We start from the raw sequence: 288,358 nt of genomic DNA, 5'->3' as shown, positions 1-288,358 counted from the left end.
CACCCCGCAGCAACTGGAGGATAGTTGCAGTGGGTGAAAAAAATCTAATCAAATAATGGGATGAAGGAGAGAGCAGAGCTTGAAACAAAGAAATAGGCCTGAGCAGGACTAGAACCCAGAAGATCCCTTCTCCCCGTGCCGTTTGCAAAGGTGCTTCTCTGGGGTAGACATGCAGAGTGATTCACCTGTGTTATGGGGAGGGGGCTAGGGCTTCATTAACTCCAGACCCAGTAGGTAATAAAAGCATGCTATCTGTTCAGAGCTATGTGATGAATTGTTCTTTTGGTGAAGACAGAGAAAAACAGGGCTGGCATCCAACTAACAGATGGGGCCAACATGACATGGACAGGAGCAGACAGGGGTTCAAACAGCTCACTCCAGACATCTACTGGCCTGAGGCAGCAAGGCAAGTCAGAGCAGGTCTTCCCTGAGTGGATACAGGATGCTGAGTCCTGCTGGCCGCGCCCAGGCTTGGCTCAGGGTCTGGGGGGTTCAAATTCCAAGGGGCTTTTGCTGGAAAAGATGGATGTCAGAGAAGAAGGCGACTTTGAGAGGACATCTGGTGACAAGATCAACCCCTTCACTTTTTTTTTTTTTAAAGGGTAAATCCTGGCCAAGAATGGAGAAGAGGGTTGGCCAGTATTGCCTTTCATCTGATTGGTATAACTCATGCTGGAACGTTCAATGCAGCCTCTTGAATTTCACGGCAGGATCCTTTATTCTGAGCTATTTACTCATGAGAATATAATTTAAGAGCCGCAAGGGCCTTACCTAATCCTGTGATGGAGGATGTGTGCCTGTATAACACCAGTCTGCCTCCCACGCCTGTAACTGGTGTGAGTGCTTAGCTGCGGGGTTTATTCTGCCCCAATGGTTTTCCCAAGCCCCTTCTGCTGAGAAACACTTCTGGGTTTTCTTTTAAATGAAAAAAATGCACCCCCCCCCCATCCTATGAGGTTAACCAGGGTGCCTCACTCCCTAGCTTCAAGACTAAGGGCATGTGACCCGAGGCTAGTCAATCAATATACCTTCTCTCCTAGCCACACTCATTGATCTGGATTTGAATAAATTACCCAAACCTAGCCAGTCAGAAACCACCTCAGGACATGTCCACCAGAGTTAAATGGAAAAATTGTCTATTTTGCTGGAAGTTGCTCCTTGGGTCTTATTACACCTGAAGGCCGTTCTTCCTGCAGGCAGCCCTATTAGTGAACCACTATATTCTCTTTTTATGTAGAGTATCTCAGATTTAGATATCTGTCACTTACTGTCCTAATAAATCACCAATCACTCATAGAGCTCTTTATTGAACCTAGACATGGTCTCATACTTCTCAATATGATGCTTCCTGGAGTTGACATGTCTGTGCAATGAAACCAACTGGCCTTCCCAGAATCTACTCAGATGTTTTCATTTGGCAAATGAGGAAACAGAAGGCCAGAGGAGAAAAAGGATATGCTCAAGGTCATGCCCAGCATATAAGAGGACGTGGCTCATGCCCCAATTCTGGTCAGATTTTCCTTGGTCAACCTGTTTTCTGCTGAAAAGGCCTGGGGTCAAAAGTTGAAGGAGAGTTCATGGAAAGTTCTGCACCTGCAATGGGGACTTAGACCCTCCCTACTCCATACCCCCTGACATCTCAGCTGTACCCCTACACAGCCTGGAAACTGCCCAGGATTTGAAGTGTGAGATTGCATGGGCCCTCTCAGAATACAGTTTTGAAGGGGACTCTGGAGAAAGCTTCCGATGTTGGCATTAAAGGAACAGAGACAGATCCCTTTTATTTCTCTTTCCTCTGTGAACAAGACCAGTTCTGTGGAAGGTCCTTTCCTAATACACACTCATTCATCTGGTTGCCTCACACTTCATGGTCTCAGAGTTGAATCTTTGATTCCAAAGGTGCTCTGACCAGAAGAAAAATGCTCCCTCCTTTAATTTATGCACTGTACTTTTCTTAATGCAACCTAAGATATCATTAGTTTTGGGGGCAACCACATGATTGACTGCAAAGAATCAAAAAGTGGGGAATGGAGGCGGGGGTGGGGGGAAGCAACTGAATGAAGAATTTTAAGCCTGAAAAGGAGACTATTCAGGGAAAGCACACCATTTTCATGTTTTTAAAGGATTGTCATGGGTCAGGAAAATTAGATTTCTCTAAGAATTCAAAGGGAATAATAGGAATGAATGGGTACCACCTACAAGGAGTTGGATTTATAGATCCTGGAACTGAGGCCCCAAGACAGTTAGTGACTCAACCTGCATCCACATAGCACATTATTTACCAAACAAGAATGTTTACTAAGACCTCCTGCAAAGTCAAACAGACTGAGATGATTGAGTGAGACAAATCCTGGTTCAAATCCAGTTTTTGCCACTTCCTTCCTTAAGCAGGAAGCCCCTTCACTTCTCTGAACATTTTTAAATAGAAGTAAGAGTTCAAATGGTTGAGGTTCCAAGAATCAAATGACACCCTATGGTTAATGCATCTACCATGGGACTCAGCTCAGATCAGCACTCAGCACATCCTACTCTTCCGACCTTCACCCTTTCACCACACCACCTCGCTTCTTCATTTCCTATGATTTGGACAGCCCAGGGTTCCTTTTAAACCAGTGTCCAGAGTGGGTGTTTCTTGCTTTAATCGAAGGGAGGTTCAACCGGCTGGCCCCCTCCCTGGGGACCTCGCCCTTCACCTCCCTCCCAAAACCAACTGTCCGCTCCCTCCTCTTGCCAATGCTGGTGCTCCTTTTTGCCTCAACTGTGCCAAAATGAGTTCCAGAATCCACTTTGCTAGGTCTACCTTCCAAACCTTTGCCTGTACTGTCCTCTCAGCCTGGAATTACTTCTCTTTTTCTCCTCCATTCTTCAAAATGTGGATAGTTACACATCATCTCCTGCAGAAAGCCATCTCTCTGGTCTCCAGGTCTGTTAGTCCCAGGTTTGTTTAAAATAAGTTGAATTGGGGCACCTGGCTGGCTCAGTTGGTTGAGTGTGTGACTCTTGATCTCGAGGTTGTGAGTTTGAGCCCCATGTTGGGTATAGAGATCACTAAAAACTAAAATCTGGGGCTCCTGGGTGGCTCAGTCAGTTAAGTGTTTGCCTTCATCAGCTCAGGTCAAGATCTCAGGGTCCTGGGATCTGGCTCAGTGACCAGGGCCGGTTCCCTGCTCAGTGGAAACTCTCCTCCTCTTCCTCTGCTCCATCCTCTGCTTATGCTCTCCCAATCTCTCTCACAAATAAAATAAATAAAACCTTTTTTAAAATAATAAAATCTTAAAAATAATAAAAGAAAATAAATTGAAGGTATGAAGTAAAACCATGGCTAGGCCAGCAGGTGCTCAGAGTAGTGAGGAGCAGAAGCTCAGCTGCTGCACAGCCACATCTGGTTCCCACTCCGGGACTCACCAGTTCTGTGACCTTCAGCAGGCTATATATATCCTTTCTGATCCTCAGTTAAGTTTCCCTACCTGTGAAATGGCAGCAGTGATACCTACTTCCTAGGGCTGTTTCAAATATTAAATGAGATATGGTATGAAAGGCACTTAACACTCTTCCCAGCAGGGAATATGTGCTGGGGAGACAGGTACTGATGCAGCATGGCATCGGCACCGGTGTTGGGTTTTATAGATTCGGATGCCTCTCCTGCACCAAGTTTGAGTGTGTCCTGCCTCGGTGCCTAATTATTATGCCAGTTCTTTGACTTGCTCACCCTCTTGCAGCTGGTACATTCCTTTTCAACTATGCAGATGGTCTCTGGTCTTAGAGTCACTCTACTTTTCAAAGGTGGCTTTTCATAATTGGGTCCACAATGTTCTGATTCATGGCCAAACCCTCAGAAGACAACCCTCCTTCTCTTATTTTCTAAGTCTTGGTGGGTACCTTTTTAGCAAAATGTGGGCCACCCTGCAATCCTCAGGGGAGGAAACGCCACTATTTCTTATGTAATGCCAGAGGAACTATATCCTACTGGTTTAGATCTAGGTGGCCTGAGGTTAGGAGCTCAGTTTGGAGGTTGTAAGATGACCCTCAGAGGGTGACTCATTGGTAGGTGTGCAGCCCTTGGCCAGGCCAGGCTGTTCTCATGGACTGAGCAGCTTAGATTCCCTTGGGCCGGTATCACTGTGCGGTGGCAGTGGCAGCAATAGTAGCAACAGCACAGGGGACTAGAATGCTTTTGCTCCAATTCCCTACAATCTGTAAGAGTTCATGAGCTGTCTGTTCTAGTGGAACAGGCACTGCAGGTTATCCCATCCAGAGCATCATATTTGCAGATGAAGATGGAAAGTGTCACTAGCCCAGATGGCCAAATTAGGGAAATAACTCTGGTGAGTAATGACATGATGGATGTGGATGGAACACTCAGCCTTCCATGTGACTGATGAAAAACAGGGCCAAAGAAGTCATTACATGGTTAGAAAGCCATAAAGCCGATTAGCCCCAATCTGGAGAGCCTTTTGCCCTGGTCCTGACATCAGCCACAGAAATACACCCATAGCATTGCAGAAGTTGCCTCTCGTGTTTCTTAAATTTGCATCCCCTTGCCAGTCCATATCACCTGTAGCATATCATGAAATAGTACTTTTTTTAATAAATCCACTAAATATCTTTGAAAAGCCCATGCAGAACCATAGCTATGCATCACTCACAATCTGGTAGCAGCAGCACAGGGGACTCGAATGCTGGTAGCAGCAGCACAGGGGACTAGAATCATCTAGTTCTGTTGTATCTGGTATAGTACTGTCTCCTTCAAAATTTTAAATGGCATTATTTTGCACAATAATATCTAAGATTTCACCTTGGCCAAAAATATTTCAGTTCTTATGCTTCTTTCAGGCTGAGAAACAAAACAAATTAACAAAATGTGGTTGGACTGTCAAAGGTGCTCATTTCTTAAAGATAAGCCCTCAGAACAGACGTAATTTTGGTCACTGTGCTTTGGTATTTCTTCCCCTTGAATACCACAAAGCTCAGAATCTGAAAGGGATCCAGATCTCCCCCCTTTGCTTCTGAAGCTCCTTGTTACATTAAAGGCTTTACGTGCAGGCGTGTTCACAGCCTAGCTCTTGCCACCCACGTGGCTGCGTGATTCGAGCATCATCATAGTTCAGGCTCCTATAACAAAATACCATACAGTCGGAGTGGCTTAAACAACAAACACTCTTCTCACTGCTCTGGAGGTGAAGTCTGAGATCAAAGTGCTGGCAGGGTCTGGTTCTAACCGGGTTCTTCCTGCCTTGCAGATGACTGCTGTTTGTTGAGTTCTCACAGGTGGAAAGCATGAGTGATTCCCTGACGTCTCTTTCTATTAGGACACTATTCCCAACACGGGGCCCCACCCTTATGATTTTATTGAAATCTAATTATCTCCCAAAGGGCCCCTCCTCCAATACATTGGCATTAGGGCTTCAGTATACAAATTGGGATGGGCGGGGGGAGGCGGGGTACAGGGACAGAACTCCCTCCATAATGACCACTAAGCCTCCCTTCCCTCATTTATGAAACAAAACCTCAGAGTCCCTATTTCACAGGGTGGTTGAGAGGATGATGATGCTATGGGGTCAGGAGAGGAGGGAATGGGAGCTCCATAAATGTGGATTTGTTAGTGTGCAAATGAGGGTAGCAAGGTGGGGCGGGGGTTGAAATAGTCTGCAGCACTATTCTTCAAGTTCTAAGGGTTGTAAATATATCAGTTATCAATATGCTATTCAGATACCCATCTCCCTTTGCTCTGCAGTTAGATACAAATGTTAAATAATACTAGCTCTTTCAGTAGTAAATGAAAATAGGAGAAACAAGTAAATGAAACAAAGAGAAAAATTTGTCAAAATTCAAATGTTTAACCTCAATTAAGCATTTTTCCCCCAGAGCACTGTAATCCTACAGCCCTTCCCAGTACCAACTTGGCTTCTCAGGATGGCGCGTGATTGGGAATAATCATGACCAAACGACTGGAGAAATAGAGCCACAAATGGATGGTGGGAACAGTGGGAAGTGAGCCTGCCTGCTTTATTTAGAAGACTATTCCCAAGCAATGGGAGGCCAGACATTTTGGACCACAGGTGGACATTCTGGCCTAGCGCTGTGGTTCTATTTTTGAGGTCAAAGTGAGTTATTTCTCAATCTCATCCCATCAATGCTGTGGTCAGGGAAAAATCTCTCCCAGAGACCTGTGAGTTATTCATGGAAGTCATTCCTTCCAGACTGTGGCAACCTCATGGCTTATTGTGTATTTGGCAGTATTTCCATGGGAAGGGAGGTGGTTAAATCAGGCAGTGTTGGAAAGCCACCATCATAACCCCCAAATTCTTAATTCTTAACCATTAAAAATGCTGCTGAACCTTTCCTTGGTTTTGAACCAGCTGGTGTATGGATCTGGCATGTTTCTGGTCAGCTTGATGTCAAAAGCTCTTGCAGGAAGTCTTGTTTTTTATTTCACCACCAACATTCTTTCAAGCCAGATACATGAGATATGACTAGTGAGGCTTTTTCTAGTCCTGGGATTTCTCCAGAGCTCATCCAATCATTTAGCGAAGCTTGGTGAAAACCTGCCATGTTCCAGGTCTTGGGCTGGCCCTGAGATTCAAAGATAATTAAACACAACCATGCACATTTCTCTGGAAACCATGGCAACTGTATCTTGTTTACAGCCTCTGTCTTGTTCCGTCTTCAAAGATGAACACCTGGCCAGCAGCATCTGTGTGAAAATTCATCACTCCCTTTTTCCGCTCACAAACGTCCATCCCTAGATGATCCTCAAGGATGGATCTCCTGGGATGCAGTCCAACAGCCAGATGCATGAGTACGTTGAGAAGGGTCTCCAGACCTTTGGAACCAAACTTGCTTTGACTTGATTCAACCACAGAAAGCTTTCTTAGACCCTGTTCAAGCTTATTATCACTTTCCTGAGGCTTGTCCATTCTCCAGTGCCTCTTATCTTCATTCCTCCCAAGCCACCTGCTGCAGCTGACCCAGTTTCACTACCCCTAGCACCAGAGAGTCATTTCCTGTTTCACGTAGTGAGTTTTTAATGAGACAATCCAGAGCAGCTGTTTTCTTAAGCCACAAAAGATGAAACCAAGGCAAGGGCACTGGTCTGGAAGGAAGAGACAGGTCCTCATCCACAGTCTCTGACTTGCTGAGTGGTGATGGGGAAGGTTCTTAGGTCTGTGCCCACTGCTGTTGTCTCCTTCAGTAGCTCGCTCCTCCCCTCCACCCTATCCTACTCCTTTTCCGAGGTCTCCGCCAAGTCTTCCAAAGGTTCTAATTCACACGGAAATGCAGCTGCATGACCGTATGCGCCATTACTGGACACCAGAAGTGCTGGGAGGGGCTTGAGCAAGCATCCGGTTTACACCTTCTTGCTCAAACCAGCACATCCCTTTCTAAACACTAGTTCATGGGCACTCTGCTGGGGGCTCAAAAGACAAAGATTAGTTGTGGCCATGACATAAATATCAGAGGGAGCTCGGGGAGTTCAAAGGTGACCCTAACCCATCCAGACAGAACAAGAAATTCCTGATGCTCTTTTTAATGCATGTAATGCAAAGACCAGAAATGGGCAAAAGAGATCATTGGGTGTTCTTTCAGTTGAATGTGAGCATTACCTAGTGGTCCAAGAAATACTAGATTCTGTACACCTTTGATTGCTTTTAATTGACTTAGCTATTTTACAACTTTTCTTTGGGGGATAAAATTTAACTTCTAGAAAACTAATAGTAATGTCAATGTTTCCTATCCCTGGCAATGCAAATAATCCCTGGTCCTAGTGATCAAAATGGATTTTGTCTGAAAAGGAATATAAATTTCTGGAAGCCAAATTCTCATTTAATCTCTCATTAGTTTCATAGTTAATCCGTAAGTTAAAATAACATGTTTCATACATATTTCTGTTATATTTGTATGAAAGTCGTGATTTCACCAGGCCAAAAACTATATTTGAGCAAGAGGGATATTTTTAAAGAATAAAAACAAAATCAAGGAAAGTTGACATTTCCAAGCAGAGCCTGTGGTCGGTCAGACAGTACAACTGAGTCAGAAAATTACAGGCCTGAGGTCTTCCTGGAGTGAATAGCTGATTCTGAGGCCCAGAAAGCTGAGTCTGAATGAAAATAGCTGGAGAGGAGCCCCAAAGAGGCAACAGGAGGCCCATGGCTGGTTTGTGGGCCAGCCCCACCATTCTCCTATTTGTGTGATTTGAGCAAATCACCTCCTCATTGGCAAAACTGGATTTATAACGTTTACCTGAAGGCCTACCATGTGACATGAAATAACACATGTTAACATGTGGCATAAGAATAGGATAACAAGAATGGTGACAGTAGCAGCCGACATGTATTGCATGCTTATTTATTAGACGAGGTGAAAAACCACAAGCAAGGAAGCTGAGTTGGAGAGACTCCAAAGGCCAGGCTCACAACCAGGGAGCCCACCTGTAGCTGTCGCTACTGTCCTGGTGGAATGAGCAGTGGACTAGGTATACAGATACAAGGTCAAGTGCAGACTGCCTCCAGCAGCTGTGGGGCCCTGCTCCCAGCCACAGCCATCCATCTTCCCAGTCCTGCAATACACTCGCTACCTTTGCCACATCCTATACTAAATTGTTGGTGATGGGGAAATGAGGAAGTTTGGGAGTTCTGCTTCTGAACTTTGAAGATACAGATGAAATATCTGCTCATTTAATATCTTACTAGTTTCCTAGGGCCACCATAACAAAGCACCACAAACTGGGTGGCTTGAAACAACAGAAATGTATTGTCTCCCAGCTCTGTGGGTTAGAAGTCCACAATCAGATGTCTACAGCTCTATTCTCCATCTGAAACCTGTAGAATCCTTCTGTGTTTCTTCTCAGCTTCTGGTGGTGGCTTTCACTCCATGGACTTCCTTGGCTTGCAATCAGAGCACTCCAATCTCTGCCTCTATTGTCAGATGGTGTTCTCTCCACATGGTCTTCTTATAAGAACATCAGTCCCATTATATGAAGGACCCACCCTGCTCAAATATGGCCTCATCCTAACTAATTACATCTGCAATGACCCTATTTCTAAATAAGATCACATTCTGAGGTACTCAGGGTTAGGACTTCAACTCATATTTCAACCCACAGCAATACCCTAGATGAGAACTCTAAGGAAGGCAGTCCTGGGACCCCAAGGCCAATCTGGCATGGTCTTCCAATGCACTGGAGCTTTGGCCTTCCCGCTCCAGAGAAAACAGAAGTCTGGATCCCAAGAGAGGGGAGCCACACTTCCCAGTGCAGTTTTCTGTAATGCAGCCTTATGAATTAAGTCCAGAAACAGTGGGATATCTTTGATAAAATGAAAGGGAAAGAGGCCATTCCATCCTGAAAGATTAGGTAAGCAAAGCGTCAAGAGCATTATGCTAGATTAGTAGTGCTCACTTTTCAGAGAATACAGCCTAATTCTAGAAGCCATGACAGGCAATAATTCATCTCTAAAAAAAGTTCTGTAAGATACAGGAAGGGAAGAGAGCCAGCATTTTTATTTAGCACCTCCTCTCTGCCAAGCCATATGTGGAATAATTTACAAACATCATTTCTTTCAACCCTCATGACAATTCTTTGATTATTAACCCCATTTGACAGATAAGGAAGGAGGCTAAGAGAAGTTAACTGATTTTTCTCTCAAGTTCCACAGCTAAAAATGTGGTGGTACCAGGATTTAAACCCGGATTTGTCTGACCAACTAGTTTATAATCTTTCTACTACATTATATCTTTATTATTTTATATTGGATAATGTATATGAAAACTTGAAGCATTATGGCCAACAGAGAGTAATCAATATATCCTTTCCCCCTCCAGAGAATGTTTCTGGAATGAGTGAATGAGTGAATGAATGAATGATAGTGGATGACCACACAGCACCCTCAGATTCTCCTGTCCTCATGTGAACTCTCCCCGCTGTAAGCTCCAGGACTTTGTTCTTCTCTCTCAAGTGGAACATATTCCCTTCTCCCTCTGCAGCCCTCACCCCCTGGCTTATTCCTCAGAGAGGCGATGAGGTCTAACCATCTTCGTATCTCTACCCCTGGCCTCCGGCACTAGCCTGATACACAGCAATGCTCAGTATCTGCCTGCAGAGTGAAGAAATAAGTACAAACTCCTATAAAGTACATGGCTCAGTGTCAGAGTAGTAGGCTTGACCTGAGAGCCTCCCCAGGAAGTTTAGAGAGAAACCAGGGCTCCAGGCCCAGCATCGTCACCAATTTGTTGTGCAAAGTGGGCTCCTCTTGGCCCTCTCCCCCAGCATATCTAAGGAGGGGCTGCAACTAATGCCCTTGAGAGATCTTCTACTCCCATCACCTCAGTCTTGGTGTCTCTAAAGGTCAGAAGAAGTCACAGGCCACAAGGCATCCAGCTGCCAGCAGGGTCTGTGCTGTCCAGGGATGGACAATCTTTTCTCAGGCTCTAGTTTTCCTGAGCCGGGAAGATCAGCATTTGGGTTCCTGGCCAACGTCCTTTTGTAGGTCTCCAAGACAGAACCTCCCAAGGACAGCTGGAATGAAGGCCTGCCCTCCCTCGGTGGGAGGTTCTTCGACCTCACTGAAAGCCCTCCTAAGGCCAGACAGAGCACCAAACCCTGATCGAGGCTCCTTGAGACAAACAGAACCTCTACTCCCTGTCCTTCCGAGAAGGAACCACAGTGATGACAGTGGACCCTTACAGTGCACAAATGATTTGTCCTGCTTTGTTGTGGGCCTTTCACGGCCGTTACCACCTTTGATTCTGGTCTGAGGCAGATCTGCACTGTGATTTTTATTCCTCTTTTCCCCAATCAGGAAACAGGAGCTCCGAGAGGTTGAGTCCCCAGAGTCATCTAGCTATCTCCCCACCCAAGGTCTGGTTTTCATTTCTACTTTTACTTTGATAAAAAAATAGTAAATATATTCACATGGTGCCAAATTCAAGAGGTATGACGATAACGTACAGAAAGCGCACGTTTCTCTTGCTCTTGGTCTTTCTACATCCCATTCTCTGTTATCATTTGTTTCACTTCTTTTAAGAGATCCTTTCCTCTAACTGAAGCAAATGGGCTATGCTCACCCCTCTGTAGCACACTCTGGACAGTGTTCTGTACCTTTGTATTGCCACTCACCAATACTGCTAGGCAGTCCTCCCAGGTCAGCATATAAATATCTGCCTTGTTCTCTGTAATGGCTGAACAATTGTCCAACATTTGAAAACACCATTAATTTATTTGGAAGGACATATATGGACCCCAGCCCCTTAAGGACCGAACTGTACAGAGAAGAAGTGGGAAGCTGAAATGCCACCTCCTCACTCCTGGGGACACTGAGCATTTCAGATCAACGGACCCCTTATCATATCTCTACACACAGGCTTTCAGCTTGATTGAAAACTAACCAAAACAATGCATGAAAGTACCATGTGTTTGCATATGGTAAATAGCCAGTTTCATTTACATCAATGTGGATGGAACTGGAGGGTATTATGCTGAGTGAAATAAGTCAATCAGAGAAAAGCAATTATCATATGGTTTCACTCATACGTGGAATATAAGAAATAGTGAAAAGGACCCTAAGGGAAAGGAGGCAAACTAAACGGGGGAAAATCAGAGAGGAAGACAAACAGTGAGAGACTCTTAAATCTGGGAAACAAACTGAGGGTTGCTGGAGGGGAGGTGGGGGGGATGCGGTGACTGGGTGACGGGCACGAAGGAGAGCACATGATGTGATGAGTAGTGGGTGTGATACTATGTGTTGGCAAATTGAATTTAAATTTAAGAAACTAGAGCTCATTATACTTCCGTAATCAAAAAAGGGAAATAAAATAAAAAATAGGGTGCCTGGGTGGTTCAGTGGTTTAGCGTCTGCCTTCAGCCCAGGCGTGATCCCGGGGTCCTGGGATGGAGGCCCACGTCGGGCTCCTTGTAGGGAGCCTGCTTCTCCCTTTGCCTGTGTCTCTACCTTTCTCTCTGTGGCTCTCATGAATAAATAAAGTCTTTTAAAAATAAATACATAATAAATACATAAAAATTGGAGGAGGGAGGGGCGAGATGGCGGAAGAGCAGGGTCCCCAAATCACCTGTCCCCACCAAATTACCTAGATAACCTTCAAATCATCCTGAAAATCTACGAATTCGGCCTGAGATTTAAAGAGAGACCAGCTGGAATGCTACAGTGAGAAGAGTCCGCGCTTCTATCAAGGTAGGAAGACGGGGAAAAAGAAATAAAGAAGCAAAAGGCCTCCGAGGGGGAGGGCCCCGCGAGGAGCCGGGCTGAGGCCGGGGCGAGAGCCCCCAGGACAGGAAGGCCCCGTCCCTGAGAAGCAGGAGCTGCACCAACCTTCCCGGGCGGAAAGGGGCCCGCAGGGAGTTGGAGCAGGACCCAGGAGGGCGGGGATGCCCTCGGGCTCCCGGGGGCACTAACAGACACCTGCGAGCGCAGGAGAGTGCGCCGAGGTCCCTAAGGGCTGCAGCGCGCACGGCGGGGCCGGAGCAGCTCGGAGGGGCTCGGGCGGCGGCTCCGCAGAGGGGGCTGCGGGGCGGGAGCGCGAATCCAACAGCGCAGGCCCCGGAGCACAGGGCGCCGGGACACAGCCCAGGATCCGGCCTCCCCCGGGACAGGCAGAGGCCGGGAGGGCCCAGGACAGCAAGGACGCTCCTGCCCCGAGCTGAGCAGATCAGCGGCCCCGCCCCGGAGCCTCCAGGCCCTGCAGATGGAGAGCCGAGAGCCCCGAGCCCCGTAGTTCCTGCGGAGGCTGAATCCAGGCTTCCAGAGTTGCCATAGCAACTGCGGCTGTTCCTCCTGGGGCCTCACGGGGTAAACAACCCCCGCTGAGCCCAGCAGGCAGGGGCAGAGCAGCTCCCCCAAGTGCTAACACCTGAAAATCAGCACAGCAGGCCCCTCCCCCAGAAGACCAGCTGGACGAACAAGTTCCAGGGGAAGGCAAGGGACTTAAAGTCTACAGAATCAGAAGATCCTACCCCATGTTTTTTGTTTTTGTTTTTCTTTTTCTTTTTGATTTCTGATTGCTTCCCCCACCCTTTTTTTTCACCTTTCTTTCTTTTCCTTTCTCTTTTTCTTCTCTTTTTTCCTTTTTTCTTCCTTTTTTCTTTTTTCTTTTTCTCTTTTCTTTCCTTCTCTCTCTCTCTTTCTCTCCTTTTCCCAATACAACTTGTTTTTGGCCACTCGGCACTGAGCAAAATGACTAGAAGGAAAACCTCACCTCAAAAGAAAGAATCAGAAACAGTCCTCCCTCCCACAGAGTTACAAAATCTGGATTACAATTCAATGTCAGAAAGCCAATTCAGAAGCACTATTATACAGCTACTGGTGGCCCTAGAAAAAAGCATAAAGGACTCAAGAGACTTCATGACTGCAGAATTTAGATCCAATCAGGCAGAAATTAAAAATCAATTGAATGAGATGCAATCCAAACTAGAAGTCCTAACGACGAGGGTTAACGAGGTGGAAGAACGAGTGAGTGACATAGAAGACAAGTTGATGGCAAAGAGGGAAACTGAGGAAAAAAGAGACAGACAATTAAAAGACCATGAAGACAGATTAAGGGAAATAAATGACACCTGAGGAAGAAAAATCTACGTTTAATTGGGGTTCCCGAGGGCGCCGAAAGGGACAGAGGGCCAGAATATGTATTTGAACAAATCCTAGCTGAAAACTTTCCCAATCTGGGAAGGGAAACAGGCATTCAGATCCAGGAAATAGAGAGATTCCCCCCCTAAAATCAATAAAAACCGTTCAACACCTCGACATTTAATAGTGAAGCTTGCAAATTCCAAAGATAAAGAGAAGATCCTTAAAGCAGCAAGAGACAAGAAGTCCCTGACTTTCATGGGGAGGAATATTAGGGTAACAGCAGACCTCTCCACAGAGACCTGGCAGGCCAGAAAGGGCTGGCAGGATATATTCAGGGTCCTAAATGAGAAGAACATGCAACCAAGAATACTTTATCCAGCAAGGCTCTCATTCAAAATGGAAGGAGAGATAAAGAGCTTCCAAGACAGGCAGGAACTGAAAGAATATGTGACCTCCAAACCAGCTCTGCAAGAAATTTTAAGGGGGACTCTTAAAATTCCCCTTTAAGAAGAAGTTCAGTGGAACAATCCACAAAAACAAGGACTAAATAGATATCATGATGACACTAAACTCATATCTGTCAATAGTAACTCTGAATGTGAACAGGCTTAATGACCCCATCAAAAGGCGCAGGTTTTCAGACTGGATAAAAAAGCAGGACCCATCTATTTGCTGTCTACAAGAGACTCATTTTAGACAGAAGGACACCTACAACCTGAAAATAAAAGGTTGGAGAACCATTTACCATTCAAATGGTCCTCAAAAGAAAGCAGGGGTAGCCATCCTTATATCAGATAAACTAAAATTCACCCCGAAGACAGTAGTGAGAGATGAAGAGGGACACTATATCATACTTAAAGGATCTATCCAACAAGAGGACTTAACAATCCTCAATATATATGCCCCGAATGTGGGAGATGCCAAATACTTAAACGAATTATTAACCAAAGTGAAGAAATACTTAGATAATAATACACTTATACTTGGTGACTTCAATCTAGCTCTTTCTACCCTCGATAGGTCTTCTAAGCACAACATCTCCAAAGAAACGAGAGCTTTAAATGATACACTGGACCAGATAGATTTCACAGATATCTACAGAACTTTACATCCAAACTCAACTGAATACACATTCTTCTCAAGTGCACATGGAACTTTCTCCAGAATAGACCACATACTGGGTCACAAATCGGGTCTGAACTGATACCAAAAGATTGGGATCATCCCCTGCATATTCTCAGACCATAACGCCTTGAAATTAGAACTCAATCACAAGAAGAAGTTTGGAAGGACCTCAAACACGTGGAGGTTAAGGACCATCCTGCTAAAAGATAAAAGGGTCAACCAGGAAATTAAGGAAGAATTAAAAAGATTCATGGAAACTAATGAGAATGAAGATACAACAGTTCAAAATCTTTGGGATGCAGCAAAAGCAGTCCTGAGGGGGAAATACATCGCAATACAAGCATCCATTCAAAAACTGGAAAGAATTCAAATACAAAAGCTAACCTTACACATAAAGGAGCTAGAGAAGAAGCAGCAAATGGACCCGACGCCCAGCAGAAGAAGAGAGTTAATTAAAATTCGAGCAGAACTCAACGAAATTGAGACCAGAAGAACTGTGGAACAGATCAATAGAACCAGGAGTTGGTTCTTTGAAAGAATTAATAAGATAGATAAACCATTAGCCAACCTTATTAAAAAGAAGAGAGAGAAGACTCAAATTAATAAAATCATGAATGAGAAAGGAGAGATCACTACCAACACCAAGGAAATACAAACGATTTTAAAAACATATTATGGGGATCCCTGGGTGGCGCAGCGGTTTAGCGCCTGCCTTTGGCCTGGGGCGCGATCCTGGAGGACCCGGGATCGAATCCCACGTCGGGCTCCTGGTGCATGGAGCCTGCTTCTCCCTCAGCCTGTGTCTCTGCTTCTCCCTCTGCCTGTGTCTCTGCCTCTCTCTCTTTCTGTGTCTCTCATGAATAAATAAATAAAATCTTAAAAAAAAACATATTATGAACAGCTCTACGCCAATAAATTAGGCAATCTAGAAGAAATGGACGCATTCCTGGAAAGCCACAAACTACCAAAACTGGAGCAGGAAGAAATAGAAAACCTGAACAGGCCAATAACCAGAGAGGAAATTGAAGAAGTCATCAAAAACCTCCCAAGACACAAGAGTCCAGGGCCAGATGGCTTCCCAGGGGAATTCTATCAAACGTTTAAAGAAGAAATCATACCTATTCTACTAAAGCTGTTTGGAAAGATAGAAAGAGATGGAGTACTTCCAAATTCATTCTATGAGGCCAGCATCACCTTAATTCCAAAACCAGACAAAGACCCCACCAAAAAGGAGAATTACAGACCAATATCCCTAATGAACATGGATGCAAAAATTCTCAACAAGCTACTAGCCAATAGGATCCAACAACACATTAAGAAAATTATTCACCATGACCAAGTAGGATTTATCCCCGGGACACAAGGCTGGCTCAACACTCGTAAAACAATCAGTGTGATTCATCATATCAGCAAGAGAAAAACCAAGAACCATATGATCCTCTCATTAGATGCAGAGAAAGCATTTGACAAAATACAGCATCCATTCCTGATCAAAACTCTTCAGAGTGTAGGGATAGAGGGAACTTTCCTCGATATCTTAAAAGCCATCTACGAAAAGCCCACAGCAAATATCATTCTCAATGGGGAAGCACTGGGAGCCTTTCCCCTAAGATCAGGAACAAGACAGGGATGTCCACTCTCACCACTGCTATTCAACATAGTATTGGAAGTCCTAGCCTCAGCAATCAGACAACAAAAAGACATTAAAGGCATTCAAATTGGCAAAGAAGAAGTCAAACTCTCCCTCTTTGCCAATGACATGATACTGTACATAGAAAACCCAAAAGCGGAGGAGGGGCAAGATGGCGGAAGAGCAGGGTCCCCAAATCACCTGTCCCCAACAAATTACCTAGATAACCTTCAAACCATCCTGAAAATCTACGAATTCGGCCTGAGATGTAAAGAGAGACCAGCTGGAATGCTACAGTGAGAAGAGTTCGCGCTTCTATCAAGGTAGGAAGACGGGGAAAAAGAAATAAAGAAACAAAAGGCCTCCGAGGGGGAGGGGCCCCGCGAGGAGCCGGGCTGAGGCCGGGGCGAGTGTCCCCAGGACAGGAGAGCCCCGTCCCGGAGGAGCAGGAGCTGCACCAACCTTCCGGGCGGGCGGAAAGGGGCTCGCAGGGAGTTGGAGCAGGACCCAGGAGGGCGGGGATGCCCTCGGGCTCCCGGGGACACTAACAGACACCTGCGAGCGCAGGAGAGTGCTCCGAGCTCCCTAAGGGCTGCAGCGCGCACGGCGGGACCCGGAGCAGCTCGGAGGGGCTCGGGAGCGGCTCCGCGGAGGGAGCTGCGGGGCGGGAGCGCGAATCCAACAACACAGGCCCGGGAGCACAGGGCGCCGGGACACAGCCCAGGATCCGGCCTCCCCCGGGACAGGCAGAGGCCGGGAGGGCCCAGGACAGCAAGGACGCTCCTGCCCGAGCTGAGCAGATCAGCGGCCCCGCCCCGGAGCCTCCAGGCCCTGCGGACGGAGAGCCGAGAGCCCCGAGCCCCGTAGTTCCTGCGGAGGCTGAATCCAGGCTTCCAGAGTTGCCATAGCAACTGCGGCTGATCCTCCTGAGACCTCACGGGGTAAACAACCCCCGCTGAGCCCTGCAGCAGGCAGGGGCAGAGCAGCTCCCCCAAGTGCTAACACCTGAAAATCAGCACAGCAGGCCCCTCCCCCAGAAGACCAGCTGGACGGACCAGTTCCAGGGGAAGTCAAGGGACTTAAACTCTACAGAAATACTCCCCCGTGTTTTTTTTTTCTTTTCTTTTTTCTTTTCTTTTTGATTTCTGATTGCTTCCCCCACCCCCCTTTTTTTTTCACCTTTCTTTCTTTTTCTTTCCCTTTTTCTTCTCTTCTTTCCTTTTTCTTTTCTTTTTCTTTTTTCTTTTTCTCTTTTCTTTCCTTCTCTCTCTTTCTCTCATTTTCCCAATACAACTTGTTTTTGGCCACTCCGCACTGAGCAAAATGACTAGAAGGAAAACCTCACCTCAAAAGAAAGAATCAGAAACAGCCCTCTCTCCCACAGAGCTACAAAATCTGGATTACAATTCAATGTCAGAAAGCCAATTCAGAAGCACTATTATACAGCTACTGGTGGCTCTAGAAAAAAGCATTAAGGACTCACGAGACTTCATGACTGCAGAATTTAGATCCAATCAGGCAGAAATTAAAAATCAACTGAATGAGATGCAATCCAAACTAGAAGTCCTAACGACGAGGGTTAACGAGGTGGAAGAACGAGTGAGTGACATAGAAGACAAGTTAATGGCAAAGAGGGAAACTGAGGAAAAAAGAGATAAACAATTAAAGAACCATGAAGACAGATTAAGGGAAATAAATGACACTCTAAGGAAGAAAAATCTACGTTTAATTGGGGTTCCCGAGGGCGCCGAAAGGGACAGAGGGCCAGAATATGTATTTGAACAAATCCTAGCTGAAAACTTTCCCAATCTGGGAAGGGAAACAGGCATTCAGATCCAGGAAATAGAGAGATCCCCCCCTAAAATCAATAAAAACCGTTCAACACCTCGACATCTAATAGTGAAGCTTGCAAATTCCAAAGATAAAGAGAAGATCCTTAAAGCAGCAAGAGACAAGAAGTCCCTGACTTTCATGGGGAGGAATATTAGGGTAACAGCAGACCTCTCCACAGAGACCTGGCAGGCCAGAAAGGGCTGGCAGGATATATTCAGGGTCCTAAATGAGAAGAACATGCAACCAAGAATACTTTATCCAGCAAGGCTCTCATTCAAAATGGAAGGAGAGATAAAGAGCTTCCAAGACAGGCAGGAACTGAAAGAATATGTGACCTCCAAACCAGCTCTGCAAGAAATTTTAAGGGGGACTCTTAAAATTCCCCTTTAAGAAGAAGTTCAGTGGAACAATCCACAAAAACAAGGACTAAATAGATATCATGATGACACTAAACTCATATCTGTCAATAGTAACTCTGAACGTGAACGGGCTTAATGACCCCATCAAAAGGCGCAGGGTTTCAGACTGGATAAAAAAGCAGGACCCATCTATTTGCTGTCTACAAGAGACTCATTTTAGACAGAAGGACACCTACAACCTGAAAATAAAAGGTTGGAGAACCATTTACCATTCAAATGGTTCTCAAAAGAAAGCAGGGGTAGCCATCCTTATATCAGATAAACTAAAATTCACTCCGAAGACAGTAGTGAGAGACGAAGAGGGACACTATATCATACTTAAAGGATCTATCCAACAAGAGGACTTAACAATCCTCAATATATATGCCCCGAATGTGGGAGCTGCCAAATACTTAAACGAATTATTAACCAAAGTAAAGAAATACTTAGATAATAATACACTTATACTTGGTGACTTCAATCTAGCTCTCTCTACCCTTGATAGGTCTTCTAAACACAACATCTCCAAAGAAACGAGAGCTTTAAATGATACACTGGACCAGATAGATTTCACAGATATCTACAGAACTTTACATCCAAACTCAACTGAATACACATTCTTCTCAAGTGCACATGGAACTTTTTCCAGAATAGACCACATACTGGGTCACAAATCGGGTCTGAACCGATACCAAAAGATTGGGATCGTCCCCTGCATATTCTCAGACCATAACGCCTTGAAATTAGAACTCAATCACAAGAAGAAGTTTGGAAGGACCTCAAACACGTGGAGGTTAAGGACCATCCTGCTAAAAGATAAAAGGGTCAACCAGGAAATTAAGGAAGAATTAAAAAGATTCATGGAAACTAATGAGAATGAAGATACAACTGTTCAAAATCTTTGGGATGCAGCAAAAGCAGTCCTGAGGGGGAAATACATCGCAATACAAGCATCCATTCAAAAACTGGAAAGAACTCAAATACAAAAGCTAACCTTACACATAAAGGAGCTAGAGAAGAAGCAGCAAATCGACCCGACGCCCAGCAGAAGAAGAGAGTTAATTAAAATTCGAGCAGAACTCAACGAAATTGAGACCAGAAGAACTGTGGAACAGATCAATAGAACCAGGAGTTGGTTCTTTGAAAGAATTAATAAGATAGATAAACCATTAGCCAACCTTATTAAAAAGAAGAGAGAGAAGACTCAAATTAATAAAATCATGAATGAGAAAGGAGAGATCACTACCAACACCAAGGAAATACAAACGATTTTAAAAACATATTATGAACAGCTCTACGCCAATAAATTAGGCAATCTAGAAGAAATGGACGCATTCCTGGAAAGCCACAAACTACCAAAACTGGAGCAGGAAGAAATAGAAAACCTGAACAGGCCAATAACCAGGGAGGAAATTGAAGCAGTCATCAAAAACCTCCCAAGACACAAGAGTCCAGGGCCAGATGGCTTCCCAGGGGAATTCTATCAAACGTTTAAAGAAGAAATCATACCTATTCTACTAAAGCTGTTTGGAAAGATAGAAAGAGATGGAGTACTTCCAAACTCATTCTATGAGGCCAGCATCACCTTAATTCCAAAACCAGACAAAGACCCCACCAAAAAGGAGAATTACAGACCAATATCCCTGATGAACATGGATGCAAAAATTCTCAACAAGATACTAGCCAATAGGATCCAACAACACATTAAGAAAATTATTCACCATGACCAAGTAGGATTTATCCCCGGGATGCAAGGCTGGTTCAACACTCGTAAAACAATCAATGTGATTCATCATATCAGCAAGAGAAAAACCAAGAACCATATGATCCTCTCATTAGATGCAGAGAAAGCATTTGACAAAATACAGCATCCATTCCTGATCAAAACTCTTCAGAGTGTAGGGATAGAGGGAACTTTCCTCGATATCTTAAAAGCCATCTACGAAAAGCCCACAGCAAATATCATTCTCAATGGGGAAGCACTGGGAGCCTTTCCCCTAAGATCAGGAACCAGACAGGGATGTCCACTCTCACCACTGCTATTCAACATAGTATTGGAAGTCCTAGCCTCAGCAATCAGACAACAAAAAGACATTAAAGGCATTCAAATTGGCAAAGAAGAAGTCAAACTCTCCCTCTTCGCCGATGACATGATACTCTACATAGAAAACCCAAAAGCCTCCACCCCAAGATTGCTAGAACTCATACAGCAATTTGGTAGCGTGGCAGGATACAAAATCAATGCCCAGAAATCAATGGCATTCCTATACACTAACAATGAGACTGAAGAAAGAGAAATTAAGGAGTCAATCCCATTTACAATTGCACCCAAAAGCATAAGATACCTAGGAATAAACCTAACCAAAGAGGTAAAGGATCTATACCCTAAAAACTATAGAACACTTCTGAAAGAAATTGAGGAAGACACAAAGAGATGGAAAAATATTCCATGCTCATGGATTGGCAGAATTAATATTGTGAAAATGTCAATGCTACCCAGGGCAATTTACACGTTCAATGCAATCCCTATCAAAATACCATGGACTTTTTTCAGAGACTTAGAACAAATTATTTTAAGATTTGTGTGGAATCAGAAAAGACCCCGAATAGCCAGGGGAATTTTAAAAAAGAAAACCATAGCTGGGGGCATCACAATGCCAGATTTCAGGTTGTACTACAAAGCTGTGGTCATCAAGACAGTGTGGTACTGGCACAAAAACAGACACATAGACCAATGGAACAGAATAGAGAATCCAGAAATGGACCCTGAACTTTATGGTCAACTAATATTCGACAAAGGAGGAAAGACGATCCACTGGAAGAAAGACAGTCTCTTCAATAAATGGTGCTGGGAAAATTGGTCATCCACATGCAGAAGAATGAAACTAGACCACTCTCTTGCACCATACACAAAGATAAACTCAAAATGGATGAAAGATTTAAATGTGAGACAAGACTCCATCAAAATCCTAGAGGAGAACACAGGCAACACCCTTTTTGAACTTGGCCACAGTAACTTCTTGCAAGATACATCCACGAAAACAAAAGAAACAAAAGCAAAAATGAACTATTGGGACTTCATCAAGATAAGAAGCTTTTGCACAGCAAAGGATACAGTCAACAAAACTCAAAGACAACCTACAGAATGGGAGAAGATATTTGCAAATAACATATCAGATAAAGGGCTAGTTTCCAAAATCTATAAAGAACTTATTAAACTCAACACCAAAGAAACAAACAATCCAATCATGAAATGGGCAAAAGACATGAAGAGAAATCTCACAGAGGAAGACATAGACATGGCCAACATGCACATGAGAAAATGCTCTGCATCACTTGCCATCAGGGAAATACAAATCAAAACCACAATGAGATACCACCTCACACCAGTGAGAATGGGGAAAATTAATAAGGCAGGAAACAACAAATGTTGGAGAGGATGCGGAGAAAAGGGAACCCTCTTACACTGTTGGTGGGAATGTGAACTGGTGCAGCCACTCTGGAAAACTGTGTGGAGGTTCCTCAAAGAATTAAAAATAGACCTGCCCTACGACCCAGCAATTGCACTGTTAGGGATTTACCCCGAAGATTCAGATGCAATGAAACGCCGGGGCACCTGCACCCCGATGTTTCTAGCAGCCATGTCCACAATAGCCAAACTGTGGAAGGAGCCTCGGTGCCCATCGAAAGATGAATGGATAAAGAAGATGTGGTTTATGTATACAATGGAATATTACTCAGCCATTAGAAACAACAAATACCCACCATTTGCTTCAACGTGGATGGAACTGGAGGGTATTATGCTGAGTGAAGTAAGTCAATCGGAGAAGGACAAACAGTGTATGTTCTCATTCATTTGGGGAATATGAATAATAGTGAAGGGGAATATAAGGGAAGGGAGAAGAAATGTGTGGAGAAATATCAGAAAGGGAGACAGAACATAAAGACTTCTAACTCTGGGAAATGAACTAGGGGTGGTGGAAGGGGAGGAGGGCGGGGGGTGGGGGTGAATGGGTGACGGGCACGGAGGGGGACACTTGACGGGATGAGCACTGGGTGTTATTCTGTATGTTGGTAAATTGAACACCAATAAAAATTAATTTATAAAAAAAAAAAAAAGCCATCTACGAAAAGCCCACAGCAAATATCATTCTCAATGGGGAAGCACTGGGAGCCTTTCCCCTAAGATCAGGAACAAGACAGGGATGTCCACTCTCACCACTGCTATTCAACATAGTATTGGAAGTCCTAGCCTCAGCAATCAGACAACAAAAAGACATTAAAGGCATTCAAATTGGCAAAGAAGAAGTCAAACTCTCCCTCTTTGCCAATGACATGATACTGTACATAGAAAACCCAAAAGCCTCCACCCCAAGATTGCTAGAACTCATATAGCAATTTGGTAGCGTGGCAGGATACAAAATCAATGCCCAGAAATCAATGGCATTCCTATACACTAACAATGAGACTGAAGAAAGAGAAAGTAAGGAGTCAATCCCATTTACAATTGCACCCAAAAGCATAAGATACCTAGGAATAAACCTAACCAAAGAGGTAAAGGATCTATACCCTCAAAACTATAGAACACTTCTGAAAGAAATTGAGGAAGACACAAAGAGATGGAAAAACATTCCATGCTCATGGATTGGCAGGATTAATATTGTGAAAATGTCAATGTTACCCAGGGCAATTTACACGTTTAATGCAATCCCTATCAAAATACCATGGACTTTCTTCAGAGACTTAGAACAAATTATTTTAAGATTTGTGTGGAATCAGAAAAGACCCCGAATAGCCAGGGGAATTTTAAAAAAGAAAACCATAGCTGGGGGCATCACAATGCCAGATTTCAGGTTGTACTACAAAGCTGTGGTCATCAAGACAGTGTGGTACTGGCACAAAAACAGACACATAGATCAATGGAACAGAATAGAGAACCCAGAAGTGGACCCTGAACTTTATGGTCAACTAATATTCGATAAAGGAGGAAAGACGATCCACTGGAAGAAAGACAGTCTCTTCAATAAATGGTGCTGGGAAAATTGGTCATCCACATGCAGAAGAATGAAACTAGACCACTCTCTTGCACCATACACAAAGATAAACTCAAAATGGATGAAAGATCTAAATGTGAGACAAGATTCCATCAAAATCCTAGAGGAGAACACAGGCAACACCCTTTCTGAACTTGGCCACAGTAACTTCTTGCAAGATACATCCATGAAAGCAAAAGAAACAAAAGCAAAAATGAACTATTGGGACTTCATCAAGATACGAAGCTTTTGCACAGCAAAAGATACAGTCAACAAAACTCAAAGACAACCTACAGAATGGGAGAAGATATTTGCAAATGACGTATCAGATAAAGGGCTAGTTTCCAAGATCTATAAAGAACTTATTAAACTCAACAGCAAAGAAACAATCCAATCATGAAATGGGCAAAAGACATGAACAGAAATCTCACAGAGGAAGACATAGACATGGCCAACATGCACATGAGAAAATGCTCTGCATCACTTGCCATCAGGGAAATACAAATCAAAACCACAATGAGATACCACCTCACACCAGTGAGAATGGGAAAAATTAACAAGGCAGGAAACAACAAATGTTGGAGAGGATGCGGAGAAAAGGGAACCCTCTTACACTGTTGGTGGGAATGTGAACTGGTGCAGCCACTCTGGAAAACTGTGTGGAGGTTCCTCAAAGAATTAAAAATAGACCTGCCCTACGACCCAGCAATTGCACTGTTAGGGATTTACCCCAAAGATTCAGATGCAATGAAACGCCGGGACACCTGCACCCCGATGTTTCTAGCAGCCATGTCCACAATAGCCAAACTGTGGAAGGAGCCTCGGTCCCCATCGAAAGATGAATGGATAAAGAAGATGTGGTTTATGTATACAATGGAATATTCCTCAGCCATTAGAAACGACAAATACCCACTATTTGCTTCAACGTGGATGGAACTGGAGGGTATTATGCTGAGTGAAGTAAGTCAATCAGAGAAGGACAAACAGTGTATGTTCTCATTCATTTGGGGAATATGAATAATAGTGAAAGGGAATATAAGGGAAGGGAGAAGAAATGTGTGGGAGATATCAGAAAGGGAGACAGAACATAAAGACTTCTAACTCTGGGAAACGAACTAGGGGTGGTGGAGGGGGAGGAGGGCGGGGGGTGGGGGTGAGTGGGTGACGGGCACTGAGGGGGACACTTGATGGGATGAGCACTGGGTGTTATTCTGTGTGTTGGTAAATTGAACACCAATAAAAATTAATTTATTTAAAAAATACATAAAAATTTTAAAATAAATTAATAAATAATAAAATAAATCCCCGGTTACTAGACTAATGTTGGCAGGTGTCTGACTAAATGCACCGAGCTGGTTGGAATACGAGAGAGTAGCAGAAGTCCGAGAAGAAATCTGCTCTGTCCCCCAAGAGCTGGGGAGTGATGGGAAGAGCAGACAGGCCTGTGTTCCAAACCCAGCTCTGCCACTCAGCAGGGGTGGGACACCTCCACTCTCTGAGGTTGGGGTGGGCAGTCACCTGGCGAGTGCCTACATCTCCCAGGCTCCCTTGCAGCCAGCGGAGGCTATGTTCTCCCCAATAAACTGCAGCAGGAAATCACTCTCTCTCCCCCTTCCCATGGACTGGGGCACACATGTGGTGGTGGAAGTGAAAGAGCTTCGACAGCAGAACGAGAGGGAACTGTGGTGCCCAAGAACCCCCCCGGGCAGAGCTATGTGCCACCCAGCCCCCCCTGCACACCTCTAGAGCACGCTGCTGTGTGAGAGGGCAATCCGCTTTGATCTTGTTTGAGCGACAGCATTTAACTCTCAGTGACTGTACACAGTGTGTCCTTGAACAAATCACCTAACATCCTCGAGCTGTGTTTTCTACATCTCCAAATCCATCATAAAAACTAAAGAGAAGGCAAACGGAATGCCTAGCACTGTATTTGGCATGCGATACAACTTCAAGAAATGGTTCTCTGGGCCTGTTTCCATATCTGTAAAATGGGTGCATTAATCATTCCTTTGTGAAACCAGATGACACAGAGGACCACGTCACTTACACAACTGATACCTGGTGGCCAGCAACCTGAGGTTTAGTGTACTTTGTTCTGATAATGAGTAGAGGCTTAGCCTTCCCGTGTCCGAGTGAGTTTGGGTAAGTACCCTGTTTTGGACTCAGTGTGGGAGTTCATCTGGATGAGAGGAGGAAGAGACCTGTCTCTGAGGCCATGGAGGAGGAAGCCTGGCAAAGGCGTCCAACCACACAATGCCTGCTGACTGACGTGTGAGGGAATTAGAGAAACGTGGGTACCATTACTTTAAAAAAAAAAAAAGATTTTATTTGGTTATTCATGAGAGACACAGAGAGTGCTGAGAGGCAGAGACACAGGCAGAGGGAGAACCAGGCTCCATGCAGGGAGCCTGACATGGGACTTGATCCCGGGGTTCCAGGACCATGCCATGGGCCGAAGGCAGGTGCTAAACCGCTGAGCCACTGGGGCTGCCCCCGTCACCTTCTTTGCATGCACAGATTTTAAAAATAAATATGTGCCAGAGACAGGGAATCAATGAAAGAGAAGTGAGTTCTCAAGATCCCCCTCCATTTGCTCCACTCCACTGAAAGAGTATAAAGGCCACTTTTTAAAACTTTTGTTAATTAAAGAGTCCTGCTTTAATTAGATACCTAATAGGTCAGGTCCAGTACTCAGCGCATTGTGGTAGGCTCTCTCTATTGACACCGCAGCCCCAGCCAGGATGCTCACTCTCACCACCTTGTAACTATGAAGGCCAGGGAATGGAAGTACTTTGTCCAAGGTCACGTAGCTAACAAGTGGCTGAGCAGGATTTGAATACAGATCTGCCTTATTCGAAACGCCATGTCCTTTGATGCCACAATTCTAAGATTGAATACTTATGTTCCCAGCTAAGGCTAAGTTCTTTGGAGAATAGCAACATAAATCAGGAACTGGCTTCTTGTTTGCCTAATTCAAGATCTTTTTTTCTCATGGAAAGTAAACAATTGGGAAACGTGTCAGGTCTAGAGCCGGAAAGCATGGGCCACTCTGCCCCTAACAACTCCATTTCCTTTTGCACTTTTCTACACCTCTCTGGACTTCATTTTCCTTATCTGTAACACAGGAACAGTACCAATTTCCCAGAATCACTAGGAAGATTTAAAAAAGGAGATAACATGGGATCCCTGGGTGGCGCAGCGGTTTGGCGCCTGCCTTTGGCCCAGGGCGCGATCCTGGAGACCCGGGATCGAATCCCACATCGGGCTCCCGGTGCATGGAGCCTGCTTCTCCCTCTGCCTTTGTCTCTGCCTCTCTCTCTCTCTGTGACTATCATAAATGAATAAAAATTTTAAAAAAAAAGGAGATAACAGATGTAAAGATGCTACGCAAACTCTCCAGCACAAGACAAAAGTTAACACTGCTTTAGGGCGCTCTGGAAGCCTTATTTGTGTTGTAGAAACATTTTACTAATACATAATATGTCCCCCATGGGGACAGTGAGTCAAGAACATTTGCTCACCTGGGATCTCCTGGTGATGTCCCCTGCATGTGAGGTCCCAGAAGTTCACATGCCTGAGTGCTGGACCTATCTGACCTTCCAATGCCAGATGGTAGATGTCAACAGCTTTGTGGCCCTCTGTAGGCACACAGCTGGCAACAAGAGTTTACACGTGGATGGCAGGTACCAGGAAGTACCACAACTTGCCCAGGGACTTCCAGTTACTAATGGTGACAGTCCATGCTATGTAAGTTGTATCTCACTCCTGTATCTGGGTCTCAGGTTCTTTACAATTCCTGGTTATTCACCACCTGCTACAGAGAAACATATGCTTGTTTGAGATCCAAATTACAAAAGCATAGCAGAGGGCACCTGGGTGGCTCAGTCAGTTGGGGGTCCAACTCTTGGTTTGATGCTGAGGTCATGATCTCAGGGTCATGAAGTAGCCCCACAGCAGACTCCATGCTCAGCAGCGAGTGTGCTTCTCTCCCTCTCCCTTGGCTCTTCCCCCAAGCACCCTCACCTCCCCACCTCAGCTTATACACGCACATGAATGTGTGCTCTCTCCCTCTCTCAAATAGATAAATAAATAAATCTTTTTTTAAAATGCATAGTGCATAAAACCTACTCATTCATTCAGTAAACATTCACTGAGAATCTGCCCCTGCCCAGCCCGGTGCTGGGCCATGCAGAGACCAGTGGGCTGGGTGCAGAGCCTGCTCTCCAGGGAATCAGTATGCTGAATCACAGGACCATGGAACAAGGCTCTACTGTCCTAGCCACTTCACCTAAGCAATCTCTAATTCTTACAACAACAACACTGCAAGTTGTATGTTTGTCCCAAATTTTATGATGGACAACGAAGGCTCAGAGACACTGATGAATTCATTCAAAGTCACTAAGCCAGGGGCACCAGGGTGATGCAATAGCTTGAGCATCTCCCTCTTGGTTTCGGCTCAGGTCATGATCTCAGAGCAGTGGGATTAGATCCGCTGCTCAACATAGAGTCTGCTTGAGATTTTCTCCCTCTCCTTCTGCCTCTCCCCTGACTCATGCACTCTTAATTAATTAATTAATTAATCAAATCTTTTAAAAAACAGTTACTCAGACAATAAGTGGCAAGAGTAGGATTAGATTCTAAGTCTATTGGCTGCCAAAACTCAGGCTCTTCCCTAAGAACACACAGGACTCCTTGAAATGTCCTCCATACAGAATGTCCAGGATAGAATGATAAGTGCCACAGCATCCACTAGGCTTAATGACATGGCATTAAGTGACAATTTAACTTATTTCTCCTTTTGACTTCTAGGTTGGTGACTTTATGCAGCCATAGGGTGTCAGGGAAAAACAATCATTTAGTCAAAACTTCTCGTTGTACAGATGAGGAAGCTGAGGACAAGAAAGCACATCTTGCCCAAGGTCACAGAGCAACCTAACATCGGAGCTGGAATTTGAGCATACGCATGTCTGCATTAAAGCTCCAGGCCTTCACCGTGTTGTGGATACCTAGACTAAGGCCTGGCATTTACCTTCACATTCTTTTTTATCTGGAGAAGATCACCTGCTTGAGGCAGAGACTAATTGTAGTTCATCTTTCCATGTCCTGTGCTTGGAATACAGAGTAATGCCCCTCAGTGAGTGTGTGATCATTGAATGACAAATGAAACAACCATAATTATCCACATAATACAGATCAAGAAACTGAGATTCAAAGAGAGTAGAGTACCTGTCCAAGGTTACCTGGCTCCTCAGTGGCCAAGCCAAGATTCACACCTGGTCCTCCTGGCTCTGGAGGCCATATCTGGCTGTTGGCAGGATAGGAACCAGCCCCACAGCAACCTGAAAAGCAGTCACAGCATAAGGACCCTTACCTGAATCCTCTTCATGTTGGAAAAAGCCTTGGGGGTGGAGGTCCCACAAGAAGACCAGGTACGTGGACTCAGCTGGAAGCTGTGACAAGTATACAGGGTAGAGGAAGACCCCTCAGGAGACCCCTGGCAGAGGGGCCTCAAACTCAGATGGCCAAACCAGTCACACATGTTTGGAAACCAGTGAAGAGCCTTGCTGGGGGCCAGGAGAAAGATCCGTTCTGGGGGCTCAGCCAGGCCTGGGGATGAGGCTGCCAGAAGGAGGTCAGGACAGAGGACAGATGTGCACAAGGCCCCGCCAGAGGCCACGCTGGCCCCAGTGAATCAAGTCTCTAACCAGAGCCATAACTCTATTCCAAGCTCAGAGCGTTCCGGTTCCCAGATTAGACCATGGAAAAGTGGTTCCATGTGGGCTCTTCGACTTGGTTCCTCCCTCAGCACCACCTCCCACCCCCCACCTCCAGCCCAGAATCACAGGGAGGCCATTCCGTGTCAACACGAGGATGTTGCTCTTTATTTTCTTCTCTCGAACACATAAAAATAAGTCTGCCAGACCCAAATATCCATGTGAGCTCTCAAGAAGCTGAGCTTAAACATGTTTGCACGTCGGGACCAAAGCAATCCCACATGTGGCTGCTGAAACAGGGTGTCCTCTACGTGGCAAGCGGCTGCCTTCTTCAATCTCCAGGACGATAATGGAGGGGAGAAGTGAGCACATCTGCACCGCTTCCCATGCTCTTCAGATGGCTCTTCTCTTTCATTTGTCATCCTAATTCTGCAGATGGAAAACCTAAGGCTCAGAGAGATGGGAGTAGTTCAAAGTCGGTCGTTCACTCCACAAATGCGTATCATGTCCACCAATGTGCTCAGTGAGGATCCTCATAGGGAAAACCCTTTCTTTCCTGCTTTACAAAGGGATTCACTGATGGATTCCCTAGGGTGTTCCATGCAAAGTTTCCCAAAGCGCATGAGGTAAAAGACTAATTCTGCGAGGGCTTAATAGGCATTTGGGAAATTCTATGCACAAATTAGCCTGGAAATCACTGATTAGACAACACTTGCTTAGGAAATCACTGATTAAAGAAACGGAACAATGCAGGATTCTCTTAAACACAAGGGTTTTCATAGTGTTTAATTGGCTAAAGTGTATTGGAGTCTCCCAGCAGAGTATAAAGTATGCAGTATTTGCCCAAAGTTATGAGCTAGAGTTCTAAGAAAAACTGTTTTGGAAACACTTCCCCAAAATATTTGGTTGAATCATATGAAATTGCCAACATACGGCTGTTTTTTATCTACAAAACAGCATTTCCATATGGTTCAATCTAACATATACAATAGGGGTTTTTTTCCAAGTGTTTTGTGACTCCTTTATCCAATTTCATAATGTGATATGGCTAATAGGCCCTGAACTCCTTGAAGGGTTCTTGATGTGTAGCCTTTTATGTGCTCACTGTTAAGGCTGGAAATAGTCCCAGGGTAGGGTAGCAACAGACGACTACCCTCTACCCGTATTTGTGCCTGTCCTTCCATACTGTGGAGTTTTCACGTGAAGCAGCTGCCTAACTAGAAACGATGTTTTCAGTCCCCGTCCATCCAGGGGAGTCGGAGGTGGGGGGCAGTGTCCACTGTGAAACGCAAGCACAAGCGACGCGTGTCACTGCCAAGCAAAGGCAGCTAAGAGTCAGGTGTGTCTTCTCCATCCTCTTCTTGCCCATCTTCTGCCTAAATACAGGACTCTATGGTCCCAGAGGTTGGCAGATCCGCAAGATGGAAGGGAACTCAGCCCCGATTCATCGCCTGCTGGAAAGCCACCCACCGACTAAGTACACCTACACTGAACTCTCAGGTGAGGGAGAAAGAAACTGATTACCATAAGCCACTGATTGGGAGGCAGTGTTGTCATTGCTGCCGTCATCATAGAATGTATCATCCTAACTGATGTACTAACATATCCTAACTAATGCAGTAAAGTTGGCAGCAGGTGATGAGAGTGGCCATCTGGGACCCTGAAGTGTCCCTGGTGACAGTGTGGAACCAAAGAGGACAAATGTCAACAAGGCCCACACAACAGAAGTGTCCCCAGTCAGGACGGCCAGACCAGGCTCATATGTGCAGCAGTGCTCTTAGTCGGTGCAGGCTACTATAGCAAAATGCCACGGATGGAGTCACTTATAAACAACAGACATTTATCTCTCAAAGTTCCAGAGGCTGGGAAGTTCAAGATCAAGGCGTCTGGTGAGATTTGGTGTCTGCTGAGAGCCCATTCCTTGATTGATAGGTGGCCTCTTGCTGAGTTCTCACATGGTAGATGAAAGGAGATATCTCTCTGGGGTCTCTTTTAATATGGGCACTGATCCCATTTATGAAGAGCCTGTCTTCATGACCTAATCCTTTCCCAAAGGCCCCACCTCCAAATACCATCACACTGGGGATTAGGTTTCAGCATGTCAGTGGGGGAGACAAGTATTTAGTGCCCAGCCAAAGGCAATGCAATTTGTAGGAAGTATAAGGTGAATGAAAAGCTGGACTGATTATTAGGGCTATTATTCAAAACACTAATCATTGGTTGAGACCCTGGTGCCTTCCTCCCACTCACACCCCCATGTCCAATCTTCCCTAGAGTCCTGTGGATTCCATGACCTCTGTCTTATGATCCTATCTCCTCCTTACCACTTTTGCCCTAAATACATTACCTCCTTCAGATTTCTCTAAGGCCACTTGCATCACCATGCCCTTGCACCTTCCACTTTTGATCTTCCTTTTCTTCACCAGAACAAGAGAACAGTGCCATAACACCTCACATACAGGATGTGCTCCATCTTAATCAGCTTTCTCATTTCCCCACAAATGGAGCAGAGGACACAAAACATGGAGGTGGGAAGCCTGACTTCTAGGCTTAACACTAGCACAACACACTTAGCACTGATTAGGCACTCCAGACATGCATGCCTGCAGGATGCGTCAATGCTTGTCACATATGATTCTGTTCTAGTACCTACATGTGGCTTCCTTTCGAGGCATGAGAAGGTCATTGCTACTGGAGAGTGTGTCACATTTTGCTATGTCTGCCATGTAGAGTGAGAGCCAAGCTCTAGAAGGGCAGAAGAGACTCTCTCCCCCACCCCACAAGATCTCCCTAAAAGAAACATCTTTGTCCATCAGAGACGCAGATGGGGTAGCCATGGCCCTGCAGCCAGCCTGTAGCCATATCAGCTAATGGGCCTCTATGAATCAGGCAGGCAAGATCTTACAGTCCTTTCTACTAATCTTTGAAAATAAGACAAAAGGGAAAACATTTACCTCCCCAAAGCACACATCTGCTTTGCCGTTTCTGAGGATGAGCCCACGGAGAGAGAGTGGAGAGATCTCCCTCTCTACAAGAACTCCCTGGAAAAGCCAACAATGTGTAGTGCATTTTCCATGAAAGAAGGGCCAAGTTCCCAGAGATGTCCCGCAGTCACTCTCCTTCAAAGATAATATTGATATCCTCATAACACACCTGTTTTTCCTTTTTTGGGCCTGGGACAAGTCCTGTCTCGGAGGTGGTTCATCTCATCATTGACCTAATGTTATAAAATGACATTGTATCCATTTTAGCCTCAGCATTCTTAGGGTGCATCACAGTGGCCCCTTTATTCTACCTACAGTCTTCTGCAAAAATCAACTATAGGACAAGGACAGAACAAGAAGTGGTGCTCCTACTCGTACAAAACCTCACCAGACAGGTGGTTGTTGCATATAGCAGGAAGCATCCCCCCTTACCAGGCATTTTCAGGCCTTAGAATTATATCTCAAAGTTCAAAGTAATCATATTTAGATCTTGAACTTCTACCACATAACTCAACAAATTCCTAAGTTTGTTACACTAATTAAATAACCGAAATGTCTCACATTACCAACTGGAGGCCACCCTAAAAGATAGTTATCCACTAGCAATTTATCATGTATGATAGAAACTGCTGTTTGACTACCCAAAAGACATTTCCTTCCCACCTTTTTTTTTAAGATTTTATTTATTTTGGAGGAGGGGGCAGAGAAAGAGGGAGAATCCCAAACAGACTCCATGCTGAGCTGGGCATGGGGCTCAATCCCACAACCATGAGACCTGGGCCAAAATCAAGAGTTGAATGCTCAACCAATGGAGCCACCCAGATGCCCTTCCTTCCTATCTTTTTTATGGTGACATCTAGACACACACACACACACACACACACACACACACAACCCCCACAGGTTCCCGTTTTCCCAGACTTCCTTGTAACAAGGAGTGGCCATGTGACTTAGTACAAGAAGATGAAATATATGGAGAGATTTGCGGGGGGATTTCTGGGGAAGATGTTCTCTCCTGATAGAGCATCTCTGGCTATCCCTTAGGACCCTGTCTTTGAAAATAGCTATTTTAGGACTAATGGTGAGGTGTCCCTATTTAAATCATGAGCAACAAGCCTAAAGACAAAAGCCAGTGTCCTGGGAAAGAGAAACAGAAGGGTAGAAAGAGGCTGGTTTTGGTTTTGGATTTCTTGGTGTTTTTTTGTTTTGGTTTGTTTTGGTTTGTTTGTTTGTTTTTTGGTTTCATTCTGTTTTATTTGTTTGCCACTGAACCAGCCCAGAACCACCTACTTCTCAAGCCACTGTTTGTCAGGTGTTCTATTATTTGCAATCAAAGTACCTGAACTAATGCTTCACACATTTTCAACCCACAATATAATGCCCTGGGACACTGAGAGGACCACAAAGGGAGTAGATGATTCAGGAGTTAAAAGTGGAAAATAAACCTTCACAAAAACTTGACAATAATATAAGAGAACATTTAATATTATCGATACAGGGATGCCTGGGGGCTCAGTGGTTGAGCATCTGCCTTTGGCTCAGGGCGTGACCCCACGGTCCTGGGATCGAGTCCCACATCGGGCTCCCCAAGGAGCCTGCTTCTCCTTCTGCCTGTGTCTCTGCCTCTCTCTCTCTGTGTCTCTCATGAGTAAATAACTAAAATCAATATAGCCCCTTGTGAATGCCTGTTATAGAACAGGAATAATAATATCTGATGTGGGATTATTCTAAGGATTAAACAAGTTAAAACACGCAGAGTAAAGCAAAACTTGCCAGACACATAGCAAGTACTATCTAATAATAGCTATCGTGCTAATCAGTAAAAAATGTAACTGTCTTTAACAAAGAGTCTGAGTCTAGGTACTGGATTTGGAATCAGAAAACCTGGCTTCTGGAGAGACACTTCTCTTCTTTGATCACATATCAATGTTTGTGGCTATTTTAGGATAAGAAATCTCAGTACAATAGAGTCCCCATGTCAAAGGGTGTTGAAAGTTTGATAAATCATATGAATTTTGGGTTATCACATGTTGCCAATTCAGTAATGAAATAAATGTATCACTGGGAGTCTAAAAAGGCTTTAAAAATATGCTGTAAATAAAATGGAACATTTGGTTGTGCAACAAGGAAGAGCCTGGAAGTTTTTAAGCAATTTCATATGAAATCTATTTTCCTTTCCTAAAACAATAGCTGGACAATAACAGCATGAGCAGCAATGTAACGTAGAGGAAGACGGACAGGGCACTGGAGCGCCTGAGTGGGTCCCACCACTAACCTACTGATGTGCCTCTAGCTAAGTCCTTTCCCATCCCTGCGCCTCAGTTTTCTCATTTATAAATTGAGGGAAAGAGCTTGGAGCTAATATAGGACACAACGGCCCCTCTCCTGCTCTACTCCTCAGCTGTGAGACCAGAAATGGGTGACTTGCTTTCTCTAAGCCCCATCTCTAAATGGGTATGAAAAACAGAGCAACTTCACAAGAAATCTGTGAAGGTCAAATGTCAGAACATGTGAAAAAATTCCTGGCACAGGGTAGATGCTTAATAAATGTTGATTGGAGCATGATACATTGTCTATCCCAGATCCAATATTCTAGAGTTCTCTGTAAAGTGTGGCCCAAAGATGCAAAGAAATAAAAGAGAGGATGTATTCTTTGTCCCCTGAAACCATGCCCCAGCTGGGATGGCATGGGCCATCCATGGAGGCCAGGGTTCCCTTATGAAATGTGAAAAGGCCCTTGGCCAACCTTTGGCATAAAGGACATTTATTAGATGCAGGAGACAGAGAGAGTCCATAAGGACCTCTGGGTTCTGGTATGAGGAATGTTGGGCAGTAAACATGGGGAAGGTCAGAGCTCTGAGAAAAAGACTTCTACAGGACGACTTCAGTGCCCAAGTATCCATCACCAGAATTCCCACAGTTATGAGGTCAAGTAGGGAATCAAAGACTGGACATGAAAACATTCACTAGGAGCACCCTGGTGGTGCAGTCGGTTAAACGTCTAACTCTTGATTTCGGCTCAGGTTGTGATTTTAGGTCGTGAGATCGAGCCCTGTGTGGGGCTCCATATTCAGGATGGAGTCTGCTTAAGATTCTCTCTCCCTCTCCCCCTGCCCCCCCGCACTCTCTCTGAAAAAAATTAATCTTGAAAAAAAAGAAAAAGAAAACATTCACTAATGTACTCCCCACCTATAAAAGTACTCTCATTCATAGGGCACCACACACACTGACACTAACAATTATGACTCACAGTGACATTTCTGGGATGGGCAGAATGATTCTCCTTTATGGTCAAATGTGCCACATCTAATAATGTGAAGAATATGCAATGCAAATGGCCTTCAAACTAATATTGAAATTTACAAAAGATGTTAGACATCATGAAGTCAGTGAAAGTAATGCTAAGGAATCACAAGCAAAGTCAGTGATAGATGATAATCTGGCAGTCCAGTTAGCCATCGAAGACAAGGATGGTGATACAACAGGTGTCTCGAAGGAAAGTGTTTCTAACATGAGTGAAGCTAAGGAAAAAAATTAATGAGTCTTTTATTGTACTTACACAAACTGCCCTCTTGAACACATTGCAAAAGTCCAAAGTAAACAACACATTTTGTGCTAGCATACAATGTTATCAAGAAAACGGTACCAAAGAAACCAATATTGGATTCATTCTTGATTCACTGTAAGCCACTTGCATGTAATTGCAATGCAATCTGAATTTTGTTAAATGTAAAACGAAATAAACATGATAATTCTTAATTTTTAAAAATAATTTCTAACTAAACCTTTGCCCTTTTTTACCCTTCACCATGAAAGCATAATCCTTATTTTTAAGTTGACTCATTTTAAGTGACTAATTTCAAACACGAGGACCTCTTTTATATGGTCAAACAATAACCAACTCTACACTGAATCCAGCCCTTGCTGGGCTCCAGACTCTCAGGATCAGGGGATGAGCACATCAGACAGAGGAAACAGCTTGTACCATGGCCTTGGGACAGGAAAGGCTTCGATGCACTGGTAGAGAGGAGGAAATGAGCAAAAGGAAGAGTGGGACAATACTAGTGACAGGGGTCAGCAGGGGCCAGCTCAGGCAGGGCCTGTCATCCATGTTAGGGAGTTAGAATAAAAATTCGAAGGGTACTGGGAAGTGACAAAAGAGTATGTGACAAAGATGCTCTGCCTGGAGCATTTGGTGGATAGCAGTGCCCCTCCAGAAGACCCGGCAGCAGGAGCAGCAGATCTGAAAGGAGATGGTGAGCTCATCATGGGAGGGACAGTTTGAGCTTCCTGCAGCCTGGCAAGTGGACATGCACAGAAGGCATTAGATAGAGCGATCTGAAGGTGGTCAGAGAGTTGTGACCTTCAAGCATGACCTGAAGACAAGGACTTGGGAATCATTAGTTCGGAGGATATGGCTGAAACCATGCTCACAAGCACAACCCCCCACAACGAGAACATGTAAATGAGAAGGGAAACTCAGGAGCAGAAAGTCCTGGAGGAGCTGAGAAAAGCAGCAGCCTCCCCAGATGACTCAACCTGTATACTGTTACCAGATCTCTAAGCAAAAATGGGAGAGGACTGTCCGTGGAAATGAGAAGTCCAAGGGGACACTTTTATGACAATGGAATATTAGGTCTGCGCCCTCTCCATGTCAGAGGTTAATGTTATTAATCAGCTTGGCTTGTTTACCTGTTGCCAACTCAGTAAGGAAATAAAAGCACTGACTTGATCTTTAAGGAAAAACTTGGTCAAAACAACCTTTTCTCTTTGTAAACAAAGGAAAGTTCTCTGATTGTGCAACTGAGTACACAGCCAGCCAACGTTAAATAATCTCACATGAAACCACCACCACCACCACCACCCCCCACTTTGCACTAAAATAACACATCAAATGTGAGGTGCCAGAGTTGAGTAAGAAGAAAAATGAAACAGGTGTCAGGAAGCCCAGGACCTAATTATTGCTCTGCCATTGACAGATGTTGAGACCTGAGATTAGCCATTTCTCTCAATACCTCAGTTTTGTCATTTGCAAAATTAGAAAAAAAAAATGGGTTTGATTATGTCTTAAGTCTCTGAATGGTGTTAAGATCATGCAATTCTATAAATAGGCAGGCTAGTGGGCACCTAAGTCTCAGTGAACTTCTGTAATGTTCCAGACCCAGCTGTACCTTGTCTCCTATTAAATGAGACACACAACATCCCTACGAGGGCATTCTCGGTGTCAGTTTAGCGATGGGAAGACTTTAGGCCAAAAAAGGCCAGTGTTATAGTGGAAAGAAGTTGGGCTTTGGTGTCAGATAAAGTTGGGTTTCAATAGATTTTAATATTTGTTGTGCCAGTCATCAATGCACTGCCTCTCAGCCTCGCATTCCCCATCATTGCCTGGCTCGGTGGTGGTGGAGCTGGACTCTGTGAACATTTGTCTTCCGACCGCGGAGAAATGTTAGACTTCGTCGGTAGAGGGTGCTAGAGAGACACACAGAAAGAAGAGTCTCGTCCTGGTTGCATCCCCTTGCTTGCTCCTGTGGTGAAGAGCAACCAGCGTGGAAAGAACACCCAGTCCCAATAGGGCACACACCTCAGCAAGTTTCCCTGGCACCCCAAAAGGCAGTGCCTCAGCAAATAGCAGCGATCTTGTGAACAGCTCCCAGGGGTTTTAGTCACACCCCAGAAGTCAGATCGCAGGAGAGTGTCACCTGCACCCCAGGGGCTGGTTTCATTTGAGATGCCTCAGCAAACCTCTGCACCCTCCAGGGGACTGCAACCAAGCCCTCTCCAGAGAGGTCTGAATCCCAGCCATGGGGACCGGGGTCCCATCCCAAATCTGTTCCTTCCTTGCATACTGAAAGATAAAATCCTTTTTTCCGCCTACTCAACACTTCTGACACCAAGCATGTGGGGCTTTTCTCACACCAATCAGTTCTCCAGCTAGACTGCCTGTGACTTCAGATGCCAGTGCTAAGTCCCAAGTTGTCACCCATACTTCTGATTAACTGGCTATAAACTGGGGACTCCCACAACCCCTTCTGCACATTTGATCATGGGCTATAAGGGCTCCCAGAGCTCAGGGAAGGAACCCTTACTTGTATTTACCGGTTTATTATAAAATATATCATGAGGGATCCAGACGAACAGCCAGATGAATAGGTGTATGGGGTGAGGTCTGGAACAGTCCCAAGCACAAGATCTTTTGTCCCCCTGGAGTCAGGGTATGCCACCCTCTTGGCATGTGGATGTGTTCACCAACCAGGAAGTTCTCCAAACCCCATAGTTTAGGGATTTTTAGGGAGGCTTCATTACGTAGACAACACTTCAACTCTCCCAGGAGGATGAGGTAGGACTGAAAACTCCAAGCTTCTAATCATGCTTGGTCCTTCTGGTGACAAGACCGCATGCAGGAGCCCACCAAGAACTGCATCATTACAAAAAAACACACTCCTATCACCCAGAAAATTCCAAGGGGTTTAGTACCTGTATGTCAGCAGCTCCTATACCTCCATTTCTCAGGAAATTATAAGGGTTTTAGGAGTTTGGTGTCAGGATCTGGGGGCAGAGAGCAATACATATATTTCTTATTATTGCACAGGTACCCTGCCTCAAGCCTAGAGGTCGAGATTGCTCCATAAACCCTCCATTTTGGCATTCGTTAGTGTTATCCTTACCCCTTGGTAGTTAATATTTCTAGTTGCTATACAATTCTTCATATAAGACGTTCTCTACTCAAATTGCTGTGCGCTTCCATCTTCTGACTAGACTCTGACTGATATGCTTTGAGAAAGTTACTCAACCTCTCTGAGTTTAATTCTGTCTTAATGTAAAACGGAAATAATAATAACACTTCTCGCTAGATTGTAAAGAAAAATTAGAGCTGCTATAATGTACGCAACTTAAAAGGTATTAGTATAAGTGCTCAATAATTGAAACTTTCATTATTTTTTTTCATTAGTTTATCCAGGGTCTGAATAAATTGTGCACAGTAGGCATAACGGAGGTGATGGTGCCCTCCCACTCCTACCAGATGCAGCCAACGGATGGGCGTTGCATTGTTGCTAGAGCCCGCCCACCCCAGATGCAAGGTTCCTCCAGTGAGTGACTTGGGTCTGGAACCACTACATAAGCCTGACCTGTCTGAAACCTTGCCCACACCTCCAAAGTCCCCTTCTGTTTTCCCAGGTGACAGAACTGAGTCACATCTGCAGGCTCCCGGTGCCTACACTACTGCTCCTCGCTCCCCTGTATCCTTCACAGGCCTTTTCCCAATGAATCTCTTGACCTTGGTGTCCTCTTCTCAAAGGATCTGAACTAACATTTCCTCTTGGCTGGAGATGTGTTCACAGATGATCAGCAAGTAAGACTCCTGTTCTTCACCTTCTGCTGCAAAGGAGCAACCTGGGAGGACCAGCATTTGTATACGGAGCCTCAACTACCCTGTTCTACTCTCTCTGACCTCACCTCGATCTCTGCTTCTGTCATGCTGACCACTCCCCATCCCTAATATGAACACACACGCACACGCATGCATGCACACACACGAGGGCACACACCACCACCTCTTTCCCAGCCTCCAACCCAACTCCACTTCCTGCCACTGAACTCATCATCCTCCTCTACCTCTGGCCACAGGCTGGGCATGGCCCCTGAGAACTATCCCCCAAGCCTCTGCCACAGTAAACTGCTTGAGGACTCCGCCACTTTGGGCAGGACCACACATCCATAACACAGTGTCCATCGAGCTTCCTTCCCTCCAGGCAGAGCCAGAATGGGCCCAATAAGGCACCATCTGAGGGACCCTCACCAAAATCTCTACCCTAAACAATGACAGGGACCAGGGTGGGAGAAATCCACAGATCTGAATAAGCACCAAATCCAGGAGTGGCAGAGGTATGTCCCAACTGAGGCAGGGAAGCAGGAGCTCCAGATCCAGAATGAGCAGGCTGGGCTCAGATGCAAGCGTATAGGTTTTCTGACTGTCTCAGCCATTGATAGGACCACTGTAGGGTCTGGTGAGTATCACAGGGATGAGGCCAGCCTGACTTAGAGGGTAGCTGGGTTGGATAATCAGTCACTGCACCCCACTGCTCAGGCCTCAGCCGTCAGGTTGCTCTGGAGGGCATTTTACTGCCCAGTGCCCTTCAGGTGAAGCTCTCGATGGGCCTTCCTCTGCCATATTGGCATCATTCGTTCTCCTGGGCTTCCACTTCAGTTTCCTCTCTGCCCTCTGTTCCTTGCCACAAGCATCTCTATGACTTCTCCCAGAAACTCCAGAAGGCTGGACATTGATGCACAACTCCAGCTACTAGTAGTAAGTGCTGCTTTGCTCATCCCAGACCCCCCAACACAGCAGAGGGGGGACATGGGACCACATTTACACACTGAACCATTGCCTTACTGGTCACCTCAATCCTTTCCACTCACATAGCCACTTAATCCTCACCACCTGTCCCTTTCTCTCTTTTTCTGGTCCCAGCCCCTGAGACCCCTGTAGGGCTCAAGGTCAAGTCTATGTGATCAGAGAGAGGTAAATGACTTTCCCTGTCTGGACCTCAGATCTGCCTCTGACATGGTTGAAGCGGATCTTCTTTAGATCATCCCTCGGGGCCTTCCCAGTTTGGGAATCCCACAGCCACTTGGCTCTATAATCCCATAGCCACTTGGAACCCAGTGTCTCTCATGCAAGCACTGCATCTGTTTTCCCTTCCTTGTTCTCACAATGGGAAAGGGGCCATGAGGTCAGGCCGTACCCATGTCCTAGTGCCCAGAGCTACCCAATCTCCCTGTAAGGAGACTTCCTGTCCCAATATAAAGAGGACTTCCTCCTTCCCCCACTGCTCTGTTCAACATCCCAGTGGCCAGGACAGTGACCTCTCCATCAGATCCACAGGAGATGAAAGACATCCTGCACAGGCGTCCCTACTCAGATACAGCACGAACAGACAGTGACACGTGGACGGCACAGCTGCTTGTTCTCTCAAAGACACACACTCTCTCACACACACTCACACTCCCTGCCTACCATCCAGTCACTTCCTGTCTTCAGACATGCACAAGCCATTATACAGCCCTCAGTCCTCTGGCTCACATTCCTTCTCTCTCTCTGTCTCACTCACACACATGTGCAAGCACACACACATGCATCCAGCCCCCTGGGCTCTCTCTCTCACTCCCAGGCCCCAACTGTGCTGCACCCCAATGAACAAAGACAGCAATGTCTTCTAAGCACAGAATAACTTTCTCAGGTGAAAGAACACATGAGGAGCACCTGCCAGTTCTTGGGCTTGCGTGGAGCTGGAGGGAGGCTAGGGAGAAGGAGGGTGTGGGAGAAGCCCAACCCGCAGAAGAGGCGCTCTCTTCCTCCAGCCCAGTGGTCGGGGCTGGGGACAGTTAACAGCAGATCACTTCTGTACTCCTCACAGGATCTATTTATCCCCCTACACTGAGGGAGCACTTACTTAGCCACCTTTGTGGTCCTAACACAGTGACCAACGTTGCTGAGCACTTATTCTGAGTTAGGGGCTGTGAGCAGCACAGGAATAAGGGAGTGGAAATTCACTTTGATCTCACAAAGTAAATATCACTATCACCACTGTTTCTGCAGAAGTAAAAAAAGGAGGATTACTTAAGATTAATGAATTTAATTAGGGGTTATTTTTTTAATTCACTAAGAATTTAAAGTAACTTGCCCAATGTCACCCAAGAGGTCAGGAAGGAGCTGGTATCCAAACTGTATGATCCCTAAGCCCATGATATTAACCCCCAGGCCCCACCACCTCCCTTTTCCTCACTTTGGGACTTGACCAGAGCCGAATCTAACCTCAGCCCCTCTGGTGACTGAGTGTGTGATGCCAAGCAGGGTCCTTCATCTCCCCTGGCCTCCATTCCCACACCAGCGCAATGAGGACAACAGATCCGTTTTACAGAGTTGTGAGGATAAGCAGGGGTTTATATAAAGCACTAAGCAGGGACACCTGGGTGGCTCAGTGGTTGGGCATCTGCCTCGACTCAGGGCATAATCCCGGGGTCCCTGGATCGAGTCCCACATCGGGCTCCCTGCACGGAGCCTGTTTCTCCCTCTGCCTGTGTCTCTGCCCACCTCTCTCTCTCTGTGTCTCATGAATAAATAAATAAAATCTTTTTTAAAAATAAATAAATAAAGCACTGACCACATTGCCCAGCCCAGAGTAGAGTAGGTCTTCAATAGTGTCTTCATCTCTGCCTCCCTGTAACATTATGACAGTCTCTTCAAAGACCAAAACAAGCACACGAGGTAACAGCCCAAACCTGGAAGGCCAGATTCAGAGAAGGCCAGGACTAAGACTTTTCCAAATGTCATTTGCAGGAGAAATAAAAAATAATGTTTTCGTTCCTACCCTAGGATTTAGCCATATGGAACTCATTTCTCCCAGGGGGGTACAGATAAAGCCATGAGCAGGTTCAAGCTGAGCTGAGATCTCTTGATGGAGGACAGAGCCAGAATGGGGCATCTGAATGAGCTGTAATATCTCCTACTTCACAGTCCCCTACTTCACAGTCTACAGAAGCTTGCCCACCCATTCTCTGTTTGAGGCTCACAACTACCCTCAGAGGTAAGTGATGAGGTCAAGGATGTCCAGGGTGATGTCATCTTCAAGTGACAGATGAAAGAATGAGGCCCAGAAGGGAATATGCCATGCCTGTGGTGAGACCCAGGCCAGCTGACAGTGGCCTCTCCAGAGGGACAGACAGGACAGCAGGAGCAGGGACCTCCTATTAGTAACAGCAGTCACCAATACACATTGGCCAGCAGGGCTGGGACAAGGCTGAAATGAGAAAGACACCTAGGGTACCAAATTTAAAGAGACAAGCAAGCACATGGCAAAGGCCTCCATAGCTTTTCCCCCCAAGGCCCCTGCCCCTAGTCCTGTCCCGTTTACCAAGCTCTGTTCTAAACACTCTATAGAAAAAATAAAAATAAAAAATAAAACACTCTATAGGTTTCAAATCATCTCATCCTCACAACAAATCATAAAGTAGGCACCACATCATTACCTTTTACAGACACCCCTTTATAGACAAGTGAAAAAGGGTGAAGTAGATGCTCAGAGTCTCACACATGTAACTATGCTGCCCATTCTTCCCCGCCACCTCTGACCATGGCCGTGGTCTCATTGGCATGACCTTTCCCAGAAAGGCTAATGAGTGAGCCCAGGAAAGAAGGGGACTGACACTGAATGTGACCCGAAATACCTACAGTTGATTCTCATTATTTGAGGTAGTTCTGTTCTATAAAGTCACCAGGAACACTGAGTTAGCAAATCCTGATCCATTGCTCCTAGGGAAATGCAGGGTTAGTTCCCGTGAGCCTCTGGTCATAGCACTCTTAACAATCCATCAATACATAACCTTGTTTTATAGTTTTATATGTATTTTTGTTTAAATATGTCTGATTTAATATATACTATTGATTTATTGACATTGAACTCGGGGCCAACTGCACCATAATTCATGCTGAAGTCATGAATGAAGGTTACCTGACAGGTGGATTTTCTCCACCAGGCACATAGAACTAGACAGCGCTTCGGATCTGCAGTTGGGGCATCCATGTGCCCCATGGGCATATGCATGGTGCCAGCATGCCACACAACGGTCATTTCATTTTAAACAGTGAAATCATGGACAGAACCCACAAAAATGTGAAGAATGTGGAACTCAGTTGATCAGATAAAGGACACTTGTTTATAGTATGAGCTGAAACAAGAAGGCAAAATGCCACCTTGTTTGGCATTGGCTGGGAACATGGGCATGGGGTGACTCTTCATTCTGTAATGCCCACAAATGACAACAAAAGCACCATGAGCATTGATTTGGGGGTTACAAATAAATTTGAATGAGTAGGCAAATTTACAAATACAGAATCCGTGAATAATGAGGATCAACTATACACATATAATTAGTACCCCTGCTTTATAGAGAAGGACACAGTATTAGAGAAGTCCAGTGACCTGCTCACAGCCATGAAGCACTTATATGGCAAGATCTGGATCTAAATAAACCCACTAGGTTCGGTTCTCCCCAAATAGCCCCTCTTCAAAGAGGAGCATGTTTGGATGTCTCCATCCATAGATGGCCACCATCTAGGCCTTCCTCTCAGAAACCCCAAGGGGGCTCAGTGTAGTGTCACACAGGTTTTGGAGGAACCAGACCTGGGTGTGAAACCAGCTCCACCTCTCCACTTCCCCCTCTGTAGAGGGGTGAGGACAGCTTTTATCTCCCAGGACGGTTGTCAAGATGAGCAGATGAACCTGCAAGTGCTCAGTGACAGTAATTGTCTTGTTTTCCCCTGAAAACAGGCCTTTCCCCATAGGGCCAAGGCTCCCATTCCAGGCTATTCAGCTGAGTAGACAGGGTCTGGCCTCCCCCACTTGGAGCTGACAGGCCCTTCCATCATAGGCCAGGGACTGCAATAGGAGCAGTGGGCATGCTCCATGTCTGGAAATGATGCATGCCCTCCAGTAAATGGTAACCCCCCGCACACACACAGAGCCTCACCTTTCCCCAGAGCTGAAACATGGCCTAAGGTTTAATTTTAGAAACACAAATGATTCATCCCTCCCCTTCCCTTCCAGGGTCCAAGAGCACAAAGATAGCTCCTAAAGGAGCCCACTTGGCAAGCTGAGCATGTGGCACTTTGGAAAGACCCCCTACCTTAAAGTTAGATAGTCCTGCATCTAGTTGCCACTAATAGATGCAGGCCCTGGCTTCTCCCCCTCCCCCAGGTCACACTTCCACATCTCCTCACTCTTCTCCATGACTGTGCTTCCTGGGCCCCTCTGTCTGACCTGTCTGACCTGTCTGACCTTGTTTTTTTTTTGTTTGTTTGTTTGTTTGTTTGTTTTAATTGCAAAATGCAGTGAATAATAGTACCTGCTGATTGAATTAATTTAAGAATCAAATGAGTTCAAGGGATGCCTGGGTGGTTCAGCGGTTGAGCATCTGCCTTCAGCTCAGGATGTGATCCTGGAGTCCCAGGATCAAGTCCCATATCAGGCTCTTTGCGTGGAGCTTGCTTCTCCCTCTGCCTGTGTCTCTGCCTCTTTCTGTGTCTCTCATGAATAAATAAATAATTTTTTAAAAATCAAATGAATTCAAGTCCTCGGCATTTCACTACTCCAAGCATGTCCTTGGAACAGCAGCATAGACATCACCTCTTAGAAATACAGTGACTCAGGCCCACCCAGACCCATGGAATCAGAATCTGCTGGTTAACGAGATTCCCAGGTGTGCATAAGAGTGTGTGCAGCACTGCTCTGGTGCCCTGCCTGGCTTCCAGTAGGTGCTCAATAAATAGTCACTATTATTGTTATGCCTGTATGGGTCCATCCTCAAAAAGTTCACATGAGCACTTGGATAACTCACATAAGGCTGGGGTATTCCAGAAAGACAAGAATACATTGTGGAGTAGGGAGGAGACAGTGACTAGCACAGGTTGGTGCACTCAGACAAAGCATTAGGATTGGGCTTCCTTCATTTTTTTTTTATAAATTTATTTTTTATTGGTGTTCAATTTGCCAACATATAGAATAACACCCAGTGCTCATCCTGTCAAGTGCCCCCCTCAGTGCCCGTCACCCAGTCACCCCCCCCCAAAAAAAATGATTCTTTTTATTCATTTGAGAGAGAGAGGGAGCACGTATGAGCGTCCGGGGTGGGTAGAGGCAGAGAGAAGCAGACTCCTGCTGAGCAGGGAGCCACATGCTGGGCTTCATCCCAGGACCCTGTGATCAAGAGCTGAGGCGAAGGCTGATACTTAACCAAGTGAGCCACCCAGGCACCCCTCCATTCTCTAATAAATGTGTACCTTTATTCTATGCTGATTGTGGCCTAGGCTCTGTCTTGGGTCCTGGGGGAGGCAGCTACATAAAGACGTGATCCTTCCCTCAAGTCGTTTACAGACCAACCAGGGACACATAATCACAATACACCTCATGGTATGAGAGGGACGCCGACGGAGCCCAGAGCCCAGAACAGGTGTAGAGGAAGGATGGCTGCAGAGCTCACAGGAATGGATGAACACAGACCTTCCCCAGGCAGAGGAAAGCACTTGGAACATTTTGCTATTTCTTATCCCCCCCCCCTCTCTCTGTCTCTCTGTATGTGTTTTGACATATGTGGGTCATATTATATATAAATCTGTATTTGCCTTTTCAGTTAATATGATTACATAAGAATTACCCTGTGCGTAATGATACAATAAACAGAGAGGACTTAGTGTAGTGCTTTTATTGTTGTCTACTCTAAACCCTAAAATTTATGCACTGGGAAAAATCCCTCTCCATCCCCTGAATGAAATCCACAAGAGTTCTCATGAATCTTCTGCTCACACCTATATGTGATTTTTTTTTAATGCCCTAAAGTCTTTTTAAATAACAGATTCAGTCTCTATTCGATCATTAGAAGTCCCAGGGAATAATCAAAGCTCCAGGCTTGATCCCAAGGCTCGGTTACCCCCCGGTTCCCCATGGCTGCAGGTCTGCTGTGAGCAAGAAGCCAGCTCGGGCCGTGGACAAGGGGAGAGGAAAGGCAGGCTCTGGCTTCCCCCCCACACCCCCAGGTCACACTTCCACATCTCCTCACTCTTTTCCATGACTGTGCTTCCTGGGCCCCGCCCAGTGGAAGAGAAGAAAGGAAGACAGGCCAAGGGAGGTAGGGAAGGTCTTAATGGACTGACACCGTCAGAGAGTCGCTTTATCACACTCTCCCTGCCCAGCAGTGTCTAGAACTCACTCTTAAAACAGCTTCATGGCTTCCCAGAGATCCCGCCCTGCAGTTTCCTTGACAATCACAGTGCACCCTCCTCCAGCTTGTCACTTCCAGCTTCTGCAGCACCCAGGAATCCAGAAATTCCCCCTCTTGCCTTTTTCCACCAATTCTGTTTCCCACTCCAGGTGGTCACCCACCAGCTATTCCACCGCCATCCATGGGAAAAGCTCTTACACTATTTGTCCTGGCAAACCCTAGGGATGTAGGTATCATTTCTTTAAGGCATGAAGTCAGTAGATTGCAGAGACCAAAGTAAATTTTAGGATAGGACACACTACTTACTGGTCTTCGTGTTCATAATTTTAATATTTTAATAACTATGTGTCTCTTTCGATATGTACTCTCCTTTTCTTCCACATTTTAGCTGGACGCATTGTTGGGATTAAATTCTTACTTTTGAAATATAAAGAAGTATGGTATGAGGAAGTCCAAGAAGAGTCCTTAATGTAAGAGTGTACACATGTCTCTGCTACTTCTTCTCTCTTGTTGCTTGGAATGTGGATGTGATGGCTGGTGCTGCGGCCTTATCTTGAACTATGAAGATGGGGCCTCACTTGAAGAATGATGAAGCCAAAAACTGGACAGCAACTGTACCCATTGAGCCATCAAAAAAATTTTTGGACTGCCTTCCCCCAGACTTTTTTTTTTTTGAGAGAATCAGTTTCAGTCTGGCTTAAATCACTATTTTAGGTGTTTCTCAACAAAACCTAGTCACAACCGACTGTGTCATAATCCATCATTGGCTAACCCATAGTTTATTTGATCATAATTCCAGTGTTGTTCTTTAAAACTGTTTCCAATTTTTTACCATTAGGAATAATACCATAATGAACTTTTGTCCATATTCCTGGTTATTTTCTAAGGTGGAAAATAAAGTTCTTGATATAGCTATAGATACAGGTCCATACTGTTTTCCTCAAGTTATAATAATTTACCTTCTCAAAAGCAAGAGGGAGTGGGTTACATCATTCACATATTTAACATGCATGTGGATTTTAGAATATACCTCCTGTATTTGTCAACTCTTGTTGCCATAATACCCCATAACAATCATCTCAAAACTCAATAGCTTTCAACAACAACCATTTATTCTCACAATTACAAACTCTGGTTCAGCTGATCTAGGCTGGCCAGGGCTGGGAAGCTCTGTTTCAGCCTGCCAGGCAGCTAAATTTGGCCAGACTGCAGTTGGGTCAGGCCAGCTCCACATGTATTTATTCTAGAACCCAGGCTGAAAGGGCAGTGTCCACCAGGGAGCACTCATAAAGTGAGATAAATAACCCAGAGCATGAGAATGTTACTAATCAGGGAAGCTGCAACAAGAATGCCACTTTGCAAAGATAGAATGATAGCAAGTGGTCAAGTTCTTCTCTAGATATTTTCAAAGAACAGTACGTGTGAATGAGTTGATTGAACAAGAGTTGGATTCGGTGAGCAACACTGATGGGGTGCCTACTCCAGCTAAGCCCATGCTAGGTGTCCATAGAACTATATCAATCCTCACAACAAACAAATCTATCCACACATTAAAGTGATAGCAGCTCAATGTTAAAATATACCAGAGACGTGAAGAAATGCTTTGGAATTCTCCACCTGCCCCGAGTCAATGCTAAAGATCTCCTAGTCATCACACAGGCGGAAGGGTCTGAGTGCCCAAAACTGAGTAGGCAAAGGTTCAGGTTAACAGACCTCACATCTAACTTTCTGGATTCAATCCAGAGTCTACTATTTTCTAGCAAGGTATTGAATCTATTTGTGATTCAGTTTCCCCATCTGTGAAATGGAACAATGAAAATACATATATTTCTTAGGGCTATTGTGATATTTTAGTGAAATGACACACCTAAATTTCTTAAAATACCACCAGGCAGAGAGAAAGTATTTGGTAAATATTAGTGTTGTGCCAGAATACAACATTTAACTCGTCTCAAAACTCAGATTGACCAAGAACATGTGACTCCTTTGTTTTGTCTATCACTTTTTTCCCCTTTGGATTAACAGATATTTTTGTACTTTTTCCAATGTTCACTAATTTCAAAGAAAAAAGTATGGAATGGTTGTTTTAGTTTACATTTGGGCAGATAATTACAGAGGTTAACATTTTTGTCTTATACTTTTATCAGTTAGAATATTTTTAGAAGCCTTCCAGTGATGGCTAATCTTTGTCCTCTGAGAGTGGATTTGATTTTTGGAAATAGCCAAAAGCCATTCAAAAGGATGACCTGATTATTCCCACGTCTAATCAAGTTTGAACCTTAGTATAACACAGTAACTTAAATGGTCCCTTCAAAGAATGCTAGTTCCCAAGGGGAAATAAAGGCTTAGTCTCTCAGACATCTTAGTCTTTTGGCTTCTCTCCAAGATGACATCTGGGTGGAAGTGGGGAGAGGTGGGGCTTATATTATGTCATGGGAGGTGAAGAGTCATATTCACCTGGCTGCTCTGGTTCTTCTGGCCTGGGTTGGGTAGGCGCCCCTGATCTACCTGCTGGAATTCACAGTCAAAGGTTGTGTTTGTCATACAGTAACTTATAGCCTAAGATTTACTCCACTGGGCAGAGCCCAGGGCTCTGTCTGCCTGGCTCTGCCTCAGACCAGCATTCCCTGGAGTTAGATTCCTCTGTTGGCCTTAGACTCCCTCCCATTTGCTATGTCTCTAAATTGGCCTGCCCCAGGTGATCCACCATGTAGCCCTTGCTCCAGGGCACCTTGAGCCTGTCCAATCATGATGGCTCCCATTGGCAGTGCTCCCCAGCCAAATGCCCACCATGTTCTGACTCCATCTGTGACACCATGGAAACAAGGATGGCTCAGGAAATCTAAACCCTGAGACCTCCCTCGGCCTGACCACACTGCCTTCACACCCCAAGACAACACTCTCTCCAGCAGTCTCAAGCTGCAATAACCAGAGACCCTCTGCCCTTGGTGACAGCCCCACTTGTCTAATGTGCCTTCCACTTTCTGGGCCAAAGCTGGAAGAACACATAATCTAAATCTATCTCTCACCTCCTCATGCCTCCTTTCTCCTTCTATGTGTTTCTCATTGTCTCATGGGGCCCCAAAAGGCCAGATTTCACATATGCGTGTGCACACACACACCCTCCACCTCTCACTCTTGTCTCTTGGAGAGGCCTTAATGGAGCCCAGGATATTTTGGGTACACACTGGGGGAACTCCATAAAATGGGCCAATCAGGCTGTACTGCTGAAAGCTAAAGGAGATATTAAAAGAACTTAGAAATCCTCTTTCAAGGTAACACCTGACTTGCAAAGTCACTCTCTTGCTTAATAATTCTGCTTTATGTTTCAGAGGAAGAAAACTAACTTGTTCCCTCTTCTGCCCTTCCTTCTGTTATAAATCATGATCTTCCCCTAGGAAGATAGATACTTCAAGCCGGCTAGAGCAAAGGTCAAGAAAGGTAAATAAATAAATAAATAAATAAATAAATAAATAAATAAATAGTAGTCAAAAAAAGCAAAACAGTCCTTAATAGTCCTCAAAACACTGCCTCCATCCAGCCATTATGATAGCGATAATTGTAAGTATTCTTTCCTTTCTTTCTCTGACTCGGCTGAGAGCTTCTTAACTCTCTATTATGCATGAGTTGGTTTGAACATTATGGGCTCTATTGGAATTTTGATTCAAACAAAGCAACTATAAAAAGGTACTTTTTAGGAAAGTAAAACAAGTGATATAAATCAATAGGTGTTCGTTTTGTTGGGTATGAAAATGTCATTATGGTTAGGTCCAAAAATCTTCACTTTGTAAATGTAGACTTAATATCTGGGGCATAATGACATGATGTCTCCGATTAAATGCTGCAGCACAGGGCACCTGGCTGGCTCAGATCATAGAGCACATGACTTTTGATCTAAAATGAATACATGAATGAATGAATGAGCAAATAAATAAAATACTGCAGCAAAATTAAAGATGAGAGATTAGGTGATAGTTGGATCAAATATGGCAAAACTCTGATGGCTCTTGAAGCTGAGTGATGGCCACAGGAAGAACTTTTTCCACACACAATTTATTTCTGTGTGTGATAGAGTTTTCAAAATAAAAGGTTTTCAAATAAATGGGGGAATTATAAAACATAAATTATATTTATTAATATTATGTTATATATTAATTATACAATTATATATAATGTTTATATTTATTAGTATATTATGTATTTATTAATAATTAATACATTGTATTATAACATGCTGTAAAATCACATGTGCTGTACTTAAAGGTCAGTTCAAGGGCGACATTGTTTACATGCAATTTTCACTTCATGGGATCAGATGTAACTCAATCCTGTGGTGATATCCATCTCACCATCCCATGGGCAGCCCTGGGTTTTATCAGTTGATACTGGTTTATCAGTTAAATGATACCAAAAAAGAAAACAAAGTCGTCATTTTCATTTACATTTGGGAGGTTTTTAAATAAGGTTAAAATCATTTCAAATATTTGTTGCCCAGCAAAGTTTTAGAAGCTCTTTCCAAATGGCTAGTCTTTATCCTCCAAGGATAGATTTGATTTTTAGGAGCCACCAAATGCTGCTCATAGCCACGTGCTGAATAAGCAGGTGATGAATGGGGAGAATGGTCAAACCTCATTTTTAACCCCCAAATCTTAAAAAGAAGTAGGTCTGGTTTTCTACTAGGTCCTACAAAAAGCCTCTGAAGACCTTGCTCAATCAGAAGATGCAACGAGTATCTCCTGATAACAATGTCGGCTCATTAAAATAAGTGACCAACTCCTCAAATTCGGCAGATAAAACACTCCTTTGGATGATACAAACAATGTTGATGATGACAGCGATAATGTATTTTCCACCAACTATATAGACACAGTGGCCCTTAAAATTTTCCAGAAAAGTGCCCTTAATGCACAAAAGGAATATGAGAACCCACCCAACTGTAAAAATCACAGCCCGAGGCCAACTGCAGCAAGTGCTAAAATTCAACAAAGTTCCCTGGTTTATCATTCAAAGGAATGTGATTTTTATATTCTGTCCCACATAATAATAGTAGCTAACATTCATAAAGCACTTAGATGCTGTTTTAAGCTTTTTACATGTATTAATTCTTCCATCTTTGTGGTGTTCCTATGAAGCTGGAGCTATTGTTACCACCATTTCATAGGTGACAAAACTGATGTACAAAGAAGCTAAGTAATTTGCCTGAGGTTCCACAGCCAAGCATCGGAGCCAGATGGTCTGGAACTGGAGATCGTGCCCTTAACTTTCCACCATTAATGCATTCACACTCTCTTTAAGTTAAAAAAAAAATCAATTATATCTTCTAATTTACTGTGCACCCCTCACTGAGAACATCAAGGCCACCCTGTGCCTCCTCCAGGCCCTGATGTGTCTGTGTAATCAGTTACAACTACCCAGTTGGAGAAGCACATGTACTATTATCTCCAGGCCCTGTGAAAAGTCAAGTGGTAGAGCTGAGGTTGGAATGCTGGTAGTGTAGCTTCAGTTCATGTACTGAACCAATAAGCACAGGGCTTCCAGCTATGCTGTGGTGCTTTGCACCCCCATTATCCATCACTGCACCAGTGTGACATGCCCCTGTAACCCCGCCTAGTCTTTTCTTTTAGGCCACCTCCTGCCCTGTGTCCAAGTCCATCATCTGGAACCCAACCCTCTTGCTCACCCTCCTAGGGAGTCTGGAAGGGGTCTTTGTGGCCCTGGTTCCTCCTCCTCCCACCCAACCCTGGCATTCAGAGAGACTCCAGCCACAGCTCCTCCTGGTAGCTGCCGCTTTGCCCCAAGCACATTGTGATTGATTGGGGTGCCCTCCTCCATCCCAATAATTTCTGGAGTCAAAATTGATCCTATTATATTTTCTGGAACTCTCAGCTAAAGAAATATGAGGCCTGTCCCAGGCCTCCGCAGACTGCTGGGACGAAGGAGGTCACATTTACAATTCAGATGTTACTGGCTCAGAGCCCTCACCTGCTAGGGAATTCAGCCTTTCTCAAAGTTTCCCCTGGGTTGTTCTGAGACATCTTACTGACACTGGGCTCTGTGTCACCCTCAACGACATCAGCTGCTCCCCAGCTTCTGAAGGAGGGCTCATCCCTCCCATGAGAATGCCATTCCCTCCCCAGGGCTCCCAGAGCTGTGCACCTTCAGTGTTCATGGCAGCTCTTAGTGATCCTGCTATCCATGTATCACTGAGGAAGGGGCCTTCTTCTCTCGACCTTTGTCTCACTTTGCCAGTTGGCCCCAAAGCAGCCTTGCCTAGAACCCAGATCTCGGAAAGAGCTTTGTGAAAAAACAAACCCCTTGCCTCTGGACTCCTCTGTTCAAAAGACTAGGATGTATGTGGGTGAGGAAATGGGAATAGCCATGTGGTTTAGCCAGCTTCTCCAACCCATACCTTTTTTCTCTCCTGGCTCATCTCAAACTCCAGAGACCTGTGAACAACACTTCCTCCTCAGCAGTTGCCTTTCTCCACACATACACAGCCAGGGTAGCAGGGGCCAGTACCTCCGCTGACTCGCACATGCCCCAAGGTTCCACTGGGCTCAGCTAGATCCATGTACGGGAATAAGTGTCTGATAATAGCAGTCATTGTGGAGCGCTAGGCACTGGGCGGGTAACTGACCGGCCACATGTCATTTAACCCCCATCTGCAAATCACATAACACTATTCCCAACTACAGATGAAAAATGGGCACAGAGAGATTTGATGATGCCCCCAAGGCCATGTGGTCAGAAGGTGACGTGACGTTCAATCCCAGTTGCCAACCAACAGCAGCACCCCTCAAAGCCCCGCATATGTCCCAGCTCACCTCCCCCATCCATCCTGAGGTCTCTATCTGAGAGTGTCTCCCCTGCCCTCTCTCAGTTTTCAGGAGCCGAGATGGGGATGGGGGTGATGGGAGGTGGGGGAAGAAGAAGAAACCCCAGGCCAGGCTGGGAGCATGGGCTTCTAGCTCTCTGATGTTCTAATTGTCATAGGAAATTATCCTGGCAGCTGTGGGAAGTGTGCTGGGCCTCAGGGGGAGGGGGGGCCCACACTTCTTGAATTGGTATCTTAAGAAATTCAAAATAGCCCCCCTCCCTAGGGACTGAGGAAGCCTTTGGATTTCAAGACTCCAAGGGTCCCAAAGGAGTCATTTGATGCTGAGTAAGTTTTGATGTGCAAGGTTTATTTTCGTCAAGGAGAGGAAAAGGAAGAGGGAAGTGTGAGGGTGTCATATGAAACCTAATAGCGTTGCATTTCTTTGTAGGGGAAGAATATTTTGGACTCTTGCCACCCACTGCAGTACCAGGCAGGCATCTCCCACAGAAGCTTTTGCTGCTGTAAGAAGGTGAAAGCAAAAATCTCTGCTCTCCCACCTAGGATTTCAGGGTAGAGGGAAGCACTCAGGATGCCAACAGTGGGGCTCAGACTGAATTCATCCACTCCTCAAACGTTGATCACACACATGCTGGGCATTTTGATAACATCATGAATCATAGGGCCACAACTCTATAGGGCATGGTTACTCCCATTTTTCAAATGAGAAAACTAAGCTTTAGAAAAAAAGCTTTAGAAAAATGAAGGCCAAGGACACGCAGCTAGGAAACATCAATGCTGTGGTTCAGGCCACTTTTCCGTGGCTGTAAATCCAGTGTCTCCCCACCACCTAGGGGGGTCCTGGCCTCAGAGACCTCATGCCCCAGCAAGGTCTCAGACCCGTAAATGGACAAGCGTCACACCAAGTGCTAAAGGGGCCAGGAAAGAATAAACTTTGAACTTGGACAAACCTGGAGGATTATCACACAGCTCTGTGGCCTACTAGTTGTGCAGCCTGTTATTTAAACTCTACATCTGAATTTTGTGATCTATGACAAGGAGATATCAAGCCCTACCTCCTAGAGGTGGGTAAGGGCTAAACAAATGTGAAGGTCATCCGGCCCAGTGCTCGGCACAGAATAGCAGCTCCGTAGGTGGGAACAGCCCCATATTGCCACTGATAGGGAGTGGAGGGGGCACAGAAGACAGACCTGCCGGACCCAGGGGCGGACCCAGCAGCAGTCATTTCTGTGCACCTAGAGTCTGAGTGGGAGGGATGCCCTCACTTGGGCCTGACAGGAGTGCACAGGAGAGAAGATAACTATTGCTCTTTCTAGCTTCCACCCTCTGGCCTGGAAGAGTGGACCCCAGGAGTCTAAGCCTAACCAGAGCATGGTGCTGAGCCGTAGGAAGGATGCAGCCAAGTTTCTCAATTCACTCTTCCAGCCAGGGACACTGGGGTTATGTCCTCCTCCACTCCATTCGCAGCTCTGTGGCCTTGGGGAGGAACTTAGCCTCTCTGAGGCTCAGTTTCCTCATCTTCAAATTATGAAGGGTAATGCTGTCCCACTACTAAAAGAAAGAATGGGGGCGCCTGGGTGGCTTGGTCTGTTGAGCGTCCAACTCTTGATTTCGGCTCAGGTCACGATCTCAGGGTTGTTAGATAGAGCCCCAGGTCGGGCAACACACTCAGTGCGGAGTCTGCTCAAGACTCTTTCCCTCTGCCCTCTGCCCCTCCCTTTTGCACATGCTCTTGCTCCTTGCTCTCTCTCTAAAAGAAATGAATAAATCTTTTGAAAAATTTTAAATAAATCATGTGCACAAACCACACAGGGTAGTGCATGGCACACAGCTCTGCTGAATTGCAGGTGTAGTAGCTGCCCCCTTCACGTCCTCTTGGCAAGCTCCAAGCTCTGAGCCACAGGGGAAGGCCTTCAGCAGCAACCCCCACCTCCGTGTGCACAGGTGCACATGCACACACGCACACACATAGAACAGAGGGTCAGGGTCTGAAACAATCATAGTTCTGCAAGGCAATAGAAGCATCACTGCTCTCAAAAGAATGTTTGCCTAAAACCAGAACAGCTCTGCATCCTGATCTCATGTCCAGGGCTGTGAGAAACAGAGCGGCATAGCATCTTTACATTGTCCCCTCTTCCCCCATCCAATCCCCATTCCCAGCCCCCAACAAAGGAAACTCTTCCTCATGGCCCTGGACACTGTCTAGTTTGGACAGCCCTGTGAAAGGCTTCCACTTTGGCCAGTTAAAGCACTTCCTAGGCAAGGTTCCTTTCTAATCTGTGGGAGAGGCTGGGCTCCCCAGCAGTTGTGCGTGGTGAGAGCCTGAGTAGGGAAGGGAGTCAGGAAGAGGGTTCAAGGTGTCAGATAAAAGGGGGCGACAGGAGGCCAATCAGCCAGGAACCATAGGCAGCCAGAGTAAAGACCTTCCCACGCTCACCTGATATCAACAGGGTGGGCGACTTCCTTTCCCTTCATTGTGGTTCTAGGGCCATTGAGAGGAGGCCATGCAGGTTCCTGTCTCCTCTCCTGCCTTTGAGCCAGAGATTGCGTTCCCTGTCTTACAGATGGAGCTACCAAGTTTAGAGAAGGGAGATCATTGGCCCCGACCAATGGTGTAGGTAAATGTTGAAAAACACTGCTGCCCTAGGCTCAAACCTCCTGATTCCTAATTCAGGGCTCTTATGCCAGGATGCTTCTCTTATACTGCTACCACCACGTAAGAACAACAATAATCATCAAAGTGACAATGTCACAGAACTGGCACAGATTCAGAGCTCAGCAAAATTTAGGGCTGTTAGCTATTATATTTACAACTCAGAGAGGAAAGTACTTTTATCTTCACCTGTGAGTGCGGAATCTGAGGCGCAGGGGTCGGTGACCTGGCCCACGGCCTGTTTTTGCAAATAAAGTTTTACTGGAATACAGTCTCACTCATTTGTCTATATGTTGTCCATGGCTGGGTTTGCACCATCACAGCAGACGTGAGTGGTTACAAGAGGGAATACAGAGTCCACAATGCCTCAAACATTGACTCTCTGGCTCTTCAAAGAAGAAAAAGGTGTCAAGCTCTGGTCTAAGTGATCTGGTCTAAGTTCTAAAGAACAAAACCATGACTCCAGCCCAGACCTAATTCCAGAGCCTGCACTTTTCATTACCTTGCCTCACCACACCCCATCATTCAGTTATTCAGGATCCCTCTCTCCATTACTGTTATGGGCTGAGTTGTGTCTGCCTCAAAATTCATGTGTTGAAGTCCTAACACCTATACCTCAGAATGTGACTAGTTTCGGAGATGGGCTCTTGATGGGGATATTACACTGAAACAAGGTCATTAGGGTGGGCCCTAAAATCATGACTGGTGTCCTTCCCAGAAGAGGAAATCTGGACCCAGACACACACAAAGGGAGGACCACATGAAGACACAGGGAGAAGATGGCCATCCACGAGCCAGGGAGAGAGGCCTCAGAAAGAACCAACATCCTGACCTTGAACTTACAGCCTCCAGGAGGGTGGGAAGGACAAATTTCTCTTGATTGAGCCAACCTGTCTGTGGCACTTGGTTACAGCTGCCCTGGCAAGTTAATACCATTGTCCACTCAAAGCCAGACACTGTTGAGGGAAGCAAACGGGGACTGGCATGTGGTGCTCCCTCAACAGTAGTCATTGATATCATTATCTAGGCACTCTGCTTATTTTTGAGGCATTTCGTCCTCACAGAACGTCTGTTCACTGAGTGCCCTTTATCCCCATTTTACAGGTGAAGCATGTGAATCCCAGACGGGTGATGTACTTAGCCAAGATCACGCAGCTAACAGGAGAGGAGTAACATAGCCCAGTCTCCAGTAGGGTTGGGTATACTGGGCAGTAAATGAATGTCCAGGAGACCCCTAGTAACAGCTGCTATCTCCTGGGCTGGTTCAATGAAGCTTTGCCATGCAGCAGACCAGCCATTGGATGGAACCCATTGTCACTGACACCCAACCACGCCCTCCCAACATTGAGTTTTGGTGACATGACACCTATGGGACTCTGAATTCCTTGCTCCTCTGGGAAGGCTCTCAGTGCCTCTAAGTGTCATTATCACCCATTGCTCTGGTTCCTGACTTCTAAGGAAAATAAATTAAAAATTAAGTTTAAAAACCTGTTTCCCAACTCTGTCTCCTTCTGCAGCCCTGTCAGGCACTGGGGCTGCTAGAAAGTCTAGTGAGGTCCTCTATGACGATCACCTTGCTCAGTGCCAGGCACAAAGGGGACTCTGAATGGCACTGCTTCCTATGCCCTTGTTCCCCACCTCCCACAGGGCTCTTTTTAGTAACACTGAGAAGACCCAGGAGAAGGTTCTAGTGCACTCAAAGGACAAGAGTCAGGGGCATGCAGCATTTAGTCCTTCAACAGATAATTATTGAGCACCTTCTGTGCCAGAGATGAGGCAGTGAACAATGTAGAACGGCTCCTGCCCTCATGGGGCTTACAATCTAATGAAAGAGAGAAACATTAAATAAGTGACCGCAGGGGCACCTGGGTGGCTTAGTGGTTGGGCCTCTGCCTTCAGCTCAGGGAGTCATCCCGGGGTCCTGGGATTGAGTCCCCACATGGGGTTCCCCACAAGGAGCCTGCTTCTCCCTCAGCCTGTGTCTCTGCCTCTCTCTGTGTCTCTCATGAATAAATAAAATATTTTTTAAAAATAACAATAATAATAAATAAATAAATAAGTAACTGCAGATGGGATGAGTATTACCAAACAGGAGACTTGGAGAGCAAGCATCTTGATAAGAGAGGCCTTGTGTGTTTGTGTGTGTGTGTGTGTGTGTGCGTGTGTGTGTGTGTGTGTGCGTAGCAGAGGGGGAAGGGGATGAGGAAAGACATTTCTTTTTCTTTCTTTCTTTTAAAGTTTCTTTATTTATAATATCTACACCCAACATGAGGCTTGAACTCACAACCCTGAGATTGAGAATCACATGCTGACTGAGCCATCCAGGCACCCAGAGGAAAGACATTTCTCAGGATATGTCATTTTAAGAAGAGTAGGAGTGGGGGAGGGGTGGCACCTGAGTGGCTCAGGCGGTTGGACGTCCACCTCCTGCTCAGGCCATGATCTCAGGGTCATGGGATCAAGTTCCACGTTGGGCTCCCTGTTCAGCAGGGAGTCTGCTTCTCCCTCTCATTCTCCCTCTGTGCTCTCCCTCTCTCCCTCTTTCTCAAATAAATAAATAAAAATGTTTAAAAAAGAAGAAGAAGAAGAGTAGGAATAGGAACGAGCCATATCTTCTTTAAACGTTTGATAGAATTCCCCTGGGAAGCCATCTGGCCCTGGACTCTTGTGTCTTGGGAGGTTTTTGATGACTGCTTCAATTTCCTCCCTGGTTATTGGCCTGTTCAGGTTTTCTATTTCTTCCTGCTCCAGTTTTGGTAGTTTGTGGCTTTCCAGGAATGCGTCCATTTCTTCTAGATTGCCTAATTTATTGGCGTAGAGAAATCATACCTATTCTACTAAAGCTGTTTGGAAAGATAGAAAGAGATGGAGTACTTCCAAACTCATTCTATGAGGCCAGCATCACCTTAATTCCAAAACCAGACAAAGACCCCACCAAAAAGGAGAATTACAGACCAATATCCCTGATGAACATGGATGCAAAAATTCTCAACAAGATACTAGCCAATAGGATCCAACAACACATTAAGAAAATTATTCACCATGACCAAGTAGGATTTATCCCCGGGATGCAAGGCTGGTTCAACACTCGTAAAACAATCAATGTGATTCATCATATCAGCAAGAGAAAAACCAAGAACCATATGATCCTCTCATTAGATGCAGAGAAAGCATTTGACAAAATACAGCATCCATTCCTGATCAAAACTCTTCAGAGTGTAGGGATAGAGGGAACTTTCCTCGATATCTTAAAAGCCATCTACGAAAAGCCCACAGCAAATATCATTCTCAATGGGGAAGCACTGGGAGCCTTTCCCCTAAGATCAGGAACCAGACAGAGATGTCCACTCTCACCACTGCTATTCAACATAGTATTGGAAGTCCTAGCCTCAGCAATCAGACAACAAAAAGACATTAAAGGCATTCAAATTGGCAAAGAAGAAGTCAAACTCTCCCTCTTCGCCGATGACATGATACTCTACATAGAAAACCCAAAAGCCTCCACCCCAAGATTGCTAGAACTCATATAGCAATTTGGTAGCGTGGCAGGATACAAAATCAATGCCCAGAAATCAATGGCATTCCTATACACTAACAATGAGACTGAAGAAAGAGAAATTAAGGAGTCAATCCCATTTACAATTGCACCCAAAAGCATAAGATACCTAGGAATAAACCTAACCAAAGAGGTAAAGGATCTATACCCTAAAAACTATAGAACACTTCTGAAAGAAATTGAGGAAGACACAAAGAGATGGAAAAATATTCCATGCTCATGGATTGGCAGAATTAATATTGTGAAAATGTCAATGCTACCCAGGGCAATTTACACGTTCAATGCAATCCCTATCAAAATACCATGGACTTTTTTCAGAGACTTAGAACAAATTATTTTAAGATTTGTGTGGAATCAGAAAAGACCCCGAATAGCCAGGGGAATTTTAAAAAAGAAAACCATAGCTGGGGGCATCACAATGCCAGATTTCAGGTTGTACTACAAAGCTGTGGTCATCAAGACAGTGTGGTACTGGCACAAAAACAGACACATAGACCAATGGAACAGAATAGAGAATCCAGAAGTGGACCCTGAACTTTATGGTCAACTAATATTCGACAAAGGAGGAAAGACGATCCACTGGAAGAAAGACAGTCTCTTCAATAAATGGTGCTGGGAAAATTGGTCATCCACATGCAGAAGAATGAAACTAGACCACTCTCTTGCACCATACACAAAGATAAACTCAAAATGGATGAAAGATTTAAATGTGAGACAAGATTCCATCAAAATCCTAGAGGAGAACACAGGCAACACCCTTTTTGAACTTGGCCACAGTAACTTCTTGCAAGATACATCCACGAAAACAAAAGAAACAAAAGCAAAAATGAACTATTGGGACTTCATCAAGATAAGAAGCTTTTGCACAGCAAAGGATACAGTCAACAAAACTCAAAGACAACCTACAGAATGGGAGAAGATATTTGCAAATAACATATCAGATAAAGGGCTAGTTTCCAAAATCTATAAAGAACTTATTAAACTTAACACCAAAGAAACAAACAATCCAATCATGAAATGGGCAAAAGACATGAACAGAAATCTCACAGAGGAAGACCTAGACATGGCCAACATGCACATGAGAAAATGCTCTGCATCACTTGCCATCAGGGAAATACAAATCAAAACCACAATGAGATACCACCTCACACCAGTGAGAATGGGGAAAATTAATAAGGCAGGAAACAACAAATGTTGGAGAGGATGTGGAGAAAAGGGAACCCTCTTACACTGTTGGTGGGAATGTGAACTGGTGCAGCCACTCTGGAAAACTGTGTGGAGGTTCCTCAAAGAATTAAAAATAGACCTGCCCTACGACCCAGCAATTGCACTGTTAGGGATTTACCCCGAAGATTCAGATGCAATGAAACGCCGGGGCACCTGCACCCCGATGTTTCTAGCAGCCATGTCCACAATAGCCAAACTGTGGAAGGAGCCTCGGTGCCCATCGAAAGATGAATGGATAAAGAAGATGTGGTTTATGTATACAATGGAATATTCCTCAGCCATTAGAAACGACAAATACCCACCATTTGCTTCAACGTGGATGGAACTGGAGGGTATTATGCTGAGTGAAGTAAGTCAATCGGAGAAGGACAAACAGTGTATGTTCTCACTCATTTGGGGAATATGAATAATAGTGAAGGGGAATATAAGGGAAGGGAGAAGAAATGTGTGGGAGATATCAGAAAGGGACACAGAACATAAAGACTTCTAACTCTGGGAAATGAACTAGGGGTGGTGGAAGGGGAGGAGGGCGGGGGTGGGGGTGAATGGGTGACGGGCACGGAGGGGGACACTTGACGGGATGAGCACTGGGTGTTATTCTGTATGTTGGTAAATTGAACACCAATAAAAATTAATTTATAATAAAAAAAAAAAAGGAATGAGCCATATCCGAGATGTGCACTGTGCTTCTTGGTGTGACCCTAGATACTTTCTTCCCAATCTGGGCCTCTGCTTTTCCACTCCTACAATATAGGGGTAGCTTGGGTCCTATTAAAATTCCTTCAAGTTCTAAAACCTATGGCAGCTTTGGCATCGAATTCAGGCAAGAGAAAAATCGCTCCCACTTCTCTTTCATACCCTGGGGAAGTACACATTCTGCTCTCCAGAAATTAAACTGGGAGCATCGCTGTGCCTGGTGAGACTCTGAGCTCTCTGAGGTCAGAGGTGGAGTCCATCCACTATGTGTGCCTCCCACACCCAGCACAGAACCTAGCACACAGTGGGGACAAAGAGTCCTTTTGGTCTTTGTCTCTGAAAGACTTTGAGGTCACCACATAGAGTGAGAGGCATTGTAAAGACCATTTGGGGATACTCACAAAATGAAATGATGATGGTTCAGACCCCATGTCCATGTTGCCAGATGCTGCTGTGAGTGCAGCCCTGTGAGACCTGGACTACAACCCCTGCCCTAGTCTCAAAGAAGGAAGAGGAATTCACATTTATGGAGCAGCAATCATGCGCTCGGTGCTCCATTAATACACTTATCGTTATCATCTCATATTTACTCTTCACCCCAACCTACCAAGTAGAGATTATCAACCGCATGTTAAAGTGAGGCGCTCTAAGAACCCATGCCAACCCCAAAGCTGGGGCTAATCCCAAAGTCCATGCCCCCCATTCATTCATTTCAAATACAGTGCCCAGCACGTGATAGGTGCTGCTGCCACATCCTGCCTTGTGGCATCCAAACCCTGAAAGACCCAAAAGCAGAAACCTGGGGAGTGAAGGAGGAGTAAAAGCACAGGTACCTCCCTTCCCCACTGCAGGGCCCTCAGGCCACAGCCTCGCCTAACCATGGGAAAAATGAATCCTAAAATGGAAATGAGGAGACACTTGGGTGGCTCAGTTGGTGAAGCATCTGCCTTCGGCTCAGGTCATGACCTCAGGGTCCTGGGATTGAACCCCACATCGGGCTCCCTGCTCAGCGGGGGTCTGCTTCTTCTTCTCCCTTTACCCCTCTCCCCTGCTCATGCTCTCTCTCTCTCACTTGCTCTCTCTCAAGTTAATAAAAACAGAAAAAGAAATTTGGAAATGAGGTTGAAATTTGAAAGGACTAACTGGCCAGAAAACGCTCAGATCTGCCGTAAGGGAACATTCAGTCAAACCCACCTAAAGGCAATGAGTAGAGGAAAATACAACTGTCTCTTGCTTATAGCCCACTGAGATCTACCTGTTTAAGGCTCTAATTTTAAAGCATGGACCTGCTATAATAGGAGAGGCTCAGGGTCCTGGGGAGGGACTAAGCTCTGTGCGCTAAGACCCCCGGAGGAGGCTTGTGGGAGGAGCCACAGGGGAGAGCCTTCAGGCAGAGACCTGGTGTGCAGAGACATCAGCACAGCTGCAGGAGAAGAAAAGTGGATGTGAAAATGCATGAGAAGTGGGGGTCACAATGAATGGAATCACAGGGCCCTCATAGGTCAAGGGGAGGATCCTGGACTTTCTTCTAAAGATAAAAGAGAGCCTTTGCTAAGTTTCATCCAGGGGAATAATTAATAACCAGATTTGCATTTAGTAAAACATAGTCCAGTTGTATGGGGTAGAGATTGGAAAAGTGAAGGCACCAATTCTAAAAGCTTATGAAGAAATCCAAGAGATGATGGTGGCTTGGATCAGGGCCAATAGAGATGGGGATTTCAAAAGAGATCAGCAGTCATCTATGGTGAAAGGTACATCATCTCTAATTTCTCCAGAGGAAATTCAGGACATCAGGATGATTCTGTGTCACTTTTGATGCAAAGATGTGCTTGACTAAGGGGACCCTGGGCTGGTGGCCAGGCCTTGCCCCTGAACTGTGACGCTGGAGGCTTTGGAGCTGAGCAGGGAGGGAAGTGGCCCACTGATGGGCAGAGCGGCACCCAGCAGAGGCATGATCCATTGATAGATGTACAGAACTGTAAAGAACACTTAGCAAAATCCAGCATTTCACACCTAAGGCACAGTCTCCACTTTCCAACAAGCCTGGGTTCATGCCAGCTTTGCCACTGACCTGCTGAGGAAGCCACTTGACCGTGGTGAGCCTAGATCTTTCTATCTGTAAAGTGAGTATAGTAAGACCTCTCTCTCAGGAGTCCTGAGCGGGGCTTGGGATCAGTAAGTGAATTACCCATAAATCACCAAGCACAGTCATCTACTGAAGCACTGGAGATAAAAAGATCTGGACATCCCTGGAAATTATTCAGAAATTAGGAAGAAGAGGAATTGGTGATTGATTGGATATGGGAGTTAGGACAAAGCGTGGAGGCCAAGATGGCTCCAGATTTCTGCTCCAGTGAGGAAGTGGATGTTAGGATGCAGGAACCCTCCCATAGGCACCCAGCCCACTAGCCTCACATGAAGGAAGCTGAGAAATACTCCACTCTTCTCTCTTCCTTCCTTCATTGCCAAGAAATTCTCTAGGAGAGTGGGTGCCCATAAAAATGGAAATAAGGAAAACAAACATCCATCAAGCGTTGGCTTCATGCCAACCAAGGACTTTACCCTCATTCTGTCACTTAGGCTTCATGACGGCCTGTGAGGAGGCAAATACTATCTCATTTCACCAGTGAGGAAACTGAGGCTTAGTGTGGAGAAACAGTTCACCCCAGGCCTCCTGGTGAATACGTAGCAGATCTCAGCCACAAACCTTGGCCTGCCTCCTGCCCACCCTAGCAGCCGGGCTTGCAGACGCCCTCGCGGGGGCCCAGCTACCCCACACCCCACACATGGGCGGTCCAAGCCAGTCCTGTCAGATGACTGATTTAGTGGGGAGCCATGTCAGGAACAGCCGGGCGCCTGAGTGAATTTGCGACCCCACAACCAGGTGTTCCTGCTGCCTGTTGACAGCACCTGGATTACGTGTGGCAGGAAGAGGAACAGGCCCAGGCTTTCGACACCAGATTGTGACACCAACCTTCTTTGGTTCTCAGGGACCTCCTACTTTCAAAAGTCTGTGGTTCCCGACAGCCGTGCTCCTCAAAGGGTGGTCCCTAGATCAGCAGCCTCAGCACACCTAGGGCTCCTTAGAAATGCCCAACCTCGGGCCCCGAGCATTGGACCTTCTGAATCAGAATCTGCATTTGAACACATTCCACAGGTGACTGGCAGGCACGCTGGCACAGTAGAAAGAGCATCGGCCCACGAGTCCAGAGACCTTGGGAAGAGTCCTGACCAGCCACCGAGAGGCTCTGTGACCCCACGCAAGTCCCTTTGGGGGGGGAGTGCTTTCCCCATTTGTAAACAGAGGGCGTTTAGATCAGAGAGTTGCTACAGTGTTAGGAGCAGGTGGAGGGAACAGAGGCCTGGGAAGTTGGACTCCAAGCTCCATTAACATTTTAACTAAGTAATCACCTCCACAAATTTGACTGAGCCCCTACTATGTGCCAGACATTCCAGGCCCTGATGATAACAGTGATGAGCAAGTCCCTGCTCTAATGAAGTTTACATTGATGAATTCTCTAGTTAATGAAATGGTGTTAAAAGCCCCCCTCTACTCCCTAAACCCATATAATTTAACCTCACCAATATCGATGTTCCTGGCCTGTAAGGTAAGAAGAGCGGTCACATGTACTGAGCACATCCTGTGTTTGTGCATCTAAACACTGCCAAGGGTCCCCCAGAAGGCTGCGTAGCAGGAGTTCCAACCTCGATCACCAATGACTTCAGGGCAGCCCCTGGGCCTGTGTGCCTGCACTGGGCTTGGCGGTGGCCGCCGTGATGGGCTCCTGGTCACCACCCAAGGGAACAGCGGCTCAGTGCCCCTGGGGGCTGGGACTGCCATCCTCCACACCACCCTCAGCTGTCAGCCCTCTCTGGGGACGGCCTGGTAGAAGAAAACTGCCTCACCCCGGTTCAGGCTCACAACCAATGTCCGATCAACACAGGGGTGCAAAGTGCCCCAAAGAGGGATCCCCTCGCCTCGATGTGGACCACCTGTGCCCAGAGTGCGCCAAGGGCTCAGCTGAGGTCCGAGTTGAGACCCCATCTCAGCTCAGCTCCCCCCGAGGGGCTCCTGCTCCTCCCTCCGTCCACAGCTGCTGGTCCTGAGTGCACTCCCTCCTAAGCAGCCTGCACACACATCTCCATCTGCACACACAGCTTCCCAAGCTCGCAGCCTGCAGCCTCCCACCCAGAAAGTGGGGATCAGAGCCTCCCACCCAGAAGGTGGGGCTTTGGTGCACATTAAATAAGGTAACAGACGTAAACTGCCTCGCTTACCCGGAATGTGCTCCCCGTGTGTTTGCAATTATGATTACCATCAATTTCATTTAAGACCACTGAGGAAGGAACTGTTGCTGGCCCCATTCCAAAGGGAACAGCATGTGCAAGGGCAGTGAAACGGGAAGGAGCATGGAGGAAAGGAGGCCCAGTATCAGGGGGGAGGGTAGAAGAAGAGGCTGAAGGAGCGCTGTGTGGGAAAGGGGCCAGACCACACAGACTCTTGAAGGACATGGTAAGGGGTTTGGTCTTTAGCCTGAAATCATGGGAGGGCTACCACAGGGTCTCTGGCAGGAATGACATGGCTCACCTGAGGCTGTATTCCCTTCCTGTGAACCCTGAGTGGATGACTGAGTGATTGGAAGTGGCTCCGTGTGACAGGACCAGAGTGGGCCTATGATGGTGAGGAGTCCATGGAAAACACTGTTCAAAGTGTGAACTTTATTATGGCAGATCCTTCCCAAGGAGGTTTCCAGAATAGCACTCCAATGGAGAGAAGACAGCCAGCACTAACGAGAGAGTCCTGGACTAGAACTAGGTCCCAGCTCCAGCTGTGCTGTGCAGTCCTGCAGAAACCACTTTCCCTCTCTGGGCTTCAAGTCCTCACTGCTACATCATCTCCAGGGTTTCATCTAGCTCATTCATTCAGGAAAGAGCCACTCACAAGAATACCCATCCTATGTGCACAGCGATTGTTTGTGGAGCAAAGAAAGGTGATCAGATCAGCCTAGAATGATATCTGGAACAGGTGTGGCGTGAGGGTGGCAAAAAGAGGGCATTTGAAGTCTTTTTCCTTCAAGCCTGACTTAGTAATTAAGATTCAAGTGGGCGGGGCATCTGGGTGGCTCAGTGGTTAAGTGTCTGCCTTTGGCTCAGGTCGTGATCCCGGCATCTTGGGATCAAGTCCCACGTCGGGCTCCCTGCACAGAGCCTGCTTCTCCCTCTGCCTGTCTCTCTGCCTCTCTGTCTCTGTGTCTCTCATGAATAAATAAAATCATTTAAAAAAAAAGATTTAAGTGGGCAACATCTGAGAATGTTATACAACATTTGAAAATGCTATAAATATATGTATCCTTTATCCTAGCAATTGCACTCCTAAAATTTTTCCTACAGTCAAACAAGACATATCATGAGGTTATTCCTTACAATATTGTTTGTAATAATAAAAGATTCAAAACAACCCAAAGGACAATCAATGAGCCCGACCTCATGGCACAATGGTAGTGCATCCAACTCCAAAGGACAATCAGTGGGGAACTAAGGACATAAACGGATGCCACCCTACAATGAAATACTGTGACAGTATAAAAGAAAAAGAAGTTTACTCTGAGCTGTTTTCGAAAAATCTCAAGATATACTGCCAAGTGAAAAAATAAGAACATGGTAAACTGTGCTCTTTAGGTTAAAAAAATATATATAGGACTTGTACTATATGTTTATGCACACTATACCTGTATGTACATTACACATCTCTAGGTAAAACAAGACAGGAGCAATAGTGCTTGCTTGCTGGGAGTGCCGGTGGGCAGTATGAATTAGCAGAGAAGAGAAAGGGGTGAGCGGAAACTTTCCCCTTATTTCATCCTATACTTTTTTTCCATTCCTTTAAAAGTTTATTTCTTTTTTAAAAAAGATTTTATTTATTTATTAGTGAGAGACACAGGCAGAGGGAGAAGCAGGCTCCATGATGGGAGCCTGATGTGGGACTCGATCCCGGGTCTCCAAGATCACACCCTGGGCTGAAGGCAGCGCTAAACCACTGAGCCACCTGGGCTGCCCCTAAAAGTTTATTTCTGATGGGGGCACCTGGGTGGCTCAGTTGGTTAAGCATCTGCCTTCCCACTCAAGTCATGATCTCAGGGACCTGGGGTCAAGCCCCATGTCAGGCTCTCTGCTCATTAGGGAGTCTACTTCTCTTTCTCCTGCTTCCTCTATACTCTTTCTCTCTCTCGCTCTCTTTCAGGTAAATAAATAAAAATCTTTTTTAAAAATTTATTTCTAATGAATTTTTATTTTTTTTATTTTTTTCTGATGAATTTTTAAAAATAATTTATGTGCCCAGATCAATATGGTAAAGACATTATGACACAGGGCACAGCTTAATGTTCCCATTGCTTCTGAATGTTGCAGCATGTAAGAGAGCAGCTTGGTAAGACCAAGCCTCCTTCTTTGTGGAGCTTAATTCTATAGTTTTTGGTTTGTAAGTTTATTACCTAGTCAAAAAATAAAGGAGGAAGAGGAGAAAAAGAACAGGCTATCTTCAATGCTTTTATCTCATCCAGCCTCTAATGGGGGCTAATTCCAACCCTTTCTTCCATTTGTGTAGATCTACCCTCATTCCAAGTAAATTCACTTCTTTTGTAAGATCACCAACGTACGGATGTACAGAAAGAGTGGCATCTCTTTTTACAGATAAACTAAAGCTTAGCAAGAATAAGTGACTTGCTCATGAACACATAGGCAGTAAATCAGTTAAAATGTCTTCAACTAAAAGTAACAGATGACTTGATTTAAAACAGCTTAAGCAATGAAGGGCTTATTAACCGGAAATGGAGGGAGGTTCTGTTTTAATTAATTCAGGGGCAGGAAGATGTCGAAGGCTCTGGAGCCAGCCAGCCTTGTGCTTTGCATCCTCCATGAGTTGCTGGCTTGTCTCCTCATGGCCACAAGATGGCTGCAGCAAGGATCACTTAAGGACACATTATCCAAAAAAGAGAACATTTTTTGCTCTGAGTTCTCTTTGTTAAGAAAATGAAATCCTTTCCCAGAAGCCCCAAGTGAGTTTACTCCCAGGTCCTATCTCTCAGATGACTAATTCTTATGTCCATGCCCAAACCAATCACTAACCAAGAGTTTGAGACCACCAACAATGGCTTAACCCAAACATGAGTCATTCTCCTGGGGCTGAAGACAGAGCCATCTCCCCTAAATATGTGATACTCCAAACTTAGGCATCATTGGTAGGGGTGGAATAACCCACCCAACAATGTCTGTCCAGGTAGTAAATGATATGTCACCTCAGTACAAGCTGGTTGTGACCTGGTTAAGAAAGTTAAAAGAAGTGCTTGCTTCGGCAGCACATATACTAAAAAAAAACAAAAAAAAAGAAAGTTAAAAGAAAACTCGTTCAGTAAACCTTTGCTGACTACCTACTATGTGCAAGGCGATCTATATACAACGTACCAGGGATTCTGAAGTGAAAGGCACTGTCCTTTAAAGGCCCTTCCCACTGTAGTGAAGAATGCAGACAAGCAAAGACACAAGTTCAAGCCAGCATGGCCGGAACCCAAGGAAAGGGGGCTCAGTGGATTGCGGTAGATGGAAGATGGAAGAGGAAACTGGTCCAGAAGGTTACGGGAAGATCTTCAAGAGAAGGGAGCCTTGAGCTATGAACTAAAAGAACTGGCGATAACCAGGTAACAGCCAGTGAGGATTGAACAGCCCATGCAAAGCCTGGAGATGGGGAAGAGCAGGACACATCTGAGGGACTATGTGGTGGGCCCAGGTAGGGCAGGAAGTGCTTCTGGACACAGGGCTGGGAAGAGGGCAAGGAGCAGTCCTGCTGAGCCTTGTAAAGCAAACCTTTATCCAAAAAGGTGGAAAAGTCAGACAATCTTTAGTAGGTGTCTGACATCACCAGGTTTACATTTTAGAAGAGGAAATGTCAAGGAAAAAGAAAGAGGATGAAGAGAAGAAGCAACGAGTAGAGAAGGATCAGTTAATTACAAACAGTGACTGGGTACCACATTCGGTCGTCCTGGGCGCAGGGGGTCCAGTGTGAACTGGGCAGAAACAACCCCGCCCTTGCCATCCTACTGGAAGAATAGATGTTGACCACATGCCCTAAACCTGTAACCACTGGTAACTGCGGATGTCAGGGGAGGCTCCAAGGAGGAAATGAGCTTCAGGCTGAGATCCAAAGGATGAGTAGGAGTGAGCTAACGGAGGGATGGAGAGGTGTTCCAGGCATGGGAGGAGCATGTGTCAATCTCTGAAGTGCAGAACACGTGGCATCATCAAGGCATAGAGGCCCCCAGAGCAGCTGGAGCTTGGAGAACAAGATTGCAATGACAATGAAGAGAGCTGGGACACCCCTCTGGGCCAACGCTCTTGGCTGTGCTAAGGGGCTTACATTTTATTGAGAGAAAGAAATAGAAGAAACAGAAAGAGGAAGCAGGGAGAGAAAGAGCTGGAAGGCAAATTTCCTGAGTTCAAGCCATTTGAGATCATATTGGCAGTTGAAAACCCCAGGATGGGATTTCAGAGCGTTCAGTGGCCTTGGGCCATCCTACCCAGCCAAGGATGGTGTGATAGTCTGCTGGCAGCCCGCACCTCCCCAGCCAGCTCAGGGCCCTCCCCCAAGTAGGTCTCGGGCCTCTCGGGGGAGACCTTCAGAAGTGAGCAATGATTTGCCCCAGGGACCAGCAGGAGAGGGCTTGGCCCTCCCCCTGGCAGCTTCCAGATCTACTGCAGGTGGAGACCATCAAAAAGAGATTAGCACACAGCCCTGAGACACCTGCAGGGAGGAGCCTTACCGACCCTCTTACTGGGAACTCCTCCAGCTGATGCTAAGGGAAGAAACCGGAGCTCTGTTTTGGCAGGAGCCCGAGGGCCTTGGAAACACATTTCGCCTTTGGGGGGTGGGGAGGGCCTTTGCAAAATCCGTGATGGAGTTGAGACTTGCAGAATCTAGGTTTTTTTAGCTAAAATGTGTCTTCAGAAACTTTAAAGAAGAGAAAACCAAAGCCAAAGAGGGAAAGTGACTTGCCCAAGGTCACAAAGTAAGTCATGGGAGAGCAAATACTGAAGACTCTGAAGACTCTGTGTTCAGTGCTCTTGCCAATGCCAATGCCAATAATAGTAACTAACAAATATTGAGCGCTTACTATATACTAGACTCTGGCCTAAGTACTTTGAATGTGTTCACTCATTTAATGGGCACCACTCCCCCATCAGACTGGTAATGGCATAATTCCACTTCTACAGATGAAGAAAGTGAGGCACAGAGAGTTTAAGTAACTCTCCCAAGCTTGCACAGCTGGCACAGTGAGAATCTGAACTCAGGACCACTCAGAACTGCTGATGGGTGCCCAACCTCTCGGTTCCAACCCCACCTCCTCCAAAAGTCAGAGTCTATTCACTAACGTGGGCCCCACTTCTTAAAATGTGGTCTGTCTTGCATTCATCTCTCTTCTCTTCTCCCACCCACGACCCTCCCTCAGGCTAAAACAGCCAAAAGTCTGCCCTGAAAATAGGCCAGGGCAGCATGCTAGCACTTTTTACTCTCTGCTAAATAAACACCCGCATCTCCAATAACCTCAAAGCAGAAACAAGCAGGTCACATGCCAACAAGTCAGCTGAGCCCCACTCCCCTTCCACACTCCCCACCTTTCTGTCCTTGCTGGCTTACTGGTATGGGTCCTATCAGTGGGCGTCCTTACCCCCTGGCCAATGGAGACAGTGGGAAGTATGATCAGGGGATTAGAGGAAGAGAAAACTAGAGGCTGGCATATTTATTCCCCCAGTTCCCTCTCTTTCTGGTCACCACTGGCTAAATCCCTCACCTCACCCAGCAACTACCAGGGCTTTCACTGTTTGTTCCAGGGTCCCACAGCATCCCTTGTGATTTCCCTACGCCACTTCCATAGCGCCATGGATAGCCCCTATATTCACTTCTCGATGGATCCTAACTTGAGCATGCCATCCACTTCCTGAATGATGCCCAGGCTGTTTCTTGGTCTTCCGGATAGTAGGCTTTGCCACAGCCCAGGGGAGCAGAGACCGATACAGAGCAGCTGGTCACTCACTGGTGGTGCTCATCCTAAAAAGCTAACCAGGATCATCATGCTAACCAGCTAATTTCAGGATCCACCAGCCACCTTTAGGATCATCACTGGAGATGATTCAAAAGTCCAAAGTCTGATCACCAGAGCCATTAACCTTGGTCACTGACCGTTTCCACAAACATGGCCTGAGTGAGTTCCCAGGCACCAAAGTTGGCTGGTGTGCGCGGGGGTCTCTAACCCTGACAGCAACCCTAAGCTTTGTGGCATCACCCCAAGAAACTAGGGTCCAAAGAGATGGAGACCAAAGCTCTGGTTGGTAAGACTCTTTCCCTGCAACCTGCCCTGGATGGGTGAGCCACAGCAGGATTATCCAAAAAGTGGCCCCACCAAAGTCTTGGAGAATGGGGGTGTTCCGCAAACAGATCGACTACACCTGCCAGTTTGGGGCTCTATGCCACACTGCTCTGATGCAGAAGAGGCTGGCAGGTATTAGGGCTTCGGGCCCAGGCATTTGAGTGGTGCCCCAGAGCAGGCACCCAAAACACCTGGCCATTTCATCCACCTAACATCCATTTCTTCTCCTTGTCCTCACTGCATCCTCCCTTCCCTTCCATCTTCACCTCCACCTTCACTACTCCCATTCCAAGGGGTCCAGAAAGGGCTGCCACAAGCTGCACCCTGCCTCAGGGTGCTCGGCCAGCAGATTCCTTAGGAGGGAACCATCCTTTCCTGCGGATTGGCTCAGGAGAGGCCCTGGAGTTGGTACAAATTGAGAGTCAGTGTAAGGGCTTCTCTTAAAACTAGGATGAGAAGGGACATCTGGGTGGCTCAGTGGTTGCGTGTCTGCCTTCAGCTCAGGGCGTGACCCCGGGGTCCTGGGATAGAGTCCCGCATCGGGCTCCCTGCATGGAGCCTGCTTCTCCCTCTGCCTATCTCTGCCTCTCTCTGTGCGTCTCTCATAAATAAACCTTAAAAAAAAAAAAAAAAAAAAAAACCTGTAGGACAAGAAGCCGCTCCTAAAGCGAGGATGAGCAGCGCCAGCCAGGAGCTGCCGGTGGCCATGCTCCCCTCATGTGGGAAGCGCCTGGCTAAGGATGTAGCAAATAACCCAAGAAGCACAGAGTCTGAGAGAGAAAAAGAAGGAAAATCCTGACCGGATCACTGGAGCCTCTAGCTTCACTCAGGCTTCAACTCAGTACAACCCCTGGACTTCTCAGTGAAGGAAGCCTATCCAGTTCCTTTGGTGCTTAAACCGCCTCCAGTTTCTGCCATATGCAACTAAGTGTTTTGACTAATGTAGAAGGTCTTAAACTCCATCAAGGATTTGAGATGCAGATCCGGGAAACTGAGGCAAAACCTTAGAAACACAGGACCCAACCGGGGAGGACAGTGACTCCCAGCATGCCTCACAGTGAAGCACATGGTCTCTGAAATCCTGCTGCCTGGGTTGGAATCCTGACTTGCTATTGCTTGGCTGTGGAGTGGGGATGGGGTGGGGAGCTCATGCCTCAGTTTCCTCATCTGGAAGATTCAGATATTCAAAACAGCACCGTCCTCCTAGGGCTCTTAGGAGGATTAAATAGACTAGACTATGTGAAGCACTTGAAACAATGCCCGGCAGATTGTATATTCTCAGTAAACACTGGTCTTGCCGTCATCCAAAGGCACGTGGGCAACCCCAGGCTCACACCAGGCTACAAGACTCCTTCCACACCCACTCAGGGTAGACAACTGAGGCTGGGCAGCTGGATCTGCCCCCAGTCAGAAGGCCTCAGGGACTCTGGGGGGGAAGCCTATAGGAGACACCTCAGCACAGACTAGCTCTCACGGGCTTAGGACGATGTGGGCCTCCAAGGCAGGCAAGCTCTGGGCCTCCCTGGACTGTCGGCTGTGTGCCCAGATCTGGTTGTCGTTGCAGGGCCTGCTGGGAGGCCCTTCCTTTGCCCCTCTGGGACCCCCCCCCCACGGTCATGATGACATTTTTCTAACACCAGCAGCCCCAGAGAGGCAAGGCACCAGGCCAGGGCCCAGCTGCACCCGCCTGCAAGAGCCCACTGCAGGCCACCAGTTTATAGTTGCGCTGCTACACCCAGAGATAGAACGGGATGTCTTTGGTTAGAAAGGAAATGGTGGCTTTTGTTTTTATTAAATTAAGAGTGCCCCCACGCCCACCCACCCCAACCAAGACAAAGCAAAACCCAAAAATCCAGAGTCAGGAGGCCAGGCTCCAGCCCAGGCCTGTCCCTGGCTTACTATGGGAACTTGGTAGTCCCTTCTTCTCTTTGGACTCTGGTTCCCTGGACCGTAGACTTCTGGGCAGGAAGCCAACAGAGTGGGAGAGGAGAGGCCAGTGGGTTAAGCAGTCATGGTGACCCCCTTCTCATCCAACAGCTCCGAAATTCCCTTTTACCACAAAGAGCAGTTGTTTTGCAGGGTGAAAAAATGAACTTCCTTCGGTCCTGGCACCAGTTATCCTGTCCCGTGCTCCCTCCCACTTGCTTTTCGCCAACTCGTGTGTCTCTCATTAACCCACAGCTCATGCCTTCTCCTCCCTCCCTCTTTGTGTCCTCTGAGAGTAGGTTCTCGGAACCCACAGAGAACATGAACAAATGGCCAGCGTTTGCATTAGCCCTTTGCCATCTAAAACTAACTTCATGGAGACAGCTTTGTTTCATCTGAGATTAATGAGAGCCTATCAGGATGTAGGCCAAACAGAAGGCCTACTCCTCTCTCCTGGAGGCCGCTGGTTGCATTGTCTTCCTTGTGGAGTCTCTAGACATGTGGGAACCGCTTCTACTTTGCTCACTCCTATACCCCGGATGCTAAAATGTCATGCCTGCTGTGTGGTAGACTCTCAGTAAACATGTGTTGAAGAAAGCGGCCAGGCCTGTCGCAGGTTGAATATGGAGCTTGAGAAAGAAGGGCAAGTTCAAGGCGGCTGGAGGATCCTCTCTTAAACGACACCACTACCCACCCAGTCACTTCTGGAAAAGCAGACTTAGAGATAGCAAGGGAATCACCGTGTGTAGGTCCTAATCCCGCTGTGACTTCTCCAAACTGAGCAGCCCCCAAGTAATGCTTTCGTGAGGGCTGTGAGAAATCCTTTGAGTGGTTTTTACTGATTCTGATCGTTCTGCAGCCTGTGCCGCTGAATCAGATAGGTCTACAGTATTTTGTTGCCAGAAAATCATCTGTGACAACTTAGCAAGTTAGGGGAATATTTGGGCTCAGAACAATCTAGCAGGAAAAAAAAAAAAAAAGAAAAGAAAGAAGGAAAGAAACAATGAAACTTCCATAGAAGTTTCAAGAAGGAAAAAAAAAATTAGCCTCTTAAAGCAAATGCATCTGACCCAGGTCAGACTCTGTAAACAGAACCACATGAATGTTCAGACATGTTGGTCAATTAGTTTAATGGAACAGTTACCACACCTTCCAAATGCTTTCTTCTTTTTGAGGGGGACTTTAATTAAATGGCCAGAAGAGGTCTAGTACAGAGGACGACAGATGGGAAAGGATCACCTTAGAGAAGCCACTGGCACAGAAACAGAGAAATCTGGGCTGGCTGGGATGCTCAGCATTCATTAAAATTCCCAAAGTGTGAACTCACGCCTGAGTCAGACCGTCAGTGGGGAGGAGAGTGGGGCCCATGATGAATCCTGCAGCCAGAGGCCTCGCCACCGATTCCAATTCCAACGCCAGGGCTGAGGCAGGGAAGGTAGAAAAACCAAAGCTTGGATATGGAGCCAAGGGCCCCAACACAGAATGGGACTTGCCTTGGTGGATGGGGTCAGCCTTGCTTAGGTGGGCTCCGATGGGAGGCCTGTTTGGGCCTCAGCCAATAGCCAGTCCGTGGAGAATGAGGCCAAGGCCAAAGAAACCAGCCAGGCCTCACATGGTTGTGTCCTAAGCAGGAAGAAAGCCTTGACGTTTGGACCAGGGCACCTGCAGGACCTTCCCTGGTCCTCTTTTGTCCATCAGTCCCCTAGATGTCCATCATGGCCTGCTCCTCCTCTTGGGTACTCCACCCCAGCTCCAACCTTTCTCACGAGTCCCAGACTCATACTGCACCCTACCTGCTTAACTTCTCTTACCGGGCATCTCAGAGGCCTTTCAAACTCAAGATTCCCTAAACCAGACCCATTTTCCTACCTACTTGTGACACTGCTCCTCCCCAGAGTTCCCTCTGCCCCCGATGGGCACAACCATCTACTCAGACACCAGAGCCAAAAATCTGGGCACTGCCCTCAACTGCTCCCTTCCTGTGAGCCACCAAATCCAGCTGCGTCTCAGAAACGGATCCCAAACCCACCATCCCTCACCACCGGTGACCTGGAACCCCAGATGAGTGAAGGTGCTTCCCTGCAGAACCTGCCTCAGTCCAGCCAATCTACAGTAGTTCAGAGACTTCAGATGGCTTCACCTCCTGTTGAGTTGCAAACACCCTTCCCCCACCGCACTTCCTAAAGCCACATCACCCACGCCAGCTCTCACAGGACTCAAGATCTTAACTCGTTGCTCCTTACTTCTCCTTCAGCTAGGAATCCTGACTTGGCCTTGGCCAGGAACCCCCAACCACTTCCACTTACTCTACCCCAGGCCCCTTAAGCACCCGCTTGCCTCTTACTCCTCATTGTCAGCATCTCCCCCTACCCCCATCACATTCTGAGTTGCCCCGCAGAGCCTCTCCCAAATGAGCCTCCAAGCTTTGGGCTAGGAGCCCTCTCTGAGCTCCCACAGCCCTCTGTATGTACCTAACACCACATTCATCCCCATGAATTAGATTTTCCTACTCATTTGTATAGCTGCCTCCTTGAGAAGGGCCACTTAAAATGCATTTTCTGTTATATCCAGAAAGGAACCAGCAAGTCACTTGAGAAAAAATCTCTTGAGTGCCTAAATCAAGAGGCTAACACCCTAAAGTTTATTTCTCTCTTATGCCATTGCCCAATGCAGGAGGGGCAGGGGAGGATCTGCTGTATGTGTTGTTGGGGAACCTGGACCCCTTCCACACAGGCACTCAGAGACCTCTCCATAGAGCGGTGGATGAAGAAACACAACAAGGATCGCACCTAGAAGTAGTGGAATCACCTCCACCCTCATTTCCCTGGCCAGGGCCCAGTCATCGGGCCACACCTAGCTTCAAGGGAGTCTGGAAACAGAGCTGAGCTCCACACTCAGAAAGAAGAAAAAAACAATAATATTGGTGAGCAGCAGCCTTTCCTGCCATACCTGGCAACGTTTACCAGGCAAGACTTTGTTTGATTAGTTACCAAGTTTAACCTTGGGAAGGAGAAACCTGATCAGTAGCAGTAAGAAAAATAAAGGAGAAAAGCCCCTTCAGATACCTTTGCTGCAGCTACTGTGGCAGGTGCCCCCTCCAAGCAGCTGGCAGCCACCTGCCACCCCAGCACCAGCATCTCCTATGGAAGGTGGGCACTTCCTGCCTTAGTGAGTATGGTTTGACTCATAGCTCCTTGTGATGACCCAAGACCTTCTTGTGACTGCAGGACAGACCTCCTTACATACCCACTGCTAAGAATCCAGGGAATCTCACTGGGTTACTGAAGGACAGGGTAAAAGCTCCTTTAAATAAGAGCAGGAGGGAGTTAGAAGATGGCATTCCAGGGGAGAATCATATCTGCTGCCCACCCTATAAAATCAGACCCTCTACTTAGATCAGTCGGTCTTTTTTCCTAAACACTGAGCTACTCAGAGGCAGGATTTCTCTGTAGCCGCAGGGCCTGGGACAGAATCTGGCCATGAATACAGCTCTTCCCTGGACCACACCCCTCCAGAATCTGCTCTGGGCAAACTCAGTCCAGTTAGCCAGGACAACCAGACCTCAAGGACAGGCCAACGGAACACTCATTCAATACCTAGCTCTATTTTCCAGATGAGTCACCAGAGGACATAACTCTAGAGGTGTCACTAAATTCAGTCCCTTTGGTTATGGGCTGCTAAAGGGTGTGTAAAAACCAGAGATATTGGCCAAAATACAAACTGGAACATGGGAGGGGATTACGTAATCCTGCATGAAGGGAAGAGACACTTAGAAACCCCTGGATCACGTATGTTTCATTCATTAAGTCATTTAATCTCAGAAGGATGCTATAAAGGTGATATTCTGATGCCCACTTTGCAATTAAGATCCCAGAAGCTCAGCAAGTGCAAGTGACCTTTCCCAAGGTCACCCAGCCAGTGAACAGTTGCTTCAAGATTTAAACTCAAATCCTTCTTCAAACCTGCTGTCTTCCCACATACCACGATCCTGGCCTTCCCCCCCCCCCCCCCAGAAGCAGCTATGAGGGAGCCACAGCCCAGGATCAGCACTAATGAGAAAAAGTCAGGGGCGCAGGCAGGTGCTGCTTGAGGGGAAACCAACCTGTGACAGCAGGAGGGGAGGGCAAAAGGAAAGAGCATCAGCAGAGGTTCCAGGCCTTAGCACTCCTCCACGTCTCATTTTATCTAATCCTCACAACAGCCAATAGAAGAGGCATAATTATCTCCATTTCACAGAGAAGGAAACTGGGCACAGAGAAGTGAAGTCATTTAGCCAAATGTGCAAACTACTGTAATAGAGCTGAGATTGAAACGCAGTCTACCTAACAGGTGAGGGGCTGAAGAGTCCACCACCGAGGCCACGTCCCCTGCCACTCTTGGCCAGATTATAGAAAATCCAAGACACTGGCTGCTGACCCAGAAGGATCCATGAAGACAAAATGCTGAGTGCATCTGACTACAGCCCAGCCCTCCTCAGCGGCTCTAGAATCCAAGATGGTATATCCCTGTTAACACTCCTCAGAGCAATGATATTTGGGGGCTGGGGCTCAGGCCACCTCCTGGCCCCTCTTCTCACCCCAGGCCCAGCCTGTCCAGAGGCCATATGGAAACACTTTGCCTTCCCCAACTGCCTCCCACTTGTACTGCCCCAGTACCAATCCGCGGGTGTACTGTACTTTAAAAGGATAAAGCTGTAAAGACAAGGAATAAAATTCAACAATATGTAAAACCCCGAGTAACAAGAATTGCCATCACTAAGGACACTGCCTGTCATCTAGGATGTTGGCTTGCTAAAATCTGGCTTCTTTTGCTAGTCCTGGTTTAAAGGTCAACTTCTTTAAAAAGCCTCTCCCTGAGAGGAATCCCTCTCTCCCTTGCCTGTACTCTATTGTACGGTTAGTTTAGAATTTATCATCTTCATCCCCAAAACTGATCATACTCCTTCACTAAGATACTCATATTGAAAGCGAGGACCCTGCCTTCTTTGCAGTAATAAAGTAAACCAATAGCCACCATTTGTTGGGTGCTCGTTATGCCCCATATGTTTTACATTTATTATCTCCTAAAATACTCATGATCCTCTATATTTGTTTCACCAATTTGGAAACTGATGTTCAGAAAGATCACCCGCGGGGCCAGGATCCAAACCCAGATCCAAGACTGGACTCTTTCCAATGTATGACAATGCACAAAGTATTTATTGAAAAAACATTTGTTTAATATGTGTGAATTCATGGGTTCCAACCCCATCACCCTGTGTGTCAACAAAGTGAAGATGATAGTGCATCAATTTTCTATTGCTGCTAATAAATCACCCCAAATCTTAGTGGTATGAAACAATAATCATTTTACCTTCTCCTGATCCTGAGGATCAAAAATCCTGGCAGGGCTCGCTGGGGACCTCTCCTCTCTGCCCCAAGTAGTGTCTTTTTTCTTCCTCCTAGCCTCTCTGTGTGGATACTCTGGGCTTCTTTACACAAGTATATTTTCCTGTAGGTGAAAGCAAAGGCTTTCTTAAAAGGCTTCTTAAATTTCAGAAAGTCAGTTCTGCTGCATTCTACAGGCCAAAGCAAAGTCACAGTTCAACCTAGATTCCAGAGGGTAGGAAAATGGACCCCAGCTCTTTTGGGAGAAGCAGTGAGGTCACATTGCAAAGGGGATGGGGACCTAGGAGACATCATCCAATGGGAGTGTGGGGCCTTTCTTAGCCATCTACCAGATACAAATGATGGATTCTGTTCAGAGCACAGAGCTTCGGGATTAACTGTCCACTCTCTTAAAGAAATGGAGATAATGCCAATCCTGACCTGAAAATCAGAGCACAGCTGCATCACACCCAGAACTTATCATAGATTTTCTCATCTCTCAGCTTGGGCTTGCTGTGATAATCATCCCAAGTGATTTACAAAGTTATCCACGGGCATTACCACGGGTACAGAATTGAATCGATGATTTAAGTCCTCTTGCCAACCAGGAGGCTCGTGGTGGTAGGGACAATGTGATGTGGGCACAGCCGCTGCCACTTCTGGACCCCAGAAACCAGCACCGGCACCTCCAGGGCCCCACTGGACACCAGGGACACAGCAGCACCACTGTCCCCAGGAGACGCTCAACTTGCCCCTGAGCCATTCTCTTCAGATTCAGAGTATTAAAAGTGGACATTTCATCATCTGGAAATTTTAGAGTATGGATAATTACTGACGGGGCAGGAACTGGAGGGGACAGAGACTATGGGGTAGATGATTCAAACCCACCCATTAGTGCCCGGAGAGGTACACAGCCTGTCCTTACTCAGGCTGCAAATCAGGAGCAGGTGTTTACACACGCTTCTCTCTGGTGTGTGTGACAAACAAACTCTTCAAGTCAGTTCACTACCTGCACAGTGAATTGTGTGAGCTCCCAACAGATTCAGGTAGGACACTAAGTCTGCAGTGGGGGTGGGGAGTGAATAAAGGGGCTCTTCATAAAGATATGAGCCGAGGGTAAGGCGACCACCAAGGAGTAGTGCAGTGCCCTGGGGTCCACAGCAGCTAGGCCATGGTGTCCTGGCTGGGAGGAAACCTTACAATATTCCTTGCCCCCACCCAGTCTGAATCCAGTGCCAACCATCATCTGAATCCAACCAGAAGCCAAAAGGCAATGGAACCCATAGAAGCCATCTTTTAGGGTAAGAGAAAGAAGAGAATGGGGATGGAGGGACAAATGGCAGATGGACCCAGCACACAGCCCCTCTGCTAAGCAGCCACCCGGGAGCATTCCTAAAGATTTCTGTCCTGCCTGACTTGACAGTCTTTAAAATCCAGTTTTACCCAATCCCACATTTGTAGGGAAGAAGGAGGATAGTACCCTGAGATTTGTCCAAGAAACACCCTCTACGGCTCAGTACTCTGACCTATAAATTTACGAGAACTTGGGTTTCCTGGAGTTGCGGTGTGAAAACTCAACAAGCTCATGAACAGATTTGGTCCTTGTAAAGCATCAAGTAATCTTTTTTTTAAATTTTATTTATTTATTCATGAGAGACACAGAGAGAGAGACAGGCAGAGGGAGAAGCAGGCTCCATGCAGGGGGCCCGATGTGGGACTCGATCCCGGGACTCCAGGATCAAGCCCTGGGCTGCAGGCAGCGCTAAACCGCTGGGTCACCAGGGCTGCCCAGCATCAAGTAATCTACAGCTGTGATCCACCATATGTAATGGGGACAGAGGGCCACAGACATAAAGCCACACCTCCAGGGAAGGACACAGGTCAGCCACTTCCATCGCACAAATCACAGCATACACGCCACTCCTCGAGCAAAAGTCCAGGCAAGCTCCCCCCAGATCCCCCATGGCCACCTCTGCTCTGACGTGTGCAGCCAGCGAGGAGTCCGGCCTGGCCCGTGGCGTCAGTGATGACAGCCTGGGAGGGCAGCGGGGAAGTCAGCCCCTCCGCCGCGTGACTGATGAGCTGGAGATACATGAACGTCATCCCAGTTTTTGTTTTAGGAACACTCTTCTCTCCAGAGAGGCCCTGTGGGAGCATTTAAATCCACAAGGTTTATTGAGGGGCATAGGAAGTAGGTTGGGGATGCCAAAGAGCGCAGTCCCCAGGGAAGAGCCTCACAGAGACTGCTGGCCAGGGAGAGGCAAGAGTCGGCCAAGCCAAAGGCTGTCCCTCTGCATCTTCACAGGACCCTTGCCAAACTCTCGGCAAAAAAATGGCTCCATAATTTATGAGGCCAAAAGAGGCTTTTAAATAATTTTTATTTTATTTTTAAAAGAAATTGGAAGAGTGTAGCAGGAACAGTGATATCCTTTTCAGAGGGGGTGAAGCAGTGGAGGGGGCGAGCCCACAGAAATAGGCACGGAGGCAGTTCCCATGTACGTACCCACTTGACTTACAAGTAAAATTTCCATTTTCCTCGGAAAGGAGGAGCAGACTTCTGCTCTTCATTCCCATCCAGTGGCTCCCTGCTGCCCAGAAGACAGTGCCAGAGCTCCTCAGTTTGGCATCTCAGAAACACGCCAACTGGTCCCAGCCTATTTTCACAAATGTATTTCCCCATTCTAGACCTCACAGGTTTACAATTCTGGCATCATGTGGTGGTCAGATGCACAGGCTTCAGAGCCTTCTAATCTGTCCCTTCCTAAACTGTATATGACTTTGGCCAAGGTGTTCAGCCTTCCTGACTCAGGTTTCATATTCTAAAAATAACAGCGGTTGCCGCAAATTAAATGAGGTTATGCACATAAAGCCCTTAACACATTGCCTGACACCACCACCACCCCCAACCCCACTCCAGAGAACCTCAATAAATAGCAGCTGATAGCAAACCAATCTCCTAGCTGTGCCCTGAATCCTGCCTACCCAGCCCTCCACCAATACAAACCCATCCCAAGTTCAATATCTCCAGGTGCTCTAAACACACAGGCCTCTCCCCTGGCCTTGACCTCCACTCCTCCATGAAGACTCCAGGGAACCACAATCACCCTGCAAAGGTCACCATCATGACAGAAGAAATACTGCTGGGAGGTGGGGGGTGGGGGCACCTGGGTGGCTCAGTGGTTGAGTATCTGCCTTTGGCTCAGGTCATGATCCTGGGGTACTGGGATTGAGTCCTATGTCAGGCTCCCTGCAGGGGGCCTGCTTCTCCCTCTGCCTGCATCTCTGCCTCTCTCTCTTTCTGAGTTTCTCATGAAGAAAGGAGAAAGAAGAAAAAGAAAGAAAGAAGAAAAAAAGAAGAAAGAAAAGAAACAAACAAACAAACTGCTAGGTTCAACACCTAAAAAGCCAAGTTCAAATCCCAGCCTCTCCAATGATTTGCTTCCTGACCTTCCCCCAGTCACTCAACCTCTCTGGACTTCCATTCTTCTTCTCTAAAATAGAGAGAATGACTGCTTCCACTTGTTGTGGAAAGTCAACAGGATGATATATGTGGAAGAAGGACTTTGTAATTCTGAAATGCCACAGAGTGTCAAAAAAAAAACCAATTAACTCTTAGGGCAATACTAATATTAACCACAAAAGTTATTTTTTATAACCTAGTTCTGCATTTATAGTCTATAATATTACTGCTGGAAAACCCAAGTGTGCTGATGCAGGCTACTCCAGTGCACCATCACTGACAAGCAGGATTTCCATGGACTCCCTGTTCATCCCCCAAACCCCTCTCGGACAAGTGAAGAAATAACTTAGGTGCAATGTATGTTGTTGTTCAAACAATGGGAATTCTACTCCTCGTCTGAAGATGCCTCACAGTTTACAAGCCACTCATACACCCCAGCACCTAAGGACTCTACAGTTGACCTGAAGAACCAGCCAGAGTTCCCTACGTCAGGCTGGCTCACAGCCCTCCCTCCAAACCCCAAGGGTTCAGGGCTTATGATTACTTGAAAACCAGAAAGCAAACCATCCTCACCTATGAAGGGCCAAATTCCTGTCAGAAATGGGATTCTTTGGAATGCCCAGTCACATGTAAAACAATCAAGCCAGAGTTCTGTAACCCAATAAATAAATGGATTGCTTCTTCTGTTTTATTTCTTGCAAAGTGCAAATCTACCCCATGTCCTTCTTCTCCAGCTGACAGCCCCAAAGCACACTGAGAGCCCAATTTACCAATTCCAGTTGCCTGTCAGGTTCTCTACATATTGTAAGCCATGATGTTTCTTTCATCTTAACCTTCTTGGCTGACATTTCTTAGGCAGTGTCCAATTGATATGTACAAACTATGCAGTTTCTTCAAGATAGGGAAAGATATCAAGGGGAAGCCGATTTATCTGTAAGCGCAAAAAGATTAGTCAACTTGTTGAATGCCACACAACACCACAGCTGGAGTTAGAGCCCATGGCCTCTGATAGTCTAGGCTACCTCAATGATTTCCCCTTAAACAATGGAAATTCTATGATGGGAAGAAAATGGTTGAGTCTGATTGGGAGTCTTGGCAGCTGGACTGTCCATGAGAAAAACATAAGTCCCAGTTCTGCCCTTGACTCATTGTGTAAACTTGAGTAAGTCAGTTCCCTTCCCTGAGGTTCATATCTTTGTTGTTTAAATAAAAGGTTGGATTAGATGAAGTATAGCAAGTCTGTGCCCCACACACTCATGGTCCCAAGATGGCTGCTGCAGCACTAGACATCGATTTTCAGTGTGTTTCCAAAGTAAAAACTCAAGGGAGTGGTCAAGGCAGTAAGACAGAGCTTTTGTTGAATACTTATCTCCTCTTATCAGAAGAAGAGAATCTTTCCCCAGCTGACTTTTTCTTATATCTCATTGGGTCTCACGATCATCCTTGAGTACAAAGGAGGTAGAGAATATTATTAGTGTCTGGGAAGAGGACAAAGAAGGACGGTTGTGAGAAATGGCCCTTGCATAGACAAGGAATGATGTCTCCCATAGGAAACATTTCAAGTATTCTTCATATTAGTTTCATATTGCTGCTGTAACAAACTGCCACAAACTTCGCAGTTACCACCACAAATGGATTACCTTACAGATCTGGGGGTCAGAAGTCCAAAATCACACCCGACACATCAAGGTGTCAGCGGGACTGAGTTCGCAGTCCTGTGACTTGTGGCCAGCCCCGCCTCCATCTCCAAAGTCAGCATCCTAGTCTTCAAGTCTCCCTCTGCCCCCTGCTTCCATCCTCACCCCTCCCTCTCTGATATAACCTGCTCCCTCTTCTGGCTTTTAAAGGATGCTTATGAGTATACTGGGTCCACCAGGATAACCTCCCCATCTCAAGATCATTAACCTAAATCACATCTGCAAACCCCCCCCCCCCATCCTTTGCAACCAAAAGTAACTCAGTCAGGGGTTCTGAGGATTAGGATTTAGGACGTGATTCCTGGGTGGGCAGAAGCAGGGTGGGGGTGGGGAGGCAGAAGGGGGGGCATGGTTCAGCCTGCCACACCTCCCGTAATTCCTTGCAAACCTCTTCTTCCTGAACACAGACCAACTGCTCCTAAAGGAAGGCTGAAAACAAAGTGAACCACAGACTGCAGAAACTTTACACACCTGCCTGCCTAATCAGTTGGCCAACCTTCAAGAGAGCCACAGACAGGTGGGTCCAGGCCACTGTCCATCTTGGCAACCTCTCCACCAAGACCTTGAGACAAACAAACAAACAAATTTGGAAACAAAAAGAAATGCCCTTCCTGAGTGGAAGGAAATATTATTTTTTTAGACTATCCAACAGCACCCCCCAGTGCCAAGAGGCAGGAAGAAGCTAGAAGGGCTTCCTTTGACAAATCTTTGACAAAGCATTTTATTTAGCCCCACAGTTCTCAGTTTTGTTGCACCTCGGAGTGCTAGGCACAGGTGCCCAGGCCCCAGGCTCAGAGATTAGGTGCAAGTGATATGAGGTTGGGCCCAGATGCAAGAAACTTTTTAAACCCTCCCAAGCGATTGTGTGTGCAGCTAGAATCACTGAGTTCACTGCAGCAATGAAGACCATCTGAAAGCCTATTAGGCCCTGGAGGGTCAAAAATAAATATAATAAAGCCCCTCCTCTCAAAGAGCTTCTAGTTTAGATAGACTGTGAGATATAGGAGAGATGGGCCACAGCTAATAACTGTGTGATATAAGGCAAGGTACTTAACCTCTCTGTGCCAGACTCCACAGCTGTAAAATAAGGATATTCACAGTCCCTGCCTTACAGGGTGTTAAGAGCGTCAAGTGATAAAATTCACATAAAGTATTTAGGATGGTGTCCAGTACAAAATCAGTGTGCAAGAAGTGTTGGGGGTTTCTAGCAAATTCCAGGGATAAAAAATACATAACCCACATACCGCACTACCCAGCCACTCGGGGCAGATACTGCTGATGGATCTAAATCTGGACAAGCTTCTGAATTCTTCTCAGCCAGGTACCCATGGGGGGGGTGGAGAGGGGCAACCCAATCTGCCATGCAAACTTCCTCTGCATTTTCATTTAAGGGAACTGAGAACCAGGAAGGCCAAGCTCCCTGGAAGAGCCTATGCAGAACTGGGAGAAGGACCCAAATCTCCCAGACCAGGTGCTCTGCACATGTGGCTTTTCAGCAGGCACCAGCTTGCCAGGCTCTGTGTCAGCCACGCCATGCTGGGCTCGCAGGCTCCTTCTAGTTGGGGCTCCTAGCTATTCTTGTCCTCTCCACCACTGCCTCCTGGGAATTCTGCAGTGACAGTACGACCTCAGAGTCCTTTGAGGGCCAGACACCCCAAGTGATGTTGTAGGAACACACACCCAGGGATTAAAGCCACCCCCACTCCCAGAGCCCTGACACTTGCCTTTTGCTAATTGCTTGATTATATCTGATGTGTCTCAGGTAGCTTCATGTTGATCCTGCCAGGCAGAAATTTTTATCCCCATTGTATAGATAAGGAAACTGAGGCTCCAAGAATTTTCATATCTAGCCAGAGGTAAAATTATTCAGAGACAAGAGTATCCAAACCCAGCGCTGATACCAATGAGCTTGACCATAAGTTTTGGCTTTACATATGCATAATTTCATGAAACAGAACCACTGAACCTTGCCATGATCTCAAAGTTTCAAGGCTTCCCTCTGTGATGACATTTACTACATTACATCAAATGTGTCCTGTCCATGTAACAGTCTCCCCCATAAGACTGCAGTCCTTCTGCCACTATTCCCAGCACTCACATAGGTGTACATATACACCTTTTCTACCAGTATCCTACTCATCATTCAGTTTTATGCTTATAAGTCACTCCTCCTCCACACAGCCTGCCTAAACTGTCAGGTGTCCCTGCTACATGTGCCAATATCCACCTGTATTTCCCTGGTCTCAGCACTTGTCAAACTATGTGGAATATGTTCTCTAACTATAGTGCAATTAATTTACTAGTCCCCATAACATGTGAAAATTAAGAAACACTAATAAATGCTGCATCTAACTTATATGTGGAATCTAAAAATAGTCAAAATCATAGTAAGAAAGAGTAGGGTGGTGGTTACCAGGGACTGAGGGCTGGAGAAGATGGAGAGATGTGAGTCAAAGACTACAAACTTTTAGTTATAAGATGAATAAGTTCTGGAGACCTTTTCCATAGTGTGGTGACTATAGCTAACAATACTAAATTGTATACTTGAAATCTGCCAAGAGAGTAGTTCCCAAGTTTTGTTTTGTTTTGTTTTGAGATTTTATTTATTTATTTATTCATGATAGACATAGAGAGAGAGAGGCAGAGACACAGGCAGAAGGAGAAGCAGGCTCCATGCTGGGAGCCTGATGTGGGACTCGATCCCAGGACTCCAGGAGCACACCCTGGGCTTAAGGCAGGCGCTGAACCGCTGAGCCACCCAGGGATCCCCCGAGTGTTCTTAACATACACACACACAAAATGGCAACTATGCAAGGTAATGGATGTGTTAATTAGCTTAATGGTAGTAATCATTTCATCACATATACATATAGCAAAACATCATGTTGTATGCCTCAAATATGTGCAATTTGTATTTGTCAATCATACTTCAACAAATCTGGTGAGGAGGCAGAAACACGAAATTATACTTTGTAATAACACCTACCATACTGAGCTTTGTTCCAGGCACTCACTGCACTAAGTATTATGTACATACACACATACTTACACATAATCTTACCTAATGATGACTCCAAGCCACTTGGGTGATAATTATCACTTTTCTTTTTCTGTGGGAGGTATGGTTGGGAGCTAGCAGAGAATGTGCCTTAGGAAGGTTTGAGCTCCCCAAAGCCATGCAGGTATATATATGTGGCAAAACCAGAACCTGGGCCAGATCTGCATCTACAGGGTCAGAGCCGTGGGCTACTATCTTTCCCCAAGCCCTTCCTCCTCTTCCTATTGCAATTTCCACTACTAGAAACATTACTAAACCATGAACGGTTCATTGAATTCTCCAGAAGTTGTCAGAAGTTGCCAATGAAGAGCAAAATATTCTCAAAAACTGATCCACAAAAGATCACATTTTGGAGATGGTGGAGATAAAAAAAAAAAAAAAGGAACTTGAGGGATTGTTTCCGATTTCCAACTTTGAGAAAGAAATGCTGAAGCAAATATATATACATTCACCTCCCATAAGAATCTGAAAGATGAGGCAGTTTTGTTCCTTGCTGTCTCCCCAGAACCTAGAACAGTGCCTGGCACAGAATACGTGCTCAGAAAAACACTACCAAAAGAGTAAGCAAACTCACATTAACCTAGATAACAGCAGCACATGGGTGGGAGGCAGCAGAGAGCAAGAGTTACCCAAACCCACTGCTAAAAGTTCTTCAAGGGGGAAGGGCAAGATGGTGGAAGAGTAGGGGGTCCTCAACTCACCTGGTCCCACCCAACTTACCTAGCTAACTCTCAAAACATCCTAAACACCTACAAATTTGACCTGAGATTTAGAGAGAGAGCAGCTGGAATCCTACAGAGAGAAAAGTTTTCGCTTTTAACAAGGGTGGATTTTACATAGGTCGTGGTTGATATTTTTGACTCAGCCCACTCATACAGCCACTCTGCACTGAACAAAATGACTAGAAGCAAGAATTCACCACAAAAGAAAGAACCAGAAACAGTACTCTCTGCCACAGAGTTACAGAATATGGATTTCAATTCAATGTCAGAAAGCCAATTCAGAAGCACTATTATACAGCTACAGGTGGCTCTGGAAAAAAGCCTAAGGACTCTAGAGACTTTGTTACTGCAGAATTGAGATCTAATCAGGCCGAAATTAAAAATAAATTAAATGAGATGCAATCCAAACTGGAGGTCCTAACTGCTCGGGTTAATGAGGTGGAAGAAAGAGTGAGTAACATAAAAGACAAATTGATGGTAAGGGAGGAAGCTGAGGAAAAAAGAGAAAAACAATTAAGAAACCATGAGGTAAGGCTTAGGGAAATAAATGATAGCCTAAGAAGGAAAAATCTACATATAATGGGGCTCCAGAAGAGGTCAAGAGGGAGAGAGGGCCACAAAGTATATTTGAAAAAATCATAGCTGAGAACTTCCCTAATTTGGGGGGGGGGGATGGAACAGGCATTCAGATCCAAGAGCTAGAAAGGTTCCTGCAAAAAAAATCAATAAAAACCGTTCAACACCTTGACATATAATAGTGAAACTTGCAAATTCCAAGGATAAAGAGAAAATCCTAAAAGCAGCGAGTGACAAGAGATTCTTAAACTTATATGGGGAGAAATATAGATTAACAGCAGACCTCTCCAAAGAGACCTGGCAGGTCAGAAAGGCCTGGCAGGATATATTCAGGGTCCTAAATGAGAAGAACCAGCAGCCAAGAATACTTTATCCAGCAAGGCTCTCATTCAGAATAGAAGGAGAGATAAAGAGCTTCCAAGATAGGCAGAAACTGAAAGAATATGTGACCACCAGACCAGCTCTGCAAGAAATATTAAGGGGGACACTGTAAAAGAAAGAGGAAGCCCAAAGAAATAATCCACAAAAACAGGGACTGAATAGGTATTACGATGACACTAAATTCATATCTTTCAATAGCTACTCTGAACGTGAATGGGCTAAATGATCCCATCAAAAGACATAGGGTTTCAGGCTGGCTTAAAAAAGCAAGGCCCATCTATTTGCTGTCTACAAGAGACTCGTTTTAGACCTAAGGACATCACCAGCCTGAAAATGAAAGGGTGGAGAACAATTTACCATTCAAATGGTCCTCAAAAGAAAGCTGAGGTAACAATCCTCATATCAGATAAATTAAAGTTTATTCCAAAGATTGTAGTAAGAGATGAAGAGCGACACTATATCATACTTAAAAGGTCTATCCAACAAGAGGACCTAACAATCATGAATATTTATGCCCCTAATGTGGGAGCTGCCAAGTACATCTATCAATTAACAACCAAAGTAAAGACATATTTAGATAATAATACACTGATAGCAGGAGATTTCAATACGGCACTTTCTGCAAATGACAGATCTTCTAAGCACAACATCACCAAAGAAACAAGGGCCTTAAATGATACACTGGACCAGATGTATTTCACAGATATATACAGAACTTTCTATCCGAACATAACTGAATACACATTCTTCTCAAGTGCACATGGAACTTTCTCCAGAATAGACCACATACTGGGTCACAAATCAGGTCTCAACTGATACCAAAAGATTGGGATTGCCCCCTGCATATTTTCAGACCATAATGCTTTGAAACTAGAACTTAATCACAAGAAGAAATTTGGAAGAAACTCAAACACATGGAGGTTAAAGAGCATCCTACTAAAAGATGAATGGGTCAACCGGAAAATTAGAGAAGAATTAAAAAGATTAATGGAGACTAATGAAAATGAAGATACAACCATTCAAAATCTTTGGGATACAGCCAAAGCAGTCCTAAGAAGGAAATACATCGCAATACAAGCCTCCCTCAAAAAATTGGAAAAAACTCAAATACACAAGCTAACCTCACACCTAAAGGAACTGGAGAAAGAACAGCAAGTAAAACCTACACCAAGCAGAAGAGAGATAATAAAGATTCGAGCAGAACTCAATGAAATAGAGACCAGAAGAACTTTAGAACAGATCAACAAAACCAGGAGTTGGTTCTTTGAAAGAATTAATAAGATAAATAAACCATTAGCCAGCCTTATTGAAAAGAAAAAAGACTCAAATTAATAAAATCATGAATGAAAGAGGAGAGATCACAACCAATATCTAGGAAATACAAACGATTTTAAAAACGTACTATGAGCAGCTATATGCCAACAAATTAGGCAATCTAGAAGAAATGGATGTATTTCTGGAACACCACAAATTACCAAAACTGGAACAGGAGGAAATAGAAAACCTGAAAGGCCAAAACTAGTGAGGAAATTGAAGCAGTCATCAAAAACCTCCCAAGACACAATAGTCCAGGGCCACATGGCTTCCCAGGGGAATTCTATCAAACGTTTAAAGAAGAAATAATACCTATTCTACTAAAGCTGTTGTTCTAAAGCATAGAAAGGGACAGAATACCTCCAAACTTGTTCTATGAGGCCAGCATCACCTTGATTCCAAAAATCAGACAAAGACTCCACCAAAAAGGAGAATTATAGACCAATCTCCCTGATGAACACAGATGCAAAAATTCTCAACAAGATACTAGCCAATAGGATCCAACAATACATTAAGAAGATTATTCACCATTACCAAGTGGGATTTATCCCCCGGATGCAAGGCTGGTTCAACACTCATAAAGCAATTAACATAATAGATCATATCAACAAGAGAAAAATCAAGAACCATATGATCCTCTCAATAGATGCAGAGAAAGCATTTGACAAAATGCATCTATTCCTGATCAAAACTCTTCAAAGTGTAGGGATAGAGGGAACATTCCTCAGCATCTTAAAAGCCATCTATAAAAAGCCCACAGCAAGTATTATTCTCAATGGGGAAACACTGGGAGCCTTTCCCCTAAGATCATGAACACAGCAGGGATGTCCACTCTCACCACTGCTATTCAACACAGCACTAGAAGTCCTAGCCTCAGCAATCAGGCAACAAAAAGAAAAAAAGGCATTCAAATTGGCAAAGAAGAAGTCAAACTCTCCCTCTTCGCAGATGACATGATACTGTACATAGAAAACCCAAAAGCCTCCACCCCAAGATTGCTAGAACTCATACAGCAATTCGGCAGTGTGGCAGGATACAAAATCAATGCACAGAAATCAGTGGCATTTCTATACACTAACAATGAAACTGAAGAAAGAGAACTGAAGGAGTCAATCCCATTTACAATTACACCCAAAAGCATAAGAAACCTAGGAATAAACCTAACCAAAGAGGTAAAGGATCTATACCCTAAAAACTACAGAACACTTCTGAAAGAAACTGAGGAAGACACAAAGAGATGGAAAAACATTCCATGCTCATGGATTGGAAGAATTAATATTGTGAAAATGTCAATGCTACCCAGGGCAATTTACATGTTTAATGCAATCCCTATCAAAATACCATGGATGTTCTTCACAGAGTTGGAGCAAATAATCTTAAGATTTGTGTGGAATCAGAAAAGACACTGAATAGCCAGGGGAATATTGAAAAGAAAACCAAAGCCGGGGGCATCACAATGCTGGATTTCAAGTTGTACAACAGAGCTGTGATCAAGACAGTGTGGTACTGGCACAAAAAAACAGACAGATAGATCAATGGAACAGAATAGGGAACCCAGAAATGGGCCCTCAATTCTATGGTCAACTAATATTCGAAAAAACAGGAAAGACCATCCACTGGAAGAAGGACAGTCTCTTCAATAAATGGTGTTGGGATACTTGGACAGCCACGTGCAAAAGAATGAAACTGGATCATTCTCTTACATCCTGGACCATTCTTACACCATACACAAAGATAAACTCAAAATGGATGAAAGATCTAAATGTGAGACAAGAATCCATCCAAATCCTAGAGGAGAACACAGGCAACACCCTTTTTGAACTTGGCCACAGCAACTTCTTGCAAGATATATTTATGTAGGCAAAGGAAACAAAAGCAAAAATAAACTATTAGAACTTAATCAAGATAAAAAGCTTCTGCACAGCAAAAGAAACAGTCAATAAAACTAAAAGACAACCTACAGAATGGGAGAAGATATTTGCAAATGACCTATCAGATAAAGGGCTAGTATCCAAGATCTATAAACAACTTATTAAACTCAACACCAAAGAAACAAACAATCCAATCCTGAAATGGGCAAAAGACATGAACAGAAATCTCACAGAGGAAGACATAGACATGGCCAACAAGCATATGAGAAAATGCTCCGCATCACTGGCCATCAGGGAAATACAAATCAAAATCACAATAAGATACCACCTCACACCAGTGAGAATGGGGAAAATTAACAAGACAGGAAACAACAAATGTTGGAGAGGATATGGAGAAAGGGGAACACTCTGCACTGTTGGTGGGAATGTGAACGGGTGCAGCCACTCTAGAAAACTGTGTGGAGCTTCCTCAAAGAGTTAAAAATAGATCTGCCCTACCACCCAGCAATTGCACTGCTGGGGATTTACCCCAAAGATACAGATGCAGTGAAACGCGGGGACACCTGCACCCTGATGTTTATAGCAGCAATCTCCAAAATAGCCAAACTGTGGAAGGAGCCTCGGTGTCCATCAAAAGATGAATGGATAAAGAGATGTGGTTTATGTATACAATGGAATATTACTCAGCCATTAGAAACGACAAATACCCACTATATGCTTCAATGTGGATGGAACTGGAAGGTATTATGCTGAGTGAAGTAAGTCAATCAGAGAAGGACAAACATTGTATGTTCTCATTCATTTGGGGAATATAAATAATAGTGAAAGGGAATATAGGGGAAGGGAGAAGAAATGTGTGGGAGATATCAGAAAGGGAGACAGAACATGAAGACTTCTAACTCTGGGAAATGAACTAGGGGTGGTGGAAGGGGAGGAGGGCGGGGGGTGGGGGTGAATGGGTGACGGGCACGGAGGGGGACACTTGACGGGATGAGCACTGGGTGTTGTTCTGTATGTTGGTAAATTGAACACCAATAAAAATTAATTTATTAAAAAAATTAAAAAAAATTAAAAATAAATAAATAAATAAATAAAATAAACTATGTCACTTTCAAAAAAAAAAGATGAATGGATGAAGATGATGTGGTCTATGTATACAATGGAATATTCCTCAGCCATTAGAAATGACAAATACCCACCATTTGCTTCCCCGTGGTTGGAACTGGAGGGGATTATGCTAAGTGAAGTAGGTCAATCGGAGAAGGACAATCATCATACGGTTTCATTCATATGGGAAATATAAGAAATAGTGAAAGAGATTATAAGGGAAAGGAGGGAAACTGAGTGGGAAAAATTAGGGTGACAAAACATGAGAGACTCCTGACTCTGGAAAATGAACAAAGGGCTGCAGAAGGGAAAGTGGGCAGGGGGATGGGGCAACTGGGTGATGGGCACAGAGGGGGGCACTTGATGGGATGAGCACTGGGTGTTATGCTATATGTTGGCAAATTGAACTTCAATTAAAAAATAATAATAAAATAAACAACATGCAGTCTCAAAGAAAATAAATAAAAGTTCTTCAAATACGGCACAATTTGTTTAACATGAATTTTAAAATGGTCTTTTTAGTAAGGAGGACACTTGGGATGAGCCCTGGGTGTTATACTACTATATGTTGGCAAACTGAATTTAAATAAAATATGTTTTAAATAAATGGTCTTTCTAGAAACCCATGTATCCTTTTTTTTCCTTAGAGCTTCCCTAAAGAAATTAACAAAAATTGTTTAATACAAAATGCACTGATCATTAAGGCACAATATGTTTCTGCTTACATCACCCCTAACAATGATAATATGATATAAAGTATTCTAGTAAATTACGCACAATATATCGCATAAACTGCTTGATGAGAAACGGCTAACAGATTTCTACCAACTCTCTTGTGAAGGGGCATCTGTTGGATAGAAGGGGACAGAGGGACAGAGATGAGTGACAGAAAACCGGCCAGGAGTGTGCTCAAAGGAACTAAGAAGCTGGGGAGATGGGACAAAGTGGAGGCTGAAGCCAGAGGAGGGAATTTCCAGGTGGTGGTGGCAAGGTAGACAAGTTTAGGGTTAGGGACCAGGCACGAAGGTGGGGGGGTGGTGGGCATTCTCAGCAGCTGGGCTGGACACAGCGGACTTGCTCCCTCCTCCCCGGGACTCAGTCACTCTGCTCTGTCGCCTCTGATTTGTGGTCCCAGGAGCTATTTTGTGGTCCTTTTAACTTTTTCCTCCATGCTCAGCCTTTCTGCAAAGCTCTCCTCAAGGAGAGCTGATTCTAAACAAATTAACAAACTCTTGAGATAAGAATGGGCATGGGACGCCTGGGTGGCCCAGCTGTTGAGCGTCTGCCTTTAGCTCAGGGCGTGATCCCAGAGTCCCGGGATCAAATCCTGCATCGGGCTCTTTGCGTGGAGACTGCATCTCCCTCTGCCTCTCTCTTTCTCTCTCTCTGTAATAAATAAATAAAATCTTTAAAAAGAAATAAATAAAATATAAGAAAAAAAAAAAAAAGAACGGGCATGAACTAGGAGGAGCTCCTTCTTTCCTAAAGGCTGCTAGAGAAAAGAAGATGGTGATCTTCGGCGAAGGGTGAAGTCCAGCCTCTTCCTATGTCCTGACAGGAGGTGGCAAGAACAGGCCATGGGGGGCGGAAGGTGACACTTCAGCCACCAACATAGCAGTGCCTATGTCCACAAGAGGGCAGCGGTGTGTGTGGTCCGAACCAAAGGTCTCACCCTGCCATCAGCTTCTGAGATTAGCATTAGGCAAAGCAATATAATGAATAAAGGGTAGTGGAAGGGGAGGTGGGCGGAGGGGTGGGGTGACTGGGTGATGGACACTGAGCTGGGCACTTGACCAGATGAGCACTGGCTGTTGTACTATAGATCGGCAAATCAAACTCCAATAAAAAAAAATATACATATTAAAAAAAAAAATCCAGAGAGCCAAGGGCAACACACACACACACACACACACACATCCAGCACTAAGGCCCAGCAAACAGACCTCCTGGGAACAAATTGCAGAGCCAGACCTCCTCCCTCCATCCATGGGTCCCCTCCAGATGGGTCATCAGAATCTCTGGGTGAGGCTCAGGCATCAGTGATTTCTAAAGCACCCCAGGATGAAGAAGTCCTGTTCCCTGCTGCCCTTTAACCCAAAGGATACAAAAGAAAGAAACATTTCAAATCTTCCATGCTGTCGCAGGTCTTGCAACACTAAATGGAAAAAGTTAAGAAAAGATGAAATATAATGAGAAAGTGTATATGAAACAATGTGTAAGTCAGGATCCCAGCAGGAAACCAATGTCTCACTCAAAATGGGTAACCTGGAGAGAGTTAATAACGGAATTACAGAAGTATCATCAGGGTGTAGAGAAACCACAAGAACAGTGAATCAGCCTACAGGATGTTTAGCCCGGACCAAAGCCAGAGGATGGAGTGGTTAATGGACCCCACAAAGCGAACATGTGTCTGTCCAATGAACACTGAATAAGCTGTGCTGTACAGAGTCCCTCCTGGATTAAAACAACTTCACTTTAAACCCCTATGGATAAGGAATAAGCATTCTTTGCTAATTTAAATACAGTGTAGGCACAGTCACCTCTGGGAAAACAGTAATAGTTTTAATTGGACAGAAGAAATTTCTAAACATCCTTACCTTTTTTTTGTTTTAACACAGTAACGAGCAACATTTCTTAGAATTGGACAACAAGAAAAAGGTTTCATTCAGCTATAATACAATAGGGTTGCAAACTTCCTGGTTAGAAGTATAGAATCTCTTTCTGAGGCTTAGAAAATGTAAATAAGTTCCTTATATTTATTATACAATATCTGTCTTTTCAAAGAAGTACTACCGATTATCTTATTTTTAAGGTAGTATCCTGTGTACCATGTTACAGGTGAGAAAGCTCAAATACAGAGACGTCAAAGCATTCTCAAAAGGTCAGCAACAGAGCAGGGGGAGAGGTGTGAGGCCAGGCTCACTGATGCCCACCGCCACCCCAGACCCCAGACCTCCTGCCCCCTTGCACCGGGGTGTTTACCTGACCCTGGAGGTGGAATCAGGGGGTTATAGTTAAGAGCTCAGCAAAACAGGGAGCACATGGGTGGCTCAGTTGGTTAAGTGCCCAACTCTTGATTTCGGCTTAGGTCATGATCTCAGGGTCTCGAGATAAAGCCCCATGTTGGGCTCTAAGCTAAGTATGGAGAGTGCTTAAGATTCTCTCTCTCTCTCCCTCTGCCCTCCTTCACTCTGTCTCCCCTAACCTCCCTCACTTGCACTCTCTCTCTCTCAAAAACAAAACAAAAAGAACTCAGCAAAATGGGGTCTGAGGTCTAGCATGGCCTCACCACATAAGCTTGGGCCCGTCACTTCCCTTCTATGGGTTTCAGTGATCCCAAGTCTAACACAAGAGCATTAGGACTAGACTTGTAGCTGTTAAACCTTTTTAGCATGGACCTTTTTAAACAAAGTCTTACTTGGCAACCACCAATGTGACAGTCTTAGCAGCTCTATTCTCACTAAGCCAGAACCCTTCTTACCTTCTAGGTAAAACCACTGAGGAAATCCTAGAGGCCTTTTCAAATCCCTTCCAGGCCTATGTCCTATGAAATATCAGTTCCACAAGATAGTAGTATAAGCATTTGGGGAAAGGAGGGAGAAGACAAGGTCACACACTTGATCAGCAAAGTCCAACAAATGTCTTTACTGCAGGAATTTTCAGGGTCTCTAATCTATCTGCTAACACGTTTTTTTGTCGCTCTCCAAGCTGGCGAGTGACAGCTTGAAGTTGGGGAAACAGTGATCTAAACAAGAGTCTCTCAATCTTTTCTTAACACAATCCACAGTCAGATATATGATTTATACCATGACCACCCACACACGCGTGCACGCCCAGAAACAAATTTCACAAAACGATATTCATCTTTATGGCACTCGTCTATTTTATTTCCTTTTTCAAACGTCTAAATTCTGTGTGAGAAGGTCCATGAACATCCATGTCTGTGTGTCCCTGGGTCATGATGCAAAATGGATTTCCCCCGGTGCGGGCTACAGTGAAAAATGTTTGAGAACTGCTGTCTTGGCAACTGTCAGCTCCGTTGACTCCAGCCATGCAGGCTGTAGGCTGCTTGTGGGTCTCTGAGGCACAAATTAACTGATTCTTTTTAGGGCCTAAAACATGGGAGCTTCTGTGCCTCTCCTCACAGCTGATTTGGGCCAAAGAATGTAGACAGGATGGAGGGACAAAAGTTGGCACTGCCCTTGTCTGGGAGGTACAGTTCAGGAACAAAGAGGGAGTTTGTCTCAAGGGCTGCCAATCCCGCCTCATTCACAGGCACTAAATTCATTCAGCCTCCAGCAGCCCGCAGGCATCCCCTCTCGCCCCTCAGGGCCTGCCAGCCACTTCTACAAGGGGGTAGTGTCGGATCTGGGCAGCTCTCCCTGCCTGATGTGACGGGCATTCAGGGTGCCTGTGAGAATCGGAAATGGAGTCACTCTTGTCTGTTGAACAACAACACCCTTCCCCCGTAACCCCATGTGCTCCCTGCTTCTACCTCCACGCTCAGGGACCCAGGAAACAAACCTGTCCTGAAATGTGCTTTCATGGTGGGAAGTGGTGCTGGCTGGCCGGCCACTCTGCACGTCCCAGAGGATCACCATGCCTCACTCTCTCTCCCTCACTCTGGCTCCTTCCTCCTTACTCTGAAAGGGCTGGCTTTCCAGAGTTAGCCACCACCCTAAGCAGTGCAATGGAGAAAGGAAGAAGGAAAGGGAAGAAATGCTGCCTTGCACCCTGGATACCTTACATCATAATCTCGGGTATTCCCCGTTTATTACAGAGGAGATAATGGGGCTTCAAGAAGGATGTCACTGAAGCCTGATGGATTCTTAGGTTCAGGACCCACTAAGCCACAGGGAAGAAGGAGGTGGCAGGGATAGCAGGTCAAATGGATCAATGGGGGGCAGCCCCAGGCTTAGGATGTAGAAATAACCAGCTGCTTACAGAATGAAGACCTGAGGAGTCTACATGTGGGCTGCTGAATACAGGTACAATGGGAGCCATGAGCTGAGCACCAGTGATGGAGACAATGGTGTGTAGATCAGCCATTTTGTAACCACACAGACTCAAGGGTGTTTTCATTAACAGTCTGTTTTTTAGAGTAGTGTTGGGTTCACAGCAAAACTGAGCAGAATGTTCAGAGTTCCCACATATTCCTGCCACACACACCCCAGCCTACCCCACCACCCTCATCAACATGGCCCACCAGAGTGGTACATTGTTTCAGTGATGAACCTGCACAGACACAGCATTATCACCCAAATTCAGTGGTTTACATTAGAGTTCCCTTTTTGTGTCGAACATTCTATGAGTTTAACAAATGTATAATGGCCCATTCTCACCATTAGAGTCTCCTATGGAATAGTTTCACTACCCTAAAACTCCTACATATGCCACCTGTTCATCCCTCCCTTTCTCCCCTCATGCCTCTGACAACTGTCAATCTTCTTACTTCCTCTATAATTCTGCCTACTAATGAGATTGAATTTATTTAAACCCTTCAAAAGTAAATCTCTAGCCCCGGATGTTTTCACTGGACAATTCTGCTAAATGTTTAAAGAAGAATTAACACCAGCTCTACATAATCTCTTCCAGAAAAATAGAAGAGGAGGGCATACCTCTCAGTTCATTTCATGAAGCTAATATTACCCTGATACCAAAATCAGACAAAGATAATACCAAAAAAAGAAAACCACAGATCAATATTCCTTATGAACATAGATGTAAAATCCTTAACAAAATAACAGCAAATAGAATTCAATACATATAAAAAAGAATTATATACCATGACCAAATAAGATTTATTCTGGGGATGCAAAAATGGTTCAGTCTTCAAAAATCTACTGTGTTAGCATAGAAAATTCAACGCTCACTCATGATAAAACTCTTGGAAAATAATACAGAAAGAAACTTCTCATCTTGCCAAAGATCATCTACCAAAACCCAACAGCTAACATTATATGTAAGATTAGAACCAAGGCAAAAATGTATGTTCTTACCATTCTTAATCAACATCTTGCTAGAACTTTTAGCCAGTGCAATAACAAGGCAAGAAAGGAAATGAAAGGCATATAGATAGAAAAGTAAGAAGTAAAACTGTCTGCATTCTCAGATGGCATAGCTGTCTATATAGAAAATCCCCAAAATCCTCAAAAAGAAAATTTAACTCCTGAAATTACTGAGTTCAGAAAGATCATAAAATACATGATAATCATACTAAAATCAATGATATTTGTATCTGCTTACAAATTAAAAATAAAATACCATTTATAATTACTCAAAAAGTAAATACTTAGGTATAAAAGCTGACAAAACATGTAGGTGACTTGTATGCTAAAAATTACAAAACGATGATGAAAGAAATCAAAGAAGATAAATGAGAGACATACGGAGTTCATGGATTTAAAGATTTGACATAGTAAACATGTCAGTTCTTCATGAATTAATCTTTAAGTATAATGTGATTCTTGCCTAAATTCCTCCAAGACTTTGTTGATAGAGAGAAGCTTATTCTAAAATTCATATGGAAACAAAGGAACTAGAATAGCTAAGACAATTGTGAAAAAGAAGCGGAATATAGGAGGAATCAGACTCCTTGCCTTTGAGACTTATTCTGACTGCAGTCATCAACACTGTGGCATTGGTGGAGGGATCCACGCATCAATCAATTGAACAAAACAGAGAACCCCGAAATAGATCCACACAAACACCCAAATAAAAAAGTCACCCAATGGAAGAAGAATAGCCTTTTCAGGAAATGGTGCTGGGATAATTAAACATCCAAAGAAGCAGAAAAAAATTAACCTGAGTTAACCCGAGTCTCACACCTTACACAAAAATTAACTTAAGTGGATGGGACGCCTGGGTGGCTTCGTGGTTGAGCGTCTGCTTTGGCTCAGGTCGTGATCCTGGGGTCCTGGGATCAAGTCCCGCATCCTCCCTCTGCCGCTCTCTCTGTGTCTCTCATGAATCAATAAACAAAAATACTTTTTTAAAAATGAACTCAAATGGATTACAGACTGTAATGTAAAGTGTAAAGCTATAAATCTTGGCAGAAAAACATAGGATAAAAAATGTTCAAGATCCATAAATGGAAAAAAATGTTCTTTGTAGATATTAAAATGTTATGGTCTGTGAAAGACCCTGTGAAGAGGACCACATATCTGACAAAGGGCTGGATAAACAACCTTCAAATCTGAAGGTCAAAATAAAAAACAATCTAGTTAGAAAGTTGCAAAAAGGTGTGTAGAGACATTTCACTGAAGAGAATACATAGATGGTAAATAAGCATATGAAAAGATGTTTAACATGGTTAGCCATTCGGGAGATGCAAATTAAAACCACAGGGTGATATCGCTACAAATCTACTGCAATGGCTAAAATAAGAGTGACAACAACCAGGTGCTGGAAAGGATTCTGAGAAACTGATCACTCACACATTGTTGTTTCAGAATGTACAGTAAGAGTACATCCACTCTGGAAAACAGTACGGCAGTTTTTTAAAAGAATTAACCTGGCAGCTACTATACAAACCAGCAATAGCATTCATTCCTAGGCACTTATTCCAGAACACAAAAATTTATGTCCACATAAAAACCTGCGGTAAATGTTTACAGCAGTTCATTTGCAATACTCAAAAAACTAGAAACAACCAGACGTCCTTTCAAATTTTTTACAAATGCCAACAATGCCACTTGCCATTCTTAGGATGTGTCTTTAATACACTTGCGAGCTTAGTAGACATGCTGCATGTTTGCCCATAGCCCATTCTCATTTTCTAAGTTGATTTTAATGACTGAGAGAGAGATGATTCCTGCTTTTTTTTTTAGATTTATTTATTTATTTGACAGAGAGAGAGAGAGAGAGAGAGAGAGAGAGCACAAGCTGGGGGAGGGGCAGAGGGAAAGGGAGAAGCAGGCTCCCCCCTGAGCAGGAAGCCCAATCCCAGGACCCCCGGATCATGACCTGAGGCCAATGCAGACACTTAACTGCATACCCAACTAAGCCACTCGGGCACCCCAGACACCATCCCTGCTCTTACAGAGCTCAGGGTTTTGGGAAAACATTGACAAATAAACAAGTATAAACAACTGATTGCCTCAGTAATGGGTTGTTATAAACCTCTCTGGGCTCACTGCTTCCCCCCACCCAAAAAAGATGACAAACTCAGTAGGTGACTTTACCATTTTACACAGAGGAACCTAGGACTGTCTTATATTTTTATGTAAAACTCATCACAAAACTTTCCAAAGGACTAGGCAACAGCCCCAGGAACCCTAATTAAATCTCCCTGATTTAATTAGAAACGCTGAGGTTCTCTGATCAATGGAGCAAGGAACAATTTTCCTGGCTTAATTATTTTGTTAAAAAAGATAGTTTTTCACCCTCTTCTTTGGACCTATGTATTAATGAGTCCCTAGAATATGTAAAGTTGTGAAGAGCCCAGACAACTGGAGTCAGATAATCCCAGCTTCCCTACTTCTTCACAGTTAACTTTTACTTAACTTCCTGAGGCCTCAGATTCCTCTGTTGTAAAAGGAGACTTCATGGAAGTACTCACCTGATTGACAAGGCAATTGTATAGGTTAAATAAAGTAATGTATACTAATGCTCAGCACAATGCCTAATATATAGCAATTTCTCTATCCCATGACAATAGTCTTCCCCTATCCACGGGGGACACATTCCAAGATCCCCAGGGGGTGCCTGAAACCACAGATAATTCTGGACCATATATATATGTGTGTGTGTGTATATATATATGTATATACATACACTCACACTATGTTTTTCCTATACCTACAAATCTATGATGAAGTTTAATTTATAAATTAGGCACAGCCAGAGACTAACAACAATAACTAATCATAAAATAGAACGATTATAACGACAAGAACAAGAACAATCATAGAAGTTATGTGTGGTCTCTCTCACTCTCAAAATATCTTATTATAACGTACTCATCATTCTTGTGTTGATGTGACATGACAAAGTGTCTATGTGATGAGATGAAGTGAAGGAAATGATGTAGACACCATAACATAGCATTAGCCTACTGTTAGTGACCTTCTGAAGATATGTCACAGGAAGATCATCTGCTTTTGAACTGTGAGTCAAGGAAACTATGGAAAGTAAAACTGGAATGGGGGAGCAAAGGGACTACTGTGTATAATAGTGAGATGGATTATTCCTTAAAGTGACTCTTAGGAGGTGTAGAAGTACAACTCAAGGAATTTAAACATTTTTAAATCTCCTGAAATATCAATCAAATTATTTTCTAAGAATAGCTAGACTAATCTGGGGCACCTGAGTGGTACAGTCAGTTGAGAGTCCAACTCTTGACTTCAGTTCAGGTTGTGATCTCAGGGTCCTGAGATCCAGTCCTGAGTGGGGGCTCCGTGCTCAGCACAATCTGCTTGAGATTCTCTCTCCCTCTCCCTCTGTCCCTCCCACTCATGTGCTCTCTCTCTCTCTGTCTCTAAAATAAATAAATAATTTTTTAAAAAAAGAATATCTAATCAATATTCCCACCTGCTATGTAGAGAGCATCCATCTCTCTTTATCCTTGCCAGCTTTATGTGCTCTTATTTTAAAATCTTTGTAATTTGATAAAAATTTGTATAGTTCTTTCCTTTGTGTTTCTTTGACTAGTAGAAAGGTTGAAAGAATTTTTAAATGTCTCCTAACTATTTGTATTCCCCTCCTGGTAGGTTGCTGATTAATATCTTCTACCAATATAATTATCAGGGTCTTAGTTTTTATCGATTTGTAGAAGCTTTTTATATATTAAGGATATTAATTCTTTAATGGTAGTGTGTAATTTACTAAATATGTATGGGAAGGTTGAGAACTGTTCTTATGGTTCTTCATTGGAATGGTAAGTAATGTTTATGGGAATTATGTGACTTTTAAGACTTTTAAATCTGCACAGATGTTAAGGCTACCATTTTTTCTTTTTTTAACCACCTATACATCATTTTCCATCCTCCAGAGATCTGATGATACAACTTCTGTTTAAATTTCTAGGGTAGGGCAGCCCAGGTGGCTCAGTGGTTTAGCGCCACCTGCAGCCCAGGGCCTGATCCTGGAGACCCGGGATCGAGTCCCACGTCGGGCTCCCTGCATGGAGCCTGCTTCTTTCTCCCTCTGCCTGTGTCTCTGCCTCTTTCTCTCTCTGTGTGTCTCTCATGAATAAATAAATAAAATCTTTAAAAAAATAAAATAAAATAAATAAACTTCTAGGGTAGGTATAGTGGAGCCCTTTGGTGCTGCTTTTTCTACCCAGGGTGAGTATTTCTTTTTTTTTTTTTAATTTTTTAAAATTTTATTTATTTATGATAGTCACACAGAGAGAGAGAGAGGCAGAGACACAGGCAGAGGGAGAAGCAGGCTCCATGCACCGGGAGCCCGACGTGGGACTCGATCCCGGGTCCCCAGGATCACGCCCTGGGCCAAAGGCAGGCGCCAAACCGCTGCGCCACCCAGGGATCCCCAGGGTGAGTATTTCTAACAAGATTCTGCTATCTCCTTCTGGTAGCAGAACCAAACAACAGCACCCTCACCAGCAAGTCTATACTACTCCTTCTTCTGTTCCACCAGTCCACAACCTCAACCAATAACAGATTGACATTTGGGTACAAAAGGGCAGTCCCCTACTATGAGATGGCAATGCTGTGTTCTAGAGCTTCCCTGTGGAAACAGGCCGGAGCCAGGCTCTGGAGGAGACCACATTCTGGAGTTCAGCTTTTCTCCTCTGCCCTATGCCACTTCCCTCTCTCTCCTTCTCCTGAGGATGTTCTCCCAGTAAATCTCTCGAACAAGAATTCCTATCTCAGGATCTGCTTCTGGGGAATCCAACCTAAGGCCACGGCCTTTCCAGGAATCACCATTTCTGTTTGTACGTTTGTTCCCCAGTCATTCTGAGACACACTGTTGAGTAAAATCAAGTGGTCAATTGTTCCTTAGCATGTCCAAGGTCAGCCAGTATGTTAGTTAACGTTTACTGAGACCCCTGAGGCAAAGTAACCTGAATGTGAACTTTTGGCCAATGGCAGCTGGGATCATTGCTTGGCCCTGACCCTGGTCACCTGAGATTTCACATCTCGTTTCCAACCCCAAGGTTGACTCCTTCTGCACAGAAAATGATTCACACTGACTGCACAGCTCCAGTCTAGGAAGGTACAAAAAGTGCTCACTCAGAGGCCCAAGAGGCTGGAACATACTGGTTTGCACAATCATATGTGGTTGGAGCTAGAGAACACCAGACTGATTATAGAGTCTTATGTGGAAGCCGAGGCCCAGGAAGGTAAAATCACCTATTAGAGAGCAAGCAGCAAGATTAGTATAGCCACAGCTGGCCATTCTAGCCCAGGGGCAACCAACGGGCCTAGCCACAATTTCTTTGCCTTTGATTCCTTTATCTCCTAACCCAGCAACCCCTTTTCTGTTCCTTCCTGACTACTCAAGCTCAGCCCGTGGTTGGTTTGCCTGAAAGCAACTGTCCTCCACCTCCCCACGAACTTTGCGACTCCTGCCTCATCCGCCTCAACTGGTCTTCTCGGGTCCTGCTCACAGCTGAAAATGGCACCTGCAGACTCATTCTTGGCTTCCCTATCAGCTGACCCAGCCTCTGACAGCCTTGGCTAGGTGGTGGTTTGCTCTCTCTCTCTCTCTCTCTCTCTCTCTCTCATTCCCATCACTGCCCACCCCCTAAAACACATACACTCTGAAAACTCTTTGAGAAAGACAGGGGACACTGTGTGAACCCCTGAGCTGTCTGCCCTGCTGCAAGAGAGTTTGCATTAGCACCCAAATACTTCATCTTTCCTCTGCCCCTTTCACTATTACCACAACAGCTCCTGCTCCCAAGGGGCCCAGCCCCATGCTATATGCCCTACTCTGTCCAACATTCAACCCTGCTGTCTCACCTCCACCTGTAAGCCTGCAGACCTGCCCCAGTTCCTCCCATCCAAAAAACAAACCCACCAACAAAATGCCCCTTGCTTACAACCCCTCACTCAAGAGCCAGTGGCCCAGGTGCCTGGGGAGCCCAAAGTGGTCCTGACCCGGCCCTTATCACCTCCTCAGCCCCAGCAGATCCCAGTCCCCACCTCAGACTTGCTCAGCCACACCACACTGATGTGCTTCTATTTCCCTGAGCATAGTAGGCTATTTCTTATCTCACTTATCTTACTGCCTTTGCCCATACAAGTCCCTCCTTCTGGAACATCGTCCCCCTCCTGCCTTCTTTCTTCTCACCAGGACTTGATTCAGTTGCTGTTTCTTTCCAGAAGCCTTGCACAACAGCCTAAGCCCCTCTACTGCCAAACTAAGTGGGGCTCCTCTCTGCCTGGACACCGTGCCGTGTAGACCACCAGTCCGCCGAATGCGCTATAGCAAAACTGTGTGGTTCTGTGTCTGGGTCTTCCACGAAGCCACAAGCCCCAGCCAGGCCCAGGAGGGGTGCGTCCCAGCCTGAATGGCGCTAGTACGAGGGGATCTCTCAGGACCTGCTGGTTCTCCACATGCTTCCCGCTCAGGTGGTTTCAAAGACCTCTCTGCCTGGCTCTGGTCACCACTGGACATTGTGACAAGGTTACGTCAATACAAGTAAAACTACTGCTGCCACTGCCACAGGACCTGAGCTCAGCTCCCAGAAAGCGATTTCTGAAGAACTCCAGACCTTTGTATTTTGCAACGACCACATGAAGGGGATTTGTGCAATCAGAATATCTTTTAAAAATTTCCCTTTTCCTCTCTTCGTTCCCTGACATGTCACGGCTCCTTCCATACCAAGGTCTTCAGCTCTCCCTCTCATCTTTGCTATCACTCTCTTGTCCTTCTGACATTGTTGTGGCCTAAGAGAGCAAGATCTGGTAGGGCCAGAGCCTCTGCAGAGCAGGGGTGCAGGGGGCAAGTTGAATATTCTCATTCCGTCTTACAAGTGTATCCTAACTCATCTACCTATTTACCCCCTATTTACAGTGTTTCTTTTATTTTCCTTTTTAAAATATTTTATGTATAAAAAATTATTTATTTATTCATGAGAGACACAGAGAGAGAGAGGCAGAGACACAGGCAGAGGGAGAGACAGACTCCCCGCAGAGAGCCTGATGCAAGACTCAATCCCAGGATCCTGGGATCACGACCTGAGCCGAAAGCAGATGTTCAACCACTGAGCCACCCAGATGTCCCTGTTTATGGTGTTTCTGATGTTTTGCTATGGTAAGATATGTCTCAAAGAACATCTTTGGCCATAGATATTTGCCTCGTACCTCCACTTAAAGAATTTTTCAACTTTTACCCAGGAACACATTTCCTATTCTCTCTCTGCCTCCATTTTCTCAGTTGTAGGGAAAAAAAAAAATAGAACAATTCCCACCTCACAAGGTTCCCATAGGGATCTAATGAGACAAAAACTACAAATTGAGACAATTGGCAATTGAGACTTCTGATCTGCTTAAGTAACAGACTTAGTGCTGAATGGATATCATTCCAGATCAAAGCAAAGGAGCTTCAGAGTTTAAGAAGAGTTTAGAGGGGCATCTGGCTGCCTCAGTCAGTGGAGCATGTGACTCTTAATTTCCTGGTTGTAGGTTCGAGCCCCATGTGGCGTGTAGAGACTGTTTAAAAATAAAATCTTAAAAAAATAAAAAAGAAGAGTTTACAGAAAACTCACCGTGTGCTAGGCAGTCACCCATTGAGGGGCATTATTGTTAACCCTGTTTTACTGACAAGGAAACAGAGATGAACTTGCCAGCATCACTTAGCCAGCAGGTAACAAAGCTGAGATCTAAACTGAGGTGATCTGATGACAGAACTCAAGCTCTGGTATCCTTAACCATTGCCAAGGTGATTAAACATGTCATAAACACAGCAAAAATCTGGAGTTCCTCTCTTACTATCTTGGTACACCTCAAAAAATCTTCAAATTCCAGATAAGGAACCACTGTCATAAATAAATCCCTCTCAAGATACTAATCATTTTTTGTTTCAGAGTGTTCCTTTTACCACTGAAATCTAGATCGCTTTAAACAATCCACTTCCTTTTTTAAAAAGATTGTATTTATTTGCTTGAGAGAGAGCAAGAAGCAGATCCCCTGCTGAGCAAGGAGCCCAACGCGGCACTCAATCCCAGGACCCTGAGACCATGACCTGAGCCGAAGGTGGACCCTTAACCGATGGAACCACTCAGGTGCCCCTCTACCTCTTTCTTTTTTCTTTTTAAGATTTTATTTACTCATGAGAGAGGCAGAGACCAGGCAGAGGGAGAAGCAAGCTTCCTGCAGGGAACCCGATGTGGGACTCAATCCCAGGACCCTGGGATCATGCCCTGAGCCTAAGACAGATGCTCAACTACTGAGCCACCCAGGTGCCCCTACCTCTTTTTTAATTTTTAAACTTGTTTCTGTATGCTTCTTTCACTCTTCATAATTGACTACAATATTTAAACTGCTCTGCCCAAAAATACAACAAAGAAGCTTCATATGCTAATCATTTACAGAAGTCTAAATACTTCCTAATCCATATACAGACGTCAATTTTCTCTGACTCTGAGATGTGTGTATATATACTCTCCGTGGCACTATTTTCTATTCCATCCTTTTTTACTCAACAGAAGTTTCAGACTTTCTCTGCTGACATGATTCATGTCTTTGTCTTTTAAAGTCGGCTACATTTTGTTCATGTGTAACAGCTCCCCTCTCCACCTTTCAATTTAGGATGTATGTGATGAATATGAGCTGTAAATATTTGGGGATTTGGCTTCATTTTAACAATTGACCTTCTTTCCTTATTTACTTAGGACATTTTCCCAAAAACGGGAGCACCAGCCCCAAGAGTAGAAAGGCATAAAGGGGAAAGTATGGATATTGTTCTTAGGCCTGTGTTTGAATGTTTTCCCCACCACCTACTCTCAGGTGGCTTCCTAAACCTCATAAATCAAATGGTAATAATACCATCCCTACAGGGTAGTCACAAGGATTAACAATAAAACAAAGGACACCAAATACATAGTAGACATTTACTCAATGAAAGCAGGTGTTGTTGGCATTACCAATTTAAGGCTTTTTTTTTTTTTTTACAAGTTACCATCTTACTTTCCAGCATGCACAATAAATACTTGATTACTAATTACGACTTTAATCATTTAGGGGCACCTCGGTGGCTCAGTCAGTTAAGCATCTGCCTTCAGCTCAGGTCAGATCTCATCTCAGGGTCCTGGGATCAAGCCCTGCATCAGACTTCCTACTCAGTGGGAAGCCTGCTTCTTCCTCTACCCCTCCCCCTGCTTGTACTTTTCCCTTTCTCTATCTCAAATAAACAAAATCTTAAAAAAAAAAAAAAATTTTAGATCTTAGTTCAACACGTTTTTTCCTTTACCATAGTTTCTTTTTAATCAGGCCTCCCAGAGATGGCACACTTTAGCTCAAATATTAATGGTGGAATTTATCAGCTCATAACAAAATATAAGAGGAGACTAATAGTAAGAATACCAGTGACATATTAATAGCTACCGTTTATTGCCCTCTATCTACATGCCAGGCCTAAAGCAAAAAGAAGCTGTATTGTGTTTTCTGACTTAATATTCGCAGCCATGCAAGTTATGAATCAAAATGACCATTTTCAAGATGAGAACACTGAGTCACAATGATGTGTACCCGGCTATACAGATGGAAGAGGCTGAGTTCAGTTTCAAACCCAGGTCTGTGTGACTGCAAAGCTCACATTCTCTCTTTGACACTAGACCACTTCCCAGGAAACTGAAGTAAGCATCTCGAGAGTAACCATGGACATGTGGACACCTTGGGGATATCCTGGGTTGTGCTAGGATCTTTCTAGAATCTGCTGTTTTGAGGATCATTCTTTGCTGGACCTCTGCACTGGAACCATGATTTAATTTGATACTCTTATATCCAAGGCCAACATTTCAATAAGGGCTCTCCGACTCTAAGCCTACCTCTGTTACTTAATGACCTTGGGCAACTCTCTTGACCTCCCCAAGCCTTAACTTTCTAATCCATAAGGTGAGAATAATAACAGAATCTAACTCAAAGGGTTCTAATTAAGAAAATTAAAAGGCTAATGCATGTACAAATTCCTAGTACAGTACCCAGGAATTTGTTAGATATTTAATAAATGTTACCTAGTATTATAAAAATAACACATTCTTATTAAATAAGAAACTAACCTATTTCCAATCTAGGTGTCCTTGCCCTGTTCTCTTTCCTTCCCCACATGGTTCCCTCATCCTATCCCCCATGGTACAAAAGCTGTTTGGAGACTATTTCTGCCTGGGGATAGGAATTGGGAAGAAAACAAAATTAAACCAATCAGGCTATAAAAATTCCTCTTTGCCAAGATGGCTTTGAGCCAGGCCCGCTGGCAGTCAGAGTGTCTGAACCAAGGGGAGATGAAGGGTACAATTGCCTTCAGAAAATACCACCGCCAAGATCGATCTCTGGCATGAAGTCAGAGCACGCTGCCTCTGTGACAGGGCAAGCTGGACCAGACAAGTGGCCTTTGTCACCCCAGAGGCCCCTGCAGAGGTCAGGCCCCAATCCTCAAGGGTTAACCAGCTTGATTTCCTAGCAGGAGAGTGGGGGCAGAGCCAGGCCACAAGGTGAGTCCCCTCTCCCAGGGCTGAGCAGGCCTGGCCAGGATGTGACACATCTATCCCTGAGCTGGGCAGGAGGGGTGCTTCCCCCAGGTACCCTGAGACAAAGTAACAAGCAGAGGTCATAGGAAGAGTTGTGGCCAGAGTCAAGGTCAAGGTGGGGAAAGAGAGCCCAGTCTTCCAGGTAGTGAGAAAGCAAGTGAAAAAAGTCCTGAGGGAGTAAGGTGAGTAGAAAAGTGCACTGAATGCCACTGTGAGCTGGGGAGCAGTGAGCTTGAGGGAAGGTGGTGCCGGCTGGGGCTAGCGATGGGGAACTTATCACTCAGACACCTCCTGGCTATGTTGCGGAATTTAGTTTTTATCCTAAAGTAAAGGGAATGTTTTCAGCAAAGGAGACTCATGACCAGATTTGCATTTTTAAACAATTCACTCAACAAATATTCTTGAGCACCTGCAAAGATCATGCAAAGTAGGAAGAAGAGCATTATGAGAACAGAATACCCCTCACCGGAGCAGCGTAGCAGGGCAGTAAGACTCATTACCAAATGATCACAATGTCATGTGGAAAGACAACGTTTCATTAGAAAAGGTCTATAAATGGAATATACAGGATTCAAAGGCAGAAGGGGGTGTTTTCTAAGTGAGGGATCTGGAAAGCTGCATGAAAAAGGTAGCATTTGAATGTGGAGACATTTACACACATAGGTAGGTATAACATAGCCTACGTGTAGTTTAGACATCTGAACACCGAGCCCCATAGCCTGGCTCTACCACTTACATAAGAGTTGTGAGACCTTAGGCAGATTGCTTGACCTCTCCATGCATTAAAATTCTTTTTGTTTGAAGGGTATAAACATTTTTCAGGGATGCCTGGGTGGCTCAGTGGGTTAAGCATCTGCCTTCAGCTCAGGTTATGATCTCAGGTCCTGGGATCGAGCCCTGAGACCTGCTCTCCACTCAGAGGGGAGTCTGCTTCTCCCTTTCCCTCTGCCCCTTTCCTCCCACCCCTACACATGCACGAGCTCTCTCTCTTTCTCTTTCAAATAAGTAAAATCCTTTAAAAAAGAGAAACTTCCTGAATCTTTACCAGATGCCAGAGCTCTGCACACATGAATACACTTCATCTTCACAACCACACCACAGGAGAGCTGGGATATTCTTCGTGTCACACTCAAAGTGACCAATGTTGCAAGACAGCGAGCAGCTTGATGAAGCTGATAAGTGGGAGAGAGAGGATATGAACCCAAATCCTCTGGCCCCAAAGCTCATGCCAGTTCTGAGGTGACCACACTTACCCCACCCTCCACCCCCATGGAAAGGGTGGGACAGCATTTTCTCCTGCGCTAGCACCCCATGCTCCCCAAGCACATTGGGTTGCTACCACTGAAGGCATCCCAGAGCCTGAGCAGCACCTGGGAAGGTAGTTCAGAAAAGGGCATCCCAAAAATGCTTTGAGCAGAATGCTATTTGTCAGTGTCTCCCCAAAGGAGGCCCTTTGAGGAGTTCCACATTCATTTGGATGTGTAGGAGCTTGGGAGGTTTTTAAAGCAGCAGTCGCATTACTTTATATTCACACCTCTATGTTACCTTGGAGTAGTAACAAATTAAGCCCGAATCAGCTATTCACACTGAATGATTTTATAACACTTTCTCTGCTCCCACAGCCTGGCTATTTTAAATGCAAACTACTTGCAAGGAAGCAGATAGGGTGGAAGCTGCATGAAAAGAAGGGGCATAAATCACTCCAAGATCCTGGACCCCTCACTCCCAGAATTCCCTCACTGTCGATTCTCCTAGTTCTCGACCACATAAAGAGAAGGAAGTATGGGCAAGAAAAAGATGTTACTTCTATCCCCCCAAAGCATTAACAGTGTGCCTTTTGCATTGCACACTGAATTCTGCCATGAAAACAAAAAACAAACAAACCAGCACGTCTTTGAGAATGGGAATCGACAGTTGAGAGAGAATTGACATTTGGTGAGTTTAAAAATAGATACTCCAATCGAAAGAGCATCTGCCCGCTAAAAATATGAGGCAACACAGGCCTGCTGCACTCTGGGAGCGCTGACCAGGTTATTAGGCTATTTAATAATGCCCTATTTTTAGGGCTGTGAGGCCAAGAAAAACAGGCTGGCTTCAGTGGCTCAAATAAACACATAATGCAAGGACATACAGAGTTCGTCTCCAGCGTACCCAGAGTTAAGGGCTTGTAGAGCAGGACAAAGTTTTCTGTGGCAAAGCAATGATGTGGTAAAGTCTTCTGTACCTTTCATTGGCTGCTCAGGTTAATGGGAAGGGGGGCGAGGGGACAGCCGTATCCATTTTCATTTTGCTGGTAGACATGTGGATTGTCAACATAGGGATCCCTGGGTGGCGCAGCGGTTTGGCGCCTGCCTTTGGCCCAGGGCACGATCCTGGAGACCCGGGATCGAATCCCACGTCGGGGCTCCCGGTGCATGGACCCTGCTTCTCCCTCTGCCTGTGTCTCTGCCTCTCTCTCTCTCTCTGTGACTATCATAAATAAATAAAAATTTAAAAAAATTTAAAAAAATAAAAATAAAAAAAAAACATAGAAGGGACTTAGCAACTACCTAGTGCTGAACGTCTCATGTGGATCGACTGAACCCTCTGATTCCTACGGTGGGGAACTACCTATCTAAGGAGTGTTGATGATCAACAGAGCTTGTCTCCCTCTCTCAGAAGCTGTTTTCCAGGATCCCCAGCAGCCAGGCCTCTAACATATAACCCAACTCAGGATGTCAGATGTACCTGCTCAGGCTTTTGAGTCAGAAGCTAATGACTCAAAGAAGAAAGGAGAGTGGAGAATTCTTTCCTAGGTTAGCAGCAAAGGCAGCGACATCTAGTTCCCCAGGGCAGCAGCACGGCCCATGGCGCCAGCAGGGGTGTCCAGTGCCCACCGCTGGCAGGGAGGCAGGCTGTGATATTAAGCATTCAGTGCTACACTGGCTGCAGTGGCCTCATGCAGCCTGGTCCCTCACTGCGATTCCTGCCCTGTTTTGCCTGTGTGATCTTCCGTGTTCTTGCCAGTTCTCTGGGTCTGGTTCTTCAGGCTTCCTGGTAATCCTGTGAGCTGGCCAATATCCTTTCAATCAGTTCCTTTTCTGTTTAAATTGCCCAGAGGCAATATTTGCTCTTTACAAGTAAGAACCCTGACTGCTAAAACAATCCAACCCTATTCTTTATCCAGGCCTCAAGGGCTGGTCCTCCAACACAGTTTAGTACGCTCTCTCCCACACAACGCACGCAGTCCTAGAGAAGCACGGAGATGAGTTCTCTGTCCCCCACAAGCGCCCAGTCTCTGACGCCTTCTCCACTCTCACCACCAGAGTATGACCTTCCCATTCTTTCCTGCCCAGGGCTCACCACTGTCACCGCCTACCCTCCACACTGTATCTTTTCCGAGTCATTACAAATGTCACAGCCTACTTACTACCCTCTGTCACCCTTCCAGGTGACAAAGTCTTTTTAAGGCTTCCTCTCATCCTAAAAGAACAACCTGACTCTACACAAAGCACTAGGGAGCCTATGGTGAGGAAAACAGAAACGGGGTCAGATTCCCTCAATATCACAGTGCAGAGGGGAAGACCAACACTAATCAAATAATCACACAGGCTTGTAACCATAAACGCTGTGACTAAGAAAGGGGAGTAGAGGCTCTTACAACAGCATTCCACTGAGAGGCCTTATCTGGTCCAGAATTCAAGGAGACCCCCCTGAGGATATAACATTTGAGCTGAGATCTACAAGTTGATTATGTTTATTTGGTGGAAGGAGGGGAGGAGGAATTCTGGGTGGGATCGGCCCTCCGCGGGTCCTGAAGCAGAAGCACAGAAATAGGAACAGAAAGAAAGCCCGTGCTCCTGGCAAGGGGAAAGATGGGTAAGGCTGAGCTGAAGTGCAGGGGCGCAGCGAGCTCCCTTAGGGCCTGCAAGCATTGGTAAGGGTTTTTAGTCAGGGCAGGAAGCAGCCGCTAAGCGATTTTAAGCAGAGGAGTGACATGGCCCTACTGTATGTTGAAAAGATGGCTGTGGCTGCCCTCTGGAGAAGGAATTGGAGAAGAGAGGAGAGTGGGCGTATGCAAGCAAGTCATTGCCATAGTTCAAGGGGGATGTGATGGTAATATGATTAGCCTAGAGAGATACACAGTAAAATCAATGGGACTCGAAGTTTGGGGAAATTGTAGAGAAGGCATGCCATGTTGCTGGATAGTGAGCGGAGTTACTCACCAGAAAGACAGTGTAGAAAGGCCGGTTTTGAGATGGGACACCCTGAGTTTGGTTTCAGGTCAATTGAGTTGGAGGTCCCTTTTAGACTTTTGAATGGAAATGTTAAAATATGTGGATCTAAATCTCACGAGAGAAGACTGGATGAATGATAGGCAACCACTGAAGCCATGAGGGTGGATGAGTCTTCTTGGGGAGACAATATAGAGGGATGGAAGAAAGAAGCTTAGGAAACAACCTTTAGGAATTACATTTGGGGCACCTGGATGGCTCAGTTGGTTAAGCGTCCAACTCTTGATGTTGGCTCAGGTCATGATCTCAGGGTCGTGAGATCAAGCCCCACATCAGGATCTGTATTGCGCATGGAGTTTGCTTGAGATTCTCTCTCTCCCTCTCCCTCTGCTCTTCCCTCTCTCTTAAAAAAAAAGGAATTACATATTTTAAAGATCATATAGAGGAGTGTAATCCAAAAAACTATACTTAGAAGGAGTAGCCAAAGAAGGAGGAGGAAAACCAGGAGAATGTTTCACAAACACCAAGTTAGCAGGTGGAGCTAGCATCCATGGCACCAAATGTCACTGAGAAGTCGAGTAAGGTGAGAACTGAAACATTGGCAATTTGTTCAAGCAACACAGAGGCCACTGTTAATCTCAATGAGGATCATTTTGATTGAATGATGGGACAGGAAGCCAGGATGAAGTGAGCTGGGAAGTGAGAAGAGCCTGGGTGGTGACAACATAATGAAAGCACGGAGTCAGGCAATATTTCTAGAAGTTTTATTCTTCAAGGAGAAAAGGAAGCATGGCATGGTGGGGGCTGGCCTCCAAGGGAATTCATTAGTCTGAATGAAGCTTGAGCATTTTTAAGGGCTGATGAGAAGTGTATATAGGACAAAAGACATCAAATATTTTCCATAAAATTGATCTGAAAATTGTTAATGGGTAATGTTAACATTACCCACCTTGCAGGAAATATTGATGTTTCTACATATGGGTGTTGGACGAATAAGCCTGAGTAATGGATGATATGGGACTGTCTAGTGCCATTTATACATTTCTAGTGTCATCACACCGCCCCAGCCAAAGTTAACTCCTCTATCCTCTGTCACCAACATTTGATTTGTGTCTGTTGAGATACTTCCAATGTTGTGATGTGATTTATTATCTCTCCCATTCATTGTATATTTCTAATTTTGTGTAATGTACATTGTATGTTCCACATTTTACCTATATTTATATCCCTGAGCCAAGAATAGAGCCTAGCCTAGGGTTTTGGCATCACTCAAGTCAGATATGCCAGAACTGAGCAGTATGGCAGCCTTGTCTGACCTTTTACACTCAATAAATATTTACTGGATGAACGAACGAGTAACTACAACAAGAAGATGAAGCAGGGCCTCTGAATAAGAACCCTGGAACAGAAGGTGTTTTTCGCCCTCCATCAGGTCTCACCCTTATCAACTTCAACTTCATCCATATGGCTAACCCTGGTGGCAAGATAATCCATGTCCCTACTCGGTATGACTTCCCATCAGCACACAAAGCTAATAGGTGCCAGGAGCAACTGGGAGGAGGACACCCATCAGGCTTGTCCTTGGAGACAGAAACGTGGTAAACCAAGTCAGCTCTTCTTTGGCCAAGACAGTTTCTCAGAGAACTCAGCCTCTTAAATCAACCTTTGCCTGAATTTCTTGGAAAAAGGAGCAATATTTTGGCAGGAACAGATCAGAAATTAGCCTCATCATGGTGCAATTGCTTCAAACCCAATCCGCCTACAGCCTCTAGAGAACAGTTTAGGGTGTGCAATCTTCTCTTTCGTTCCATTTCTTGCAGAGTCCAGGTCTGGGTGATTTCATTGCTTTTTAAGAAAAGAAAAAAAGCAAACAAACACAAAGTTCTTCATCCACATTCGCCTTCTCTCCTGAATAGTTCTCTCCAGAGGGACCTGCGGCATCAAATTTTTCTTTCACTGGAAATACCAAGGGCACTGATATGAATTGGCAAACTTCACTCTCTTTGCATTCCCCCCGCCCCCGTACCCTCACCTCCATCCCATGCCTGCTCTGGGTCCCAAAGTGCTAATGCTATGAGCTATAAGCTTGGGCTCCCTTGCCTTCTGGGTTCCAAGAGGGACACTGAGAGCTAGATCCATCCCTCCATGTGCTGGTAGAGATCCTCTAGGACCTCAGCCCCCTGGGTGGGGGGGGGGGGCTTCTTTCATGACTCCAGCTCCTGAGAGGTCTAAGGGGTGGGAAAGACTGCCCACTGCACAGTCCTAGGTGTCTCCACAGTCCTTGTGCTGTCCTGAACCTGTCCTTACCTCCCCAAATCACCCCTTGGTCTAATCCACTTCCAAATCCCACCCAAGTGTGCTTCTGCTTCCTGCCAGGACTCTGACTGACACACCTGCCCTTGTCTCCTTTCATTAGGGGAACACGGGATAGACGGTTGAAAGTTAAACAGTAATATGAATCACATAACAATAAAGACACGGGAAAAGTTTAAGCACCTGTCAAGCAAGGACTCAACTTATATCTCCATCTTCCTAACTTATGAAAGTAAGTTCCACCAAACTGTCTCAAAAACACTTTTTTGTGGGGTCGAGGTGCCACTCGTGTTTCCCACCATTGTGGCTAAATTTCTGACTAAAAGATATTTTGAAGGTCAGTTGATTTAGGGTTCCCCCCACCCCTCAGCACCAAGCAACACTGATTAACAAGTAAAGGTCTGTTAATTTTCAGTGAGTTGGTTTCTATAAGTAGATGGTAAGTAAAATTCTGAATTAAGTAAAAACCTGTGTCCTCTCTCTCCTTTCATGTTGCTCTGGGGTTTAGAGTCTCTTCCATGGGAAGACAAGGAGAAAAGCTAGCTGGTGACACCAAGCTGTTAGTGACCTATGACAGCTCTTTAGAATCCTAAAATGATTCCAAAACAGTGTGTCTGGTTTTCTCATACAGCATCCTCTCACTCCTCTATCCTCCTGAGTCTCTCTGTCTCTGTCTCTCTGTCTCTGTCTCTGTCTCTGTCTCTCTCTCTCTCTCACACACACACACACACACACACACACACACACATCTGGAGAAATATTGGAGAAACCATTAAGAGAAAACTAGTTGTATTTGTTGAGCAATAGTGGGTCCACATGGTGGCGCCTGTGGTGGCGGTGGTTCAGAAGACAAACATCTTATCTTTCTTAAGGTTTTCTTCTCACTGGAGTAGTTGCTTATCCCTCAGACTTCTGCATAGCCCATCTTCCACCTAATCTGTATTCCTTTCCTCTGACCCTGCTGACAGTCTGCCTTTCTCATCTCTTATTCATAGTTGTAGCTATATTGCTCTAGGCAAATCTGTTTGGCTCCCCAAAACTTTCATTTTCTATTAAAGGAAATGGTGTGGTGGTGATGGTTTGTAAATCATGAATTTTTTTAATTCAATTTCTGAGTAATATGGCACCTTATAGTAGCTGACAAGTAGGCATGTTAGGTGTGCCTTTATTGTTTTTGAGACAAGAGAGTTGTGATAAAGACATATACTCCATTAAGGCTGATGGATTGCTTAACACTGTACCTGTGTGTTGAATACGGAAGTGAGCTTAGTCATCGAAGAAGCAATTTTTCATGCCTCCCCCAAATAATGAAAACAGCACCTAGGTAAATGAGCAGATGAAGGTGGACTTAAAGAATGTATAAGCATCCCCTACTTCACCTTAAACAGCTTCCCAATGCCATGGCCTAGTATTTGAGATTTCCCACAGGCTGCCTCCTACCTATGTCTCCAACCCTCTCTCTGTGTATGTATATTATCTATCTGAGCCCTGTACCCTTAAATCCCAGACCTACCTCTGTACCTTATTCCCAAACCCATTACAAGAGAGATGGCTCAGGAATTCATCAACAGCCTTGATTTCTTCCCTCTTTCATTCACAAAAGATTTAACATGCACCTGTGCTCCAAGCGTAAGTGGAGGACAGGCTAACCCAACTCAGAGCTGACTGGGACCCCAAGGGTGAGCTGCCTAATTCCATCACCAGTTAGCACTGCCTGAGCTATGCTTCCAAACCAGCCCCTAGCAGTTATAAAGGTGGTGTTTTTGCTTCTCTTTTACCCTTTCAGTATATTTCTTGAAATTATTCAGAACCCAAAGGAAGAAGAGAGGCGTTACTTATTGTGTGGCAAGGGGGTGTCCCTTGGAGTTGAGCACCAGGCATACGCTAAACCACAAGAGAGAATGCTGTGACTAAGATAGCAGTGTCCCGGTTGTAATGGAGTCCACATTCTGACAGCAGAGGAGGACAGTTGGTGAACAAAAACACGTGGGAAACTCAGATCCTGGCCAGTGCCAAGAGTAAGCTGTGTGGTGAGACAGGTAGCAATGGGGTGGATGGGAATGCTTCAGTGGGGAGGCGTGAAGGGAAACTTCTCTGAGAAGGTGACACTGAGGGGATGACAGGACTTGCAGCTGACATATGGGAAGTTTTTCAGGAAGGAAAGAGCAAGCTAACAGTCTCAGAGATGTGAACAAGCACAAACAACACTGTGTGCAAGGGAAGCCTTACATGGCTTCAGCTCAATTAGTAAGATAACAAGTGAGATGAGGTCAGAGAAGAGGCAGGGAGCAGCTGACATCTGGTAAGGAACTTGGATTTTCTTCTAATTGTTATGGTAGGCCTCCAAATGATTCCAAGTAAGAAATCTAATATGATCCAATTAATGTTTTTTATCTTTTTAGTTTGAAATAATTAGAGATCCACAGGAAGTTCCACAAAAAATGTACAGACAGGCCTCAAGAACCCTTTACCCTTCCTTCCCCAATGGTAACATTTATAGACCTGCAGTGGAATAACACCACCATGCAACAGACATGGCTACAATCCACAGGGCTTATCCAGATTTCCCCCAGGATGCATGTCCTCCCCTGTGTGTGTGTGTGTGTGTGTGTGTGTGTGTGTGTGTGTGTGTATGTCTAAAGGCCATTGTTCTAGGCAATTATACCATGGACCTTCGCACAACCACCACCACATGAGGATGCAGAGCTGTTCCGTCAGGTTGACCCTTTGCACCCATGCCTACCCTCTCCCCACAAGCACTAAGCCTGGCAACCACTCATCTGTTTTCCATCTCTATAATTACAACACTTCGAGAATATTACATAAATGGAATCGTACGGTATGTAATCTTTTGAAATTGGCTTTTTGCGCTCAGTATGATTCCCTTGAGATCATCCAACTTGTTGCCTGTGTCAAGAGTTCATTTTTCTTTATTGTGGAGTCATATTCCGTGGCATGTATGGACCACGGCTTACCACCCATTGAAGGACATCTGGGTTCTTTCCAGTTTTTAGCTATTATGAATGTGATGAACATTTGTGTGCAGGCTTCCACATGAGCATATGTTTTCATTTCTCTGGAATAAATGCCCAAGGGTGCAATTATTGCATCATATGGTAAGTCAATTCATTATTTGTAGATTTAATTTACATTTACCTAATGGCTAATGATGTTGAACATCTTTTTTATCACGCGTATTTCAGTAAAGTGTCTCTACGTGTTGTTTTGTCCATTTTCTAATTGAATCATTTGTTAGTTTTACTGTTGAATTTTGAGTGATCTTTGTATATTGCAGGAAGAAGCCTCTTGCAAATATTTTCTCCCAATCTGTGGCTTATGTTTTCATCTTCTAAACAAAGCCTTCACAGAGCAAACATACTTAATTTTGATGATGTCCAATTTATCATTTTTCCCTTTTTTGGATTGTACTCTTGGAATCAGGCTAAGAAGTCGTCACTTCATCCTAGGTCCTGAAGGTTTCTATATTTTATCTAAAAGTTTGTGGTTTTATGTTTACACTTAAACATTGGTCCTATTTTGAGTTAATTCTGTAAGGATTATGCCAAAGTTTTTTTTCTTTCTTATTTTATTTTGTTTTATTTTATTTCATTTATTTTTTTGCCTATTAATGTCCAGTTACACTGAACATTTTTTTGGAAAGGCTATCCTTCTTTCATTGAATTACTTCTGCAACTTTGTAAAAAATCAGTTGGGCACATGGCGGGGTCTAATTCTACGTCCTCTATTCTGTGCCGTTCATCTATGTGTCTGTCTGCCTGCCAGTGCTGCACTGTCCTGATTACTGCAGCTGTAAACTTAACATCAAAGAGAATAATTTCTCCCAAGTTACTTTTCCTTTCTAAACTATTTTAGCTATTCTGGGTCCTTTGCTTTGACAAATAAATTTTAAAATAAGCTTCTCTAATCTACAAAAACTCTTGCTAGGATTTTTGATAGGAGTTTCATTAAGCCTATAGATCAATTGGAGGAGAATTGATATCTTCACCGTGTTGAGTTTCAATACAGGGATAATAAATGAAATGTATCTGCTTTGATTTCATTCATCTACATTTTATCATGTTTAGTAGACAGATCCTGTACCTGCTTTGTTAGATTCATATTTCGATTATAAATAAGTACTTCATTTTCTGAAGAGGTGTTGTAAATAGAAGCATGGTTTTAATTTGTTTCCACATATTTCTTATTAGTATATAGAATTGTATGTGTGTTCATTTTATAACCTGATATCTTGCTGAACTTTTTTGTTCTGGGACTTGTTTTGTTTTACTTTGTTTTGTTTGGAGGGTTTTTGTTTGGTTGGTTGGTTTTTGTAGATTCCTTGGGTTTGTCTACATGATAGACAATCATATTATGTGCAAATCAAGACAGTTTAATTTCTTTCTTTCCAGTCTATATGTCTTTTATTTCTTTTTCCTACCTTATTGTGTTGGCTAGGATTTCCAGGGCTATGCTGCAGAAAAGTGGTGAGCATTCTTGCCATTTTCCTAATCGTAGGGGGAAGCATTTGCTTCTTCATCATTAAGTATAATGTTACCTGTAGATTTTTTTTTGTGGTGCTCTTTATCAAATTAAGAAATTTCCCTCTATTTCTATTTCTGAGAATTTTCATGAATTTTTTCATGATATTGAATTTTGTCAAATGCTTTTTTCTGCATCTATTGATGTGATCATGTAAATTTTCTTTTTTAGCCAGTTAATATAAGTTGCATTCATCAATCTTCAAATATGAACCAGTCTTATATCCCTGGAGTAAACCTTATTTGGTTATAATATATGATTTTTTTTTTGCACATTGCTAGATTCACTGGGTTAATATTTTGTTGGGTATTTTTTTTACATCTAAGTTCATGAGAGATATTGGTTGATTTATATTTTTAAAGGATTTCTCTGGTTTCTTTGTAGAGAATGGATAGAAGGGTAAGACTGGCAGATGATCAACTATTTAAATATTGTTCTTTTCTCTCAACCTTGAGCTCCCTCCTCAGCCTTAATCTGCATTTGCTTCTGAAATTGCATTTGCCTCCTCTGAGTCCAAGAAATACCACAGTTCAATTGAATATAACCCTAGTGACCCTAACCCACAAGCTCTACTGAGTTTGCTCCAACTTCAGCAAAAAGGAATAAACTTTTCACTCCAGCCATACAAGTCCTTGTGTTGAATGGGCCATGTACTGTATTTATGGCCTACCCTTCCTTCAAGATCTTATTCATGTCCTTGATCCTCCTCAAAGCTTTCCTAACCATTCTGGTCACTGGTAATTATTCCTTCCTCTCACCACATACAGATTTTTTTTTTAAGTTTTTATTTATTTATTCATTCATGAGAGACAGAGAGAGAGAGACAGAGAGAGAGAGAGAGAGGCAGACACAGGCAGAGGGAAAAGCAGGCTCCATGCGGGGAGCCCGATGTGGGACTCGATCCCAGGCCTCCAGGATCAGGCCTTGGGCTGAAGGCGGTGCTAAACCCCTGAGTCACCTGGGCTGCCCCCACATACAGATCTTATTGTCCATGCTACTCATTGCATTTCATTAATTCACTTATGTAGGTAATAAACATTAATTGAGTACTTACTATCTTCTGGGCCACTTTGTAGATACTGGGAACACAGCTGTGAGCAAAAGAGATGCAATGGAATTTACAGTTTAGTGGAGGACACAGCATTAAACAAGGGTTCACACAAGTATATTCGTGTATATATCACATTTCTTTGTATATGTATGTGTGTGTATACACAAAAGGAGGGAGAGATACAAATCAAGATAAGTACTGTGAAGAAAAAGTATGAGGTGTTCGGAGTAGACTACTTTCATTTATTTTTTTCTGTACATATTCTAGTTTAATCACAAGTTCCTTGAGAATAGAGATCATATTCGATACTGTTTGCTGGGTCAAACTCAGAATTTAACCCATAGTAGTAAGCAGTGGGCACTTATTACTAATGATAGTGGCCTTGAAGGAAAACAATATCATTTGAGGATGACTCTTAAGTACCAGGAGCTGAAGAAAGATTCCTGCAAAAAATAAGCAATCTATAGAATTCATTCTTACTGTGTTGGTTTAAAGCACGGGGCACCATCACAGGGTATTTTATCTTAGGTAGGGCTCTGAAAATTGCTTTGAAATTCCTACCTAGGGATCCCTGGGTGGCGCAGTGGTTTAGCGCCTGCCTTTGGCCCAGGGCGCGATCCTGGAGACCCGGGATCGAATCCCACGTTGGGCTCCCGGTGCATGGAGCCTGCTTCTCCCTCTGCCTATGCTCTCTCACTGTGTGCCTATCATAAATAAATAAAATTAAATTAAAAAAGATAAATTTCTACCTATTCACCTCAAATGTACATGCATCCTTTGCCCAAATTATGTTTTCGTGCACAATGGTGTGCTGATAAATCTTTAACAATGGACTCCCTCAAAACAAAAACAAAACAGAGTAGCATTTACTGATTTCCGTGATGAAAATGCTCTCACCATGGCCAGTTCAGAGTTACCAACATGCTGTCAGTGAACACAAAGATGGGAAGAAATGCACAGTAGCATATTTGTACTGATTCAGCAGACATAATATCAAAAGGCATAGTTAGTAGAAAAAGGTAATAAAATATTAGGAAGTGATGAGGGTGGGTGGGGTTTTTTTTGAGTATTTATTAGCTTTTTCAATATACGTTATTGAATTAGAGGTTCATATAATTCCATTTTAATGACTGCATTTCTTATCTGGAACATTCCTAAAAATTTAACAATTGGCTCTCATGAAATGGTAGGAGCCAACTCCAGCACCTCACTGACTGTGCAGCTTAATAGACTCATATCTGTCCCAGATGGGATCCTACTAGGCTGAGTCTTTAGACATAAGGAGAAATCAGAGTTGAATTTTGCTACTGACCCTCAACTCTCTCCCCCAGCTCTGCAGAACTGTGAAGCCTCAGACTGAAAGCTTCAATGTGGCAATATTTCAAGTTAGTTGGCCAGAGAACCATGTATCATCACCTCTCCCCTTGTCTACTTCAACTATGAAGGCTGGAAAAGCTAAGCATTCGTTTTTCCAACTTTCAGTGAGGCTGAGTGGCCAATGAGCCACAAAATTGCTTGAGGGGGTAGATAGTGGTCTGGAAAAGCTTTTTGCTTTTCTGATAAAAGGACTAGATGGATCTTTTACCCTTCCTTCCTATTCAGGTATGAGTATGATGTCTGGAGCTTCAGCAGCCATTTGGAACCATGAGACAAAATGCATGAGGAAAAAGACCAAGAGAAGTGAAGAGCTAGCTACTGGGTGTGGGTTCATTGGGCTCCCAAACTAAAACCAAACCTGCATATTCCATCAGACATAGTGTTTTATGAGGGGAAAAGCACTTACTTATTAATTGCTTATGTTAAGTTTTCTACTATTTACAGCCAAACTATCCCCAGCCCATTAGGAATTAAACGTAAACGTATGACAGGGATGGTGCTGTGTGGTTTTCATCCTCTTTAAGTTTCATGACATTATGACAGCTGACAATTATAAAAATGTATAATTTATCGTGGCTAGTCACACTTTAAAGGAGGTGTGTTATGGGACACCTGGGTGACTCAGTGGTTGAGCGTCTGCCTTCAGCCCAGGGTGTGATCCTGGAGTCCCGGGATCAAGTCCCACGTCGGGCTCCCTGCATGAAGCCTGCTTCTCCTTCTGCCTGTGTCTCTGCCTCTCTCTCTCTCTGTGTCTCTCATGAATAAATAAATGAGATCTTAAAAAATAAACAAATAAAGGAGGTGTGTTTTAAAGGAATATTTGACAGGACTGCAGTTATATGGGCCTTAAAACATTAATCTCAGAGTAAGTTTGCAAAGGTTTGGACACTTATCCTTCTTCAGTGAATTAAAAGCACATTACCCAGACATTTCCTTTGAATAAATTAAACCCAAAGTGCCTATTGATAGACATAGCAGAGCATCCATGCATATATTCTGCCAAAGACTGAGGATATCTGGTTTGATTAGCAAACACTTGAATAAAAATGAACGCTTCTCAAGGTTGGCCTGGGTATCAAGGAGGTAATGAAAAGGTTTCTCTGCCGTGGGGCTGGGTGGTGGCATCTACTGAGGAGGAGGAAGTGCTTGCCATGGTTCCTTTCATAGGCAGGCTGGAGCTCTGTGTTTCCCAGGGGTCTGGAATGCCCCCAGTGAGAGCTGAGACGGAACATGGGACAGCCCTGTGCTTCAAGGCCTCAGGCAGCCAGCCAAGCAGCCTTTGTAATGTATGGAAGGTGGAGGCTTTCCCTGGCTCGAGTCAGGAGGACTGGGGACTTGTGGACAGTGCCAAGGGAGAACAGCAAAGGGCAGAGTGGCAGGGGCCACATCAGGAGACGTTTAAACATCACAGGACATGTTCTAACTGGAGTAGTGATGTTCCTGCCATGTAGAAATTCTCCAGTCATTCAGAGAAGGGGGGGGTGTATATTGAGGGTCTACCCTCAGTTAAATCTTGGGAACGTAGCCGTGAAGTAAGCAGCCAGAGGTCCTGCTCTCAGTTTTCAGTCTAGTAGAGAAAACAAACAGTTAAAACAAGTTATAATAAACTGGGGTGAATGTTAAAAATACATGATTGCTATTGTTTCTATTCATCCTCTTCCCTCCGTGTGGCATGATGATGTGGTGACACGGAATGAAGAAAGTGTTGGACAAGAACCTTGCTTAGTTAAGTCACAGACATTCTTCAATTGTGCGTCCTTGAGTAAATCTCTTTCCCTTTCCACATTTCTTTTTCCTTTAAAATGAGGCCAAGAGGCACCTGGGTGGCTCAGTGGTTGAATGTCTGCCTTTGGCTCAGGGCATGATCCCGGGGTCCTGGGATCGAGTCACACATCAGACTCCCCACAGTGAGCCTGCTTCTTCTTCTGCCTGTGTCTCTGCCTCTCTCTGTGCTCCATGAATCAATAAGTAAAATCTTAAAAAAATAAAAAATAAAATGAGGTCAAATTAGATGGTTCTGATTCTATTATTTATACTAAAAATAGCAGTGGTAAATCTTAAGAATATCTCCCTGATTATAATGGCCCCATTTGAACAAGTACCATTTCTGTGTTATCAGCATGTCCCAAAGTTTTTTCCAAGAAACACATTATTTCCTGAGCTTTTCTTCACTTTCCATGGCTCTGACTTGGGTTTCCTGGGCCCTTCTGGCTGGTACTGAAAGACCCACACTGAGGTTCATCAGTCTACGCTGGCAATACCAACATTCTATAGCAAGGGCAGATCATTTAAACTTGTTCTTCTACATAAGTACATTTTCAAAGCAGTCATTATTAACTCAAAGTCTTAAGCTCCTTGGAGAACCAAGGATCAGCTTGCAGGAGTCCACAAACATCTTTCAAATGCATGTAAAAAAAATGCATGGGAAATTGTGTGTGTATGTTGGGGAAAAAGTTCATGGGGTTCTTCAGATCTTCAAAAGTGCCCATAATGCCAAAAGATTTAGAATCTTAGCCTGGAGATTAAGATATGATCTTGATATGGTCTCTCCATCCTCTGAATGGCCATGGTTGTTATACCTTTTACTCCTATTACTATGAGAGTGTGCCTCTTTCCTACCAGACTATTCCTTCCTTAAGAGTAGAGATTGTATCTTATTGAAACAAGTCACACAGGAAAAAAATGTATATATATTTACACACACAACATACATGCACAGAGGCAGGAAGACAGACAGACTTTGGAGTTAGACAGACCTGAGTTAAATGCCAGTTCTGGCGCTTACTGGCTATGTCACCTGAGGCAGATTATGTAACTTTCAGGCTATTATTTATTCTGTCTCAGTCCCTTTCTGGTCTTTCTGAGAGCATTTCCTTCCTGTCCATAGGAAAGAGCATGAGATTTAGTCTAAACTAAGTGCAGTACCCCTTTCCTCAGCCACAGAGATGGACAGCAGAGGGGCACACGATACCCACTGGCCAACTGAGTTACTTTCTAGGATTCTGCTAAGTGATACTGGCTGGGTGGGCAGGCAACCAGGGGATCCTTTCCTCTTTGGACAGGACACAGACCTAAGCTGTGCAAAGGCATGTCTCCATTCTTTTTTTTTTTTTTTTTGAAGATTTTATTTATTTATTCATGAGAGACACAGAGAATGGCAGAGACATAGGCAGAGGGAGAAGCAGGCTCCCCATGGGGAGCCCAATGCGGGACTTGATCCTAGGACTCCAGGATTATGACCTGAACCAAAGGCAGATGCTCAACCACTGAGCCACCCAGGTGTCCCACATGTCTCCATTCTTGTGAGGACATCTGTCTGTAAGAAGAATGAACAGACCTGGAAAACAGACAGAAGCAGAAAAAGGAAAAAGAAAAAGAACTTGCTGGTTTCAATGTTCCAGTCTTCTCAGTGACATGAACCAATAGATACCCCTTTTTGCCTAAACAAGTTTGAATTCAAATCTGTCACATGCAACCAGAGTCTTGAGCTCATCCATGAGTAGACACAATAACACCTACACCCAAGGTGTGGTGAAGTTAAAATACAATGTAGTGAAGAAATTGCCAAGAAGCTTTCGCCCTGCCTGTGACTGTCCCATTTCAACAGGTACCTTTTATTTGATCTTCAACACATTCCAAGGGACACCGATTACACAGGGTGTTACTAGGTTTTCTCTGAGTTGAAAAAATGATTAAATCATGTGATAAGTGCTTAGTTAAACAAAACTGTTTCCCAAGGGGCTTTGTAGCATCTCCAATCTTCTATTTTGCTTGTGAATTCCCACCAGGGCAAAGTAACATAACCACAGAGCCCTATGTCAAGAGTACCTATGAACACATTTTGGGAACTGCAGTCTCTGTGGCTAATTCAGTAGTTGTTCTGTGATCAACACTGCTCTGGTGGCAGCCTGACTGTTGTCTAGTCCTTTTTAAACTTGAGCAAAAGTCCAGCAGCTGTCCACCCTCATTCCAAGGATTGCTAGCTATGAGACTTGGAAAATGACTTAATTCTTTGAGTCTCAGTTTAGTCATCAGTGAGGTACCAGTGTGACATTCAAGAACTCGTCCAGCTGTAGGGTGTCTGGGTGGCTTAGTGGGTTGAGTGTCTGAGTCTTGGCTTCATGAACTCGGAGTTGTGGGATCAAGCCCCGCATTGGGCTCCACACTCAGTGGGGAATCTGCTTGAAATTCTCTCTTCCTCTTCTTCCCCCTCTCTCCTCTTCCCTTCACGTATGCACTTGCTCTCTGTTTCTCTTTCTCCCTAAAAGAAATAAGTAATTTTTTTAAGAACTCATCCAACTATGTGCATCTCTGCTTGTGGAATTATAAATGGTTAAAAAACATTGAATGCAGAAGGCAGTGGGCACTCTTGGCCTATGAAGGTCAAGAAAAGCCCAGGCAGTTGAGTGGGGAAAAGTGAGCAGAAACAGGGAATGAAGGGTCACAGCCATCACTAAAACCAGCTCTGCTTTTTGGAGGTTTTATGCCAACATTCTAGCATAAGCAATCTGGATTTTCTCAACTTTCTTAAATTGAAGTTTCTTTTTCTTTCTTTTTTTTTAAGATTTTATTTATTTATTCATGAGAGACACAGAGAGAGAAGCAGAGACACAGGCAGAGGGAGAAGCAGACTCCCTGTGGGGAGCCCAATGTGGGACACAATCCCAGGACCCTGGGATCATACCTTGAGCCAAAGGCAGACACTCAACCGCTGAGCCACCCAGATGCTCCTAAATTGAAGTTTCTAATGGTACTAGATTCTATGAGTTTGTATGTTTTAGGTTTGGATGGAACAAAACTAAAGCCTCATAAAACAAAGGTTAAAATGACTGAACCAAACCCTCTTCTCTACCGCTGCCCTCCATTAACCACCTGGAACCCTTAGGGATACTAGGAAGTGTAAGTGAATGACAAAGGACAAGACCTTTTGAAAACTCCAAAGCAGTCTGCAAACAGCTTATGTTTATTATTATTCCTAATGTTTACAGCATAATTCTGGCTTTGCTATAGACATGACTTCAGGCAAGTAATTCATCAGCTCCGCCCTTCATGTAAAACGAAAGCAGTGATGGATGGGAAAGATTAACTAGAAAATGATGGTGTAGACGCCTTTGAAAATTGAGGGTCACTGCCATACTTACTAATTAATAGTAACCATACAATTGTGAAGTTATAAATAGCTCCACATCTGAGCAGAACCCAGGGTGCTCTGCTACTTTTTCACTTGGAGCCATTTTGATTTAGCTCATTAGCTCCACCAGCCTATAATTAGCACAACACCCTGGAAAATTAATCCAGCCTGGTGAGTCAACATTGGGGAAATGAAACAGACTTCTAAATCACGTTGGAATGAAGCGGAAGTCTGAGAGCCAGGTCCTCCAGGTTTCGGGGGAAATTAAAAGCCTCAACTCTAGATCTTTCACTCAAGATAGGGAGAGTCCATCTTTCTCTTTTCACCAACTGAGTTTCAACATTGCTATCAAGGTAAACATATCCCTTATTAGAATTTTCAGTTAGTTGGAGAACAGCAAACTGTCACATTATGACCATATCTTCCTTATAAAATGTGACTTTGGACAAACTAAACCTGCTAATACAATTAAACTACCCAAACCTCCTGGCAGAGACCCTGGATTTAGCACGAACAGGAGGTATCTGAGGGGCTGGTCTAGCAGAGGAAGTCTTTTACTGGAAACTGAGATTGCTGAAATCTGAGCCCATGGAAAGAGGTATCCAACATGCAGGAAGGGTAATCACATGTTACTACAGACAAGAGGCCACAAGCAGATTCAAAGCAATATGGAAACCTTGAATATGATGTGCTAGAGGTCAGTGAGAGGACGTGACCGCCAGTTGACCCAATAGCTGAGCTGGGCAATCATAGGCCCGTCACCTCCTTCCCTGTCCTTGGAATATGCATCCCATTGCCTTCCCCATGCTAGAAGCTACCACATCATAGCCTTCCAATAGTAATGTGGTATTGAGACCATCTGAACAGTATACGCTACTGAACCCTGGTAAGACCTCCACGTAGACTTTTAGGATTTGGCAGACAGGTGCAGTGTGGCTGCCCAAGACAAGCCTCATTTAGGTAGGTCCCCTTACCTATTAAAACTGCCACCTACCAGTATAGAGTGATGGAGTGGTTCGGTTCCTTCGTTAGTCTCTCCTTGTCCTCTTTGCACAGGGGCCAGTTTGTAAACCAAGATATGGAACAAGCTATCCAGGAGCAGGGAGATGAAAATGAAAAGCAGTGGGTAAAAATGGGAGTGTTTGCTGGGGGCACTTGTCTCAAAATGTGTTTTGCTTTCTTCAGCTGGCATGCGGTGTCATGTATAGGTGAGTATGCTGAGTTAAAGGCCAGGAACTAGGTCATCAGAAAAATAAATGGTTCCTTTCATCTATCTCTTTCAGAATCTTTTCACTTTCCAAATTAAATGTCCCCAGTGTCCTTTCCTTGTAAATGTTTATCAGCTTTAACTATTTTGTTTTCCAATGGACACATGCGAAATAATTGGGGAAGACTACAGGCAAACTTTCCTAGTGAAATATCAACCCATTTAAGGTCAAAGTCATCATCTTCCCTTCTGATCAAACCCTGGCTTCAGATTATCCAGCCTTAAAAATCTAGATATTTTTCTTTTTCCTTGATCATCAAATTCAATTACCAAATCTTAAAGAATCTACCTTACTTCTGCATGATTCTTTTCATTCTCCCCCCACACCTGTTTATTGAATCTCCTATGTTCAACACACTAATGGTAGTTTAGTCTTTTTAATCATACTTTCAATCATGTCATTTCCTGACTCAAAACCTTTAATGGCTGCTCACTGCCTAACAAATTAAGGAAAACTCCGTTTGGCAGTCAAAACCTTGGCCTTACCTCTCTACTTGACAACCTGATACCATGCATTTATGCTGTGGACCATCGGATTCATAACTTATCTGCTACAAGTAAAGTGCCTTCTGAAGTGGAGGCCGTGAAAGCAGTTTGCATGCCCAGGGGATAGATCTGCCCATTAGTCATGGGGCTCAGGAAAACTCATTCTTGCTGCTGGTGAAACATCCAAAATCTAATGTTGGACTACCATCAGGTCAGTTGCATCATCTTCTTAAGTGAAGGAGGATACCACATTAACTTCTAAATGACTCCCCATTTGGCAACATACTATCTCTAGTAAAGGATGAGAGGAGTCTTGGACTTGAAAATTATCATTTCCTCTTCCTTCTAGCTTTCTCCACTTTTCATACTGTCAGAATCTAGATTCCTCTAAAATTATTTGCTTTCCAGGATGCCTGGGTAGTTCACTGGTTGAGCATCTGCCGTTGGCTCAGGGCATGATCCCGGGGTCCTGGGACTGAGTCCTGCATTGGGCTTCCTGCAGAAGAGCCTGCTTCTCCCTCTCTTTGTCTCTGCCTGTCTTTGTGTCTTTCATGAATAAATAAATAAAATCTTTTAAAAAAATTATTTGCTTTCCAAAAAAAAAAATTATTTGCTTTCCTTAAAAACAGAACAAAAACAAAATAAACTAATTGCTCTCCTTAATCCCCATCACCTATTTAACACATCCCCTCACCTAATCAGTGCACTTATTGTGATAAGAACATGGTAATTTATGGAAAGTATTTAATCACAATATTGTATACTTGAAACTAATATAACACTATATGTTAACTAACTGGAACTAAAATAAAAACTTAAAATAATAACAATAATATTAAAGAGTTTATAAGTCTTAGAATGTATCTTAAGACATTTTAAAAGTATTTCTGGGGAAAAAAAATAAAAGTATTTCTGGGGAAAAGCTATATATATATGTATATAAATATAAAGAATATTTCATCCTTTTCAAATGTACTTTTATAAAATATGAAATTGAGTGCACTATTTTTGTAGCATTTTAGTTAATAAATTACTCCATTTTCACGTTAAAAAATAAAAAAATAAAAGTAACTACTCCCTTTCCCCAAGAGTATTACTGTGTTTTTCAATAAACTATTAGCAAATTAAAACCAATAACATATATAAACTATCATACATCATGAGTGAGTGGGATTCATCCCAGGATGCAAGATTGATTTAACATTAAAATAAGTAAAAGCAATACACATTATCAACAGAATAAAAAACATAAGCCCCATTGATCATTCTTGAAAAGAATAGGAGGGAACTATCTCAACATAATAAAAGCCATACATGAAAACACCACAGCAAATATCATACTTAGTGGTGAAGGATTGGGTGTTTTCCTCCTAAAATTAGGAATAAAACGATGATGGCTCCCATCTGCATCTCTATTCAATACTGTACTGGGTCTTGCCAGGGCAATTAGGCAAGAAAAATAAACAAAGAGCATCCACATTGAAAAGAAGTAAAACTATCTTTATTCATAGATAACATGAACTTGTGAGTGGAAAATCCTAAGAAATCCACTCAAAATCTGTTAGAACTAGTAAGTTTAGAAAGGTTGTAGGTTACCAGATCAATTTATAAAATTCAATTGTATGTCTATACATTTGCCATCACACAATCCAAATATGAAATTAAGAATACTATTCCAGAGGGATCCCTGGGTGGCTCAGCAGTTTGGCGCCAGCCTTAGGCCAGGGCATGATCCTGGAGTCTCGGGATCGAGTCCCGCATCTGTCTCTGGCATGGAGCCTGCTTCTCCCTCTGCCTGAGTCTGCTTCTCTCTCTCTCTCATTAATAAATAAATAAATAAATAAATAAATAAATAAATAAATAAATCTTAAAAAAAAAAAAAAAGAAAAGAATACTATTCCAGGGCACCTGGGTGGCTCAGTGATTGAGCATCTGCCTTTGGTTCAGGGTGTGATCCCTGGGTCCTGGGATTGAGTCCCGAATCAGGCTCCCTGCAGGGAGCCTGCTTCTCCCTCTGCTACGTCTCTGCTTTTCTCTCTGTCTCTCAGGAATACATGAATAAAATCTTAAAAGAAAAGAAAACTATTCCACTTACAATAGCATCAAAAATAAAAAATATATTTAAGAATAAATTTAGCAAAAGAAGTACAAGACATATCCTAAAAAGTACAGAACAGTACTAAAAGAAAGGAGAGTCGAATAAATGGGAAACTTACATTCCATATTTGTGGATTGGAAGACCTAATATTGTCAAGATGGTAATATTCCCCTAAACTGTTTATTGATTCAATGTAATCCCTATGTAGTGATTCAATGTAATTTCTATGGAAATTCCAGCTTATTTCTATGTAGAAATTGACAAACTGATTCTAAAATTCATATATAGTTGCAAGGGACTCAGAATGGCCAAAAAAATCTTGAAAAAGAACAAAATTGGGGGACTTGAACTTATTTTAAAACTTACCACGGGGCAGCCCCGGTGGCTCAGCGGTTTAGCGCCACCATCGGCCCAGGGTGTGATCCTGGAGACCCGGGATCGAGACCCACATCGGGCTCCCTCCATGGAGTCTGCTTCTCCCTCTGCCTCTCTCTCTCTCTCTCTTTCTCTAACAGATAAATAAAATCTTAAAAAAAAAACAACAACAACAACTTACCACAGAGGAACCTTAATCAAGACAATGTACTATAGGCAGAAAGATAAGCATACAGGGGCACCTGGGTGGCTCAGCAGTTGAGCCTCTGCCTTTGGCTTAGGGCATGACCCTGGGGTCCTGAGATAGAGTCCTGCATCAAGCTCCCCATAGGGAGCCTGCTTCTCCCTCTGTCTATGTCTCTGCCTCTCTCATGAATAAATAAAATCTTAAAAAAAAAGTGTTAAAAAAAAGAAGATAGACATATAGATTGATGGGATAGAATTCAGATTCCAGAAATAACTTGAGGGTCCATGTTTAATTGATGTTTGACAAGTGTGCAAGACCATCAAATGGGGAAAAGAATAATCTTTAAATAATATTGGGACAATTAATAAAAAAAAAAAGTAATATTGGGACAATTAGATGGCCAAATGCAAAAGAATGGAATTGGACCTTTACCTTACCTTCCAATCCACATACAACAATTAACTCAAACTAGATCAAAGACCTAACAGCAAGAGTTAAAACTATAAAACTCTTAGAAGAAAACACAGGCAAACAAACAAACAAACAAACAAAAAAACTTCATGACATGAGATTTGGCAATGATTTCTTGGATATGCCACCAAAAGCACAAGCAATGAAAGAAAAAAATATAAATTGTACTTCATCAAAACTAAAAATTTTATACCCCAAAGGGCACTAGCAAAAAAGTGAAAAGACAAGCCACAGAATGGCAGTAAATATTTGCAAATGATATATCTGATAAAGGACTTGGATCTAGAATATAAAAGAAGTCTTACAACATAAAAATAAAAAGAAAATATGCCAATTCAAAGAGGATATTGAATAGAGGACTTGAGTAGAATTAATCCAAAGAAGATACACAAATGTCCAATAAGCAATGAAAACATGTCCACACAAAAACTTTTTTTTAAAAGATTTTTTTCATTTATTCATTCATGAGAGACACAGAGAGAGAAAGGCAGAGACACAGGCAGAGGGAGAAGCAGTTTCCATGCAGGGAGCCCCACGTGGGACTCTATCCAGGACTCCAGGATCACGCCCTGGGCTGAAGGCAGGCGCTAAACCACTGAGCCACCCAGGGATCCCCGTATATAAATAATTATAGCAGCATTATTCATAATACCCAAATAGTAGAAACAACTCAAATATCCATTACGAATAAATAAACAAAATACAGCATACCTATATTTGGCCAGGGCCTGGAGCAAAATACCAAAAATGTGGTATAGAACATGGATAAAGTTTGCAAATAGTATATTGAATAAAAGAAGTCAGGCAAAAAAGACCAAATATTATAAGATTCCATGTACATGAAGTTTCTAGAACAGACAAATCTATAGTAGATTAGTGGTTGCTTAGCACTGAGGGGAATGAGAATACAGAAGAGAGATAGCTAGATGGTACGGGGTTTCCTTCTTTAGGTAATGAAACCTGTTCTAAAATGGATTGTGACGATAGAGCACATATCTGTGAATATACTGAAAACCATTGGCTCTTACACTTTAAATGAGTAAATTATATGGTATGTGAATTACCTCTCAATAAAGCTGTTATAAAAATAAATAAATAGATACATAAATAAACAAATAATGCCCAAATAGAGTTTTCTTTTCTTTCTTTCTTCTTCTTCTTCTTCTTCTTCTTCTTTTTTTTTTTTTTTAAGATTTTACTTATTTATTCATGAGAGACACACAGAGAGAGAGGCAGAGACACAGGCAGAGGGACAAGCAGGCTCCATACCGGGAGCCCGACGCGGGACTCGATCCCGGGTCTCCAGGATCATGCCCTGGGCCGAAGGCGGCGTTAAACCGCTGAGCCACTGGGGTTGCCCTAAATGTCATTTTATTTTTTGAGAAACAAATTAAAGCTCACTCAAACCCCCTACCTGCCAGTATTGAGATACTGAATTACAGTAATAATGAGAAGGTTCCCTCTCCTACTGCAGGGGGGATTTATGCAAATTGCCCAGGCTTGTCCATCTACAACAACGGAAGAGTCCTTTGGTTCTTGGTCTATACTAGTTAACACTGAAGGGATCACAGTCTAAGCGTGCAGAGGCCAAGCTCCTTTGAAGGAAGGTGATTCTGTTGTGCTTCCCTGTCCTGCTGGAAATTGGAGAATTTTGTACAGGCTGCAAATCTGGGACTCAGGCAATCATTTCTCTTTGAGCTTTTTCTACTTCCTGGGGGCACTGCAAGGTAGCAGGACAAGGCTCTTCCTCCTCATGGAATATCCAAAATACTAACCTCTTCCTAGTCTTGGAAAATCTCCCTTTGTCAGGGTCTGCTGCCTTGAAGAAATTTTCTCCATCTTCTATGGGAGTTCTCCTTCCAACTATGACAGATTTGCTTATTTAAGACCATCCCTCTAACAGAACAACTAGACAAGCTGGGCAGAAGAAATTTCTGTTTGAAAGCACTGAAATTTTCTAAGTCAGAGGGGTGCCTGAGTGGCTCAGTTGGTTAAAAGTCTGGTCCTTAATCTCTGGTCAGATCTTGATCTCAGGGTTGTGAGTTCAAGCCCCACGTTGGACTCCATACTGGGCATGGAGCCTACTTTAAAACAACAACAACAACAACAACAACAACAAAAACCACCACAGTTTCCCCTAAGAACTTCAAGGGCCAAATATCAAAGAGAAAGGAAGTACAGAGAGGTGAGCCTGTCATTCAGCATGGCTTTTCCCTTTGATGGGTTTGCTGATTAGTTGGCAACCAAGAGGCTAACTGGTCAACTGAATTCTCCACCTTTACCCTTCCTCCCGTTTAGACCATCTTCCACATTGCACACTCCTCCTAAAATTTAAATAACATCACCTCTCTCCTCCACATAAATATTTCAGTGGTTTCCTATTCTCTCAAAATAAAGTGCAAACTCCTTACCACAGTTTAAGTGACCCTTAAGATGGTGTTTGCCTACATTTCCAGCTTCCCTTGTCACTACCTCCCTAGAACCTCAGCCATATTTGGTAGCTTTTCATTCTTCTCAATTCCTTTCCTCTCACTCACTCCAGGGCCTTTGCACATCCTGTTCCTATTTTTTTGGATCTCTCTCTTTCCATCTCATTTTTCTGCCTTTCAGATTATACTTTAAATATCCTCTGGGATTTGGATTTCCTACACTTGGCAATTTACCCCTGTAGAAGGCAAGAAATTTGCCCCTTACGTCCTGAAATTCCCTATCAAAGTACCTAACACTTTGGTGTTAGGTGATGATCACTTTTTTATTATCTATGTCCTTTTAAAGACAATACATTCTAAGAGGCCAGGAACTATGCTTGTCTTGGTCACACTTGTCTCTCTAGTCCTCAGACTGGTTCAAAATAGACATGAAATATTTTGTAGTTTAGTTATTAATATGAGAAAGCCCTCATATTTTCTCTTCAAGACACCCCATCATACCTCTCTTCAAGACCTATTTTTTTTCTTTTTCTTCCAGAAGCTTCTAGAGAAGGATAACTGAATTGAATGTCATTTAAAAATCTTTAGTCCTTTTAACATTTTTCAAGATTTCATTGCAACTAAAATAAAAATGTAAGTGAAAATATGAATATTCACACCACAGGCCCCTCCCCTGCTACCCCAATTCAACAGGGTTTAAAGTGCTCACTTGCTTTCGTACATGCAAAAAAGTGTGATTATAACTACTTGCATCCTCAAATGACACTCTGGCTTTTCAGTCACTCCAGGATCCGGTTCAAAAATGGCCTTCCTTGTTTTCTGTAGCCTTTTGTGGCTCCTTTCCAGTTTTTATCACAGACTTTGTTTTTCTCTGCTTCCTTCTCTGCTTCCTCTTCTCAGCCCAGCACAGCTTCCTCTGTCATGTTCTATAAACCTGCCACTGTTGATGAGTCTTTTTATGTGCCATCTGAATTGGCCGGCTCTGTCTCATTACCTCTTGGGTTCGGTCTCAAATCTCGGTGGCAAACAATTTTTTCTTTACCTGTTACTTTCTCTCCCCTGGTAACTCATTTCTTAATTTGGTCACTGAATTAAGTCTTCAAACACAGGGCAAAATTGAAGGTCATCACTTTGCCACCATCAAATCTTGTCTGCTTTGTTTAGTGTTGCTCTGCCAGTACCAAGAACAGTACCTGGCACCTGATAAATAGCACATATTTATTGAATAAATTAAATATCTTGGTTTTGTACTCTATGATAGGCTGCTTGGCTTCGTTTACTTTTGGTCCTCAGGTACCACAGATGAATATTTAAACATCATTGAGTACTAAGAAGTTAATAACACTTAATGAAATTTTATTTCAATACAGACACTGGAACCTGATTCCGTTAAACGCATTCGTCCTTAGCAGGCTCTTGTTTTGTCATTGTTCAAGAATGCAAGAAGAAGGGCTTTTGTTTTTTTTTTTTTTTTTTTTCATTCACAAATTAAGAGACTTTACTTCCTTTGGGTAGATGGCCTATTCTTTGTTCTATAAAACAGTCTTTAATCAGTACAACGAATATAGTTACTTCATTTAAATGTAAACCACAAAAAAAAAAAACAAATGTAAACCACAGTAATAAATTCACCCTGTAAATCAAATTGCTGGGATTTTTTTTAAATATCTATCTATCTATCTATCTATTTATTTATTTATTTATCTATTTATTTATTTATTCATGAGAGACACAGAGAGAGAGGTAGAGACACTGGCAGAGGGAGAAGCAGGCTCCACGCAGGGAGGCCGATGGGGGACTGGATCCTGGGACCCCAGGACCCCATCCCGGGCCCAGGGCAGACGCTCGATCCCCCCTCCCCCCCCCCCCCCCCCCCCCCCCCGGCCACCCAGGCGTCCCAAATTGCTGGTGTTTGTAAATATGGGTAGCAAGGAGGTTCTCGCTACCCATCATGACACACAAGGCAAGAAGGGTTCTGTAGAGGGTCCAGGGGAAAAGACCCCGGCAGAGTACAGGGGAAATCTCTAGGTCCCGATACTAAGTCAAGATTTGGGATCCATGAGGTCTTGCTGAGCGCTGGGCTGTCGCGGAGGGTGTGATGGGACGCGAAAGGTCAGTCTGCGGGACTGCAGGGTTCTGGAAGAAACCAGGGCGAACTGCATGAAGGAACCTGCAGAGACGAGGGAAAAGGCCTCAGGATCTTGGGAGACGGTGGGGAAAGGACCTAGAAGCGTGCACTGAAGGCGGCTGAAGGGGTGGGGGGCGGGGCAGCGAGGGCAGGCGACGGCGGACGCGGGGCGCACAGGCCAGCGCGGGGCCCTCCCGCGGAGGGCAGAGGCGGGGAGCGTGGAACCGCCCGGTCAGGGGCGCCAACAGGCCCGGGCCCGAGCCCGAGCCCGAGCCCGAGCCCGGCGGTGCGGCCGCGCGGGAGGAGGGGGGAGCGGGGGCCGCGGGGGCCGCGGGGGCCGCGGGGGAGGGGGGGTTGGGGGGGTGGGGAGCGGGGGCCGCGGGGGGGTCCCGGGGTTTCCCAGACGGCGCTGGCATTGACCAGCGGGGCCGTCGGACGCCCGGGATTTCCCAGTTGCAGGAGTTCGGTCATGTCTGGTGGGTGCAGGTGGCCGGGGACAGAGGGACATCCAGAGGGGGCGGGAATCCAGTTTCGGCCGGGTTAGGGTTAGGGCGCTTTCAGCGAGAGGTGCGGGGATGGGGGGCGGGGCCCGTGGGGGGCGGGGGCGGGGGCGATGGTCCGCCGGGGTGGGTCCCCCGGCCCTGTGGGCGGGAGCTGGGGTGGGCCCTGGGGTGTCTGCCCGGGCGCCCGCGGCACCGGGTGAGTCTCCCTGCGGGACTGCGGCGCATCTCGGGCCGGGCGGGCGGCGAGGAAGGAGGCCCACGCGGGGCGCGGGGCGCGGGGCGCGGGGCGCGGGGCGCGGGGCGCGGGGTCTCGGCGAGCGGCGGGGCGGGGCCCGGGGAGCGCACTGCGCCCCCGCCCGGCCCGCTCCCGGGGGGAACCTGTTGCTGCAGCCACGGGCGGCGGCGGCGGCGGCCGAGGACCCTCCCTCGCCTCCGCCCGCCCGTCTGCGCCGCCCCTCCCTTCGCTAAGTGGAAAAAAAAAAAAAAAGAAAAAAAAGTCACACCTTCCCCCTCCCCCCTCCCCCTCCCCCTCCCCCTCCCCCGCGCCCGTCCTCCGCGAGCCTGGGGCTGCCCGGGCCGCTTCCGGGAGCGGAGGCGCGGCCCCGCGGGCGGAGGAGGCGGGGGAGGGGGAGGGGGAGGGGGAGGAGGCCAACATGGCGGCGCGCAGGGCTGGGCCGGGCCGCCGCCGCGCCTGAGCGCCCCGCCGCCCTCGCTCGGCTCGCGGCGTCCACGCCCGCGCCCAGCCCGGCCCGGCGGCAGCGGAGCGCGCAGGCCGGCAGCGCAGGGGCCCGCTCGGGCGCGGGGGCGGCCCGCCAGGCCCGGGAGCCGCAGCTTCGCCGCCCGCCGGCCGGCGCGGCCCGGAGGAGGCCGGAGCCATGGAGTCGGAGGAGGAGCAGCACATGACCACGCTGCTGTGCATGGGCTTCTCGGACCCCGCCACCATCCGCAGGGCCCTGCGCCTGGCCAAGAACGACATCAACGAGGCCGTGGCGCTGCTCACCAACGAGCGGCCGGGCCTCGACTACGGCGGCTACGAGCCCATGGACAGCGGCGGCGGCCCCAGCCCCGGGCCCGGCGGCGGCTCTCGCGGCGACGGCGGCGGCGACGGCGGCGGCGGCCCCTCCCGCGGCGGGAGCACCGGCGGCGGCGGCGGCGGCGGCGGCGGCTTCGACCCCCCGCCCGCCTACCACGAGGTGGTGGACGCCGAGGTGAGGACGGCGGCTGTGACCCCGCCGTGCGGGCCGGGGCCGGGGGCACACCCCGCGGTGGGCTGCGGGGGCGGGGGCCGCCCGGGAAGCCGCGGGAATGGAGCCCCGGACTCGGCCAGGGCGGAGGTCACCGGGGCGGGGGCGGGGCGGGGCGGGGCGGGGGGGGAGAGCGGCCCCCCCGGGGGAGGGGCTGAGTGAGGGCGGAGGTCACCGGGTCGGGGTCAAGTGGGGAGAGCGACCCTAGGGGGGGGGCTGAGTGAGGGCGGAGGTCACCGGGTCGGGGTCGGAGGGGGGGGGAGAGCGACCCCCGGGGGAGGGGATGAGAGAGGGCGGAGGTCACCGGGTCGGGGTCAAGTGGGGAGAGCGACCCTAGGGGGGGGCTGTGAGGGCGGAGGTCACCGGGTCGGGGTCGGAGGGGGGGGAGAGCGACCCCCGGGGGAGGGGATGAGAGAGGGCGGAGGTCACCGGGTCGGGGTCAAGTGGGGAGAGCGACCCCCGGGGGAGGGGCTGAGAGAGGGCGGAGGTCACCGGGCCGGGGTCAGCGAGGGAGAGGACCCCCCGGGGGAGGGGCTGAGTGGGCCCCGGGAAGCGGGCCAGCGGGTCGGGGTGCGGGTGGGGCCGAGCATGTGCGCTGGGGGAGAGCTGATGCGTTAGCCGGGAGCGGAGAGCGTGTGTGATGCGGAGGGCGCGCGCATCAGGGGTCCCCTGGGCTGGGGGACGCACCAGGTTGGGAGTCCGAGGAAAAGTGGGATGGGCCAGCCCGAGTGCTGGCCTTTGCTGGGGTCAGGGCAGGACTGCTGGGGTTGGGAATGGGGTGTGGGTTTAGTCCAGGACCAGAGACACAGGAGGTTGGGCAGGGTCCAAAAATGAGGAGGGACTGGGCAGCGACCGAGGATGACGGGGATCCATAGGAGGCGGGGCGGGGGGGTGCTACCTGCCAGAAGGTCTGGGGGGGGGGACCGACGTTAATAAGGCCAGGTGGGGGGCAGCCCGGGTGGCGCAGCGGTTTAGCGCCGCCTTCAGCCCAGGGCGTGATCCTGGAGACCCGGGATCGAGTCCCACATCGGGCTCCCCGCGTGGAGCCTGCTCCTCCCTCTGCCTGTGACTCTGCCTCTCATGAATAAATAAAATATTTTTTAAAAAGGCCAGGGGGGGATTGGGCCGAGGAGGTTAGAGGTTAGGGATCAGAGGCCAGGTCTGGAGCAGGCGCTGAGGAGTCCTGGAATTGGGGGATGAAGCTGGGACCAAGGCTAGGTAGAGGGGGTACCGGTCATTGGCAAGGTGAGAAATGAGGGAAAAGTAGAGGTGACAAGGAATTGCAGTCTTAGTGAGGGTGCTGTGCAGAGGGGCAGGGGTAGGGTGGGAGAGAAACGGGAGGAGTGGAGGAGTCTGTTAAGGGGAAAGGGCCGTTGAGGCCATTGGGTCTGATCGCAGATCTTAAGTCCGGGTGGAGAAAATCAGGCCTGTTGGGGATGTGAGCAAAGAACTCGGGGAAGAGAAACCTACTTTAGCCAATTTTAAGAAGGATGGGCGAGAAGCGCCAATGCCTGTGAAATCATTGCTTTGCAGAAAAAAATGGCAGCTCAGATCAAGAATTTTGGTCAGATAGTCATCGGATAGTGCATTTTGGGTGGACAAGTGGAACAGCTTGGCCTGATCCCAGAAGAGCTCAGAGCTCAGATTAGTGGGCTTGTGGTTTTAAATAGAGATAGAAATGTGGATAATTCTTAAGCTAAGCCTTCTGAAATAATTTTTTCTGAATTGTGTTCTATCCTTTTAATTACATGCTTTTGCAACAGCCGGTTGGGCTGAAGTAGCTTGGAAAAAGAAGGTGGCACTTTGAAAAAACGGGTTTCTTTACAAGATTTCTTAGGTTCCCAGGCTTCCGCACACTTGATTGATTGCCCTCAGATTACCCTGTAATTTGGCTGTATCGTTGACTAGTGTATGGAAGTAAAGATTGTTATTATTCCTCATTTGGGACAACAATCCCACATAATTAAATAACTGTATTTAAGTCACTTTAAGAAATGAGTTTCTCTTTGCAAGTCCCTGTCACTCCTCTACTTGCTTATTCCAGTTTTGACCCAATTTTGAAATCAAGAAGAAAGCTGTTACTTTCTCTGAAGGTATATTTGGTGTGTAACTATGAAATTCAGTGTATCCTCATTTCGTTGAAAAAAACTTTTTTCTTTTGTCACACCTTTTCATTGCCTATAATTGAAAACTCAAATTAAATAATGCTTGGTGGACTCCAGCATTAGCTGTACTGGCCTATAGATTTAAATGCAAAGAAACGGGTCTGGCTTCTTTTCACGTTAATGGCAGGCCGAGGAGTTTGCTTTCAGGTAAAATCCAGAGAATCTATCTTTTTTTTTTTTGAAGAATTGTGTCAAGTTTTCATTTCCTCTTCTTGATCTGTGGATTTGGTCTGAGGAGGCTGCACCATTTGCTTTTCAGAGTTCAGGAGGGACTTGTGGCTGAGCCTGCTTTCCCCAGAACCATATTGGCAGGTTACAGGCAGACACCTGACAGGCACACAGTGACTTGGTGAGAACGTTTAACCCAGTTTCTACCTGTAGTTTCACAAATCTGCCTGCTTGCCACCTGTGCAGCTTGCTGGTTGGTCATCCTTGCTATAGACATTGGGAAGCTGAGGCTTTTGATCCTGGGAAATAGAACAAGGTGCTAATTGAGCATCTCCAACATGTCAGGCACTGTATTAGGTGCTTTATACATTCTTCTAACCCTCAGTGAGATAGTTCACAACATCACCATTTTAGAGATGGGATTCACTGGTGGCAGTCTGGATTTGAACCTGAGCTCCTGACTTCAAGGACACTGTGCTTTTTTACTCTGCTTTACTCATGGTTTTAGATCAGATTCAAGTTAAGATAAGGAAAAATAAAGAAGGGAAAAAGACAATTTTGAGTTGAGGAATGATGTGGCAAGCCCCAAATCAAGGCATTAGGAGTAGAATAATGAGTAGAATGAAAGAATTCGATCTTCAGAGTGGAAGACTTTAGAAATTAATAATTTGTTCAGCTCTTTTGTTGAAATAAACAGCCTGACAGGGCCTAAGGGGGAAGTGACTTGTCTGCACAGAGCCAGTTAATGGAAGAAATGGGACTAGAACTCAGGCCTTCTCCCTGCATGACCTGTGCATTTTCTCCTTTCAGATGAAGGGTCAGGACGGACCAATGGGTTAATGGGGAGGAAGAAAAGGGAAGTGTAACAAACTGGGTGAAGTTTGTCAGTTCTTGTATAATCTACTTGTTTTATTTCTTAAAAAATGAGTATCTGATTTTAAATTATGTAAAGTGGGATCCCTGGGTGGCGCAGCGGTTTGGCGCCTGCCTTTGGCCCAGGGCACGATCCTGGAGACCCGGGATTGAATCCCACGTCGGGCTCCTGGTGCATGGATCCTGCTTCTCCCTCTTCCTATGTCTCTGCCTCTCTCTCTCTCACTGTGTGCCTATCATAAATTAAAAAAATAAAAAATAAAAATAAAATAAATTATGTAAAGTTATTTTTGATGCATATGAAATTTTGGTTTTAGTGTCCTCTTCAGGATGTTTGGGAATATACAGATTAAAATAAATACAAATGTTACAAAAGAAAAAGTAACTACATTTATATTTGTCATTTGGGGACAGGCAGTAAACATTCAGTGACTTCCATGTCCCCTGGTGGGGGATGGGGGTGGGAATAGAGTAATGAATGTGAAGGTTACATTCTAGTGGCTCTCAGTGCTAGCCACTCATTTTACAAGAAGTGATTTCCCAAGGTCATGTACTTAGTTAGGTAAATCAGTTTAGTAATTTGGGCTCATGCTGTAATTAGGGTTTAGTTTAAAAATTAAAGTTTGGAAAATAAAGGCAGTTAATTTCTGGTTCAAAAGAAGCAAGAAGAATGCAGATAAAAAAACACTCAAATATCTAAGAGGGGGAAAAAAAAAACCTTAAAACACCCAGATACTTAACAGAACACGCAGAATTGCTCAGAAAATCACCTTTTCAGTATCCTCCAATTAAGTGAAGATATTGCTTTGCACATGTTGTGTTTGGTCGTTACTACTGTTTTTGGATAAATGTAATTCATGGTTTCCGTGTCAGAAGGGACTTTGAGAAGCTATCGAGTTTAGATTTTGAATAGTATTACTTCAAAACCTGTCCAAGCCAGATAAGAGTTGTTCTGTTATTTAGGAGAATATAGTCTCACAGCTGCTCTAAATAACTTATCCAGTTGTTTAATGCCCCACTCCGACTTCTTCACTGTTTCTTACCTGCTGGCCACTGCTAAGGGCATGCCTCCCTGTTGGGTCCTTCGCAGAGTTGGGAGAATGTCTCTTAGGCAGTGTGATCCTGTTCAGGGGACCAGTAGAAATCAGTCAGGTGCTCTTGGGGCATCTTACACAGTTTAACAGTTGTGTAACGTAACTTACTCGCTATTGCCTTATTTGTTAGAAAACACTGAGATGGGTTTTTTTTTTAACAAGGAGATTTCAGTTAACAGCTAGAAATACCTTTCCTAGCTGTCTAGTTCTGTGATAATTAATTAATATTCCTACAACTGACATTTAATATTGTGCTCTAACTGTTGGGAACTCTTGTTTTATTCCCCTTTTAATATGGACCTTCTTTCCTAAGGTATTTTGTCGTATTTCCAAGATTCCATTGCTTTTTAGTTTTTTTAGAGCCCCAAGGTTGGTCCTGCGGTAATATATCTAACTTTAACTTACCTCATTGCCTTTTTTTCCTTTGATAGTATATGGTAATTATAAATGAAATACAATTTTAATATCAATACTTATATTAAACTTCATGTTCTTTTTTTCCTGAAATGTAACAATACTAGTACATTTGAGTATGGAGTAAATACAAATAAACAAATTTTAGTTAATTATAGGTAATTTGAATACAAGACCTTACAAATCATGGCTTATCATAAATTGATAAATTATAAAGAAAAAAAGAAGAATCCATGTGAAGATTTTAAAATAAAAAGTAATTCCAAAAAATCAGTTGAAATAGATGAAATAAAAATAGGGAATCTGCAAGGTTAATTAGCATAGCCTAATTTTTACACCAAGAATTTCTTTATCATCTAGTATATGAATCTCCTTTGGGAATTAGGCCTGTGAGTTCATCTAACAGTTGGATTCTTACCTTGTAACTACCTGGCCATATGTTGTTAAAAATGAGAGTAATCTGGCACAAAGGAAGTACCTTTTGTATGTTGGCGAGTGTACTCTTAGTGAAATCATAGTAGGTAGTGACAGTTTTATATAGCATAGTAATGCTATTAGCTTTAAACCAGTTGCAATATTAGAAAAGTAAATGTTTTAATGTTTTAACAATTTGAAGAAAGGATTGCAACTTTAATACAACTTAAATAGCAGACCACAGTATACTACACATTTTTGTGTTTACTGGCCAAATATCATACAACATTGATTTTATTGGAATCTTAAGTATGAAGATGAGAATTTTTTTTAAATATTTTTTTAAATTTATTTATTCATAAAGACACAGAGAGAGAGAGGGAGGCAGAGACACAGGCAGAGGGAGAAGCAGGCACCATGCAGAGAGCCTGACGGGGGACGCGATCCAGGGTCTCCAGGATCACACCCTAGGCTGCAGGCGGCGCTAGACCGCTGCGCCACCAGGGCTGCCCAAGATGAGAATTTTTTTACTTCTAATAGGAACTGTTGTATTTAGAAAGATTTAGCCAGATAGTACTTTTTATATCTGGAGTTCAGTTTTCCAGGAAATTTTTCCCATTTGGAACACCAGAGTGAAATATGTAAACACGTAAATACATCAGATTGAACCATTTCAAAACATCCCCACACATTTAGTGCATTCACTACATGCGTTTCACTTATTTGTTGTTTTAACTTGGTTTTATCCCATAGTTCAAATAAATTTTAATATTAGGTTTCCTATCAAATTATAAGTGGCAGATTAGAAGAGTTTTGTAGCAGTCCCAACACGAGATGATGAGCATTTAGAAAGCACGTTTGACAGTAGTGAGAATTAACAAGCAAGCAGCTCAATGGTATGGGGGGGACAGGAAAACTTTGAAAGCGGACTCCACCAGAACAGGCCAGCCAGTGTGTATAGGACCATATGAAACAGCTTTGTGTGTCTCACAACCCCGGAGGATGGCTGGTTTTAGTAATGCGGTCCCCACGAAGAGGTTCCAGTATGCTCTGTTTAAGATGGATCAGGAATGTGTAGTACAGCTTAGCAAGGTTTTAGTTTTTAAACAAGAGAATGAAATTTAAGAAGAAGGTTGGGCGCATTAAGCTGTAAGCTTCAGGTACCTGGGAAATTCAGACGCAAAGGGCTTTTCTGAAGATTTTGGATTGCTCAGGCGCTGCCAAGAAAGTTGTGCTTCGTTTTCAAAAGGGTAAATGTTTTATCTCACCTTCCTTCTGGGGAGTTTTGGTTTCTATTTTAGGTTTGTAATTCTCATCCTCATTATTATAGGAATTTTTGTTGCTTAGTATTGGAACATTTTTAAAATCACAATCAAACATTTGTTAATTAGCATATTAGCAGTGGGAGGCATTACTTATTGCTTGTTGTTGATAATCTCTATGGTGAGTTTTTGGCAAAGTATTTTGGTACCCTTTTTGATTTTATGATAGGTTAATGAGTTCACTTCTTTCCAGAGTTGTAAACCTAGCTTCCATTATTGGTGCCTTATATTTTTTATTTGTGTAAGGGAAGTGGAATCTACTTGTTTTTTCTTTTTTTTTTAATCTGCTTGTTTTAATGGTTAACTTTAAGTTGGTTAATGGAACATGTAACCATAGATTTGGTTTATTTCTATTTGTTCTGAAAAGAAGAGCTACACACAAGTCAAAATTTTATTCTGATAACCTTTTCCAGAAATTGAAATGCTGCAGCCATGATGCAGAGGTCTGTAGAATCTTCTCCTAGAACTGAGTTAAAGATTTGATTTTCCTCTTACAGATAAATAATCTATTTGGTGCCCCCACCCCACCCCCCCGGCGCCCCCAAAGTCTTCTGACTTCTAAAGATGAGCTTCCAGGCAGCCCTGGTGGCACAGCGGTTTGGCGCCCCCTGCAGCCCAGGGTGTGACCCTGGAGACCCGGGATCGAGTCCCACATCGGGCTCCCTGCATGGAGCCTGCTTCTCCCTCTGCCTGTGTCTCTGCCTCTCTCTGTGTCTATGAATGAATAAATAAAATATTAAAAAATAAAATAAAAACCTTTAAAAAAATTAAAAAATGTTCCAGCCCCTGGTTTGCTTTCCGGTGGTATCTCAGCCAGTTATTTGTGTTACGAAATTTGGTTGACACTATTTGAGATGCTTTTGCTTAAGTTTAAGGTATTTATGTTAGAAATATCTCATTAAAAAACCCAACAACTTTGTGAACAACATGGTACATTCTTAATCAGTAGGTTTCCAAAATGATTTCTGAAATTAGAATGTTTTTCAGAAAAACTTATTGGTCAGACATTCTGTTGCCAAGACTTTTCGATTTCTGCTTTGTGTGCTTTTAGGATCTAGCTTTTTATAAACTGGTCAGCAATTTAAAAAAAATTTTTTTTTCCCCTTTTCACTTCTCACCCCTGTGTTGTCAGTTTTGGTGGAAAATTGCTTTTTGAAACCTGTAGTTTGAAATCTACAGTGAAGCATTTTGGTAACAATTTAAAATATATTCCAGATCTTAGAAAATATGAGGGTATTCCACGCTGCAGATGGCAACATCATCTACCAATTGTTTAATTTATTCTGGATTCTTTATTTTTTTTTCTTATCAAATACCCTATTTATTCTGACCTAAGTGTCTCTCCTGCCCCTTCTGCTTGTCCCCACTGTTACTGCGCTGGCTTTATTCACGTACCTTTCTTTTCTCTGTGCTGTTCACTGGCACCAGAATGATCTCTCTATAATGCAAACTCTATAAACACAGCATAACTTGCTCAAAAGTGTTTGGTGTTTCCTCGTATTCTGTAGTTAAAACCCAAAAGTCTTTTCTTTCAAGATCCCTATACTTACCCATCTGGTCTTATCTCCCTTGCAGTTCAGGGGCCATCTCTTGGCCCAGTCTCACCCTCAAACCCAGTTTCCATCTGCCTGCTAACACCAATTCATTCTTCAAGGTAAGTTCCTATGCCCTATCTCTAAGGTAAAAGCAAAGCAGTGATCTTACTTTAGTTAAAAAAGATGTGTATCTGTCTTTCCATTAGGCCTGAGGAATAGGATTCTTTTTATCTCTATGACTCTGGTACCTCAGCTCACAGTATCTGATTGGATAGAGAGACAACTGAATGGATGGGAAGAAAATTTTAAATAAAAAGTCAAATGATATTTGAAAGAGTATTGCACCAGTGGTTTGAGGGAGTGGTACATTTTGTTTAAGGTTCTTTTGCCTGCTAATTACTTTATCATTGGGCAAGTCAGTTTGCTCCTGAGCCTCCGTTTTCCCATCTATAAAATTGGAGGACTTGGACTATACATACCTATAGTTAATTTTTATTCATTCATTCATTGACAACTTTTGAGAAGTTAAAAGCTGTGAGGCCTCTCAGAAAATATACACACTTTAAATTTTTTTCTTAAGATTTTATTTATTTATTCATGAGAGACAGAGAGGCAGAGACACAGGCAGAGGGAAAAGCAGGCTTCATGCAGAGAGCCTGACTTGGGACTCAATCCTGCAACTCCAGGATCATGCCCTTAGCCAAAGGCGGCGCTAAACTGCTGAGACACCCAGCCGCCCACACACTTGATTTTTAAAGTACGCTGGTGCTGAAGTATTAATGCTATTATTTTTGGGTGATAGGGCTATAGGTGATTCTGTTTCTATTTTTTTTCATTTTTAATGAACTTCTAAAAAGTATATAAACTTTATTTTAAAAGACCAGCGAAACTGTGGTGTTTATTAAAATGAAAGTAGCTTTAAAAAAAAGAAAAGACTGGGACGCCTGGGTGACTCAGTGGTTGAGTGTGTCTGCCTTTGGCTCCAGGTGTGATCCGGGAGTCCCAAGAACGAGTCCCACGTCGGGCTCCCTGCATGGAGCCTGCTTTTCCCTCTGCCTGTGTCTCTGCCTCTCTGTCTCTCATGAATAAATAAATAAAGTCTTAAAAAAAAAAAAGACTATTTCACAAGTCTTAGGAAAGTTTTGCCTAGACTCCAGAATTATTTTAAAACTTTGCTATTGAGGAAAATTAAATATTAAAAAGATTTAATTTGTGTTTTATCTAACTGAAATATAGAAAAAGGATGCTACTTCCTAGCATATCATTGGGAACAATTTTCTTTTAATCTAGAATTCATATTTGATTATCTACTTATTAGAGTTTCCATTTATTTCTAGTTATAAAAAAAACTGTGGCCTGGAAGATGTGATTCAGTAGGACTTTACAAATTTGAGTCAGAGGTTAAGCTTTAATGGAGTTTCTGTTCATTTGCTTTTCCTGCACTTCTTTTGTGCATGCTCTCCCCTGCCCTGGAGTATCTCAGAGCATTTTGCCTTGTTAATTGGTTTGAGGATATTCTTTTGGATGACTTCAGTGTGTTTTAATTGGCCTTTAGATTACCTGCCAGCTTGTAAAGACTCTCAAAGGTCTGTGACTATATTTTGACAACAGCTGTCTTTAGGGCAGACGGGTTTTTGTTTGTTTGGCTTTGCCAAAGGTATGGAATAGAGGTGCACATCTGGCCAGTGTAGCCTTTGCTTGTGCCTGTTTGCTGCGACCTTAGTGTTTCTCAGGGTTGTCGGGCTCTTGATAGGCTCCAGACCCAGTTTCATCCATTGTTTCCAAGAAGCATGTCACTCATTTGACTTTTTCTGTCATTTACATATACTTTAACATACAGTACTCTTTCATGTCTTTTTGCACATTTTTAAGAGGGTGGGATGGCTATTTCTGGTATTCTTATTAAATGGAAAATAATTAAAGAATTCTCAGAATAAAAACTCTAGATTTATATGAAATAATGATACAGTTCAAATTCCAAGTTAGAGCAACAGAATGGTTTTTCTCAAAACAGCCACTCTTTCAGTAGGTTTTTATTGAGCACTGATTGTGTGCTAGGCACTGAGCCTTCTAAGTGTTGGGAATATAATGATGAACCAATTGCATATAGGTCCCCTCTCTGTTACAGTTTCAAGGTTGTTAGATTTCTTGTGCTCTAAGTGTAATAACTTGTGATGTTCTAATTCAGAAATTAGAGGCCTTCAAGAGTTGTGGGTTAAGTGTGAAAGAGCTGACATCTATCAAAAGCATTTGAATAGTGCCTCAAGAATTTTTTGTGATGTTACTTGATTTATGATGGTATCCATTGCCAGGAAACCAAGTGGTATTTTCTCAAGTGATACTTCTTTAGCACCATAAGTACAGAATTTGTACTTATTTACTTGTTGGACTTTTAATATTAGTACTTGTTTCTCTCATCTAGTATCTCTTCTGAGAATGGCTCTAATTATTTCAGTCAGATGCTGTTACTTTTTGTCCTAAAATCATGAATATGTATGTTTTTCCCAGAAACAAGAAATTACTCTAGGAACTGGTCTGATTTCAGGCTTAAACATCCCTTGTGATTGTTGACAATACAAAAGAAGCTATTTTAAAGCTAGAGCAATGTGGTTGGTTTTAGAAAGACTGGGGATGGTAGAAATAGTAGTAACTCTGTAATGAAAACTTGTCTGGGATTAGTAACCTAAGGAATCTTTATTATTAGTATTTTGGTTTTTATGGTCAGTTTCATGCTGGAGTAGACTGTCTTTGCTAAAATAATACTTTAAAAGTATTTGTGATTTTCATTTTGTAAGACTTTTCATGACATTTGCTTCCTTTGAAATGTTTAGGTGAGTTATATAGTAGCACACATTATCCTGTATTTCATTAGTTTGTACATCATGTTTGTTTTTGAGAAAATGGCAGTTATCTACTGAGCAGTTGGTACTATCAGTGTTGAAATTATGCCAGGCCTAAATAAATACACACACACACACACAAAATATATAAAATTTGTACCATAAAACACTTGATTCATGTTATGTGTCCGTATATACTGACATCTGTAGAGAACAACAAGGAGGTCCTGTTTGCTGTTCATTACTTTGACATTTTTGTGGTTAGAGTATAACACATACCTGTGGTAGAGAAATTCCAAGCATTTGTTAAGGGGGGGGGGATCAAAGATGGGGATCAGTGCAGAATTACCAAGGATTCACTCAGTTCATACAATAATATGGGAAACTAATATCAAGAATACTTAGCAAGATACACTTTAAAAACAAAAATGATCTGTAGAACTGAGACTATTTCCTGCTTTTCCCTCTCCCTATTCCATGAAACAAAATTGAAAGTTGTGAATTTAAAGATTAAAATGGAAGATTTGTTCAGAGCTGGAAGGGACAGTGGGGAATCTTGTGGTATTAAATTTTGTCAGTTTAGGGATGAGGACCTTGACCCTGAATCATTAGCAAAGTCAGTAGGGGCCTTGCCTTCTGCCTCTCAAGGTGTGTTTGGAGTTCTTCACCACACTTTCTGACATTGAGGAAGTCAGACTGCAGGTAATCTAATAAATCCTTCCTGATAAACTCACTATATTTGAAGCACTACCATTTCCTCTGTTAGACATTAGTTTGGGTTAATTGGGCAAAGTTGACATTTGATCCATTTTTTTCTCCTCAAAGTATTTATCTTTCTCATTCAGTATTCTTTAATGTCCACAGGTACTGATGTTTATAAAAGGTAGTAAGGGTTAAGGACAGGAAGGTTAAGCAAGTGCTGTCACTTGTGAAGGTGTGTTTCAGTCTGTCTGCTTAGCATCTTGGTACAGCTGACAAAGATTAGTGAGCTCCTGGGTCTACCCACAGTTGCACCCATGCGTTGGGTACTTCAAAATAAGCTTAATAGTCAATGTGCAAACCTCTTGAAATAGTATACTGCCTAATTTGCCTTTTTTAAGTGCGTATCTTTTACTTCCTTAGACTTTTTTCTCTATATATCAAATACAGTGTTTACTATAAATATCAACTGGGATGTACCATATACTTGTAGGTTTGAAATTAAACATTTTGAGTGATATCTTGGAAAGCTATTAGTATGTTAAAAACATAACAGTTACCTTAGATTACATCTTTTAATGAATACAGAAATAAAACATAGTGTATATTGATTAAGTCTTAGAGAATAACTTTTAAAAATCAGCCTTAAGATATGCCAGTTTTTTTGTTTTCTTTTTTGTGACTCCTTACCTGTGCACATGCCTTTCTCTTACCCAGCATGTCCACCATGTCCCTCTTGTCCCTTCTCTTACCATATTGGACTATGGGAGTTAGTCCACAGTGCTGCCTGTGTGACATCCATGTGATCCCTGCACTTACTCCTTCCTCTACAAGGTAGATTTTGCACAGGCTCGCAGTGGCCAGAGATAGATAATGGACAGCCTCCTCTTTGCACTCCAGCCAGTCTCTGGGCACTCCACGTGCTAACATACCTTCTGCACTGTCGCTCAGGTTTGCTAGTGGTTTGCTAATAGGACTTGATACCTTCTCTTATTTTTCCTCCATTTATCTTCTGTTTTTCTGAGTTGAAAGTCCATCCTTGACTTCGACTAGAGACTCTGACATTCCTCTGCCACAGCATTTATCTGTCACATTGAAATTATTCATCTGCTTGTCACCCAGCTGAACTGTGGGTCCTTTGAGGGCAGGGTCCAATCTTCTGTATTTCCCATGAAGTTGGGGGTAACACTTGACTAGGAGATGCTAAATTAAATGAAAGAATCTGATCTGGAAAATACGGAGTTTCCATCACCATTCTGGAACACATTTTCTTTCATTCAGGTGTATCAAGTAGCCTCTGAAAGCAAATCTTGCCTAAAATAACTTTTTCCATAACTTGAAGGCAATATAAATATTTTGGTAGTCCCAGAGCAGATTTCTGTTGTATTTGCCTTGTTTTACACTTTGTGGGAAGGAACTTTTTTTTGAACTGTTGCCAGTTGCTTATTAAAACACTCACCATTTTGAACATAACACATGAAATTTGAACTTTGGTATTCATTAACACTCCATGTGCTTTATAAATTTTTCTGTAGCTCACATAGAAAAAGATACCGCACAGAGGAAAAAACATGATGGCTGCTAAAAGAAACAAGCCTTTTTTTTAGCCTTAGGTAGGACTTTTTGCCAGTCTGCTTTTAGATAGTTTTGTTACCTGGCTTCATTGAGCTCTATTTCAGTAAGGAGAAGATTATTGCAGAAATTATTTCTGGAGAAGAAAGAGAAAACACACTATCACTATCAGTAGAGTTGAAACAGGAAACTGATTTTTGTTAGTTTTTGTTTCAGATTGTCCTATTTGTTTTATTTATCACTATTGTAATAATTAATGATATTACCATTAATCTAAGCAAGTTTATTTTGAAGGAAAGCTATTAAGGTGTTTTTTGTTGTTGTTGTTGTTCGTTTTTTATCCTTCTTTTCTCACCCCACTGGGGGGGGAAAAAGATGTGTAGAGGGGCAGTAGGAGGAGGAAAGAAACAGTAGTATGGGAACCATTTGTTTAACAATGTACAAATATTTATTGAGTGCCTTTGGCTCTTGTCTGGATCGCTAAAACAGTTCCTGCTTTTTAGGCGCTTCAGCCTATTGCAGTGGTTTTGAATGGTGGGTAAGGATGGCTAGCACCAGATCAGAATCAGTTGGATTGCTTTTTCAGAATAGCGTATCCCCACCCCAGCAGAGCCTCCACTATCTCAGGAGATTCTGCTAGAATGGGGAGTATTGAGTAAGAGTACTTTAAAAAGTGTTAGAAAAGGTGCATATTATTCTGTGATTAACTACAAATCCAATGTGGATGTAATTTGTTTTGTATATTAGATATATTTTTCCCAAGTTTTTATCTTGAACAATTTCCAACCTATGGGAAAGTTGAAACAACAGTATAGTGAACACTTGGATATCCTTCACTTTGATTCAACATTTGCAAACATTTTGTCACATTAGCTTTAGCTCTCCTCCTTTTCTCAAGGTACATACATTATATACACATGTACACACGTATGCTTTTTTTCCCTGAACCTTTTGAACAAAAATAAGTTACTTTCACTTCTAAATGCTTCAATATGGATCCCCAAAGGACAAAGATTCTCTCCTACAGAACCACAATACCATTATCTCAACAAAGGAAATTTAACAATGATATGTTAATATTCTCCATTATTCTGTTCATATTTAGATTTCCCCACTTGTACCAAAAATAACCTTTGTGGACATTTTAAAAAATAACCCAGGAATGAATCAAAGATTATGCATTATGTTTAGTGATTATGTCCCTTTAATGTAGATTCTAGAGTAGTCTTTATATCTTTTTAGTCTTTTGATACTAACATCTTTAAAAACAGCCCAATTTTCTTACTGTATTTTTTAAAGATTTTATAATTGAAAAATACACAAGGAAGTTTTATCATTATCTATTAAGGTAATGAGGAAAACTGCACAAAAGTATTAACTTCTTCCATGACATACTTTGTTCCCTCTCCATATGATTGTGCTTTCAATCATCTTTATTCTGATCTTTATAGAATTTTAGCATTTTTTAGAGCTAGAAGGGATCTTGGATCTATAGGTAAGTAAGTGTTTTCATTTTATAGATGAAACTAAAGTATGGAGATATACCAAGTCTTATCTAAGAACGTGGTTCACAGCTCGAGGTGATTTTACTCCAGGAGATATTTGACAATATCTGGAGACCTTTTGGTTGTCATAACTAGAGGAGTACTACTGGCACCTCCTGGGTAGAGGCTAGGGATGCTGCTAAACATCCTCCAGTGCACAGTACAGGCTCCCCTCTCCCCCCAACAATTATCTGGCCTAAACTGTCAGTAATGCCAAGGGTGACACATCTTGGTCTAGAAATCACACAGCTAACTGTGGGACTTCAGCCCATTTTCTTAACTTTCACTTTTGTCTTCTTTCTAAATATGAGAAACACAGTGTCTTGCTTTGTTTCCCTTTGATTCCCCCTGGCTTCATCCTCATTTCTTCACTTTGAACCTTTTGGTTAAGCCTTTTGGAATTCTTTTATGACTATACAGATTAAGATGGATTAGAGCATGCTGCTGGAGAGAACATGGAATATCTTTCTAAAAGAGAAATATAAAAGTGCTTTTGGTGGAGTTCCTAGGAGCAAGAATTTGTGCAGAGTAACCTTTTGAGAGCAGTTTGGTGAATCATAATAGCGCTTCACTTCTGTTTATATGATGTTCAAGTTTACAAAGCATTTTCACATACATTATCTTACTGAGTACTCACCAAAACCCTTTGTATCAAAAGCAAACAAATGGCCGTCTCCTTTTCACAAGTGAGGAAATGAAGGCTTCCAAACAGTAATGCAGCCCCTCTGGCTGTGGTCAGGTAGGTATTAGTAACAATTACTCGGAGAGAGATTTCAGTTGAACTTCTTTCTGTGCAAAGAAGGTACAAGCAGTCTCAAAATGTTTATAGCTCCTGGCCACTGGACTATTTAGGCAGAGGCTCTGGGATTTTCCTGGGGATGTAGAAGGAATTTAGGTATCAGATAAACATTTAGACGCTGAAGTAGGATGGAGACAGAATATAGCCCCTGTCATTGAGTAACACAATCTAATTGGGACACCAAACCTGTAAGAAGATAAAGCTTAACACATCTCAGTGTCTGATGTTGGGAAATAGAGGAAGGCACTTTAATTATGCTGCATTCTGTCTTTGGTGGCAGACCCTCACACATAAGATTCTCCGTGCCTGGAATCTCTTCCCTTTCTCTCGTTTCATAAGGATTTATTAGGTGCTTAACATCAACCCATTCACCAAAATTGATTGAACACCTCCTCTGTATTGGACTATTGGAGATAATGCAAGAAACAAAAATTCTGCCCTGGTGGAACCTATATTCTAGGTTTGGGGAGGCAGACAACAAACAGGATAACTAAGTAAAGCATGGAATGTCAGGTGGTAAGTGCTGTAGAGAAAAAGCAGGGAATGGCAGGGAGAGCATGCTGGACTAGGGTTGGGTTTGGCAGGGCTGCTTTTAAAAATAGGTTATTCAGGGAAGGCTTCCCTGAGAAGGTCATATTTGAGCAAAGATCTGAAGGGGGGGTGAGGGAGCAAACTGCATGATTGTCTGAAGGGAAAGCACTCCCAAGTCAGAGCTTGGCAAACTTACTCTGTAAAGGGCCAGATAGTAAATATTTTAGGCTTTGCAGGCCATATAGTCTCTGTTGCAGCTACTTGGCTCTGCTGTTGTAGTGCTGAAGCAGGCATGGACTACATAAGCCAGTAGAAGGGTCTATGTTGTGATAAAACTTTATTTACAAAACGAGAGAGTGGACAGTACCTTGCCAACTCCGGTGAGAAGTACAAGGAACACCTAATGCAACAAAGGTCCTGCTGGGGAGCATGGCTGGCATGCTCAAGGAGCAGTAGGCAGGCCAGTGTGGCTGTAACTTAACAACGAAGGAGGGGGAAGAGCAGGAGATGAAGTCAGAGGTAGAGGAGAGGGCAAATCCTCACTAGGGCCTCAGAGACAACTCTGATGATGTCTTTTTGTCAGAATGAGGAAGGCAAGCCTTGAGGGGCCTGCACAGGAAGGATGACATGATGTTGTGGGAAAGATCCAGAGTTTGTTATTGGACATATAATTTAAGATGCCTATTAAATATCCTAGTGGAGGTGTCAGAGAGGGAATTGGACAGATGCCTGGAGTCTGGGGAAGATACCTATCCTGGAGCTAAAATGTGAGAGTCTTCAGCTTAGAGATGGTATTTAAAACCATTAGACTAGGGGTATCTGGGTGGCTTAGTCAGTTAAGTATCTGATTCTTGATTTAGGCTTAGGTCATGATCTCAGGGTCATGAGATGGAGCGCCATGTCAGGCTCATGCTCAGTGGAGAGTCTGCTTGAGATTCTTTCCCTCTGCCCCTCCCCCTCCCCCTGCTCGTGCTCTCTCTCTGTGTCTCTCTGTCTCTCAAATAAGTCTTTAAAAAATAAAAATAAAACTTTTAGATTATGCATTCTCAATAGGGCCAGTAGCAGTCCAAAGGAGACAAAAATTGGCTCTTAAGGGATGAAAAAAAAACATAGATATTATAGTGGTTTGCTCCAAATCTGAGCCCTACCCAACAGTTTTATTCTTTAGTATTTAATTAGTGGAGATGGGATGATTGGGAGAAAAGTGTTGAAAAAACTCCTTGAAGGAGTGATAATGAAAACAAGCTTGACAAATATCACCTGTACACTTGAAAATCCACCTGTAACTTTTGATTCCTCCAAAACTTCACTCCAAGAGACTATTAATGGGAAGCCTTAACTAAAACAGTTGATTAACAGTATTTTGCTAAAATGTTATATGTATTATATAACAGATATGTTATATGTATTATATACTATATTTTTACAATTAAATAAGTTAGGGAGAAGATATTTCAAATCATAAGGAAGAGAAAACACATTGACAGTACTTCTGTATTTATCAAAGATATCCATGTGTAAGTTGACCCACACAGTTCTAACCTGTGTTGTTCAAGGTTCAACTATATAAGATGACAGCTTCTCGTGAAAACCTTATTTCTTCATAATCTAAATATGTGAATAACAACTAAGTTAGGAAAGAAAGGGACCATGAGAAATGTCAGCTTTTGTAGAAAAGTTAGGAGATTCTCTGCTACTTATAACAGAATGAACAGAAAAACAATTTGTACACAGGCTTAAGACACAATGTATTAGTGATTTGGGGACTGCCTGTACATTTGTCCATCATCTCTCTTTCCAAGAAACCGTATTTTAGGAATCATTTTCTCTAGTCTGAAATAACAGAAGGAATACCAGGTCAGCACGTCACTATCTCTGAATTACTTTGAAAAAGATTTAATAAATAAGACTGACAATCTCAAGATTTAGTGAATGTTATAAATTCATGACTTGGAGGGGGCCTGGATGGCTCAGTTGATTAAGCATCAGTCTTCAGCTAAGGTTATAATCTCAGGGTCCTAGGATCGAGCCCCTTGTGGAGCTCCCTGCTCAGAAGCTCACTGCTTCTCCCTCTGCCCCTCCCCTCACACTCGTTCTCTCTCACACATACTCTCTCTCTCTCATAAATAAATAAAATCTTTTAAAAAATAAATTCATAACTTGGAATCAGATGTTCATATTTTCATGGTTTTCCTTAAGTACTTGACATATATGATGCCATTTATTTTAATCTATTTTTTAAAATCCTGGAGAAAACAATTTGGCATCTTCATTTTTCTGTACATTAATGAGAAATGTAGACACTCCTTTGAGTACATTATTGTTAGTTAATAAAATAGCTCAGTAATTGAATTTAGTATTAAAAGAAACTTGATGCGACATTGCCAATCTCCTCTCCTTTAAGTTGAATCGTTATCTTTATTGAGTCAGTGGGCAGATAGGAGCTTATCTCTAAACTAATAGGCCATGCCTACTTGAGTAGGTTTTACTTCTTTGAACAAAGAAAGCTTAAATTCTTACAATACATCCTTGTTGACTTTAAGACTTCCTTAAAACTCGAAGGTAGTTTTCTAAGATAAATATTAAACTCTATTACTAACTTAAAAGCCTATGCAGTGCTATTTTAAAGCTCATTTGCAAAGATAAGTAAATTGTGTACTCAGCCACCAGTTAAGGTAGTGCCTGTATTTACATTGGTTTATCTGCATTTTTCAAACAGGCAAGTTTCTGGATGTATATGATGACTTTTATGAAGATACCTAATTGTAAATATAAAAGGAAAAATACTGTTGTTAAAATAACCTACTTGTTCAATCTAAAGGTCTTCGTTAAACTCTGGAGGTAGATTTACACTGCATAGTTGACAGCATTTGCCAATTCCATGAAAAACTTTACAACTTGACTTCTGACTCTCTAAGTTGGAAATACTTAGTACTGAGTATTAAGTTGCCCTTTTTAAAAAAATATATTTTTAAAAAATATTTATTTATTCATGAGAGACACACACAGAGAGAGGCAGAGACACAGGCAGAGAGAGAAGCAGGTTCCATGCAGGGAGCCCCATGTGGATGAGACTTGATCCCGGGAACTCCAGGATCACACCCTGAGCCAAAGGCAGATGCTTAACCGCTGAGCCACCCAGGCGTCCCAAGTTGCCCCTTTAAGTAAGTCGATTGTAGATAGTAATCCTTATTTTGAACAGTTTGCCAATAGATTAAATTGTAATCACAGCTATCTGAATTCCTAGCATGTATATATTACTGTGAAGTATTATGGGAGTTACAGAGGCTTTGTTTATATTTTCATATGTATTTATGGGCATAAGTAAGATTATTAATTTTGGAAATCACCCAAATTATGTATCAACAATGTTAATTGCTTGATTTTAGTCCTAAACTGGCCTATTCAGAAACCATAATTTAGCAACATTAACTCATCTATTACTTTTCTTAAGTAACTACATATATAAGAATCAGTGTTACTAGAAAATTTTGACATTAAAAAGTAACATTGAGTTGTTTGCAAGCTCATTTCTCTGTTGCCTTGTGTGTGTCTCCAACAACTGGTGAATTTACCTGAATGTTGTAAAACCTCTTTTAAAATTGACTGGTTTTGAAATAATACTCTCTGTAAGAGAGTACTGGGAGTATTTTTCCCCTTAAACTTCTTCAGCTGTGTATACCTCCTTCCCACTGCAGATGAATGCACAACATCCACAGGCTAGCTTGGATACCCCCTTCCCTGCTTTACATTCACAATGTCCTGTTTAAAGGCAAGAATTGTGTCTTTATCTGTTTCTTCATTGCTGAGCACTTTGGCTGGAACATAGCAAACTATTGATAAATATATTTCTAATCAATATAGAACTGGTAATCATTAATGGTTACTTGGGTATCATTTAGCTTTGGCATCTAATGAGAAAATAGTATATTATATTCCTTAGTTCTTTTAAGAACTAATAAGCCCAATACCTTTTTTCTGTTGGGAGCTATTTTGCAGCAGGATAATTTTGAGCCGCTTTGCATGTGTTCTCTTGCTCAATAGGTAATTTTTGCCAAGGACAGGCTCTACTCAAACTGATGACTCAAAATATTAAACCAACCTGAATATGGGTTCATGTCACTATTTCCTCCTCTCTTTTGATTCCGTCTCTTTGTGTTGGCAGCAACCTCCTCAAAATGTAATGCTGCTCTGTATCATTCGTTAAGTTAGTGTACATGGTCTGTTCCCTTTTTTTTCAAGATCAAAAATGTTCACTGCTTAGGAGGCAACATGAGATTTTTCAGCTCTTAGATCTCAAATATATTATTTTTTAAGTTGCTGTTTTAAAACTGTCAAATGGACATATGTAGCATTTTTATTATACATCATTAGGTACAACTCTGTTTGGAAATTCTTAGATTTATTTATATGTTTATTCATGTTTAATGATGCTAATCACTGAATTCCTTCTTGTCAATCAACTTTTTAAAATAACAGCTTTCTTGAGATGCAATTCGCATACCATAAAGTTCACTCTTTTAAAATGTGCCTTCAGGGATCCCTGGGTGGCCCAGCGGTTTAGCGCCTGCCTTTGGCCCAGGGCGCGATCCTGGAGACCCAGGATCGAATCTCACATCGGGCTCCCAGTGCATGGAGCCTGCTTCTCCCTCTGCCTGTGTCTCTGCCTCTCTCTCTCTCTCTCTCTCTCTCTCTGTGACTATCATAAATAAAAAAATAAATAAATAAAAATAAACTGCTTAATCAAATTTAAAAAAAAAATGTGCCTTCACAGGGTTGTGCAACTATCGCTGTTCTTTAATTTTAGAATATTTTAGTCATCCCCAAAGAAACCTTAATGTCCATTAACAACCTCTCCTTTTCTCCCTTCTTCCATCCTCTGGCAGCTACTAATCTGCTTTCTATGTGGCTGCTACTAATCTGCTTTCTATGTGGATTTGCCTATTCTAGACATTTATATAAACAGAATTGTGTAATATGTGACCTTTTGGTCTGGCTTTTATTTATTGTAATGTTTTTGAATGTCATTTATGTTATAGCATGTATCAGTATTTTGTTTATTTTTAGGGCTTAAAACATTCCATTATATGGACATACCACATTTATTCATTAGTTTTAATGACATTTGGGTTTTTACCACTTTTTGACTTCTTGTGACCAGTGCTGCTGTGCACATCATGTATAAGTTTTGGTGTGGACATATGTTTCATCTCTCTCGGTGTATCTTGTAAATATATCAACAAGTATAATTGCTGTGTCCTGTGGTAACTATGATTAACTTTTGAGGAACTGCCAAACTGTCTTGCAAAGTGACTGCACCATTTTATATCCTGACCAGCAATGTATGATGGTTCCAGTTTCTCCACATCCTCACCAATACTTATCTTTTTAATTTTAGTCATTCTACTGTACCTGAAGGTGGCATCTTTGGGGTTTGATTTGCATATGCTTGATGGCCAAGGTCTTGAGCATCTTTTCATGTGCTAATTATTGGCTACTTGTGTATCTTCTTTGAAGAAATGTCCATTTGTTTGTTTTTTCACGTTGGCTCCATGCCCAGTGTGGAGCCCAGTGCAGGGCTGGCACTCACCACCCTGAGATCAAGACTTTAGCTGAGATTAAGTTGGATACTTAACTAACTGAGCCACCTAGTTGCCCGTTTGCCCATTTTTTATTGAAGTGTTTTTTTTTTTTATTGCGGAGTTGTAAGAGCTCTTTTTTAGATAAAAGTCTTTTATCAGATATGAAATTTGCAAACGTTTTCTTCCATTCTGTGATTGTCTTTTCAATTTCCTAATGACGTTTTTTGATGCATAAAAAGTTTTTAGTTTGATGACGTTCAGAATCCAACATTTACATATTTTTGCTTTTGACATTTTTTTTTTTTTGGTGTCCCACCTAAGAAATAAGTGCCTAATCCAAGGTCATGTAGATTTATTTCTGTGTTACATTTTGAGTTAATTTGTGTATGTGGTATGAGGTGTAGGGATCAAGTTTCATTCTTTTGCTTGTGTATATTTAGTTGACTCAGCACCATTTGTTGAAAGGGCTAGCCTTCATTGAATTTCATTTATGCCTTTGTTAAAGATTAACTAAATTATATTGTCACCCTTGTTGAAAATCAATGGACCACAAATATAAGGGTTTTATATTTATGAAACCTTTATTCTTTTTAAATTTTTATTTGTTTTTTAAGATTTTATTTATTTACTCATGAGAGACAGAGAGAGAAAGGCAGAGACATAGGCAGAGGGAGAAGTAGGCTCCCTGCGGGGAACCTGATGGGGAACTCAGTCGCAGGGCCCCAGGATCATGACCTGAGCCAAAGGCAGACACTCAACCACTGAGCCACCCAGGTGCCCCTGAAACCTCTATTCTGTTGATCTGTGTATTTATCTTTATGCCAGTACCACATAGTCTTGATTACTATAGCTTTATAGTACGTTTTAAAAGTGAGAGGTTATAGATCCTCAAACTTTATTCTTTTTCAAGATTATTTTGGCTATTCAGGGTTTTTTTTTTTTTTTTTTTTTTTTTGCATTTCTATGTGAGTTTTAGGAGTCAATTTGCCAATTTTTGCAAAGAAGCCCGCTCGAATTTTGATGGTCATTATTTTGAATCTGTAGACTGGGAAGTATAGCCATCTTAACAATATTAACTTCCAATCCGTGAACATGGGATGTCTTTCCATTTATTTAGGTCTTTTAAAATTTCTTTGCTGTAATGTTTTGTTTTCAGTGTATGAGTCTTATACTTCCTTTTTTTTTTATTTTATTTTATGATAGTCACAGAGAGAGAGAGAGAGGCAGAGACACAGGCAGAGTGAGAAGCAGGCTCCATGCACCGGGAGCCCGATATGGGATTCGATCCCAGGTCTCCAGGATCGCGCCCTGGGCCAAAGGCAGGCGCCAAACCGCTGCGCCACCCAGGGATCCCGAGTCTTATACTTCCTAAATATTTTTTTTCTTTTTGATACTATTGTAAATGGAATTTTCTTAATTTTATTTTAGAATTGTTCATTACTAGTGTATAGAAATACAACTGAATTTTACATGTTGATACTGTATTCTGCAGCTGCAATCTTTCTAAACTCATTAGTTCTAATAGGGTTTTTTTTTTTTTTTTGGTTTTTGGTGGATACTTTAGAATTTTCTGTTTACAAGATTGTGTCATCAGTGAATATAATTAGTTTTACTTCATCCTTTTCAGTAAGAACAAATACCTTTTATTTCTTATTTTGCCTAAGTGTTCTCACTAGATATTTCAGTATAATGTTGAATGGAAGCAGTGAGAACAAACATCCTTCTTTTCCTGATTTTAGAGGAAAGTATTCAATCTTCCAAAATTAAGTTGATGGGCACCCCGGGTGGCTCATCGGTTTAGCGCCGCCTTCAGCCCAGGGCCTGATCCTGGAGACCCGGGATCGAGTCCCACATTGGGCTCCCTGCATGGAACCTGCTTCTCCCTCTGCCTGTGTCTCTGCCTCTCTCTATATATCTCTCATGAATAAGTAAATAAAATCTTTTTTTTTTAAAGTCCTCTTTAAAAAAAAAATTAAGTTGATGTTACTTGTAGATTGTTTTGTAGATGCCTTTTATTAGATTGAGGAAATTCCTTTTTATTATTGTTTAGTATTTTTTTTATCATGAAAAAGTATTTGATTTTGTGAATATTTTTTTCTGGATCAATTGAGATGATCATGTGGGTTTGTCTTTTATTCTGTAGTATATTGATTGATTTTTGTGTGCTAAATGAACCCTTCATGCCTGGGATAAATCACACTTGTTCATGTATGTAATCCTTTTTTTATACTGCTGGGTTTGGTTTGCTAGTTTATTATGAAGAATTTTTGTATCTATATTCATAGGAATATTGGTCTTTTTTTTTCTATGATATCTTTGTCCATTTTTTAAAACTGTGGTAAAATATACCTAATGTAAATTTACCATTTTGACCTTTTCCAAGTATAATTCGGTGGCAGTAAGTACATTCCATGGTTCTACAACAATCATACCGTCCATCTGCAGAATATTTTCATCTTCCCAAATTGAAACTATATATACTCAGTAAATAGTAACTTCATATTCTTCCTTGCCTCCAGCCCTTGGCAACCACCATTCTATTTTCTGTATCATACTCTAGTTACCTCGCATACCATGGAATCATACAGTATTTGTCCTTTTGTGATTGATTGGCTTACTTCACTTAGCACTAATGTCTTCAAGGCTCATGCATGTTGTAGCATGCATTAGAATTTCCTTCTTTTTAAAGACTGAGTATACTATTATATGCATATACCACATTTGGTTTATCCATTTATCAAGCATCCATTGATGTGAAGTAGTGTCTTTGGTTTTAATATCAGAATAATACTGACCTCCTAAAATAAATTGGTAAGTATTCCCTCCTTTTCTTTCTTCCTTTCTTTTTGGGTGGACGGAAGAATATGAGGGATTGATGTTCTTAATTCCTCTTTAAGAGTTTGGTACAATTCATCAGTAATGGGATCTGCCCTGGGCTTTTCTTGGTGGGAGGTTTTGATTACAAAGCATTCCTTTGCTTGGTACAGGCCTATTCAGATTTTGCTTCTTGAGTCAGTATTGGTAGTTTATGTCCTAGGAATATATCCATCGCATCTGTGTTATCTAATTGGCATATAACCATCAATAGTATTCTTTACGGTCATTTTTATTTCTGTAAGGTCAGTGTTGATCCCCTCTTTCATTCCTGGTTTTAGTGATTTTGAATCTTCTCTCTTTCTTGGTCAGTCTAGCTACAGATTTCTCCTTTTTGTTGATCTTTTCAAAGAAACCAGCTTTTGCTTTTATTGTCTCCATTGTTTTTTCTATCCTTTCATTTATTTCTACTCTAATCCTTAGTTCTTTCCTTCTGCTTCCTTGGGTTTAGTTTGCTTTTTCTAGTTTTTTTTTTCTTTTTTTTTCTTTTTCTAGTTTTTTAAGGTTCATGGCCAGGATATTGACTTGAGAACTTAATTTTTTAAAAAATTCCCCCCCCCCCCAAAAAAAAATTTCCCTTGGGATCCCTGGGTGGCGCCAGCGGTTTAGCGCCTGCCTTTGGCCCAGGGTGCGATCCTGGAGACCCGGGATCGAATCTCACATCGGGCTCCCGGTGCATGGAGCCTGCTTCTCCCTCTGCCTATGTCTCTGCCTCTCTCTCTCTCTCTCTATGTGACTATCATAAATTAAAAAAAAAAAAAAAATTAAAAAAAATTTTCCCTCTAATCACTGCATCATAAATTTCATTGTGTTCTATTTTGATTTTCATTAATCTCAAAGCACTTTCTAATATCCTTTGAGTTTTTTTTTTTTTTTGACTCATTGTTTAGAAGTTTGTTGTTTAATTTTCACATGTTTTTAGATTTCCCAGATTTCTTCTGTGTTGATTTCTAAATTCATTCCACTGTGGTCAGAGAATGCACTTTTGGTTGTAATGTTTTCAGATTTATTGAGGTTTGTTTTAGGACCTAACATGCTCTATCCTGAAGAGTATTCTATGTGTACTTAACAAAGAATTGCAAGTCTGCTGTGATTGGGTAGAATGTTCTAGAAAAGTCTTTAAGATTTAGTTTGTAGTATTTAACTCTTCCATGTCCTTGTTGATCTTATCTTGTTCTGTTACTAAAAGTGAGGTATTGAAGTCTCCCAACGATTCTTGTTGAAGTATGTATTGCTCTCTTAAATACTGTCACTTTTTGCTTCCTTTATTTTGAGTCTCTTTTGTTAGATGCATACATTTTTATAATTGTATGTCTTCCTGATGGATTAATCCTTGATCATTAAAAAACTTCCTTGTCTTGGGCAGCCCAGGTGGCTCAGCAGTTTAGCACTGCCTTCGGCTCAGGGCCTGATCCTGGAGACCCAGGGTCGAGTCCCACGTCAGGCTCCCTGCATGGAGCCTGCTTCTCCCTCTGCCTGTGTCTCTGCCTCTCTCTCTGTGTCTCATGAATAAATAAATAAAATCTTAAAAAAAAAAAAAAAACTTCCTTGTCTTTGGTAACTGATTTTCTCATTATTTGTTTTTTTCTGATATTAGTGTAGCCATCCACTCCAGTTCTCTTTTGGTTACTGTTTTCATAGTACGTCTTTTTCCATCCTTTTATCTTTCCATTATATTGACTATTTTTATCATTATGAAATGTCCCTTTTTATCCTTGGTAGTATATTTGTCCTATATCTTGTCTGTCTGATACTGGTATAACTAGCTACTCCAATTCCTTTATCTGTACATGTTATATCTTTTCCATTGTTTTATTTCAGCCTCTTTGTGTCTTTGAATCTAAAGCATGTCTGTTATCCAAAGATAACATATAGTTGGATCATTTTTAATTTTTTTTTAATTTTTAAAATTTTATCTTCTTTTTTCTTTTTGTTTTTTAAGAGAGTGAGCACGTGCACACAAACAAGAGGAAAGGCAGAGGGAGAGAGAATCCCAAGCAGCCTCCACACTCCGTGCAGAGCCCAAAGCAGGACTTGATCTCATGACCCTGAGGTCATAACCTGAGCTGAAATCAAGAGTTCAGTGCTCAACCAACTGAGCCCAGGCATCCCTAGTTGGATCATTTTTAATTTTTTTAATTTTTAATTTTATTATTTATTTATTTATTTATTTTTTAGATTTTTAAATAAAAATTATTATTATTTGTTCATGAGAGAAAGAGAGAGGCAGAGACACAGGCAGAGAGAGGAACAGGCTCCATGCAGGAGCCCGATGCGGGACTCGATTCCAGGACCCCAGGATCATGCCCTGGGCCAAAGGCAGGCACTCAGCTGCCAAGCCACCCAGGCATTCCTGGATCATTTTTTAAAATCCATTCTGCAAATCTCTACCATTTTCATTGGAATGTTTGTCCCTTTATGTTTAACATATTACTGGTAATTATAACTTAATAAGACAAAATTTACATCTGGCATTTTGCTATATGTTTTCTATGTGTTAGGCTTTTTTGTTCCTCTAGTCTTCCATTACTCCTTGTCTTTTGTATTAAGTAGGTATTTTTGAGTATACCGTTTTAATTCTCTTTTTTCTTTCACTATATATATTTTTAAGTTCTTAGCGGTTGCCCTATGGATTATAATTAACATCTGAATTTGTAGCCGTGTAGTTCAGAGTAGTACCGACTTAATTTCAATAGCTACAAAACACGGCTCCATTAACACAGTTTTATAATTATTGCTTTGTGCATCATCTTTTAAATCAGATAGAAGAAGTACTGCATTTATATGAGAGAACGACGGGAATCTATAGAGGTGGTTAGTTCCACATTTGTGCATTTTTAAGAAAATAAGATCCGTAAAGAAATCGCTTTTACTGGAAAAATATTTATTAAAATGTCAGTGTGATTAATTTTTAAGTGGTGGAATTAATGGTGGGTTTTATTTTTTGCTGTTCATATTTTCTGTATTTTCTACAAAGAACATGTATACTTATTTGGTAATCTGAGGTTTAAAAACGTAAAGGTATTCAGAAGCCAAATTATTTATGTTGCCAAATAGAAGGGAGTTCTTAAGTAGAGCATACTAAGTATAATATAACTTCTTTTCCCTCCACTGTAAATACACCCCCACCTCTCTAGATTCACGTGGGTCTGCGTGTGTAAAATACTGAATTTTCTTAGATTCTGTCTGGCTCCAAAATTCTATCTTTGTATATTTATCTGACTGAATTGTTTTATATTAATTTTGAAATATTCCATATTTACAGAAAAGTTGCAAAAAAAGTACATTGCAACTCTATCACAAAAATCTGGAATTTTTATATGACCTTTATTTGGGTTGTTAACATTTTATCACATTCTCTTTATTATTCTTTCCATCCGGAGTAAATAAAGTAAAACTAAAACAAAAATTCCTGTTTTGAGATCTAACCCAGGAGCCCATGTCACATTGAATTATGTCTGTCTAGTTACCATCAGTCTTTTATGATTTTGACATTTTTGAAAAATACAGGCTAGTTTTTGAATATTCTTCATGTTGGGTTTCCTTGTGACTAGGTTTAGGTTTTGCTATTTGGCAGGACTACCACAGAAGTGATGTCATGCCTTCCCAGTGCATCACTTCAATGGGCACATGATAATGTTAAAGACCTCGCCCCCTGCCCCCAGAGGAAGCTCTTAGCTCTATGGTTGTTTGGGTTTTTTTGGCTTATGAACAGCAGAAATTCATTTTATATTGTTCTGGAGGCTGGAAGTCCAAGATCAGAGTTCTAGGGCAGATCCTCTTCTGGGTCACATGCTGCTGCTGACCTCGTAGTGTTCTCAACACTGAAGCAGGGAGAGGACACAGCTGTCTTGTGACTCTTAGAAAGGCAGCAGTCCTGTTTATAAGCTTGCAGTTTTAGTAGCTGCTGCATTTGATGATTTCATATGTGATGTGATCTATTAACTTCTGTAGAAATTAATGATAGATAATTTGTAATAATGATATAACCTGTCATCCAATTGAATTTTTTTTATATGCCTTAATTCTACTTTGGTCCTAGGTTAATAAATTCAAGCAATTTAACAAACAATTTTGGAAGTACACTAAAATCTTTACTCTTCATTGAGTATCCTCAGGTTCCTTTAAGTAAAATTATTTTGTTTACAGAACTTATTAATTGTATGTATTTCTGAAAAGTATTATATTTTGAAAATTGAATATTCCCCATACATTATGATTCTAAACCCATTTCATCCACCCCCACCTTGCACCTTCAATTTACATTATTGTCTGCTTCAGTTTTAGTTTTTCATCACCTTTCTAGTTTTTGTCTAATTTTCATCCCATGGGCAGCCCGGGTGGCTCAGTGGTTTAGTGCCGCCTTCAGCCCAGGGCCTGATTCTGGAGACCCAAGATCAAGTCCTACGTCAGGCTCCCTGCATGGAGCCTGCTTCTCCCTCTGCCTGTATCCACCTTTCTCTCTCTCTCTGTCTCTCATGAATAAATAAATAAAATATTAAAAAAAATAATTTTCATCCCAGTTTAACCATGAACCTTAAAAAAAAAGTCACATTCCTTTAACTCATATGGGATTGAAAATCATTTTTTTCTGTGTATTTTTATCACTTCTGCCTTGTTAATGGTCTTTTCCTTAACTGAGGCTAAAGGTAATTTTTTAATGGAATGGTAGGTATTAAGCAGTTTAGGGGAGGGGCCCTGTTTGCTTTATAGAAAATTACTGTGGTAAGAACTGATGGAAAGTCTGGCAGTTACCCTATTGATAGTTAAACTTTGTTTGGATGAAGTATTTTTCCACTCGTCAACATATATTAAACACCTGCTTTGTATTAGGCACCAGGTTCTGGAGATACAGAGGTTGTAAAAACCAGACAGAGTCCCCGTCTTCATGGAGCTAGTGGGGGGCTTGGGCTAGTGGGAGGCAAACATAAAATATGTCACAAATATGTGTAAAATTTGTGAGCAGTGCCATGAAAGGGAAGTTGAAGATGGTAAGAGTACAAAATAGAGGAACTCAGTATAGTTTAGGAGTGCCAAAAAGGCTTTTCTGAAAGAGTTAAGGATGCACAGGAGTCATGTAGGTTAAAGAAGGTAGACAAGTGAATTAGGAATAGTGGCATTGCCATGTAAGTGGACAGAAGTAGATGGATTTGAGAGAAATTTAGGGGGTCTCATCACCAGGTCTTGAGAGGGATGAGAACAGAGTTTTAAGGAGGACTCCCTGATTTCTGCCTGTGGTGCCCTTCCCGGGGATGGAAAACACCAGAGCCTTGCACTGAGGTTTGAGAAGCTTCAGTATTTGTTGGCCAGGAGGAGGGAGTGTACCAGAAGAGACAGAACAGCAGAGCCAGACCCCAAAGGAGGAGAACAGGGAGGTGTGCCTATGAGCTGGCATTTCAAGAAGAGGAAGTAGGCAGAAGGGCAGAAACTGCTGAGGAAGAGAAGAACTGAAACCATCCATTGGATTTAATGACGTAGTGGTGGGAGAGTGGGGACTCCGGAATCCATACTGGGTGCCGAGAAGGGGCAGGTGTGAGGAGATGGAGACAGCAATATTGAGAACTCTTTGTAGAGAAACCTCTCCCCTCTGAAAACAGGTGAAGGTGGGTGTCCTCTTTCATAGTGAGAAATTGAAGAAAGATGTGAGCTGGCCTCAGCGATTGGGGGGGGGGGGGTGCCGCCGTGATGCAAGCTGGGAGTATCCAAGATAGTCTGGCAAAAGATGTGACTGTGAGAAAGAGATGGGGAATCCACACTCCTTGTTCACATAGGCTACCATGGAGTCAACGTCTGTTCTGTGCCCAAGTGAGACATTTTACAGTAGTCTCTAATGGGTGTATTTGTTTTCTTACCATAATCCCTTTTTGTCAGAAGAATGATGAAAATGGAAACTGCTCAGGGGAAGGAATTGAATTCCCTACAACGAATTTGTATGAACTGGAAAGCCGAGTTTTGACTGATCACTGGTCCATCCCTTACAAGCGGGAAGAATCACTAGGCAAATGCCTGTTGGCGTCTACCTACCTGGCCAGACTTGGTAAGTTCTCACACCACAGGACACGGGAGGAGGAGGCTGGTTTGTTTGTTTTGATAGGAGGCCTAACATTAATCTTCACTCTTGTGTAATATTTGCCCATCTGTATAATATTTGATCATTTACTCTCCTAGTCTTGGTTTAGTCCCTGTGGAATAAAAGCTTTGAATTAAACCAACTGTTTTCTTCTAGCTCCAACACAGTTAAGAGAGTCTTTAAAATATAATTGAAAAGCTTTATAGAAATTGAAATGAATGTTTTCCACAAAAGCTTGGAGCACTTTTAGGTTTAATTCAGTGGCTTTTTATTCTTTAAGAGACGAAAGTAATGTTTATTTAGTGAACATTTTTTGCATATTAAATGTTTGGCACTATCTTAAGTGCTTTGCAAATGTTAAACTAATAGAGTAATAAAATATCTCCAGGTTGGAAAATGAGTGTCAATAGAAGGAAGCTTCTAGACTCTAAATATATTGAAGAAAAAAATTTATTTTTCATACTCAATGAAAGTAAGATGAATTGGTCCACTGTTTTGTGTTTTTTTTACTCCCTCATTAAAAGTGTGCATAGTTTACCACCATGATTAAAAATAAGGCACATCAAAAGGAAATACTTTGACTGGGATCAGATTTAATTCTCATGGCCTTTTATGGCACGTTATGACTGGCTTCTCAGCAGCAGCATTTATTGCGTGCCTGTTAGGTGTAGGCACTATACTATGTGGTGGGTCTGAAAAAAAAAATGTGTCCAACAGTGTTCCCAATGATAAGCAAAATACATTACTAAGTTTTTTTAAACTGTATATTCCAAAAAACAATTTTACAGTGGATTCATTCATTCACTTAGCAAATATTTAGCACTTATTGTGTGCCAGACACAACTCTGTGCATTTGATAGCACAGAGTCCTTTGGTTTATTTTAGGGAAGAGTGATTTTTGTATCTATTGAGAATATTTGTGTTTTTATAGAGCTGTTTAGGAAAACAGTAATAGCTAGTAATGAGCTGCTGTTGGTGTTAAGTCAGATCATTTAAAGTTACTCTGATAATGGAAACAAGTTCAACCACTTCACTTCTAATTAGTATTTATTATACTATTAATAATTGTATACAAATTAATACATATTGATATATTGTGCTGGTAACAAATAAACTAATACTGTGACTGTCAGCCTGTTCCTTCATCAGACTATATATATTCTGCTTTTAATAATCCCTTGGGAATCAGTGTTTCTGTAAATAAATAGTTCCATGCATATGAATTTGGAATGATATATATGATTTCTGCAAACTGCCTAAAATCTTAGTAAGGCATATTGTTTCATTTATTTTACTAAGGTCTTTCCGAGTCTGATGAGAATTGTAAAAGATTTATGGATAGGTGTATGCCTGAAGCATTTAAAAAGGTAAGAAAAAATGTGCTAGTCTGTTTTTTTGTGTGTGTGGGGGGGTGAATAGGCTTTTTGTTTTAGTTTCAGTTTTTTGTGTGAGACCAGTTTTTGAGTCTTGTTCAACTGAGGAATCACCTACTATGAACAAATTTGCTCCCAATTTGGGGCTTAGGAATGATTTACTTTTGTATTTGTTTGCACATGTCTTTGGGCAGCTGTCACTTTTACTTCCTTCTCTTTAATTGTCAGAGAATAGGCTAAGACTTACTTATACTTGGAAATTACATATAACACTAAACTGAGGCTTAGGGCATTTAGAAACATAATGCTTATTTACAGAATACAAGCCATTTAAACTGTTGTGCTGAGACAGAAGCAGGCATTTTAAACTGTACAAAGTTCAATTAGATTGAGTATGTTTCATGGCAAAATGGCATGCTTGTGGCAGCATCTCTATCAGAGGTAGAGTGATGTGCTTCAACCCTTCTGGTCACATCGCTTATAAAGCAATTTTTCTTAACAGGGAGAATAGGAGATCACAGGACTTGTGTTTCTGAAAGCAGTCTAACTCAGCATGATTCCCTTTTCAGGCCATGAGCCCTGAATCCCCCAAAGAGCAGGGACAATGTTATAGACACTGGTTTTCCCCAGCGCATAGTCCGTGCCTACCTCTGAGAAAGAGCTTAGTAAATCTTTACTGAATGAATGAGTCTCCCTGCTGTCTTGTCCTTCTGGGTTTTGACATCCATTTTTCTCCCATATGCAAGGCAGTCACTAGAATTCTACAGATGGGTGAAGATTGTATTTATCTTAAAACCCAGTAAAATAAACTGTTCATTTGTAAATTATTATTCCCATCTATATCTTGGTAGAATCTCCCTTGATTCAAGGCTTTAAAAATACCAAAATTAATTTTAGGAACAAAAACAGCTGCATCTTTGAAAAAAGTGCAAAATCCTTTAAAATTGTCATTTGGGCAGAGATTACATGGAATCAAGACTTATTTTCATTTTGGGTGAATCCATCTACCATTTTATCGTTTAGAATTATTTTAAACTCTTAGGAATTCTGTTAAGAATTATAGTAATTTTTGGGACCCCTTGGTGACTCAGTGGTTAAGCGCCTGCTTTCGGCCCAGGGCATGATCCTAGAGTCCTGAGATCGAGTTCCACATTGGACTCCCTGCATGGAGCCTGCTTCTCTGCCTATGTCTCTGCCTCTCTCTGTGTGTGTCTCTCATGAATAAATAAAAATCTTAAAAAAAAAAAAAAGAATTATAATAATTTTTTAAAAAATAGAATTTTTATAATGTACCATACTATGACACATTATGCTGTATGCATAAATTTACAGAGAAAGAAAATGCAACTTTATTCAGAGTCATGGAAGATATATCAGCGTTAAGAACCTTTAGGTTGATGATCTCTAGATCCAGAGAGCCCTGTGTCAATGCAAGTCACCAGCAAGTTACATGTTTGGAGTATATTACTGTAACTTTATGCAGAGACACTTCAGAGAACCGTTTTATATTGTGTCCTCAGCTGTTTGTAATAGTGAAATAAATAGTCCAGGGGTTGGTTGCTTGGTTGTTAGAGCACAAGGGTATCCTCTGTTACATTGTTCGGTGTTGTTTATGTAAAACTGTATATGTTAAATTCTCTTTACAGTTTAGAGCTATTAAAAAGTTTCTCCCCATAAATAAAGCATACTTTTAAAAAAATTAAATCGGAATTTAATTTACCTTTAGACTTGGCTACCAGAAAACTCAGTAGTGTTTTATATAATTGGCATCACTTCCCTTAACTGTGTTTCCTGGTGTGATGACTATCCCTCTACCCTCTTCCTTTGGCTTTTCTTACAAGCTACCTCAAATTTTTCTTTAGAAGGAAGGGTGTAAGTAATAAGCGCAACTGTATGAATAAGGCGCACCAAGGGGGCACTGCTGTCATGTCTGCCTCCTTCACCTTTTTCAGTCAGGCCAACCTGGATTCTTTACTGTGTGTGTGCTCAAGCAGAAAAGGAAATCTAGGTCTGGCCATAGTGCATAGTTCTGTTTAAACCTTGTGCACAGCTTCCCTACAAAGGGCTGCCTGTCTTTCTCCCCTCTTCTGCAAGGTAGGTAGAATTCCTTTTCCACATTAAAAATTGAACAGAGGGGGATCCCCTGGGTGGCTCAGCGGTTTAGCACCTGCCACTGTAGGATCCTAGGGAGTCCTGGGATCGAGTCCCGCGTTGGGCTTCCAGCATGGAGCCTGCTTCTCCCTCCTCCTGTGTCTCTGCCTCTCTCTCTCTATGTCTGTCATGAATGAATGAATGAATAAATAAATAAATCGTTAAAAAAAACTGAACAGATGAGATGGCAACAGAGGGAGTGGTGCGAAATCCACATACATTTTATTTTGTGGTTACATGACACTTATTGAATGCTGATCTCTGCTTGATTTTGCTTTATTATTTAAGTATAGAAAGAAGGTATAGTTAGGCAAAAAGTTCTTGCAAAAAAAAAGGTAACTCGTTGGTTTATATAAAATCAATCTTAAAATTATTGCTTGTTTGAGCAAATAGTGCAGCTGATTGGTATTTAGAAAATCTGGAACTAGGATTTTTCTCTGCAGCTAAACAAGTTTGGGTCTTTCAGGCTGCTCTTGTTAAGGGGTTCTCAGTGTGACCAAGGTGGAATTTTTATTGCGTAGTATTTTCCCTCTGAAGGGAAATCTTACAAAAACATGAAACCACCATGCCCATTTGCCATTATTTTATTAAGTGAAACCCTTTGATTTTTCATTCCCCATTCTGGCAAGTTGTTCTTGCATTAGATTTCCCTAAGGACTAGACTGAGGATTGGAGAAATCCACTGATGATTATTTTAGATTCATCTATGCACCTTTCCCCTCCTTTTTAACAAATCTAAGATGCTGAGTGTAAGATGCACCATTGTTGTATGTTTTGTGTTTTATATTTAAGAAAAATAGTTACAAAATGCTAAATGGCTGATCACTTAGAGTTCTTTTAGATTTGCTTAAACATTTTTTAAAATTGAATGTTACTTCTATACATATCAAAAAGGAAAATATAAGCAAACTAATCTGGTAAAGTATTTCTAAATTTTTTTTTCACATTCAAAGTCTGGCTGCCATCTGGTCAACAGGTGGGAAGATAAAGTCCTGTGTCTGAGGTACTAAAAATGCAACAAGAATGTGTATATTCAAATCATGAAATATAGCATCCATTTCTTAGATTCTAGGAATATTGGTTAATAGTGGCAGCCATAGTATGTTAATTCCTTACTATTTATAAAACAATTTCACATTTGTTCTATCTTTTGATACCACATCTGTGTGAAGTAGGTAGGAATTTTGACTCTTTAGATATGAGAGAACTGAGCCTTTGGGAACTGTCTAAGGCTATACAGCTAGAGAACAGTAGTAGCTCCAAGATTTGGTCTCAGGTTCTTACTTGCTCTACACCACTTGACCTCCCTTAGTAATAACAAAAAGTTAGAGAAACAAATGAAAATTATCTTTTAAACCAACAGCTTCAGTGTAAAGGAATCAGTGTTCAAAAACAAAACTCAGTGTTGACTTTGAAATCATTGAGCAAGTAGATGGGCTGCAAGCTATGGGTCTTTTAAAGCAAGTCATCTGCATAAAAGTGATATACTGTGGTAATAATCTCTTGATTCAAGACTGAACTGATGAACAATAGACTTTTTCTTTTCAAGTTAGACTGTAAAGCGCTCTTTTTTTTTGTAGCTCCTGACTTCGAGTGCTGTTCACAAGTGGGGTACTGAAATTCATGAAGGAATCTACAATATGTTGATGCTATTAATAGAACTGGTTGCAGAGAGAATAAAACAAGACCCGATTCCCACTGGTCTCCTGGGTGTGCTTACAATGGTATAGTATCTCTAAAATGAAGTACTTTGTGTTTTGATTTTGTTTAAGCTACCTACTATCCTCTGACTTAATAACAAGTGATAATGATATCGTTAAAGATATTAATTTAGCTGTTAGGAACCTTACTTTGTATTTTAAAAACAGAGCAACCATTCATTCTGTGTTTTTAGTTTTAGTGAAATACCTTTCTAATTTTAATAGCTTTCTCAGCTCTTAGGATAATTAAATAGCTTTCCCTCATGTTTTCCTGATTATTCACATCATAAATGCTTTCACATGGGGTGTTCCTGTGGTTTGGTTTCTGGCCTTTTTCCCTGAGTAGTTACAGTAGCTATGTGAAGGCAGGGGCCTTTACAGCCCTGCTGCCTGGCTGTACCTGGGGCAGCTCCAGGACACCTGGCCGTGCACCCCGTGTTCCCTCAGAGTGGATGCTGGGCAGGATAGGAGAGCTCCGCTTCACTCATCCGTTCCCTTTCACTAGCTCAGGAACATGTGCTGTTGGGATATTTGAGAGATTCCATTACCTAAGTAGTCTGAGGCTATTTTTCTGCTTTTCTAACGCTAATATTTGTTGCTATAGAAATAGATAATAATAGTGCTTCTCTGTTCTCTTTGGATCTAGGCTTTCAATCCTGATAATGAGTACCATTTTAAAAACAGAATGAAAGTATCTCAAAGGAATTGGACAGAAGTGTTTGGGGAGGGAAATATGTTTGCTGTTTCACCTGTGTCTACTTTCCAAAAGGTAAACATGTGGTCTTGTTTCGTCATTTTATAGAGAAATGTATTGAGAAAAACTTTCTGTGCTATAAAAATTTACATGGAAGGATTAAAACAGTCTGTGAAGAATGACAGATATTCCATTTGGCTCATAAAATTGCTTAACTTTTTTTTTCAGATATTGCATATTTTCCACAGCTATTAACTTACATCATAAAGAATTTATAGAAATGAATTTTATAGAAATGATGTTTAGTGAAATGCAGAATGACTGCATGACATCAAGTGCCCTATTTATTGAATTGTCAAAACCTCAGTTTAATGGGTGTCCCAGTTTCTCAGAGATGTTTGAGAGGCTAGAGCATTTGAAATTGTTTGAAATGACTAATTATGCCTAGAAAAAGTAATCTAGAAGATAATCTCATGTATCATTTTCTTTTAAACTCCATGAACATTAAAGCTTTGGGGTTGTTTCAAGCCAAGAACCTATTATCTTTTTATTTAAAGGCTTACAGTGTGCCCAATAACATTAAAAGGAGTACATAATTTAAACACTGTTGATTGAACTCTGGTTTTTGAGAAACAGTTGAAAGGAGTCAACTGAGTAGATAGAAAATTTGTCCATTCCTTTAGTTGAAGCAGAAGTTTAGTCAGCAGTCATATAAAGAGTTAAAAGCTGTGGCTCCTAACTTAAGGTGTAGTGGAGGAAATACAAAAGCAAAAACTTTCGGTAAGTAATCAGTAGATGCAATCATAGAACATGAATTGCAGGAGGGAGTGGCCAGTGCCGTCTTGGAGGGTCAGGCAGTCCTCCAGAAGGAAGGAGATGAGGGCCCAGAGGAAAAGGCATTGAGTAGAACACTATGGTATTTGCTCCCCACAACAGTTCTGTGAGTGAGGTATGATTTTTGACCCCACTTCATGGATGAGAAACTGAGGCGCACAGAGATTGAGTCCTTGCCCAAGTCCACAAATCTAGTCACAGAGAGAACCCACGTAATCCAACCCCAACATCTATGTTCTATAACTGTATACAGTCTTGCTTCCCCAAATATTAAAACCTCATCTTCATTTTTGTTGTGAAGGTCGGATGACAACTATCTACAGAAACATTGACCCTGGGGGTTCACTGTCATAAGCAGTCCACAAATGTTCCTTCTCTTCCCTTGAATCTAAGTGCACGGCATCTGGGACCAAAAAGGATCAGTCTGTTTATTTGCTCTCAGTACTTCACAGGGATTCTCCCTCCTACACAGGCCCGAGATCATCCCCTTTCCTCTTGGCTTCTCAAGCATTTTTCTCCTAAGGTTTTCTGTCCTTTCGTTCAGTATCCTCAGTCTCTTCCTCTTTGTCAGATCATTCCCACTGTGTACATCGTGCTCGTGTATTTCCCAGCTTTAAAAATTCTGCCTTTGATCCCACATCCCTGTCTAGCTTCAGCATGGTTCTCCTCTCCACACCCCACCAGAGAAGATTCTGCATTCTCACCTCCTACTTATTTTACTAATTACCCTAGAAGTGTAACTTGTTAACAAAATCACAATTTCATTAATATCTTTATTTTCCTCTGAGTAGCGCATAAAGACCTTGGAATGTTTCATGTGCTCACTCCCCACCTGAATTACTTAGTCTCTGTCCCTTTGTCTTTATCATGCAGTGTCTTAGTCCTCTCCTGTCTTGCTTTACCCTCAGACAGATACCATCATTGTTATTTTATGTGGTGTTTTGGCTCAGCCATATTTATGTACTGTCTCATTGTGTACCATTTTTATCTGTATTTCTTCTGCTAGGATCATTTTTCTTCTCTCTGGAGTGCATCCTGGAAAGTGTCCTTTGGTAAGGGCCCATTGGTGGTTAAGTCTTTGTTTTTTTTTTTGTTTTTTTTTTTTGTTTTTTTTTAATTTTTATTTATTTATGATAGGCACACAGTGAGAGAGAGAGGCAGAGACATAGGCAGAGGGAGAAGCAGGCTCCATGCACCAGGAGCCCGACGTGGGATCCGATCCCGGGTCTCCAGGATCGTGCCCTGGGCCAAAGGCAGGCGCTAAACCACTGCGCCACCCAGGGATCCCTAAGTCTTTGTTTTTGATGGCCTGAACTTTTATTCTTTCCCATGCTTCAAAGAATATTTTCACTGTGTTTTAAATTCTAGATTGATGGTTGTATTTTTGGAATGTCAAAGACAGTATGTCAGTATCTTCTGGCTTTGATGATTGCTATTGAGAAGTTGGTGGTTGGTCTGACCATTGTTGCTTTGTAAGACATCCATCTTTTCTCCACAGCTGCTTTTGGACATGTCCTCTTTCTCCTAGATGTTTGGTAATTTGACTGTCCCTTGACTAACTGTGGTATTCGTTTTATTTTGCTTCAGATTCATTGGGCTTCTGAATCTAAGGATTAATATCTTCTATCAGGTCTGGAAAATTCTCAGCCATTATCTTGCCTCTTCCCCACTTGCCTCTCTTCTTAAGAACTTCAAATGGATACATGTTAAACCTTCGTGTCTGTCCTTTGTATCCCTTAGCCTGGATCATATTTCCCATCTGTTTATGTCTTTATGCTGCAAGTTGTGATCATTTCTTTCAGATCTGGGGTCTAGTTCACTAATTGTGGTTCTGCTCATATTAGGTGTGCTGTCTAACCTGTTCATTAGAAGTCTTCACTTTCAGGGACTTTTTTTCATTTATAGAAGTTCTGTTTGGTTCTCGTTTGACTTTTTTTTTTTAATTTTTTTTAAATTTATTTATTTATGATAGTCACAGAGAGACAGAGAGAGAGAGAGAGAGAGGCAGAGACATAGGCAGAGGGGGAAGCAGGCTCCATGCACCGGGAGCCCGATATGGGATTCGATCCCGGGTCTCCAGGATCGCGCCCTGAGCCAAAGGCAGGCGCCAAACCGCTGCGCCGCCCAGGGATCCCTCGTTTGACTTTGTTTACTCATTTTTATCTCATGTTTTTGCCTCATGTTTCATTCTTTGTGTTTGTGTTCTGTGTCTGATATATACAGGTCTGATCCTGCTGGCTTTTACTAGCTTTAACTTGTTTTGTGTCTGTATGTGTATATAAAAAAAAATTAGACATTTGTGTTTGTTTTCCTATGAAGTCATATTTCTTGGACTTTAGGAGAATTGTTTGAGCCTGAATTGAAAGTTCCTTCCTTCAAAGAGGGTTTACCTTTACTTCTTCCGGTTGTTTGGGAGCACTACAATCTGGGATCACTTTGGAATAAATTCTCAGCTTAAAGTACTTCAGACCATAGGGTCAGTGTGAATTTTTTTTTTTAAGGGTTTATTTATTCTAGAGGTAGAGTGTAAACAGGGGCAGAGGAAGAGGGACAGAGAGAATCTCAAACAGACTCCATGCTGAGTGCAGGGCCTTACCTGGGGCTTGATCTCACAATCCTGAGATCATGACCTGAGCTGAAACCAAGAGCCGGCCAGCCAACCTTCTGAGCCACCCAGGTGCCCCAAAACCAGTGTGAATTTGAGAGGGGGAGCCGTGTGAGGCAAGTCTGTGGTTACAGACTCTTAGAGTTTTTTTCTACCCTCCATCCAGGACCAGAGTCAAGGTAGTAGGCAAGCTTCCCTGTCGTTCTCTCTTTCTTGCAGGTGAGTTTTTTCAGTTCACCTGACACCAAGGTGGTAGACCTTTGAACTTCGGCTTTGTGTGACTCTCTCCATTTACTCTCCCAGCCCTGCCTTGGCTGTGAAAATGGAGGTCAGAGCTCACTAGGGTTCCATGGCCTGGCCTCAGAGTCTGCTTACCTCACAGGATTTGTGCTTTTCTCTGTTTTCAGCTTCCAAGCACTTTGTGCCAACTCAGTTGTATATTTTAAAAGATTTTTTTTAACATTTTTGTCTGGTGGTGTTAGTGATCTTCAGGTAGAGGAGTTTAGGGTAACTACACCGAAGCCCCCATGAACTCTTCAGAGTGTGCCAGTCTGCCTTCTTTCTTTCTCACAACACTGAAACTGCTCTTGCCTAGGTACCCACACCCTCCATGTTTTCAGAGCCACAGGAATTATCTCTTGACCCCATTAGGAGCAGTGGCCACTGTCAGTTCCTGCCTCCCCAGAATCATTCCTTCCCACAGTCTCTTGCTTGGCTGCCTACTCCGTAAGTTAGCACATGGCCTTTCTTGATAACTTCACCTCCATTCAGCTTTGACCCAGAGCCGTCTTTTTGTTGTTATGCTTTCCCTAAGAACGGTCTTCCATCCTCACAGATGTAGATGCCATCTTTGTGCTGATGGCCCTTCAGTTCATCTCTCTGTGGCCCAACACCTCTTCTCTGAGCCCGCCATACTGGAGGAGCCAGCTGTTTCCTCTTGGTCACTCCACAGATGTCTCAAATTTAGTGTGCCTGCAGTGCGGCTTCCTTTTGTCTCCCAGCCTGCCTTCTTGTCGCCGTCAGTAAACAGCATCACCATCTACCTAGGTCCTAGAGCCAGAAGCGTTGTAGTCCCCCATGATTCATCCCTTTCCTTAGGATCCACCTCCAGCCATAAACGTGTCCATGAAGTTCATCTCAAAGGTATTCAGTTCCTTCTCTCTCTCTCTGCTACCTTCCATCCTACTTTTGCCACCATCACGTTATAACTAGTTACCTCACTAGTTTTCCAGCTGTGGCCTCTTCCTTTAGCTCATGTGCATCCATTCCATTCCATCTGCCACATAACTGTGAAAGTAGTCATCTTACAACATAAAATGTGCCACTTCCTGGGTTAGACACTTTTGTTGCTTTCCTTCCAATCACAGTCTGCACCTTTCTGCATGGCCTGGACTTTGCCTCTCTCTACAGCTTCCCCTGTGCCACTCTCCCCAGCCTGCTGTGTCCCAGCTGGGAAAGACCCTCCTGGCCCTTCATGGCCTTCCCCAAATGGCACCTTTGCCACTTCAGCCTCTCTGCCTGAACTTGTTTGAATGGCTTAAATCGGTCCCATCCTATAGGATCCAGCTTGAAGACCACCTCTTCAGAGGTGGTTTCTGTGACCACCACTCTCCGCAGAGTCAGCTCCTTCTGTTTCTCATTTGAGGACCTCTTTGTGTTTTTTCCTTTTGTGGGACTAAGCACAGACTGAATTATGTTAGGTATGTGTTAGTTTACCTGTTTTTGTTGACACTGCTATAGGATACGCTCCATGAAAGCGGGGACCACATCTCTCCCTAGTCACTGTTCCCCCAGAATGGTATTCAGCACCCAGGAACAGTGAATGCTTAGAAAAGGGAAGCAAGAAGGAAAAGCAGAGAAAAGAAAGCAAGTGCTCCAGGGCACCAGTTAGTGAGATGGCTAGAACTGAAGCTTAACCTCTTTATTGGGGGGATTGGTTACTCTTGAACTTAGTAATTCTTAATTTCTACAATATAACTTAGAGAATTTAACTCAAGTTCCTGCACCTTGGAGAGCTTACACAACTGTTCTCAGCTACCCAGAAATGCTTGAATGCTCCATGCTGTAGTAGTGCCATCCAAGCAGACTCGCAGACTCCAAAAATTGCATATGGTAATGTCTGAGACTCTAAATGTTAAGAAACATTTAGAAAAGCCTTTTGAAATATATTTCAAACCTTAATATTTTTTTTTCCTCCAACTTTTCCCTGAGGTTAAAAGAACTACAAGGGCTAATGGGGAAGTTCTCATTTTACCGTCTCCATTTCTGTTTTCTTTTCTCACAGGAGCCTCATGGATGGGTTGTGGATTTGGTAAATAAGGTAATACAACTTTTATTAACACAGTCATGTTTTCCTTCTAATGAGATTGCTTAGAGTTTAGCATTTTAGGTAAATGACAGCTAGAGAGAGTCATAAGGATATGTTTTCCTAAGGAGATGGATTCTGTAGTGCCTCCTTTTTTTCACATGTACTGTTTATACAGAACATCAGCTTTAGGACTTAGTAGGTCTCCTGCAGTCCATCCCAGAAACATTAGAATTATTTTTGTGATGACTCTCAAGATCTGTGTTATGGGGAGCATGTTGATAGGGAAGAATGGTAGCCTTCGCTTTTTGCTTAAATTATTAATGTACAGCATTTTAAAATTTGTGCCTTTTTTCTTCTCAGTTTGGAGAATTAGGTGGATTTGCAGCAATCCAAGCCAAGCTTCATTCAGAAGATATAGAACTTGGGGTGAGTTAAACCACTAAATGTGCCCAGAGTGCAAGTTCACTTTATTTGGGCTGGTATGTAACCCCAGGGACACGGTCTGGACAGAGTAAGGGAAACGTTACCATGTGAGTTATCTCTGCGGGAGCAGCTTCCATGGTTCTGATAACCAAAGACATGTTTGCTCCTAATCATAACCCAGTTTCAGTGTAGGGTGTTTGCTCATTTTCCCTTCATCTCCCTTTGCCTGTGATATTTGTCTCTTAATTTGTGATGGTTATATGAAATTACCTTGCCTTTTTAGGACAGGGGATATATGGGATGAGTGTATGGGTGTGGAACAATGGCATGGCTCACGTCACACTGTATTTCCTAGTGCCAGGCACAAAATATTCCATTTTAAGGTCGTTAGTAAGCTTTTTGGTGTTACAGCGATTCATAGATAACAATGGACTATTGAGGGAGCTTAGTTAGACTCATCCTTCAGGTGCAATACCATCCTTTTTTTTAGGTGACTTCATATTCTCAAAAAAAGTCAAACCTTGTAAGGGGAATGACTTAATCTTTAATTTTTCACAGAGTGCTGACCTTTTTGTAACTCAGAGACTTTATTATGTTTTCTAGTTAATTAATTAATTGATCAACTACTCATTATGTGCTTGCCATGTGTAAGGCACAGTGCTAGCTACTGTGATGTGATCCTAACAGAAGGTAATGTGTTGAGTGATTCAGTATCATACCTAGAGCAGCAGATACTCCCCTGGAACCGTAGCTGATCAGCTGACTCCCTTGGTCCATCTTTGGGTGAGCACAATACTAACATCCAGGAGAGAGACTGACGTTATCTTGCCACCCGCTGTTCATCCTGAAAGATCAGATGTCTGCCAGTTCATAGATACTTCTGCTGACACTGACCAGGGAGGGAGTGTCTTACCTTCCTTCCCTGACATGAACTAGGTTGTTAGGCTGTCATTTGGATCTCCATTTAGATGTAGCAAGCATGTTAGAAGTGACTATTGACCGGGAATATAATAGGTAGTAATGTAAGAAGCAAAACTGTTAAAAAAAAAAAAAAAAATCTGTTCAGAAAGAAGGTTTTATCCAGTTTACTTGTTTCTCAAGAACTGGCTATATAGGTCAATTGACCATATCAGAAATTAGCTTCATTTTTTTAAAATGTTAAAACACTCACAAATTTCTGGCAGAGTTAATTTGTTAGAAAAAAAAAAATACAGGGCATCCCAAGTTTCTAGCCTACTTGGAAGAAAATTAGCTAAGGATAGATATATAGGAGTCTGGGCTTACCCTCTTTATGATCAAATGTCTTGAGGTTAAAGGTTCCTCCAGGATTTTTCCCTTAGGTCAGACCATTTTTCAGAACAACTGTATTGTTTGCTGCAGTTCATACAGAATTGTATTGTTTAGGTTGCATTTGAAGAGATGATAAAATTCAGGCATAGGAGAAAGAGATTCCCAAAGATTGAGACTAATTTTAGCAAACAAGTAGGATTAAAATTTCACAGTAAATGCCTGCTTTCCAACCAGTTAAGGAGGTGATTATGTCCTAGAATAAATTGAGGCCACTGAGTACACGTAAATGCATTCATTTTACATTTACATTTATATTTACATAATTTTGAATTTGAAAAATACTGGAGGAAAACATCATTCACAATTCCTCAGTAAAAAATACTTGTACAAAGTACAGAATGAAAGTTGCCTATCCCCCCACTCCACATGTATATACCTACCTGCTAGATAATAAGCTACCCATTTTTAATGCATAGCCTTTCTGACTTTTTCCTAAATTTATGTAAAATATAACTGCACCCGTTCTTTTCCTCTTTCTTTCTTTAAAACTGAATTGTAATCAACCTATACCTAGTAGCATATTTTCATTTAACAGCATATTGTGGACATCTTTCCAGGTCAATGCTATCATCGTTTTTAACGGCTCTCATGTGTTCCTGCAACTGTTGTACTGTGATGCTGTCATCTATTAATGGGTGTTGGATTATTTCTAAGTTTTTGCTCTTACAGAGAGCTTCCCATATAAATTTGTCTTTATGAGCATATGCTACCATTTCTGAAGGACAGATTCCTAGAAAAATGGGATTTCTGGGTTAAAGATTATATACATTTTCTAATTATAATCAGTAGTTTTAAGTCTCTTTCCAAAGCGCTTGTACCAGTCTGTTTTCCCATAAACTTCTTTCCTAGTTCTCTTGTTAGTACTGAATATTTTCCATCATTAATTTTTCATTATAATGGACATAAATAGCATTTTATTATTTAATTTGTAGTACTCTGATTTCCTGTGAACTTGAACATTTCATAGTGTGATTGTTGGCTATTTGCATTTCTTCTATAAATTGACCTAGTTATTTAGATTAATTTGGTGTTGAGTTACTCTCAAGAATTCTTTTTATGTTCAACATATCAGTGCCATGTCTGCTTTATGTATTTGTAAATTTCTTCTCCCAGTCTTTTGCTTCTTTTTATTTTTTATTTTTTTATTTTTTAAAGATTTTATTTATTTATTCATGAGAGACACACAGAGAGAGAGAGGCAGAGACACAGGCAGAGGGAGAAGCAGGCTACGTGCTGGGAACCCGACGCGGGACTCAATCCTGGGTCTCCAGGATCACGCCCTGGGCTGAAGGCAGCGCTAAACTGCTGAGCCACCCAGGCTGCCCTTCTCTTTTTATTTTTATTGGCGGTATCTTTTGCTGTATAGAAGCTTTCACATTTTATGTAGGTGATTTTTTTTTTCCTTAATGGCTTAAGAAATTAGGAAGTGTTCTCCCATCTCAAAGTTATAACAATATTCATTTCATTTTATACTTTTACAGTTTTATTTTTTATACCTAGTTCTTGAATTCATTTAGAATTTATTTTTATATATTATGTAAGATAGAGATCCAATTTCATTTTCTTCCAAATGGAAAACTAATTGTTGTAAGATCCTCTAATGACTAATCCCAGTTTTCTCTACTACTTTGATGTGTTGGCTCTATCACATGTCAAAGCCCACGTGTGTTCCTGAACTTCTGTCTAAGTAATTTGTTCATCTGTTCATTTTTTGCCCATTTGTATACTAATTGCTCCACTGTTTTCATCACTGGTAGTGCCAATCTGCCTAACATCCTTCTTCTCTCATATTTTCTTGATCATTCTCATAGATTGACTCTGAATATAGTCAACATGTCAGGTTGTCCTGCAGAAAATCCCACTGAGATCATGTTTGGAATTGTGTTAAATTTATATAGGTCAGTGTGTGGAAAATTGCCATAAAGGTCCCTCCCATTCATAGACATGGCATCTCCTTGTTTATTTGGGCCTTCTTTTATGTATTTTAGTAAAGTTTTATAATTTTCCTCATGGAAGTTTTTGATTTTTTTGTTGTTGAAGTCACATTTCATTCCTTCAACTATTCTCTCCTTTTTCAAATAAAAATTTTTAGTATTCTGTAAAACTTTAAAAATCTTTCATCCAGTCCCTTCAAAGAAGTTTTATTGGCATATTATAATTTAAATTACATTAAATTTCTGTAACAGTTTTTTTTTCTTTTAAGATTTTATTTATTTATTCATGAGAGACAGAAAGAGGCAGAGACATAGGCAGAGAGAGAAGCAGGCTCCATGCAGGGAGCCTGATGTGGGACTCGATCCCAGGACTCCAGGATCAGGCCCTGGGCCGAAGGCAGACGCTTAACCTCTGAGCCACCCAGGCATCCCTAAATTTCTGTAACAGTTTAAATGGATTGACATCTTTATATCAATTCTTCCTGTCCAGGAGTATGGTTTGCCTGGTCATTCATTCATGACTTGATCAAGTTACCATTCCAGATGGTCTCTGATATATTAAAAAGGATTTGTTGAATGCCAAAAGGAAAAAGCCCTCCCACATTGATGTCTCACCTGTACTGTCCTTGTTTTCAGGCGGTGTCAGCATTGGTGCAGCCCTTAGGGGTGTGTGCGGAGTACCTCAATTCCTCGGTGGTTCAGGTGAGATGAGTCCACTTGGAAAGGTGGACTTAAAACACACCAGCGGTCACCATTATCTTTTTATCAGGTTGTTCAAAGTTGTACCTAATCCAGAGTAACTGCTTTGTTTCAGAATAGCAATTTTTCTAATAAAAATATAACTAGATTAGCAGATAACTAAAATATGATTAATAATTTAAGGTATAGGAGACATCTCATATTTAAGATTATTTCCCTTTTCAACATATCCTTTTGTCAAATATAATTTACATATGTTCACATGTATTTTTGTTTCCTTACCTATAGAATAGGCTGCATACATTCCAGCTCCCTTCACAAGATTGTTTAAGGACTCAGTGCCATTATGTATTAACTTAGAGCAGTGTTGAGCAACCCACTGGGCTGGCTTACTAGCTAAGTGACTGTTGAAGAGTAGCCTAACGGTCCATCTCTGATTTCCTGCTACTGCAGATGGTAATACTGTCTATAGGTTATCCAGTAGTCGAAGCTGGGCGTGTCCATTTTCTAATGCTTAAGGCCTATTATGCTTTCTTATTTCCTTTCCTTTTCAGTTAACAAGTTTTACTGAATGAAGTGTCACTTTGAAATACCTTCGTTTTTTATTTTCTTTGTAAATATGTCCATGAAACCTGTAACTTTCACAGATTTTTTTTTTTGTCACTATAAATGACATTGAAAGCATAACGTCCTTGAGAGCAGTGTTTTTGTATGCACTGTTCCTTGTTTATATCTCACTAGGGCCATTTTAACAAGGAAGATGAGATTTTCCTTTTAGTAGGTTCGGAAATTTCTACCATTTCTAAGTGTTAAGTGCTTTCTTTCAATGTCAGAGTAAACTTGCAAGATTTTTAAATGAAATCAGATGGCTATTTATGTATTTCTTCATTCTGGATATTAAGTACTTTAGAAACATGTAGTGTTCTTTCAGCTTATTAACATAATCATTACTTTTGTAGTTGAAACACTAAAGTATCACTAAAGTATAAGAGGCAAAATGACTTATTTAATAATTATTAATAATTTAATACTTGGCTTTTAATAATCAGAGCTAGGATTAGATTTTTTTAGGATTAATTTTTTTTTTTAAGATTTTTTTTTTTATTCATTCATGAGAGACACAGAAAGAGAGCAGGGGTGGGGGGAGGTGCAGAGACACAGGCAGAGGGAGAAGCAGGCTCCACTCAGGGAGCCCGATGCAGGACTCGATCCCGGGGCTCCAGGATTACGCCCTGAGCTGAAGGCAGGCGCTAAACCACTGAGCCACCCAGAGATCCCAGGATTAGCTTTTTAAATGCTGTTTACCCATGCATTGCTCTATGGAAAGAAATTCAGCATAAATATTCCAACTACTAATTAATATTACATTCTTTAGAAATTTTACATTTGATAGAATTTTTCAAATTTAATAGACAGTAAAAAGTATTGAATTTCCAACCAAAGCATATTTAACTTTATTTTAATTACTTCAGACTGTCCAACCTTACATTTATTCAGCAATCTGTTCATGCCATGAATTTATTCTCATACCATATTCACATTATATCACTTAACAAACTAACAATTGTATCTACCACTTGCTACATATCTCAGCCGCTGTGAGAAGCAGGGCCAGTGTTGCGGACTATAGCCCCCAGTCCTCTCTATACAATGGGCATTTGTATAAAGGAAGAAACTCTTATTTGGATAATTTCCTGATGTCATTTTAATTCATTGCTAATGTCTTCTTGGCTTTGGCAGCCAAATATTGTGTCTTCTCTTATCACCAGGTAACTTTTAAAAATCATTTTCCTTAGATGGAAGTGAGCATTTAGACCTAGCTAATATTTTCCTACATTTCACATAATATTTAGAGTCACTTATTTGATTATGCTACCTTTCTGGAACATTGTGTTGTATGAGTCTCCATTCAAGTCCTTATTTACATAAGCACACAAAAATAATATTGTAGTACATTTTTTTGGTGCTCCATGCTTATATTAATTTGTTAAAATCAAATGCAAAATATTCACTTTATTACAAAAATACTGGTGCTTCATGTTTTAGTTTATGTGTCTTTGGTTGCTCTTTAAAGAGACCTTTATAAGAATCACTCAGTTTCGCTCCTGAAACCAATATTGCACTGTATGTTAACTATCTAGAATTTAAATAACAATTTGAAGTAAAAAAATAGAAATATCAAATTTCTATTGGCAAAAAATTTTAAAAATTAAATAAAACCAAACATTTAAAAAAATAAAAGGACCCTTAAAGGGTAGCAGTGACAGGGACTGCACCCACGTGATATCAAAGGAGCTGGGGCATGGAGTCAGTTAAAGGCCTACTTGGGATGGTAGTAGCTAGCTGTGGCATCTGATACTGGAATTGAGATCTTTGCATTGCATTTTCTCCTGTGTGAAATGCAAATGAAGAAGTGTTTCCTCTCTAGTTCTGGGGCAGAATCAGGAGTCTTTATTAAGTGCAGTACTTTTGTTCTGCAGCCAATGCTAGACCCGGTCATCCTTACTACAATACAGGATGTGCGGAGCGTGGAGGAGAAGGACCTCAAAGACAAGGTAAATCTTGTCTCCAGCCAGGTAGGCCCCAGCACCTTTTTGTCCTTGGAAGCACGGCCAGGACCTGGGGCGAGGTTCACGTGTCATTGTTCTTTTGGATTCTACAACTCACATCAAATTAGTTACATATTTTCTAACCAAAAAATGCTTTTTTTGAAGCACCAATATTCTGAAGCATCAGGTAGGTATTAAATCTATCAGTAGAGTGAATTTAGAGATTTTGGTAAGGGATACCATTCAGAATTTTACTAACATGTTGATTTAGATCATATTGTAGTTGTCATAGCACTGAAGAAGCTTTAAAATAATTCAATACTACAAGCTTATCCAAAGTTGTTTTAAAGCAATTTTAACATTTAAGTTTAACATGATTTATTTTTGTTGACCTTGAAATTCTCACAGGACCCTTCCCTTGGCTCACCTGTATGCTAACTTTTGTTTAAAAGCAAACTAGTTAATTGACCATATAGAGTATCAGATACCACCAAACATTGCCGTTGAAAATGTCCTGTGTTCCTGTGTGTGTTACAAGAATTGGGATCAAAATGTTTTCATGGTTCCTTTTTTGTTTGTGTGTGCTTTTAATAAAAGAGATTGGTTAGCATCCCCGAGCTCTTGTCTGCCATCAAGTTACTCTGCATGCGTTTCCAACCGGATCTAGTGACCGTGGTAGACGACCTTCGATTAGACATCCTACTGCGCATGTTAAAATCACCACATTTTAGCGCCAAAATGAATTCCCTCAAAGAAGTAAGTTTTGCATTTTTTTCCAGAAGACTTAAAGCACAGACTCTTTAAACTCTGCCAAAACTTATGGTCATTAATATAAAAATGTTGGGAAATGAAGGATGATTTTTTTATGATCATATAAAAAAGGTAACAGTGATCATATATAAACTGTTATACAGGTTTTTAATTGTTTATTAATGTGATCTTTTTATATATGTTACAGTCAAAATTCATTCTCTGAAATATTTAGTGTTTATGTGAAATTTTCTAGAACATAATTCCTTGGAGTAGACCATTTGAGATTTACTTGTTATGTTTCAGATAGGTGTTTCCTTTAACCAAGCATTCTCACCGGGGTTGGGACAAACACAAAAGGACTACAACTGTTGATCTAAGCAAAATGCTAGAAGTACTATCCTATAGCTTCCTAAACTTCATCTGAACATAGTTGGTTTTAGTGAGTATAGGTGGAGCCAGTATAGTTCAGTCATAATTCCAGTTATTTTTCCTGAAGTTCTGTATTAATTATAATTTTTTTGCTGCAAGTGAAATAAACTCTCTGAACCATCTGGAGCCAAAAGAGGAATTTAATGGAGGAAGGCTAACTTGTTTCACATGAATGAAGTGTAGAGTAGCTAGACCATATAAGGATGGGACATGTGTGGGCAGCAGGAACTAGAATTTGAGACCTCACCACTGCCAAGACTCTTTCCAAGTCTTGTCCCTACTTTTCTGAGCATGTTGGCCTTGTTTTCCCTCTTCCTCCAGAGTGACATCTTTCATGTGGTAGACATCATGACCGTAGATAGCCCCATTACCGGGGAGGGACTGGTACTTTCTCTCTGGTCCCAGGAATACCATTTAGCAGTGGTTCCCTGGTTGAAGTTTGGGTCAAATGCTCTTCCCTGAGCCATCCCTAGGAGTGCCATTCTTGGCTCCATGATCATAAGTAGTCTATTAACTTATTACAGTAACTGGCCTTTAATACATCCTATAAAAGTTGCAGGATATGTGTACAAAAATGTGTAGATTTTGGTTACGCATATTTGCACTAGATTCATTCACAACAATCCTGTCTTTTTAGGTAACTAAACTAATAGAAGATAGCACTTTATCCAAATCTGTGAAGAATGCTATAGATACAGACAGATTGTTAGATTGGCTGGTTGAAAACTCAGTTCTGTCAATTGCATTAGAAGGTAAGTTGCTTAAAAAAAAAAAAGCATTTCCTGACATAATTATAAATATCACATTTTTATATTAAAAATATGAAAATGTTTTGACTGTATTAGCCTTTAAATGCTATAGCAAGTTAATATTGCTTTGAATTAATAGACTTGTATTTAGAAAGTCAGTGTTCACTGTATCTGTCTGCCTCTTGGGTGTCTCTTCTTTTAGGCAACATAGACCAAGCACAATACTGTGATCGTATAAAAGGGATTATTGAACTCTTGGGCAGTAAATTGTCTTTAGATGAACTCACTAAAATTTGGAAGATACAGGTAAGTTGATCAGAATTATTTTTGCCTCTTTCCAACATTTCTGTCAGGAGAGGGAGGAGGGTGGTGAATGAGCAGGGAAATGGAACTTCTATCTTGCTCCAGCCACGGCAGCTCTACTCAAATCTGTTCGCCAGTTTGGGGCTTCTGTCAAAGTTGTGTATGTGAAAAGGGATTGCACTACGCAGAAGCTGAGGAACAACTGAGCGAGCCAAATATTCTTGTTTCTCAGATTTAAACAATGAAAAGCCATTCTGCAGGCTACGCAGCCGTTAGTGGCAGCACTAGAACGTGTGTCTTTTGTCAGTCTCTATTTGCTTATCGGTTTTCATGGCTGAGTTTTTCCTGTTCAGTTGTGTTACGTGAGGATGATTCCTGCTTACTGAGTTCACAGACTGCGTCTTCTACGGAATCAACCACACCCCTGCCTTTTCTTTTCCTTCACTTTGTTAATAGTCCATTGGACTCCCTTCCCCACCATTTTCCTGGCACCCTAAGTCTCCTTTACCAACTTATTAACTCTCTTCTACTTTGTAAATACTAGTTTCTTGCAAACCTGATCCCTTTCCTCAGTCTGTAATCTCCCTTGAGGCTGTTTCCTCTCCTCCTGCGGCTTTGAGTGCATTTGGGTGCTGTTGACACTAAGAACTGTGTCCTCAGTTCAGACCTCTTCTTGGCAGTCCAGTGCCTTATACTTAGACGCATAACTATTGCGCCTTCATGCATGCCATCTCATAGGCATCTCAAATTCAGTAGGTCAGCACCTAGTCATTTTCCAGGCTATTTCAGTAATGGTATTAGCCTTCGTCTAGCTGCTAAGCCAGAAGGAGGCCTGAAGCTCACCTTGACTCTACCCTTAGTCACGGCATCACTCAGAACCTAGTCTGGAAACAGAAGTTCTACTAGGTATTTCAGAGGGAGTTGGATATAGGGGCTTGTTTACAAAGGTGTTGCTGGGGGGGAAGGGCAAAAGAGAGAAGTAGGAATGCTGGAGTAACAGAATGGGGAAAGGGGATGTGAAGTCTAAGGAAAGGAAGCTGCTTTGGGAGGTGTTTTTACTGCAGATGCTGGGGTGCCAAATAGGTGGCATTGCCACCAGGGCTGCTGAAATCCCTCACTGCCACCAGTGCCAGCACTGTGTCCACTCCCTGGGCACGGACCAACACTTCATTCTTCCTCTGACCTCATCTCCCAGCAGCACCTCTCATGGGCAGAACATCATGGGAGCATAGCTAGTAGAGGAAAGGCAGCAGAGAGCAGAAAGTTAGGTGCAAGACTGAAAGAAAACAGGCTTGGCTTCCATAAATCGTGCTTTCCATGTCGACTGTAGCTGAATACTCTCGTATGATGTTGTTTTGTGAGTGTGAGTTTTGTTTTGTTTTGTTTTGTTCTGTTTTTTTTTGTGAGTGTGAGTTTTGAATCCACATAAGGTCAAAGATTAGAGACCATGATGTATATGTTGTATATCCCTACTACATTCAATGAATATTTATACATAGTAGATACTGAGCAGATTCTTAGAGGACTGACTCTAAAAAAGTCTCTGCCTTTCAAGTCATGGTGAGCAGTAAGGTTTGATAGAGTCATGTTTGAGGTTATAAAATGAGTTTTGACCGTAAGGTTGACCACAAGGCCTACATATCTGAAGCAGACTTACTGCCTATGGGATAAATAAATCTTAATTGAAGTCATAAAGTATCTAGAAGCAAAATAAAAAATGAGGTAGAAAGAGCTCTCAGCTGAGACCCTCAAGCTCATTTATAAAGTGCTGGAAGCGAATATGTTTGTTCTGTAATCAGTTCGACTCTTATGCAGCCAGTTGAAAATATTTTGCTCTCCTCTTGAAATGAATATGTCAAGTTAAAAACTTTATTCTCATCTTTTTAAAGATTTAATGCTGCTAGAAATGTGAACAAGGTCAACTGATTGCCATTAACAATGGTTGCTTCCTATAGTTTCCCCCATGTTATCAAGCAAGTGAATGCTGATCAGACTAGAATCAGTTTATCTTGCTGTTTTGCTTTTGCTTCTGTCAGTTGCTTGGGGGGGAAGTGTGAGGGTTTTTCCAAGTTGCAGGATGTAACTTTCCTCCACTGTTTCCTTTTCCAGTCAGGACAATCATCTACTGTGATCGAGAACATCCATACTATTATTGCTGCAGCAGCTGTCAAATTTAATTCAGATCAGCTTAATCATTTGTTTGTTCTCATCCAGAAGGTATGTAACCAGTCGACCATGCTTGCTTTAAGTTTTTCTAAAAGAAGCTCATTTTGACATCTCCCCCCTCTGCCTTGGCAGTGTCTAAATGTACTCTTCTTACTTTGTTAAACCTTTTTAACTCAAATGTAAAGTTTTGCCCATTTGATAAAATTGGATTGTCTGGTCTTTTCCATTCCCCAGAGCTGGGAGACTGAAAGTGATCGAGTAAGACAGAAGCTGTTGAGTCTGATCGGACGAATAGGCCGGGAGGCTCGCTTTGAGACCACTTCTGGAAAGGCAGGAGAATCAAATTAATCTTTCCAGCTACAAATACTTCATGTGGTCTTACTGATGTTGGGGCCGGCTCATCTTGTGTGGCATCATTGCAGGTGTTAGATGTACTCTGGGAGCTGGCGCATCTTCCAACCCTGCCCAGTAGCCTTATTCAGCAAGCCTTGGAAGAGCACCTGACAATCCTTAGTGATGCGTATGCGGTGAAAGAAGCAATCAAGAGGAGCTACATCATTAAGTGCATCGAAGATATTAAAAGGGTTGGTTTTATCTTTGGTCTGGTTTTGTTATCAGAATAATAGTATTGTAATTAGAGCCAAATAATTTTCTTAGCCCTATTATGTAAATTAAATTCAATGTCCTACCTGGAAACTCTTGCCTTAGAGTCCAGGATTGGGAAATCATAGGTACCCCTTTTACCAGGTCACTTATTTTTCTCTTAAAATTAATTTCAGCCTGGAGAATGGTCAGGGTTGGAAAAAAACAAGAAGGATGGATTCAAGGTAAGAATTTACAGATGGAACTGCCTAAAAGGTATACTAATTTAATAATTTCTTTTAATAAGCAATATCATAATTTTAAGATAATAGTCTATTTTGGTGTTTCTTTGAGTAATGTTCAGATAGAAACTGTTGTTTAAATATTTACGAATCCAAGGTCACACATTCAGAGTAGTTTCATTCTATTGTTTCCATAAAATTCTAAGACCTTTAATGTAGTTTTTTCTTTTGTAAATTAAATGGAAAGTCTGCACAACTTTAGTAGGTACAATGGATTCTGCATAAGTATTTTGCCCGTTTTTCTGCCATGAGGAAGAAATGGAGGAAGGTCATAAGAGTAAGAAGGAAGAGAAAAGGGAAGAAAGAGGTTCATTCAGTGCTGGCACAGGGTCATTTTTCAGGTGCCTGGTTCAGAGGTGTTCATAAATTCCTAGTGAGTCCTGCTGCTGGGGTCTGATGCTAGAAGGTGGTCTTGGGTAGCGACTGCTGTGGGAGGCTTCCCCTCAGGGCTCTGGCCTCCAGGTTGCTGAGGACTTTTAGGGGCTGTGCTTTGACAGTGTGTTTAGCAGACTGAACAGTGATGACTGCAGCTCTCCTGTCACTCCAGTGCTTCAGCATCCAGTCCATGTGCTCCGAGGGGGCCAGTTGCAAAACTGCTCAGTAGAGTGATGTTCCCTGAGCAGTGCCCGCCTCTGGCCGAGGCTTTCAGGCTGCCCAGTCCAAGAGCCTCGTAGCGGAAGCGATTGCTAAAATTTTACTGTAATGTAAGAAGAGGTTTTGGTGAATAGCTAGTGGCTTAGTAGTTTCATTGGTTAAACATTTTTCTTGGCTTTCATTAATGCGTATTTCTCTAAAGGATCTTGAATACTGCTAATTTTTATTGGTGGATTCAGAGACTCTTAGATCATGTTAAGAGACTGTGGTGATTCCGTGGGCTTTTAGTGATAGTTGGTTACAAAGTTTAGTTGGGGACACTTAAGACCTTGATGTTTTATATTTCTGACACTGAAATTTGATCAAGTGAATTTTCAACATGTAATCTAGCTTTCTAGATTTTTAAAGTCACTCACAGACCAGAGCTGATGATGCTCAGGTTATGAGGAATCATTCCTTTAATTCAACAACATCGCTGTCATTCTCAGATATAGTTTGAATTTTTCCAGTTTCCTCAGTTCAGCAGTTGGGATAATTTATTGTAGCCTCTGTCTTTATGCTTGAACCTCATCCAGTTACATGAGGAGTTTAGATCCTTCAGTAGTGATGATGAAGAGGAAAAAGATATCTGTAGAAAAAGAGTCTTTTCTTCCCACTAACAGCTACATTTCTTTATAAATGTGAGGTGTCCTTGCTGAAGAGACTGTTCTTTCCCTGCAGGGAAATGGCTTTTGAAAGCAGAAACCCCTTCCCACAGTCTATTCCTTCTTTGGTGCTGCTCGGCCAGCAGTACTCCGCTCTCCCAGTCAGCGGCATCCCTGAATCTTTACTGCCTCTCTGCAGTCACTTCACTCATGCCTGTTGTTTTAGACAGAACTCAGAGCAGCAGGGCTATTTTTGGAGTCATTTTGTGAGACTTGATAAACGTACTCTTCCTTTTTTATCTCCCACTGCTCCCAGTAGAAACTCTGATGGACGACCATCATTACATTCCAAGTAACAGTACCTTGCATTTACATAACACTTTGTAGTGAACTAAGTGCTCTCACAGATGCTCTCTGGAAGTACACACGGCTGAGGGGGGCAGTGGGAAGATCAAAGCCCCCTGGGTATGACTCCAGGCAGGGGGGTGAGTTATATACTGCCACTAAAGGTGTTTTTCTATGCTATGCCCTTTCCTGCCAGGCAGCAAGGTGGGCTGACTGGGGATTATGTCTCCCTGCCAGGCTACACAGAAACTAAGCAAAGGGTAAGACAAGATCACCCACCTCTTACCCCCCTCCCGCCCTCAGCTACCTCTGTTCCCCCCACTGATTCCCCTTCCCTCTGCTTTTGACACTCTTAAAATTCCCAGACTCCACTGTTGTGTTCAGAAATTCTGCCCTTTATTTCTTCACTTTATTTCTGTAGATTCCGCCAGGATGCTCTTGGCTCCCTTGGTCCTCTTTCCTTTGCTTCCTTTATACCTTCCGCTGTTTACCCCCAACCCTCTCCCTCTTATTTCACTTCTTTTTTCCTTCAATTAAAAAGTTTAAATGTACTCATTTAAAAAACAAATTTACTAAACCAAAAAAGTCACTTTTACTCCAGTAGCGGTGTTTGCATCTGCCCTAAGCCATTCTCCTAAGGCTCCCCCAGCACAGGGCCTGGCAGCTCCCACGTAGATGCCCGTCCTTCCTCTGAACCCTCCCCTTCACCCTGTGAGGACTCTAAAATCATTGCTTACCAACAGCAGAGTGGCCTCTACCTGCCCAAACATGTAATTGAAAGCAAAAGTAGCAAGAGGTCCTCAGTACAGTCTCACAGTGATGTGGTTAAGCACAGGAGGAAATACTTTTTTATAAATGTCCTCCTGTGCAAAAATTGATGCTTCAAATCTAGGTAAATGGCTAGGTCTGGAAGAATAAGATAGATGAGGAAGTGGGGATGTTGAGCTTTGGGAAGAGAATTCAAGAAAGAATATGAACACGTTCTCCAGACTTAGATTGTGGGAGAGAAGTTTGATTCCACTGACTTTATGTCTCCCAAGAAGTCACGGGAGGCATGTTTTCAATATAAGAGGGCAGCAAACTTTCTATGAGACCAGTCTGCCATCGAATGCACTGCCTCCTGACTTCCTCGTCACAGGAGACACTAAGAGAATAGTCATTTAACAAAAGTGAGTGAGGATTTAGGCGTAGGTTTACAGGCTGCACCAATTGACCTCCTGAGGCTTCATCTAACATTGAGTGTCTCATTGGACATAGCGTCACCTCTTACTTATGAAACCTCAGCTCCGTTACCAGGCATTACCAAATATGCTCATTTTAATTGTTCACCACAGTCTTTTGGTAACTGGAGAAAAATAATTTAAATTTTTCTTGTAACTTAGCGACATAGTGTCATAGATACAATGGAATAAATGACATCTTTCCTGTTTGCTAAACTTTAGAAAGGTTATATCAAAAATAGTTTTTAAATTCCGATTTTATATGATTTCCTTTATTTTATTGGATAGTGAGCAACTTTCAAAGGGTGATTTTCTATGTTAAAGATACTCTAGCCATAATTGACTTAGTTTGTCATAGTGATGCTTTTTAATATATCCGATTATTTGCTGAAGGATTCATATTTATATCCTAATGTTTATAATTCTTTTGGTAGGTATGAGTTTGGACTTAAGCCCTTAGAGTTTTATTCTTTGTCATTTTGTAACTTTTATATTTTAGCTGAAATACATAGGTTAGTCTTGCAAATAGTTGGCCTTTAATATATACCCTATTTCTCTGATTCTAAGATGCCCGTGATTGCAACCTCTGCATCACAGACCTTGTAAGTTGGGGAAGAAGAAAAAAAGAAATCACACATTTTAGTTTTACCATTCATTTGTTTAAATTCATACTGAGTCCGAATCTAAGCCTCTTTTTGACCAGTATGCACAGCGTCGCTGGCACAGTGCTTTTCATTATCTAGAGTAGTGATTTTGACCTCTGAAATTTCTAAGAGTGATGGTATCATTTTGAGGCATGGGAAAAATATATTTTTGTGTCCTTGTCCTTTTTTGTAAAACTCAAGCTGCTTTTTTCCTTAATGGAGTTGCGTTGTATATACTACAGGATAAATAGCTTCTCTTGAATTATGGGTACACCTTTGGATAGAGACATTTAGTGCTGGGTGACAAAGCCCTTCATAGGGTATGAGTCTGTCACACCATATTCTCCTGGCTGTGAGAAATGCTTTAGACCGAGACTATTGGCAGTTTTCTTTGCTTTTAGTTGAATTGACAGGACAGGCTAGTCAGTGTTACATCATAGTGTCATCTTTTTGATAAGAGTTCAAAAAATCCGTGATCTAAACTTAAGTTAAAAAGCCATCCTTGCTTGGTGCTCTATAAATGGAGTCAGAATTAAAATAACGGGTAGATGAACAAAGTACCTTTCATATGCAGCTAAGGGTACACATTACTCAGGTAAGGACAGCTATGTCAGAACTCATTCCTACACCTAGTGGCTGCTAAGTTACTTTTGACAAAATTGTAAGACGTGTCAATTTCAGAAATGTTGAAATTTATAAAACCTGTATCTTAGAATCCAGGAAATATGGTATTTGCTGATTGATTGGCTAAACCTCAAGATAACTAGTATTGTTTTTGATGATAGCTCTCTCTCATATATATACTGGGTAGTGCAATGCTTTCCTGCCAGAGATAGAAAGCATATTTTTCAAAAGTATTTTCCACCTCATAAAGATCTTCATCTTATAGTAATAGTAACACTTAATGAAGGAAGTTTTAAAAATAGAAGCAAAATTCAGCCTTTAAAATAAAGGCTAAGGACTTAAAACTTTTACTCAGTTTTTTAGAGATTTAATGGGTAATTTGATTAATAGTGTTAAATGGACAGTCTTCCAAATTTTATAAATGTCTTAGTTCGAAAGGGGCTATGTATTAAAGAGCAGTTCTCTTTTTAAAGATTATTTCACAAACAGCAGACTTTTCAGATATGTACTGTGAAAGATCTGGATTGTCATGTACCAGCTTAAGAAATAATATTTGAAAGTCTTATGAAAAATATAAAGTATAAATGTAAAGTGGCTGTAATAATTAATAAAAATAGAACTCTCTTCTTGCAAAATTGTTTTAACTAGGACATACAAGCAAACCACGAGTATTTTCTTGAATATTAAACCACTATTGGTATCTTGATCATATCATTGGTATCTTAATCATATAATTATAGAAAGTCATATTTTTATACAATTTTATTTACCAGCCAGTTCAGTATTAGCCATGGTAGATTTTGGCCATCAGTTTATTTCATTCCGTCAACACATCCTAGCAGCCCATGCTACTTCATCTATCCTCTGAAGTTGCTAATTCCTTGTCGTCTGTTGTTTGCTGATGTACCCCTGTACATTTACTGTCACTTCACATCCACTCCTGTTTGCAATTCTTGGCCTTAGGAAATTGCATGCAGAGTAAGAAGTTGAAGACTGAATTATGAATGCATGGAGATGAGCTCTAAATGAGCGGTGTGAAGAGAAAAATAATAGAATGTGTAGCCATAAAACCTAATTGACTTGGGAAATTTTTATAGCTAATAAACATAGCCTGCCGTTTATTGCGAGATTTAACTAATGTAACTTCTTTTTAACTCTAGTCATCTCAGCTTAATAATCCCCAGTTTGTGTGGGTGGTGCCAGCTTTGCGTCAGCTCCACGAGATCACCCGCTCGTTTATAAAACAGACCTATCAAAAGCAAGACAAGGTAAGAGAAGAACCCCATCTGATGAGTATATAGTTACAGACCCAACTTTTAAAATAACAAAACATAAAGAGATTTATGTTGAGTTTTATGGTTGCTGTTTTACATTTTTATGATTATTAATATAGTTCATTTATATTCTCTAATAATCTTGAGTTTAAACATCATTCTGCTTTCATTTTAATGGAGCTTTTCTTTTGATATATCCTGAACTCATTTCCTTAATTTATTGGAATGATTATGCCAGTTTTTAAAAGTTAGAATAGTATTTTAGAAACTGTTTGGAAAGATGTAAAGACATTTGATCTTTAGATTGTTTAAGGACCTGGAGCCTCCTTGGTGTGAGAAACTTCAGAAGAAAGATCAGGGGAAGTACATAAGCACTGAAATAGTTCTTTTGAAAGTCATCTTTTAAAAAAAACCCAGGGGTACCTGGGTGGCTCAGCGGTTGAGTGGCTGCCTTTGGCTCAGGGCGTGATCCCAGGGTCCTGGGATTGAGTCCTGCATCAGGCTCCCCGCAGGGAGCTTGCTTCTCCCTCTGCCTGTGTCTCTGCCTTTCTCTCTGTGTCTCTCATGAATAAATAAATAAAATCTTAAAAAAAAAAAAAAAACCCAAACTCTCTAAAAGCAAAAAATTAGAGAAGTTTATTAATTCTCTTCATTCTAGTTATGTGTATGCTAGACGTAGGAATAGGAGTGAAGATGCCCTTATATTTGCTGTCCCTCCCTCACCTAGGACCACATGCTAAAACAGAAGCTTGTGTTAAACTGACAAAATCACTGAAAATTCTCATACCATTTTTTTGTTGTTTTTGCCAAGAGCATTATTCAAGACTTGAAGAAAAATTTTGAAATTGTAAAATTAGTAACGGGAAGTTTGATAGCTTGTCATCGACTTGCAGCCGCTGTTGCTGGACCCGGAGGCTTAACTGGTTCAACACTGGTGGATGGCCGCTACACTTACCGGGAGGTATCTGGCATTGTGCTTTTGTGTCATGATTTACAGCATCCCTTTGGCTTTTTACACTTGAACTATAAAATAATGTTTGTTGGGTGTCAATTCTGAAAAGAGGTGGCATAAGGTAGCTTTGTCTTAATGAAACAGTTTTGTGTTTTGACTATAATCATTTTAAAATAAAAGAGAAAATTGTTATTTGTGGATAAATCTTTCAGTAAATTACCCAAGAAATACATACGATAAAGTGATAAAGATAACCACCTTTCTTTTGTTTTTCATCTAAAATAATAATTGTCAATCCTGTGGGAAATTTATTAGCAACATTTGTTTTTAAAAATTAGAAAAAAATCTTAACTCATCACTTGTGAGTTTGTGGTGTTTTACTTTGAGATTGCTGAAATGATGTTTTACTGACATCCTGAGTCAACTGGAATTCATAATAGACTTGATGAAGTAGTTTCCACTACATTGTGCTGTCACCTTATAAACAGATGTCTCATGTTTATTTTATGCTAAATTATATGAGAAAGCATTAGGTAAAAGTCTTTTTTAATTAAAAAATTTTTTTAGAATTTTATTTTTAGGTAGGGATGCCTGGAATTAACTAATTAGCATTTACTTCTTTTTGCAGTATTTAGAGGCCCATCTAAAATTCCTAGCATTTTTCTTGCAAGAAGCTACTCTGTATCTGGGTTGGAATCGTGCCAAGGAAATCTGGGAGTGTCTTGTGACTGGCCAAGATGTTTGTGAATTAGATAGAGAGGTAAGAAGATGGTAGTGTGGATATAACATAAGGCAGAGTGGGACTTAAATATTTTACTTTTTTTTGTCTCATTTTCTGTGGGTCTCACATCTTTAATTCTAAACACTTCTCAATTTGCTAAGCATACATTTATACTAATAGGCCAGGAACTGTAAGTGCTGAAAAAAATTTTTGCGTAACATATATCTGTGACTTAAATGTATGGTTTTTTTGGTAATCTTTATACCATTCTGGATAAAACCAAATTTAAAGTGAGCACAGCTATAGAGTTATTGGTATGTCTTGTATTTTTTCTTTCTCCCATGGAATTAATTTGAAGTTGACAACCAAAAACTTGGAGTTTCTGTAATGATGTTGTAACCCAAAAACACAATAATAAATGCCTACACAGATTTTTTTTTAACTGTAATTAAACAGCTGAAAATAGATTAAACCAGGAGCAGAACACCTGACTTGGCTTACTTTAACAATGAACTGCTGTTTGCTTTAATCATTTTACAGAATTATAACTGCTTCACAGCATTGTTGAAAAGACTATGTATATGCCCTTGCCTAGTACAGTGCTGGCACATAGCAAGGCTTGTTAGTAAACATTAGTGGAGAAGCCCAAGTATAAACTCAGTTGAACAGTGAGTCTGTATTTGCGTTATCTGGGAGAAAGGTTGCTAGTAACTGCTTTATTTAGTTCCAGAGTTCCAGGCATTTCGGTTTTCAGTGGTATTTCATCAGTAAATATTGTTGAAGAATTAAACATAACTTACCTTCACTCTCCACTTTTGGAAAATGTATTTGCCTGAAATGGATTTCAGTTATAGGTAACATTTGTCTTGATCCACAGATGTGTTTTGAATGGTTTACAAAAGGGCAACATGATCTCGAAAGTGATGTTCAGCAGCAGCTTTTCAAGGAGAAAATTCTTAAATTGGAGTCCTATGAAATCACAATGAATGGTAGGAAAACTTAAAATCTTTTTTTCTCAGTTTTTTAAGAAATTTTATCCTTTCCTTTCCCTCTGAGTCCTTTCTCAGAAGCAGCTAAATAGTCCGGAATATCCTTCCAGACTTTTCCTTACATCTATATAAACATATGTTTATATACACAGATAAATTCCTTTCTATATGAATGTTATGATTAATCTTAAATTATATGGCCCAATCGCCCAAATTGTCAAATGGTAGCACATATCAGTATTTCATTCCATTTTATGGCTAATATTCCATTGTATGAATATACCACATTTTATCTATCCGTTTGTCAGTTGATTGGCATTGGATCATTACCACTTTTTGGCTGTGATCAATAATGCCACTGTGAGCATTTATGTGTAAGTTTTTGTGTAGGCGTTAGTTTTTTTGTCTCTCAGGTGGATAGATAGCTAGGGGTGGAAGTGTATCCTGTAACTAATCTTTGAAGAACTGTGAAACAAGTTTGCAAAGTGGCTGCACTACTTTATAATCCTACCAGCACCATCTAAGGGGTTCAGTTCCTTCACAACTTCACCAACATGTGTGATTGTCACTCGCCTTTGTTCTAGCTGTCCTGATTTGTGTCAGGTGTTACCTTGTGGTTTCAGTCTGTATTTCCCTGATGACTGATAACTGAGCATCTGTATGTATGTTTATTGACTGCGTGCATACATTCTTTGGAGAAATGTCTGTTCATACCTTTTGTTCATTATGAATTGGGTTGTTTGTCTTTATTGTTGAGTTGTAATTTCTGCATAGTAGCTCCTCATCAGGTACGTGATTTGCAAATATTTTGTCTCACTCAGCAGATAGTCTTTTCACAATCTTGTGGTCCTTTGAAACACAAAGTTCTTGATTTTGATGAGATCCAATTTATCTGTTTTTTCATGTGTTGCTTGTACTTTTGGTACCATGTCTAACAAACCACTGCCTGATCTGAGGTCTTCTATAATTTCAGGTTTTAACTTATTTAAGACTTTTTTTGAAAATGTGAATCTTTGCGATCATCGATTGAAACGACAAGGAGCTCAGTTGGTGAGTATATTATTTTGAAATCTAGGTAATTAGGATAATCTAGTAAAACATGGCCAAAAAAAAGTGTTGTAATTGAGAGAAAACATGACTTTTGTTAAAGAACAGGCATCTCCTCAACCTCTACACTGACAGTAGAGCTTCTCTTAGAGTATAGCAGAGGCCCCCTTTCTAGCACAGGGACACCTCATCAGCTGTCTGAGAGAGGACAGGTGATTTCTCAAATCCCTGCGGCAGCCAGCAGCTTCCTGGGGTGAGGTGAATGCAGGGTAGGGATAGTTTCATTGAAGCTTCCAACTTCTCAGATCCCATAACAGACATGTTCCTAAAAAGTGACATCTTTAATTCTGAAGATGAATCTTCAGTTTATCGCAGTGGCAGGGATTTTGGGAGAAGATTTTAAGAACAATTAATGAGGCAGGAAAGTGAGGATCTGTAGAATATATATATATATATATATATATATATATATATATAGTGTATTTTTACATATGCACTTAGGAAAGGCAAAAAATAAGTCTTTTTTCTAAGACATTATTCTTTTGATTCAAGACTTGACTTTCTGGATGGTAAGAATTTTTACAAGATCTCGTGAGGCCTGGATCCTGTCATTTAAACTGGAGCTTTAGGGAGAGCAGATTGAGCCTCAAGGATTATTAGCCAATTCTAGCCTGGCTCTGTTACCTTCTGGAGAAAAAACTCCTGAAGATGGTGCCCACCTCACTCCTGTGCTGTTCCTGCTTCTGTAGCCTATCTTGGTAGATTTCCAGCTTGGGTTTAGGAATATCTGGGGAGGGGATCCCTGGGTGGCGCAGCGGTTTGGCGCCTGCCTTTGGCCCAGGGCGCGATCCTGGAGACCCGGGATCGAATCCCACATCGGGCTCCCGGTGCCTGGAGTCTGCTTCTCCCTCTGCCTGTGTCTCTGCCTCTCTCTCTCTCGCTGTGTGCCTATCATAAATAAATAAAAATTAAAAAAAATAAAAAAAATTAAAAAAAGGAATATCTGGGGAAGAAAACTCTCCATATCTATCCTGGTTGCCATGGACATAGCCCAGTGTTTCTGTGGTTGGTTGTTTTTTGTTTTAAAGTTCCAAATCAGTACAAAAGTACACATATGTAGCTTGGTTTTTGCAGCCTTAATTCATATTAAACTGAAAGGTACAGACTTAGTGATACAATAAAAAATAATTGTGTGTAGGGGTGCCTGGGTTGCTCAGCGGGCAGGGCGTGATCCTGTGTGTGAGTCCCACATCGGGCTTCCTACATGGAGCCTGCTTCTCCCTCTGCTTGTGTCTCAGCCTCTCTCTCTTTGTGTCTCTCATTAATAAATAAATAAAATCTTTAAAAAAAAGTAATTGTGTGTAATTTTATGACCTTGGTTTGCTCTGTAATTTTTTTCTTTTGAACAGTATGTAGAAAAGCTGGAATTGATAGGAATGGATTTCATTTGGAAAATAGCTATGGAATCACCTGATGAAGAAATTGCTAATGAAGCTATTCAGTTAATCATAAACTATAGTTACATTAACCTGAATCCTAGATTAAAAAAGGTGGGTGCTCATACCCGAACAGAAGATTATATATATTTTCTTTTGATAAGTTCTGACCCTTGGTATGCCTGAAAATTGGCTTTTTTATTTTGATGTTTTGTCCTTCATAACGATTTTAACTAAATGTCATACTAATCTTAATTTCCTTATATCTCTTCCTTTTAGGATTCTGTATCATTACATAAGAAATTTATTGCTGATTGTTACACAAGATTAGAAGTGAGTGATAAATTTCATTTAAATTTGTTGAAATAAGTGCTTTGATTTTTTTCCTTTTATAATTTTATATTTGGGATTGTGTAAAATGTTGATATGTGTGACTGCATTCTATTGAAGAATTTGTTAACCATACCTTATTGTCACATAAGGAAAAGACAGACATTTGCCTTGATTCCCCCAGTACAGAAATGTCCTTTATAGGAAAGCTTTCCTTCTCTTTCCACCCCTGTTCCCCACTCTACTCACTCCCCCCTCTTTTGGGGTGTAGGAACTATCTTCAGAAAATAGGTCTACTATATATTCCACATTTCTAATAGGTTCTTGACTCCTTTTTCTTTTTCTGTCCAGGAATTTCATGTAAGAACTCGCTTTTCCCACCCTTCCCCATGTTTCAGCCAAGATTATATCTTAAAGGCTATTAAAGGCCATAGCAGGCCACTCAGTAGTAGATTGTATTGGTTGTTTTGGTCCGTTAGCAGCCTGCTCTGAGATGCTATCTCACACATACTTCCAGTGCCTTATCTCTCACATGATGGTTAAAGCATTAAACAGTCATTTTCATTTTTAATTTGTGCTTAAATTTTATATCTAATGAAGAATATTCCAAAAACATATATTCTACTTCCCCCAAATGTCGATAAATTAAACCATCTGATGACAATTATGTGCTCGAATCTGTACAGGATTTTCCAAGTGGTGACTTCCATCCAAATATGTCATCATAAAAAACATTTAAAGTATTCAAGTACCTCATTTAGGTGAGGTATCATTTAAGTTTTAACATACGTAGAACAGTAGTTCTCAGCTGGGAGTTATTTTGCCTCCCAGAGATCATTTGGCGATGTCCAGAGACCTTTTTGGTTGTCACAGCCAGAGAGTCCCCACTGATACCTAGTAGAAGGTGGGTAGTGACTAGAGGTCACAGATCTTGCCAAACATCCTGCAAAGTGCAGGACACCCTCCAGAACAAAAAGTTTCCGGGCCAAGATCACAATAGGGCTGAGGTTTTGAGAAACCCTGATATAGAATGATTGTTTCCTGTTTCACAGGCAGCCAGTTCAGCACTTGGTGGCCCCACTCTGACGCATGCTGTGACTAGAGCAACTAAAATGCTTACAGCAACTGCTATGCCAACTGTAGCAACATCAGTTCAGTCTCCATATAGGTAAGTGTGCAGAAATTAAAGTACACACTTGCATGATGCAGGAAAAAAATGTGTTTATATATATCTATATATACACACACATATATACACATATATATAAATTTTTTTCAGATTGATATATATATATGAAAAAAACTGGTTGCTTTTTTTGAAGATGTCTCAATTGTTGCTTTCCTCATTTTATATCCTAATTTTTGCAGATAGTCATATCCTGAGAAATTTGTACGTCCCCATCGTACTTCCCCAAATCTCTGTACTCTCCCTGAAGATCTGTATGTCATCATCACCACCACCCAAGTATTGCTCTCCCCGATTCCCTGCCTTATGGACAACTTCTGCTGTTTTGTTTCCCTTTTTTTGAAATATTTGAATATTTGAAATATTTACTTAGACATAATTTTTCTCCTTGTACCCAAGTCCAGGGCTTTAACAGCATAAGCAAAATGAAATTGAAGATTATGGTTAATTAAAATTATGCATTATAATATCATCAAGTTAAAATATTTACTTAGAATTATTTTTCAAAGTAATTTTTAATAAGAACCTTATCCCCAGAAATTTGTGTTCAGACTTGGAACTGACATCTCTTACCTCGTGTTTAGTGTTTGCAGATTATCAGTGAAATCTGAATTCATTGTTTGCTATAGTTGTTTGATATGATAAGGAACGTAGTTGAATATTTAGAAACATTAAACTGAAGGAACTCAAATGCTCCTGTGAGGTTTATAAGCCTTTCATTCTTAGTAAGCAGTGTACAACCAGTAAACCTTGGCAGGTGCTCAGAACAGGGTTTTACTGTGTTGCCCTCTAGTGATGGGTGCTCAGGTTGTCTCTACCTCTGGAATGTCTTAATGCGTGTATTTATGTTATTTTTATTTACAGTTCTTTTTTCATTTTAAAACCTTCCTTTATAGAAACGGAATCAAAACAATACCTCACATTCTTTGTCTTTTTAAAATGAGTTGAGTACTGTATAGCAGTGTATTATTAATATGACAGATGCCTATAAAACTCAGCCTTCTCGGACCTCTTTTTAAAATGCCAGTAAGTAGAGTGCCAGTCTGGCTCAGTTGGTAGAGCATGTGACTCTTGATCTTGGGGTTGTAGGTTCGAACCCCACGTTGGCTGTAGAAATTACTTAAAAATAAACTTTTACAAAAAATGGTTAAAATGGCAGAAAGTGATTATAGATTCAGCTCGTGATAAGAACAGTAACACAACTTTTGCATTCCCACACAAAGTCAAATAGACTTTCACTGAGAATGTGTGTTAAGAATTCCTAATTACATGTTTATAAGATGCAGTTCACCTCTGTGCCTAGGTCCTTAAAGATTCATTTGTCTGAAAAAACGGAATAGAAATGCACTTCTAAACTACTGAATTGGGATTTCCAAACTGCAGCATCTTTAAAGAAATGTGGTTTTCATTTCTGTCTTTTTAAAGTGATTTTTATTCTGAATCAGTTCATGTTTGAATGCCTACATAGCAAAACCACAGGATAGTTTTTAACCATTCTTGTTATAAAGTCTAAATACTGTAAATAGGAGTATATAGTTTCAAAGTTGCATTTGAAACAGGACATTATCTTTGATCTTATTTCTGGTTTTGAAAGAACTTCCCAATGACCATCATTGTTCCATCATTTGAGGAGGAGGAATTATTCTCTCAGCCCTACAGTATTCTGCAGTGGTGTCTGTGATTTAACTCGTTATTGAGGCACAATTCATTTATTATAGCATTGAGATATTTCCTAAAGATTTTCTATCTCAGTATCAAATTCTAGTCTTGCCCATAGCCTGGAAGGATTTAGAACTCTGTTAAATATATTTAACAGAACTATTAAAATGTGTTTAACCAACTCTTTTTAGAGTGAAAATTCTGCTAACAGCAAACCAGACCCAATTGTTAGAAAATAGTAGTACCCTTTTCAGATTTAGAAATATCCCTATTTGAAATGCCTAGACTTTCTGGAATAGCACATGTTTAAATTAAGGGCACTTAGGTTTTCATCTCTTGATGTTAACACGTGTAATGTTCTCTTTTATAATATATGAAGCTGTGAATATATAAGCTGCTGGATGTCAGAGTCCTATGAATTCAGATTAATAAGTAATATTCCCTAAGACCAAAAGGGACCTCAGGTCTCATTTTCAGATGTGCTAGAGCTACATACTTCCTTGCCATATGTTGCCTGTCCTAGAGATGGTTGTCTCCTGATGTATGGTGATTTCTTAAGCGCTTTGAAAATTGGTGGGATAATAAATTCTTACCCTTTTATGTTTTACCTATACAGAATGTTCATTTAAACCAAATAATTGTTTGTCCTTTGCTTCCTCCTCATTCCCTGGCTCATTAAAACAGCAGATGTTATTGGTGGTCTGCTTACTGGTTTGCATTTGTCTTCTGATTTTTAGGCAGTTCAGAATTTTGTGAGAGTCCATGTGTTTACTGAATTATGTGGCATATTTTCATTGTAAGATGATGAGACTCAGGCTTACTGATAGTTCATTCTTGGTGGAATGATGGACAAATAGACCTGGAGGCCCAGGTCCCCTATTTATGGAATAGCTGTATAAAAAGAGAGGGCAGAACAGGAGAGGGAACGCAGAGATGCAGGGGCTGGCTTGTCCTTCCTGACTCCATGGGTGTCAGCTGCCATGGCTGTAAGCTGGTCTAGCCGTCTCTCCCTTGGGTACGGGGGTAGTTGAGTCTTTGCGAATGTCAGCCTTTGACCAGTGAGTGCTGACTGTGGTTCTGATGAAGCAGATTGGAATCGAGCAATTCATTTCAAATACGTTCAAAAAAATTTTTTTTGAATCTGTAGATCCACTAAACTTGTAATAATCGAGAGACTTTTGCTTCTGGCAGAACGCTATGTGATCACTATCGAGGTAAGCCTCTTTTTAAAGCCACTTTGTCATCATTGTGCATTGTGTGTATTTCTCAGAAGTCTAACAGTGATGCTGTGCACCTGACTTGTTTGATGTGTATTTTTTTCAAGGATTTTTACTCTGTTCCACGAACTATTCTACCTCACGGCGCCTCATTTCATGGACATCTTTTAACTCTCAATGTTACGTATGAATCTACCAAAGATACCTTCAGTGTAGAGGTAGGTTTACGTTAAGCCCTGGAGCCATTCTCGTATCTTCTTGTTACTTTCACAAGAGCACTGTGAGTTGGGATAGCTGCATGAGCAACTATTCTACAAGCTGTTTGGTCCACAAATTTAGACAAAAGACATGCAGCGAAAGGGAACTGATGGGGTATAAGCAGTCTCATAAGTAAGCATGTAATATAACATCAGGTGGCAAAGGGTGTTATGAAGAATAAATAAGAATAAAGCTGGATAATTTAGTAGAGAGTGATGTGTATATGTGAAATATAAAAAGACGGGCAGGGAAGTTCTCTCTGAGGTGATGACATTTGTTTTGTTTTTTTTTTTAAAGATTTTATTTATTTATTTATGAGAGACCGAGAGAAAGAGAGAAAAAGAAGCAGAGACAGAAGCAGGCTCCATGCAGGGAGCCTGATGTGGGACTTGATCCTGGGTCTCCAGGATTAGGCCCTGGGCTGAAGACGGTGCTAAACCGCTGAGCTACCCAGGCTGCCCAGGTGGTGACATTTGAACAAAGATGGAATGAAGTGACAAGAGGCCATTTCTGAGGAAGCACATTCCAAGCAAAGGGAGCAGCAGGCACAGAGGCCCTGCTGTGGGACGTGTATGGCTTGTTCAGTGACAGGCAGGGTAGCTGGTGTGATGGAGCACAGAGAGAACAGGAGAGAGTGGAGGCTCCACAGCAGGACTTAAGGTCTGATTCATGCAAGATGGCGAGGACAGGGTGGGAAAGCAGATGTATAATTACTGCAGAAGGGGAGCCTCCCAGAATCTTTTATGTGGGTTTTCTGCTGCGTTCCTGGCTTGTGGAATAGCACCTGGTACCCAGTCCATCCTCACAGCAGTGTTTCATTTTATTATGCAGGCTCACAGTAATGAGACCATAGGAAGTGTGCGGTGGAAGATAGCCAAGCAGTTGTGCTCACCTGTGGACAACATACAGATATTTACCAACGATAGTCTGGTAGGTTTAAGCCAACCATCTGTGGCCTTTCCGCCAGACATCCGAACCTTTGTCCTCCTCCCCCCCTCCCCCAGTCATTAAGAAACCACTTTTTGCAGCTGACAGTGAATAAAGATCAAAAGCTCCTCCACCAGCTGGGCTTTTCCGATGAACAGATCCTCACAGTGAAGACTTCAGGCAGTGGGACCCCTTCCGGGAGCTCCGCGGACTCCTCAACCAGCTCCAGCAGCAGCAGCAGTGGGGTCTTCAGCTCCTCGTACGCCATGGAACAGGTATGGGGCGATAGTCCAATGATAAGTCAGAACTGAGTAAGCTTCATGCTCGTGCCTTTGGCACATATAGACTTCGGTGACTGGGTCATTTCCTCTAGACAAGTCCTGATTGATGAGGTTCCTCACACAGGAATAAGCATAGACAAAGGAGAGCTCAAAGGATCAAGCCAGGGAGCCCCTTTGTATAGGGATCGAGGGTGAAGAGGAGGGGTGGGGGAGGAGCCAGAGAGCAAGGGGGAAAGCCAAGCGAGTCTGGCACATCTTTGACTCTGCCTTTAAAATAGGTCTAGAATCTAGCTACTCTGGTCTGCCTCCATGCCTTCCACACCAGTCCAGGGAGCTGTCATGCCTCACATGTGGAGTATTTGAGCAGTGCCTGCCTGCCCCCACGGCTGTGCCCTTAGACTACTTCAGTCTCTGTCTGGTGCCCAGCAGCCTGGGATCATTTTATTTTTTCATTTTTTATTTTATTTTATTTTTTTAAAGATTTTATTTATTCATGAGAAACACACAGAGAGAGGCAGAGACACATAGGCTGAGAAAGAAGCAGGCTCCTCAAGGGAAGCCCAATGTGGGACTCTATCCCAGGACTCCTGGGCCAGGCCCAGAGCTGAAGATAGAAACCTGAACCAACCATGAGTCCCATCCTGTGATCTTTTTAAACAGCAGCCACATTGTGCCCCTTCTCCCCCAGCTCAAACACTCCTGGGCCTTCATCTCACTCAGAGTAGGAGCCAGAGTCCACTGGGCCCTAGAGGGCTGACGGCACGGGCCCTCGTGGAATTTCCCTGATGTCCCTGCCTGGGACCCTCCCTGGCTTCCACTGCTCCGGCTACACTGGCCTCTGTGTTGGTCCTCAGACTTAGTGAGGTCTGTGCGCTTGCCTTTCCCTGTGTCTGGAATGTTCTTCTGTTCTTCCCTAGTATCCAGGCAGTTCCCTCTCACATTCTTCAGCTCTCACTTAAATGTTGCCTTCTCAATGAGCCTTCTTTGGCCATCCTATTTAAAATTTTAACACCATCCCTTTGCTTCTTACTTCCCTTCGCGGCTTACTTGTCGGTATTTGTTGAGTCATTTCATGAATCAGCCCGTTTACTTTGTACCCTCCCTGCGTCATGATGGAGCTTGGCGCCAGAGGTACAGAACTCATGGGACTGGTTCTGCTTCTTAGCTCTTAACAGTCTAGAAAGATCACACCAGACCTCACGTAAAGGTATTCAAATAACTTACGAGGATTTTTTGTTGTTTGTATATGTTGATTTAATCCCAAGTATGACATCTTTGTGTACTGTGCTTTTTAAACTTAGCATAACCTTGCTATAGGTCTCAAAAATGGGTTTGTATTAGCGTGTTATTTCTTTTTAAATGACTATACTTACGTAACAATAAGAATTGGGATCCCTGGGTGGCGCAGCGGTTTGGCGCCTGCCTTTGGCCCAGGGCGCAATCCTGGAGACCCGGGATCGAATCCCACGTCCTTCCGGTGCATGGAGCCTGCTTCTCCCTCTGCCTGTGTCTTTGCCTCTCTCTCTCTCTCTGTGTGTGACTATCATAAATAAATAAAAATTTTAAAAAAAAGCCAATAAGAATTTAAGGAAGATTCCACTCAGAATAGTAGTATGACAGCTAATCAACAACAGAAGCAAGGCACAAGCATGCCTTCACCTACTGCACTTGCAGGTTGTGTGTTTTTTACAAACTGAAGGTTTGTGGCAACTCTGTACCAAGCAAGTCCACTGGTGCCAGTTTTCCAACAGCATTTGCTGATCTTGTGTCTCTGTGTCACAATTTGATAATTCTTGCAATATTTTAAATTTTCTCATTATTGTATTGTCATAATGATCTTCGGTCAGTAACCTGTGATGTTACTCTTGTAATTATTTTGGGACATCACAAAGTGCACCCAAATAAGATGGCAAACTTAGTAAGTGTTGCATGTGTTTTGACTGCTCCACAACCAGCTGTTCCCCCATCTCTCTCCCTCTCTTCAGGCCTCCCATTCCTTGAGACTCCACAGCATTGAAAGTAGGCCAATCAATAACCCTCTGAGTGTTCAAGTGAAAGGAAGAGTTGTACATTTCACTTTAAATCAAAAACTAGAAATGATTAAGCATAGTGAGGAAGGCATGTCAAAAGCTGAGATAGGCTGAATGCTAGGCTGCTTATACCAAACGCTTAGCCAAGTTGTGAAAGCAAAGGAAAAGTTCTTGAAGGAAATTAAGAATGCTACTGCAGTGAACACACAAATGATAAGAAAGTAAAACCCTTCTCCATGCCAGCAATAGGGCGACATAGAGAAAGGGTGAGTGGTCTGGATAGATCAAACCAGCCACAGCCACAACATTCCCTTAAACCAGAGCCTGAGCCAGAGCAATGCCTTGCTCTTCTCCATTCTGTGAAGGCCTGACTGAGGTGAAGAAGCTACAGAAGAAAAGCTTGAAGCTAGCAGAAGTGGGTTCCTGAGGTTTAGGGAAGAAGCTGTCTCCATAATAAGCACAAGGTGAAACAGCAAGCGTTGGTGTAGAAGCTACAGCAGGTTATCCAGAAGCTTTGGCTCAAATCAATAATGAAGGTGGCTGCACTAAACAACAGATTTTTGTCTGCAGTATGCAGTATACATAGCACCTTTAAGCTTAACATTTTCAAATTGTCTCATATTTATCCTGGATTTATTTAAAATGTTCCCTCGTATAATGGCATTCTATAGTGACATCTAGTTTCTTTTCTTTATAACCAGAGAATAGTATTTTAATCATATATAAGTCTCTCCTACCTGTTGTGTGTGTGTATATATACATATATACTGCTTTAATTTTGCTTTTAAATCAGTCATTGCCTTGTTTGCTCCTGACGAGTTGTGATCAGCCTTTAATGGTGTCTGCTCTCCATTCTGTTAATTACACCTGCCCATCATTTTACCTTTCTTCCACTGCCTGCTTTTGGCACCTTTGCCCCTCACCAGCAGGTGGATAGGAGAGAGCCCAGGTAACAGGGATGCTGGGAGGTAGTAGTCCCACCAATCTGTGTTCCCAGGTATTGCTCTTTAGTGCAGGGGAGCATGCTGTTCCCCTCAAGCCTTGTAATGGCCAGCCTTTCAGAACTAGTGATTTTATTGTTGGCACGTTTGGTTAGAAAAGGAGAAAATTCTTTTGTCAGTTTGTATTTATGTTTTGTTTTCTCTCAGGAGAAATCCCTCCCTGGTGTTGTAATGGCACTTGTATGTAATGTGTTCGACATGCTCTACCAGCTTGCCAATCTGGAGGAGCCAAGGTAAATATAAATGTTTCTGAAGCTTGAAAGAGAAAGTTATTAAGGTTACGGAACCAAGTACATTTTTACATTTGTCAAGAACAAATGACTTTGTTACTAAAACTGGGTCACATGAAAAAATTTGTATTTGACAAATTTCAGGATAACTCTACGAGTACGAAAGCTTCTGCTCTTGATACCCACTGACCCAGCCATTCAGGAAGCCCTGGATCAACTCGATTCCTTAGGAAGAAAGGTATGAGTATCTTGGATAATTACTTAAGTGGCATGGAAATTTCAATGTCATGATTCAGTAAAACTACAACCTGAAATCAATTTCAGGCGATATGATCCATCTTTCCCATAATTGTTCTGCTTTAGAAAAATACATTTGCTGTAAACGGAAATCAGAACTTCATGTTGCCCTTTAAAAGACCTAAAGTCAATAATGACATCAGATTTAGAACCGGAAGCGTTTAATATCATAGACGTCCATGTTCTCCTTGTTCTGTATTAAGATACTGAAACCCAGAGAGATGAAGTGTCTCGTCCAGGATCAGACTCTCGTCCTGATTCAGCGGAGAAACTTTTCTTCTGCCACAGTGCCTCTCAGAATGTGATCATTGCCTGCGCTTGATTTGCTTGCATAGTTATATTCTCATTTACTGTTTTTCCACAGTTGATAAATTCATTTTAATTTCTAGAATGTTGTTTCTCAAGAATTTTATATATTAAAATCACATTCTAGGGCAGCCCCGGTGGCACAGCGGTTTAGCGCCGCCTGCAGCCCAGGGTGTGATCCTGGGGATCCAGGATCAAGTCCCACGTTGGGCTCCTTGCATGGAGCCTGCTTCTCCCTCGCCTGTGTCTCAGCCTCTCTCTCTCTGTGTGTCTCTCGTGAATAAATAAATAAAATAATAAAAAAATGAAATCACATTCTATCTATAATACTGTTTAGTTATGTTCTCAGAATAAATTCATGTAGAACAGAGTTGTTAGAACTAAGGCACGAGGTGGGTCGGGGGATGGGATAATTTGGTGATAACATTAAGGAGGGCACATGATGTAACCAGCACTGGGTGTTATACGAAGCTAATGAATTATTGAATACTACATCTAAAACTGATGATGGTACTATATGTTGGCTAATTGAATTTAAATTAAAAAAATAATAAGGTACAAATTTATGTTTCAGCAGTTGAAGTTTATGTCATCCCATAGTCTTGTAATACATGGCTAAATAATTGCAGGGAGAAGAAAACTAGTGTAAATACAAAACATATTATTATTACTAGCTAAAAAACATTTTCAAAACTTTGACTTCCACAAGCTTATAATTTAATTATCAGTATTTAGCGTTTTAGTCTTTTAAGCACAGAAACAAATAAGACAACCTTGCTAGTGTTACCAAGAAGACACTCTCAGACGTGTTTGGATTCCTGTAGGGTTGGGATGCTGTTGAGCACTTAAGAGTGTGTGTGATGGAATTCAGTGTTTTGTTAATAATTACCAAGCGATGTGTCCTTAAGTTTCATTTGTAGGAAATTCTCTTGGTGGATTATATTAAAGAGGAAAAGAACATTAGAGTGTACACTGAGATTTGTTTCATATGTGTGCTTCTAACACATACATCCTTTGTTTTCATTCTTGAAAACCTTAGAAAACGTTACTGTCTGACACAAGCTCTCAATCCTCAAAGTCTCCGTCCCTGTCCTCCAAGCAGCAGCATCAGCCAAGCGCCAGCTCAATCTTGGAAAGTCTGTTTCGATCCTTTGCTCCAGGAATGTCCACCTTCAGAGTGCTCTACAACTTAGAAGTAAGAAGCCTCATTTCTTTTCATTTAATCTGGAGAGATTTGTTTTTGTTTGCACATTCATGCTTTTAGATGTCAGAGAGAAGTATTTTTATTAGATGATCTCTGAAACATTAGTTTTCAAAAAATAAAAAACAATATAAACAGAAACATTTTATTGTTTTTTTGGTCTTAGAAAAGGCTCGATTTTTTTCATTTTATACCTATGCACACTGTTACACTTGCAAAGCAGCATGTAAATAAATAATGAGGAAGCCTTATATAGTGTAAGATAGGCCATTATCTTCCTCTGGAAGTTTAGTGAGTCCCTCCCAATAAAGTTGTTATCCTCAGCCTTCTTGTTATTAAATGTGTCCTAACTTTTTAAAAAAACCATTGTAATTTGTTATTATAAATGAAACTATGAGGAGTTTGTTAGGGAATACATTAACTCTATTATTTCAAGGTTTAAAAAAAAGTTTAAAACCTATTTGAAGGGGACACCTGGGTGGCTCAGTGGTTGAGTGCCTTTAGCTCAGGGGGCATGATCCCCAGATCCAGGATCGAGTCCTGCATCGAGCTTTCCACAGGGAGCCTGCTTCTCCCTCTCCCTGTGTCTCTGCCTCTCTCTCTCTGTGTCTCTCATGAATAAATAAATAAATCTTAAAAAAAAAAAAAAAAAACCTAGTTGGAGAATTTAAGCAAAAGAATAGTTTTACTACCTTCTTTCCAAAAAGTAGCTTTAAACTAATAGGTTTAGTTCAGTATACATTTACTAAGTGTTTAATACCTGCAAGTCACTGTGGTAGTTAAAGGATAGGAATTGAAAAGACAAGATATTTGCTCCAAAATCTTGAGTAAGACAGAAGGGAGGCTGCATACTCTGAGTGCTGAAAGCAAAGTAGCAACAAGGCAGTAGGGGAGGGTGAGCAGGTAGAAACAATCTACCCTTGGAGGGTAAGGAGTCCCACCCACTTGCTATTTTAGGTCTGGAGGAAATAAAGCCCTGAATGATTTTGCTTTGCCCCAAGTTTTATTTTATCTGGGTAGTGTCATTTGGAGTATGTAATTATATTTATTCATTTGTCTGCAACACTCGTTGCTTGAGTGTTCAAGCTGTGTAGCCTTAAAATAAGCATTCTTGTGAAAAAATGTGTTGGGTTCAAAAAGAGAAAATATTGAACAAATGTTTTTAAAATAAGGCATGTCTTTATTTAATGTGGACATTTAAAAGTGCATACAATATTCCAACGCAGAAAATGACCAGGAAATTTTTGGCCATTTAACCTTATAAATTTTACAGTACCTGTGAGATTTGTCATTTGCCTTCGAAGGATTGTCTTTAAAAAGTTAAAGTATAAACCTTAACACCCACACTTGAGAGCACCTAGAAAAACAGAATGGTCCAACAGTGGGTCTGGCTTGTCATCAGCTACCTAGATTGCATTATTTTAGAGCCAGAGAAAAGACAATGGTAGTAAAGTACCTCCAACACAATTTCAGGACTTTTGAACAACTAGAAATTCCTTTGAGAGATTTTCTTTTTTTCTTTTTCTTTCTTTTTTTTTTTTTTTTTTTTTTGCTTTAGACAGCACAAAGCATTAGGAAAACTTAACACTTTCCAAAGCACTTATTTTGGGGTGCCTGGGTGGTTCAGTGTCCCAACTCTTCAGGTTGTGATCTCAGGGTCATGAGATCAAGCCTCACATCTGGCTCTATACTCAGTGTGGAGTCAGCTTGAGATTCTCTATACCTCTGCCCCTCTCACTCATGATCTCTTTCTCTCAAATAAATAAATCTTTTTTAAAAAAGCACTTAATTTAACTGACCCCTGAAAGGCTAATTTCTTTGCATTTTAGGCTTCAACTTAGGTTTGCCTACTAGGACGCTTCAAAGTAGTTATTCCAAATACCTGTTCTGTTGAAGAAATCTTCCATCTTCACTAAATTGCTGTCCGTTAAGCATGGGGAATACATGTAAGAGGCTGTCAACTCACAGGAAGTGTTAGAAAAGCAGAGGGGTGCCTTTCTCCCATGTAGTGCTCATAATCTAAGGCTGACAAACATATTTCCCAAAGAGCACTTTAGGAAGAAAACATGTACAAAAGAAATCTCACACTAAAAATGTACGCACATAAAACCCATGGATTCCTAGAAACAGATTTTCTAGAATGGAAAAGGATCTTGAATGTATCTACTTTTATTTTATTTTATTTTTTAAGATTTTATTTACTTATTCATGAGAGAGGGAGAGAGAGAGAGACATAGGCAGAGGGAGAAGCAGGCTTCATGCAGGAAGCGTGATGTGGGACTTGATCCCAGAGTCCTGGGATCATGCCCTGAGCCAAAGGCAGACGCTCAACCACTGAGCCACCCAAGCGTCCCAAATGTATCTACTTTTAAAACCTTGAGGAGACTGAAGCAGTGGATTCTTTTTTTTTTTAATTGTTATTTTTTAATTTTTTTTAATTTTTTTTATTTATTTATGATAGTCACACACACACAGAGAGAGAGAGAGAGAGAGGCAGGCTCCATGCACCGGGAGCCCGATGTGGGATTCGATCCTGGGTCTCCAGGATCGCGCCCTGGGCCAAAGGCAGGCGCTAAACCGCTGCGCCACCCAGGGATCCCTTTTTTTAATTTTTAAATCATAACCAAATAAGCAGTTGATTACTAAGTCTTATATTGTAGTATGGTTATTTATTTGAAATGATTATCTGTCATACCAGAATTTTCAGTTAAGCTTTCCTTTAGGTACGTATGTCAGTGCCATAAAAGGGGAAGGATTTAGGAGGGAGGCACATGCAGGTTTGAGGTCACTTGGCCTTTTGGGTCTCGGTCTTTACCTATAAAGTAAAATACACACCATGCATGGTGAAATTAAGAGAGAATGCATGTAAGAACCTCCTCTTATGCCTACTATATTGTATGTGCTCAATAAATAGGAGTTTCAGAATCGTTATTAGAGAGCTCATTTAGCATTTTTAAGGAATGGGCTATTTTATGAAACTTCATCTTTTTCAAAAACATGTCTTGCAAATCATATAATGTTATCTGCTCTTAAGGCATCCACCGTTGCCGATTTCATGAAAAGAACACACCACATTTCTTCAACAAAACAGATTTTTCTTGCTAACTAAATAGAGCTTGGAAAACATGACTGTTTCAGTTGTGAAACATCAGCCTCCTCCTCCTTTTGGGGGTGGGAGAGGGAGACGGTATGCAGCAATTAATGAGACTCAGACTTGAGTTATTGGGTTGTTTTACTTAGTGAAGGAGTCATTTCTGCTGAAAATGTTGAGCTGATTGTGCTTATCTGTTTTCAAGGTTCTAAGCTCCAAACTCATGCCAACAGCTGATGATGACATGGCAAGAAACTGTGCAAAATCCTTCTGCGAGAACTTCCTCAAAGCAGGAGGATTGAGGTTAGAGTTTCACTGTGTCACATGAATTGGAGAGAATGAATATAGTTATTTTGGTTCATTTCTCCTGCCAGGCCTTGGTTATTCCTACAAAGTATTATGTGAAACATCATGAGAGTTACAAGAAGAGGGAATGATGGAACACTTCAGTTTCAGTCTGTGGAACACTTAAATTCATTTTACAACTTTTGGTTATTTGGAAAACTGGCAGAAGCCCATCTTCCCTCTGGTTGTTGAGGAGATTCTTGAGAAGAGGAGAGAAGCAGATCTATTTCTGTTGATTCCTGGTATCAGTTTGACACTAGCCAAATTTTATTCCTGGTAAGACATGTAGTGAGGCCTTATTAGTGCTAGGGATGCAGAGAAAACTTAGATCTCATTCCTGCCCTTTAGCGCCTCATGGTTTAACAAAGAATAATGAAGAGTTATTATAAGTATCAAAACAGGCTAATAAAAAGTGCTTTGGATGGGAGGTGGGCGGAGTCATGGAAGATGGTGCTTAAATGGTGAAATTTTCGTGGTAACAAGATTAGGAGGTGCTCTGCAGAAGGCGACATTTAAGCTGGAAATTGAGAAAAGACCAGTAATCCCTTATAGGACTTGTGGGGAAAGGGCACACTAAGCAGAGGCAGTAGGATGGGTAAAAGCACCATTGTGTGTGGCCTGTCTGGGAAGGCTAGAGGAAAGGATGGAGAAGTATGTACAAAAGGGTCACCTTGAGGAATTTCAACATTAACTTCTACACCATAGGAAAACAGGAGGCTTCAAAGCCAGGAATTGCCTGAAACAATTACTGTGGCTGCAGTAGAGACAATAAATAGAAGTGGGAGAGATGGGAGGTAGGGAGAGCCATGCAGAGGCCCAGGGAGAAGAGTGATGGTTGTAGATGTCGGGCAGTGGTAAATTATATTTATAAGGTAACATAGGCAAGTCTTTATAACTAGAAATAAGGAAGGAGGGAAGGAAATTTATAAATGACCTTGTGATTCGTAACCTGAGAGAGGGAGTGAATGGTGAACATTCAGTCAGTGTGGGAAATAGGCATAGAAGGGGGCGGAAGACTCGGAATGTCAAGACAGATGAATGTGGTTGAGGCACGTGAAGTGCATGGTTTGGCAGTGATGCTGTGGAGGGGAGCACCGAGTGGCATCAGAGATGTGGGGGAAGCAGAGCAGGGGTGACAGTGACTGGCAGGGGATAACAGCCGAGGGGAAAGATCGCTTTTTCTGTTTTGCTTTTACCTTCAGGGAAGCCTAGGTTGTCTTTGCAGGCTGACTAAAAGAAGAAAGATCAAAGGAAAAGGGATAATCCGAGGGGCCGTGTTCTCCTGCCCTGGAAAGAAGCAGGCCTTCTCTCCCGTTTCCTTGAGCAAGGAAAGAGTGAGGACTAGAGGGCAGTTGTAGGGATTCCTATGGGAGGCTTTAGGGGGAAGAGGCTCTCCCAAGACCTTGAAGAGATAAAGAGAGTGGGCTGAAAGACCCTCCCTGCCCCAAAGCATGTGGAAGGCCTACCGCAGGGGGTTGATTTCGTTTTCAGCATCACAGAGGTGTTCTCAGTGAAGGCCATTATTGACTTGGAGTTACAGAGCTCTGGAATAAAGGCATTCTACTGCTAGCTTAGTTTTATGAGTCAGTTAATCTGCATACCAGGCACTGTTCTGAGCACAGAGAACAGAGCAGAGAACAGATTCGACAGAGCTCCACATCCTTGTGAAGCATACTGTCTAGAGGGGGAGACAAGCAGTAAAGAAGTAAAGGTAAAAGTGTATGTCAGGAGGTGATGAGAACTATAGAGAAAAGGGGCAGCCTTGGTGGCTCAGCAGTTTAGCGCCGCCTTCAGCCCAGGGCCTGCTGATCCTGGAGACCTGGGATTGAGTCCCACATCAGGCTCCCTGCATGGAGCCTGCTTCTCTCTCTCTCTCTCTCTCTCTCTCTCTCTCTCTCTCTCTCTCATAAATTAAAAAAAACTGTAGGGAAAATAAGACAGGAAAGGGGATGGACAGGGTTGTGATTTTCAGTAGGGTGATCAGGAAAAGTTTCACTGATAGGGTGACATCTTACAAAAACCTGAAAGAGGTGAGGAAGGGAGACTTGGGGTCCTTGGGGGAAAGCCATCCAGAGGAGCAGCCAGTGTGTGCCTTATGTGAGACAGGACTGGTGCCTTCAGAGACCAGCATGCCCATGTGGTTGGGGTAGCAGGAAGGAGGCAGAGTAGGGTGACATGAGGTTACAGACATACCAGATGTCAGGTTATGGGTCTTATAGGTCACAGGTTACTGTGGAGACTCTTGCCTTTTTTTTCTCTGTAGGAAGTAGGAAACTATTGGAGGATTTTGTGCAGATGAGGAGTGCTATGATCTGACTTATATTTTAGAAGGATCATTCCAATTAATCTTTTTTTAAGGATAGATTTTTGGAAAGTCAGGAGTGGGAAAAGGAAGAACACTTAGGAAGCTTTCATAATGAGAGAGATTATAGTGGATGTGAAAACAAGCTTTACTGAATATACCAATTCCAGATATGTTTTTTAATCGATGGTTCTTCTAGTAATACAACTGTGGTGAATCAGTGAACACACACCAGTTAAGTGAGGAGGACTATCCAAACATTCTACCTTTTGGCTAAGCAAGGAATCTAATTCTAAATGGACTAGGAGTTACAGATAATCATAGGAAGTCATTGTGGTAGAAATATGTATGGTTCATGTGTATGTAAGGCTCTTGTAGAAATGTTAAGTAATGATAACATTTGCATAAGCAATTACATTACGTAGAGAAAATTTTCTATGAAAGAAATAAAAGTCTCTATTTAATATCCTGCCTTTTTCTTTTCTTTTAAGTTTGGTTGTAAATGTCATGCAGAGGGATTCCATCCCATCAGAAGTAGACTATGAGACAAGGCAAGGAGTTTACTCTATCTGTCTACAACTTGCAAGGTATGTAAATGTATAAATCTCACAGACAGTACATTTTCTTCCCAAATCCTGTCATTTTGAATAGTATGATATGACCTCAGGTAAGTCTAGCTTTTTGTTTCCTTTGAAGATTTTTACTTGTTGGGCAAACAATGCCCACATTACTAGATGAAGACCTCACCAAAGATGGCATAGAAGCACTTTCTTCTCGCCCATTCCGAAATGTCAGCCGGCAAACAAGCAGGCAGATGTCCTTATGTGGTACCCCAGAAAAGTCATCCTACCGGCAGTTGTCCGTGTCTGACAGGTCTTCTATTAGAGTCGAGGAAATCATCCCTGCTGCACGTGTTGCAATACAAGTAAGTGACTTGTATATTCAGGAAATGTGAAGTCCCTCCTGTTTGAAGACACCAGTACAGGGAGGGGCTGTGCAGACTTAACAGTTATTGACGTGAATGTAGCCTTCCTGGAATCTACAGTGAGCAAGAAAGAGACCACCAGTATACAAATAACTATAATTCAAGATGGGAAATATGAAGGGTTATAGGACAGCTACAAGGGCAGAATATTCATAAGCCTTCAGAGGAAGCAAAATAATTGCCTTCACCTGTGGCTGTCATTGATGATTTTACATAGGAGGTAGCATTTGCGCTAGGCTTTAAAGGTAGATCAGATTCCAGATAGAGAAGCATGGAGAGTTATTCCAGCAAGAGTACAGGTGAGCAAATCCAGAGAGTACAGAGCCTATAGGGAAGGCCAGGGGGTCGTTCATGCAGCCCAGAGTAGAGTGTGTGGAAAAGGAGAAATGGTAAACTGGACCAGTGACAGGAATCCTAATGCCTGAGCATGGAGATCAGTCTCTGTGCTACAGGTTAGCAGAGTTACTCATAGTTGCTGAACAGTATAGAAGCATAGTAGAAAAGGCTGTCCTGGACAATCGAGGAGGAGAAGAAGTCTCACAAAACTGAGACCAGTAAAGGAGGTTATGGAAGTCAGTAGAGGGAATGTGTTCAAGTGCTTCCTTGTCTCATAACATTCTTTCCACACTTGTTTAGACAATGGAAGTAAGTGACTTCACATCTACTGTGGCTTGTTTCATGAGGTTGTCCTGGGCTGCAGCTGCAGGACGGCTCGACCTCGTTGGGAGTAGCCAACCAATTAAAGAAAGTAATTCTCTGTTTCCTGCTGGAATTCGAAACAGACTCAGCAGTTCAGGTACTGATTTAAAAGGATAAAGTAATTAAATCACTAGGCAAGGAATAAGTTGTAAGAGTTAACTCTGCTTGGCTGTTTGGAGTCACAAAAAGGAGAAAGGCTTTTCTCTTGCTTTTGAGCATGAGTAGAAACCCATCAAGCTGTGCCCTTAAGACTTGTGAATGTTATTGTACATATATAATACTTTGAAAAGTGTTGATAAGCACAGAGGAAGTGGGGAAACCAAATCAGCAGAGTTTTTAGCTTACCGAGTGTTGTAAAAGTGCCATGTGACCAATTGATAATTGTGATTGTTATAAAAATTCATCTAGAATTCCTACCTGGAAAAGTCACTTTTTTTGGTTTGGCCAGTTACTTTCTATAAGGCTTTTATAAATAGCTTCATTTCTCTGCTTCATTTGGTTTCCCTCTTCAATTTATGTGTGTGTGTGTGTGTATGTGTGTGTGTGTATATATCTGTATAAAAAGGTTTTAAATCTTATGATGTTCATACAGAGAAGTGCAGAAATGTTAAATGTACAGGCTTTTTAAGATTTTTACATATGGATGCCCATCTAGATCAGGATGAGGAACATTTCTAGTATTTCGGGAAGACTCTTTCAGGCCTCCCAGACTGTACTGTTCTCACTTTCGTCACTTCAACTGAGCTTTGCCTCAAAAGCACATGTTGAGTGCCTGCAAATACACTGTTTTTAGAGCAGTCGGGGTCAAATAAAGTAATTAAGTATCTCTCATTTCTTAGACCAGAATGTCTTTTGGCACAGTTTAATTTCACTTGAGGCTTCTGGAGCACATTGAAAGGATGTTCTAATACCATGAGGGTCCTTTGGGGTCCACAGTAACCATCTGCTTTCCTGTTCCCAGGAAGCAATTGCAGCTCTGGGAGTGAAGGGGACCCAGCAGCCCTGCACGCGGGCATCTGTGTGCGACAACAGTCTGTGTCCACCAAAGACTCGCTGATTGCCGGGGAAGCTCTGTCTCTTCTTGTTACATGCCTGCAGCTACGGAGCCAGCAACTAGGTATGCAGGAGGTTTGTTTACCATTCATCTCTTTTAGGGAAAAGCCAGGTTTCTGTTGGGAACTATGTACATTCCTTCGTAGAGAAGGTCATGCTGACAGAAATGAAATGAAAAGGGAAAAGCTGGCAGGTGGAATAGGTAAGAATAGTGCTTAGAGTGGTTAAATTCTGAACAAGTATTTATTGAGCACCTTCTGTATAGAGGGTTCCACAGTAGGTGTTAAATGGGCAGTACATCTGCCCTCCAGGAGCTTACTGTCTAGTTGGGGAATTAAGACAGCTCAGATTTATAGGTCATAAACTGTAGAATTAGAATTATATATCAGTCCCTAAACTGATGATGACTTTAGCATTCAAAGTTACAAAACTTCACACCTGCCCTTGTATCTTCATTTGTGGGCTTTGGCAAACTGGGGCTATTATTAATACAGTTTAATACTAAAACACCCTAGGGCCTGGCCCCTCATCACTGTCTTTTCTCTGTGTATGCCCCTTCTCCCCGTGACCTCATCCACCATCACAGCCCAAAATATCCTTGTCAGAATGCACACATTATCTGAATGTGGAACCACAGCCTGGACCACAGCCCTGACCCCTCCACTTGGTTCTCAGGTAGACTCCTCAGGCTTGACGTGTCTATAGCTAAACCACTTAGCTGGCCCGTATCATGCAGGAGTTTTCCCAGCTCAAGTCATTCTTTTCGTTGCTCTATCCAAAAACCTTAGAGTTCCCTTGATTCCTCTCACACACCGGCTTCTGTCAGCTCATTCTTCTTTCAACTATGTCAGATTCTACCCTCTGTTACCGCCACTGTTACTCACATCTGCTCTAGCATCACCCTTAGTTCAGATCATAGCAGTAGCCCCCTAGCTGATCTCCCTGCTTCTGCCCTTGCAGTTTATTCTCCACACAGTAACCAGAGAGGACCTCCTAAAATGTAAGTCAGATTGTATCACTCCTGTTTAAAACCCAGCAGCAGTTTCTCAGTTCACACTGAGTAAAAGCCAAATCTTTACTAAGGCCAGACAGAGTCTACCCCTTTAGCACCTCTGTACCTTCACCTTCTACTGTGCTCCCCCTCACTCACTGTGCTTTGGCCACTCTGGCTCCCTGGCTGGTTCCCAAGGCTCCAGGCATATTCCTGCCTCAGGGCCTTTGGCACTGGCTGTTCCCTCTTCCTGGTATGTTCTTACCCATCTTTCACACATGGCACTCTGCTTCATTTCCTACAGTGTGCTTAATCTCACCCTCTTAGTGAGACATTTTTCCACCACAGCCCTCCTGTCATCCCAGCACAACACAAGTCCCTTGTTTCTTCTCTATCACTTATCATTGTATAGCATAGCATATAATTAATTTATTTACTTATCTTGTTGTCATCATCCCTCCCCACCTAGATTGTAAGCTCCATAAAGACAGAGACTTTTGTCCATTTAGTTCCCTACTGAATCTCTCACGTCCAAACACAGCCCAGTGTGTAGTAACCCCTCGATAAATATTTATTCAGGAATACAGTCTTAACATTTCCACTCTTAAAAGTTGTTCCAACACACAGAAGCCCTGCTCTTCCTTGTTATTACTGATTCAGACCACTTGTTATGTAGAATTAATGACTATTACGTGTTTAGTATAACATTCGTACTTATAATCAAGGTAAATCTAGAAAAAGACATTTGTAGAATAGTAATGTTGTAGTCAAAAGTATTTACTTTGAGCAAGAATGCTTTTGAAGACATATAAGAAGTACAAGTCATTATGAAATGCTTTTGAACAAATGCCATACTCATAGTTCAATTTTCCTGTAATTATTTAGTTTTAGAGGTATTTTCAAGTCAGGATGGAAAAAAAAAGACAGTTTTGTTTCAAGCTTTTTTTTATCATTTGTAATTTCATTGTAGAGTATTGATAGTTTATCAAGTCAGGACATATTTGCCCTGTAACTGGTGTGCATGAGGCTGAGATGTGGAGACACAGAAATGGCCAAGCCATGGCCTCGCTCTCAGGCATCTTTGGCTCTTGTGGGGGAAATTCAGAGATGTGGAGGCGGTTGTAGAAAGTACTGAATTCAAGTCCAGGTAGAAGAAGAGATGAAATCCAGGTAGAAGAAGAGATGAAATTCTGCTGTAGCTAAGGTTAAAAAAGTATTCAGAATTTTTGAAATTTTGAAAATGCATTTCCTAACTTAGTTCCCTCCTCCTGCCCCTAATTCTCCCTATTCTTATCATCAGCATCTTTCTATAACTTGCCCTGTGTTGCTGATTTTATCATTGATATTCTGCTCGGATCGCCAAGTGCTGAGGTAAGAATTGTTTACATTACATAAGACACACATACACACACACACACACACACACACACACACGCCCCGCCCCCGGTCCTCTTCTGTCCGGGGCCCTCTGCATACCTGTGACACTGCATGTGTAGGCCAGAAGGCCTGGCACCTGGTCCTCTCAGGAAGTCCTACAAAGGGGGCGTAGACCACTCTGGAAGCAAGGTGACCATTCAGATACTCTGCCCTCCCTTCTATTCCATATTCCACTGGAAGTTCAGAGATTAATGCTAAGATTAATTTGTATTTGTTTATAACAAAATGTTACAGCCGATGTTGAGCATCCACAGCTGGCATTCAGTGTCAACATGCTGGTCAAAATCAGGGAAGACCAACGAAGCCACAAATTCCCCACCAGATTTTATAATTCTCATTTTCTTCTATGACCTTGAAAATTAACTCTCAAATACTTGGAGAGTTTTTTCTTATATTCATGTATAGTAAATTATAAAACTGTTGAGTAAGAGAAGAGAATAATTTGGGAAATCAGTGCTCAGACCATGTTTGTTTTTAATCAGCCCCAATCTGTTCAGTGTAAACGTTACTATCAGTGATTAAGATGTTCACAACCTTAGAATATTCCTCAGAGTATGGACTTGGGAGGAAGATCACTTTTCAAGCAGTCTCTAAGTGTCGGTTGACCTGTGTTGTTGGCCACTGATGATGTAATTTCAGATTCGCCGTGCTGCCTGTGACCAGCTGTATACTCTGAGTCAGACAGATACTTCAGCTCACCCAGACGTACAGAAGCCAAACCAGTTTCTCCTCGGGGTGATCCTCACAGCTCAGCTACCTCTCTGGTCCCCAACTAGTATTATGAGAGGAGTCAATCAGAGGTACGTAATCAAGATGAAAAAGCTCACGTTATACAAAAAGAGAATGATGCTTTGCCTGTTGTTACCCTGAAACCCATGTGCATTATTGAGATGACAGAAGAATTTCTCCTTTCCTCTTAGAATATTTGTATCCTGAAAGAAGGCATTGCAATTTTTACTATCCCCTTTCAGGACAGGGGAGTTAGAGGAGACAATACCAGGCTTCCTTCCCCTTGAATCACTTCCATCTCCCACCTCTGCCGGACCTGGTCCACCACCCCCAAGAGAAAGAGGGTCTCACCTGCTTGGTGAGAGGCTGAAATTATTGGAGCCCTATCACTTAATGAAGGTCATGCTGGTCAGGTTCTTGCGTATTTCACTCTCAGAGTGATTTGGTGAGAGCAGGTATCCTCTTAGTCGGCATACCTCCTGACTCCATATCTAGATGTAGCTGGAGTGTCCGTCTAGCTTTCTCCCTTGGTTTTACACGCGCCTGGGCATGGAAGGAATCTGTGGTCCAGGCTGATAGAATGGCTTGGGTGAGTCCATTCTGCCCACTGTGCCATACATCTGTGGGCTAGCCTGCGGGCAAGGCTGCTTTGGTCTAGGCCCAGGATGGAGGGCTGGAGATCCCACAGCAACCTCCACTGTCTTCAGATTAGCTTTACCAGAGAACCCTTGTCATAGTGCTTATAAGGTACCACTGAGATGTGCGAAATCAGGATCTACTTTCCTTGTATACATGCTTTACAAATTAGAGCTCTGGAAGGGAAGAAATACTAGAGCTACTCCAATCCCCTAAGTTTGGATAAGTATCCTGACCCCCAAGTTTGTATCCAAACTTGGTCTGTTTAAGCGTAAGTTCAGTGGCATTAAGTATATTCTCATTATCGTGCAACTGTGTTCACCATCCACCTCTTGAGCTTTCTCATCATCCTAAACTGAAACTCTGTACCCATTAAGTCATGAAATGAAAGACTAATATATTCGACTCCATAAAAATTAAAATATTCTAGGTGGAAAAAAATACCATAAAGTCAAAAGTCAGTTCACAAACTGCTGAATAGATTTGTAACATGTGACAGACAAGAAACTCATTTTGATAATATATATAAGAAGCTATTAGAAATCACTAAACAAATGACCCAACAACCAAATTGAAAAATGGGCAAAGGACATGAAGAGACAGTTCAAGAACAGATGTAAGGTTTTTTTGGTTTTTGGTTTTTTTAATTTTTAGATTTGCTAGAATTTTTTTTTTACTGCAACAAATGTAAATAAAATTAATCATTTTACTCAATTTTAAGTCTATAGACCAATGCCATTAAGTACACATACACAATACATATTGTTGGACAACTGTCCCCACTACCCATTCTTTTTCATCTCAAACTGAAACCCTTTACCCACTAAACAGGAACTCCTTTATTCCCCCTCCCTTTGTTCTGCTCTTTCCAGGTTCATCCATGTTGCATATATCAGGGTTTCATTTGTAATTAATACTGAAAAATATTTCCTTTATCTCTTCTTTCTTCTGTTGCCTGTGTTTTTGGCATCATATCTAAGAAATCATCACCAAATGCAGTCTCATGAAGTTTTCCTTATGTTTTCTTTTAAAGTTTTTATAGTTTTCACTCTTACATTTATGTGTTTAATCCATCCAAGTTAAGTTTTATATGTGACAGAAAGTAAGGGTCCAGCCTCATTCTTTTCCATGTGGGTAATCCAGTTGTCCCAGCATCTTTTTCTCCCACTGAATGGTTTTGACAACTCTGTGCCATACAGCATGCTAAATTCATTGCATATATTTATCATTCAATCCTCACAAAGGATAAATGAGTTTGACAGTTTTATTATCTCCTTAACAGTCATAATTCTTGGTTCATTATCCATTCTTCTCATTGTGTTATTCTTGAGCCTTCTATGGATGCACATGTGTGTTTATTTCTAGCACTCTAACAAACATTTTAGAAATTAAAAACCAAAGAAATCGGCCCAACTGTAAGTAGCGGAGCCAGGATTAAAACCAAGGTTTTAAAGCTTGTGTTCTTCACTACTATAATTGCAGAAAAGTTTCGCTGGTCATCTTGGATGAAACAATTTACCTTTCTCTTTCTTCTCTGACTCCACTTTATTTTTCTTAGTATCACCAGTTAACATATGTATTTTTTTAATTTGTTGTCTGCCTTTTTTGTTCTTTGTCAACTGTTCTCTAAAATAGTTCCAGGTATATAGTAGGTGCTTCATAAATATCAGTTGGTATTTGAATGAATGAGTATAGTCAGCGCATGATGTGTGCAGTCAGTCCGTACATCATTACAAATGGGAGATGTAATAAGTTTCCTCTCTGCACTATAATTTCTGTAGTATATCTGTATTAGCAAATTCATTAGTGTGCTTTTTGCTAAGATACTGAAGTTGAATTAATGTAAAAGATTTTTTATGCTTAGGAAAACTCAACTATTTTCTGAGCCTGTTCTTACAAGGAAAATGCTTTTTCTTTTAAAATTGACCTTTATTGGGCAGCCCCGGTGGCTCAACGGTTTAGTGCCGCCTTCGGCCCAGGGCTTAATCCTGGAGACCCGGGATGGAGTCCCACGTCAGGCTCCCTGCATGGAGCCTGCTTCTCCCTCTGCCTGTGTCTCTGCGTGTGTGTGTGTGTGTCTCTCTCTCTCTCTCTTTCTCTCTCTCTCTCTCTGTTGTGAATAAATAAAATCTTTAAATAAATAAATAAATAGAATTGACCTTTTTTTAATAACTTGAAATGTTATCTGTTTTTTAGACTATTATCTCAGTGTATGGAGTATTTTGATCTAAGGTGCCAATTATTAGATGATCTGACAAGTAAGTAAATGTCTAAGTTTGGTTTGTGTAGGGGGAGGGGAGAGAAAAGAGTAGAAAAGAAAGCTAAATGGACATTTCTAAATCTGACTTAATAGGTCTTCAATATAAATGAGATTAAAATTACTGTTTGAATTGAATTCTATTTTCTTGAAAATAGCAGGTAAACTCCTATACCAGTTCTCTCTTCTGGCATATACCCAACCATTAATGTGTTGAGAAGATTTGTTGATCTTAAAAATTGTCAAAGGACCTATGTTTTAATTACACTGATACAGAACTACTGGGAAGAAAATTTCTGTCTAGTATAGTGAATTCTGACCATTTTAAAGGTCTATATTGAAGGAAAAAGTCAGTCACTGTTGAGGTATGTTATAATTAAAGAAGTAAGTTGGGTAGCCCTGGTGGCGCAGCGGTTTAGTGCCGCCTACAGCCCAGAGTGTGATCCTGGAGACCCGGGATCGAGTCCCACATCGGGCTTCCTGCATGGGGCCTGCTTCTCCCTCTGCCTGTGTCTCTGCCTCTCTCTCTCTTGCTCTGTGTCTCTCATGAATAAATTTTAAAAATCTTAAAAAAAGAAAAGAAAAGAAAAGTGAGTTATTTAGTGTTAAATGATTGAAATGTTGGTAGAAATTTTGGTGTTAGAGCATTCAGATTTTTATTATCTGCATTTACTCTCATATAATGCATATGTATGTTGGGATGCTCTATGTAAATTTTAGGTGTTCACATCAAGAGTTTATTGCCCACTCTCTACATAAAAGATATGCTTCAGCTTATAGAAAATCCATAAAAATCAGGATGGACAAAAGTATTCATGGAAATACTAATTGGAAAAGAATGTCAATACCCAGAGGTTAGAAAGAAATTCTTGCATGTATGTGGGCTTTAAAGCTCCACACAATCAGAATTTTGTTGTGAGGTTGCTGGAAACAGAGGTAAACAAGAGACTATATATTAGTGGTTTTCAGTACCCTAGAAGAAAACTGAATGGTTTTGCAAAAGAAACAGATCTTTTTGCTGGCAGGTAAATCGGGAAAAACCTCGTGCAGAGGTCTTTGTGTCATGGAAATGGGAGGACGTAATGACTAGTAAACCTCAGCAGAGGTCTTTAAGGCAGATGCCTTCCTCCATGTCCCAAGTGTTTTTTGAAGGTGGGAGACACAGTGCTCTGAGCAGTGCAGTGAAACAGTGGCTGTGGAGCCTGAGATGATGTAGTTAGAGTGCACGTTTGTCATCTAGACCAGATGGATGGATGACACGGCCATCTAATAGTCTAGCTGAGTACCACGTTGTTCAGCCAAGCTTCTGGTGAAAGCTGGGCAAGCAGCCAGCCAGGAAGGCATACTCTCTGGCTTGAATTTGGAGAGGTTGCTCTGTTCTGCTTCTCAAGGCCTGGAACCATGAGTTGGCTCCACACATAGAACTTAAAAAGTCATGAACAAGTTATTCATATAGGCCTTCCTGTGTCACTGATCAATGAGTGATCCAGGATCCTTTATTGGGATGTTGAGGGTAGTGTGGGAATATGTCTGGAAACAAGCAGTATTTACCATTTGGCAGGTATTTGGTATATGCCAGTGCCTATGCACTTCATACCCAGCACCCTGCAGTGTAGGTGTCAGCCTCGTTTTATAAATAAGAAAACAGTGACCCACAGTGAGTAAATGGGTTCATGTCCAGCGCCAGTCCCACCCATTCTTACCATGACGTAGCCCTTTTCGCCTCATGCTGTGGGACTTTACCACTTATGACTATAGTGCCATACTTCCTCTTCTCCCCAGTCCCATCTTCCAGGATGGAATCTTGCTTTACTCCTAGTTGAGAGGGGAAAGTAAGAGAACTTATTAAAACAGAGCAGAGTGGTTCTCTGGGGTTTGGTGCACTGTCTGGAAACACCGCTCTGCTGCTGTGCTATGGACCTCCTCCTCCTTTGCAGGACTTCTTTGGCCTAGCTGATACCACTAGAGCCTTGGCTCTCCTCATACCCTCCATCCTTCCCTTCTCTAGAAGAATGTGCTCCCAGGAGATACCTGCTGACACTTTCCCCCCCACCTCCCACTCTCACCCTGAGACCAGGAGCTTCCCCTTCATGACCTGCACAGAAGGGCCCTCACAACATACTTTGTTTAGGACTAAGAGAGTGAGGAAGGAGTGAGTACCCATGCACTGTCGTAGTCCTTGGCGCAGCAGCTTCACCCCGGTTGTTAATGACAACTTTCTCAGATCTACAAAATGGAGGGTTGGGACTTGACTTTGCCTGCTGTAATTCAGGATTTGGAATCCATGAAAGAAAATCCTTCTTTCTTTGAAATGGATTGTTTTTTCCTTCTTAGCTTCAGAAATGGAGCAGTTAAGAATCAGCCCAGCTACTATGCTTGAGGATGAGATTACCTGGCTGGATAACTTTGAACCTAATCGCACTGCTGAATGTGAGACCAGTGAAGCAGACAACATCTTATTGGCAGGACACTTACGGCTCATTAAGACTCTCCTTTCACTCTGTGGGGCAGAAAAGGAAATGCTTGGTAATTATTGCTTCATCTTACCACGTGATAGAATATCTCAAGATCTTAACTATTGCCATAGTATTGTATGTAATTAGGAAAATAGGATAGGTGCTCCGTGTTCCATAGAAAATTGACACTTCAGGTAATAGGAAATAGTCTGGAATTTTAGTGGCTAACAAACTTGCGGTGTATTATTTTACCTGTGTTATTAAACCATGAAGGAACTTTATAATATTAAAAGCAGTTGGATCACATAACTTCTTAATATCAAGTAAAAATTAATTCAAAGTAGGGTTTTCTCTTTTTTGCTATTTTGTATTTTATAAAATATTATTTATTGTATGTTTTACTTCTTTTAAGGGTAATTCTCATCTTGGAGGTAGCCCCCACCCACCACCCCCTGCATAGTGGGGTACATGAGTGTCCTGGGGTACACATATAACTTGTAAGGGCATATTCAGTATTATAAGCTATATTCAGAAAACAAGTCAAAACATTAATTATCACTTTTATCACACAAACTAAGCTCTATAAAAATCTTCTTGGCTACTGGGGATACATAGAAAAGAGTGATTCTAAACCAGGGTGAGAAGGGCACATCATTTTACCCAAAGAAGGCAAGATTTTAAAAAGTTTGAGAAACCCTCTGTGCCCACCCTCCACCCCCCAAATGCCCAGAGTAAGAATTAATTGTTCACTCAAACCGTTCTGCCTTGTGGTGGTCTTGACATTTGTGTTTCCTAAGTGAAAGCATGGGTTCTTTCACTCCACTCTCTGCTCATAAAGGAAGGTGCCCTCGCTTGTGCATCTTTATTCCCTGTTCCCTGACTCTCCCTCCCATCCACACCCCTTTGCCCCACAGAGCTTTGCCACATATTAAGTGCTCAAAAAATAACCATTAAATTGAATGCCCTGCCATTGGGTGGCCTTGGGTGCCTTTGCTGCTCTGATATAAAAGTACAAAAACAGGATCTTTGAATGAAAATGTATTCATCCTCAACATGAATATTATGCTCTATTCCAGGTTCATCACTCATTAAACCATTGTTAGATGACTTCCTTTTCCGAGCTTCTAGAATTATTTTAAATAGTCATTCTCCAGCTGGCAGTGCCGCCATCAGTCAACAGGACTTTCATCCAAAGTATGGAAAATGCACGTTGTGTTCAGTTTTGGTAAAAATTCTAATTCGAAACTTTAGTCCAAAAAGATTTTCTTAACTTGGAGTTTGTCGTCCATCTTGTGAGTGTGTGTAGTTATAAGGTATTATCCACTATATAAATAAATGCATGTAAAGGGGCTGAGGATAAAGCCTGCCTGGCACATAGTAAGTGCTGAGCAAGTATGCCGGTACCATTCTTATGAGATTGGAAGGATAAGTAACACATTATGTGGTTAACTTGGCTGGTAACAAATTCCAGGAGAAACTGAGTTTATAAGAATTCCATCCAAAGTGAAAGTAAATAGGCTCAGAATCTTGAGAGTTTCTTCTAGGAGGGACGTATAGGTGCTTTAGTGCATGAACTTTGTGATTTGCTGCGTATCACCTGTGTCCTGATAATTAAAACTACTAGTGATTTACTATAGTGGTAATTATAGAATCAAATATTGTATTTGTTTTTATGGGTAGACATTTGAAAGATCTTTTTGTAATGATGACCCTACTTGGGTGCTTCTGGAAATAGGAGGAGGCCACTTCATGCTGCCGTCCTTGCCAGCTCTGAATCCAACTTACTTTGTTCTTAGGAAAACCAGAATTTATTGAATAATCCTGAAGGAATTTGGGATTTGGTATTTAACCAGTGAAAAAAATTCCCATATAATTTCAGTGGTTATAAGAATGGGCAAGGCTTAACAAGCAATATTTCATGGACCCTTAAGCTATATCTTATCATGTATGACTATTTCTCTGTATACAGATTTCTTATTAGCAAAATCTTTTTTCAGGTAATAAACCTTCATTAGAACTCTTGCAGTGTGTCTCAGGCTGTGACTCCCATCCTCCTCCTGCCCCCTCTTGTTCTGGAAGATCTGGTGCTAGCTCCATGGGAATCTTTTATTAAAGCAGTAGTAGAAATACAGGAGTTTTTCAGTGAACAGAGAAAATAAATCTTCAGTAGTTTTTTGTTTGTTTCTTTGCTTTTTTTTTCATTAATTTTTAAATTTAAATTCAGTTAATTATTAGTTTTAGAGGTGGAGGAATTTTTTTTTAAATCATACACAGTGCCCTAATTAGAAAAGGCGGCATTTTGTTTCATCCCTCCCCTATGTACTGAGTGATGTTCATTTTATCACAATAACTCCCAGCCCTTTCCCACCTAAACCCTAAAGAGATTCACGATACACAGAAGTATTTTCACAAATAATGTTTATTCTTATTAACACTAACAAAAGAACTTCATAATGTTGAGCCTGTGTCTATGGTACCTCTATTCATTCTTTACCTGTCCTTTGCAACCCGGAAATCCATATAAGCAAAGGACAATGCCAGGTCCTGGCCATTGTCCTCAGGGTGCTGCAGTGCTGGTCTAAGAGCTAGCCCCACAGCACCCCGCTCCCCACCCTTCCCATGAACACATTTCCCACACTGCACTCCATACATGTTTCTCTCAGGGGTTGGATGTCCTCTTTTCTGTGTATCCTTCCTAACCTGTGATCTTGGTAATGGCAAGGTTGGCATAGGTGACAGAAATTACTGTCCATCCCCAAAATGATTTCTACTAAAGATGAGCAATATCAGAAGCCTTTGGTTTCCTGAAGAATGCTTGGTTACCTTTTATTGTCATTTTAAATAAATTAATTTGGCAAAACACATCTTTCTGTCTCCATTTTCTCAGCAAAATGAAGTTGACTTGGGTCCTTGAAGAATTTTTTATCTCCAGGCACATATAAAATGCTTATAGGCATTTATTCTGATTTGCATAGTTTGCATTTTCTGCCATTTAGATACTTGAATTTCAGGGTGATATCTAGAAAAATCTTTCTTGCTTACCTACTTTGATTTTCAGACTCCATCCATTTTTTGCTGATCCAAACCTTAGATAAAAATACTCTGGAGTCCTAAGTGAGAGATTTTGCTCCTTTACCTGCCAAGAAGATATTTAGCTCTCAACCATAACTCTCCCTCCTGTATTCCTGGCCTCTTCCTTTAAGTAAACACTCCCCGCCCTCGATTCCTAGAGCTCTGCCTTCAGACCTGATAACCATGTTTGAGGAATTGCAGCTCTAATGCTTTCATTTCAAATGTTGATTTAGCTTAATGAACAATTTAAGTAGATTATTCACTGTTGGAATTGACTTGCATCTTTTGTTTTTAGGTGTAGTACAGTGAATAGCCGATTGGCAGCCTATGAAGTCCTGGTGATGTTGGCTGATAGCTCACCTTCAAATCTGCAAATTATCACAAAAGAACTGCTGTCTATGCATCATCAACCCGACCCTGCTCTAACCAAGGAGTTTGATGTAAGTTTTCTAAACCCCAGTGCACATAGATTTTTTTGGAATAATCAATTAAACAATCAATTAAATTAAATAATACAGTTCTAAAGCCTATGATTGCATTATCCTAATCACAAAGAAAGTCAGTATTTGTTTGCTTATTGTGTTCATATACTTTAATCAACTATAAACTGCTAAATTACTTTATTACTGTAGTAATACTATATTCCTCAATGGTAACCTTTTTATTAATTAAAAAGGGGACATTTTCAAGTCAGTTGATAATTACTCTCAGTAAGAAGTAGCATTTTAGCCTGTTTTTTGAGTAACTGGGTGACACAGTGCCGGGCACTGGAAATACAGACTCAGACGTTGGCTCTGTCACAGCACAGTCTACATTCAGTTAAATCCAGCTAGGATTTACTGAGTTTACCAGGCACTAATAGGTGTCTTAGGCTTTTGGAGGTAAAAAATGAAGATAGGATTGTAGCCCTCAAGAAAGTCAGTGTATAATGGAAGAGATGGACCCGTAGGCAGATAATTTCAACATAATGTGATAAATTACAAGATACAGGTCATGTCCTGAATGCTCAACCAACAGGGCACTTTACCATCAGATGGTGGTAAGACAGAAAGCCTGTCAGAAAAGAGATGAAATTGAAAACAGAGCTTTGGGCACCCAGGTGGCTCAGTTGGTTAAGCCACTGACTCATGATGTTAGCTCAGGTCACGATCTCTCAGGGTTGTGAGATTGAGCCCCGAGTCAGATTCCCTAATTAGTGGGAAGGATGCTTTTCTTTGCCTTTTCCTCCACCTCCCCACTTGTGTGCAAACACTCCCCTGCCCAAATAAATAAATAAATCTTAAAAAAAAAAAAAAAAAAGCATAACTCTACCATCTCGCAAGCCAACTGAGGCAAGGTGGAAAGGTGATTCCTTCCAGCAGAGAAGGATATGGGACAAGGCTCTGGACCATGCAACAGTTTAGGGATCTGCAAGAGAAGCGCATCTGTGCTTTGGACTACAAATCAATTACAGTTTAGATCTTAGAAATCACCCTGCTCTGTGTGTATGTCAAATGTTAGTGGAAAGTATGTCATACTTAGCAATTCCTTAAGGTCCAAAGGACCTATATAGGTTTTAGACGGTTGGTTGTTACATGGACACAGGTCCTTGTATAGGCAGATAAGATGATTCTGAGTATGGCATTAGAACCAAGATTCTGCTGAAATAGCATTTCAAAATGTGTCATTTCAGTATCCTTTTCCACTTGGAGAAGTGAAATGTTCAATTTCATCCAAGATGCCTTTTCTAGATAATTTCTAACCAGAAAAGTATTGTAATAGGATCTACATTAGTACAACACATCTTTAAGTACAATGCAAGAGTAATTACCTATTAATTTCATTGTATGCTTATTCAAAGTTGTTCAATGGAAGAATGTTACTTTCTTAAAAAGGAAGGGAAGGAATATAAGCCTTCCTTGACCCTCCAGACTGGTCAGGATTCTTCATAGTAAACGCTTCATAGATCCCTATTCCTTTTTTGCCAGGTACTACCTCAGTTTGTAAGTAGATATATTCACTTGATTGATGTCTGTGTACTTTACTAGATTGTGACCTCCTTAAGATAAGAGAGCACATATATCTCTTATATCCCTGGCTCAGTGCCTAGCACATAGTAGCTTCTTAATAAATATTTGTTGAATGTGCACAGCCCCTGTGGCCCAGCGGTTTAGCACCACCTTGGCCTGGGGTGTGATCCTGGAGACCCAGGATCGAGTCTCACGTCGGACTCCCTGCATGGAGCCTGCTTCTCCCTCTGCCTGTGTCTCTGTGTCTCTGTCTCTGTCTCTCTCTTCTCTCTCTCTCTCTCGGTCTGTCATGAATAAATAAATAAAATATTTAAAAAAATATTTGTTGAATGATATTCAGTTGACGGAATACATGACTACTAAATGGATAAATAAATAAAAACACAATGTGTTAAGTACTTTGAATGTTAAGTACTTTAAATAGAAGAGGAACACTGAGATAGTAATATTTTTTATTTGTATTAGCATCTGCAGAGGTACTTTAATAAGAATGTAGATTTTGTTAGCATGACTCCTAACCTACTAGAAAGATAAATCTGTGAGTTTATTTCTTTTCTCTCTCAGACATCTCAGCGAGCCATGATGGAAATGTGTTGGTTGTTGGTGGCAGATACACTAATTCACTCTCTACTGTTTCTGCTCCTCTCTTTCCTAGTACCTTCCCCCCGTGGATAGCAGGTCCAGTTCAGGGTTTGTGGGGCTGAGGAATGGCGGTGCTACATGTTACATGAATGCAGTCTTCCAGCAGCTGTATATGCAGCCTGGGCTCCCTGAGGTGATTTTCTTCTTCCTTCCTGTTTGGTATGAGAGATAATGTGTGCATGGCCTGAAAAGTGTCCCAGATTCATATATTGCATTTGGTATTTACTAAAACTAGACCTAACTAGGAATTCTTTAGTAGCTTCTGAAATAGGTGTAGACAACATGTTCATGGTCACGTGCTTTTATAAATCTGCTGAAAGAATATTTGACAGATAGACTTGACCAGTTGAGATTTTTGAACTAAGTTACTTACTCTCAAATTCTATTTCCATAAAATTACTAATGTTTTTAGTATTTTAGAAAAATTTAGGGTCTGTCATCAGTGCTCTATAATAGTTCAGTTAACTCTTGAACAACACAGGAGTTAGGAGTGCTCACCCCCCAATGCAGTAAAAAATGTGCATGTAACTTTGGACTGCCCTAAAACTTAACTACTAATAGCCTACTATTGACTGGATAGTCAGAGTTAACTCATATTTTATGTGTTATATCTATGATGTACTCTATTCTTACAATAAAGTAAGCTAGAAAAGAGAAAATACATTTATAGTACTGTACTGTACCCCCAAAAAATCCATGGATAAATGGACCTGTATGGTTCAAACCCATGTTTAAGAGTGAGCATATACTACAAGCTCATTATATTGCAGTCAGTAGTTTTCAAAATACTCTATATGTATCATACCACGTTTGTCTCTCAGAGAGATTATTAGTTCCAGTTTTTCATAATCAAATAGAAGCTCAAAGAAATGGAAACGACTTCATGAGTCCACCAAAAGGAAATACTGAAGCTAAACATATCAGAGTTGTAGCCACATCCAAACACATACAGCATCAGAAAAGCAATGTGGCCGGTACACATAACGTATGTCCACGTCGCCTGTGAAGCAGTGAACTCTTTCTAGCTTAATACACCTTGTTTCTGTTTAGTCGTTACTTTCAGTGGATGATGACACGGACAATCCAGACGATAGCGTGTTCTACCAGGTGCAGTCGCTCTTTGGGCATCTGATGGAAAGCAAGCTGCAGTATTATGTACCTGAGAACTTCTGGAAGGTATTTCACCCAATATCTCTTTAGATTTCAAGACGTCAGTTATTTGGATCTAGTGGTAATTGTTTCTGTCTTTATTAACTCTAGACTAATCCCATTTCCAGGAACCTACAGAAGAATGGACTCTGCCTCATTCTTCTTAAGATTGATGTTCAATTTCAAATGATTACAATATTAAGAATAGTCATTATAATTTCTAGGGATTTGCTGATCTTAACGATTTTGAGTACTTCTCATGATTCTCATTTTAGCTCTTCAGAATATTTATTCAAAGTATTCCAATTTCACTAATGCTCTAAATAAAGAACATTACTCTGTTTCACGGGAGTACCTTGTATTTTCCCTCGTAGTTCGGATAGTTCTAAGACAGAAACTCTATGTTCTGTGGCCTCAGATCCCACCTGGTATGGTCTCCCAGACTTGTGATGGTTACACAGGGGCCAGGGACAAGCATAGGTAGCTGAACTCAAGCTTCTCTCATTTCAATAAAAATGTCTACTGCCCTAATAATGACCCTGGTTTTTAGAAGCATTTAAGTGCTCTTTCACATTTGTGTTCTTCTATATTCAGAAATTGCTACTTTTCGTTTAACAATATATTTCTTATTGCATAGATTTTCAAGATGTGGAACAAAGAGCTTTATGTGCGAGAACAGCAAGATGCATATGAATTCTTTACTAGTCTTATTGATCAGATGGACGAATATCTCAAGGTAGAAGAAAATGTCACTTTCTCTCTGGACTCCCTCAAACTGTAATACGAGTGGAGTGTGGCAGGATTTGGGATTACTGTGAAACCGACAAATCAGAATCTGGTCATCTTTAATACCACAGCCATAATTCATTTCTTCTGGTGGGGTTTGAACATCAAAGCAGACACAGATCACTACAATTATGGACTTCTTAATTCACCCAACATTTGATGGAGTCTGTAGTTCCTAACCTGTGCTTCATACTAACCGTCTGCATCTCATGCTCTTACTGTGGGTGCACTGAGGTAGCCTGGCCTCAGGACTGCTGCCCTGGCAGGGAACCTGACAGCCTGTGCATGTGCATGGCGGTCTGACTGCCAGAGAGGCTAGCTTACCAACCTAAAGTTTCCTGCCCCTACCTTGCATGACATGTGACAGATCCTGAGTGATGCTGCCTCCTAATTACAGGGCACCTCCCATCACTATCCTTATCTGCCCCTCCTCTCCTTAGGAGGTCCAAGTTAGTTATTTCCTTGTTCAGAAAACTCATGATCATAGCATTTTATCCACAAGAAAGAAGAAAAGATTGTGGAGAGTTGCTTCTAACCTGGTCATTGTCGCATGGGGAGAAGGATTCGGAATCATCACTGAGTGCTGTTTTTGTCACCAGCTGCCATTGGCCTCGTCTCCTCTTCCTTTGCCAGTGGAGCCAGTGGGTTCTAATCCTCCCATTCAATCCCAGCTTAAACTATCACCATGACTCAGTGTATTTTAACTGTTAAGTTGAAATTTGCACTTTAGCTTAGGTCTAAATAAAATTCTATATAAGTGACCTGCAAATTCTCAGGGCATCAACTAAAATTCTAACATTTTATTCCAACAGAAAATGGGGAGAGACCAAATTTTTAAGAATACTTTCCAGGGCATCTATTCTGATCAGAAGATCTGTAAAGACTGTCCTCACCGGTAAGTGAAGATATCATTGACATCAAAACTGATCCTCTTCATTTTTTTTTCCTCTTAATTGGTAGTACTTTGTTCATTAATTTTCATCCATATTTTACTTGACTAAAGTGACAGTAGATAAAAATCTGAGCTATTATCTTTTTAATAGTATTTTTATTCCAAAAGCTACTATAACAGTTTATTGATATATTTGGTTTCAGCCAAGTTCTAGAATATTCAGATTCATGAGCATCACCATGCTTAATATTTTTTTTTACCCTACTTAGTATAAAGTAAATCATGATGCAAAGCAGAAGCTTTTCTATAGAGCTTTAAGAGTACTTTAAGTTTCATATGTAAACACATGGATTTCCATTGGAAGTCACAAATCTTCAAACAAAATTATGTATTCTCAGAGTTATCCTAATACAGATATCAAACTTGGAAGAAATATTTTTGCAGTAGGAAAAGGATTCAGTACTAAGGTGAAAACATGGAAGTTGCCATTTGGCTACAGTAGTACTGTTCATGATCATCCTTTTTAAATACTTCTAGCATGTCATGAATTGTGCATTGTTGTAAGACTTGCAGATCTCCCTCTTCAGTGGACCTATAAATGCTTATTGAATTAAGTTTCTCTGGTTTCTATATCTAAAATTTCTTTGCTGAAATTCATAACTTTAAGTCATTTCTAGTTAACAAAAATTGGCATTTTTATTTGGCAGTGTACTTTTAAAAGGATGAGGGACAGCATGGGTTAATTTCCGAATTTCAGAATGTAGTTCTGTGTACAGACTCTCGTATTGTGGTAGTTTCAAGATCTTTAAATTCTGTTTGTTTTTCCTGTGATTTTCCTAATCAGATACGAGCGTGAGGAAGCTTTCATGGCTCTCAATCTTGGAGTTACTTCTTGTCAGAGCTTGGAAATTTCTTTGGATCAGTTTGTTAGAGGAGAAGTTCTAGAAGGAAGTAATGCATATTACTGTGAAAAGTGTAAAGAAAAGGTACCACATTTCCCTTTTTTAGAAAACAATTGATTTGTTATTCATTTGTGTTTTATGTAAGTGCAATATTAAGCTCCTATTGTTGCTAAGTTGTGTCATTATCTGTTTTTGCATGGGCAGGAGAGGCCTATGGAAATCTCTGATCTTTGTATGATTTTGCTGTTTTATTTCCTCCATGAAGATAATTGGGTTTTGCTTTTCTTTAGAGAATAACCGTGAAAAGGACCTGCATTAAGTCATTACCTAGCGTCTTGGTAATTCACCTAATGAGATTTGGATTTGACTGGGAGAGTGGACGCTCCATTAAATATGATGAACAGATAAGGGTAATTTATGTTTTCCCCCTGAAATATCTTAAAATGATGACCTCACTTTCTTTTCTGCTGTTTATTTTTACATGTTTAACTTTGGCCTCCACTGTGAAAGACTGTCATCTCAGCATTTGGAGAAGTACACAGCCCCTTGTCTTAAGCAGCTGCCACCAGTAGACAGGCAGACATGTAAACACCCCTCCTATGTAGAAGTTATCCTGGTAATGGTGGAGAGGCAGTCCTAGCTAGAATTAGGAATACATACCTCTTATTTGAATCTGACTTCATGGGGCGTTGCTATTATATGTGCCTCATCAACACTAATTTGGTCTTTTTTGCTTTTAAATAGTTTCCCTGGATGCTAAACATGGAGCCTTACACAGTTTCAGGAATGGCTCGCCAAGATTCATCTTCTGAAGTTGGTGAAAATGGGCGAAGTATGGACCAGGGAGGGGGAGGATCCCCACGAAAAAAAGTTGCCCTCACTGAAAACTATGAACTTGTCGGTGTCATTGTCCACAGTGGGCAGGCACATGCAGGTCACTACTATTCCTTCATTAAGGACAGGCGGTAAGAGTTTCTCACACCACTCTCTCCCCCTGCCCTCCTCTGTCCCTCCTCCACTCCCCTTGCCCTCATCTGTCCCTCCCACACTCCCACTATCTCTCCTGTTCTCCCCCTGCCCTACTCTTACCATACGAACATAGTGCAAAGAAATTTTTGCATTGCTCTTTGGTCATATTTCATATTGTATTTTTAAAACTTAGTATAATTATGTACCTCTTCAGTTTGAAAAGTTGTTTTAGAAATTTAAGTTTTTTTCTTATTTCCAAATAGTAAACATCTGCTTTATGTGTAACAATACATAGAGATAGAGGCTGGGGAGGGGCATGTCAGTTTTAATCATAATGTCTGTTTCTTCTGTGGGCTTCAGGGGCTGTGGAAAAGGAAAGTGGTACAAGTTTAATGACACAGTCATAGAAGAATTTGACCTAAATGATGAGACCCTGGAGTATGAATGCTTTGGAGGAGAATATAGACCAAAAGTTTATGATCAAAGTAAGTATTTACAAATGGATATTTCCCATTGGTTTAAACTTTTTAACTTGCAATTTTCTGTCAAATTAGAATCAGTATTCTTTACCTAAAGAGGTAACCTTTTTATTTTTACGTACCACTGCTCTAGCTATATAGATCCAGACACCTTATTGGCCAGAGAGAAAATGTTTGAGCTGCTTACAAAATGTTTTAAAACTAATTCCTTGAGATACCTTGGTGGCTCAGTGGTTGAGTATCTGCCTTCGGCTCAGGACATGATGATGGGAGTCCCACATCAGGCTCCCTGCCTGGAGCCTGCTTCTCCCTCTGTCTGTGTCTCTGCCTCTCTCTCTGTGTGTCTCACATGAGTAAATAAATAAAATCTTTAAAAGAAATAAAATTAATTCTTTCAGCCGCCTTGAGGGAACAGGTGATGGAGTAAGTTAGGAGGAAGAAATGAGTATCAGAGAGAAACTAATGAACACAGAATTTCAACCTTAAAAATCATTTCAGAAGTACTTGTCCACTAAAATTCTCAAATTTCCTTTTCACTTACATAGAAGCACAATTAATTAGAGAAGACATCTCTAGCACCTGGGTTTTAAAACCATATATATTTTAAAAAATAAAAATAAAACCATATATATTCTGCAGTATGGCAAGTCTCTCTCCCCAGCCACGCCCCCGCCCAGAAGAAAGAGTATGAGCAAAAGGACATGACAGAATCCAATCAGAATTTGCTAATTGGAGGGGTAGGGACAGACATTTTATAGAGACTTTAGCATTTCTGAATCTGATTTTGCAGTATTCTAGGGGCATTTAAAAATTTCTACCTAAGTTTGGGATGAAGGGGAACTGGGGAAATAGGTGAAGGGGGAATTAAGAGGTAGAGACTTTCAGTTAGAAAATAAATAAGTTCGGGGATTCCCTGGGTGGCGCAGCGGTTTGGTGCCTGCCTTTGGCCCAGGGCACGATCCTGGAGACCCGGGATCGAGTCCCACGTTGGGCTCCCGGTGCATGGAGCCTGTTTCTCCCTCTGCCTGTGTCTCTGCCTCTCTCTCTCTCTCTCTCTCTCTCTCTCTCTCTCTCTCTCTCTCGACTATCATAAATAAAGAAAAATTTTAAAAAAAGAAAGAAAATAAGTTCACTGTGTGCCTGTCATAAAAAAAAATTAAAAAAAAATAAATAAGTCTCAGGGATGGAAAGTTAAGCATAGGAAATAAAGTCAGTAATATTGTAATTAAGTTGTATGCGGATAGATGGTAACATCCTGGGGAGCATTTCATAATGTACGTAATTGTTAAATCACTGTTGTACACCTGAAACTACTATTATATGTCAACTATACTTCAATTAAAATTAATATAAAAAATTTTGCCTATATTAGATCCATGATATTAGATTTTAATACCATACCATGATAGTCCTGAGTCTAATAATAGTACCCATTAATGGTTAAAGATAACCATTAGATATCGTTGCCAAAATTTACCTAGATTTGGCTGTTCTATGCAGAAATGGTTAAGTGAGGCCAGTTACAATCCCATACTGTGCCACAAAACTTATTTTGCAATGTTATTTGCCTTTTGATTAAATCTAGACTTTCCCAGGAACATTTGCCATCTTTATTCTATTACCACACAACTTCCTTCCTGTTCCTCTGTGCCACCTTTCAAGTAATTCTAAACAGTATTACTGGTAAAAAGACACAGATTTTACTTACACTTTGCATTTAACTTTTGTAAGTACTTGCTGGATTTATAGATCCTTTATTTTAAATTGCCAGACAAGAAAACCTTTTTTTATTTACAAAGACTTCCTGTCTTGTTACAAAGCAAACCCGTATACTGACGTCCGCCGAAGATACTGGAATGCCTATATGCTCTTCTACCAAAGGGTCTCTGATCAAAACTCCCCAGTATTACCAAAGAAAAGTCGAGTCAGTGTCGTACGGCAAGAAGCTGAGGATCTCTCTTTGTGAGTTTCTCTTCCACATAATTTGCTCTGCAATTTCAGTAGGTGGTCATTGTAATCTTAAGTATACTTTTTGGCATTTAAAGGTAATTTGTTAAATAAGCTAGAGGGAAATTCTAAAAAGAAAATAAGTAAATCCCTTTACCCCTTTTCTTATTGCTACCTGTTTATTATTTCCTTGGCAAGAAGTTATTTTGTGTCTAGAAACCTATATATAAATTATTTCATTCTAGAATTGCAGTTTTTTTCTGATCTCAGCATATATTGAGTACACTTTATGTCCAAAGTATAGTACTTTGCCAGCACTGTCAGTGTTCTTGTGTTTTTTAAGGTCCTGTTGTCTATGAATTTGCATTTCCCTGTATTGGACCTAGAAAGTATGCGGTTTACTGTTAAGTCTAGCACCCGTATATAAGTCTATATAAGTGTGCCAGGTTGTAGTAACTACTCCAGCAGCCACTGTACACCAGATGATTTTCTCATTTCATCCATAGGTCAGCACCGTCTTCACCAGAGATTTCACCTCAGTCGTCTCCACGGCCCCACAGGCCTAACAATGACCGGCTCTCTATTCTCACCAAGCTGGTTAAAAAAGGCGAGAAGAAAGGACTCTTTGTGGAGAAAATGCCTGTTCGAATATACCAGGTAAGAGCCATACAAAAGGGAGAAAATTCAGATAAAAGTCAAAATCCACCTCATAGGTTCAGAAGTATCCTGCCAGCCTCCTCCTGGACGTGGCCGGACCTCAAGTACCTCATCCTAACTGCCTTGTCCCATGAGTCTCTTATACCAGATCACAGAGGTAGCCTCAGACTCCCAAGTGGCTGGCACTGTCGTTGGCCTGCCGTGTGACTAGTGGGTGCCACAGGTGGATGAATGGGAGGGCATGGACACACTGCTGGATTAACTTACTGTCTGCAGAGGAAAAATAAGGTTCATACCTATGGTTTAAACTAATGTGACGGTGAGGACATTGAATATCTACTCTGTGCTTCATGCTTTAAATGAATCCTTAATTCTTAAAATGCTCTGGTGGAGTAGTGGGTTTTATCCCCATTTTTAAGATGGAAAAACTGAGCTCAGAAAAGGAGAAGTGACCTGCCAGTATCACAAAGCCAGGATTTAAATTCAGAATCGTCCAACTACCCATTCCAGGCTTTACTAAGTAATTAAAAGCTGAATAGCCAGAACCAGAGAATTTAAGAAAAGTTTGGAGTGTTTTATTTCAAGAGAAAGAATTAAGCTCTCCAATACAAGGAGAGCATGGAGTTAGTTGTATTTGGGAAAGCTCTGTTTATCCTTCAACCCAAAAGAGCAAGTTTGAATTCACTCGTCCTTCATATGGTGGTTTTCCTAAATTTCCCAAAACAGTTTGGTTTGATGAATAATAATTCACCTTTCACCTTCTTATATATGAAAGGAAGATTTTCCTCTCTCCTTTTTTAAAATTTCAAAGTTCGAGAGAAGGGTTCTTGTGAATCCTTCTAACCTAATATAAAACCATTTTTGCCTAATGTACCATTAAAAATGTCTTTCATATACTGAATATCTTGCCTTGTGTCTTAAAAATAATTACTAATTTTCTTTTGTAGATGGTGAGAGATGAAAACCTCAAGTTTATGAAGAATAGAGATGTGTACAGTAGTGATTATTTCAGTTTTGTTTTGTCTTTAGCATCATTGAATGCTGTAAGTATTAGTTGGCTTGTTAATAGAGGACTAAGAAAGGAGCATAGTTAACTGTCAACTCAAGTGTTCAGTGACTCATCCTCCCCCTGGGCTGTTAGCACTCAGATTAGATCCCTGGAACATTCGCACAAACTTGTCACTTACTGGGTGATGTTAAAGTACAGGCAGTGCTCAGAATGTGTACTGCAGATTGTGAATAGGTACGGGTTTCCACACACTGGCTTTTTCAAATGCTCTTCAGTTTTATAAAGAATCTAAGAATAGCCATGAGGTGAATGTTGGGCTTTGTGGAGATTAATTTGTCCTAATTTGTCATCAGACATTCTGACTCAAGATGAACTTCTAAGTACTTCTATTTCTTGAGTATCGTGATTATAATTTGCCAGTAACAGAAAAAACTTTTAGTCTGTTGACAGATTACTTACCATCCTGTGGTCTAAAGGCTCTATTTTGAGAGGGCTTCATAAAAAAAATGAAAAGGATGTCTTTTCTTAACCTTTTAAAAAATTTAAATGGAACACTTTCTATAATAAGCTGGCTAGATTTTTTTTTAGTACTTAATTTTATTATGTGTCATTATTCAGTTTATAATATGTAATAATCTATAAAACATCAACGTAAAATACCATCTTTTTTTTCCCTCTCCTCAGACTAAATTAAAGCATCCATATTATCCTTGCATGGCAAAGGTGAGCTTACAGCTTGCTATTCAGTTCCTTTTTCAAACTTACCTACGGACAAAGAAAAAACTCAGGTAAGAGGTGATGTTTTGATAGTCTTTTGTAGCAAAAGGTACTGATGAATTTAACTAAAACTGAATTTATAAAATCAAAGCGTTGTGAAGGCACCCAGTATATTCAAGTGCTTAAGACATGATTAATCCCTTCCTATCTTGAAGGGATTTCTAATCTCATAGGAAGGATGAATAAAGCAGAAAAAGCAAGGCATAAATGCCGTACATCTTTGGGAATTGGGCAAAATCCTATCCAGATGGATATGGGGATTGGGTTGGTGTTAAAGACATTGATATTCTCAGAGGACTTTGGAAGGCAAAAGCAGAGAAACAAAGGGAACAATTCTCGATGAAGGGAAAACCTGAGTATTGGACAAGACTTACCAAAGAACCATGAATGACTAGTATTTTGCTCATACATGTAAGGAACTCATTGGAAATGAGATCAGATGTGGGGTTGGATGACCATATTGTATGTCCTGAGCACCACAGAGGGGAGTTGGGACTGTGTTCAGTGGGAGATCGTGGAGTGTTTTTTATTGTAGCGGGGGCAATACATTCAGAGACATCTAGATTTTGATTGGATGTTATCCACCATTGGTTGTTATCTTCAGCACCTGGAAGGTGCCTGACACATTGTGGGTTCCGGGTAAAATTTGCTTCGTTATTGGGTGAAGGGTGAAGAATAGTTGCACACTGGCTGGAGCAGGTGCCCAGAGCGAGGTGAGGAAGACAGGGACAATTAGAACAGCGCGGTTCTGTCCTCCCCTCTGCGGGTGAACTTTTCCAACTATGCAGAGGTTTGGGGAAAGATGTTGCAGTCAAGAGACACTTGAGAAGGAACAAATAGAATGGCTTTCAACTTCATTTTATGTGTAATAAAGATATATTAAATGATACCTCTTATTATTTAATTGAAAAAGAACACATAACTATATTCCTTTTAATGTCTGGCATAGAACTAAGGAAATGTCATCACTTTTATTGTGAAATTTGCTCAAGCTGTCTGTGCATTGCAGACTTGCATTTTCATCTTGTTTGTAATTACCATTTTGGGGCATGAGGAAATAGGAGTGTTATGGGAGGTCACAGGCAGTATAGTCATTATGCTTCTTTGTCTACCCAAATGTTTTTATTCCATAAAGTAGGATATTAATGATTGTAGCAATGAAGTATGAAAATGTCGTAGTAACCTATTCTGAAAGTGGACATTTTACAAATGTAAATTAAGCAAAACAAAAGGCCACAGTCAGTCATTTTTCCCAATTGAAGTTGTTTGAAGAAGATGCAGAAGATAAAAGCTAAAGTCTTAAGACTTAAGTTTCTTCACATTTTTGTGCAGGGGTGGGGGGGGTAGAAAAAATGCCCATCCTTGGCTGCTGAGGTGCATGGAGCCATGTTGTTAATCCGCAGTCACTGGGTATCCATTCACCCTCTACCCCAACTCCCTGAAACAGGTTAAATCACAGTGACACTCTGTGGGGTCATTTACTGGGGCTGTACTCCTTACATGTCTGTCTATGCTTTTTTAAAGGGTTGATACTGAAGAATGGATTGCCACTATTGAAGCATTACTTTCCAAAAGTTTTGATGCTTGTCAGTGGCTAGTTGAATATTTTATTAGCTCTGAAGGACGAGAATTAATAAAGTAAGTGTCAAGATCTTTTAATTAAAAGAAATCTGTGCCTCTTCCACTGATTTAGAACTGCTCTTTCTTGTAACTATTTTTATTTCTTCTTGAAATTACTTTTCTGATTGGAGTCAATTTTGACCTGTCTTCAGTAGAAGCATGAGGAAAGTTTTCAGGTCACTCTAAAGTCATTCTTTCTAAAACCATCTCCGTTGGACTAGACTCAGACAAGTGTTCGGTGAGCACAAGGAGAACATGTGTGCACATCACTACATGCTCACCGGCAAGCATGACCTGAACTCCTGCTGTGGCTCAGGAGATTCCAGAATATGTGTCCCCTCCCTCAGGGATCCACTGTCTGATGGCAAGGAAGGGAGGCTAACGATTCTTCGTTACTACACCACAATATTGTCTATGTTTGGATTCTGGCAAAAATACTGTTTTTCAAAAACTTACTGATATTGTAACACCTGTGGTAGTATATTTACCTATGTACCTGTAATAAAAAATACTTTGCCTTTTCTGGTAAACAAACAAGATGTTCAGTCACCATGGATGTTTACACCGTACTCCCAATCATCCAGCTTCTCTTGTCCTTGAGAAGTTTAGCACTCCTGCAGGGGCACCCTGATCTCAGTATCCTTTGTTCCTAGTGGGCTCCTTCGCTGCCCATTCCACTATACCTCTTCACCCCTGTGTCTACCATGCCAGCACACCCCACTTCCAGCTAAGGACCTTGCCTCAGACTTTGCTGAGAAAGTACGAGTCACAGATGAGCAGCCCTCTTTCCTCGGCACACCAGAGCCTGGTCTCATCTCTTTTCCTCCTTACTATGAAGTGTCCTCTCTCCTCTCAAAATGAAGCTCTATGTGAGCAAACCCTTTTTCAGCTCTCATTCCTACATCTTTACCTTGTAGAATTTTCTGTGGAGTACTTCCATCAGCATGCAGATATGCTCTGGTATCTCTCAACTTAAAACAGACAACAGGGAATTCAGAAAGCCTGTTCATTTCCCTGCTGTACACAAAGTCCCTTCCATGGGGAACTCATAGGCTGGTGGCATGTTAGAGAGCTAATCAAAACTCTTGATCCCACATTTCTTTCATCTCTAGGACTGAGCTCCAGATACTGATTTGCCTACTTAATATCTCTTTCTCTAATCTGCCTCATACAGCAACAAAAGTGGATGTTTTTTTGTTATTGTTGTTTTTGTTTTGTTTTAACAAACTGAATCACATTACCTCCCTGCTTGAAAATTCTTCAGTGGATTCCTGTCACACTCCTGATAAAATCTACAATCTTTACCATAACCCACAAGGCCTTGAATATGGTTTTGTTTCACTTTCCTCACACTGGCTTATTGATCCCTTAAACATGCTAACTTTTGTTTTACTGCCTAAAGACCCTTGCACCTTTACTCCCTCTATCTGGAACATTCTCCCATCCAGTCCTGCATAGTAAGCGCCTTCTTATCCTTCAGATATCAGAGAGGCCATTCCTTCCTGATGGCCTCATCTGAAGCTGGTCTGTACAGTTGGTCTGCTCTACTGTTTTGCCTGTCCCCTCACTAAACACTGGCTTCTTGAGGGCAGAAGCTGAGTGTTTGGTTCCCTACTGTAAAACAAAGAGCATGGCACATAGTAACCACTCAGATGTTTGTAAGTGCATGCATGCGTGCATGTGTGCATACATGCTCATAATTCATAAACAGTGCGAATAAACATTTCTGTGAAGTGTGATATGTGCATGCCCTTTCAGTTTGCATTCGAGACCAACTTTCCCCCATTTTTCCAGAGTAACTCCAAAGTCTCTTCCCAATAGTTGGGAAGTTGAATAAGATAGAATTGCCATATATTTGGAAGAAACATGGCAGATATTTAGTTTATTCCCTTATATGCAACCAGGCTTGCTTTTAAATGTCTCCAAAGGAACTTGGTGACTCCTTTGGGACTATGTTTGGTTTCTTAGTGTTCCTGATGGTTAAGAATCCCAGTGAATTACCTAGTCTGAATCCTTCCTGAGAGCTTATTATATTTTTATATTTTTATCATTCAGTTTATCATTATTAGTTGCTGGTTTTGTATTTTGTAATTTTATAATTGCTTCTTTAGAATTTTTAACATCTCATTGTTACAGCTGAAGTAACAATGTGAAGGGGATGCTGTCTCAGGTCAGAGCTTCTCAGTATAGTCTTTTTTTGAGACAATGCTTAAATGTAACTATAATTGTAAAAATTTGAATTAGTACTAAATATTGTTTGAAAATTGATACAAAAAAATTAAAACTACTAAATATTTTACATCTTTTAAAAAGTTTATTGTGGAAGTGTTTAAATATATAGCACAATAGCCAGAATGAGAGCCCTGCCCTGTACCACTCACTTCCCAGGTCAGGTTATCAATACTTTGCCCATGTTGTTGCTCCTCCCAACACCCACCATTCACACACAGACCTGCTTTTTTTCCTGTAAAGTATTGTTTTTAGGATTTATTTATTATAGAGAGAGAGCATGTACATGCACGCACGAGTGAGGGGTTTGGTAGAGTGAGAAAATACCAAGCAGACTCCCGCTGAGCTCGGAGCCCAATGCAGGGCTTGAGATCATGACCTCAGCCAAAATCAATAGTCAGACACCCAACTGACTGAGCCACCCAGGTGCCCCTTTTTCTCTCAGGTATTTTTAAGTAAGTCTCAGACATCATATTATTTCACTATAAATTTTTCAGCCTGTATCTCTGAAAGTAGTTTTTTTAAAAACGTAAGCACTCTACTATGATTGCACTAAACAAAAATATTTCTTTTATATCATTCTAAACCCAGTCCATATTCAGATTTCCCCAGATATCTCAAAGCTCATTTACCACTGCGTTTGTGCAAATCAGGATCCAAACAAGCTCCACATGTTGCATTTAGTTTATATTAGCATATATCTCCCTTAAGACTCTTGTGACCTAGAATTGCTCCTCCCAGCCGCCCCTTTGTTACGCCATTTTGTTGTTTGAGGGACAGACTGATGATTTGCCCTGTCGAACTCTTCACATTCTAGATTTGTCTGCATTCTCATAGTGCCTCTGTGTCCTGGTGTCTACGTTAGGAAATTGTAGGACAGCCCCTGATGATACTCTTTCCAAAGGAATCACACCTACATCTAATCAAGCCTCTTTACAGGCGTATTGTTATCTCTTTAACTTTCTGACCATTGCCCCTTAGAGTCTTAGTGGATTTTGAACACAGCTTTCTCTGGTGCAAATTAGGTAGCTAATAGGTAGCCCCATAATGGTTATGGGGAAGAGCAGCAGAGAGGGGAGGAAGGAAACACTAGTGTTGCCCTCAAACAGGGACCAGAGCAGGTTTCTACTGGCACCTGAAGGTTGTGGTCGTCGAAATTTGGCTGTATTTAAATCTTTCATGTGGAGTAATGAAAACTTTGTGCTAAGAAATATTAGAAAAGTCAGGCGGGTTTTCACTTTGCTGGTAACAGTATGGGTCATCACATCAAAGTAAGCCTGTCATGCAAAGAACAAAGGTTGACTGTGGAGAAGCACACCTTGGGGCACGCTCACCCCACACACGCTTCCGCCTGACCATGCCTCTCCGCAACTGGGGCTGCCTCCCCCACCACTCAGGCACCTGCAGGGGCCTGTAAAGGATTGCAGTAAATGATGCACTTGGGGGGCATTGCATGGTAGCTGACTATAACATGAACAGTACCGGAGATCAAGGAAGCCCTTGATCAACTCTGACTGCTGTGGTCATCACCCTCATAGAGGAAGAAAGGAGGGAAGCATGACCTCTTGGGCTGCAAATGCTCATTTAGGGGGGATTTAGGTAACAAGGCCTGGCGAGGAAGAGGAAAGGAAGAGGTAGAAATACTGGTTCACAGGTGGAGTAGGAGATCTCTTGACTGCAGACCTTAGGATCTTATTCTGAGAAATCCCAAGGAAAACTGAGTGAACAGAATCTATGAAATACTAGGTTCTTTGCTTTCATGTGTCTTTATGTCCATTTCTCTCCTTAAACCGTTATGTTTATACAGATGCTCATTTTAGGAGAAAGGTGGGGAGGGAATCTATTTTTTAGCATCCAGGGGTCTGATTTTCCTGTTTGGCCTTCTCCTTCCCAAAGCTCTCAGGAAGCTTGACCTAATATCTTGGAGGGATTTTGTTTCTTGGATACTAGATGGGCCTGGTGTTGGGGAGGTTGGTTTATAGAAATCCATTTTTGCTTTCTCAACGTGCACCTTTTCTCTCTCTGTACTTTAGGATTTTCTTGTTGGAGTGCAGTGTGAGAGAAGTGCGAGTTGCCGTGGCCACCATTCTGGAGAAAACTCTAGACAGTGCCTTGTTTTATCAGGATAAGGTCGGTCTCCTATCTTAGATGTTATTTATACATTCTGTTCCTACCAAGTGTTTTAAATTGCACGTGATAAGAAAGAGAGCCTAGGATTGGAGTCTGGTAATTTTGCCACATAGAATGAACCTCCCGTGGACTGCCTTTCTGATAAATGCCAGGGTAGAAGGCATGCTATCCTTGCCGCCTCATATTCTAGGAGTCAGGATAGGCTAGGAATTTGGGTCTGCTCTGGTCTGCTTCAGGATTTTCTCTCTAGAGCACTCCTTTTTCAGAGTCTTCTCTCAAGAGTCTGTGTTAGATTTCACTGAACTGAGACTAACCTAAGTCTAGAGACTCCAGTCTAGACCACAGGCATTTTGAGCCACACTTGGCTTTGTCTCTTTCCTAATAAACTATTTGCATTATCCAAACCAACCAAGTACCATCCATCAAGGAGCAGCGGCCAAGAGCGTTTCTTCATTGGTCTCCATTACTCCCTAGTCTTTGTTCCTGTTCTTCTGGATTTCTTCTTCCTAATTCTATTTTCTGCAACATATTTTCTGGTTTACAGTTCTACACATGCGAAAACAAACATGGTATTTATTACTATCCTCAATCCCCCCACATTTTAAGTCTTAAGGAAATAAATGACATACACTGTAAGTCTGATTATTCAATCTGTTATTAAGTCCTAGCAAATATAACACTTCTTCCCAAGTTTGCTGTTTCAAACAGCTGACACTACATGGAAAACTTTGAAAAATGTTATTTGCAGATCTGATTGGCTCCTTGTAGACATTGGCTGGAGGCAGTATGTCTCAATGAACTCAGTGCAAATTCTAGGAATTGCTGCTTCGGATCCAGATGTTGGCTCTGCTGTTCGACCTTGAGCAAGTCCTCGAAGAGAGATGCTAACCCAGTTACAGTATCTGGCACCCTTCCACATTGCCTGACCCAGAGGTCACTGTTAGACCAGACAGCCTCAGGTGCTTTGCTCAGGCCAGAGTGAATGAGGAGGTCAAATACACCCTTTAGGGAGGACCTAGAAGAAGACCATGTCTCCATTCCAGGAATTATTAAGCTGAAGTTTTGTGCAAGGCGCTGCTTTTCAATCAGTTTAAACAGCAGGACCATTTTTCTAACTTCACCTTACCTAGATGCAGAATATATAGAATCTATCAATGGGAGCCTGTTAGGATAGTTTAGATACCATTGCTTTGAAACCCCCGTGGAGCTTTTCTAAGATACTTAACATAAGGGCCTTCTCGCTGTCCTCCTTCCTGCCATGTACCAACCCAACCAGAGGGAAAAGCAGAATTAGTGCAGTCTCCCTACAGATGGGGTCAGGCTATGGCATAGTAGTCCATCAACCTCTAGAGGCAGGACTGCAGGTAATAGGAAGGGAAGGGAGTGGTGGAGGACGTAAGCATGCGAGTCATTGCCTCAGTGAATTCTATCTGATGTCCAGCGGATGTATTTTATGTCTTTTTTCCCCCTATAATGGAAATGGTGCCTCTGGCCACCCGCTTTATACTGTAAAGTATTTTGAAAACAAAGTGCTATATAAATGGTAGGTTTTACTGTATTTTTAATGAGTGTGACAGGACGGATGGGAATATTTCAGCCTGTTGACACCATCTTTAGGGGAGATGAGATAATAAGAGTAGTAAGCTGGTCTTAATCCTCCAATCACAGATGAATTTCTAGGGACTTGTCCAAAACCAGTTGGGGCGGGAGGGAAAGAAGAAGCAATGTGATAACCAAAATGGTTTCTAAACAAATAAAATGTTTTTCAAAGCTTTCCATGAGGCGTCAGCGGGCTTTCAAGTAAGTTCACGGTTGAGTTGATATTACCGTTGTCATTCTGTCAGGCTGTTGCGCTCCATTTGCTCCATTGGCTTGATTTCTGGCCCTTATGCCTGTGTCTGTGTTTTTTATTCTTTGCATCTGTGATTATGTGAAGAAGTAGCGTAGTGGAGGGAGGGATTCAGAAATGTTTCCTCTAAACCCCCTTTTTTTCAAGAGACAGAAATTGGCTCTGCAGAAAATGTGACCATGAGCCATACAGCCCTGCCCTTGAATCTGAAATCTAGAAAACAAGACTAGGCTTTCCTCTTGTTTCTACAGTACCAATCTTTCCCTGGAAGATAAAAGTGATGATTTTGTTTTTGCTCTCCAAAGCATAAATCCATCTGAATCTGAGACTGGATTGTATCAATCAGACTTTACTTTTGTTCTTAAACGGTGATTTACTTCAGATTAACCCTGTTACAAGTGTCTGTCTTATATTCTTTCTCTTTATATGATTTCATCTTTCTTCTAACCAGTTAAAAAGCCTTCATCAGTTACTGGAAGTACTACTTGCTCTGTTGGATAAAGATGTCCCAGAAAACTGTAAAAACTGTGCTCAGTACTTTTTCCTATTCAACACTTTTGTACAAAAGGTAAGTGATTTTTTTCTAGTATCTTTCCTAATCTAGCAGATTTCTAGTTTAAAGGAATTTTTCATACATGGAAAAAATTTGGACTGGTCAATAGTGGATCTAAAGATATGATTTTATGAGTATTTCTTCTTAAAAATCTTAAGATCTGTGGATTCTGTTACTTGCCAGAATTCTGATACAGGTAGATTTTAATTACTCATTGAAGACAGCAGAAGGCCCCATTAGAACTAGAGCCTTAATGCATGTCTGGCAGCCAGCGTGAAGCAGTGGGAGGTTGTTGAAACTCCAGTGTTTTTTATACTACATTTTTAACCAGTACTTTATGTAAATTACAGCATTTAAAAACTGGGCTCTTAAAACTTCTCATTAAGTATTTTTAATACACATTTTTGTCTGGATAGATCTATAACTTGTCATTCTCGTTATGTTGTGACAGCAAGGCATTCGGGCTGGGGATCTTCTTCTGAGGCATTCAGCTCTGCGACACATGACCAGCTTTCTCCTCGGGGCCAACCGGCAAAACAATCAGGTAGTGCCTGCTGCTGTGTGGCCCAGTGTGGTAGCCATGGTTTTGTCACCATGTTGTTTCTCTTTGTAGGTGATGAACATATTTAATCTCATAAGATTCCAGGTGCTGGTACTACATACCCTTTAGAGTTCTTTGGAGTTCAGTTGTTTTTACAGCCTCCTTGCAGAATTTAGTCTGATGGTAACCCATGAGTATCAGTCAGGAAATGACCTAGGAGGAAAGATGGGCTCCAACTGGGGAGGTTTTAGAAGGCTTCAAGAAGTAGTGCACTGGGGTCTCCACTTGTCCTCAGGGACCATGGGCAAGGCCATTCTGTCAGAGATTGCTGGTGTAGGTAGCTGGTAACAGGGCTGGGATGGGAACGTAAGGCTGAGCAGTGTGGCCTGACGATGCCTGCTGCATGTATAGCACTCACAGCCAGAGCGTGAGAGGGAAGTTTTCTGTGACAGTGGGGCTACAGAGATCCAAGGATGGCTCTCCTGTTTGGAGTTTCTGTGCTGGTGTGTTTCTCCCATCACCTTATGTCTTCTGTTTGACAGATTTAAAGGTGAAAAATGTGAACATGCACAGATAATAAATGCTATTTATGGAGTACCTTTTATGCACCAGGCACATTGGTTACTTTACATGTTTTGCTTGATACAGTTCAGTAAAATAAGCATTTTCCTCCCCACTCTCAAGCAAGCTCAGAGAAGTTAAGTGTTCATGTGAGGTCACAGAGCTAAAGCATCATGGAGCAGGGACTCAGGCCCAGCTCTGCTTTCCCCTCCACATAACACATCACATAGGAACGTGTTCCTGTCTAGATGAGGAGACACAGACTTACTGCCCAGAGCTCCTCTCTGCCTCCTGCTATGCCACCTGTTGCTCTCTGTAACATCAGCAAGTACTGCCACCATAGCATACTCTGTGTTGATAGTGTGTTAAAATCCATGTCTTTGTTCATGTCACACTCTTTTGTATCTGTTGACCCTAGCAGTAGACTGACATTAACTGTAGTTAAATAAGATTTAATGTAATTAATAGTGTCATATAATCCATATTGTTTTACTTTTATGGGGCACACATAACATTGAAAACATTTTTACTTTTCATGTTTCATTGGGTCCTCAAAACCATGAAGGGGCAGGTAGGTCATCTCTGCCGTGACACAGAGAGGCCAGGGCTATTATGGTAAAGAACTTGCCCATGTCCACCTATCACCGTGAATGGCACAGGGGGGTCGAGCCACCAGCTTTCCAGCCTCCGGAGTTTTCCCCATCATACTAGGGTACGGGAAACTTAGCCAGCACATCAGAAGCATTCAGTACCTAAATTGAATACAGAAATGGAACTGTTTGAGAGCACAAGTTAATACGTCTTTGGGGAAAAAACACTTTCAGCTAGCTTATTAAAACCCATGACGGGCAGCCCGGGTGGCTCAGTGGTTTAGTGCCACCTTTGGCCCAGGGTATGATCCTGAAGACCCAGGATCGAGTCCCACGTCAGGCTCCCTGCGTGGAGCCTATGTCTGTGCCTCTGTCTCTCTCTCTCTCTCTCTCTCTCTCTCTCTCTCTCTGTATCTCTCATGAATAAATAAATAAAAATTTTTTAAACATTAAAAAAATAAAACCCATGACTTTGATCTCTTCTACCATCAAACATTGAAAAAGAATCATGGCTCAAAATAGCATGAGCCAGCCCATCCCTTCCTTTTTATGTTACTTCTAACCAAAATAACGTCCAGTATATTTTCTCTGTCAACAGATACGTCGGTGGAGTTCAGCACAAGCACGAGAACTTGGGAATCTTCATAATACAGTGGCATTACTGGTTTTGCATTCAGATGTCTCTTCTCAAAGGAATGTTGGTGAGCTTTTATTAAATAGAGAGAGAGTGAATTTGTCAGTATTGCATGGAGACTAATAATGCTAGCAATTAAATGAATGTTCCTTATTTTACTGTTTGATAGTTGAGGAACACTGAAAATTATTTGTTTTAATGCATGTTAAATTTCACCCTATTTTATTAGCTTGTCACAAAAGAAAGTCAATCATTTATTTGGTGGGCATGGGTCTACAAGTATTAAAAAAAAAAACACTCTGGAATTAGAGGCTAATCCACAGTTCATCCATCACCATAATTGACGCAGCTAATCTAGTGGGGAAAATAGCCAAGTGTGGGCTAGAGTCTCCTAGTGTTAACTTGACCAAGTCACCTGACCTTTCTGGTCCTTAGTACAAAATGGAAATATGAAAAACATAATTCCCCAGGCATAATGAGGATTTAATCAGATAAAATGTTAAAGTACTTTGTAAAGCTAAAGAGGATTCAGATGTAACTTATGTCATTGAAACGTGTTTGAATGCAAGATGTAGCTGGTACCTTTCTTGTTTTGTCCCCCAGAGCCAATAGCTCAGTCCTTATTTAGTGCAGCTGAGACAGATGTTGCCTCTGTGCTTATCCAGTGTTCTAATGTACGTGTGTACCACATCTTTACACTATTCTAGGCCCTGGCAGGACAGCACCAACAATAACAGTAATGACACAACAAAACAGCTGGAAAGTATCCAGGGTTTTCTGTGTGCTGTGGTCTTTCCACGGAGCTCTGGGGTTAGGTGTTTAATCTCCTCAGCAAGCCTATGGGGGATGGTCCCCTTTCCCAGACAGAGAAGCCACAGCAAGGCCAGGTTCATAGCTTGCACGGGCCTCCATCAGGAAGCAGCATAGGGCCTAGCATATGAGGCTAGCCTCTGACCACCAGCAGCTGTGGTAGGCATTCATACTGTGTGACCAGGAAGATCTGCTAGAAATCACAGAGCATCACTCTGCTCTGTAAGTGCCTCCTGACTCTCTAAAAGCACCACTGGGGAGCACCCCATGGCTGTGAGGCAGTTTGCGTCCTTCACTTTGACTCATACAGCTGAAAAGACTAAGGCTGCCTACCTAATTCGTGGGTTCAGACGGGTTTGTAAAAGAAAGATGTGAGTTCTCATTTTTTAGCATGTGGGTCAATTCTCCTTAGCATAAGTGGTGGTGGCTGGTATTTGAGGTCAGTTGTTGGAGCAACAAGTGTCTTATCCAGTGTTTTAGAGGCATTTGGACATTTTCTCATATACTATTTATATTTTTACTTCTTTCAAAGATTGTCTTGGGAGATCTTAAATAGTCACCCCAACAGCTTAGGCAGAAATGCTGTGAGAAGTAGACATCCTGTCTGCATGCCTGGCTTCCCCACCAGGCTGTGAGGGAATGAGCTATATGTACTAAGCTGCTGCGTGTGTGACACTTGAGAGAAACACTTCACCCTGTGGGTATCTGTCTCATGAAATGACATCAAGTGATGAAACAGGCTTGGTTTTTCTTTGGTCTCCTACAGCTCCTGGTCTATTTAAGCAACGGCCACCCATTAGTGTCGCCCCCTCCAGCCCCCTGCTGCCCCTCCACGAGGAAGTAGAGGCCTTGTTGTTCCTGTCTGAAGGGAAGCCTTACCTGTTAGAGGTATGTACTTGGTCTTCTTGAGCCTTTTTCTTTTTTCTTTTAAAGATTTATTTATTTATTCATGTAGAGAGAAAGAATGAGGCAGAGACACAGGCAGAGGGAGAAGCAGGCTCCATGCCAGGAGCCCAACGCAGGACTCGATCCCGGACTCCAGGGTCGCGCCCTGGGCCAAAGGCAGGCACCAAACCGCTGAGCCATCCAAGGATCCCCGAGCCCTTTTCTTTTTCTTTTCCTGTTACCTACTTGGGGAAAAATGCCTCTTGTAATATCTTCTGTGTCACTTGATATTTAAGAGAAAGAATGATTCTTTCATATTTTTTAAGATATTATTTATTCATGAGAGACACAGAGAGAGAGAGAGAGAGAAAGAGAGAGAGAGAAAGGGGCGCAGAGACACAGGCAGAGGGAGAAACAGGCCCCATGCAGGGAGCCTGACATGGGACTTGATCCCGGGCCTCCAGGATCACACCCTGGACTGAAGGCAGCGGTAAACTGCTGAGCCACCCGGGCTGTCCAGATTGATTCTTTCAAATTAATTTTTCTTCCTGGGTATACATGTCAGAAAGAAATGAGCTGAAGAGAATTTTTATGGTCCTCTCTGCAAGCAAGGATCAGACATCTGGGCCCAGCCCTGCTCATTCCCCCCTCCAAGTCTCAGGAGGAGGTGAACGACACTTCTGCAAGAAGATATTAGGAGTTTATTAGGAAAGGATTTTGTTCCCCATCTATTATGTCTGTCTCTGGTTCTGGAATGCCACAACTCTGGATCACACTTGTTTTATAAACCTCAGGAGTGTAGGAGTGTGCTGCTCACAGCCCTTGGTTGTTGCACCACTCACTGTGTGGCCCATCTGTAGCCTGAGTCCCTTCCTCTTCTTTCCAGAGCCACCTACTGGTGGCTTGATTTACATGTATAAACCTATGAGCTGTATGTCCTACTGGTTTTTTAATTATGTTGACAGTACTGCGCACTCCTTTTTAAAGATTTTTTTTGCTTAACATTGTTTACTTTGGGGATCTATCAGTGATTCTTTTAATTTGGTGCTGGGGGTATACACTTGGGGCATTTACCTTTGAAAATCTGATAAAAGTAACTCCCGGGGGGGAAAAATGCACATTTGCAGATTTTTTTCAGACAGACTTAGAAACCTCTAGTAGTTAAGAAAGCCTATTGTGAGGCAATGTTGAAGATCTTAAATCTGAGTACATTACAGTTAAAATCAGAAACAACATAGCGATAGTGAACTGCAACATAAGAAAAGTTTACTCCTTTTATACTCTCCCACTAGGTAATGTTTGCTTTGCGAGAGCTGACTGGCTCTCTCCTGGCTCTCATCGAGATGGTCGTGTACTGCTGTTTCTGTAATGAGCACTTCTCCTTCACCATGCTGCATTTCATTAAGGTAGGACCCCAGTACGGCCTGTTGAAAGTTGATAGTCTGCTACTGAGACTCTAAGAAAGTGTACCTTTGCTCTTAGGCAGTATACTTCTTTTAATAACCTTAGTTGCTTTTCCTAATTATAAAAACATACAGCCTCGTTTAAAAAAAAAAAAAGAATAAAAAGAACTCAGAGTCTCACCATTCATTGCTAATCACCATGAACATTCTCCTAGGTCTCCCTTTTATTTTCTGTGCATGTATTTTAACATGATTAAAATTTTACTGTCTTTATGATTCTATGTCTTTTTTTCACTTGGCATTTATAAGTATTTTTTCATATCATTACATTACCGCTGAGGATATTTCATTTACTCATGTACCATAATTTACTTAGCCATTCCCTTCCTAGTGAGGCATTTTGCACTGGGCTTAATTTTTAGCTATTTAGAATATATTTTACATATTTTATAGTTAATGATATGCTTTGGTGACAATTATTATGTAAAATAGCTTTCCAGCTTCAGGTCCTTTTCCTAGACAATTTAAAAATCAAAAATAGGTTGGCAATATAGTTCATAAGGAAGCTGTGACCAGTGTCGTAATTAATATATGTTGCTCCAAGCACTGTTCTAGGCATAGTACATATTTAATTCACCCAATTCTCAAGTAGTCCTGTGATGTGTGATGTAAATACTGTTATCATCACCATTTTACAGTTGAGAAACTGAGGCGCAGAGTAAGTAACTTGCCCAGTGGCAGAGTGGGAATTCGAACATTGGCAGTCTGGCTCCACGGCCGTGCCCTTAACCATGTTGTTCACTGCCTTTCTAGGTCCTACCAGAAAAACCAATCAGCCTGCACGTATTTTTATTAGGTTTTTGTTTTTTAGTTTTTCATCTTTAATTTTTAATTACCTGTCGGCATCTGCTTTGTGAAAGATTAAAAAATACAAGTAAGGCCAAAGCCCACTTGGCCCACTACCAATCACCATTGTCCCCTGTCTGCCCCGTCCCAAGGGTCAGTACTGTCACCTTGGTATGTATCCTTCCAGGCCTCTTTTGGTAAATTTACACTGCATATAGTAGTTTCTGCCACGCGTTCATACCTGTGTCAGGATTTGTAATAGTGACACACTAAGTGTTCACAAGCAGCAGGTGGTCAGGGGATTGTGTGGACACATAATCCAGGCTCTTGCTAAAACGTGTTTCCCTCAGCCTTTATCTGTGAAACCCTGTATCACAGGTGACGGAGTTTCTCTTCCTACTCTTTACTAATTATATGACCTCTGCTGTCAGGTTGGGAGAAGTCTGACTTGACCTCACAGAGTGTGAAGATTCAGTGAGCTGTGACACCCAGGGTGCCTCCTTTGTGCCAGCACTAGTGCCTGGGAGGGCGGTAGTATAATGCCGCGTCCCCTCTCGTGGCGCACATGCATAAGGTTGCCAAAGTGCACAGCACAGTGTGATTCTGACAAACCTTCATTCCTTCCGTATTATGTCTCAGCAGAGTCTGCATTTTCATAAACTGACTTTTCTTATATACGTCCTCATAGTGTACTTAACCCAGAGCACATATTCTGGAAAACCAAATAGAATATGTATCTATACATATAAAGGATATGTATAGAAGCAGAAATTTGAGCCTGTTCACTAAAAGCTCTGTCTTCCTGCCTTTCTCCTCTCTCCTTCCTAATTTCATAGTAAAGTATCACAGTGTTGCCATGCCACAATCCATAGAGACTGTGCTGGTCCAGGCTTAGCAATTGGGCAAACTGAAGCCCAGAGAAGGCAGGTGATAGTGGTAAGTGTAGAGTTTGCAGCCAGTTCTGGTGCTCACCACTCTGATATGCTTTCTACTGAAGGCTCACTGGAATTTTTATGCTTTTAAAAAATATTTCAGAATCAACTAGAAACAGCTCCACCCCATGAGCTAAAGAATACGTTCCAGCTACTTCATGAGATACTGGTAAGTGAAAATGTTCCGATCCTCTCATGGTGTTGGTTATGTTCACTAGTGAGCACATGTTTGTAAATAATAAAGCTGTGTGTCCTTGTACAATTTTGCACTCATTTGGTCTGCACTGAGTCATCCCTGAGTACATCGAGGTCAGTCATGGTTTTCACTACTGCTTGAGAGGCAAGCGGTAGGAGAACCACCTCGCGGGGGGCTCACAGTTCAGGGAAGGGGCCAGACGAGGACAGGCGGTGACAGAGCAGAGAACCAGCTAGTGGCAGAGACGGCTTTACTGTGGCTGAAGAACCCTGCTACGCACAGACCTTGCCTCCTTTAAACGTTAAGACTGCCAGAGGTAAATTGCTGGCTCTACAGTTCATTCAAATCTAAGACACCCTGGACTCTGTGTACTACTAAAGATACTGTTTACAAGCCAAGAAACTGGCATGTAATTGACTATAGGATACATTTCCGAAGTATTGAATGCAGAGAATTCACTTGTAAAGCAGTAAAATACATTATTGTTAGAAAGTAGAGCTTAGCAAAGTGGAGGGATTTGCCCAAGGCGCCACGCTTGCATTAAAGTGACAGAGCCAAGATTTGAGCCAAGGAGCTGGCCCCAGAGCCCACGCTGGCCACCAGAGCTGGTGTGCAGGGACTGTAAATAAGTGGCATGACCAGGAGAAGAGGGAGCTGATGAGAACTTGAGGGGAAAAGCTTAGACCACATCATGAAAGGTTGCAGGTGCCCAGGGCATGTGGGCTTTTCCCCATAGGCCCTTGGCTGCACACCAGTGGCCAGGTTCAGCCTATATGCCTGTTTTATTTGACCTAAAGTTGTTTTGTTTTATAATATCTAAATCCTGACCCATGTTGAGAAACCAGTAGTATGGTGAATTGGTCCCATTTCCCCAGTCACCTAGCACGGTTAGCAGCTGGCACCCCCCAGTGAGGCACATGCTGTGCGGTCTGCCTCTGTCCTCACGGCTCCACAGCATCATACCTAGCCTACTTTGTTCGTTTCTTGTCATCCTGGCGTCTGTAGACATTTCAGTTTGCAACCTCCGTCATCACTGGTAGGCGCTGTGGGTGGGCTTTAACAGGAAAGTGTTATGACTTGATTTAGGTTAGAAGGGTTCCCCTGGCACTTGTTTTGAAAGACTGACAGAGGAAGGAAGCCACGTTGGAACTGAAAGACCACCTTGGTGCATGTGCCAATAATCTGAGAAGTAGCAAGGCCTGTACAGAGGAGAGACAGAGCAGAGGTGACAAGGGCTAGGCCTCCACTTACTTGGGAAAGAAAAACAGTAGACTGTAGTGACTGGATGTGAGCCGATGAGTGTCTAGCCCAAGGCTCCCTAAATAGGAGAGACTGGGTTCCCTTCAGGTTCCCAAGACTTCACATAGGCCTGGGCACATAGGCTGGTCATTTAATAAACACTTCTGAATGAGGAAAGACATCATGGGTGGTGTTTATAAAAAGCCCATCTCTCTTGTCCTTTACCTCTTTTTGATCCTAGTACTTTTAATAAAATACAGAAGATTATTGCTCCTCAGGAGTAGGACTGTGTATTGTTCATCTGCTCAGCAGCAAACCACTTAGCTTATGGCCCTGTGCACTAGAGGTACAGCTGTGAGCAGGGCACGGTTCCAGCCCAGTGTAGCATGGCAGCACAAACCTCCATGCAGGGTGTAGAGCTGAATTGTAACAAAACTCTGACATGGTTTGGATACACAATTCAGATGCTTGGGATCCTGAAATTTATATCCTTGTAGCCCACTGTACCTTCCTCTAGAGAACTATAGAGGGTAGTGGGTAAGGACATACACATAGGAAATGAGTGGATCTTCAACTATTACTTAAAATTGTTCGTCTTTGGTTTAAAATTTAAGGAGGCCCTGGCTGGTTCAGTCAGAGAGCATGTGTCTCTTGATCTTCAGATTGTGAGTTCAAGCTCCACAATGGGGAGTAGATTGTACTTAAATAAAATAAAATAAGATTTATTGAGGTATGTGCCAGTGACATGTTCATTTGTATTGGATTTTGTTAAGTCAGGAACTGAAGTAATCTCTTGAACAGAATCTTTTTTTTTTTTATTTCATTTAAATTCAGCTAATTAACATAAAACGTATTGGTTTCAGAGGTAGAGGTCACTGATTCATCAGTCTTATATAATACCCAGTGCTCATGACATCCCATGACCTCCTTAATGCCTATCACCCAATTACCTCATCTCCCCCATCCAGCGATCCTGTTTGTTTCCTGTGATTAAGAGTCTCTTATGGTTTGTCTTTCTCTCTGATTTCATCTTGTTTTATTCTTTCCTCTCTTCCCCTATGATCCTGCTTTGTTTCTTAAATTCCACATATGAGTAAGATCATATAATTGTTTTTCTCTGACTTATTTTACTTAGCATAATATCCTCCAGTTCCAGCCATGTCATTACAAATGGCAAGATTTCTTTTTTTTAATGGCTGAGTAGTAATGCATTGTATATATCTAAACTGCATCTTCTTTATCCATTCATCGAACAGAATCAAAAAGACCCCAGTGAGTGGCATTATACAAGTTCCTTTTTTATTTACCAGCCTTTGTTTCCTTCCTGTCACAGGTCATTGAAGATCCCATACAAGTGGAGCGGGTCAAATTTGTATTTGAGACAGAAAACGGTTTATTAGGCAAGTACCTTGGCCTTCCTGAGAAATGTCTATAGCAGACATGCAGACAGCCTCTTGTTCTGGCTGGCCTCCTCCCCAGCCAGTCTGCCTCGGCACTGTGCCCCAGCAGCGGCTCTGGAAGAGGCCTGTTGGAGTCATGGGCTCCCGCATTCTGGTCAGGAGAGGTGAAACCAAAGGATCTTACCAGCTGGACACTCTCCACTTTAGTCAGCAAGGTGCAGCTCAGGGTCCTTTTACTGGGTCAGCTAAGAGTCAACAAGCTAAAGGTTACTTTCTGATGCCAAAAGTCTTTCAATCAATGCATTGCAACCATTGAGGAGGGAAAGAGTAAAACCTTGGGCTCAAGATGTGTCATCAAGCTCATGAAATGGGATTTTTTTTTTTAACTTGTGGTGTGAATGTACCTGAATTTCTCTTATCTACTCATAAAAGTTTTTTGCAGAGTTTTCTTCAGAAAGCTAAGGTGGCTTTAATGAGCCATTTCTTAGAAAAAGAGTGGTTAGAAATTGTCCTCTCCAACACCCACCATCCCACCAGTATCCCCAGTTAATCTGAGTCATTGTAGATTTTGCTCTGTGGCAAGAGATTTAAGACCTCCTTTTATCACAGCAGAGAAATGTAAGCTAAAAAAGTTGTGTAGCTATGACATTGCAGGCCTCCAAGTGGCACCCAAGTTCTCTGTAACTTCCAGACCATAGACTTTGCAAGAGCAGACAGACCAAGGACTATTTATTTTTACATCCACAAAGAACAGAGCAGAAAGTATTTGTTGAAACAAACTAATATTGTAAATTTCCCATTTATCAAACTTACAGTGTTATCACTTCAATGTTTGAAGGTTTCTGAGTGAATAAGCAGCTTAGTTCCTTTCAGTTCTAAAAGCTAAACTTCCACTCCCACATAAGTTTCTGGAATACCATTTAAAGTAGTGTTTCTGTCCATTAGAATTGAGCCAGCACCAACCACCATGCTTTTAGTTAAGTGCCTTCTCTGCTACTAAAACCAGTTGGTTGTGAATGTTCAGAATGAGAGTGGTGTTACTGGGACCCACTCTCCGTGTGCTTTCTTGTCACAATTCCCTCTTCTTTTCACTCAGCCCTGATGCACCACAGCAACCATGTGGACAGCAGTCGCTGCTACCAGTGTGTCAAATTTCTTGTAACTCTTGCTCAAAAGTAAGTATTGACTCAAAATTCACCATTGGAAATGGTGTTTTCAGTTGCAAGTCAAATATGACTGGGGAAAAAATCTACCTTGGTTTTGTTCCTAGAGAGCCTGACTCAGGGCATGCTTTGGATGGTTTGAAACATACTCACGTGATCTCCATGATCTCCGAGAGATGTGAGGGAGGGATGTCAGAGGAGCAGCAGGTCTTATGGAATCCAAGAAAAAAAAGGCTAAACCAGCAGGTCTTATGCAGGAAAGGCAAGAATCGAGAGATTCGAGGACCTTCACAGCAAGGGTTCACGAACTTGCACTTGAGATGGCTTAAATGTAACTTCCCTGCCAGCTCTGTCAGTTTCTAAATCCTCACTTTCAAAACAGCCTCTCAAAAGGCAGAATCCTGTTACAGCTCCTTACACTTATTAGGACCCCAGGCACTGTGCTAAATACGTTATCTTGCTTGCACTGAATCATTGCAACAGCTCCTCAAGGGCAGGCGCTGTGGGCCTCACAGCATGGGTGGTGTAGGTGTGCGTGGCCTTGTGTGCAGTCAGAGCAGAGACAGACGCACTTTAAGGCACAGGTTATTTTTCCCTTTTTATTTAATTGTAGCAAAATACAGACAACATAAAATTTGTCATTTTAACCATTTTTAGGTTTACAAAGCAGGGGCATTAAGTGCCTTCATGTTATCATACCATCCGTTTCCCAAACCTCCTCATCTGCCCAAGCTCAAAGTCTATCCTGATTCTACAGGAACTATTCCCCCTCCCCCCTGGCAGCCATCCTTATACTTCCTCTCTCTGAACTGGACGAATTGCACTGCTCCTATACGTGGAATCACCCAGTTATTTGTCTTTTGTGCCGCTTATTTATTTCACTCAGCATGAGGTACCCCATGTTCATCCAAGGTGTAGCCTGTGCCAGAACTTCTTCCTTCTTTAAGGCTGAACACTATGCCACTGTATAGCTATACCACATTTTGTTTGTCCATTTATTAGTTGACAGACAGTTGGGAAGCAGGGGTTCTCAGTGTTCAAATGAACCTTAGTGGCTTTCGGTCTCAACTCCCTTGCGTAGAGTGTGAGCACACAGAGCACAAGCAGCTGCATGCCCCCCCCCCCAGGTTACTGAGTGGACTGCCCTGCCACCGCTGGGTCCCACACCAAGCCTGCCTTACAGCTTAATTGATTCTACACCAGATTTTTACTGATTCTTAAGCATGGGGATTGCTATTCTTACATTTATGCCAAAATAAGAGTAAGAAATCTGTTGGGCTCAAGCTGCTGCTACATCTGAGCGTCTTGAACAGATTGTATGCCTAGTTGAAATAATGCGTAAACGTGCATCTTCCAGATGACATAGCATTGTGGACACAGGTGGAGACTGTCCTGCCACAATTGTGGGTGCGTTAATTAGGCTTGATGTTGGCAGCATAAGTGTTCGCCTAAGTGGCATTTCCAGGTCATACTGGGGCCACATGGTGTGTCTGATGCCAGCCCATCAGTGTCTTTATGTATATATTTCTGTGTTCTCCATCCCTCCATTCTGTACAGACATCATCACTGTCAGTACTGTCTGAGTATGAAGGACAGCTTTCTAAATGGGCACACAAAATGCAGAGAGAGGGGATTCAGGACCCCAGTCTAAAATTGTTTTTCTCATAATATCATTCTTACTCAAATCACAAAAATTTAAGACTCATTTCTGTTGTTAATTTTTTTTTTAAGATTTTCTTTTTAAGATTTTATTTATTTATTCATGAGAGACACAGAGGGAGGGAGAGAGGCAGAGACACAGGCAAAGGAAGAAATAGGCTTCATGCAGGGAGCCTGATGTGGGACTCGATCTCAGGACTCCAGGATCACGCCCTGGGCTGAAGGCAGATGCTTAACCCCAGAGCCACCTAAGCGTCCCTTATTTCTGTTATTAAATGGACAGTGTGTTATGGGATGTTTCTGTTTAATTTTATTTTTTAGTTGCCATCTTTGAATTGTAATAGGATTGAGTGGGTGAGGTAGTCCTAGATAAAAGACTTTTCACTATGTATTTACCTTTTCCTACCTTTTGAAGTTAATACATAGGAATGTATCCAAACCAAAACAAGTGAAAATTTAAATAAAGACAACTGAACTTTAGTGAAGATAGTATTTGTGGATCAAAATCAAAAGGTAATATAGATTAAATAAGCATATGTGCAGGGAAAGCCTTTGTCTATTACAAATTCCCACCTGCCAGGTGTCCTGCTGCTAAGGACTACTTCAAGGAGAATTCCCACCATTGGAGCTGGGCCGTACAGTGGCTACAAAAGAAGGTAAGTGCGGTTTGAACTTTGCTGGCTATCACACAGGAATCAATAACAACTCACCTAGTCAGGAAGAATCTCTTCATTTGGAGACTAGCCTTGATTATTTTCAGACTTCAAACTTTTTTCAGTACAGTTGATGATACCTGTCACTACGCCTGAAGTTCCTATCTTAACATGGTGTCTTAACTTTATGGGTGAGAGAGGAGGGGTGATTATATAAGACGGAGTAGTTCCCTGAGCTCTTAAGACTGGACGTGAAACCCTATTGTGATAGAAGATCTGGGAGGATCAGTGTGCTATGTTAGGTGCTTTTTATATTCAAATATCTACTGATGGTAATTATGGACTCATGTGGGCTTGTCATCTCTGATGGCATTTTTGACCTTCCATCTCAGATGTCAGAACATTATTGGACACCACAGAGTAATGTCTCTAATGAAACATCAACTGGAAAAACCTTTCAGCGAACAATTTCAGCTCAGGTGAGGCTTCTCTTTTGGTTTGGCATGGCTCAAAATCCCATAGATAGGATTTTTGGTGTTTCTCACAAGCCAGTCTCAGAGACAAGAGGTGTGAGGTTCAAAATGAGAAGTGACAGAAGAAGCGAATTTCTATGAAGAGAGAGCATGTTGTCGGGCAAATTAGGTGCCAGAAGAAAAGCAGTGTGGGTAGCAGAGGTTAAAGGGTGCCTTGGTGGCTGCCGGGAAGACACTACCTGGAGGCTCCCACTGCCTCCAAAGATCGAGTGAAGGATCGACTTCTGCTGCCACTGCACATCGCCTGACTTTTTCCTCTTGTGTCTAAATCTCTCACAGGACACATTAGCCTATGCCACAGCTTTGCTGAATGAGAAAGAGCAATCTGGAAGCAGTAATGGGTCGGAGAGCAGTCCCGCAAATGAGAACGGAGAGAGGCATTTACAACAGGTATTGCTATAGCCCACATCCTCATGGGAAAGGGTGCCACCTGCTCTGAAACTTTCCAAAAAGAATTTCCTTAATCAAGAAAAAAGGAGACCCCAGCTCCACCCTCTGGTGATCCCTGCCCAGGGCTCACCAGCAATGTGCCTACAGAGTGGAACAGTGCTGCAGACAACAGTTACAACGAGGCTCTGACCTGTCTCTGGCTAGCAGTGCAGGCATCCCTGAGGTAGGCCTGATAAAGCATGGCCACAGAGGTGTTCATTCCAGCTGATTCTCTGCATTCTGTGGGGTTGTGACAAATCACCCCTTCCATCTTTTTGGCTCTTACCAGCCTTCCTAGAAACACAGATCCTTGAAGGGAAGGGCTACTGAAATACACTTGTCAGGGGAATCAGAGAATAATTTTAAGCTTATTTAAAAAAAAAAAAATGAACGTTTTCAGTACTGCTCAGCCTAGTAGAAAAAGGAGTGAAATACATATAGAATACTTACTGACAAAGCAGGTGGAAACGTCATGGAGTGTGTCGTGCCTGCCCTCAGCCTGGCTAACCTCCCATGAGGGCAGGCTCCTCTGGAATTCCACCACAGGGCTTGGCACAAAGGCCTCATTAAATGAGTCTTGATGATGCCGTGTGTGCCATTTTTTTTTTAACCCTTCAGATCCTCACAACCACCTGATAAGGTCCCTGTTACCCTGACTTTAGAGAAGGGAATCATTTCTGGGTTTTTTTGTTTTGTTTTGTTATTTTGTTTTGTTTTTAAGATTTTACTTATTTATGCATGAGAGACAGAGAGAGGCAGAGACACAGGCAGAGGGCGAAGCAGGCTCCATGCAGGGAGCCCAACGTGGGACTCTATCTGAGAACTCCAGGATCATGTCCTGGGCCAAAGGCAGATGCTCAATCGCTGAGCCACCCAGGCTTCCCTCAGTTTGACCTTTTAAATAGCTCCCGGGCATCTGTTCCATTGTCATAAGCACCTTAGTGCTTCCTGACAACTCTGCCTCCTGACAACTCTGCCTCGCTCTTGCTTCCTTTGCTTCATCTGCTTAAACCCTTCATGGCTCTCCATTCCCATCAGGGTAAAGGCTGGAATCTTCAGCACAGTCCTGCTTGATTTGGCCCCTGCCCATCTTTCCCTTTCCCTGCTTCGTTTGCTGAGTTCTGGATACCAGTGGCCGCCTTGTAGTTTATAAGATACCCTTTTCCTTCTACCTCGGGCCTCCCCTACTCACCCTTGTCTGTCTTCCACTTGGCTTTATGGGTCACTTTGCAGAGACTCCCTTCTCCTTCCCCACCCCTACCCCCAGCTAGATGAGTCCCAGGACACACAGCAGGCATTCAGATCTTTGTTGGCGTGTAAGCAAAGTTCCCCAGCTGGGGATGGAAGCAGAATTCAGGAGTGACCAGGGCCATCTTCAGCAGTGTGGCTCAGTGCCCAGCACAAAGCAATTCTATCACATTACTCCCCTGAGCAACTCCCCTGAGCTGTAATGAGTGCTGTGTGCTCTGTTGCCTAGTGGCATGGTGATCTGAGGTAGGTCACTGGGTGCTTTCAGTGATTTCATGAGAACATAGGAATGAGAGTTTGCATAATCAGGCACTGCTGAATAGGAGTGTTGCAGTTAGGTTTTATTACCCTGCAATAAACATTTAGTTGTTAAATGCACACGTTTACCCAACACAAATAAATCAGTGGGCCCAGAGAAACTTTTCTCTCACTTTACTGTCTGTGAATTGGACTTCCTTCTCTTTCTCGAAGGGTTCAGAGTCCCCCATGATGATTGGTGAGTTGAGAAGTGACCTTGACGATGTGGATCCCTAGAGGAACAGCCCGCCCGGTGCACAGTGAGGAGTCACTGCTCTGTTGTGGGTGCTCAGCGCTGTTTTGAAATCAGATTCTCACCCTTGAGCCCTTTAGAAGAGCCCGAAGCTTGGACTAGGGGAACCCGTCATGATCTCAGAGGAGTGTGTGTTTTTAAAGAAGGCACTCTTGCCCCCTGGAGAAGGTTCAGGAGCTGTGTGGCAATGGGAGAACTGTCTCTGGATCAGCTGTCCTGGGGCACAGTCCACAGATGGCTTCACATCTGTGTGGAGATTCTAGGAAATAAAACCGGTGGCAGACTTTGTCGTTACACAAACATACAAGAGGGAATGGGGTAAAGCTGTTGCTTTCTCTACAAAGCTACAAAAGAAATTCCTTTGGTTTTTATATTAAAAAAAAAAAAAAAAGCAAGCTGCCTTTAGATATGTGAGGGCAAATTTTTAATCTTGCAGTAACATTGAATAGGAATATCCAATTTAAAATGATGTAAAGATAGGCGATACAATTCCTTTTCATTGTAAAATAGTAGTTAAAGAACTCCGTTTACACAGACCTTTGTATTTAATATGTCTCCCTATTTGTATAGAATTTCAGACGGGTCAGAATGCGAGCCCTGGGCATAAAGTTGGATCTTGATGGAATGTTACCAGGATCAAAAATTGGGAAACTTATTATGCTCTTTAAAGTATTTTTCTGATATAATTGAGGTTGAAAAGAGCAATAAAAAAAAAAAATAAAAAATAAAAAAGTCCTCCAGAAGTACAAGGTGCATTCTATGACATCAATCACTAAAGAAGTTATGGAATTTTTCCCCAAATTTTGAAAACAAAAATAAAGAGCACTTTAAATTATAATTTTACTGAGTTGGACTTCATAAAATCATCTTTTTAATGCTTGGAGACATATTGAATAAACTGTAGTCTTAAATCATGTGATCTGCAATCATTTGCTTTTGCTTAAAATATAATTACTGAAATCCTTGGTACTGGTTGTATATGAAGTTAAGTATTTGAGTTGAGAAGTGCTGCTCTGTGAGTTGTAGTAATTTTAATGCAGAGAAGGAACTTGACACTTTGTTTCTCTTCAACATGACTAAGAACACTGAAGAGACAAGATTTATTTTCCCGGAAATAACCAGAAAGTAATTGAACAACTATCCATCTTGTGTCGGTATTTCCCCGAGTAAAGCAGTAAAGCACCATCCACTCATTTCAGATTAGATACCAGCTTCCCTTTTCCAGAGGGGAGAAGGGGATATGCCAACGTATTTCATATATTTGTACGTTTTGTATTTTGAGTTTCTACACCCATCTTCAACCCAATTTTGCCTTTAGTTACGTGTTCTGCCTTGTTTCCAACTCACCGTGCACGGAACTGGGGAAGCTTAGGAAGTGCCAGGTCACCCCTGTTGGTTAGATTTGCCAAGTCAGAGAGGCATGGCCAGCCCCAAAGTGCCTTTTTGGTGGCTTTCGCATTGCGTGGACACAGGACAGACAGCTTTCATCACTGTGCGCTCCAGCACCCAGCCCCTTCACTACTGAACGTTGAAGTAACTGTGCAGCTGGACCGCAGTTTGTATGCGTGTCTGCAGCCCCCGCAGCCCAGCGATGGCCACTGTCAAGGACACCGTGCAGATGGGGCTGCATTTAGAGCAGAACTGCACCCTCAGAATTGGTCAGAAGGAGTTGGCAAATTTTATATGGTTCTGCTGTTCTTGGAATTCCAAATGTGATGTTTTAAAATTGATTTTGAGTACCTAAATATTACCACGTCCTACTGTTTTCCCTACCCTATCCTCCGACTTCTCTCCACCCCCATCATGAAACAATTGTGTAGGACATGACCTTGAAATGCCAGTGATGATCTGTGTTGGGACATCATCGCTGGCAACTGCACTCTCAGGAGCCCAAATTCAGGAGTGAAATTGCCACTTCTAGTCCCTTATTTCCTATGGAAACAACGCCTCCCACAGCCCCCAGCACCTGCTGTCCTCACTGTAAGGCTCCATCAGGATCACCCGTCACTGTTGTGTGTCATACGCTCTGGTTAAGTTTGTTTGTGTTGTTGCTGCAATGACCATCATGCTCTTTGCCAGGAACCACTTGATTTCCAGCGGCTGCAGTCTACAACAAACCTGCTGATGACTTTTTTTTAAAGTGACACTTATGACAGGCTTACCTTGGAAGAGTTGTCATTTTTACTGCCAATTTTTTGGACGAAGATGTTTTTATAAATCTTTCAAAATGGTCTGCACATCGAGTAGGAATTGCACAACTAACTCAATGCTGTGTGTTCTCAAGACACTCCCTTCATGAGGCCCACCGCAGGGCACCGAGTCTGCCCTTGAGGGAAACGAACGAGCAGCCCAGCAGGTGTCCCGCCCACGACTTCTCCTGGAGTACTCACACGGTCACTGGCAACTAGAAGACATTATAGGACCTAGAGCATCTGTCCTCAGACTTAACCCTGTCTTGCCCCACCCTCCCTGCTAACATTGAGATGTGTGCAGTTACCTTTTGAGCTTGGAACAAGCAGACTGGAATTTCCCTCTGCTACCTCTTGTGTACAAAAATCTTGTTTATAAAATTTCAAAAGGAAGTAGATAAACGAAGGGAGAATCTTAATCCTAAATTTGGTTCATGAGTGGCAGAGTTCTTAGCTTCTAAGGGTATAAAATAAATTTTTCAAAAATGTAGAGCTGGAGTCTCACTGACCTTCTGCACGGTGCTGGGACATCGGGGCCTGTGGCCTGCTGCCAGATGGCCCTGGGATTGCTTTTAGATGGCACTGCTATGAGTAAGGCCTCTCTTTAATAATGATGGGTGATGGGTCTTCTGAGCCTTCTGCAGCTCTGTCCTCTGGATAGCCTGACTGTTTCAGGATTAATTTGCCAAGCTTGGACAAGGATACCCAACTCAGGCTGATGGCCTACAAACATGTCCCCCGTGGCCATTAGGCCTCCCACATGGTCCCAGTATAAATCACGTCCCTGGTCAAGCTGGGCTTCCTGCTAGACCATGGGTGTCAGCCTCCCTCCTGATGTCCTGCATGTGCACAGCACACATGGCTCCCCTTTCATGGGACCTTTTGCTGCTGCAGACTTTCCCCTTCTGTGGCCCACACCCATTCCTCTCCTACTTTCAGTGACCACCTGTCAACATAGGCAAAATCCAAGTCATTTCCTTCTCTCAATCATGGAGCAGTTAGGGATGGCTATCTCATGAACCAACACCGGAATCTGCCCTCTAGGGGAAAAGGGGATGTCCAGCACCGAGGAGCAGGCCAAGGTGCCTGTGCACAGAGGAACACAGTCCTCTTCTGGCACTCAGGCTGTTGGCATCGGGAAAGTTCTTGGATCACTTTCTATGATGCTAAATTGTCAGAAAATACAGCTGAGGATTTTTGCTTTGTAGGCAGATTCCCTTATCTTTGAGCTGCTTAGAGATAAGCCTTGACTTAGGATAGTTACACTCACCAGCCTCAGAGAGGCTGGGAGGTCCCTTATTGAATGGCAAAATTCTACTTTGCAAACTGGAAAGTTCTAAGACTGTTCATAATTTCCAAGCATGACAAGTGATCGTGGATATAGTACTGACTCATTACAGAAGCACTCAGCATCTATATAACTGACTTATTCCTTAAATAGTGACTCTGCCGTGGGGAGAAGGGGGGAAAAAAGGAGCCAGAGCTTGCAGTGGACACGAGGGAAGAGCATCAAGAACGCCACAAGGGCACCAGTTACCAGAGAGGGGTTACCACCTAGGGGGCCCAGGGAAGACAGATTTTCTTCTAAGACATAAATCCAATACCTGATTTACTCAACCATTACACAAGTTTTTATCAAGTGCCTAATACAAACAAGGCAGCATACTAGACAGTCAAATCCAAGAGTGACAAAGTTGCTTTTTTTTTTCTTTTTAAAAGATTTTATTTATTCATGAGAGAGGCAGAGACACAGGCAGAGGGAAGCAGGTTCCCTGTGGGGAGCCCAATGGACTTGATCCCAGGACCCCAGGATCACACCCTGAGTCGAAGGCAGGCCCTCAACCACTGAGCCACCCAGATGCCCCGACAAAGTTGCTTTTATTTTAAAGGTCACCCTGTAATAAAAATGTTACAAAACCCAGAATAAATATCTTCGAATTAACAAAAGCAAAACAGGTCTAGAAAAGCTTCTTGCTATAAAAAGGCAGTAGAGCCATTTACAAACAGACCAAATAGATAAATGGCTTGTTTGCTTGGGTGGTGGGGGGCGGGGGGAGTTCAAGGAGGGTGACTTGCCCTCCCCCTCCCAGCCCCTACCCAGCCCTAGTCACAGCAAACCTGCCAGAGCCATTCTCCCTGTGTCTGCCCTGGCTCAGTGCTGCTCAGGCCTGTGTGCCCCTCCTGAGCCTTAGAAGGTTCCCTCTAAAGATGGGCATCCCCCAGCCCGCCTGTGCTGTAGAAAGAGACCTGGCTTCCCCGCCAAATCTGGTTTATATGCAGGCACACTTGGCAGGCACTCCTCTCGGGTTCCCCATGTTTCCCTCCCCAAAGTGTGGACCGCGCGGTGTCCAGGGCAAGGGTAGGTGCCAGGGCTGGGTGACATGGGGTGTGGGCCCTGCAGCCTCCCCTGCAAACTGCAGAGTCGGCCTGGGGGATGCCTCCTGCAGGCCATGCTGGCGGTACAGCCATGCGTGCACCTAAGCACCAAGAAGCACAGGTCCACCCCTTAAGCCCCTAGGACAGGGATCCCTGGGTGGCGCAGCGGTTTAGCGCCTGCCTTTGGCCCAGGGCGCGATCCTGGAGACCCGGGATCGAGTCCCATGTCGGGCTCCCGGTGCATGGAGCCTGCTTCTCCCTCTGCCTATGTCTCTGCCTCTCTTTCTCTCTCACTGTGTGCCTATCATAAATAAATAAAATAAAATAAGCCCCTAGGACAGTCTCCGCTCCGGCTGGACCTCTCGCTGTGGCCGGTGGCCCAGAGGTGGGTACGAGAACATCATCAGCAAAAGCTGTGTCCCAAGGGAGTCCTAGCAGCGGGACTGGGAGAGGCTGTGAGATCACCACACTGACGGGGATCCCTCTGCAGGAGCAGGGACTTGAACCGAGGTCTGGCAGCCGACCATGGGTTCACTCCGGCCTCATGTCCTCATCTACCGGTACAACAGACCCGGCTTCTGTCCTGGGGCTGCTCTGAAACCCTGTGGGAATGTGGGTGGAGAAACCAGACCTGGGGAAGCATCACCCATCAGTGCCTGGCCAGCCTGCACCCCCATGGGCGTGGAAAACTGATCAGGGCACCCGAGAGGCTCCCCTAAAGTGCAGTGTGCAAGGTGAGGTTGCACACTCACTTCCCCTTCCAGCCCTCAAGTGCCCACCTGTGGGAGGAGGACTGCCTCCTCTGGGGAGCCCCTGGGGTCCTTCTGCCCAGAAGCCGAGCACAGCTTGACCTGTGTAAGTGCTGGGATGTCAGGTGCCTCCCATTCAGTACGGGTCTGGGGACAGGGTGATCCGGGCTGAGTGGTCACGTTCTCCTGGGCAGGGAGCCCCCGATCACCGCAGCGCCAGCACCACAGCTCCAGGAAGGCAGAGGTATCCCCGGGCCCCTGGGGTCTGGGCTGAGGAGGGCAGAGGACGGGGGAAGGAGGAACCATCTCAAACCTCACCGGAAGCCTGAGACCACAGCTCAGGGCCCTGAACCCTTCCACACATACCATCGCCCCCCCGGGGGGGGCAGTCCCTGGGGCCACTGGGGTGCCTGCTCCCCCAAGGGCTCTCTCTGGCAGCAGATGGTGATGGCCCCCCACGGCCTCTTCACCAGGCCTGGGTCCTCACCACACAGTGTTGTCCACCGTGTTGACCCCCAGTGTGCAGGAGGCCCCAGGGTGGGGTGGGGAGACACAGCCAGCCAGCCTCCGCCCTCCTCACAGGCCATGTGACCTGCCAGGACCCAGGGACAAAAGCAAGCATGCATGCGGCACCAGGACACATGGAGCCAGGCCAGCGGGACACAGGTGATGCCCAGCGCCCCGCCAATCCCAAGCCCTCCCCATCCCAGTCGGCAGCCTCACCAACCGCCCGGAGCGCCTGGGAGCCACCCCAGCTCCCCCCACACACTCATGGGGCGCACGGGGTCTGCAGGCGTCCCCAGGTTCCCGGACACTCCACGCTCCCACACTGGGCAGAGTGCCCCATGCCCCGGGCAGGACAGTCGCAGTGGGTGTCCGCTCATCCACAGCCGGCCTCCCCGCTTCTGTCCTGTCCCCTGGAGTCTTCCCTGGAGCCAAAATGGACCTGCTCACACCCAGGTCAGACACCCCATCCCCTGAGTACGCCTCACCCCGCGCCTACCCGGGACTCAGAACCCTGCAGGGCTCCCAGCTCTCCCAGGCGAAATCCCAGTGCAAAGGCCTGACTGTGGCCCTCAGGCCCCACCCGATCTGGTCCTGCCCCTCTCTGGTCCTCCCGACTCCCTCCGTTCCCCACCCGCCCCACCTCCTGTCTGCTCCTGGTGCCCCACCTCACAGTCCTCACCCCGGCTGCTCCCACTGCCCCAACACTGTTCCTCGATGCCCTCCACCTTCTCCCTGGGGCCTCTCCTGAGCACCCTCACCCAACAGGCCCTTCCCTGCCTTGCCTTATTTTTCTCCATAGCACCTTTGAAGTACTCTGTGTTACGTTGTTGTTGGCCGCCCTCCTCCTCCACGAAAATGGACCCCCCAGGAGAGAAGAGCAGTGGGCCTCGTCCCCCCGCGCCTGCGATGGCCTGGGGCGCGCAGCCCTCGCTCCACGCGAGCCGAGCAGACCGACCCGAGGCGGCCTTGCCCTCCAAACGTGCATCCTCCAGACCACAAACACCACGCTCGCGCTTTTAAAAACCTCTCCCACGTGCATTTAAGAGGCGGCTTCCAGGGCTTCCTTTTGAGAAGCTCCCAGTGGCTTTTTAAAGGAGAGGAGAGAGCCGTTGCTCGTTGCTCGTCTGCACCGACAGATGCCGGGGCCGGGGGGCAGGAGTGTCCCAGCCGTCGCTATGTGCCCACGCGCGTGTGCCCGTGTGCCCACGTGTGCGCCTGCCCCCCTCTGCAGGGCCTTCCCCACAGCCTCCAGCACTGGGCTCACTTGTCCGCTCCTCCGTGTCCTGGCTGGGTCCCCCCCCCCCCCCCCCGCAGCAGAGAAGTGCATTAACCCAAGACAGGTGAGCGGGGCAGGCCTCTGTGTGGTAGCGCACATGCTCCCTGGGAGGGGAGCGGCTGCCGGAGAGCCGACCTCGCGACTCTGGACAAGAGCAAGAACGGGCCCAGCAGCACACCCACACACCTACACACCCCCCCCACACGTGCTGTCCACACAGTTGCAAAAGCTCCTGGCCACGTGCTCCCCACAAACCTCCGCCCAGATATGTGAGGGCCACGCAGGAAGCTGCCCTGGGCAGACACTCTGCGGCCCTGGGGCCCCGGGTGCCTGTCCTGCCCCTCAGGCCGCTGCCCCTTCTCCGCAGGGCCCGGGGTTCGGTGCTTCCGGCCTGTGCACTCAGGACCTGGTGCAAGAGGTGTGGACACTGGCCTCCTTGAGGCGCACGCACTTGGGGGGCTTCCTAGGGGGTCGGGGGCCTCTGCCTCCCAGTGGGAGCTACAGCCCAGGGCAGAGGAGACCGGCTCAGACCCTGGGAGGCCGGGGGACCCTCCGTCTCTCCTCACCACCATCAGACTCCACCACCTTAGGGTCTGAGGCCAGAGCCAGAAGATCCAGAAATAAGTCAAAGTAGGAGACACACTAGCCCAAGTGACAAAACTCCTGAGTTCTCAGCTCTGCTGCTGGCCTGCTGTGTGACCGTGGGAAAGCCACTCAACGTCTCTGAGCTTTCGTTTCTGGGGACAGTCAGTATCTCGTCTCCACCCGGAGATGGGCCAGAAGCTGGAGCTCCCCCAGGCCCCTACCCAAAGCAGAAGTTCAGGGATGAGCTTAATGGGCCTCCGTTCGTGGGCCTGGGCGTCAGACATACCCATAGCATCGAGACCTTGGAGAGCGGTACTCAGCTATGCCAAGCCTCAGTTTGCCCATCCATAGAATGGAAAGAGTGACAGCGTCTTCTCACAGGGTGGCCATGAGGAGGAAATAAGGGCATGTGCATGCAGCCCCCACCCAGAGCTCGGTGTGGGGCAGGGTATGTCAGGGTCACCTTTTCCTGAAGCCCGAAGCCGCCATGTCTGTCGCGGCCGGCGCGAGAAGGTCCGGATTCAGGAACCGAGGGCAAGGGGATGAGAAAGAAACAAGAGACTAAAAGTTCATGGGATAGGAGGTTCCATGCAGCTGATGGCTGCAATGGACAAGCTTTATTTTTGCATGTAGAGTTTATATAGCCTCTGAAAGCAGGCAGCTTATTTCTTTAAGGAGAAGTACATCTCAAGCACAAACATACATTGTTTTTAAAACTAACACCTGTTATTTGTTTAAGCAATAGAGCATGAAGGCCACATATAGACTAAACAGTGAAGTTTGTTTATTAAGTAATGTCTGCCAAGGTGGTCATGTGTCAGGCCACCTTCTTGCTTACTTTATGGGAACTTGTCTCGATAACATTTTAAAGGAGAAGCAAATATGTACATTTACTTCCATAAGGGGGAAGAGCTAGGTGCAGCCCCAGCAGGTTGGCCAGGTATGACAAGGAGCCTTTGCTCAACCCAGAACCCTTGGCCAGGGACAACAGGGAGCTTTGGCTCAACTTGGAACCCTGCCTCGCGCCGCAGGACTGCGGGTTGGCTAGGGACGACAAGGAGCTTTGGCTCAATTTGGAACCTTGCCTCGCACTGCGGGACCGCTCCCAACAATGTCCTAGCTGCGGGGCCATGGGGACGTCACTCAGCATGTGCAGGCTGCCATGTCCTTAGCTCTTTGAGAGGGCCTGTGACTTCCCAATCTTGAACTGGTGCGTGCCCTTGAGCTTATCTGCTGGATGTTCCCAAGGGGGAGAGTGACCAGAACAGCACAGAATTCCTACCAAGCTAGGACCCCAAGGAGGAGCATGGCCTGTGGTCCCAGGGACCTGTTCCAGCCTCTCCTTGGGACAAGAGCCCCCCTCACCTGACTGGGTTCATCTTCCCACCGCAATTCCATCCTGCACACCCTACCCCCCTGCTCCTCCGGGAGCCAGCTCTGAACTCCTCACTCCTCTTGTGACCCCCCTCCTCCTATACCTTCAGTGGCTCCCCAGCATGTACTTGCTTGAGGATCACCTCCTAAGCCAGTTACTCCAAGCCACCACCTGCCATCCCCCAGGCTCTTCCCAGGACACCCCATGCTCTGTCCAAGCAGGACAGCTCAGCCTCCTCCCAATGGGAGGGGCACCATCCGTGGATCCCCAACAAGCCCCCCAACACCCCCAACAAGCCATGACTTCCTGCTACCCACCCCAGGCATGTTTTCGACACGAGCCCCCCCCCCCCCTTCACAGTTACCTGTATCAGAGCACGGACTCTAAGGCAAGCAGTGACGATAACAGTGGCAGGTAGCATTTGGACTGTCCTAGCTAAGTGCTCAGCACCCACCAGCCCCATTTCACGGGGGAGGAAGCTGACACACAGAGGTTAAGGAACTTGCTGTTGACCGGCAGAGCACAGGTTAACCCAAGCTCAGCTCCACTTTCAGGCCTGCCCCCGAGCCCGCCCTGAATCGCCTCCCACGCACCGCACTGCCTGTCTGGGTGCTCCCCATCTCTTGGCAGGTACTGCCCACCTCCTCCTGGGGGGAGGACTCAGAGGTTGAGAGGGGAGGCCACATGCCCAGGGCGTGGGATGGGAGCAGCAGAACCAGCCTGCACGCCAGGGAGTCAGGCTCCAGCGTCGGACCAGCCCGGTGGGGGCGGGGGGCACAGGGAGACAGAGACACCTCCTGACCGTGAGGCCGCCGCCCTGCTGGCAGCCGCGGGCACGGGGGCCCATTCCAGCCCCAGCTGGTGGAGCGGTGTAGATGCCGCGGTTGGCCCGGGGCAGCAGGCAGCACCTGGTATAGACGCCTTCTCCCCGAAATGTGCTGTGGCCCAGGCCGACCCACCGCCCCCTTGGGCCTGAGAGCCAAAGACAGAAACAGCCTGCTTTAGAAAGGACTTCGAAACACAGGACGAGGGGGCTGGAAGGGACGGACGCAGGCACCTGGTCAAGCCCCTGGAGCCCTCTCCAGTGTCGCTGCCAGGAGCAACCAGCCCCTTCTGGGGACAAGGAGCTTACCCCTGCCCCAGACAGACTGTCCTGCAGATGGCAGCTCTAGGGGTGACCTAGACCCTGAGAACGGCTTCAAAATGCAGATACAGGGAAGTCTCCGATGGCAGAGACAGGACCCAGCCCGCGCAGCCTGACTCCCAGCTTCTCTCAATATACACTCCCCTGCGTGGTCAAGTGCACCCCAGATGGCCCCCCCCGGGCGGAAACGCCGGCCCTTGCCCTGTGGAATAGGCACCGCCTGCCCCCCTTTGGCCCCGGGAGCCCTGGAGCCCAGCCAGCCACCTCCCACCGGCTCCCGGGCAGCACCCAACCAGGCGCCCTGAGACGCACCCTCTCCCTGCTCTAACCCAGCGCTTTAACTTGTACCAGTTGGAGGGGTTTGGGGGGCACGGGGGGCTCGGCTGACCTGGGCAGGAAACACGCGGACGGGGGACCCGGGAGGATGTGCTCACCTGGACGCCTCCTGCTCCTGGAGACACCGCAGCAGCCCGGCAACTCCTCGTGTGGGGCACCCCAGAGCTGCGCTGCCGCCCAGGGGGCCCCAACCGCGCTAGCGCCACATGCTCCCGTGGCACAGCTGCCCACCTGCACCAAGAGCCCGCAGCCGGCTGGCTCGGGAGGGGCGCCTTCCTCAGGGGCGGCTCACGAGGGCCCCCAACTTCGCCCGGAGGTCCGGGAGAGGGGCTCAAGGAACCTGATGCGCTTCTCCCAGGACACACATTAAAAAGCTGTGCCAAGCCCTCCCACAGCCTGATCTCCCCCAGTCTCCCCCAGTCTCCCCCAGTCTCTCCCAGTCTCTGGGGAACGGTGGCCTAATCCTCCTTCCACACACAGGGAGGCAGCAGGACCTCCTGAGACCGCCCAAGCCCAGTCCAGAGTCTGCCCACCCTGCCCTCCTGCTGACCTGCTCCATGGTGCTGGGGGGCCCCGTAGCCCCCAAGGTGGGGGGCCACACCCACTGGTGCTCAGGGGCCCAGGCCTCGTTGGTGATGTCATTGGCAGAGAGAAGGATCAGGTTCTGCCTCAGCTCCGGCAAGCTCGGGCTCGGTGGTCAGCATCATGGGCACAGTGCCTGGCGGTGGGGCGGGCAGTGAGAGATGGTGGGACTCCTTTCCTGGTGCTCATGCACACACACACACGCACACACGCACACGTACACACGTATGTGTACAGACACACCAAGCTGTTCCAGAAGTCAAACCACCTGCAATCTCAGACTGAGTGAGAGCTAAGTAGTAAGACCACCTTACATCTGGCAGTTGTTTTGTCTGCCAGGTAAGCACCTGCTCATCCACCAGAGCCTAGACCAAGTATCCGTCCCGTGGGAAGCCTTCCCTGACCCTCAGGCTGGGCAGGTGTCTCCTCCACGTTCCCTTCCACAGCCCTGCTACTCTGTGCACCTGCCTCCCCCATCTGACCCAGTGTCCTTGAGAGCACTCTCCGTTGGACTAAGTTTTGGTCTCCCCGCCCCCCGGCCCAGCATTGAGCCTGCAAATGGGGTCCTGCCAAAGGGGCTGTTGGAACCGAGGCGGATGAGACAATGGGGCTGCAACTCCCCAGCCACACTGGCAGTGGCCTGTGACATTCCACTCTGTGACGTAAAGAGGTCCCGCAGTCACTGGAGGTCCCTTGGGGCAAAGATGTCCACAAAGAAGCCAAAATCAGTCCTCAGGACGCCCAGGGTCACTGGTTGGTCCTGTGTATTAGTGGCCTCCACAGTGATAACCTAGAAAGGTGGGGGTAGGGGTGATGGTGACAGGGGAGCTGAGGGGAGGGACTGCAGGGGCCGTTTGAGACCTTGCCAGCCCAGGCAGGTCAATGACTATCCATACACCTGTTGGTCTCAGACAAACATCCCTTATGAGGGAACTCTGAGACAGAACTCTGGTGCCCCCCGACCCACCTGGTCCAGGTGCTGCCCTCTGACCCTACCACATGGCACCTTCCAATGCCCCGTGGAGCTCACAGCCCAGCAGGGGAGACAGATAATATGCGGTAACTACTCAGTGCAGCAGGCAGTTGTAAGTGCCATGGAGAAAAATAGGGGGCTAGGCAGAGAGGACAGGTCTGGTCTTTTGGGTTTTTGGGTTTAAAAAAAAAAAAAGATGTATATTTATTTCAAAGAGAGAGAGAGAGAGAACATGAGCAGGAGGGGCAGAGGGAGAGGGAGACAAACTCTTAAGCAGACTCCACGCCGAACACAGAGCTTGACGTGGGGCCCTGAGACCATGGCCCAAACGGAAACCAAGAGTCCGATGCTTACCTGTACCACCCAGGTGCCCCAGAACAGGCCTGGTTTTATCTGCTTTATGCAGTTTTACCAGGGAAAGCCCTGGCTCACACCTGCACCCCGCCACACACTCACTTCCAACACACACACACACACACACTCTGGCCAGACTCCTGCTAAGTCTCCGGAACAGGACAAGGTTCTTTCCCTTGTTCCCCCACCAATGCCCACACCTCTCCCCACACCCTGCAGGTGTCCTCCCATGCTGGGCAAAGGAGTAGGAGTGGACTGCCATGGGCCCCACCAGATGGTCAGCCCCTCCAGGGCAGAGGCTTCATCGCTGTGTCCACCAGGCACACAGCTGAGTGACTCTGACCCTCAACGGCTCCAAATCTCCATAGCCTCGCTAGGTGGTGTCGGCTCGCTAGGGCCCTGGGTGCAGGACAGAGCCTGGGAGGCCCTGGGTGCAGGGCAGTCGGACAGTGGGGAAGCCCTGAAGGTGCCGGGCAGGACACTGATGTGAGCAGGCTTGTGTTGTAAGCCCCAGGCAGGTCCTGGTGCTTACAGGGTGACCTGTGAGAGGGAGCAGGGGGAGGCAGGGAGGAGGCTGAGGGCACTAGGGTGCTGACCCAGGGAAGAGAAGGAAGGCCCAAGGTCACGGGGATGGGGGGTTCAGGAGGGAGAGTGGCCAGGGCGCAGGGGTGTGGCTGTGTGCTAGTGTAGGGGTCATGCTGAGGACGGTGTTGCTCAGAGACCAGGGTGGTGGCAATTCAAGCCCCTGCCACCCCGGGCTCCTGTGTCGGGGAATCTGACAGCCTCCAAAGCCAGGCTGGTTCAGCCTCCAGAAGCACAGCACATGAAGCCCGCACGGGGCCTGCCTGCCCACCTTCCCCTCCGTTCTGGGAGCAGGGGCAGCATCCACACCTACCTCGGGAGCCGAGGCTGGAGAGCGAGGCAAGTGTCTTCCCAGAAGGTCACAGGCACCGCCCCAGTCCCTGCCAGGCACTGAAGGCAACACTGAGCCCAGATATACCTGCCCACCGAGGGCAGCGGTACCGTCAACCTGTGGACGGGGCCAGCTGGCTTTTCCAAATAAACTCCAGGCTTGAGAGGTCAAAGCCAAGGTCACCCCTGGGAGCCTCAAGCCTGCTTCCCCATGCCCCACCCTGAAGGCTGGGTGTGAGGGTTAATTTTATGTGTCAACTCGGCCAGGCTATGGTGTCCAGATGTTTGGTCAAACACCAGTCTAGGGTCGCTTTGGAGGTATTTTTAAGATGAGATGAATATTGGCACCAGTAGACTGTGAGTAAAGCAGACGGCCCTCTGCAGTGGGGGCGGGCCAACAGACAACCTTAACGAGAAGACAGGGGTCCCTCAAGGAGGAAAGAATTCTGTGTTTAAACAGAATTTGTGGGCAGCCCGGGTGGCTCAGCGGTTTGGCGCTGCCTTCAGCCCAGGGCGTGATCCTGGAGACCCAGGATCGAGTCCCACATCGGGCTCCCGGCATGGAGCCTGCTTCTCCCTCTGCCTGTGTCTCTGCCTCTCTCTCTGTGTGTCTCATGAATAAATAAATAAAATCTTGAGAAAAATAAAAAAAAATAAACAGAATTCGCACTCAGTGCAATAGGAATGCCTGTTGGACTTGCCAGCCCCACAATCACGCGAGCCAATTCCTTAAAATAAATCTCTGGCTATGTAGATATCCATATGGCCACACGCCCTATTGGTTTTGTCTCTGGAGAACCCCAAGTGATACACGCGGACATGTGTAAACCACAGTAGCAGACAGAAAAGCAGCCAAGTCGCCAGGCTCCTTCTAAGCACCTGAATACGTGCCCTCCGCCCCCCCCCCCCCCCCCCCCGACCCTGGCAGTAACCCGATCAGTACCTTTCCTGCCCCCTCTGGGCCCTACAGCCCTTACAGTCCGGGACCCTCGGCGCTCACACAGAGGCTGTCTCGGCTTCCGCGGTCAGAAGGCTTTAACACAAGGCCAGAGTAAAAACGTCCCCCCTACCCTGTCATATATTAGCGAGGTACCGGATGGGTGCCCCCACCCCACAACTGATGCCGGGGAAGGGACTGCAATGGCGGGGAAGGCCAGGCCAGCAGCAGCAAAGCTGTGACACTGCGGGGGGGGGGGGGGGGGGCGGTCACCAGCCATCTCCAGGTGAGAGAGGGGGCAGCCCTCCTGCCTGGAGGACATGCGGAGCTGTCTGGGGAAGTGTGGCCCATCCTCCCTGGGCACACTCTCAAGTGACTGTCACCCTGCTTTCAATTTCCAGGTGGTCACTTTGGATGCTGGTGCATCCCCCACCTCCACCAGGCGGCTCTCATCTTTCCAAGGCAAGGTTTGTGGAGAGGAAAGAGTAACCATGAGATTAAAGTAGTAGTTTTGTTTTGCTTTTTAAGATTTTATTTATTTAGGGACCCCTAGGTGGCTCAGTGGCTGAATGTCTGCTTTCGGCTCAGGGCGTGATCCCGGGGTCCTGGATGGAGCCCGCTTCTCCCTCTGCCTGTGTCTCTACTTCTCTTTGTGTCTCTCATGAATAAATAAATTAAATACTTAAAAATATATATATTTTTTATTTATTTGACAGAGTGAGAGCACACATGACAGAGAGATCACAAGCAGGAGGGAGGGGTGGAGAGAGAAGTGGACTCTCTGCAGGGCAGGCAGCCGGACGTGGGACTCCATCCTCAGACCCAGGGATCATGACCTGAGCCGCAGGCAGATGCTTAACTGACTGAGCCCCCAGGCGCCCCCTAACGTGATAGTTAATACATAGAAACTATTTACCCTGTGCC

At 43.1% G+C, this 288,358-nt stretch overlaps 1 protein-coding gene across 3 annotated transcripts; it reads left to right on the top strand.

The window, feature by feature from the left end:
• The first annotated feature begins 139,937 nt into the window (after positions 1–139,937).
• On the top strand, positions 139,938–275,818 carry USP24 (ubiquitin specific peptidase 24). Of its 3 annotated transcripts, none has more exons than XM_055304866.1 (68): positions 139,938–140,366; positions 170,703–170,865; positions 172,198–172,265; positions 176,003–176,146; positions 176,769–176,891; positions 182,540–182,575; positions 182,924–182,989; positions 186,907–186,972; positions 189,450–189,524; positions 190,116–190,274; positions 191,338–191,452; positions 191,652–191,755; positions 193,862–193,969; positions 194,153–194,248; positions 194,341–194,502; positions 194,698–194,745; positions 200,034–200,141; positions 200,959–201,108; positions 201,728–201,859; positions 202,698–202,809; positions 203,783–203,859; positions 205,266–205,406; positions 205,572–205,625; positions 206,675–206,790; positions 209,615–209,681; positions 209,792–209,902; positions 210,774–210,872; positions 210,971–211,144; positions 214,329–214,414; positions 214,556–214,649; positions 216,054–216,209; positions 219,512–219,609; positions 222,445–222,540; positions 222,650–222,878; positions 223,575–223,734; positions 224,599–224,754; positions 226,982–227,052; positions 227,758–227,918; positions 230,680–230,741; positions 233,075–233,266; positions 234,273–234,390; positions 236,564–236,708; positions 238,933–239,052; positions 239,970–240,095; positions 240,706–240,804; positions 241,667–241,749; positions 242,591–242,732; positions 242,939–243,058; positions 243,393–243,613; positions 243,978–244,102; positions 245,917–246,058; positions 246,550–246,700; positions 247,648–247,743; positions 248,394–248,497; positions 250,011–250,124; positions 254,369–254,465; positions 256,766–256,882; positions 257,319–257,411; positions 259,158–259,260; positions 260,770–260,891; positions 262,181–262,294; positions 264,173–264,238; positions 266,838–266,904; positions 268,001–268,079; positions 270,307–270,382; positions 270,772–270,858; positions 271,192–271,302; positions 273,061–275,818. In XM_055304866.1, the coding sequence occupies exons 1-68, from the start codon at positions 140,034–140,036 to the stop codon at positions 273,121–273,123; spliced, it is 7,869 nt and encodes a 2,622-aa protein (XP_055160841.1). In that variant the 5' UTR covers positions 139,938–140,033; the 3' UTR covers positions 273,124–275,818. The 3 variants fall into 3 exon arrangements, with proteins under 3 accessions (XP_055160841.1, XP_055160842.1, XP_055160840.1); XM_055304867.1 differs by having other exon boundaries at positions 170,700–170,865; positions 275,219–275,818; XM_055304865.1 differs by having other exon boundaries at positions 170,700–170,865.
• Positions 275,819–288,358: the final 12,540 nt, after the last annotated feature.

The sequence above is a fragment of the Nyctereutes procyonoides genome, unplaced genomic scaffold (genome assembly GCF_905146905.1).
Source record: "Nyctereutes procyonoides isolate TBG_1078 unplaced genomic scaffold, NYPRO_anot_genome, whole genome shotgun sequence".
Classification (NCBI taxonomy): domain Eukaryota; kingdom Metazoa; phylum Chordata; class Mammalia; order Carnivora; family Canidae; genus Nyctereutes; species Nyctereutes procyonoides.
The sequence above is the reverse complement of the archived record's forward strand: the minus strand, read 5'-3'. Positions and strand labels throughout refer to the sequence as shown.

What these genes read in the sequence shown, in the direction of transcription:
- USP24 (XM_055304865.1), top strand. Translation starts at nt 140,034, where the DNA reads ATGGAGTCGGAGGAGGAGCAGCACATGACCACGCTGCTGTGCATGGGC. An exon ending in AGAAGGACCTCAAAGACAAG is followed by an intron (nt 189,525 to 190,115) that starts GTAAATCTTGTC and finishes TTTTAATAAAAG; the next exon opens with AGATTGGTTAGCATCCCCGA. An exon ending in TTTGTGAATTAGATAGAGAG is followed by an intron (nt 201,860 to 202,697) that starts GTAAGAAGATGG and finishes CTTGATCCACAG; the next exon opens with ATGTGTTTTGAATGGTTTAC.